General features: G+C 41.2%; 18 protein-coding genes across 37 annotated transcripts in view; 11 read left to right on the forward strand and 7 right to left on the reverse strand.

Moving 5' to 3' along the window:
• Positions 1-3,530: 3,530 nt before the first annotated feature.
• Positions 3,531-27,664, reverse strand: LOC110980301 (dual specificity mitogen-activated protein kinase kinase 6-like). Its single transcript, XM_022236870.2, has 11 exons — positions 27,497-27,664; positions 23,438-23,481; positions 21,366-21,441; positions 20,752-20,917; positions 20,240-20,359; positions 18,839-18,955; positions 11,793-11,972; positions 9,763-9,846; positions 8,827-8,966; positions 7,394-7,439; positions 3,531-6,292 (listed from the first exon to the last, which is right to left on the reverse strand). Exons 2-11 carry the CDS (start codon positions 23,463-23,465, stop codon positions 6,185-6,187), a joined length of 1,065 nt encoding a protein of 354 aa, XP_022092562.2. The 5' UTR covers positions 23,466-23,481; positions 27,497-27,664; the 3' UTR covers positions 3,531-6,184.
• Positions 27,665-31,061: 3,397 nt separating this feature from the next.
• LOC110980264 (xylosyltransferase 1-like) lies at positions 31,062-86,504 on the forward strand. 3 transcript variants are annotated; one of them, XM_022236793.2, is made up of 12 exons: positions 31,062-31,602; positions 43,381-43,440; positions 62,215-62,872; positions 63,760-63,929; positions 75,243-75,445; positions 75,978-76,058; positions 77,664-77,711; positions 78,987-79,203; positions 80,362-80,538; positions 81,450-81,689; positions 82,647-82,865; positions 83,503-86,504. In XM_022236793.2, exons 1-12 carry the CDS (start codon positions 31,264-31,266, stop codon positions 84,172-84,174), a joined length of 3,084 nt encoding a protein of 1,027 aa, XP_022092485.2. In that variant the 5' UTR covers positions 31,062-31,263; the 3' UTR covers positions 84,175-86,504. The 3 variants fall into 3 exon arrangements, with proteins under 3 accessions (XP_022092485.2, XP_022092486.2, XP_022092487.2); XM_022236794.2 differs by having other exon boundaries at positions 77,682-77,711; XM_022236795.2 differs by lacking the exon at positions 77,664-77,711.
• Positions 86,505-88,412: 1,908 nt separating this feature from the next.
• On the forward strand, positions 88,413-97,537 carry LOC110980265 (solute carrier organic anion transporter family member 1A4-like). The gene is made up of 11 exons (XM_022236796.2): positions 88,413-88,527; positions 90,039-90,614; positions 91,037-91,238; positions 91,750-92,055; positions 92,430-92,504; positions 93,221-93,385; positions 94,256-94,457; positions 94,590-94,731; positions 95,042-95,205; positions 95,546-95,607; positions 96,085-97,537. The coding sequence occupies exons 2-11, from the start codon at positions 90,060-90,062 to the stop codon at positions 96,375-96,377; spliced, it is 2,166 nt and encodes a 721-aa protein (XP_022092488.2). The 5' UTR covers positions 88,413-88,527; positions 90,039-90,059; the 3' UTR covers positions 96,378-97,537.
• Positions 97,538-98,354: 817 nt separating this feature from the next.
• Positions 98,355-101,000, forward strand: LOC110980266 (lipopolysaccharide-induced tumor necrosis factor-alpha factor homolog). 3 transcript variants are annotated; one of them, XM_087139501.1, is made up of 4 exons: positions 98,355-98,768; positions 98,986-99,066; positions 99,406-99,673; positions 100,105-101,000. In XM_087139501.1, exons 2-4 carry the CDS (start codon positions 99,003-99,005, stop codon positions 100,208-100,210), a joined length of 438 nt encoding a protein of 145 aa, XP_086995627.1. In that variant the 5' UTR covers positions 98,355-98,768; positions 98,986-99,002; the 3' UTR covers positions 100,211-101,000. The 3 variants fall into 3 exon arrangements, with proteins under 3 accessions (XP_086995627.1, XP_086995626.1, XP_086995625.1); XM_087139499.1 differs by having other exon boundaries at positions 98,356-98,768; positions 99,406-99,672; positions 100,093-101,000; XM_087139500.1 differs by having other exon boundaries at positions 98,355-99,066; positions 99,406-99,672; positions 100,093-101,000.
• Positions 101,001-103,531: 2,531 nt separating this feature from the next.
• Positions 103,532-108,370, forward strand: LOC110980188 (lipopolysaccharide-induced tumor necrosis factor-alpha factor homolog). 2 transcript variants are annotated; one of them, XM_022236604.2, is made up of 5 exons: positions 103,532-103,774; positions 105,463-105,528; positions 106,093-106,168; positions 106,407-106,677; positions 107,431-108,370. In XM_022236604.2, exons 3-5 carry the CDS (start codon positions 106,105-106,107, stop codon positions 107,558-107,560), a joined length of 465 nt encoding a protein of 154 aa, XP_022092296.2. In that variant the 5' UTR covers positions 103,532-103,774; positions 105,463-105,528; positions 106,093-106,104; the 3' UTR covers positions 107,561-108,370. The 2 variants fall into 2 exon arrangements, with proteins under 2 accessions (XP_022092296.2, XP_022092295.2); XM_022236603.2 differs by lacking the exon at positions 105,463-105,528 and having other exon boundaries at positions 103,592-103,774.
• Positions 108,371-109,490: 1,120 nt separating this feature from the next.
• On the forward strand, positions 109,491-126,638 carry LOC110980332 (cell death-inducing p53-target protein 1-like). 6 transcript variants are annotated; one of them, XM_022236930.2, is made up of 5 exons: positions 109,501-109,586; positions 120,302-120,462; positions 124,362-124,443; positions 124,764-125,079; positions 125,552-126,638. In XM_022236930.2, the coding sequence occupies exons 3-5, from the start codon at positions 124,380-124,382 to the stop codon at positions 125,682-125,684; spliced, it is 513 nt and encodes a 170-aa protein (XP_022092622.2). In that variant the 5' UTR covers positions 109,501-109,586; positions 120,302-120,462; positions 124,362-124,379; the 3' UTR covers positions 125,685-126,638. The 6 variants fall into 6 exon arrangements, with proteins under 6 accessions (XP_022092620.2, XP_022092622.2, XP_022092621.2 ...); XM_022236929.2 differs by having other exon boundaries at positions 120,302-120,458; XM_087139346.1 differs by lacking the exon at positions 109,501-109,586 and adding an exon at positions 111,453-112,017.
• On the forward strand, positions 111,882-119,633 carry LOC147798662 (lipopolysaccharide-induced tumor necrosis factor-alpha factor homolog). 4 transcript variants are annotated; one of them, XM_087139343.1, is made up of 5 exons: positions 111,925-112,021; positions 114,341-114,531; positions 115,927-116,014; positions 116,287-116,608; positions 116,945-119,633. In XM_087139343.1, exons 3-5 carry the CDS (start codon positions 115,945-115,947, stop codon positions 117,072-117,074), a joined length of 522 nt encoding a protein of 173 aa, XP_086995469.1. In that variant the 5' UTR covers positions 111,925-112,021; positions 114,341-114,531; positions 115,927-115,944; the 3' UTR covers positions 117,075-119,633. The 4 variants fall into 4 exon arrangements, with proteins under 4 accessions (XP_022092612.2, XP_022092615.2, XP_086995469.1 ...); XM_087139344.1 differs by having other exon boundaries at positions 115,932-116,014; XM_022236920.2 differs by lacking the exon at positions 114,341-114,531 and having other exon boundaries at positions 111,882-112,021.
• A 3,298-nt stretch (positions 126,639-129,936) lies between the features above and the next one.
• LOC110980371 (lipopolysaccharide-induced tumor necrosis factor-alpha factor homolog) lies at positions 129,937-135,539 on the forward strand. Its single transcript, XM_022236991.2, has 4 exons — positions 129,937-130,153; positions 130,711-130,823; positions 131,399-131,696; positions 132,396-135,539. Exons 2-4 carry the CDS (start codon positions 130,745-130,747, stop codon positions 132,511-132,513), a joined length of 495 nt encoding a protein of 164 aa, XP_022092683.1. The 5' UTR covers positions 129,937-130,153; positions 130,711-130,744; the 3' UTR covers positions 132,514-135,539.
• A 1,810-nt stretch (positions 135,540-137,349) lies between these two features.
• LOC110980317 (lipopolysaccharide-induced tumor necrosis factor-alpha factor homolog) lies at positions 137,350-144,443 on the forward strand. 3 transcript variants are annotated; one of them, XM_022236897.2, is made up of 4 exons: positions 137,350-137,501; positions 138,157-138,238; positions 139,400-139,751; positions 142,964-144,443. In XM_022236897.2, exons 2-4 carry the CDS (start codon positions 138,172-138,174, stop codon positions 143,079-143,081), a joined length of 537 nt encoding a protein of 178 aa, XP_022092589.2. In that variant the 5' UTR covers positions 137,350-137,501; positions 138,157-138,171; the 3' UTR covers positions 143,082-144,443. The 3 variants fall into 3 exon arrangements, with proteins under 3 accessions (XP_022092589.2, XP_022092590.2, XP_086995568.1); XM_022236898.2 differs by having other exon boundaries at positions 139,403-139,751; XM_087139442.1 differs by lacking the exon at positions 137,350-137,501 and adding an exon at positions 137,666-137,687 and having other exon boundaries at positions 139,403-139,751.
• Positions 144,444-144,633: 190 nt separating this feature from the next.
• LOC110980321 (galactosylceramide sulfotransferase-like) lies at positions 144,634-148,935 on the reverse strand. Its single transcript, XM_087139441.1, has 3 exons — positions 148,509-148,935; positions 146,475-146,956; positions 144,634-145,816 (listed from the first exon to the last, which is right to left on the reverse strand). The coding sequence occupies exons 2-3, from the start codon at positions 146,953-146,955 to the stop codon at positions 144,984-144,986; spliced, it is 1,314 nt and encodes a 437-aa protein (XP_086995567.1). The 5' UTR covers position 146,956; positions 148,509-148,935; the 3' UTR covers positions 144,634-144,983.
• Positions 148,936-149,488: 553 nt separating this feature from the next.
• Positions 149,489-153,609, reverse strand: LOC110980337 (uncharacterized). Its single transcript, XM_022236938.2, has 4 exons — positions 153,516-153,609; positions 152,798-152,953; positions 151,987-152,181; positions 149,489-150,871 (listed from the first exon to the last, which is right to left on the reverse strand). Exons 1-4 carry the CDS (start codon positions 153,592-153,594, stop codon positions 150,600-150,602), a joined length of 702 nt encoding a protein of 233 aa, XP_022092630.2. The 5' UTR covers positions 153,595-153,609; the 3' UTR covers positions 149,489-150,599.
• Positions 153,610-155,400: 1,791 nt separating this feature from the next.
• LOC110980299 (katanin-interacting protein-like) lies at positions 155,401-187,373 on the forward strand. 3 transcript variants are annotated; one of them, XM_022236866.2, is made up of 40 exons: positions 155,401-155,586; positions 156,427-156,488; positions 157,090-157,160; positions 157,759-157,925; positions 158,527-158,642; positions 159,341-159,404; positions 159,803-159,951; positions 160,315-160,491; positions 161,102-161,158; positions 162,848-163,049; positions 163,361-163,391; positions 163,570-163,688; positions 163,820-163,992; positions 164,496-164,683; positions 165,662-165,857; positions 166,407-166,670; positions 167,451-167,591; positions 167,866-168,434; positions 168,602-168,733; positions 169,623-169,673; positions 171,732-171,784; positions 172,185-172,268; positions 172,840-173,058; positions 173,218-173,287; positions 173,980-174,121; positions 174,613-174,810; positions 175,106-175,200; positions 175,517-175,559; positions 176,505-176,645; positions 177,432-177,657; positions 178,299-178,476; positions 178,875-179,040; positions 179,398-179,582; positions 179,951-180,015; positions 180,802-180,912; positions 181,429-181,568; positions 182,377-182,478; positions 182,797-182,957; positions 183,772-183,872; positions 184,858-187,373. In XM_022236866.2, exons 1-40 carry the CDS (start codon positions 155,580-155,582, stop codon positions 184,914-184,916), a joined length of 5,475 nt encoding a protein of 1,824 aa, XP_022092558.2. In that variant the 5' UTR covers positions 155,401-155,579; the 3' UTR covers positions 184,917-187,373. The 3 variants fall into 3 exon arrangements, with proteins under 3 accessions (XP_022092558.2, XP_022092560.2, XP_022092559.2); XM_022236868.2 differs by lacking the exon at positions 183,772-183,872; XM_022236867.2 differs by lacking the exon at positions 169,623-169,673.
• A 168-nt stretch (positions 187,374-187,541) lies between these two features.
• LOC110980300 (cytochrome c oxidase subunit 6B1-like) lies at positions 187,542-192,769 on the reverse strand. The gene is made up of 3 exons (XM_022236869.2): positions 192,612-192,769; positions 189,448-189,664; positions 187,542-188,636 (listed from the first exon to the last, which is right to left on the reverse strand). Exons 2-3 carry the CDS (start codon positions 189,646-189,648, stop codon positions 188,583-188,585), a joined length of 255 nt encoding a protein of 84 aa, XP_022092561.1. The 5' UTR covers positions 189,649-189,664; positions 192,612-192,769; the 3' UTR covers positions 187,542-188,582.
• Positions 192,770-194,742: 1,973 nt separating this feature from the next.
• LOC110980277 (pre-mRNA splicing regulator USH1G-like) lies at positions 194,743-201,270 on the forward strand. Its single transcript, XM_022236825.2, has 2 exons — positions 194,743-195,119; positions 197,522-201,270. Exons 1-2 carry the CDS (start codon positions 194,959-194,961, stop codon positions 198,645-198,647), a joined length of 1,287 nt encoding a protein of 428 aa, XP_022092517.2. The 5' UTR covers positions 194,743-194,958; the 3' UTR covers positions 198,648-201,270.
• kif19 (kinesin family member 19) lies at positions 200,993-249,341 on the reverse strand. The gene is made up of 20 exons (XM_022236824.2): positions 248,798-249,341; positions 248,237-248,317; positions 236,279-236,389; positions 228,427-228,514; positions 226,710-226,846; positions 224,801-224,926; positions 222,443-222,643; positions 221,825-221,959; positions 221,297-221,419; positions 220,777-220,927; positions 220,362-220,524; positions 219,329-219,390; positions 211,576-211,763; positions 211,074-211,155; positions 208,981-209,112; positions 208,207-208,328; positions 207,419-207,546; positions 206,163-207,025; positions 205,515-205,628; positions 200,993-204,826 (listed from the first exon to the last, which is right to left on the reverse strand). Exons 1-20 carry the CDS (start codon positions 248,849-248,851, stop codon positions 204,654-204,656), a joined length of 3,234 nt encoding a protein of 1,077 aa, XP_022092516.2. The 5' UTR covers positions 248,852-249,341; the 3' UTR covers positions 200,993-204,653.
• A 441-nt stretch (positions 249,342-249,782) lies between these two features.
• On the reverse strand, positions 249,783-258,677 carry LOC110980374 (gamma-glutamyl hydrolase-like). Its single transcript, XM_022236996.2, has 8 exons — positions 258,323-258,677; positions 256,334-256,496; positions 254,640-254,727; positions 253,776-253,917; positions 253,513-253,619; positions 253,229-253,322; positions 252,858-252,992; positions 249,783-251,653 (listed from the first exon to the last, which is right to left on the reverse strand). Exons 1-8 carry the CDS (start codon positions 258,429-258,431, stop codon positions 251,532-251,534), a joined length of 960 nt encoding a protein of 319 aa, XP_022092688.2. The 5' UTR covers positions 258,432-258,677; the 3' UTR covers positions 249,783-251,531.
• Positions 258,678-265,384: 6,707 nt separating this feature from the next.
• On the reverse strand, positions 265,385-270,617 carry rpusd1 (RNA pseudouridine synthase domain containing 1). 3 transcript variants are annotated; one of them, XM_022236887.2, is made up of 5 exons: positions 270,352-270,617; positions 269,049-269,246; positions 268,038-268,161; positions 267,684-267,903; positions 265,385-266,927 (listed from the first exon to the last, which is right to left on the reverse strand). In XM_022236887.2, exons 1-5 carry the CDS (start codon positions 270,354-270,356, stop codon positions 266,611-266,613), a joined length of 864 nt encoding a protein of 287 aa, XP_022092579.2. In that variant the 5' UTR covers positions 270,357-270,617; the 3' UTR covers positions 265,385-266,610. The 3 variants fall into 3 exon arrangements, with proteins under 3 accessions (XP_022092579.2, XP_022092576.2, XP_022092578.2); XM_022236884.2 differs by having other exon boundaries at positions 269,049-269,332; XM_022236886.2 differs by lacking the exon at positions 270,352-270,617 and adding an exon at positions 270,158-270,338 and having other exon boundaries at positions 269,049-269,332.
• Positions 270,618-270,672: 55 nt separating this feature from the next.
• The window catches only part of chtf18 (chromosome transmission fidelity factor 18), a 16,066-nt gene continuing 1,544 nt past the window's right edge, over positions 270,673-285,194 (forward strand). Inside the window, exons 1-21 of the mRNA XM_087139355.1 lie at positions 270,673-271,456; positions 272,439-272,744; positions 273,473-273,813; positions 274,125-274,217; positions 274,323-274,375; positions 274,706-274,868; positions 275,346-275,513; positions 276,021-276,151; positions 276,547-276,670; positions 277,062-277,198; positions 278,517-278,610; positions 278,722-278,820; positions 279,300-279,427; positions 279,794-279,963; positions 280,198-280,250; positions 281,535-281,705; positions 282,712-282,861; positions 283,705-283,835; positions 284,180-284,264; positions 284,461-284,513; positions 285,164-285,194. The exon at positions 285,164-285,194 is cut by the window's right edge and continues 90 nt beyond it. Of these exons, the coding sequence (XP_086995481.1) occupies positions 271,384-271,456; positions 272,439-272,744; positions 273,473-273,813; positions 274,125-274,217; positions 274,323-274,375; positions 274,706-274,868; positions 275,346-275,513; positions 276,021-276,151; positions 276,547-276,670; positions 277,062-277,198; positions 278,517-278,610; positions 278,722-278,820; positions 279,300-279,427; positions 279,794-279,963; positions 280,198-280,250; positions 281,535-281,705; positions 282,712-282,861; positions 283,705-283,835; positions 284,180-284,264; positions 284,461-284,513; positions 285,164-285,194 (2,754 nt within the window). The 5' untranslated portion in view covers positions 270,673-271,383. The remainder of the gene's footprint in view (positions 271,457-272,438; positions 272,745-273,472; positions 273,814-274,124; positions 274,218-274,322; positions 274,376-274,705; positions 274,869-275,345; positions 275,514-276,020; positions 276,152-276,546; positions 276,671-277,061; positions 277,199-278,516; positions 278,611-278,721; positions 278,821-279,299; positions 279,428-279,793; positions 279,964-280,197; positions 280,251-281,534; positions 281,706-282,711; positions 282,862-283,704; positions 283,836-284,179; positions 284,265-284,460; positions 284,514-285,163) is intronic.

Below are 285,194 nucleotides of genomic sequence, written 5' to 3' on the forward strand. Positions count from 1 at the left end.
AAATTTGGATTTGGTAAATAATCAGAAAAGTTAGAGGTTGTTGGGGGGATTTTATCGTTCAGAGTATTTCCAATTGCAGTGAAATAATGATAAAACTGACCAGCTATACTGTACAGCGGGGCTCATCCAAGATGTTGCCATCAATGTTGATTCTATTTATAGAATGTTGTGTATTATTACCTATTACATGTACATTGTTAATTAGTTTCCAGGTTGTCCGGATTTCATTTTATGTTGCATGAATTGCTCAGCAAAATAATTTCGTCTAGCCTCTCTTTAGGACATTAGTCAGAATGTTTTTGCATCGCACATTTTTATTTAGTTCGGTTACTATCTTTGCGGTGTGATACATACCTATGGTAGAGCTTGCTCTCATGGTGAATTAATTTGCATAGGTTGATAGTGATCCCTGGAGATTTGAGGATCTCTTTCTTGAGACAGGAACGTGCTTGTCAATAGATAACTTTAACACATCCATAAAATTACCAAAAGCTGTATATAAATCGGAAGCAGGGATGGCTTCTGTCCAGTTAATAGAAGTGAGATCACTATTGATATTAATTATCTTTTCTCGAGTATATTTCCGAGTACACGGTGCCCTTTGATTGGTGGATTAACAGCCAATGGGGAAGGTGTGAATATCGGAAAATGATCCGAGATATAAGATACCAAAATACTAGCATCTGAAAGTTGTAGGGTATTAGAAAAAATACCTATAAGGGTTGCAGATGTATGAGTGACCGTTGTTGGTTTATTCATAAGTGGGGCAAAATGAGACGAGTAGATGATGTCTAGAAATTGTTAGTATTGTTAACATTCAGAAGATTAAGGTTGAAATCACCACAGAGCAAGGAAGGTTTGTTTTCTTTCGCAATTAGCTCAAGAATGCTTAGATAACGTATAATGAATTGATTAAAACTACCATTAGGAGGTTTATAAATCACACCAACAAGAACATTTTTGCTCTGTTAAGGGGTATCAATTTCAACAAACATACATTCCAATGAATCATTTTCAATGTCATCTAATTTACGTCCCGTAATATACTGGAAATCTGACGACAAATACAAGGTAATGCCTCCTCCCATTTTTCCTTCCCTATGTTTTCCAAGGTGTATCCAGATATATTCAGATTAAATGCTTGGCTAGAGTTGGCAATGAGCCAAGTTTCAGTTAATCCAATGATGCATAATTTCCGATTTAATAAATTCAAAGAAGTTTTTAAGTCATCGATATCTTTACATAAGCTTCTAACATTGAGATGTAGGAGAGAAAAGTTATCAACAACTTCGTGGAGGAAAAAATCCACAAATTTGTCTAGAGAAAAATAGTTGGTTTGGTTCATTCGGAGAAAAGTATTTTCATCTGTAGACTGGGCTTTAGTAAATGCATCAAAATAAAAAAGGCTTTGTAAAGTCAGAAGCTGAGTGGCTGAGTGGCTAGACTGGCTCCGGAGACGTTTTGAGAAAAAAAAACATGTCTTGTTTGCTGGCTCCGAATCGGTGGAAAGTGGGGCCAATTTTTCCTGACTGAAATATGCTGAATAGAAAGTTAGTTTTTGTCATGGCTGCTAACCGTTTCAGTGGGAAGTTTTGAGTGCAAGTGTCTCCCTGACAGTTTGCCAACTAGTCTGTGAAAAGTTGAGACATTTGATCGGTGGAAAGTTAGAAAAACTAATACATGTATTATCTCATGAGACACGTATGCAGGTGTTTACTGGTAACTGCCATATAGGGGCAACTAGGGCAGTCTGAGGTCCGGCTAGGGTTACATGAAGACGAGAGACGGAAAAAAGACAGGGAAACAATTAACAGAGTCTGAAGCGGGTTTTGGTGAACCGAACCATGAACTTGTTATTTCAGCTCTGGTAAGCGTTTTCGTGACTTCGGTTATGCCTCTGTGAAATCATTGTTTCGACCAAATCAAGGACCGAAGGTTGGAGTTGGGTCAGCGCTGGTTCGAAATGGCGGAAAATAAGCAGATACGTTTTGTCGCTCCTCAAATGAGGGAAGTATATATTTCCAAATTTATTGTGACATGCAGCGAATGTAAGAGGTTAATTTTTCTAGAATGTACGTGGAATTAGAGATAAGCACTGAGAAACATGCCGAATACAGAGTGAAATGATGCCCAGCAACAGTGTCGTCTGCTGCTTTGTTGCGCTTGCCTTTGACAGGTGACACAACCGTTTCTGGTTCTTCGTTTTTGTGGACCGCAATTAACATTTTCCCAGTCATTTTTTGACGTCTCAAATATAGTTCTGGTTAGGGGTCGCCAAAACACGCCCAAGGTTGGCGTAGTGGTTCTTTCCTCGCCTTCCACTTCTAAGTTCCCAGCTAGACACGCAATGGCGCAACCATCGAGAAGAAAGGTGGTCCTTCTTTTCCTTTAATTTCGGTATCCATTTTTTTGAAGGAAATCAAAATCCCTACTGTGCTCTCCATTAATCGGGCAAACATATCTGATGAAAATGGCTTGTAGTCTCTTTTCCTGCAATCTTCCCCATATTGACCGGACGCAACCGTACGCCTACCAAGGGACCCGCCCCTCTCAGTAGCTGCCACACGTCCCAACTTATTGGTCTCTCTTTCAACGTGTAGGTTGCGACATTTCAACAGAGGGCGATATACAACCAATTCTACTCGTCGGCTGGCTGTGCAACTGAGGCCGTGTCCGAATCACTTGGCTACGGCCGGAAATTTCGCAAGAGTCTATGGCAGTGGGGGCAGTTAGTCCCCATTAAGTCGTGTATAAATTCCGGCCGTAGCCCGGTGATTCGGACAAGGCCTTACTTTGGGTCAATGATGACTGAAATGCAAATTATGGGAGCATCGAGGGCCATGCAGGAAAACATATCGAAAGGATGAGATTAATAAAAATAAGGAATAAACATTTTTTTAAAGAGAGGGGGCGCAAATGAGGGCTGGCTACGTTAGTGTGGAAAAGGAAGTTCAACCTGATTGTTGACATTCGCCGATACCAACTTGAGGGAAGCGCGGCCAGTCGTTATTCCGTTAAGACTTAATTTAAATACATAGATTAAACATTACCGCCAACTTTCCTGAACGCCACTGTTCACAAAGAGATGTCTGAGCTGTGAGTTCACTGCAGCTGGTTTGTGTAACTAGATTTTGGCTTTTGGTGTAAAAATAGAAGTCAATATTTCCCAAACATGCAGACGCAGTTGCATTTACCATTAAGACGGGAGACGTCTCTACAACTGTCAACAAATTTTGTGACCATGTGGTGATCAGGAGCGAAGGAGAGAAATAAAAATCAGAAGTGTGAAAGGATTGCTTGTAAAAAAATGACCCAATCTGGATCGCATACAATATCCAATAAAACAACGCATTAGCCACTTCAATTTTGGGACCCTTATGGAAATATCCTGTATACATGTAAGTGGCTTTTGAGGATTATCCCAGATGAAATCGGCCTCTAAATGCGAAGGTTTTGTCAGTGTTGATTTCATCTGAATAAATAATAATAAAGCACAACACTACGCAAGCAACTGCACATCACTCGAATGATTTCTCTTCAATTAATTCTTTTATTTCATCACTGTATAGAAAAATCTTTGTACAATTTTATAGACGTCCTCTCCCAAACATTTGCTCACTCTGAAAGAGTAAAAATTATTTAAAACCACGTTGACAAGCCGTCAGGATTGTGGATGATTGTGATTTTTGCTCTTTAAGCATTAACAAATCACCTTAATGGTAGTAACCCCACCTCCCTAGGGTGATTTACTGACAACCCTCAGACCCTTGCAAATCTCAACACCATAAGAAAGTAAACAGTGCACATAAACAGTTGGACTCTTGTTTGTGGTATACCTAATCCCACATAAAACACAGCCAGTACACCAGTGTGGTACTCAACCTAAGAGATTCCAACAAACCCTGGTGGGATTTGGCTGGTTGGGGATTGTTAAGGTTCATGGTTTACACACCGTGGACAAAATAAACTTCACTTTACAACTTGGTAAGATGTCGCTTTGTATACATACTGTAATTCCCAGTTACCAATAAAAAATAAGATTGACTCAGGCCAAATCTAAGCTAGTTGTATTTATGTATGTGACATAATGTGCTAATAACCACCTGCAATACAAACGGTCTGTCATTTTACACATAACTAAGTGCGTAAATTAACAACGAACTCGCTGTACTTGATATTTGTGTGAAGTTGAGAGTACTCCAAACATGCAATAAAAGCAGATCTTCAATGCATTTTGTTAAAGTGAGGAAGATTTTAATCTTGTGGATGGACCTACACTTTACAAAGGCAAAGCAGCTCCATCTTGCCCTTAAATAAGCAAACATTTTAAATTGCCTTTCTGTTTTTGGCAAATCACGTGAATGGTCATGAGAAAGTCGGCTTTGATATTTACTGAAAATATTTCTGTCTTTCTATTAAACAATACTGGAAGAGGTATACTGAGGCTCCGCTGCAAAATTTTCTGTACCACTTGATGAAGTTGCTCCTAAACCAAGCCAGAACAGGCTCGCAATCACTCAGCTGTGAAACCAATGATAATCCGGGCAAAGACGATTCTTGTGGCAATTCTAAAAGCTGCTCCTGATGTAAAATAAATAGGCTTAAAAATGGCCCAGTTAAATACAGTTTGTTCACACGATTGTAGGTTACCTAAAATAAAAAATGAAAGGATGTGCACAGGGATCTTGGGCTGAAATGTGCACTGTAACAACAATTTTTATACTGGTAAATGATTTATAAGTCACAAAATCGTCTGGAACTTAGTCCGTTTTTGGGGGGGTGGGGGGTTGGGTAAACATGGGATTTATACTTGAAATTAGGCTGGTGCTTATGATTTTGAGCACCAGTATTTCAACTAAGCCACTTGGGTAAATGTACCAGGAAAAACTGGCATCTGGAAACCTTGAAAGACAATTTGGGGTCGTGTTCGTGTGCCGACTGCCTTGTGGCTATGTATTTGGTTTTGGACATTCTACCATAAAAAATTCACTGCCATCAAAAAAAATGTGTCAGAAATGGTTTACAGTCAATCCGTTTTGCTAAGTGCAATTTCTACAAAGTTCTTTTACCATAGAGGGAAAAAAAACCTCTCTTGGACAAAAAAACCTTGGGATGTTAGACGTTTTCCTATACTACTACTAAGAGCTATTTGAAATTTACATTTAAAACTAAATAAATACGTGCTTTTGCTTCAGTAGTGCCTCTTTTGTTCGTCTGTACGAAAATACTAGCTCATTCCTTTGTTTCTGTTTTTGTACAACTAAATTTATACACAGTGAACAGTTTTCTAATGCTTGGCGACTCTGGCGGGAAAAACAGGAAAAGTCTACATCACTGGAAATGTCTCAGAAGTAGAAGGTACTGATATATTTATAATACACTCGAAAGCTACGTTAGTCTGAGAAATGCAAGATGACTTCATCTTGATTTCAACCTCCACAAATTTGGAGACTGAAGTTGTGACAAACCTGAAGCATTCACCTGGCGGTAAAACATACCCATGTTGAAAAATAGCACCCTGACTGGGGCATACACATACAGGCTAAACACTAGAACGTATAGAAGACTACATATCGTGACACCTAGCAAACAACCTTTCAGCTGGTAAAACAAAGCAACTCATTAGTGACATAAAAGTTAATGGAACTCTTGTACATAACCTCCAGCGGTTCCTGCAGCATATTGAAACTTCCAAGAGTGGGGGGAAAAAAAAAAAATAAAGGGGCGACTTCATTGAGAGAAGACGGATGTTCATGGCCGGATGCAGCCGCTCCTCCACAAACGAGACGCTATCAGATTTTAATGATAAGTAGTAGGCTGATCCTAACTGAAGAAGTGCGCAGGCTCAAAAGATGTCCCGACAAACAATGCCGTGACATTTCTACTTATTTGTAATCACACTGTCGCTGGAGTATTTTTGTTATACTCGCATCTGTGGAAATGCATTCAACTGCAACATTGATTACACGCGGGAGAAAACAGCCCAGACTGAATGCTCTGATGCCAAGCATTCCAAAGCATCTCCCGCTGGAACTTTTCGGAGATACACCGTAACACAAAAAAACGACACTCTGGCAACCCCTGCTTTGTTTGGAAGTAAGTTTATATAAATACTGCTGACAGACGGGACTCTCCGACTTCTTGTGCATATTCAGGATGTGTACGCTGTGACCGACGGACGTCCTTAAGAGACGGTGGCGTCACTCGTCGGTGTGGCACCCAATACTCCTGTGACAAATGTTGCCACGTCTGTCTCGTTGACCCCGTCGTGGTTCGTAATGAAAGAGTGCCTCTGCATTTTGGCACAGAAAACAATGATACGGGAAAGTACAGATAAAAAAAAATGATCGTTTTTTTTTTCATTGTAGTTAAAATGAGAATATAATGCAACATTGGACCCTTTTTCCATTTCAACGATAAGCCTTTTAGCCACCAGTGTGGTATTCGAGTCCATCACAAGTCCAGTCACAAGTCCCTTTACAAGTCCAGTCACAAGTCCCTTTACAAGGCCAGTCACAAGTCCGTTTACAAGGCCAGTCACAAGTCCCTTTACAAGGCCAGTCACAAGTCCGTTTACAAGGCCAGTCACAAGTCCGTTTACAAGGCCAGTCACAAGTCCCTTTACAAGGCCAGTCACAAGTCCCTTTACAAGGCCAGTCACAAGTCCGTTTACAAGGCCAGTCACAAGTCCCTTTACAAGGCCAGTCACAAGTCCGTTTACAAGGCCAGTCACAAGTCCCTTTACAAGGCCAGTCACAAGTCCGTTTACAAGGCCAGTCCCAAGTCCCTTTACAAGGCCAGTCACAAGTCCCTTTACAAGGCCAGCCCCAAGTCCCTTTACAAGGCCAGCCCCAAGTCCCTTTACAAGGCCAGCCCCAAGTCCCTTTACAAGGCCAGCCACAAGTCCCTTTACAAGGCCAAACATTAAGTTAAGGGATGAACAATGACAAAAGAATACTTTTGTCACAGCTCATTTGAATTGCTTGTCAATTGGCTTAAGACTGAATGACTTATGATGGACTTGTGACGGACTTACAGGGACTTGTGATGGACTCGAATACAACACTGTTAGCCATAGTTTCCAAGCATGATTTAGTTCCAGCAAATGCATTCCAAATGATGACCAAGTTCTGAAGCATAGTCAAATTTACAGATAAATTCTACGGCAGATTGCAAATTACAACACTGAGTTTCAAAGCATATTTCAGTTTCAAGTGACAGTTAAGAACGTACGTACCAAGTAGAGTAACAACTTGTCTCCAGAACAAATATTATTTTACAATGATTACTTAATTTCACAGCAGCTTTCAATTCACGGCGATGAATAGGTTCCGTAGCATACTTCAACTTGTGCTGACGTTATTCTTGAGTACATTTCACAATGAACACTTACCAGTAGTCTTGTGTATGTTGGTCTCTCTGAACAATTCTTCTTTAGGCTGTTTGGATAAAAAGATGACCAGAAATTGTCATTGTAGAGACAACGGAAACTCAATGGACGTGGACATGCGCATAGACTCCAAAATCTGTTCTATTTGTACGGTGTCGTCGTCATCAACAACATACCCAAATAATAAAATAATTACTGTCATTATGCAGTGCCACATTAACAGAGGATACAAGGCACTTCCAAAGAGAAGAGAAAGACGACAACCGGCACTGACCTGGGGTAAAGACAATTTTTTTGAGAGAAGATGTGAATGGTGACACACCATCTTAGCTCCTTGTGTTATGGAATAAATTATTCCACAAGCAAAGGCGAGCCACGATAGTCTGGAGTACTTCCACATACGGGCATAGTGACCTTTCCCTGTGCCCAAATCTGCTCCGAGCGGAACAAAAGAGGGCATGTTTTTTGGGTACTCACCGCACAGGCGTGCGTTTATAATGGAGATCAATGGCACATCTGATGCGGAAGACGCTGAGTACGCGTAATGAATTTATTCCGGCATGTATGGTCTTAACGTACACGCAGAACGCGTGCAAGAACCCCCTTGGAAAACTTACAACCATCTGTCTTTCTTTTGCTGCTTGGGAGATGTACTTCAACTCGCAGCGGATAACAGAACTTTTCATCCAACTTCAACATTACATATCTCAAGTTGGCATGCATAAATTTCAAATCGCATCGGGACAAACATGTTTCAGAGTGTATAGATGATCTCTGTGATGTTTTTTTTCTTTTGCACAGCCAATCAAATGTTTGTGAAGGGAACTTTTCAGTTGGTGTTTCTGTTCCGTATGTTGCAACATTTAAGAAAAGCAACCTGTACCATGTAAATATGCAAAATCAACTGCAGGCTGCTAGAACGGCCTTGTGATTGGTCAGATTGTATGAGATTCATGATGTAATAGCCCCTCCCAGCCCAGAGGTTTAATACTCCAGACTGAATAGAGAACGCCCTGTCCCCAGCCTTCTTTTGGGACTTAGGGACGACAAGAGTAAAGGCATCACAAGAACAAAGTGACAATGAATAGGTGTGGATACCAAGAGTAGCACAGTTCTGCAACAAGGCAAAGCAGCAACGGTGTACAGACTTTGAACGAATTATCACCTGAGCTTTTTGTACATTTTCTGCTATCTTTCACGGTAAAGCAATGTTTTCTGTGCATCACGGCAATACAGACTAGGCTCTCTTTTTTTTTGTTACGGGCTGCTTGAAATCATTTGACTTCTTTTTCTTCATTCAAGTAAAAATGAATGCTCCACTGGGTCACGGTAGCTTTACAGATTTGGGAGGATTCTGAAAGGCTCTTGACAAAATCAACTGCAAGGCTACTTCAACTTCATATCTGTGATCTTAACCATCTGTGATTTGAACTCACCACTGATCGACAAAGTCTTCCAACTCCGGTGAGAATTTCCCCTCAGGGAGCTTCGGCGAGGGCTCCTTTACCACCTGCTTTAGCTGGGCGAAGGGCGTGCCCCACTTTTCATAGGGGAACTCGTTTGTTGTTAGCTCAAACTGTGACAACGATTACAACAGAAAAAAAAAGCTGTCTAAAGACATTAAAGCTAGTCATGTAAGGGCTTCTGTGTGCGAAATGCAAGTGCTGTTGTGTGGCCTACTCAACAAAGCTCAGTAATGGAACGATGCCATCCATGCACTGCCCCCTGTATGTGAAGGGAAAAAGTGTCGGTGACCAGCTGTGATCATCGTCAGATAGGTTGGAGGGGAGTATGGCTTGGGGAGGTGATAGAAATGTTCTTGGCTGCACAAACTCTGGCCTGATCAGCCAAACTGGCTTGGGAAGACTTGTTTTCTTGGTTTAAATGGGATGCATCCCGGCAGCAAGAGGAAATTAATTTTGCATTTAAATGGGCAAAATAACCCACTGAGTCCAAACACAGATGAGGTGACCTAACTTTCTGCTGACAAAGGTCCTCTGAGCATATACGACCTCGAATGCTTCACTGAAAGTGTATAGAACCAGATTAACTTAGTGACAAGACTTTGAAGCCTACATTGCAGTGGCACCATACTAGAGCGCATGGAGGTACGAGTGTTGAAAATCTCCGATAGGGTGTTGCAACTTGGTAAAATGCACAGGAATGTGTTGATACTATGGTCATGGGGTCTCCTTGAACTAAGAAAGTCTGTTCAACATCTTCATCACTGACCGCTCCAAAAACCTGCCAACATAACTTCCCTGGACTGATTAACTAGAATTCTGCACCTTGAAGCTAACGTTCAACTCGTTCAGTCGGGGAACCCGATGTTTCTGTAGAGGATCATATCTTAGTTCCTTTTAAGAACTTACCATGGTTATTCCTAGACTCCAGACATCCGACTTGACGTCATACCCTTTTGCATTGCCAGTGATTTCTGGATCTATTCTCTCCGGCTACAAAATCAAAAACACCAACATCCAACAACTTAAATTTCAAAAAAGGGAAGATTCACAATATGGCATGCCATGAACTTTTATCCCTCCAAACAGGTCCACTTCCGATTGGTAGACTGACATCAGTAACTACGTATCGGACTGACTTTTACTGGCTACCTAACTTGTGAGCTCAATGGGAATCAATGGAATTGACTGCAGCCACTGAGCAAGTGCTGATTGAACACACGCTAGTCGACGATGGTTGGACTAGTCTAGTTAACTATTCGCGACAAGCCTATCGAGGTTGGTCACGTCACTGGTTGCCATAAGCCGCTTTTAATAGAGAGGACCAGTTATAAGAAAAATACCAGACAAACAGTATCGTTAGACAAACGACCATCTTCACTCTTAGTTCTGCTATTTTGCCCTTCCTGCGGCCACCTTTGACCAATGGCATGACAATGGTTGACTACGGTCATTCACACTTCAACTTCATCGCACATGTGCTAAGTACATCACAAACCAACCACTAGTTAACTAGTGGTCCTTGAACGAACTTGCCTACTTTTGAATGCTCAAAGCATCTCACATAGGAACAAGGAGGGATGCAAGATTTGATAGTAAAAGCATGGACAAGGTAAGACAGTTCAGAGCTTTGGCTGATCGCTAGGTAATGGAGTTGCACTATGTTAACCTTCTTCAAAGATGCGGTGTACGCTTTTGTTGATTTAGGCCATCTAGCAACAGTTTAACAGTATGGTACTACTAATCACTTCTATTGTGTTCACATACAACAGTTGTAATTCTGTTTTTTTGTAAGGGTTTCTGAAGGAGTTCTGAAGCTTTTTCTGCCAAAATGCCCAAGGGATGAGATTTTTTACTTTACTTCTTTTGAAACTGAATAGCTTTCTACGAATGTTCCATTTGTCTTGTTTGTCCGAGTCATTTTCGAGTTAAGACACATGGGACGTGTGTAGGAAGGTGAACAAACTTATCGGAGTAACTTCCAATATAGGCAAACACATGTACTCCCGCACCGTAGTTGTGGGGACATGTATACACTTGACGTTTCACCTATTTTGTGGGGACCAAAACCGTTGTGGGGACTCAGAAATGTCCCTACAACTCGGTTCAAATTTCCCTAACAAAAGAACTTGTTCCCTGAACACGGTGAATGCCTACCCACAGCCTCATGAATCCAAACAGGATGCATGTGAACTGGTGGGACCCTGACGTCTCACTGATATTGGTTTTGTTCGCCTGTTAACACAAGCCAAACCATTGGGTTGGCACCAGTCCAGCTGACCTTGGCGAGCATTACTGCACAGAAATTGTTTGAGAAATCTGAAGCGGAAAGCAGGATGTCATAGGTTGGGGTCCCACCTGAGGAAGCTGGTGAAGATTTTTTTTTTATATAAGCTATTGGAATGCAATGGGACACTGTGTCCGCACACAACAGTAAGCAGCAGTAAACTGTCGTCCGCATGTGGCAAAACAGCAAAGGAGGCCAGTTAGTCGCCTTCGCGTTAACAGCTTCTCCCTGTTGGTTTTACATTTTTACCGTGACTTGATTACTCCACCTTCCAAACCTGTTCTTCTTGTGCATCAGTGTGGAGACTGTGACTGGATTGGGACCTTACAGTGATTTCTGTTTTGAAATATATGTCAAAACCGAGAGGCAAACTTTGTTCCAAAAAACAAGGGAGTAAGGATTCAACAAGGAATAACAACTTTGCCAGAACATAGAGTACTGAACTGTTCATTTAAACGATAGCCTGCAGGTCTATGCACAAGTACAACATGTTTTGTGTGTTGCAACTCTTGCAGGAAATTTACAAACCACAGGGAAAACACTGTTAACGGGACTGACCCCCCTTTGCTGTGTTTTGTGTCAAAGTGGGCGTATTTCTTATGGAAATTTCAAAGACCCCTCCCCCAAAAATTTATCTTGGGAGAATACTGACCGCCATGTACGGTTTACTGCCAGCCTCAATCGTCTTGGCAACGGAGTCGACCAGCCGGCCGCTGATACCAAAGTCACACATCTTGATCATGCCATTACGATTGACTAACACGTTGGAAGGTTTGACGTCTCGATGCATGACCTTCAACTCTTTCTGGAGATAATGCAGAGCATTGACAATCTGGAGCAGAGAGAGAGAGAGAGAGAGAGAGATCAGAAAACTGGTGTCTGAAACACGTGATGCAGTGGATAAATGTAATTTGGATGCAACTGCTTGTTGGTGTGCCCTAATAATTTGTAATTTTTCGTGTTTACTTATTTTTTCCCCTTAATTTCTACTGCCTAATGATTGTCGTGATCCTTTTATATTTTTTCCGTTGCTGTAAATTTGATGTAATTGTAATTTTGATGTTCTTTTAAGATAAAGTTGTATGATTTTGTTGGGCCCAAATGATCAGCTATAGCTGGATGGGCTACCCTCTTTAAAGAAGGTTAAATAAATAAATGTTTACGCATTTTCTGTGACCTACTGCTGCAGACTACACGTACATGTACCTGCAAATTTGTTACGTCTGTTGTTCATGTAAGCCAAGTCAGCTGACAGAATGCGCGACAAGTGCATAGGGGAATTGGGCATTTAGATTGGGAGGGGGTCTGCCTAGCATTTAGAAAGGGGGCAATGCTTCAAATGGAGGTGAAACCAAAATACATGGTGCGAGCAGGGTACAATTCACTGATGATTTCTGTGTTTTGTTTTGATTTGTTTTTGTTTTGTTTCTCTCCAAAATAAATTTAGTGAGCAGTTGACAACAAAAGGAAAAAAAGAGCAAATCCCTGAAAAAAAGGGGTGGGGAGATCTGCTGCCTGCCTCCCATGCTGCATGTACTGAAGTAGAACGACATATTAATGCAAAAGGATAATGGTGAGACTCAGTTCAATTAATTAAAACCACAGGACAAGTGTGAAAACCTCATTAGCTGTTCAGACAGGGTAATTTTGTGGGCCAGTGCGTACTGCCAGCCAGACAAACTCTGATGGAATGCCACTTTAAGGAAAATGACACAAAAACAGACATAGACAATACTTATAGAGCAGGTTTTTTTTTCTGGCTGCATAGGCCTCGTTACATTTGTACCAACCATTCAGATATTTGTCTAGCACAGTAAACAATTCTCAAAAGGAACGAATAAAAAACACGTGGCCCAAGGTGCTCATAATACAGGTGAATGTATTAAACATTTCATTTTCTGGCTCTTCTTAGAATGTGCATAATATCAAAACGTAAAGTGGCTGAGACTACCTCGTAACAAGTTTACCTTCCTCTATTTCCTTTTTTTTTTTGAATGATGTATTTGCAAAATCACAACTCACAGAAATGAGGAATTAATTACTCACAGCCGTAAATGTTGCAGTGGAAAAGAATGCCGTAGAAACAAAAAAAGTAAGACTTTGTGATATACATTCTGTAATGATGGAGTGTGAAACGTGTATTGGAAAGTGGTAGATCAGATCAAAACAAAACAGTTCTACTTCCTGTTTCCCACGCTCACGTTTTGCTGCACTCTTGGTCGGTATTAAAATGTGGACATAAACGTGTTTCTACCTACATGTACCAACCCTGTTTTGGGATACCACGTATTAGAAAGCAGAACTTTTATTACCTTAGCAATTTTACTTCAAATTAACTTCAGTTATTTGGAAAAGTTCAAGACCACCTGGAATTTTATTGGTATTTCTGTCACTGGGCCTGCATTACATTGTCTCATTGAATGATTACATAATATGTTTCTACAGTGGTGCATAACATCAGTGTAGTGCTACACAAGTACATGTACATGTATACTCAATTGAATGAAATTCTTTACAAAAGCAGGTCTTGCATGACATTTTGTCTGTAAGGCAGGATGGGTAAAAAAAAAACCAGTCTAAGTAATCAGAAATAAAAGAGGCCACATTAAATATCAGACTTAACATTTCAAATCATGGAAGTGTAGTCAAATAGCTGTTTAACCAAAATACTACGGTTACACATTGAAAATAAACCTAAGTTGCCATGATTGATTGGTTTAAGTTTGGGTTTTTCTTCAGGTTAATGCATTTTGTAGGGGAGGTCCTAAACCTTTGTAAATGACTGTACATGTACACCTGTAGACCTACATGTACGGCATAGTACATGTAACACAGATACATGTACATGAAAAGTATGCAGTCCTCCCACTTGTGAACTTGAAGTACATGTGCATGTAAGTATAGCAGTTCCACTCTCAGTGGAAATAAGTCAACAATGACTCAGTCAGGTGAAGTGCGTTGGTCATCGGGAGCAGCGTAATAAGACACTGTGACACACTGCCAGCTCGTAGTCAACGCCACGTGCCTACTAACATGTAATCATCAACGACTCTATACACTCTACCGGTGAACGGCACCCATGTGCACTTATCTCTTTCCCGAGAGAGATATTTCTAGTGTTTTTTTTTCTCTCCATTCAGTTTTAGATTCACACAGTGCATATGCTCATAGTAGGCTCTGTTCGTTCTTTATCAGTCATATTTTTGCCTACCACTGGCTGGAAGAACTGAAGCTGGCCGTCAGTACAAAAGCTGAATAACAATTCACTGATTGTTAAAAAAATTGAATGCAACCAACCAAACTCTACATAATAAATACTGTGCTTTTACGTGGACATACAGTGTATTGAATAAAAATACCGGTGCAACCCTCTTTCCAAGAATAAAGGGCAAGTGCGCATGTTGAGGTATGTAAAACCTGACACCAAGCAAAGCTAATATTTACATTGGCTGCCCGTGAACGGTATGTATGTCTATTTTGGCTACAGTATACTGCGTGCAGAGGCCAAAAATTGTCACTGATGTTTCTTTCGAAATTGAAGATCATGAGAGGGAAAAACATATCGAGACAGAAAAAGCAAGTAGAGGACTTGTTGACATTGACCCACAAAATTCATCTGCTTCATTTTTTGTTTTGTTTGAATGAAAATCTGGAATAAATTTTTCAGGGAACTCCCTCAAGTTAAGGATGTAGGCTTCAGGTATATGTAAATAAATGTGGAACTTTGTCCAAATCTTGACCAAATAAATGTAATGGAGGTGGGGGATCTCCCTCAACTGCAGAATTTTTTGCACACGTGTACATTGTCTTCATTTAAAATGTGGACTTGGGAATATCACCTACATATGATATGTATTGTTGGTTTCAATTTCCCTTCTGATGTGAGGCACACGTTGAGGGAGTATCCAAACAGTATTCTGTACACATCAACACATGACTAGCAGCTAAATTGATGACTCAAAGTAAATATGCCAAGGGTTGAATCTGGGATTACCACACAGACTGCAAGAATAACTTCCTCTATCCATCAACTGCTACTCGTCTTTCATATCCAAATCACATGATCATATCTCACCTACGAACACTGCTACGAATGCTTCGTTAATTTCAGGCAGGTATCAGAGATCCAGTGCATGTTAAATTGATGTTCATGCACACGCATATATCCTGCTATTTTGGAGACTACACACATGTTTAAATCCCAGATGTCGTGGGCATGTTATGAAGACAAATTTTACACAACTCATTCTTGGCTTTCTTAACCGGGGCTGTGCCGAATATCTGAATAACTGAATATTTGATCGATTATCGAATAGTATTTTTCGAATTTGAATATTCAAATGTGAAGTTCATGAAAAGGGAAAACTTTCTTTTGTTTTAAATGAGAAAAATTGCACTTTGGAGGCTTGTTTCAAGAAGATTCAAATGAAAAGCATCAGAAATCTTACGATTTAAAATGTAAATTCATCATTAAACAATTTAAAAGGAATAGAAATTTTCAACAGGGCAAGAGGTCTTGTTCATCTTTTAAATCTTGCAAAATCGTGGCTGGAGATACTCCTAGACATGAGAAGCTATTGTAGTAATTATGATGTACAATTGTGTGCATTATTGCAACTGATTTTGTAGATGTACATGGTTTGATCATCAACAATCTGCCAGTCAGTACTACCAAATATTCGGATATTCGATCAAACTGAAGGTCGAATATTTGAATAGTAAACTATTCCAATTGACTCAGTCCTATTCTTAACATAAAAAATAGTCTCCTTAAAGCAGTGAAGGCCTACCTGTGTATGCATACGTTGCCAATCAACTGGTACATGTAGATACCTGATTTTTTACATGTAAGCACAAAATGCATACAAAGCAAACCCCCCCCCAAAGTATGACAACGGTGAATAATGATGAAAAGTGAAGAAATACTAGGAAAATAAATTGAGAAAAAACCCCCGAAATCCTATTAAAAAGCAGGAACATTATCACGCCTGCATATGTGCTACAAGTGGGATGGCCCAACAAAACTCAGAGAATTTCTCCACCTCCAGGTTTTAGCAGCTCACAGCTGACAGAAATCATCCAAAGTGTGCTGACCTGGCATTTCCTTTTTGGATGCTCAAACAAAAGCTACATTCTGCACCCAAGGGCAGCCAGTACAGGTAGACAAGCACATATTACACGAAGGCCGGCCCAACTGTAGCACCATTGTTCGGGTGTGACGGGGGAAAGTGAGACTTAGAGAGCTCGGGAGTTGGAGCAACACACCGGGGCTGAACCGGCACCCGCACATCAGATTCAGATTACCAGAACAACTCTTTATACTTGTGTCAATACGTTATGTACGTTATATGTAAATGTGCCGACAGTTTTGGTGTAAGAGGGCCTCACATCAAAACTGTACATGCACAATGCACTCTGCCCATACGAGTGTGCTGGTACTATATCCGTAGCTTCCTTCACCTGTCCCCTCATTTCATTTGTGCAGTTTCCTCTTTCCTTCAGAGCTGCTGAAGCACAAAATTTGCTCAAGCGTGAGAAAACCTTGCTTTATAAATCAGGTAATCAGCCAAAACTCTATGTGATGTATATTGTTTTGGGATCGTATTTAGATGTCTTTTGGTTAGCATGACAATCGGATAGAGTTTTTTTTTTCATGCTTAAGCAAATTTTGTACGTAAGCAGCTCTATGAAATTGGCCCCAGGTGTACAGTTAGGGCCGACTGTCCTCTTTTGTTGTTGGGTTGTTATACATACACACCTCCTCCTGAACTCTGGGGACCAGACACCATTTTGAATAAGGTACATGTAAGTGAGGGGTTCAGACATATTACAGGGGCATACCGAAGTCACCACAACTTGGGGTACATTCTCTGGATAGAAATAGAAATCCACCCTACAATGAGATCTTGGCCACAGTGCATGGACTTGTGCACACTTTCAAGCAAGAAAGAACACACATAATACCTGCATGTTTCACTTATCCTTTCAACACCCCCCACAAAAAATGACTGTTCTGTACCTAGATTTACCCAACGTGTTTGATACACAAGGGTTCAGCACTGAAGGACCCTGACATCAATACCTTCACCTTTGACCTTTGTGTCCCAATTCTAAGTGCAAAGAATGTCCCACTCTTTGTCACAGAGTATTTGTAATCGGTTAGGAAAGTCCACGGAGCAAAGTGCAATAGGAAGGGTTGAATTAAATTCTGTTATGAACGTGTTATCCAACTTACTGGAATGAGGAACAAATTCCAAGTTAGGTCTAGGTAACAGTAACAGGTCTTTCACTTAATTTTAAGTAATGGTAATTAGTCAAATGCAAAAAAGGATTTTCAACTACATGAACATGTATAAAATGGCCATTATACTTGGACACCAAATTGAGAGAGATGCATCAAAATGAAGAACTTGACTCTTTTTTAACTATTTAAGAAAAACAAAGTACAAAACATGTAAAACTCAGTTTGTTAAATCAAACCACAACTAGGAGTGATAAAATGTGTGTCAGCTGCCATGAAAAACTACTTGTGTTTGCCTTGGATACATTCCTTTGTTGAAACTGCAACTGGAGGGGGAAAACCACCACTGGGTTTGATCGACTTCCCTCTGGCGTTGAAGACAGGAAATCCACTAATAACGAAACCACAGCGTCAGACACGGCCGGCTCTGAGCCCGAGTCATACGAGCCACATGGTTATTAGATATTTCCCCAGCAGGGTGTGCATTTATGCAACGGGGTAAATTCAACTATTTCCTCCTGGGTGACTTGTCATGACTGAGTAATGTGGGGGGGGAGGGGATGTTCCTTTGGTTCTGGCCCCTCGGGTACTGAGTCAATTCTGGGAATGTGGATGGTGACTCCCTCGCAACCTTTGGAGCATGTGGGTTGTACAATATCCAGGGGTTTCGCATGACAATGCAGTTATGCGGTTGACACTCTTTTTCGTAGCTGGGTCAAGGTCATCGTTGGGTTGTTATTTTCCTCCTCTACTGGAGCTTCTGAATTTACGTTGGTTGCCAAGAGCCGTGCGTGCCTTTTACAAGGACTTGTCGAGAAGACGGTATGACAGAGGACACGCGGGAACAGAACAATTGACACTGTTTGCATTACAAATTAGTAATGACAGATAAGAGGCCACAATATGAACAAGTTTGCAACACATTTTTGTAATCTTATATCCATGTGGGCTACACGTATTTAGTAAGGAACGTCACGGGCTGGCCAAAAGTATTCCTTATTTCAACACATCTTTTGTACCTGCTGCTACAGACGGTCCAAGTTACTTCCTATAACACTGTAACACTGTTTGTACATTCTACGAACAGTCAACTCTCTGGGACCAGCCTAAAGGAGGCTGGTCACATCACTGGTCATCAATGGCCTCATACATCAAAATGTACCGAGGGGAACCAGGAGCATGAGGTGAAGTGATGATTACAGAACATAGCTTGACTGAAGATGTTTGCAGGCACTTTGTAAATCATTCACCACTTGTCGACTAATGGTCTTTCATCAGAACTCTTTGAACTATACCTTGAAAAGAACTGCAGGCATGATGGAAAATTCCACAGGACACAAGTACATGGTGTTGTAGCTTTCTGGAGCTAATTTCAGTTCAGTATGACCCCTAGTAATTAGGCCTGCTACATTATGAGTAACAATGGTGCATCAGGACAATGATGTGAGGTGACTTACCGAGAATGCTATTCTGCTGAGGATGTTCTCTGGTATGAAGGTGTCCATGGCTTTGATCTTGGTCTGGAACTTCCCCAAACAGGTGTCCATCACCTCCATGCATATCAGGACGTCCCCCTGGGAACAAGGAAACAATACTGCATGGCTTGACATTTTTCAACGGATCTACTGAGCAGGGATCAGTTTCAGAGAGTTGCAAAGCTTTTCAGAATTAGACCCTTTAGGAGTTTTTAGAGTAACTCTTTGCGGTCATTTTGACACCATATCTGCAAAGCTCAAACATACCATTCTCCCGCAGCTTGCATTTTTACGAGATGGGTCAGCCAAAATGTATACTTTTTCCACTGTGGTGTTTAATGCACACGGGCTGGCACGCATAAAGTCATGAATTTCAAATGAGTGTAACAACAAAACCGTATGTCTGATTGAGTTCAAACTTTGCATATGCAACAAGGAGTGTTTGTATATGCATGCCAACATTTTAAAAAAATCAGGCCCGGCACAGTCAAGTTCTTGTGGGAGGGCGAAATCCTTCTTATGATCGTAACAACAAAACCGTATGTCTGATTGACTTCAAACTTCACATTTTTAATGACAAGCAGTGTTTGTATAAAATACCCCAGCTCTTTCAGGGTTAAACACGTATTGAGCAAAATATTTGCTTGGCTGCTGGGTCATTCCATGAGGATGGAGCACAATTGGTGACAGTGTCCTTGTTACATCTGCAACTTTTACCACCTGTCATGACCTGCAGAGAAGGTCATGTACTCTGTAAAAATAACACACACCTCTGTATTCAGCCTTGCAAGATGTATAACAACGGCAATTTGGAATCCACATGAAGGGAAATAGCTGTTCATTTTTACGGAACCCATGTAACAACTGACACCGTCACAAATTGTGCCCCAACCTCATGGAATGACCCAACTGTATGACAATGGGCCAAGTTAACAGCATGCACTCTTGGGGTCTGTTTGTTTCAAGGGGATCCAGCTCGCGATCAGTGATCCAATGTTGGTTCACTGACACCAGAACCGGCCTAATGGCTAGCGCCAACCAGCGGTAGGATCACTGATCGAGATCCAGATTTGTGTGAAACAAACTGGCCCTTTTTGAACTGTGCAATGCAAGTAACAGCACGCTGTCTTTCCCTGCCGAAAAGAGTTGCAATATAACAATTCTTATGTAGATATGGTACAACGAAAGCTTAAACGTTAGACGGGATCTAGAATAGCATGAACCAGTTCCTGAATTGACAACTTTCACTCCACAAGAAATGATCCACCCTGCGTGTAAGTGTCCATGCCCAAGATGCCTTGGTTGCCAGGTAACAAAGCATCCTCTTCAAGTCACAGAGAGAGCCCTTACATCTCACAGCTATGTCAGGGTTTTAGAGCTCACCTCCTGGAATAATGCTCCATAAAACTCCACCGTCCAGGGGCAGCCCCAACTCCTCATGGCTACGTCCATGTCCATCAGGATCCGTTTGTCTTCCAGCTTGTTGACCTGGGCTCGTATTCTCTGGTGAGCCAATGTGAAGTGAGCTGACAATCTTTACAATGATCGCTCGCTGCTCTGGGGGTCAGTTTTGGAAAGGCCTAATTTTTTGTTTTGTTTTGTTATTTTTTGGAGGGGGAAGGCCTTAAACTGGACACACAGCGCTCCTGCAAACATCCCAGACTTTATATCATTTGCACCCTGCAAACAATTTTATTTATTTATTTATCAGGCTATGTACTGTGAAAGAGGGTAGAATAGATGATACATGTACTCTTTTTCTTTAACATTCAACACTGGAGCCGACTATCAGTGGGTTTGTTCTGTGGATCTTCCAATGGAAAGGGAAGACAGCTATTTGGGAGGAGGGAATTCAAGGTTGTTAGGAGACAACACTGCTAATGCCTGTGCCGTACCTTCACGGCCATCGTTGTGCTACTGGGTACATGGATGACTTTGCTGACCACGCCGTACGCACCCTTCCCCAACTCAGCAATGTCCCTCAGGTCTTCCGCTTTGACCACAAAGTCGCCCTTGCCACTGATGCTAAGGATAGCCTTGTTGTCCAAATCGCCCGGCGGCCTACATGCAGATACAGTGCAGAGACTCATTCACATCAGGAACCACAGTGGAAGGTCACACCTTTCAATGACATAAGGCTGCAACCTCTCTAAACATAGCCAACCAAGTTTGCACACATCACGCGTACGTTAAAATGTATTGCTTGAGAATGTAAACTTTATAAATGTTTTCCCACTGCACATAAAAACTCAATTACATGTATCTGCAGGTGTCCTTCTTCACCATGTTCACTTAAACCTCTGGCAACATTTTAAAAGGATGAGGTTTTTCAGAAAGGTCTGAAGGAAGGTAGATACTTCTAGTTTTGTATAGCTTTCAGAATTTTCTGCAGAAAAAAATTGTCTGTTGTTTGTTGTCTCCAATAGTGCCTCACACCATTATGCTTGTACCCCACCAAACATGCTTAAAATACGTGTAACATCTCTGGATCTGTTGGTTGGTCACTCACCTGGAATTGTCTGTCTGTGTGGTCTCGACTCGGATCGGCGCTAGGCCTGGCCTCAGCCTCCTCTTCTCTGGTTTTCCTGTCAGTGAAATGCCAGTTAAAATGAAACTGGAGGTCGTACGATCTGTGCACAAACTCTAGAGGGTACTATAAGGAGAGTTAAGGGACAGCCATATGGAGTACTGAAGGGTGACGTCATTTAGAACCGTTAAATGCCGTACAAACGAATGGAGTATGCATACGCATTGGTTCACGCGCTGACGCCTTTTACACACAAGATTGGGTGCATGCTATAAGTCACTTTGGTATTCTATAGAGCGACAGTTGTAGATTTTGGAAACAAAATGGCTGTTCATTATGTGTACAGTACCGGTACAGCACAGGGCTATCGAGTACCAAGTGTCCATGTACACTGGTGTATACACCTGCCATCTTGTTTCCAACAACGACACTCATGTCGTAACTCTCTCTATATCCATACACGGCTCTGAGTTAAGGCCATGTGGATTCCAAGATTTCAAGAGCGACATTCTTCTCTCTTCCAATAAGGAACACGCTGCACTAAGGGGCAGGTTCAGCTTGAAAGGGAAACCAACAATGAGACTGGTTACTGCTCTCTAACTAGGGTCTTTTATACAGTGAATGGGGAGTGGACGGAAAGGAACCTACACGTATCATGAATGAGATAAAAAATACCTCTCCAGTTCATTTTTCTTTTTATATAATCTTCATCAAATAAGGAGATATTTCAGTAACACAGTCATGTAGTGCGACAGTTAAACTGCAAACAGGTTCTTCAGGAAAAACTAACTGTCTCTGTAACCTCAGATCAATTCAAGATTTCATAACAAATACAACAAACGGAGTAACTGATCGTTTGTTGTATGGAATCAAGCACTAACTTCTTCATTTTAGTTTTGTTTTACAAAACAGACCATCAATACACAAACTCACGCAATGCATTCACAGTTTGGGAAATAATACACCTGCTATCAAGAAAGAAGTTGGCTTTCAAAAGCCAAATTTGTATACAGGTGCTGATCTTTGCGTACTGAGGGCCAAGAGATTTCTCTTACTAGCAGAGTTTTACTCTGCCATATGTTTGTCTATCATTCGTGTGGATGGGCATGAGGAATAATGATACCTTTGGCTGGTGTGAGATTTTTTTGGGGCAAACTCCAATGTTTGTTTACATGTATGTAATCTCACACACCCAGATTTGGCCCGTTCCAGCTCCTGTTTTTCCTCAGTTTTTCCAAGTCTCAGTTCAAGCAACAGAACTATTCCTACACCTTCCAGGGCAGTAGCACACAGACTACATGTACATGTATGGTTCCGTCTGAAATATTTTCCCGTTTGAATAAAGGACTGAAATATACCATCTATTACGGAACAGAAATCACATGATAAAAACGTGTCTGCAGTACAAAATCCCTCAGTTTCGGAGCAACATGTCTTTCGCTTTCGTTTCATAAAATTCAGAGTGTATGCTTCATTTACCACTGATAATGTATACGTGTACCGGTACATTCAGATTGTGTTGTTGAGGTTGGATAATTTGAACTAGGCAGAGACAACTCAATATATTTCAAACACATGTGTAATGGCGGTACATGTGAATCCATCATACGTGTATGTAAAGTATACGGTACGGTATGCACATATACACGTACATATCGTGTACATGTACGTAAACACAAAAGCAACAATACACGGCCTGACTTGGGTAGAGAGTACAATAATGCACACTTGACTATGACCTAGTTACTTTGCATACCTCATAGTGAAACTGAACACTGTATCACAGGCATTTCAGGAACAGCAATTTTTTTGTGGTAATACATGTACCTTCATTGTCTTTCAAAAACTGATCAACATCTATGCATATGTACATTGCCACGCGACATTTCATCCAGCCCGAGAGAGCTGAAGGCACACGCAAGCACCACAACACACTCATTTAGCTAACATCCTTGTTTCTAGAAACATATTTCATAATGTCGTTTTTTTTTAATCTTCTAACGATGGAGGTTTCAGGAGTTGGGTACATGTACCGCTAGGACAATGTAAATTACCTGCCATATTGATGCTGGGTCTGAACATAGAATCCCCTGAGGACCTGTGGTATCAAAGCAAACACAAAAAATACAACTTACATATGCACCTCAATCTTCCTACATAAATAAGTACGTATTTATATACTCAGCACAATTCTATTATATGTGCATGGTCAAATATACATAATTTGGTGTATATACCAATTCAACATTCAGCAACTTCCAGATAAAGGATTTGAGTAGATTGTGCACAGGATCTGTTATTCATCTTGTGAACAATGAGGCACAAGGCAAAAGGTCATATCAATGCGTACCATGCAGCTCGGGGTACCGTGCATACCGGTAACATGTACATGTACATCACTAACCATGACCATCTGAGAATTGAAGTGGGGCTTTCCCAAGCTATACCCAGTTGCAACACACTGGTTGTGTTGTAATCATGTTATTGGAAAATTGCAATCTGTGTATTTACAATTAGTCATGCAGTAAAATTGCTACGGAAGATTGTATTCCATTTATTATTTTTTTTAATATAAATGAGATTGGCTTCAGTACCCTTACTCCTGAGGTACAATGATGTACAACAATGCACACTCTATCGTGTATGTTTGATTGACACATAAATCTTTTCCAATTACCAGAAAATGAATGAAAACATGTACATTTACTGTGCTTTATCTTTCAAGTGGCATCCAAGCCCTTAAGTAAGGTGTCAGTGATCAGGTTCTAATCTTAATCATTCCCTTAATCCTCCAAAACCTGTTGATGGGATTTTGGATGGCCCCAGAGGAAGGCTGTAGGGTTAACGATGTCCCTTCCAGCTGTTCCAACACCCACCCAGAGGTTTCTGCGAACTTGGTGGGGCTGTGGTCTAGATTCCAGAACTTAAGTCTTGAAAGGTAGAGCAGGGTGCAGTCTTTGCTACAGTATTTGTGGGATGCAATGCTCCTTCTCAGTGCACTCTGTGAGCAATGCTAAAGCTTGGTTCAAGCACAGAGTGCATGAACACGTACCTCAGAAGTTTGGGTAATTTTTCTTATACATGATAATAAAAATACATGCATGGAAATAAAATACATGCAAAAAAGATACACTTAATGTAGGTCTCCCAGTGAAAAGACTCTGTGATTTCACCTTCAGGATAAGCGTCAACATTTACAACTGAACTTCCTTGGCAACAATCCACAGGGTGTTTCCAAAAAGTATACATTTAGAAAATTGTCTACAAAATAAAAGTTAAATTAGGTTCCAGAAATCGTTTATCATGTATTAGACCTAGGTTTCTTGCTTTGTTTCTCAACACATTACGACATGTGCGCAGAACTGACCAATAGCTAGCACAGTGGTTTAGGTATTTTGGACAGCAGGCTAAGTTTGATGCCATACCCTGCTGTACTGTCACCAACCCAAGTTACATGTACAACTCATCTGTGCTTAGTGGTTTGGACAGCAGGTTAAGTTTGATGCCCCACCCTGCAGTACTGTCACCGACCCAAGTTACATGTACATGTACAACTCATCTGTGCTTAGTGGTTTTGGACAGCAGGTTAAGTTTGATGCCACACCCTGCAGTACTGTCACCGACCCAAGTTACATGTACAACTAATCTGTGCTTAGTGGTTTTAGACAGCAGGCTAAGTTTGATGCCATACCCTGCAGTACTGTCACCGACCCAAGTTACATGTACAACTAATCTGTGCTTAGTGGTTTTGGACAGCAGGTTAAGTTTGATGCCACACCCTGCTGCACCATCACCGACCCAAGTTGCACGTACAACTAACCTCTGCTTAGTAGTTTTGACGAGCATTTTGAGAATGAAGGAACAAGCGATAAATAGGAGTTGTTTGTGAAAACACATTAAGCGCAAACAAACTACTCAGTAACCAGAATATGGTATCGGGGTGCTCTGACAACGAAGTAACGCACAAGGAGTAAATCTTGAAATGACACCTTGTGCCACAATGTTGTCAAGGAGGGACAGTCATTTCCAAGATTTTGCTATTCAAAAGTAAGCTTATAGGGGGTGTCGGTCACTTCGCCTCATCGCCACTTTGTCCCATTTCCACTTCGCCCCATCGATTACCGTTAGAACAGTTCTTTAGTAACAGAGGCATAGGCCTAGATGCAACAAATAAAAACATTGACGTTTGAGTAACCAAATAACGGTCGGAGAATCAAACTTGCAAAAGCCAAAACAATGCTCCCAATTTCCCGACCGATCCTGATTTTTCGGCGAGACCCTAAAATTTTTATTGGCAACTTAGAGAAAATAAATTTAATAAATACAAGAATGACAAATAAATAAATTCTGTTTCTTTTCTGTCTTCACAAACACCTCAGACTTTTTTTTTCTCATAATAACGCTTGTGTGTACATGTTTTCCCAGTTACGCTTGTAACGTGTGAAAAGCAACTTCTGTTAATTTCACGAATTCTCTTTGTGTTTCGCTGTTGCGCTTGCTGTGGTAAAACAAATGAGCAAAGTGCTGGTTCCTGACTCGCTGCACCCATGCAAAAGAATGCATGATGGAGTGTGGCAACCAGTCTATACATGCTGCGGAAATTGTACATGAACGTGATCTCACTCATCGAAAAAAAAACATTGATGCTGCAAGATTTCTTCAAGTTAATTCACAGAACTTAATATCTTGTCTGTGTGTGTATTTTCTGTGTTAGTGAGTTTGTTTCTGCATTCAATTGGGGACCCTGAACAATAGAGGACAATAAGGTCCCCGACTGACAGAGGGTCCCCGATTGACAACTGTGTACAAAACATATGGGTGGTCTTCTAAAAAGTTAGAGTACAAACAAAAGAGGAACAATATGGGGGTCCCCAGTTGCAGGCAAATACACACTTGGGTGCGTTTGTTTTGCTCGTACACCAAATTGAAGCGAGCATGTTTCCACAAAATTCCTGCCGTGGCGTGCCGAGGTTTATCCACGCTCGGGCACGATGTGTACAGAATTGTGTATCGCTTTGAAATAAAATTGAAGAGAACTAAACCCATTGCTTGTCCAACCATAGGTATTATTCACCATGGACAATGCAGTCAACATTAATTTAGTGAACGCCGTAGAGTTTTCTATATACTGTACATGTATCACTCCATGCCGTCTGTGGAACTCTCTCAACCATTTGTTGAAGAGGCTTGTGCTTGCAACACACTCAAGCACAGATGGGGGAAGTGGAAATGGGGGGAAGTGGAAATGGGGGAAGTGGGGATGGGGCGAAGTGGGGATGGGGCGAAGTGGGGATGGGGCGAAGTGGAGATGGGGCGAAGTGGAGATGGGGCGAAGTGGGGATGGGGCGAAGTGGGGATGGGGCATGTGGGGATGGGGGGAAGTGGGGATGGGGCGAAGTGGGGATGGGGCGAAGTGGGGTTGGGACGAAGTGGGGATGGGGCGATGTGGGGATGGGGCGAAGTGGAGATGGGGCGAAGTGGAGATGGGGCGAAGTGGGGATGAGGCGAAGTGGTTAGGGGCAAAGTGTTAGGGGCAAAGTGGTTAGGGTGACATGGAAATGGGGCTAAGTGACAGTAAAGCCTTATACTAGGCCTAAATGAGAGAACTGAGAAACAAACCACACTGACCATTTAGTCTTTTATGTCTTGTGGCCTATACGGGTGCCACTCGACACCCCGTGCACAAATCCTACGAGACTAGTCTGAAAAAGTATTTTCAAAGTAAACGACTTGGTTTTTTCCTTTCTAAATTGAACTTTTCTGGACGTGTTTTTGCTTTCTGGTGGCTAATGTAGGGAATAATTACTATACAGGCGTCCATATGTGTAGAACTCTTCCCCAGTTATTTCTTTCTTACACACTACCAGTCATGACTGTACAAACATGGAGTGATAAAACAGATAGAAAACAGAACAATCCTAACAAACACACAAAAATGCCTAGAAAATGCGCTCCATGTACATGTATCTTTTGATAAGGAAATGCTGTGTTGCTACACCGGGAGTCCCCGTCCGTGCAGAGACAACATACAGAACAGGGCGGTGGCTAGAAAAAGGAAGACCGAGGATTGTCGCCAGAAAAAAAACACTCAAAAGTCTCAAATCCTTACTTACCTACAGCACCAGAACGGCACAGGGGTTGTCAATTTTCAAAGGACCGATGATCTTCGCAGATGTGCTTGCAACATGTGAAGAATAAGCAATCTTAATCAGTATCGTCCACGATGACTCATCCAGCCCAGCGATTGCTAGGCACTCACAAAAACGTTTGGTCCACGGATCCGGGAAGAACTACGTATACGTACGTCACATGCAAGAGTAAAAAGACTCAGCCAGTCAAAGAGCAGGGCGACCTCAATCGTCTGTAACTTATGAAGCAGCTTAGCGGGGCGCATCGTCTTTACGTGCGAGTTTGCGTTTGTTGCATTACTACATAAAAGAAAAATCAAAAAGTGAACATTTCCTTTCTATGTTCTCCCGTTATGAGATGTTTTCGAAAATCCCATATCCAAAAAGTCAGCATAATAACTGACAACGCCAGGTTTTGTCTTTGTTGTCGTTTTCTTTCGCTGTGGCGTGGTGTCTGCTGTTTTGGGTTTTGTGTTTTGTGTTTTTTTGGTATCTTTCGGTGATTGTTTTTTTGTGGGAAAGTAATGTTTTTCTAAGTTGTTTTCCTTTGATAACCGCTCCAGTAATCGACTCTTTCCTATCGTTTTATTGTCGTTTTTGCAGTCGTTTTTGGGTTAAATTTCATTCTTTCTATGAGAAACTAACGTACTTGTTTCCATTTTACTTGATTTCCTATATTTTAATGTCCAGAAAATGGGTGTAAGGACTTTTCCACTCTGCTTTAGTTTCTGTAATTTAATGTTTAAAGAATGGAAGTTAAAACTTTTTGTGCGATGACCAAAGCAAGCCGAAGATGACTGGTCAAGTGGCTTCGTCAAGTATCAAAATAAAACATTAACGTAATTTTATAACTTGGGCCTAGCGAATGGCCTCCAAGCCCTAGTAGTTTTTGTTAATTTTCTTAATTAAAAAATTTTTACAGCCAAATGCAATCACCTCCCATTTTATCCTACCTCTGTTCATGCTGAACACCCATGTTTAGTCGCCGTTAACATCGGGGATTCCAGCAGGGAAAAGATAAAAGTGCCATTCAACTACGCACAAACAACTCTACCAAGGTACCACATGATATTATTTATACAGCTGGTGCCAGGGCTTTAATCAAAGTATTTTAACATTTTTTGTCAGTTTTCTCGATGCCTCCTGTTTCTTGGCTTTCCCTTGCAATTATTCCACTTCGCAGTCGTCGGAAGTGGTTTTCTTGCCCCGGATTTCCATTTCTCGAGTAGCTTTGCAGATGGGTGTGTTCTCATTCACATTTTCACATGGCACATTTCCTCTTTTTTCCCTCTTCCGAGGTTTGTTGGAATAGGATATTTAGTCATGACGTTGACAAAGGTATACTATAGATTACTGCACTAGTAATTTGCTGAGATCTCAATCTCACAAAATAAGTAGTTTGGTTCCTTTTCATTCAAAATAAAATTCTCTGTAGGCATCCCCCCCCCTGTTCTCTCCCGTAAGTGTTCGTGCATGCACTCGATTTGTTTACGTTGCGCAGTAAACTTCTTTTTATATCGTACGTTTGTTTTCCATCGCGCCGTCAATTTTTTGGTCTCCCCTTGAGGTGTATTTTCATTCATCCGGAATCAATTTCCTTCATTATTGTGATGTGGAAGTAAGATAAGTTTAGTTGCTGCCTTTTAAATTCTAGTTTTTTTTTATTTTTTTGTAATATATACACAATTACAGCAAGTATTTTTTGTTCAAGGATTTTTTCCATGTCGTGATTAGGCCGGTTCATACTTCAGACGAATACGAAGCGAACTTTTACTCGAGTTGGTGGGTGTTTAAACTTTTACATATTTGCGACGGGAATATTTGATTTGACGTCACAAAAAAACTGATACACACCGCCCTTTAACGTGTTCGCTTTTGCGCCAAAAAGCGAACCGGCCTCTCACCGGTACCAATTTTCGCGTTCAATTTCTGCCGTTTTGGTAGTCTTGGCCCAAGACGTCAGTGATCGATAGTTGTTTTATTTCTGTTGAAGAGCGCCCTCGCACACCTAGGCCGAGTTCGGGCGTCAGTTCTCGTATGTTTACGAACAGCTTGATTTGTCGTTCTTGGGTCGGCCGCTCGAACGCCGGGAACGTACAATTGGTCATCGCTGGTGTGAGCGTCCATATCGTAGTAAACTATTCGAGAGTTGATGCTTGGACAACTGGGCTAAATTTTTTTCTATTCAAACAGGAACAATCACTTCTGTATTGTGAAAAATAATTAATGTTAATTTTGCAAAACTTCCTATCATCTCCAACTTTGTAAACCATCCTCTCTATTTTTTGCAGCTGCAAATAAAAATCTCACGAGTTTTTCCGTGTGTTCCGGAAAAACCCTGACGAGGGGGTGGTGTGTGATCCTGTTCCGAGAACAGTGTTCTTGAGTCGTGTTCCCGCCGTTCGAGCGCGAGAACAAGAAACCCGTGTCAAGAACACGGCGCCCGAACTCGACCCAAGATTTTACTTACTCTCACTAGTGCGAGCTGGCGCACAGTCTAATTGTGAGTCGTTAGGGGGGCGCACTGTGCACGGTGTCCGCTATCAAGCACTAACGTCTTTAAATCAAGACTACCGTTCTGGTAGCTCTCCGTTCACATAAATTCAATCTCATTTTTATGAAGTAGACGTAACGTATGTTCAGTCGCTGTCTTTTGACCTTAGATGTATCCCAGCCTAGCTCCTGTAGACACTACAATAAAACAACTAAACATGCTTTTGACATCATTCTCAATTTTGCTGTTTGCTGGCAAGACTAGCGGTTTTTGCTTGGAATAACAGCGCAATAGAGTTTTTCTACAGGATATTGAATGGAAATTATAACGTTGACGAAGTCACTTCACTTTTTCGCTTGAGTATAGATCACACTAAAACCCTTTTTTTTCGTTCATGTCAAGCTGATATCCCATTTTCATCGCATAACTTGTTTTTCTTCTATCGTTAGTCAACTAGGAAACCATCTAGGACTGGACATTGGAATTTCGAAAGCTAAACAAAAGGGATACTTTTTCATTTTCAATTTTGAGGAAATCATTTCTTTTGTGTTACGTCACTGTTGGCAAATCTATAGCTTGATGCATTCAGGGACAGATACACGATTTTCCGGGGGGCGTAATCCCGGATTTTCTAAGGGGGGGGGAGTGGAACTAAAGCAGCAATTTTAAAATGCCCGCGAGTGCGTAGCACGAAGCCTTCAAGGCGTGGGGTCCCAAGCAGGCTAAGTCTTAAAGGGATTCTAGGAATGGGTTTGATTCTAGGTGTTCTGTGGTGCAATTTCAGCCAGTATGGCCCCTCTCTTTTCTTCCCTCTCCCGCCTTTTCTTCTTTTTTGTTTATTCATTTATTTTTTTTATCAAAAAGGGGGGGAGGGTCCACCCCTGGCACTTTCCCTGTATTTCTTGGATCTGACAATTGTTTTTGTACCTGGGATGGTATCGATCGGCATCTACGTTGGGTAAATATTCGGTCGGTTTATGTACGTCACACGACGGTGGGAGTTGTAAAAAGTTTAAAGCGCCCTCATTCGTTGAGGCTGAAAAAGTTGTTGAGTAATGACCCCGGAAGTGATTCGTGGTGGGAACGTGCTGACACTGTGTCCACAAAGTCCGCGATCGGTTCGATCTCATGACTTAAAAAGTTAATCATACTCTTCATTGGCAATATGGCTGTGATTTGTCGGCGGCAACACGGCTATAAAAGCCATGGATGTCGGCATTTGGTCCGTTAGTACAAGTACTTCACATAGTGGTCTGTGATGCTCGACCACGGTTCGCTAGCTCGGAGGGGACAACCACAAGAAACACGGACTGCCATGGCCTTGGCGACGGCAAGCAGCGGGCAAATGAAACGGTCTTCACGGCTCTGTTACCGGTACCGGCGCGCCGTCTACGTGGCCACGTTCATCATCGTGGTGCAGCTGGTGGCGGCGTGGACTTTCTTCTTCGTCTTGGAGAAGGACGAGGAGGGTCGGAGGAGACGAGAAGAGATGGTTTGGTCGGCGGATCGGGAGCTGGGGCGCGTAGGTGGAGAGACGAAAGGGGCTGGAAGCAGAGATGTCAACCCTAAACTCAGTGGAGTACATGGTGTTCTGCAAGTAAGTTGATCTTTTGACATATGTGAACATGAGGACAATTTTTTTTCAGATTGTCATTTTCAGATTTTTATATATCAGGATGATTATGTTTGGTGCGATTGGTCGGTCTCGATCTTTATGTGATCTGTCAATCTTTTGGTATGATTTGCTGATATTTCTGCAATCAGCCAATAACCTTTTGTTTCTAAATTGTGGAAGATTGTTTCAAAAAAGGGAAATAAAGTCAGAGATTCCAAACTGGATCAATTGATAGCGCAATGCGATAAGGTGTGTGTGTGCTGATTGACCAATCACGGCCAACAATTACACAACTTAGTCTGAATTGTTTGCACCTTGTTGATTTCAGAATTTGGTATTCTAACCACTGGTGGTGGAAGTAGGGGGGATGTTGCAACTTTTAATGGGAACAACAAAAATTCTCATGGTGGGCCATGAGCCCTGGGCCTTCATGTCCTAATGCATGTAATAGGGTCCATGCAATGGTAACCGGTCACTTCGGCACCTTGCCAACTCGGCACCTGCGAACTCGTCAACACGGCACCCACCGACTCGGCACCTTGCAAGCTTGGCACCCACCAACTCGGCACCTGTGCAAAAACCAACTCGGTACCTTGCCAACACGGCACCTCTCAAACTTGGCACCTACACACGGGCGCTGTACACAGTAGATAGTGATACTGTTAGGATGGAATTTTATCCCAAAAGTCACTGATAATTAACACCCCAAATGGATTAGAAAATAATGGTCATGGAATATGCTATAATTTGATGCGTATCTCAAAGACCTTGAAGAAATGCACTTAAATTTTTTTTAAGTACAGTGTATGCAAGGGTTTTGGAAGTACATGTACATGTATTACTGGTTTGGAATCTACACCTCCAAGTCTTTTGATGAGAAAAGTTCAAGGAAAGTTTCTTAAATAGCTATTTTCTCAAATAAGTCTTTTTTTAATTGAGTGGGTGCTTAGTCCACCACTGTCTTAGCTCTCCCGGTTAGTATAACCAGCTGGGCCCAGTCGGCATGGCCCCGATCACCCCACCTGCCCATAAGCTGTGACCAGTCGCTAGAGTTGCATGCACAGCAGGCTGGGCCGTGTATTCGTAGAGTAATAGGAGTATTGAGTCGGGCCTGGAAGCCGCTCGCCTTGTGGGTTAGTTCGGGTCTGCTAGGGGGGGCCAGGGTCACAGGGGCAACTTCAATAACGAGCTTTCACAGAATTACCAAGATAAATCAAGGGTTGTTTTTCTCTTTTTAAAATTACTGGTAAAATCGGACTTTAATTTCAAAAATGGGTTTCCTTCAATCTTCCCTTTTACATAAGAAACTCGTTTCTTTTATGAACTTCTTTGGGTTACCAACTAATTGGGTTACCATAATCCATGCGGATTACCCAATCTCCAAATCAACCGAAATTAACTAAGCACATGTATGGAATTAGAACCAAGCGCTTCGGTTCGAGCACCAAGTCAGTGAGGTGCTGAGTTGGATGACGCAGAGCAGAGGCAAAATTTGAAGTGCCGAGTTGCCGACTGGGTGCCAAGTTGATGAGGTGCGGAGTTGGTAGGTGCCGAATTGGCAAGGTGCCGAAATGACCAACATTCCATGCAATTACTAGGTCACAAAGGGTGAAGTTATTAATTATATTGCATTTGTTCAATGCCAGCATTTAAAAAAAAACATAAAATGTACACTTATTATGTGACTTCTTAAATTTGATATACTCGTACAGCATACCGTGTGACATCTTACATGTACATGTATGTGCAAAACTAAATGCGTAGACATTTGACTGGTACCAGTGCATGCGGTTTTTGCTAGGAGCAAACGTGACAATCAGCTCCTTATACACAAGTTTTGGAAGAGCTCAGTATTTTGTTCAAGTGTCACCATAGAGCTGGTGTCACCATTGTTGTGATTGGTCCACAATATCATGATTGGTTGATAGTGCTATCCAGTTGGAAATCTTGTATTTTACTTCTCCTTTTCACAAAACTCTGCCACAACCTTGAGTTCAGAAAAAACTGTGATCGGCCAGTGATGGGAAATAAATGAAGACAGATGGTTTAAAGGACTGATGGATCGCACACACTCTTACACCTGATTGGACGTTTCATGTTGATAGACTAATCACCTCCAATGGAAGCATTTAAGGTTGTCTGACCATTCACATTTGTGGAAGTTAAACTGATGGTTAGGGTGTAAATTCAAGAGGAATAAATGCTCTTTCTGTTGTAGTAAACAGACCGGCAAGCTGATTATTAATGAATAAACAGTTAAACTTTGTGGCTGACTCTCTTGTGATACCCTGGAAAGAGTATAAACTACAGTAATGTTGTTTACTGAGAGATTATTTCATGTTTCGGGACTTCAGTTGAGTATCTAAGTGCCTTGTACAGTACCATTTAAATGTTGTTTCTCAAAGCAGGGGTGAGATCTGTCTGGATTTTCCCATTCTCAGGGTGTTCTTGATGTGATAATTTTCCATCAGGATTGTAGTTGTACACATATCGATAGAATTAGAAACAAGAAATGGATATTATAGGGGATACTTTTAGATCATACTCTACGCATAAAAGTTGAAATAGAAAACAAGAAATGGATATTATAGGGGATACTTTTAGATCATACTCTACGCATAAAAGTTGAAATAGAAAACAAGAAATGGATATTATAGGGGATACTTTTAGATCATACTCTATGCATAAAAGTTGAAATAGAAAACAACAATTAGGTATTTAAGGGGATACTTTTAGATCATACTCTATGCATAAAAGTTGAAATAGAAAACAAGAAATGGATATTATAGGGGATACTTTTAGATCATACTCTATGCATAAAAGTTGAAATAGAAAACAACAATTGGGTATTTAAGGGGATACTTTTAGATCATACTCTATGCATAAAAGTTGAAATAGAAAACAAGAAATGGATATTATAGGGGATACTTTTAGATCATACTCTATGCATAAAAGTTGAAATAGAAAACAAGAAATGGATATTATAGGGGATACTTTTAGATCATACTCTACGCATAAAAGTTGAAATAGAAAACAACAATTGGGTATTTAAGGGGATACTTTTAGATCATACTCTATGCATAAAAGTTGAAATAGAAAACAAGAAATGGATATTATAGGGGATACTTTTAGATTATACTCTACGCATAAAAGTTGAAATAGAAAACAACAATTGGGTATTTAAGGGGATACTTTTAGATCATACTCTATGCATAAAAAGTTGAAATGGAAAACAACAATTGGGTATTTAAGGGGATACTTTTAGATCATACTCTATGCATAAAAGTTGAAATAGAAAACAAGAAATGGATATTATAGGGGATACTTTTAGATCATACTCTATGCATAAAAGTTGAAAAGGAAAACAAGAATTGGGTATTTAAGGAGATACTTTTAGATCATACCTACACAAAAGTTGAAATAGAAAACAAGAAATGGATATTTAAGGAGAAACATTTAGATCATACTCTACGCATAAAAGTTGAAATAGAAAACAAGAAATGGATATTTTAGGAGATACTTTGGGCAAACAGAAATGTACATTTATGTACCCGACGGTGTCTATGCCTCCAAACCTCTGGTAGTTATTTTGTGGACATTTCATCTTCTAATCTCACCCTAGTCCAAGTTGTGTTTAGTAACTCCAAAATGATAGCACCATTTACTTGTAGATTGGTACATTGTTAAAAGTAGGTACATAAAACTTGATGACTGCATTGCTGGTAACATGACTGATCAAGGGTAAAACTTATTGTACAATGTATATACGGGGGGGGTATAAGTGAATTTCTGGTAATCCCCAAAAGAGGGTTTGCTTTGCTGCCGTCTTGCAGGCGGGTGCTTTTGTTCCACAAGTACATGTACATGCACAAAGGATGTTTCTCTTTGGAACAAAGGAACTGCCCTGCAAGATGGCTTCTTCGCAAAACCTCTGTAAGTGCATACATACATGTAGAAAAATGTCCCCATGTTGCAAACATGTGGAAAGTCGCTGTGAAGAGTCAAGTTGTGATATGGATTGGAGGACCTGAGCTCTCTTGCATTTTGTTGGAAACGGCCCAGCAGGGGATTGAGCAGGAGTTTGTAGGGTGCGTCTAGACAGTATCGTAAAAATTGTCTCAATCACAGACGTCTTTTTGCCCTCGTGCTATTAATCAGTGCAAGGCATCAGACTTCGGTCCCAGCACAGTGCTAAAAGTGGATGTGGTTACTTACTCTATAAGGAATAAAATTAATAACATGAATAACCCAACAGTCTGCTGCCCAGCTGCTGGTTGTGTGTTTCCTGGTTGGACCCTCTACACAGGGTCTGTGGTGTTTCCTACCTTTATGGTTGTGCACAGCTAAAAAGTAACAAGGTTCCTCCAATTGACTCTATCTTGGGCAGCCCTGTGGATTTCATCCTTCAGATCCAAGGATAATGTATGCAGATAATGAGACAGACTGTATGCATGTCCAGCAAAAGTTCTAGTACCTGGTAGTTGTAGTATTGTGGGCACAACAAAGTACCGGTGGCTCAACCTGGTTCAGTGCAGTTTTCTTTTGGTTAAAAATTGACTAGGTGCAGTTTGAAACACCGGTACAATCACAAGGTTCTTACATTAATAATTAACGCCATCAGTGTATTGTTCTAACAAAATTTAGCTGAAAGAAGGCTTTCAAAATGGAGAAAAAGATGTCTGATTTGAGGACAATCTCCATACACGTACTGGCACATGAATATTTAAACGACATCTTACTTTGTTAGTCGCAGAGCGGGGAAATGATGTGATAGGAAAAGGGTGGATGGAGTTTTGATATTTCCATTGAATCGCAGAAAATTTTAGACCCTGCATGTGGACGTACAATGAAAAAAGGGTTCACTTTTTTCCCTGTCAGCGTCTGTTATTGTTTGAAAGGAGTCATATCCCTCTCGCACGAAGGAATACCGACTGATCCAAAGTGTACAGCACTCTAATCAATGATACATGTACCTAGTCTGTTCTTGATGAGGAAGCAATGTGGATATCAAATTTGATACCGGTATATACTGGTAATTGGGGATGGGGGTGGGCTAGTGCTGACTGTGATTATAGAGACTAAAGGTTGGGTTCTTATTGGGATATAATTCTGTTCCAGTTAAATGGAAATAGATAGGCTAGTTGTTCCCAGGATGGGATATAACAGAAGAAAACAGGAACCATAGTTAGGCTAGTTGTTCCCAGGATGGGATATAACAGAAGAAAACAGGAACCATAGTTAGGCTAGTTGTTCCCAGGATGGGATATAACAAAAGAAAATGTGAACCATAGTTAGGCTAGTTGTTCCCAGGATGGGATATAACAAAAGAAAATGTGAACCATAGTTAGGCTAGTTGTTTCCAGGATGGGATATAACACAAAGAAACATGAACCAGAGGCCTTGCAAGGTTGTTTGGTGGGAAATCTTGTGTGAATACCTAGTAGGACATCAGTGGGTAATTGCAGTACAATGCCAAACACTGCCTATTCAAATAAACAGTAGGTTGCCTCATTTCAAACAAGTTCAGTGCAGTTAACAAGAGGGTTGCCTTCTCATCCTTTGGAATATAACTGGCTGTTAAATGAGACCCAATATGCAGTTGAATGTGCATGTACATGTATATCTTAGACTACTTGGTTTGTAAATTCCAGGCTGCCCAACACCCATTGGTGAATGAAACCCAAGGCTTCATAATTTGGTACATTGGCAGTGTTCACCAAGTTCTGAATTTTAAACTCAGTGGGGGGTTGATAAAAATATTTAAGGGGGGGCATCTTAGAGGTACCTGCAGGTGCTCTTCACAACAAGAGAGAGTAATTTTACACTTTGTTAGACATTTTTTCCATCAAGATGTTGTTGTGTAAGATGAAATATTCCATACTGTACATGTACAGTGTACTGGTGGCACCCAACATTTTACTCTTGGTGGCCAGATTTTAAAGTTAGGCTGCTACTTTTTAAACTTCGCTGGAGACAAGCCAAACTTGGCAGGTACCGGTAGCCAGGTGGCTCAGATAGGTTGGAAGATAATTCATTGTACATTGGCGTCTTGTGTTCTACTGGCAGACCATGCATGTACACTGTAAAGAACTCCCACTCTACTGACATACCCACACTTTTACAGCTGTATCCTTGTGGGGAATACACCGAATGTCCTGTCTTCTCAAGTTCTTGGGTAGTAAAAATTACTTGTACCCAATGTGTGAAGCACAATTTTGTAATTGCTTCCATTTGGACCAGAATCATTTTCCTTGGGTGAAATATTGACAGAATGTCCCTTATATAGGATATTTCAATTTGTGACAGATCAGAAGTATACTTTGAAAATTCCTTATTTTTTTGTTAAATTCCAAATATCGTTTTAGTACCCCATATGTACCTGTAGTGAATGTTCCTTGTGGGGTACTTCCATATACTCTCACAGTCTTCTAGTGTCAAGAGGCAGCTGGTTGGGGTTTTTCAGCGACACAGAAATTGGCACTGACACAGAACCATACTGCTGCCCTTTTTTCCTGCAGGCCCCATGCATTCACTGTTAATTCTGCTACTATTGTACAAAAGGCCTCTATTGAAAGGCTAGCTGATTCCTCTGGAGAAGCATTTTATGGTGCCCTTTGACATGCCTGAGTACAGGTGGAAAGATTTGACTATACAGCCCAAATGTTGGCATTTGGCAAGTCGATGCTGACATCACTGCTTTAGGGTGCAGACCACTAATTCAAGTGAGAATTTCTGGCCAGCTCATTAGATTTAAAAATGCCCCCCCAGTATCTTTTGAAAAAGGAGATTGTTTGGCCCCCAAAATGGTGAGATTGTGTAAATTGTTGTCGGGATCAACTCCCTGGGTCTTTGAGCTTTCATATGAGAGCAGAAGGGCTAAAAACTACAGTTTAAAAATGGTCCTAAGTGCCTGAGAAAGTTGAGGGTTGCCACTTGAAAAATGGCTGCAACCAGACTTCGGAAAAAAAATCACTTTTTTGGGGGGAGGGGTGATTTTGTTTTGTGGGAATAATTAGAAATGTAATTTGTTAACCCACAAAAAATTGAAAAGAAATTGAAAGATAAATGACCAGACAAGAATTCATTTGTGTTTCAGAAATCTCAGGGATGTTGGTGTGCATGTTATTGGGCCCTGAACAATGCTGATTTTACACTGTTTTCAATGGGGCTTGAATTAGTGGACTGTACCCTTTAATAGTGTGTACGTGGAATACAGGTGAAGTTGACGACCATAGAACAGCACATGTTGTGAATTCAGTATTCAGGCACTGGGTCTACTGATTGAAGAACAAAAACAGATGGGTAGGATTCTATGAATCAATCAAATACTGGAACAAGTTTATGTTTTGGTTGACACCAGTGTTGTAGTTGAGACCATCACAAGACCACGCACAAGACCAGATACAAGCAACAGTGTGAACAATGAGGAAAGTTTCAAAATTTTGAGTTTTTTTTTCATAAATTGAAACAAAACCTGTAAACTGAAAGTAGTTTTGTCACTAATATAGCATAAGTACACATACTGGTAGTATTCTTAACCACTCCCTGCCGGGCAACCCCTTTTCGAGTACATAGGCTTTTATACGCAGAGCCGAGGAGCCCGGAACTGGGACAAAAGAGTTGGGCCTTATAACAAGAGACAGTGCTCAGCACAAAAGACTGAGCTGCTGGGCATTACTGACATTTTTCGCTCTCAATAGTGGAGATAATCCAGCCTTGTTTTGAAACAGTATACCACAGTTTGAGGCATTTAGAGCGAGCGAATTACCACCGGAACAAAAGATCTCCACCACAGCAGCGATGAGCTACTGAACGCTAATCTGGCCCCTTTTGAAAAGAGGTCAGCAGTGCACTGTGCTGGTTTCGGGAACAAAAGAATCCTACCTAACACCGCACAATTTGGGCTCTTTTTCCAAGGCTGCAGACCTCCCTGAAGTATTCAGGAGTCAATGAAGGTTACCTGTCAGCTTTAGAGTAGTGCCCAAAGAGTCCTTCATGTGGGTATAAACAGCCATTAAATGAAATGATGAATTTTTGAAGAATTTTGAAAATGGAAAATCTTGAAAAGGACCCGGCATCTTGTCTTGCTCAAGAAAATCCACCCGGCAGCAAGTGGATAAACAGTGCGTATTGGATTTTTAAAATTTGAAAAAAATCCCCCTTGTAAAATTATCAAGTTACTCTACTAGTCCATCTGTCTTGATGTTTTGGGAATTTTTTTATTTTACCAGGAAAACAGTCAGGATAAAGACCTTTTATGACAAATCATAAAAGGGTAAAGATGAGAAAGTGGTTGGAAAGTAAGCACATTCTAGGATCAGTTGAATATCAGTGATGTGCTAGTAATCAGGATCTAATTTCTTTTTCTGGAGAATAAGATTGTGGGTTATTTATTCAGCTTTCCCTGAACCATGACCTGAGTGACCTCATTGCACTTCCTTAAAAATTTAACAGTGGCTGGCAATAAACATGTGGACCTTAATAAAAGCTCATGTATGTCTACTCTGTGAGCCATGAGAAAGTGGCTCTAACCATTTGGCATAGACACCTACCAGTATGTTTGTTTTAGCTTCCGGCCAAGGCCAGTTGTTCCCAATATGGAGCTAATGTCACAGTAGATTATGTCCCCATATTTTTGTTACGTGTACACGAACGTGTACATTTACAGGCATTTTTGAAAATACTGAAGTTTCAGCTTGGCCAGCATTGTGGACCAGTGCTGTTCACATTTACCGGCTTCAGCAATCCCCAATCTTTGCCAGGAAATGGACGCAAACTCATCCTGCTCATTACATGCACATGTGTATGTGTCGGTACCTGGTATCAACAGGTGCCAGTGGAGGGGGTGGAGTCACCTCCCTTTCTTTTTCCACAGAGGTCAGCCCTGTTCCACAATGGGTGACTGTACTTCTTTGATCGGCTGGTAGGCTGCATCAGTCTTGCTGAGATATACGAGATACAGTGTATGATGATATTGAATCTACAGCCAGATGGTCCAAAATTGATCAAATTACAACCATAATTGTGTTAGTGTACACCATATAAACAGAAACTTGTGCCTGGCAGATGGTAATGTCATTGATAAAATACTGCCAACTTACCTTTTTGTCACTTCGAAAAATGACATGTACCAAAAAACCAACACCAGAGTTTTGCTATAATGTCTTTTGGTCACGCTGTGCAGTGTTAGGTTTTTCCCTTCAAAAATGCTGAGAATCTGTAATTCTACAGGATTATTAAGAAGAAACAGAACTTACATGTACTGTACATATTGTGTGGCTGGGAAAGGGGATGGTCCCTCAAATAATCACCAACCCTACCAATGCCAGGACGTGGTCAAATGTGTACCTGTACAGGGTTGAAAAGATATTTTTAAATGCTGCCAAATTGTATTCACAATACTGATTTTTTTTGGGGGGGGTGAGGTGAAAGAAGAATCTTGTGACATTTTTTGTAGCAAAGTTTTCTACTTTCTTTTGGGGAAAAATATGACTTTTTGGAAATCATTCAGATTTGATCCTGAGTTAGGGATTAAAATCTGCTCAAGGTCAGAGGCCTCTGCCAGAGAATGCCCTTTCAAATTTGGATGGCAGGGTCTACCTGCCCTACTGGTAGGATTACATTCAATTTTTTCCCAGACAATATGAGCCCTGGAACACTTGGTAATACGAGAGGAAGATTTAGCTTTGTAAAGCTGGAGCCCAGGATGATGCTCCTCTTGGGGGTCATAAAGATTACTCTTTGTAACCAAACACCAGCCTCTGATGTGGTAGGATTAATGCAATACTTACATGTACATGTACCTTCTTCTACAGTAATTTCATACCATGGTAGAGATTACAAACTTATGCTTAACAAGCAAAGTTGCAGTTTTTTTTTAGTGAAAGGTCTGTGTGGTTAAATCAACTCTGCTTTCATCATATCCCATTTCTTGGGACCATTGATCTTTTTATTCTAGGTTCTAAGTAGGTGTCTATCTGTTTGGCACCAGTATTTGTGGAAAAACTGGTTTTTAAAGAGTGAAGCCACATGTAGAAACTTCAGATGGAATAAATCTGAAGGACAATTCTGTGCAAAAGTCAGACTTAGTTTCAAGTTTTGTTTTTCACAGAAAGGGATTATTTTGGAATAGTGATGTTGGAAAACAAGCAAAATAAACAGATATCAAGGTCTTATCTTTGTAATGTTTTTCTTGTGTGATTACTGTTCATTTGCCAACTTGTTTGGGTTTTTATTATGCAGTATAAACCAAAACATACATGACAGAATAGGATACGTACATGTAAAGTACGTGTACATGTACATTGTGAAAATCCCTGCCAATATTTCAATCTGTTTACCCATGGAATTACTTTGTACCTGTGCCCTGAGGTGTGTACTGCATTGGTATGTGTGTTAGCATGGACACATTCTGATTTGTGCATTCTATTTAATGTAAGACATCCTCGGTTGTATCTTGAACATGAACACGTACATGTATGTACATGTAGCGGCACCACAAGTGCACCTGTGGTATGACCTTGTGAAAATCTGAAGATGTCAGCATTATTCAAGAAGTGAAAACAGCTGAACTCCTGCTTTGCTGTCACTTCTTTGGTTTATACAGAAAAAAAAGTACTGGTATAAAGATGCCAGTACATACATGACGTATAGGTTTGGCTCATCACTTGGCAATTTGGCTTGGTAATTTCTTAGGGATAACCCTGATGATCTTGTTGGACGTTATCCAGAAGGCATGATTAGGAAGTTGGAAGTGGATTCAAACATGTGCACATTGACCTGAACAAGTACATGTATATTGTACATGTACGTGCAGTCCTTTTAACCCTTCTGCTGTACATGCACTTATACTTATTTAATGTGAAACGTGCATTCCTAGTGGAAAAGCGGATTTTGATCTGATGAATTATATGAAATCTACATGTGAAAAGGATGTAGTTGTCAAAGTCATGAAATAACAAACAATTTCATGAGCATTGACACCTGCAACACATTTCCTCTTTACATGCGACACAGTACCGATACTTCCAAGCTACACAGGGTTTATGGAAAGTTGATATATGTACATGTGCTGTTACATGTATAATTTGATTTCTAAAAAGATCCCCCCCAAAAGATTTAAAACAAAGGTGATTGATTCTAATGCGAGAATGCCTGGTACACCTATAATTATACAATGGTCCTCTTCATAATACACATAATTGAAGATACCTTTACATGTAAATGTACACCACCATACTACTGGTACTTTCAGGATATGTAAGCCGTAGGCCTATGTGCCAATCAGGATACATTACAAATTTACAACTGTTTTGTTTTAATAGTGATTTGTTTTTTTGCTAAAATGTTGACTGTTATTTCATGGGAATTTGGATAGACCAGTCACTGGGGTACAGGTCATTGCATGGTCAAGGGAGAACTTGTCTTGTGAGCCAACTTGTGTGCAGGGGAATGGGACAGCTGGTATTAATGATGCAGTGTGTGACCATTTCACAGCTGAATAATGAAATGTATCTAGCCAGGTGGGGGCGCACAGTGCATTACATTTTCAGTAACATCGCTCTTCCACATTTCCATTGCTGAGGGAATGTCACAGTAGGCCTATATGTATATGCCAAGCCCATACAACAACACTGATTTGGGTGGGACTTCTCCAACCCATTTCAGATGTCTCATATCAAATTATCAGCGGTCGTTATTGTATATTTTGTTTCTGTCTAATCTCTTTCATCTGTTATCAACTTTCATTTTATCCCACAGAAACAGCCAAAAGAAAAAATCCAGTTTGCATCTGTCAAAAACAACTCCCTTTATACAAAGGTAAGAATGTTTTCACTAAAAGAAAAAAACCAAACCCAAACTTCCAAGCCAGAAACCAAAATCTAGACCCCAAACCTAGACCCCAACCCCCCCAAAACCCTAACTGAAACTCCCCAACCCCCAACTGACCCCCAGACCCAAAAGCCCAAATCTAAACCAAAAAACTAAAACCAAAACCCCAGACCCATAAGCCCAAATCTAACTCAAAACCCCAAACCAGAACCCCAAACCCAAACCAAAAAACACAAACCAAAACCCACATTACTATTTTGTACATATGAATTACTGTTTCATACGTGTGGTTTCATAAATAAGGAAATTTATTGGTAGAGACCATAGAGTTTTTTAATAACTGTAACTCTGTGGTAGAGATGCATACACAACGCATGCATCTCATAGGTCATTCGTGAACCAGCAAAGTCAATTTCCTACCAAAGGAGCTTTTGTTGCAAGCAAAATCACTCCCTCTCTTGGTCCCCCTTATGAACTGAGGTATAGTCATGCAATGAAACATATAGATTACTAATCCATATGTATGACATAGTAATCCGTAAATATGAAATAATCCATACGTTCATCCATATACAAAATAGTAATCCGTATGGATGAAATAGTAATCCGTACGTATGAAATAGTAATCATCCATACATATGAAATAGTAATCCGTAAATATGAAATAATCCATACGTATATCCATATATACAAAACAGTAATCCGTATGTATGAAATAGTAATCCGTGCATATGAAATAGTAATCATCCATACATATGAAATAGCAATCCGTAAATATAAAATAATCCATACGTATATCCATATATACAAAATAGTAATCCGTATGTATGAAATAGTAATCCGTGCGTATGAAATAGTAATCATCCATACATATGAAATAGTAATCCGTAAATATAAAATAATCCATACGTATATCCATATATACAAAATAGTAATCCGTATGTATGAAATAATAATCCGTACGTATGAAATAGTAATCATCCATGCATATGAAATATTCATAGTACCAAAAACTGGTGGTACAAGAGTAATACGCATGTACAAATTAATTTTTTTTTACCATGTCCTAAATACACTTCCATACAAAACAAACACCCAAATGCAAAAAATTTAAAAAGCAAACAAACAGCTAACAGTGTTGTGCTGCCCCCATGGATGAAGTGCAAGTGATAATTTCTGCAGTTTCTGTGCTTCTGCAGTTTGTTTTTGAAAAAGGGGATTGTCTGGCTGAAAAAAAAGGTGGGATTGTAAAAAGATTGGGGGGGGGATCTACTCCCTGGGTTTGGGAGCTTCCATCTAAGGGCAAAGTTGAAAAATGGTCCTAAGTGCCTGAGAAAGTAGGGAGATGGCATTTGAAAAATGGCTATCTGGTACTTGCAGGCTTGGAAGCTACAACTTTTTGGGAGGGGAGTGTGTTTTGTGTGAATGATTAAAAATGTAATTGGCTGACCCACCGAAAATTGAAAAGAAATGGAAAGATCTAGGACATGGCAATAAATCAGTGTTTGTTTGAGGAACTGGAGTAATGTCAGCTTGCATGTTACTGTTACTGAGCCCTGAACCTTGTTGATTTTAACACTGTTTTCAGTGGGGCTTGAATAAGTGCACTGCACCCCACGTATCGAGACCTTTAAATGCGGCCTGTGAGCTGTAGGTACACGTGCCGTATTTTTGCCACTACCCAAATTAGAAGTTATCTTTACCAGTTGTAAATAGAATAAAAGAAAAAAGTCTCCCTTAAACTCTTCCTATCATTTCAGAATAGAAACTGGTCTTGTCCCACTTTGAAGTTTGAAAACTATACTAATCAATTCCCCATGAGCTGGGACCCATGGCCTAGTTCCCTGGCCTCTTTCAATCTAAAAGCTATTAATTTGATTGACCCAAAACAGTTGGCCTGCTATCTTTTACACTCTTCTTTTTTCACCCTCAAACAGTACCCTAATAACTTGTGCAGATTCCCTGCGAGGTTTTTCATTAACCCAATCAAAGTGTTTGTCACCCCTGCCATGGGACTCTTGCAAAATCAATAGGAGTAATTTGATTGCTAAGTGAAAAGAGGGGGAAAAAAGAAATGGAATTCCTCCATATTCCACTTCAAGAATGTACATGTACATGTGTGTACTGTTTCATTTGTTTACTTGTGCATGGTATGGGCAGAATAGTACTTGGGGTTGAGTCAATATGCTGCTACATTTGGTCAAATTGAGGAAGGCGAAGTGGTTTGGATTGTGAGACATTTCTCTTCTAACTTTTGATCTCACCTGAATTGTACAGTTCATATTTTTGGCTTTTTGACATGAAAGTGGTTGCTTGTTAGTTTTCACTTTTCAGTAACGACCAGTTCAAAAGACGCCATGAATATGTACAGTACGTACACTTAACTTCATATCTTCAGGCTCAGTATACACGTTCCTGTTTTTTTTTATAAAGCATTAGGCATGATGTTTGAACATGCATGGCTAACACTAATCAAATTGAAAGCGTGGGGCTGTTTGGTTTAGGTATAAATTTCACTTTAATAGCTAGTAACTCGATTGCACACACGTAATAGCCTTCTGAGACACATGTACTTTCTTGATGTCGCCAGTTTACTAATGCGATTTCCATTTACCGATCTGATAGCCCCGGCCAGCAATTAGCGGTGTATGAAAGGCTGGGTATGAATGCATAATGCCATTAAGTCTATTAAAAATTCATTTGTTTTAGGGGAATGCACGTTATACTTCCAGAAAGTCACAGGTTCAAGAAGGATAGGGCAGACACTGCAGAAGTGAATAAAGAGGAGGATTTTAGCTTCAGGTCTGAGCTTGTAATGTACATGTACATGTATGTGGATTGCAGTACAGTGTACAGTGTAATTCGACCACCAGAATTAGAAGCCATTACTGTGGTGGCACAACGCGCGTGGACAGGTGGTACGCGCGCATTATGTGCCTTTTCGACCAACAGGGTGTCGTGATTTGCCAAATGCACGCGCGCGTCAAGCTGAAGAATGTGCGCGTGAGTGCAGTACCACCGCAGTTAGGCCGTCAAATTGAATTAGTCAATAGTTTAAAGGAACCGTCACATAGGATTTTTATGACTTAAAACACACAAAAGACAGCTTTCTTTATCGGTACATGTACACATCACAGTGACTTTCCACTTCCTTTGTCGTAGTAAAAGGGAGAAATTTCAACATTTTAGATTTACATGTATGCTAATGAAGGTTTCCATATTCATGAGGCAAAGCTTGATGTCATTCAAGGTAGAACAGAAGTGTCTCCATAGCTTTTTGTGCAATATATGCATGTAAATCACACATTTCTGCATTTTTAGGGAACTTTCCAAATTATGCATGTACAGTACAGCACCTTTTGCAACCAAGACTACTTAGGTCCCTGGTATCAGCCAAGTAGAAGTAATGCTGAAGTCCATGAATGGAGTGGCATACAGTAAATCGTTTAAAACATCTGTTCCGCAACGCCCATGCTGCGCGATCCCACGTAACTGTCCACCATTTACTGTACTACCGGCGGTCTATGACTTGACGTTGGTTCTGCATGCAAAATCTAAATCGGCATGTACGTTCATGCATTGCATCCTGCTCGGAGAGGTACATGTACATGTACATGTAAATTCATGAATATGCATCACACGCGTATGACGTGCCGTGTGTGTAGTGTGTGTGTACATGTACATGAAAATATACCGGTACATATGCATTATGTGTGCTATGAATATGCAATACTGGTTTTTCTGATCGGTCATTGGTAGTTGTGACAACAGTGATGTCTCAGTTGTGATTTTGTGTTTGGTTCGTACGCTATAGGTTCTGGACACAGTCGAGAACGAACATGTACAAATACATAATTTACAGTGGAACACATTATAACAAGGTCCTTGGGACTTCATTAATAACCTTGTTAAAATAGCTTTCTTGTGTTATCAGTAATGAAACAGTAATGAAAAGAAAAAAAAAGAAACACCAAGACTTGGGACCTAACATTGTCCTTGTAATAAATATGACGTCTTATAACTCTTCCTAACCATGTTCAACTGCATGTACATTGTGTACATTTCGCCAGGCGTGCATACATGTACATTATGTGCGTGTACATGTACATGTACATATGCATACATTGTACTACATAGAAAATACTGTACATGTACATAAACTGTTCACACTGATATGAATTTTTTTTCTGTCTCTTGGGTTGTGAATAAAACAAACCGTTTTCAGCCGGTAGACACTTTGTCTGTGTGTTTAATTTACTTGAGTAGTGTTATGATTTATGATTAGCCCTACTCATCAACAATTAAACATTAACAGTCAGTACCGAGTGCACACTTATGCATGATGTTGGGGCAGAAAACACTTCTGCCGAAAAAGAAGGTTAAAATTGGGGGGGAGATGCAGATTAGCGAAAATGCTGGTGAACTAGTAACAAGCCATCACTGCTAGCAAGTGAGAAAAAAAATAGTGCCCTTATGCATAGGTTGATGAAAGTATTGTCTAAGATTTGAAAAACTACTACCTTCTATTCATTTCCAATGAAAACTAGTATATGTAGATGTTGTTTGTCTTTTAACACAGCAACATGCATGAAAACAAGTTTAGCAAACCTGTAAAGTTTTTTGTGTACCTGTCTTTTTCTCTCTGACCCGTCCCCTTCCCAGAGGGAGAAATGAGACACAAAAAGTGCTCCGACATCACCAGCTTAAAATTGATGTGTCATTGCCCTCTGTATGTGCATGATTGCCAATGTCACAAAAGCTGCAGTGCATGCAGAATCACGTTCAAGTAGGCAGTCAGAATCAAGTACTTAGTGAACTGTTGGAAATTTCATTGACAGGGCTACATTTAAAATTGCGTTGTCGGAATTCTTGGCTTCTGGTCATATGTATTTCTGCAGATTTTGCACAGGTCTACCATCTGGGCTCCCTTCTCAATAGCAACTCATGAAAAAAATAGAATTTACTTATCTAATGCCAAAATCATAAGTTAGGATTTGAAAAATACATTTAAGGGTAAGGAATTTTAAGGGTAAAGTAATATCCTCAACATGAAAAAGCGGTCACAGAATAAGTGATCAGAAGTTAATATGGCCAGTTCAGTGTATGTTGCTGGCAATTCTGGGAACAAGAAAAAAACTAAGAGTAACCCACCTACTCATAAATGTCTTGGAAGAAGAGTTTTGAACGAGTAAATCTGTAGACTTATCATGGTTTCGTGCAGCAAGCTATTTCAAGAAATATCCACGCGGCGTGCAAACTGTGATGTTGATGGATTAACAAAGATCACGCGCACCTAGAGCTCCGTTTGCCCTGGCGTGAGTTTTGACCCAAATTTGCAACCGATCTCACGGAAAACCCATATCTGAAAAAAAACGAGCCTTGGGGCAATCCTTGGATTTTAATATGAGAGGGTAAAAATTGTGCTGGTCATGGTAGATTGATCGTGTCCTTCGATAAAAAAGATGATGGCTTCTCATTGTTGCCGAGTAGTAATATGGAAAAAATATATTGCTGGATGTTAAAAGTTTAACGAATTGGAGGTTAATGTTCAATGTACTTTTGGGGCATTGGCATAGCATTTAAGCCAAGTTTTGGGTGCACGTCTGGACCCACAAAGTGGTTGAAAAATTGTTCACCCAATTTAAAGGTGCTTGTTTTCCCACTGCCTGAATTTTTCGTATCATATCTGTCCTAGTGTTGATGAAGAGGGTGTGATTTAATCCTCAATAAATGACACCTGTGAGTCTAGCTTAATTGGATCTCAAGATGTAGCCTGTTGTATATAGCCTGTACACAACTGCCTTGTTTAATGGAGCTGCATTGATCTTTTGAGTTTCTGTCTTCAACGTGCTGTCCTTGATCTGCAATATAAGTGAGTGTTCTGTCTTGCATGTATTGCAGTGGATGTTGCATTGGGGTGTCAGAGTCCATATTATTGCTGTGAAGGCATTACCAATTTGCCATCCAGTTCGTATGTTGTCCTCAGAGTCAAAGGGCCTTTGCTCTGCCACCCTGGATTTGATATTGCCCCTAAGCCAACAAAATAATGGAGTGTGGTCTGGTGACCTCAGGCAGCTATTTTATAGGATTACCAAGTCCAGCTGCCAGCCAACTGCTACTCTCCTATATTAAGCTAGAGCTCCATCTTCTACAAACCAAGCCTGTTGAATGAATGCAGCTCCATTATGCTGTTGCCTAGAGCTGGGGTCTAATGTTTGATTTATAAAGCTGAGGTAAGTAGCTCCGTTTAAATTGTCATAAATAAGTACTGGTCGGATGAGTCTTTAACTTACATTTCCAGGGACTATTGCCAGAAACTTTTGACAATTTTGGCCTTAGTTTCATAGACGAATGCAGCAGAAAGGTTGCCCTTAGAAGCACATTCATGGAAGTTGACTTCATCAATGATGAAAACTTGGCTTCAGATATATGTTCAGGTCTGTTAGTGAGCCAATTGCAAAATTCCATCCTGCGCTATGGATCACCTGGGCTCGGTTTGTAGGGCCGTTTCATTCTGTAAGGATTCCATTCGATGTCTTTCTTCACAATTAGCATGAATGTACTAGTACGGTAGATCTGGAAAAATTGGATGCACAATTGCGTCTACTTCTCGCTCTTGGATATTAGCGAAACTCCCTTTGAACAGCTTCAATGTTTGCAGGTGACCTCCCCTCCCATGCAAATTTCTGTCAACAAAAGTTTATAACAAGATTTTTTTTTCATCCTTGGCTTGGAAAGCACTCTAATGCCAGAAAATCTGTTCTGCCAATGCTGTTGCGCCACACTGTTAAAAGATGAAATATGTTACTGCAGCAAAGGTCCTTTCAGGAGTGAGATTTGTCAAGAATTTTCATGATTTCAGGATGTTTCAAATGTTCTCTTTTAGAATCTGGAAAATCCTGTGTTTATTATTAATGTGTCTTTATGCTTTGAAGTTGATAGTTAGTTCAAGAAATGGGTATTTTAAGGGTTGCTGATTCATGTAGGCAAACACAAATCTATTTATACCGCTAAGTTTATGCCACTATTTGGCCCTCTTAAACCTCTGGTGATTATTTCGTGGATATTTCATTTTCCTCCAATCTCCTGTACCTTTGTCGTTGGGTAAATTGAGCTTTCATTTTTTTATTTTGACCGTGACAAGCTTTGCATGTGGCAAAACAGCAGGGCTCTGTTTCAGACTTAAACACAACTCCATGGTTAAACCCTCCCTGACCAAGCACTCTCACTCAGTCTGTACTACCATCAACATTCAACAGAGAAACTGCAGTTATGTAATATTATGCAACAGTGTTCCAATACTTACCAGACAGAGGCTAGGAATCTCTAAACTTTGGAAGAAAGTAAATGTCAACAGTGGGCCACTGTACTTGTTTCGTTGTGGGGAGTCATGCTTATACATGTAAGCACTCCTGTGGATAAGACAGTTTTGTACATGCCATCTGTTGTGGGTCGTATCTAGTCAACGTGTTTGGGGAGAAATTATAAGAGAAATTGGTGTGGAGACATTCCGTGGGCACTTACAAGGAAAAAAGCAGTAAATGTGTCTAAAGACATGCTGCCATTTCTTCTCTCTTTTTGTGGGAGGAGGCAGATTTGGCAGGTACCTGTACCCCTGGTCGTTATCCAAGACAATCATGCCACTAAGCAGGTGCCAACAAGCACTTTCCTTGTGGCCAGAGTGAGTGAGGAGCATGCTGTAATTATTGTATCATGCTTGTCCCATTAAATTGTATAGGGGTGGGTCATCCTTGCCTCTATCAACACTAAGTTTATGCTCTCTGGGGGCTGCCAACTAAACTGATTAAAAAATCCAATATAAGTCTAATAATTTGGGGGTTGGCTATTGCTTTGTGAAAACCACACATTGTGCATATACTTCTTTATGCTATGGGGTCAGCTGACACATATTGACCAGTCAACAGCCATGGCCTCATGTTCCTCCAAGGTTGCCTCACAATTTCTTTAAGTTGGCTCCAAAGCATATGAAGGGGATGGATGAGACAGTCAGTGTGAGTTCAAAGCAAGAAAACATTCTGTCGGAGTCGATATGGACTAGCCCCACGTTTTGGGGGAGAAATTCCTCCTGCGTCTTGTTTGTCAGTCGTTTGTAATTCTATACCTTTTCTTGATTAAACCTCACTTCCATTCGCCACCCGTTAAGATACAAAACACCGTCAGACATGTCTGTTACCATTGAAATCTAATTACTCTGTCCGTGAGATGTGCGTTGGGCTTATCGGGAATTGCTGGGACTTTGTATCCATCAGCAGGTAGCGTGTGCTTGAAATTTACTGGCGACAGATCCTTTGGCGCAGTGAAGTTCTCTTTATTCTGCCTTGATTGTGCCTCTGTGTTGTTATCACTCACAGACATTGAGGCATTTGCCTTATTGACCAGGCACCTGTAAAAGTTGAAAACACGACACAGACAAGATTTTACAGGAATCCGCGCCATGAAAAGAATCTGCCGGAAGCCTTCATTTTTGTGTGTGTGTGTTGAGCAGGTGCGTGTACTGTTTGCCTGAAAATTTAAAGTCTGCGGGCTTAAAAGCATTTAAATTGCTGTAGGTGGCTTGTGGAGCAAATTTTTTCGTGTTGAATTAGCCTTTTTCCCCCCTTTCTTACTGTACCTATGCTATTTAAAGGTTGAGAGATATTGATTTGGAATTTCATTTGTTGAGGGTTGGGGATTCAACCAAGAGCGTGGCTCAACCAAGAGAGAAAAATTTGTTATTTATGAGAATATCTCAATCTCTCACCTGCGGCAAATATACCGGTACATGTACTTTTTTTTAATTTTAAATTTACCATATTTGCACTGTTTCAAAGAGATACTAAATACCAAGAGGTCATTAATGTCACAATAAATGTGCTGTTGTCAGTAGTGATCAGATTGTGCTTTGAGGCTAGTGCAGTTCAGGTCATTTTTAATGCATGTCACTGTCAGTGTTTCAACTCGGGAAATCATTGTAGTTTGTATTCTTTTAAAAAATGATATTGTAAAAATAGGACTTGCGTTCATAGGATTAAGGATGGAGCCCATTTTACCGGAAAGTTGATTGTCTTAGACCAAAAGGCTGTTATCCGAACCCCCCCACCACCTTGCCCCACCTTACCTCAACCCCGAAATTTGTTGAAAAGTCATCAGGAGGCTTGGGCGCATTTGGCAGGATTGAGGAAGGTACATGTAGAGTCCAGCTGCTAGATCATATGATGACATGCAAGTCTGCAGGCCCCTTGAAACTCTGTACATGTAGGTACATGTTCAAAAGAATGTGTCTTTGTGTCCCCAGTTGTGGTAGAGTTTTGAGAATTAAGGTACAGTATGTTCCAAACCCAAATATGGAGGAATTTATATTGGGTTATCTGGTTGAATGAACGAACCAGCATGTAAAAAATAGTGATGTACGTCTGAATTATATATTACTTGTACAAAGTCTGATAAGTAAATCATTTCTTTTAGCGTACATGTACATGTGTATGCATATCAAATAACGCTTAATCAAAAGAAAACTTTGGAAATAAAGTCAGGCTTTAGAGCTTTGTAACACTGAAAGCTGATATCAAAATAACATCAGTGACTTCTGTTTGTGTGAGGTACATGTACATTCTATCTCTTCTTGAAGAGTTAGATTAGGTTGCTATATGTATGTGGATAGAGTTGGCCACATTTGCCCTGTACACACTGCAATCTAATGCCAAAGACAAACTGAAGAGCCAACCATTAACTTGCAATAGACCACACCTGCATCAAGATGCTAATCAAATTGAAACCCTCTCATGGCTTGTTCAAGATATTCCTTTCACTTAAATGTCAATTACATTGGTTTACACTCAGGTGAATGCAGGGGCTGTTTTGCCTGAGTCATCATACACATGTAGTTAGTCTCAGGGCAGTAACCAGCGTCTTTGTTTTGGTAAGCATTTACCCTCTGGACACAATTACTGGCCTCAATCCCCTCCCCAAAAGGCCTGGGGAGGTACCTGTAGGGTACCATGTGTATTGTAGGATTTGTTTTAAATCAACCATAGAGCAAGGAACAGACTAAGCATCAATAAGTCTGGCTATTAAATCCATTTCTGCTTGATTGCAAACTTGTACAAATATTTAAATTTTGATGGGGAAAGACTTGAAAGCAATTTAAGATTTTATTAGTTCGTGCATTTTAATAGTTTTCATTAACATGACATTCACCGGTAGTGGTAAATCCATGTCTGAAGACTGTGGCTATGGCTTGTAACATGTTCCTACTGAATTTAATGGCTAAGCCAGTGGCTAGCAGCTGCAGCTAGTTTTCATACCAGTAGATGTGGGTAATTCCAGAAATTAGGGGTCCAATAGTGTAACATTTTGTGTCCCTGTTACATCTGACCTTTGTTATTTGACATGGAAATAGGCCTATCACCAGAATTGATTTGTTTGGCAGGTAGGCCTGGGCTAATTTGCGTTAACTAGTCAATCTTGGAAATAAGAAAATCTGTTCTGAACTTATAAACTCATATATATCCGATGTGACAGGGATAGAAAGAAAAGTGGGACCCCTAATATCTGGAATTACCCATGTATGTGTTACTTCCAGCCGTAGCCAGTTAATTTGGAAATAGCCCAATGCACATGTACATGTATATGCTGTTACGAAGTTGGAAACCCCAATACATGTAACAGATAAAGGATGGGAAAGGAACGCTGATATGACATCAGGATCGGAATCAAGGAATTTGTTCAAAATAGGATTGGAATTAATTAATTATTCAACATTACCAATTAACAAACAAATATAATTAAATGACATGGTTGCGCAAAGAATTATACGATGCTAAATTAAATCATAAGTTGGCCATTGCGAGGGGAGGTACTTCCATAAATGGAATCCTGAGCCGCCAGCCTTTCGAGAGTTTGTATCCGTTATCGGCCCATTTCCACGATAACGTGAGCTAAACGATGATGACCAGTGGGCAAGGTCTTGCACTCGACAGACAAATGAAATTAAATGACATGGTTGCGTACAAAATTAAAGAGTGCTAAATTAAACAAATGATAAGTTGGCCGTTGCGAGGGGAGGTACCTCCATGAATGGAATCCTGATTGCCAATACCAATCCGGATACCAATAGTGGTAAAGTATGCCAGTCGCAGAGCGACTGGCCCACTCAATTTACATAACCTTCGCAAAACTTTACATAACTGAATTTTAACGAATTCTTAACAATGCAGAGAGAATTTCAACTGGGCTTCAAATATTTGCTTGTCCTAGGCAATGTTAAAAACTACCTGGCCGCTCCCTGCAAAACTTGTAAAACCGATACCCTTTTGTGCTATAGGCCCTGTTTCCCTTGTACCCAGTGCTTTGGATGGTAATACGTATGTACAGGTACAGATTTTGTGAAATAAATTGGGGGTTGTGAATTATGTACAAGGAAAACTGCCTGTCTGGAATAATTGCCTGTGCTTGGGACAGGTGGACAGGTTGGCTAGATTAGCAGCAGAAATCAGGGACCGTGGCAATCCGTGCTCAATTTTCTTCAAGCTGCTGAGCAGGCATTGGCCGTTTTGCGAGTCTGTTTGCTAAGGAAAATGAGCTAAGAACCACCCAAGTGTAGTATGCTGTACCAGAAACCTTCCTTGAAATTTTAGCTAGTGACCTGCCTTGTTGTTGCTAAACAAATGTTTTCTTTACTCAGCAAAGTTGAGTAGTTAGTGGCTCTGTGACATTGTCCAAGATCCTTGAGTAAGATGGTTTGCCACAATCATTTCAGAAGCATAACTGGGGAAATTGCAGAGTGGCAGATTGCAACGAGATGGGGATTTCAAAAGCCAAAAAAGGAAAATGGAAATATGTCAAACGGGATGAAAATATCACTTCACAATGGCAAACAAAACTTGTTCCTTTACCTGAATCACTTCTGTCCACAATTTTGGAAGAGGCTACTGCACCTGGCAAACTCTTCAGCCCTGACTCCCTGTGTAAAATATTAAAATCAGATGATATAGCCACTGTGAGGTTTAGTGTTTTGAAGTTACAGTTTTTCCGAAAGGGAAATGAGATGATTTCAGGATATTGTTTTTAATCCATGCCTGTAATTTAAGCATTGTTCATAGAATTGTGTTTCTTAAAAAGGCGTAACCTCATTGGGGCAGGTGCACTTACATGTGCCTCTTCATGTCAACCCTAACAGTCCCAAATCCTCCAATTTCAATATGATTTTACATACACCCCAGGGGGTTAGGGTTAATCTATTGACATAATGAAATCATTATAGTGTCACTGAACAGCAGTAAAGAGCTGGTAATAAGGCGGTGTCCTAATTACTTGGCTAGGGCCAGAAATTACTCACGAGACTACGGAAGTAGCTGCAGCCGGCTCCTATAGAGTTACATGTGTAAATATCAAGCTACAGTCAAGTAACGGCCTCATGTTTGTTGCTAATACACTATGGGTTTTCTTTAACTACAGTATTTGAAGCTTCAAAGTAAAGATAGTTACATGTAGATCAGCATATGAATTGGGGTTTCAGTCTAGAAAGTTTCCAGTGTTTTTTCCCTCTAGAGCTAAACATGTCTTCATGGGCCTCTTTGTCACCGGTAATGATTATTGCACATAGTACATGTAGATATTTTTGTAGTCTAAGCAAAACTGTGGGTATTCTTTGTGAGTTATAATGCGTTGCTCTTGTTCAGGCAAAGGCAGCTTTCATTGAAGGGTACCTTTTACCAAACTCCATGTTCCTGTCAGAACAAAGTTGGTAAATTGTAAAAACTCTATTTGTCTCATTCAGTTTATCTATATGCATCAGGAATATTTCCAGAGTATCTTTTCGAACTTGTCAGCATCAGAAAGGACTCTCTGGATTATCAGCTACGGCTGTCTTGATTTGCATTCTGAAGAGGGATGTGTGTCTGTGTATTCTGTTCCTCCCTAGTGGTGATCAGTGCAGAAATGTTGATTAAGGGTAGTGGTAATTTTCCATTTACTTGTCAATATGAGCTGGTCTTTGTCTGTGAATTCCTGCCCAGAAGGAAGCTTATTTGGTGGCACATATTCATGAAGAGGGTTACAGTCTATGCAGGCCCCAAGCATTATAGTGTACCTGAACATTCACCCACATCTTGTTTTAAAGCCAAGTATACACTGTAGGATTACATTTACATGAAAACCGCTGTTTTGTATTTAACAAGTACATTTTAATTTTTTTTATTTGTTTATTTAAAAAAAAATCTATCCACAGTGATCTTTCAACTTTAAGAACTGTAAGACATCTTGTTAATGTGAGTTTTCATTGGAGGTGTAAGGATATCACTTAATACGCATGAACATGTACTGGCAACACTATTGTCAAGTGTAGTTAACAAAGTTCGTCAGTCAAAAGATCTCCAAACTGACAAGGAAACTGGCCAGTTTCATGAAGATAGTGTTAAATTCAGTAATGTTTTCAAAAACAACCAGCATCTGCAATTAGTTGCTTGGTGAAACAAAATGAATTATTGCTCTACCTTGTTATACTCGTACAAATATGGTACAGCCAAATTATATTTACACGGAGTAATAAAAATTTGTAGCTTTCCTGATTTAAAAAACAAATGAAAAGAAAAGGAAAAACAAAGATCAATATGTAGATGATCCAGTGGTCTCTCTGGAGCCAATACCCTGTGGGATGCCTGTCTTTTCAGCTTGTCTGACATGAAGTACATATGTACAAGTACTGTATGTAACTTTATTCATGTAGTGACGCCGTTGAGGCTTTCGTAAATATGCATTTGGGTCGGCATGTTTTCCCGTAAATATTGTAGACGCTGTTTTGATTTCGAGTAAAAATACCCGTGGGGATGGAATTTGAAGCATGAGCGCATTCATGTTACGGTCAATTTTTTCTTATTTTAAAGGGGTCAAATGGCCGTAGTTTATTTTGGAAATTTCTATATTTGACATGTCAAGAAGCCATTTGCAGAAAGCAGTTTCTGCAATGCATTTTCTGCTATATTTGGTAAAATTCGTTTAGACATTATACCTGAAAATAAATCTGGACAAATTTTGAACACGGAAGTGCCATTTGTCATAAAGAGCACTTTTCATTGAATTTTACCACTTCATATTTCCTGAAAGAAAAAAAATGTATGTAACTTTATTCATGTAGTGACGCCGTTGAGGCTTTCGTAAATATGCATTTGGGTCGGCATGTTTTCCCGTAAATATTGTAGACGCTGTTTTGATTTCGAGTAAAAATACCCGTGGGGATGGAATTTGAAGTATGAGCGCATTCATGTTACGATCAATTTTTTCTTATTTTAAAGGGGTCAAATGGCCGTAGTTTATTTTGGAAATTTCTATATTTGACATGTCAAGAAGCCATTTGCAGAAAGCAGTTTCTGCAATGCATTTTCTGCTATATTTGGTAAAATTCGTTTAGACATTATACCTGAAAATAAATCTGGACAAATTTTGAACACGGAAGTGCCATTTGTCATAAAGAGCACTTTTCATTGAATTTTACCACTTCATATTTCCTGAATGAAACAGGAATGTAATATTAAAAACAACCTTCATCAAGGCCTCCAAATCCATGATTTCACCAGCCCCCCATCCGTTCTTCTGAAATTCTCTAATGTTCGGTGCTTTCCTGGTCGGTAATTTGCTCTTTAGACAAAGGGCTTATTTGTTTAACACAGATCTGGATGATCAGTGATCCCAGAATAGGTTCGCCATTTCCATAAGGCAAGTTCTAGTGTCAGTGAGCCAATGACGGATCACTGATTGTAATCCACATTTGTGTGAAACAAACGGGACCTTAGTACATTGTTTGTGTCAAACTGTGATTCAAGCTTTTTCTGTTAGCACTTTTTCTCGGTATATTCATACCATAAAAGTACATGTGTGTATCTGAAAGTTCAGCCGATAATGTCAGTGCGACTTACGCACGATGCACCTTACGTCCCTGCATGGGTGGACTCTTGCAGCATTCCCAAGTTCATTGGACTTTTGACGTGGCACAGTTATTGGATATCTTCCCTGATTCATTTAGTATTGGCACAGCATACCCTTTCAGATCTTGCCTGCCTCCTTGCGGGACTCAGCAACTTGAAATCCTTGCGCTGTGCCTTGTTTGGACTTGTGTAAGATGAGAAGGAGGCGGGGACACACGATGCGGGTTGCATCCTTGAGTGTCTTCCTCCCCTCTTCGTCCGACCATGTAGAATCCAGAAACCTAATAATCATTGTGTCTGTCCTGATGAAGACGACTCTTGGAAGTACTATCCAAAAGACTGTCCCTTCCCCCTCCCCTGCAGGATCGGTCAATCGTGGGCAGCTGTAATACTCGGCGACGCTCAACACGATTTGCTACAATTGGCTAGCAAAGATGTACCATACCGATACCTGGCATTGATTGCCAGGTGTCTGCTTGACTGATAATCTCGGTTTTCATTGGGCTCCCATGTTGACGTGATTTTCGGTTGTTGGAAGCACCTGCATCCCTCGATGTGGATGTGTGTGCCAACGGAAGAGAGAGGCAGGTGATGGTTTTCGAGGGAATGTGAGGACCGAGGACGAGAACAGACCCTGAGAAATCCAAAAGGATGAAATGCAGTAAACAACCTTCGGGTTAATATTTGAAGTGATTTTAGTGTTCTTCAAAGGTTGATTGATAACAGGTACATGTAGTTCTCTATTGGCAATTGCAGTCCCTCTCTCTCTCGTTTGGAAATCTGTTCCCTGTTATTGCAGTGCCAGATTGGTATCCAAAACTTGCCAGCTGAGGTACCGTAGAATGTGCATCAAGTGCACATGTATTGCAACAAGGCAAAGGTTCACATTCCCCTCAGTTTTGAAGCTTGTTTAAAAATACAATATTTAAAAGATATCACTTAGTAACGATACATATACTTGGGCATTGAGGGGAGGGGGAAAAGGTGGCACCACTACCCCCACCCCCCAAAAAAAGAAAGAAAAGAAAATGTAAACGACATGAAAAGGAGAAAAATGAGATAAAATGCTTGAAAATACCTCCTAGTGAATGGATTATCATATTTCTGCTGATAAGTGCTTTGTCTCATAAAATCCCCCCCCCGGAAAATTGTGGTGACACCCCTATTCATATAGTAATTTTATTTTATTCTGTTTTTCCTGTTGTTGTTTCTTTCTCCCTATAGTTAACCTTCGAAAATTAATTGAACAAGTGCATGGTACATGCACCTACAATCAGGGTACTTCAATGTACCCGTACCACCTTCTGGATGGCTGCTCATATCTTGCGCAAGCTTCCAAACTAAATGCATCAGAAGCCCGATCCCATCATTTTATTTTGTACCTACTGGTAGCGTGGGTCAAGAATGTTAACAAAACAGTTCAAGGCTTTTGAAAAGTGCCAAGCATACTTTATAACGGCCCGACATGTGCTGTTAAAGTGAAAACCTTAAGCTTCACTACCATTGAGTGAGATGCTGTGGGTCAACAGAGGTCAAGGGCCGGCGATATAGCCGGAAGGGAAGAAGTTGGTGATTTCAGTGTGTGCAGTTAATTCCAGTGCAAGCTTGTGGATGAGTGACTGGAATGTGCATCTGGGTGTTGAGAGTGGTACATGGTTGGCAGTTCTTTTTGCCAAGGGATCAAATCTGACAAATTTGGCAGAGGAGAGTAGTTCATGTGCTGAGTTTGTGTCAAGTTTACTGGTCAGTTATACTGTACCTTTGTATCATTTCTGTATACAGTCATTTACATGCACAGTACCTACATGTACCATGCGTGCATATACTATATCCCTTTGTTTTTGTAAAAAAGAGTCCATGAAAAATCAATTCTAAGAATTCTTGTTTCACTGATCCGATATCAATCAAGATTCAGTTTTTATTGTTTTTTACTTCTTGGTTTGCTCTGTATCAATGACATACGGTAAATTGATGTCAGTGGTGGTAAGCATGAGTGTGTATCCACACCATATCCGTACTGAATATAGAAATTTACATCGGCATACTTGTGTACATGTACAAAGCCTACTGCAATTTCCCTTTAAATGTTAAGCGTCAGATGATCCATTCCCATTTTATTTGTATCCTTCAGTCTCAATCTTCTGAGTAAGTACTCGTCCACAAGGAGCCGCATCAAATCCTTCTGTCATGCCTTGTCTCTCTCGGCAAACAACTTCAAGTGGTTTTTTGTTTCTTGGATGTCTCTCTCAGTGCAGCTCTTGTGACTGATTTGGATTCTGCACAGAACATGTATGACAAGTCAGGGCTGTTAACAGTATTAGGTTATTTGTTCTGGCATGAGCACCCACCCCTCTCACAAAGAGTGGAGAAAATTTCCCCCACTTGGTGCAAAAATGAATGTGTCCCTGCAAATTGGTTGTGAATTTTTTGAACAGGAAATTCACAATCAATCAACAATGTCAGAACGTGCCCCTGCTAACTGGTTGTGAATTTTGAACAGGGAAGAACGAAGGTTTGAGTAGTTGACAGGATTGAAATTGTGTACTTCATATACGGGTACTAGCTCTTGTACAATAACCTTCGATTCCATTGTCGTTTTTCACTCAACAACACTCTTGTATCAACAACAGCTCAATTACCTGTGTGGGTAGGTCAGGACAAGTTTCAAGGAATAGTGAGCTGGACTCCACCACAGGTACATGCGTGGGTCAGTCGCATGTTTGCCTTAAACCACGTGTTAAGTACACACTCTTTCTGGCAGAAATTATGTATTGATGGTTGTTTACAGTGAGGAGCACGAAAGCACAAGTGACACTTCAAGTTCACACACAGAAAAAAAAAAGAAAAGCGACAGAACTCATGTCATGGAAATCTGATGTTTGTGTGATTTATTAGTGTTGGTACTGGCCTAAAGCAGCCAGAACTGTACATGTGCGTACATGTATTAGTGTGTTGTGTCAAAGCATTATAACTGCACTAGAAATTAAAAAGCTTGAAAACCTGTGCCTGTCAGTATTGATTTGAGTAGAAGCCAACAAGAGAAGTCTAAGCAGAGAAAAATGGGCTTTTCCATTGGTTTCTCATTGGAACAAAAAGTGGAAGTTCGTGGTCAAACATAATCTTTATAGAATCAGGTGTCGTGCCAGCAGACTGCGTGTCCTTGCTGCATTATTCAAAATTATCCGTACTCACTGCTCAGACAAAAATGAATGTACAATTGTGATCAAATGTCCTGCCGGCACATGCACTCTCTCCATTATCCAAACTTCTTCAGCTGCATGTTAACGCTAGTCAAGATCTGTAATATTTGTTCCATGCGACTGTGATGACTGACAGCAATTTATTTTCCTTAATTTCTGCAATGAAGAAATGGATTGAATGGAGAGTACAGAAACTGTCCAGGCATTGTCGGCTGCATTCTCACAAAGGTTAGACTGGCTCCCAGGAAAAATAGTCAAATACAGTCTGCCTTCATTTCTGGTATTCTTTCCTTGTTTTTCCTGCAAGAATCTGCTATCAACTAGCTTTACCTTTTCATACACTGTTGAAGCCGTGCTTGAACTGTTGTCCAAATTCTTTCAAGTGCTATGGCAGATAAATTTTGTTGTGAACTTAACAATGTATTGCTCTTATTCTTGCAAATACTCAAATTCAGCTATTTTACATGTACGCATGGACAGAAAGAGATATAGTATGTTGTCATATGCAGTTGTTTGCAGAGAACTTTTCTTGCAAGCCATTTCACGTAAAGAAATTATTGTGTTTATGAAAGAACAATGGTTCAAATAGATTGTCTGTTGACAGTTCATACCGTACATGTCTTGTTTTTTATTTATTTCAGATGAAAGGAAACAAGATTCCAAGTGACAGGGACTCAGAGAATACCATGTTGCATCCGCAGGTCACCGTGGCTAATGCTCTGTCATTAGGCATCTTCAAAGAAGTCATGCATCAGTTTAAAGACTCACCTATTAATCTTCCTGGCAACCAAAATAAACAAATTGCCAAGGAGGAGGTGTTTCCACTGGACAGGAGGAGAACTGGGGAGAAAGTTCAGTCATTGAAGGAGGCTGGGACCAAAATGGAAGCAGAGAAACCGATTCCCGAGCAGGTCAACTCCAATCAACTCACAAACAGTGCCAATGCCAACTCATTAAACAAGGCTGCCATATTGATGGTCCCGCCCGCTTACGACAACGACCCACCGGATGAAGCTCCACCCGCTGAGGAGGCCTCGCCCATTAAGGAGGCTCCACCTGGCAAAGAGGGAAAACTGAAGAAACAGTACCAGAGCAGAGTGGCCAACATGACCGTTGGTGGTAACAAGACGATCTATTTGGAGTACCTCTCCAAGTGCCATGTCGAAGGGAAGGATGCCGTTTCAGCCCTGGCAAGGGCCACATCGCTGCAGTGCAAGCAGGAAATTGCTGACACCTTCTGTGACATGAAGAAGGGCTCCCTCTACCCTCAGAAAATGACCAGGATGTGCCCACTGAAAGGTGGCATTTGACTTATGTTATTTCATTTTGTTAATTTCCTCACCACTTCCCTCCTCACCCCGCAAAAAATTCTACTCATCCTGGTTGACACTGAATACCAAAGTTTGTCAACTGCAATTCTTATTTTTTAGTTAGAATACTGCCCCCAAATTGCAACTTTTACCTACAGCACTCTCAGGAAACATGAGTTTATACTTTCCTGAAACATTGAAAGTTTTTATGGTTTTATTTAACCCTAAATTACTAGACCATAAATTCTCTAGAATCCAACCCCTGGATGTGCATTATGATAAACAGAGTGTCAGAACTCTGAAGTCCAAACACTCCTTTATTTCACTGGCCTTGATATGTAATTTTATTAGTTATCATACAAGCGAAGTGGAACACAGAATAATGTAGTGCATCTGAGTCCCGTATATCACGAGGCTGATAGCCACGTGGAATACGGGACACAGATGTACTGTATTATTCTCTATTGCGTGAGCCCGATAACGAATTTATCTTCAAGCAAACTTGACCCGCAGTAAAAACATGTTATCAGGGCCTATGCGCGCAAACTTGCCACCTTTGAATTTAAAGTAAATTTTGTAGTTGTGCATTGAGTTAGAACAGTGCATTACGCACGTTTTGATATGAACCATGCAATACTGTTATATATCACACTGCTTGTTGCCATGGATCGACCAATCACAATTGAGAATTCAAGTTTGCCCGAAGATAAGTTATTTAGTTTAGTACAGAGAGTACAATGGGGTTTGCATTTTCAGATTTTGGTTGATTACAAGAAGCTTTGTAAAGGAAAACTCGAAAAGTCACATTTAAAGACATTCATGTACATATAATTGGTAACATGCTTTGTTTTGGGTGTTTGGTTTTGCTTTTACCAGGAAAGCCAAGTAATGAAGTTCAAGATAACCCAAAGCTTAAGATTGAAGATGGCAGGCCAGTTCGCATTGTGTATGTGCTCGTTGTTCATGGAAGGGCACTACGTCAAGTCCGACGGCTCATAAGGCTGCTATTCCACACAAATCATTACTTCTACATCCATGTCGACTCGGTGAGTAAACTTGAACATTCTTGAATATTGTCAGGTTTTTTCTGCTTTTCCTCTTTTCTTTGTACATGTACGTGGGTAAATGTTGAAATGTTAGGAAAAACGTGTTAGTTTGTCGTTCTGATAGTTATTTGCAGAATTGTGGCAAAATTGCAAAGATGCCCATTCCCCATTCAGCGTCATGAGTGCCTCCTACAGTTGATACCGGCGCTACTGAAGCCGTCATCACTGTTATGCACATTGCGCACCTGTGTCTGGTTCTTTTCTAAGTGATGTGAAATGTTCACAGCCTGCACAACACACAGCCTTTCCAAGTCAAGCAAAAACTGTTTTTCTGGCCAAAGCAGTCTTTGTGTTACTGCAGAGCAGGCGATGACTCTGGTGAGCATGTTTGAGGTAGTGTAGGCTTGCCCTGTGCTCTCTCTAATGGGTCTCCTGAATGGGTCCCACCGGGGCCTTAACAACGGTTCTCACGTAGCCTTTTAATCAGTGGAGTGAGGATGTTGGAGACTTGTCTTTTCTGATGTCAAGTGGCAAGAAAAATCTCAGTGTGTCATTTTCAGAAGAGCTGTCACTGATGAAGTTCTGGGGCTTGGGTTCTTGACTTTGTGGTGCAATGTGAATGTGTTAGGCAGCAATTGAAAGGTTGTAATATGTGTATAAGCAATCTTTGTCTACATGAGGGTCAGCTGATCTTTCACTTCATGTTTGCTGCTATAAGTTAAAATCATCCTGTTCAGTGTGAAATATCCTCTTCTCTAGCACCCTGATTTCACAGTTTCTTGTACATGTATGGCAATATGAGACTGCTGGGCAGACCTACCGGTAAGCTCCAGCGTGAAATGAAGCCAGAGACACAGGTGAATAATGTATGGCGATATGAGACTACTGGGCAGACCTACCGGTAAGCACCAGCGTGAAATGAAGCCAGAGACACAGGTGAATAATTTTGAAAATGTCCATCTCTGAAAGTCTGAGTGTGTTGATCTGCCAAGACTCATTTTGCGTGGGAGACTGACGCATGTACAGTTATGAGCACTACTGATGAAATTGTGCTCTGGCGGGAATTTCTTCTGTGTGGTATTCAGGCCGATAATCTTTCTCCATCATGCCAGGGGCCTTCTCCTACCATATCTGCTGAGAGTGCCCACTGTTCGCCAAAATGTCAGCAGCCTCGTAGCTGATCAGCTCCCGAGTCTTGCCGGTACACTTCGGCTTGGTAATTGGGTTGAGGGGTGTTGCGCTCAAGCCGGGACAAAATTGCCCCAGATCTGTGGAATTGGATCTGTCTGGGTCCACATCTCTCATAACCCCCCTCCCTTCTCAAAATACGATGGGGTGATCTCTTTCAGGAGATTGGGAATAAGTCGTTTTGACTTGCAGTGATGACGGCAAGGGATTCAACAGACATCGAGTCTGTGGCCCAATTGTTAATCCCATTTGAAGTTCCATTTTTCCACCTGAGCTGCCGTGGTCTGATCAAGAATATTGATTTCCTGTGATTGGATTACAGGATTGAATTGATCAGCTGGTTATATATTATTATTAAGAATTGCAATAATTTGCCAATTTTGGACTGCCAAGACTGATTATTTACATGTATTTTCGAATTTGAGAACTTGCAGCCCAGCGTTGAAAAGTAGAATTTGTTGCATGAGCAGATAATACAGTATGAATTTTGACGTTGAGGTTATTTTCATTTAAAATGTATCACTTGGATTGAGGATAATAGTTGAGCACAGTTCAAAATTGATCTGCTTGATTTGACAACTTCCAAATTTTGTTTACATCCTCAGTGGCAACAGAGTTGTAAATGTTCCTTTGAAAGATAAACTTCCAAGTTTGCATTCATTCTACTTGTAACTTTTTAAATGGAGAGATATTTTCTGCAATTTAGTTGGAAAAAGTCATTGTTTTCCTTAGAAATGCAAATATTTGAGTATACTGTGCTCAACTGAGGTGTGATTTGTTCTGGACTTCTTGTTATTTATTTGAATCAAGAGGTTTTTAAAAAAAGTTAAGCTCATTCCGAGTGAAAATTTGATTGCTTGTTGAAGTTTGCTTTGGCAGTCGTTATTTCAACGAGTGAACAAACTTAGTCTAGAGGTGTAGGCCAATGGAAAAAGATGTTCATAGCACCGTTCTGTCATTTCTCAGCTTCAAATCAAGTGGAGACACAGCTGAGGGCAGAAGTGATAGTTCCTGATAAATATTTGGACACGATTCAGACTCGTGTTGTCTCTTAATTTATCAATGCTCCCCTCCCTCGGGGGATGTCTTACTCCTTAGGAATGACTCGCAATAAATCTCCCTATCGTAACTCACGCTCAAGTGAGCAAGTATGCAATAAAAACACAGCACCATATTGCACTAGCTATCCTGCACATGTACATGTATGTAGGGCTAATTACTGTTGTGTCAATTTTAATAGAATCCTCTTTTGAACAGTAATCGAAACCCCTCCCACGCACACATAAAAGGAGGAAAAGTTTCAGGGTTGAACTTGAAAAGGACTTTCAAAATGAGAATGATGTTAGAAAAAGTATTGTGCACACCAGGTGCCTGTATTTGATTCACTGATGAATGTACACTTATTTTGAGTGTGATCAGCAGATCTGCATGACTTCCCAATCTGTCCATGATTGGTTGATTTTGCTGCATTTTGCTTCATTGTACATGTACTTACACAGTTACATGTATATATGTCTATACATGTCTATACATGTAGATTAATCCGGTCATAGTCAAAGCCACGACGTGTCTTGAGATGTCTTTCCATTAGTTTGTAGTCCATTCCATATCCCCTTTCTGCTCTTCACTCCTTTCAGGGTACACTCTCTAAAACATATGCATACGGCCATGCAGATTGCAACTGAAAGGCACCCAGTGGCTGAAATGCATGAAACTCATGTTTGCAAATTACAAATGGACCGGTTTCACATTCAGTCAGTCAGGCATGTACAGGTATTAAGATGAGAAGCAAATCCCTCGGGAAATCTTTCCTTTTATTCGTAAATTCCTGAAGCTTGAAAATATGAACGTTGCTTAACTAAGAGTTCACACCCAGCCATGCCTTGATCATAGTTTGCTGAGAGCCAAGTATTCCCTTGTATTTGGAACCGTCACGCAAATTGGATTTTCTTGAGGGGGAAAAAAAAGGGACAAGAGGAGCTGAGGGGGTTTATTTTTGACCTTCTCCAAATCTGCACCGAGCACGCTTTGGCATTCAGGCTTACTGGCAGCGTTTTGCTGACATATCTACTGGTGCTTGTCAGAGAGTCACGACGGCCAGCTTTCTCTGGAGGGTAATTGCCCAGTGTGAATGGTGTGATAGGCATCAACATTGTCCCATCCCACTCCCGCGCACTGCACTGCACTGCACTGCATGCATCGTGCATGACAAACTAGAAAATTGCTTGGACGCGCCGAAGTTAATTAGGCAACATTTTACTGCATGTGGCAAATGCCGTTTGGCAAATCGCTTATCACTCGGCACCGTATTCGGCAGATAATGTGAGTGCAGAGAGATCTCAAAGAACTGGTATCAAAGTATGCTATTACAGCAATCAGGCTATTGTTGCCATGACACCAAAATTCTTTCTACAGTATGTCTCAGGCCAAGCCTTCTTCAAAACTTAAAACATCAAGGGCTTTGGTACACCAGAGTGTTGCCAGTGAAAGTACAGCTTATTTTCGTGAAAAGAAATATACCGTAAATAGTTTTAAACTGAATCTGGTTTTAATTTTCTCAAATAAGAATAAAGTTGAAACTTAATTTTTTAATTTTGTTTTTTTAAAACATTGATTTGCAATCTTTGATTTCCTTTTTATTCATAATGTACATGTACTCCTTGTAGGTAAATTTTTAATGTACGGTATTTAATTTTAAAATTTGTGTGGTCTCCCTAGAGCCTCGTATACATCGTTTTTATCCCAAATTTTTTTGTTTTATCATCTCAATTTTAGTTTATTATGTAAACTTGCCTTCATTTAAATTTTGGGCTGCAATGGGTGAGTGAGATGAAAGGCATAATAAAAAACATACACCTGTAAGTTAAAATTACATGTACCGGTATGTCAGGGAAAATTCTACTTCTGTAGATCTGTTTGGATGGCATTTACATGTCAATTGCTCAAGAAGTCTGCCAGACTGGAATTAATTCTCTATTCCTGTTAAGTTAAAATTGTTCCCGAAAAGAATAACACATTATGTTACAGTGTGATAGCCAAGGTCAGAGCATATGCAAGTCTAAATGTACTTCCGTTATGTTGTATTCAGAAGAGGAAGTCACATCCGAATGAAAAACTGTCAGTGATCAGATATGCGATCCTAGCCAATTACTGAGGGTAACTACATGTATGTCATCACTGGGCCAGCAGATTAGTAGAGGCAGTGATATCCTCTGAATGCAACTCTGTCAAACTCAATACTCTTTGTCGAAGAAACAGTTGCATGCAGATTCCACATCTCTGAACCCACAATGAGAAATATCACAAAAAAATCCGCTCAGATTAAAAGGTTTGGAGCGTAGAGTGGGGAGGTGTGCACATTTAATGTACATGTTGTATAGATAAGTACAGTACATGTAGATGTTAAAGGGCTGAAAAAAACCTTATTTACCGATGATTCTGCACAAACTCGGTGTCCGTGTGGTTTGGATCCTTGTCCTCAAGGACTTTTGGCTAAATTGGCAGGTCGTTGGTTCAATTCCAACCTGCAGGGTGTTTGATATTTCCTCGGGCACGACACTTTCCAACTGGGTGCCTCTCCAAGCCCGTAGTAAATGGGTATCAGTGAGGTCAGAGTTGGAACTATGCTCTCCTGGGGAAGCCGAGAGAGTCTTTGGAATATTTTACAGTCCCAATGAGCAAGGGCAACAGTGACATACATGTACATGTACCGGTACCTTTTAAAATGCACAAGCCTAAAATTTGTTGGCAGCTCCTGTAATTTGGAATTGTCAACGCTGAAAAATGTGGATCTTGATGCAGTTTGTGGAGAATATTCCTCTTCATTCTGTTGTACAACAGACAAGGGTCCGGATGGACAAACGCACACCGTGGCATTTTCAGCAAGCTGAATTTCCCTGAATTCTTTGCAACTGTAATAGCCATATTGAGGCATGTTTACGAGGCTGCTGAAATTATCTCATAAATAATACAGCACGATCCAAAGCCAAAAACTATTCACATTTGTCGGGGAGGAGACTGATTGCTCCCAAAATGTCCGACACGCCAATTAGTCTTGTTTGTGTGTACGTGTAGTAATTGCTACCGTTACTCTACACATACCGGTGTGTGCTTGACTGATGTTGCGTGGAGGGAATGTTTGATGAGGAACCAGATAGTCTTGTTCGAGGCCACTTGTTTAATTGCAGCTTTTGAGCTTGGTTCATTTGTATAAAAGCCAACGTTTTTCCACATCAGACGGAGAAATGGCATAAATTTTTCCAGCCCGTTCATAAGCATATGACAGGCATTTTATGTTAATATACATGTACATGCACATTTGTTAAGGTACATGTTCAGAACGTTTGTGTGTGTGAGTTCTCATAACATCACATTACATGTACATGTATGGTGAATCAAATCTTAAAATTACAGCTTGATTTCTTTTTTTTTACTTTGATTCTAACTGAAATAATGGAGCATCAGTCACTATACACACACATCGTCCATTTTAAACACAATTCAACTTGACAAATCACTCAGTTTGATATTGTATTAATTACTGTAGTGTTCCTTAAGTGCATCTATATTTGGGGTCACCGTGTTTGTGTACCTTGGATGCATAGCAACAGTAAATTGTATTCCAAAAAAAGTTATATTTCATGTGAATGGCACTTACAACATGTAAGCCGAAAAATAGCAAGTTATGTTATGATGTAGCACAACCAGGGCTGTGTCAAAGATTTGAATATTCAATCAAATGTGGGAATATAATGGTACTTGTAATTTTTTTTTGGAAATTGAATTTTCATTTTTGTTTCATTACTGAAATAAACAGGGGAACATTTCAATTATTTACTGAAAGGCTATTGATGCATTGTACTTTCTGTTTTGTGTAATGTCGCCAGGACTAAGGAAATAAATTCTCAGTTAGGATCAAGCATCTGTCAGGCCCCCTGCCTTCTCTGAACCAGGGGACAAACCACATTGAAACTGAACTCAACATAAATGTACTAGCACATGTACAGTGTTTTGTGTCTGCATTTGTACGGATTTGTGTACTGAATGTTTGAATACCAATATTTGATTGAGTGAATTATTGAATAGTCAATTATAAATTCAGATTGACTCCGCCTCATTGCACACTTAAAAATACAGACATTTTTGACATTCGTATACTAGCATGACTAGCGTGTCTCATGTACCAATAGGAGTCCATCTGTTGTAGGATGCCCTGAGGGAAAGACAGTACCGGTACATGTAGCTATCAGCATTAACTTGGTACCGCCTTTATTAGGGTGCCTGACTGACTTCAACATTAGTCTGAGCCCCGTTGATTTGCATGGAAGAAAATGTATGTTCAGAGAGCTGGACCAGTATCATCACTTTTCGGCTTTGTCAGCTTACAAAGCCTTGAATTTCCAAACCTAATGCAATAAACTTGTCAGAAAGAAAAATTGAAATTCAACCAAACACATCTAAATTGGTGGGGAAGTGCGAAAACATGCATTTACCATGACGACCGCGGCCTGATTAATTCACTGACCGGGGACTAATATAACAGCTCGGCTTCCCCTCGCCAACCGTTCCCTCGCCTTTCATCTGCCCGCGACTTCTGTGACATTTAACTCGAGTTCTCGGACCGAACGCTGGAGGGGCAAGGTTCCTCAGCTGTGTGTAATTGCCTCGTAAATTCCCGCGATGGCTTGGCCGTTGTGCACGGAGCTCGCCGGAAATTAGTTATGACGGCCAAAACTTAATTACCCCGTGTTTACTCTCACCACTGACTTAGAATCTATTTCCTTTGTTGGTTATTTCTATTTCTTAATTTTCTTTTGTGCGTCCTTTTTTTCTCTCTCCTGCCATTGTTGGACAAATGCTTTGTCCAAGTCTCTGAGGAAATTTCCTTGAGGGTTTTGACAAGTCCATCTGAGGACTGGCTATGTTGTAGAGATTTTAATCTTGCTGCAGTGAGGTGTTTTTCTTGGAGAGTTTGAGCAGTTGATGTTGGGAAAGGAGAAGAGAAGGTCTGTACATCTCTATTGTAAGAGGACAAGTTCCAGGCATTAGGACACAAAATTTTTTAAAGAAAGTGGGAAAGATATATGTATTTGACTTCGACTTTATTTGTTTAGGGTTTATAACTTGAAAGTGTAAGCCCTTAGTTTTGGGGTGAAGTTGTGTCAAGGCATTTGGTTCATCTTTTGTTGGTGTGGCCTCCTGTTGGAGCTATGGTAGGGTAATCTGTCAATCTGCATCACATTCTGTGGTTTCTGTACAGAAGTTACATTTAATTGATTTTCTCCCTCTTCAAAAAAAAAGTTGGTCGTCTTTTCTGCAGAGGTGTTGTAAGACTTGCAGAGACTCTCCTTCTGTTAAGTGTGACCTGTGAGCTCCAAAAGTTTAGGAATCCATGGTTTCTTTTTGCCTGAGAAAATTTTAATTTCAAGTAATCTGTTCAAATTTAGTCGACTTTCATGCAGCTGCAAGTTGGAAACAATATATTTTGTTTAAAGCTCTTAGTTTTAATGTGCATTTTCCAGCTGTGTGTATGCACCTTGAATATGACAAAAAAAGCCAATCAACTATTCCGGTTGTTGACCACTGTACTTTCATTTACTCGTAAATGTGCAGAGTTTAGATACAGAATGATACATCCATTTTTCCCCTCCTGAGGAAATCCGCTTTAAAAATTCACTGAGCCAATTGTGCACAGATGGGGACTGTCCATTGCGTAACATCACAAGATGTCTGCGAATTGTAACTCCAAGGAAATTAAATTGTTTGAAGCAGTTATAAGTAACAGATTGCTTTTCCCCATTTTTGTGAAGTTTTGCATGCTGCATCTGAACTCTTCAATATCAAAATTCAGTCTGACTTTTGCTTTTTGTGGGTTGCGTATTGGTCATAGAGTGTTTTACACAATGTTACTTGGACTGGCCGTATAATCATTTGGTGCGATCCTGTTTTTGTTTTCCCATGCTTGGGTAAAATCTTAGGAATTTAAGACACGCTTCCAGCAGACAAGCAACTACATGTACTCATTGTATGTATCATGGGCATAAATTGGGGGGGGTATGTATCCACCCACTTTTTGAAGGGGATGGGCTATCATGTTTTTATTCGACAATATTTATGGTAATATTACATGTCTGTTAATTTTATGTATTATAATCTTTGTCATTTTGATATTTTCTTGTATAAGCTGTCATAAATTCAGCCTGTGTGCTGCTATGGACGGTCAAGTAAACTATAATAATAATAACCCCCCCTCCCGCTCTTTCTTGATGAGAAAAAAAGTTGGATTTTGACGACTTTTTTGAACTTCCAACAATCCAAAGGTATTCAATTGCACTCAAGAGGGAAAACAATCAAACTAGCCACAAATATGCCATGCAAGATTCTACAGAAATGTAAAACAGGTTACAGATCTACATCTGTATCATCAACATCGCCCCCTATATAGTGTCATGTCATCCCCCAGTTGCCGGGGCAGATTTACGCCACTGGTACATGTATGTGTGCATTAAATGCAGCAGAAATAAAAGATCCTTCCCAGGAGCTGTGATGTTTGAACACCTGCTTGTGTGAGAATCGGTCAGAGTGCAAATTTTTGGCCGTCCGCAAATGGAAAAAAATGGAAACCAAGAAAGTGGGAAGCGTGTGTGCTGTAAACATTGCCTTTTCGGCCAAAGCCACTGAAAAAAACTCAGGATGGCGCAGCGTGTCTGTAAATTTGCTGAATTCTCTCACCTTGGGCACTCCAGCTGCCCATTGGTGCTATTAATTTATCACACGATGTTCAGCCCTAGTGGTAGCTCTGTAGATGACTAGAGTGTTGTATTGATTTTTTTTTACCAACGGTGTGGACTTGAGAAGAAATGCCAACTCAGGTGATTACTTTTCATTTACTTCTCGTCCTAGCTGCACAGGTACATGTACATAGTAGTTGACAGCCTGCAGTGATTGAGACTAGGTTTTGAAAGAGGGAAGTGTCGTTTCCCGCTTAGAATTTCATAATGGTTAAGTTGTTCTCACAGTAGACTTGAATCGTGCATGTGATTTTTTTTTACCGCAAACATTCCGAAGTGCTTCTTACTTTTAACGGTAATTTCAAGGAACTGTTTGTTAATATAGTTGATCCAAATACCCTACGTGTGTAATTCCAAGAGCCAAAAAACAGAGTTTCCCCTGCTGAGGTCTGTGTGGATTGCATTCATCGTGAGAACAAAATCGAATCTCAAAAACTTGTTCACTTTGCAGGTATTTTTCTTAACCCTGGCAGTTGCCAGGGGCTAATTTAGTTTGCCCAGGAGTACTGGGGCTAATAAGATTGGCTCATAACCACCCCCTATTGACTGCAAGCTTTGACCACCATGCTTGAGGGTTGGAGCCCCTGATGAGCAGTACCTTACCTGAACACCGCCTGCCTCCCAGGCTTGTGCAGTAGGATTTTATTCTGTCAAGGGGATGCCTCATGATGGAGGGTACAGTGAGGTGGACCCCCACAGGTGGACGAAACGAATGTCTCAGAGGTGCAGCACTGGAAATAAGTTGCCTTAGAGAACAGTGATAAATATCGGTACCTCCTCTTAAAAAAATCAGGAAAAAAGTCTCGCAGGTCTCTCAGGTGTTCAAGGCACACATCAAATTAAACCTCATTTTTTCCATTTTCCTTTCAAGTTTTTGTGCTCTTTGAAGATAATTCCCTCCGGATCTGATCACCCCTAAAAGCAGTCAGGAAGCCCACCACTGTTTTGGAAATTAATTCCTGCACTCAATCGCAACATAAAGCAATTTGGAGGATGTTTTGTCCAGTGGTTTATACAAGCTGGTATTCCTGCTGGTAGCCTCCGTACCTGGTACCTCTACCAACTATCCATCCATCCATGTGTCCTTAACGTGCAATACATGTATGGCAGACTCTTTTTACTTCATTTTACTTCCGGTACAAAATGCCAGACACATGTAGGTGATGGGTGTGGGTGATTGTGGTTGAACATTGCACCTTAAATATGAGTATACATGTACCTTGGATTAAGATTAAGACTTACTGGTCCAAAATGAAACAAGCCATTTTCCTTTAAATGCTTTCTTTGTATTAGTGCCCCTTAAGTTAGAGGAGCGAATTTTTGTGGCACCGCTAAGTAACACTGGATGTTACAGTCACCTCAAAGATACACGTACATATGTAATTAGTAAGCTAAAAGGCTTATAGTGTACATCCTATTAAAATGACTGAACTTCTCTCTGTGCCAAATATGACACCTGCAGCGACACATCTCCGGTCATGCATTATTCACTGTGAGAGTGAGTGATGACTTTTACTTGAGCCTTGAACAACGGTAGTTTCCCTTAGGCAACAGATCATCATTTGACAGTATTATTCATTGAAACTGAATCTTTTGTCCAAAAGGAGACTCTCATCTAACATTCACCAATGATAGCAGCTGCTCTCAGTTCTAAAGTGGAGATATGTGTTTCGGAAGGGGGGGTTGTTTTACAGAATTTAAGTACTACTTCAAGTTGTTTGTATCTGATCCTGATGACTGGCCATTTTACAGAGTTGTAGACTCGAGTCACTTGACTTGGACTCAAGTTTGATTGGAGACGCTATTTTTGTGACTCGTGACTCGACTTGTAACTATCAGTTTTTTACTTGGCTTATTAATAAGACTTGCAAAAAATGACTTGTGACTGACTTGGACTTGCAAAAAATGACTTGCTACTACCTCTGCCATATTGTCCCCTGTTGGTGGACGTAAATGATGAAGAATAAATTTATTTGCTTTCAGACCATAGAGGACACCAGTTAATGAGGAGGATTCAAAATTCATTGCTACGTGCAGTGTACTCCTACTAGGCATTTAGCATGGATGTAGTAACGAATTTTGTAATGAATCTGTCATTGTGCAATTGAGAATTAGGGAGAAGGCAGGGTAACAGCCCAATCTATAGTCACAATGTACACCACTGGTGAATCATTCTTTGGGTTTTCTTACTGCAAGCTCACACATTCATCTGATACATGTACTCGTAAACTAAGCCCTGGCAAAGTTACAGTGTGGTATAATTGGGCAGTAATAAGCAGGGGGCTTTTTGTATGAAATGACTGACGGAGGCATTTTCCCGTCTTTTCCCATACAGAGGTCCAACTACCTGCACCGAGAGCTGGCTAAGATAGCGCAGAGGTTCCGCAACATCCGGCTGACCTCCTGGCAACTGCCCACCATCTGGGGCGGGGCCAGCCTCCTCCAGGTCTACCTTCGCTGCATCAAGGACCTCTTGAACATGGAGGACTGGGAGTGGGACTTCTTCATCAATCTCAGCGAGTCTGACATGCCCATAAGGTTTGTACGATGATGAGACAGACTCTAGCAATGTTGAAATTTTACTTGTGAAATGAAGCACTTTGGGACACTGTCTACATGGATACTTGAATGATTAGACAAAGCAAATGGATCATTTGTGAGCTTAGAGTCTGCAACCTGTGGAATATGCCACTGTGCTTTGGAATTAAGTCACAATTAAGTTCATTTCTCTACATTCCTTACCCCAAGCGTGGATCCCAAGACTAGGTATTTCCAGTCCTTTCACCCTTTCAGGAAAGCAACTGTTTTAAACAGTATCCATCCTGGTTGTTGGTTGTGTGAAGGAAAAATAAGACAGTGGTATGGTGACGTGGCATTGTTCTGTCTAGGAGAAATTGTCACGAGCAGTGGCCAAGCTTGAGAACTTTCTTTTCAGCTTATCATTTTCAGCTGTTTCACACAAGTCACCCTTGCCTACTACGAAACCAATTACAATTGATTTCTTGTTGTTTCAGCCACGTGGTGAATTTTGCTGTTTTCTTTTGTGTCCGTATTGCATCTCATGTTACAGAACCAACGACCACCTGGTCCGCTTTCTCACCCGGTACCGCAAGTACAACTTCTTAAAGGCACATGGGAATGACGACGAGAGGTAGGTGGTGCCCAGCAGGTCAAAGGTCAAAACTGCCCAGGAGCCCACTGTCTCATTAGTCCAGCTTCAAACTTCTTGGTGTTGAATAATTCAAGGAGAATCCAGTCCCCATGGGGTCAACATGAACTTGTCACCCATGCATGGACGAGCATTCATATATTGACCGGCATAATATACATATATTGACTGTCCATGAAGGCACCAGTGCATAACTCTGCAGCCTTAGGGGCTGTTATTGCCCAAAAAAGGGTCCCACATTTTCCTCAGCCGTTTTGTCCATGGGGGGAAAGTGCTAATTACTGGTCAAAGACCCAAGGTATACCCACATCTAGATAGACAGTGTCTTGAAGAGTGCCACCCCAACAAGTACATGTTACTGTTTCCCATTCTGTCTAAAGCAGCCATTGTCAGAATATCTGGTACGTAGACAAGTCTGAACAAGCAGAGCTTTCTACTTGAAACACACACACACCACAAGATGCATGCATAAATCAAGCGTGTATCAGCAGTCTGTTGGTGAATCCCATGTGACTGCATTTTAGCCACTCAAGAGGGAGAATCTGCAAGGAATGGGCAAAGATCTCTTCTGCATGGTTGAATGTTATTGCATGTGCACTGGTGCCATGAAGGCATTTTTGAGGATGTAAGCTTTGCTAATTTGCTAAGGGGAGTGTAGGGAGGGCCACAGAATTCTTAAGAACTTTTGTACATTTGTTTCCTTGGTGGGTTTGAACAAAAGGGAATTGGGACAAATTCCATGATAAACACTCTCTTATTGTGGTTATATCCACAGGATGCCAACAATAATTGTTAGCTGCCAATGTGCGTACTTCCTGCTCAAAGAGTTGGTTAGAAATCATTGCCCTGACCATTCTCACGGAACTCGAATGACTTGGGAAATTTGATTTATGTCTGATGAAATTGTGAGTCTGCATGTCTGCAGTCTGCAGAAAAATTTGAAGGATGAAAAACACAAAGAAGGAAAGGAAAGAAAAGATGTTGAGGGAGAGATGAAAAAATGAAGGTGGAAGACATTCGGTATTCATGAAAAAGCCTTGGAATTGATCCCTTCCACTGTTGGCTTATCCCCCCCCCAAAAAAAAGAGCCCTCAAACTCCAGTACAAAGTTCTGCACTTCAGGATTTCCTTAATACTCCAAATCTGCTTTTATGATTGTACCCAAATTTTGTGTTTTGGTTTCCTGTTTTGTCTCCCACATTGGTAAAGACTACTGAAGAAATTGGGTTAGAAGTAGGAAATGCAGATAAAATGATCTTGAAGTAAATCTGTGTCATCAAGCTTTTTGTTCCTCTGTGAACCGCCAAAATAAACAGGATGCATGTAAAATGATTTTGGGGAAAGCACTCACATTTTATTTGAGGGAAATACCCTTTGCTATTAAATTTCTGTTTTTCCCCCAGTGTTACATTAGACACTTGCTTTGGCTGTGTGATTTTTAGAGCGTTGTGCCATCTAATTTCCCCCGGGGGAGGGGGTAATTTTTGGGATTTTAGGGGTTTTGTGGTTTGTTTGCCGTTTTGATTTGGTTACTATGATTCTGCCTTATTAATAATCCTTTAATTTTTACATCATATTAAAACAAAGCCATTCTGATTTGGACAGGAAAGACAAAAACGGGAAGAAAAAACCTGGGTAAGATTGGACTACGTACTGTGGTTTTCAGGAGGAAGTAATCATATCACAAAAAGAAATTGGGAAAAAACTCTTGGATAAGTACACATATTTCTCTGCTGTTTTTAGACTGACTCATGCTCTTGGTAACTTTGGGGTGCTTTTCCACGCTTTTTGAAGTGTTGTTTTTATTTAATTTTGTTCCACATTCGTGATTACTACCATTTTTTCCCCCAACAACCCTTCTCACTTTTTTCTAACCACAATAACACAGTTTAACCAGACTGGTTTTCACTTGTTTCTATTTCTTCTTCCTATTTCATGATTGCTGTGTTTGAAAAAAGTGATTATGTCATAATATGCACGTGTTAGTACATTATGTACACTGACCACACTGTCTTCCTCTTTTTGAGGGACTGTTTTGGTTTTTTTTTTGCATGACTGGGGGAATACAGGGAGCACTTATCTTCAAAATATTCATGAGAATTTCTTCATATAAAGAAGGGGACCACTGACTGTTTTCTGTACCCTTTTCACCACTTGATGACATATTTAACCTTCTTGGTGTATATTTGTGTTAGCTAACAGATTCCAGGTCACTTGGTGTTCTGAGACGTTTGTGGTATCTTTAAAAGCTTTCAACAGCACTTTTTCAATATTTGGATTCCTTCTACTCCTTCTGTTGCCCACAACATCTAAGAGAATTTGAGATTTGGCACACACAGTTATAGAAATGGCCACCAAGGTTTCCCCCTGCCCCTCCCCTATTTTGACAGTAATTCAGCAATAAAGGCCCATTTACACTGAGGTCAATAAAAAAATTCCTTGCGATGAATAAAATTGAACACATTGGCTTCCTTCACATTGACACTGAGAGCAGAGCAACAGCATGATAGAGCGGTGAACCACTGTATTTAAACCTGAGTGATCTTTCAAAGACATTGCAAAGATATCGTATTTTCAGATACACGTATGTTGCTTTCTGGCCAGTCAGTGCTCTTGGTAGGTATCATATACACAGTGGCATGGTTGAATGCTTCCTCATCATTCCTTTGACTTCAAGGAATTCCTGTGGGGGCGCTATTATTATAATGGAGAGTCACTAATTAACAGTTATCCTTAATGCTGATAGTTTCTGCCTTAGGTGTGCTAAATATCGTAGTGCATACCATTTTCGTTAATCACAATCAGTTGTTGATCGTCTGTGTAAATGGGCCTTAGATTTGAAAATTGTCAGAAGCCCGAATTACTGAATTTGTGTGTGATAGAAACAATTTTGAATTTGATCTCTTCCAGATTTATTAAGAAGCAAGGGTTGGATAAGGTGTTTTACGAGTGCGACACTCACATGTGGAGGCTGGGCGACCGCAAGCTGCCCGCTGGCATCATCTTGGATGGTGGGTCGGACTGGATCACCATCAATCGTCAGTTTGCCGAGTACCTGATCATGTCCAACAGTGAGTTGTTGGCGGGTCTCAAGCAACTGTACAAGTACACCTTGCTTCCAGCTGAGGTGTGTGGTATGCAGTAGATGTAACTGTTAATTATCAAGAGTAACGCGTGGTACATACTTTGGGGGAATGTGAAAGTGGAGTGAATTTGACGTCACAGAATACAGTAGTTGCCGTGAATCCACCTGAGTTGTGATTTTTTTGCGCAGTTTTTTCATCTGGCATCGCAGATTTGCATTTGTGTCCACTTAATGCACAAAGTATGAACCAGCCTCAATCCTAAAAGAGCCGTTGTGTTTTTGGACAGTCTCACAGCTGAGCTGTCCAGTGCATGATCTTTCTAAAATTCTGTATGAATCTAAAGACACTCATCGGTATAATTGTGAAGTTTCAACTCAATCCAACTCATGGTTTCGCTGTTATAATCATTTGAAGTTCAAGACCTCATGTGTCAGCCCACTTGCACTGTACAGAATATCTACACAGAATTGGTGTCAAAATGATGACAAGACTTTTCAATATAATTTTCTGAAGACCTGGCCAGAGAAAAAATACACTGTGATGAAATAGGAGAAATGTTGAGGTGAGGGGGCATATTCTGACACTGGCTTCCAGTAACACTCTTACTGGCTGTCGCTAAAACATATCGGACCTAGTCTTGCTGTGATAGGCTGGGTGGAAGGGGACTGAGCTGTGTTGCATGGGAGGTAGGATTGTTTAACAGGGACATACGGGCCATGCTTGGGCATCAGACACAAAATGCATTGTTTTCAGTTATTTGGTATCTTTTCTAACAAGAACATATACAGGGCACTAATTGTCAACAACTTGATATGTTAAACAATTTCTGCAAAAGACTTTGGGGGAGGGGGTCTGATTTTAATTCCATTATTTTGTTGTGTGCTTTCTTTGAAGTTCTGTCTGGACCCCAGCTTGTCGCTTATGTTGCAGAGACCCTCCCAGAATACCATGTCACAATAGAACTCTCATTCAAATTCCTCAAGCAATTATTGTGGCGTGGCTGTTCAGTCTTACATTTAAATCTATCAAAATCCCACAAATGAAGGGCTTTGATCAATGGTAGTTTGGGCAAAGCTAGAATTAATTCAAGGACGTACAAAGTCAATATATTGAAAAGATGGGAATAAGTTTATGCAAAGGTAATGATGATTTACGAATGATTAAAAGAAATGTCTTGCTCTCTTCTTTTGTCTGGGTAGTCCTTCTTTCACACTGTCCTGGAGAATAGTGAACTGTGTAAGACATTTGTGGACAACAACCTGCGAGTGACCAACTGGAAGCGTAAGCTAGGATGTCAGTGCCAGTACAAACACATTGTAGATTGGTGTGGGTGTTCCCCTAACGACTTCAAACCGGAAGACATGTACAAAACAAAGGTGAGAGGTAGTCAAACAAATTTTGCCAAAATTCTAGCGCCTAAAACAAACGCGAGTGCTCTCAAAAAGGCCTAAAATAAATCCTTTAATAGTATATATTTACTCTAAATTTCCCCTCTGAAATAAATGGTCACTAAAATCAGAGAGGTGGGCCGCCACACACTTGAATGAGTGGGGGAAACCCTGGTGGTAGATGAGCAAAGTGGTGTTCTCTGCGCATGTCTGCGCAGGTAAATGGTTCTTCAACTTTCAGGCCTAGGGGATGATGCTCAAGGAAAACAAAGCCTTTATGTTTTTGATCTCGCCTCTAGTCAGGTTCCCATTCTCCGTCCAAACTACACAGTAAGCTAGAATAGGGTACCAGCAAGAACGACCTCACATGTTAGAGATGTACATTGTTACTCACTCAAAATGAGATAAAAATCTTTCTTAGATTTCTGCCACATTTTACAGACTAAAGTGGAACAGATTGGTGGTATACATAAGTGCGTTCTGCTGCTCAGTCCAGGGAACAGCAATTCCCCTGCTTTTTTTCACAACTGCAGTCAAATTCACTGGAATATTTTCGAAGCTGCCATCAGAAGCTCGAGGTTCCAAAGGTGGTAAAAGACCTCTATCATGGGGCAGCCATCTTGCTTTTCTACAAAGCAGTGTAACGAGACTGAGGCTGGAAGGAAACTAGTCTGTTCCCTTTCATCAATATAGGAAGTTGTATTATTAGTGATAAAGAGGCTACAGGGAACAAGACAAATATGGCAGCATCATGATAAAGGTCTATAGTGTGGTCACTTTTCTTCCAAGATTTTGTTGAGATGCACTATATCTTAAATTTTAATACCTGCGTAATTAGTCAGAGTTCATGTTGCAAAGTAGGCCTACATCTTGTCTCTTTGTTTTCATGTTATTTTCAGCCAAATCGTCCCGCCTACTTTGCCCGCAAGTTTGAGCCGGTCATCAACCAGGCGGTCATCAACCAGCTGGACTCATTTCTCTACGGCGCATACCCCCTGGGCACCCCGGGTGACCGCACTTACTGGCAGAGCCTTTACCACCACGAGGATGGAGGGACGGAGGCCGCCGGTGACGTTGTGCTAACAGTCTACCAGTCCTTCGTCCGCCAGATGGCAGCTCACATTAACTTGGTCTCACAGGTAAAGCACTTGGCACCTCCTTGGCCCTTTTAGAATTACATGTATGCTTTTAAAGGGTCTGCGCAGTGCAGTGCTTTTTGCTACAATTCTTGAGCATGCACTGTTTGGTGTATTTTGGCGCCCCTTTTCATTTTTATGCTGGTGAGCACATTTTCGGTATACAGTTTGAACAGAAACACCTGCGAGCAGAGTCTTTGCTTTTGTCATAGCAACAGTGTCCCGTGTAGTCCAGAAAACAATGGACAATTTCAGATTTTTTTAAAAAAAAGTGCAGCTTTCAGTACAATTAACCCCCTAAGGAAGTCAAACTGATCGCACTCCAGCATCCAAGAAAACTTCGCTTGGTCCCTTTAAGAACAGCCTGCGGTCCGATTTTGTCTTCCAATTGGAATATGCTGTTTTTAGATGAGCTTGCACCAGCACGGGCCAGGTTAGCCTCATGGGAATGCCTGGCATTTTAGGCTGTAGGAAAAAGTGCATGTGGCTTCTTCAGGGAATGTATTATTAGCCTCACTGATAAAGCTTGTGAGTCATTCCCTGAACTTCCTTCAGTGGTGCACAGTCCATACTCAATTCAGCTGTGTTGAACCTGCATTTATCAGCTACTTTTCACTGACGTAGTCTAAGGGTATTTTTTTTTTCTGAAGAGAGGCAATTTGTTGCAGAGTGTCCAACTTAAGGAGCATGATTTTCTGTTCTGGTTTGACCCCTCAACGAAGTAACTTGAGAATAGGAGACATGTCATGTGGTTTTGCTGCTAATGCTGTCCGTTATTGAAAATGTGTTCCACATATTCTGTTTTCATTTTTCTTTCAAAACTAACGGCATCTATTTATTATTATTTTCAGCAGAAAAGTTAAAAACTTGCTGAGGGGAACTTGAGACTTGCTTTGACAAAAGTTACTTAGGCGCAACTGAAACACATTTTTATTGGTTTTTTTTTTGTTTGACTCACAGGGTCAACCTTTTAGCCACCACTGTGCCTACAGCATCAAGTCTTCCCCGACGGAGGTCACTATGTTCTTCCAGAATGATGATTTCAGGGGAGTGATCGTCTCTGTGGAAGGCCAGACGCCAAAAGGCACCACGGATGTCTTGGAGGTCTGGTTGTCGCTGGCCAGGGAGTACCGAATACTTAGTTATGTGGGGCCAAGTACCAGGCTGCAGAAATTTCAGGTGTGTGTTGATTGGGTGCAGGAATTGAGTGGCAGGGCCAGCTCCTCCCAGTTGCACTTGATATTTGGACATTTTTAGAAGGCGCTGTCCACTGAATCCACTCTATAAAAGAAGTGCCTGTAGGTTTTGAATGTTGCACTCATGTACATCACTACTGATATGCTATTCAGCTTTGATGTCTGCTATACAGACAAGTTAAGCTGTAGACAGCTTGAAAAGTCAGAAGTTTGCTAATACCCATGTACATGTGTCACAGCAATGCACATGTAGTGTCATCTGCCAATATTGTGGCTCAAAGTGTAACACCATTACCGTTGGTCCTGCTCCCATGTCACATGGTTCATGTGACATTTCCAAGACCATGTCTGTTCCCTTGGCAATAGACACAGAGTTGAATTTAATGGCTGATTCAGAAGCACCTTTTTCCAATTTATTGATGGGTAGATGGCCCTAAGATTGTTTGTTACACGTGGATGAATCTTGGTTTTGCAGTCCTTGTATCAAATGGAACGTAGCCTCACTGATTCTTTGTATAAACAGTCTGGAGTGAAGTGCTTAGCTTGTGAAATACAGAAGAAGTTTAGATGTAGCACACGAGATATCAAGGCAGTTTTCTAATGATTGCTTGTCTGCACAGGTGGGTACGCAGTACGACCTCAAGGAGCGTGTACTTCGTAACTTTGCAAATATCATGGGCCCAGAGGATAGCCCCGTTGTCTTCATCAAATGGAAACCTGGGGAGCAAGTCCAGGTGACGATTTCCTGGATCGATCCCACCAATCACATTGCGGGCTCGTTTGACACCACTGTGGACCACGACAAGGAAGAGACCCACCACAGTCCGCCCTTCAAAAAACCGCTGCGGCCCGGCAAGTGGTACGTCAAGCTGCTGTACCAGTGGATGGTGGTGGCCGAGGTGGAATTCCTGATCGTCCCACAGGCCCTGGCCGAGGGCCGGCCCATCCAGCGCTACGACTCCACTCTGCTCAACTCGGGTGTGCCCAATGACAGCTATGTCGAGAAGGACTTCTCCAGCATGAAGCCCATCTTCCAGCTGGCTGACTCAGCCACGCTGGTCGAGGAGGCCAACAAGCGGGCCCGGAATGACGGGGAAGCCCTCCATGACTGGGTGGATGAGATCCTGGGCCAGCATTGGTCAGTCATGGGCTTCTGCGTGGCCCCAACCAATGGTAGCAAACTGGCCGAGTGTCGGCAATTCAAACCTTGCTACAGTCAGTCTTGGAGCACACTATCGCCAGATCCAAAATCAGATCTCAGTTACATCAAAGCAGATGGTCGAATTAGGTGATAAAAGAAAAAAACCAAAACACATCGGAATGAACTGTTATTGTTTATTGACTTGTCACAAATACCAGTGAAACTGGTTCCCGAGTAAGTTTCTTGGAATGAGCAATAACAAGAGGAAACCGGAATAAAAATGTTTGGTGTGTAGGAATTGTTTGGTTGGGGTGATATGTGAATAGTAGATAAACTTCCTTAAAAAATCATTCTAAAGGAACAAAATATGATTTAGTTCTCAGAAAATAGGCAGTGAAAAATACAAGCCTTCATCGCATGTTTTGAAATTATTTGACAACGTTTAGCACAACGATTTCTTGTGCCACTTGAAATGGTATTGGGAAAAGCCCGCCAGTTTCACAACAATATCAGTACATTCCATGTGTTATATACAAATGAAATTTAAAAAAAAAACAAAAGCCAAAACGAAACTAAAAGAGAGTATTTATTTTTATACAGTAATTTAACCCTGTGGTTTACTGGTGCTGTACATATTACAGCTGTTGATGAATAGAATTATAAGTAGTTTCTAGTTTTATATGTTTTGTACATGTATGTCTTAAATATCGCTTTTGTTTAAAACTGCCCTTTTTTACTAGCTTTCTTGCAAAGATACCATGTCTTGAAACATTGCTTGAAGTGTTGGACACAATTCTTTTCCATGTCAAACCCAGTGCAGGCCTGTTTATTTTACCTCCTCAAAGTTTCATCAGGACATCTTGAACATTTCTTTTTTTTTTTACCGTAGTTGGTGTCCACCTCAGTTCTTATCATTTGGGTTCTGCACTGCAGGCTGATTGGTAAGGAGCAGTGTGGTTTTTATGACTCGAAATTCAAGTTAAGAATTTCACTGTTCAAGAAGTTTATTGGTGCTCAGAAATGCTAGGATGCATTTGTGGATTTGCTGCCTCTGATTTGACAGGCCAGCTTTATGAAAAGAAGTATTTATTGAAAACGGTGGCAGTCAACCTTCAAATTGATGGCTAGTTTTGAAACGTGGAAGGTACATTTATGGTTATACCTTAAATGCACTTTTGATGTAAAATGACTGCTGATTATTAATTTTTATCATTTTCTCTTTCTTAAGAGACTCCAGCATTATGACTAAGCATCCGTTTAAGTAATAAAAGGTTTGTACTTATTTTTACGGCATTTTGTGTGTTTTGCTGATGCTGATATTGCTTTACCAAAAGCAAGTTGATTTATTTCAAGAGGCTTTTGGAAAAGGGGAGATTGGTATTTGTCAATTGGTGCTGTAAGAAGTTGCCATGAGAGTTTGTTTTTTTAGCTTGTATCAAAGTTGAATAATTGTAATATTTCTGATTTGATTAAGGTGTTGCAAGAGCGCACGTCAATTGGGTCATTCAAGGTACTTATTTGTTTCAGTGAAATCAGTTGAAGAGATTTAAGCCACGTTAGCAGCATTGTGGATGCTGTGGGCCTCCTCATCAATGACAAATGAAATGCTGTGTAAAGGATGCAGCAATTTCTTTAAAACAAATTGTCCATCTCATGAATTAAAACCACAGCTTTCTGTGAATCATTCATTTCAAATTGATATTGTAAGAAGCATTATGTGAAGCTGCAGTTTGCACAAAGTGAAATGTCATCTTCTTGGAGATAAATGTCCTCGCTTTTTTTCAGGGTGCAGGACAAGATAGATTAGATAGATTAAGGAAGACAGTACCCTGGCGTTTAATCAGGCTTTAGAGAAATGATTGATCATCACTCCTACCCGCCCCCCTTATCCGTGGCAGGGTTAACCACCACGAGATTTGATGAAGGAAATGCAGATGCTGCAAAGCATTGTGGGTTGCTTGCTGCCAAGCTAGCTGTATGTGCATTCCTCGCGTGGGTCGGAGAATTGATCCTGGGTAACTAGCGGAACAAAATCCAGCCAGTGCGAGCTTGGAGAAATTAGGTACCACTAGTGTCCTTTGGTGAGGAAGTGGGTAAGTGTTGGTCGTGCTTTATCTTACAAATGCTACGTCAGAAATTGTGACAGCCGTCGATATAAGTCAATCGAGAACGGATGTAGCCACTTCCCATAGGGGGGGTGTGTGTGTTACTAGTGCCGAGCGCAGACTCAATCCGTTAGACAGTTTGCTTTCCACTCATGCGCATGCGCTCGTCATTTATTTGTGAAAGGTTCTGTGCTGCTGTACTTTGGTGACAGGGTGCATGGAGATTAATCATACCGTACGACTGCACATTTTGGTACATGTATATCAAGTATTATAATGTAAGTTTATCAACGAAACAAATCTATTCAACAACTTGTAAATACAATTTTTCTGCTTTAATGTAATTAAAGTAATGATCCCAGAAATGTGGAAAGAATGTTGCTGTGATTGTAATGCTTTTTGTACTCTTCCGTAGGCCTAATGGAAAAAATCTAGTAACTGAGTTATGTTCGGACAAGGCAGAACCTTTTTCTGTGATCAGCCGTGGTTTGTTTGTATGTCATTTTCAGTGCTCAAGCTTTGAAGTTTAAAAACCTTTTAAAAGTTTAACAACAAACGTACTGGAGACGTTGAAGTAAAGGATTTGGCAACTGAGAAGCCTTCTATGAGGAATGCATGCAAAAGTGCCCGTGTAAGAACATCATTGTTTTCTCGAAAGAACACTTGCGTAATTGCTGGAGGGGGCCTGTGGAAGAGAAGAACTTGCCTTTGCAAGATGGCTACTGCGCAAAGCCTCTATTCCGGGCTAATTTACTGGCCTACATCTAGAATGCGCACGACCTGGTGAACGACCCATTTTTTTCCCAAACCAATTGCATCTTACCGTCACGAAGGGACGGGCATGTGGATTTTGAAGAAAAATGCTTTCGAGATATTTGGGAAGAGAAGTTTCTCCTGTTTAAAACTGCTAAAACTACTGCTTTGCAACAGACGCCTTCACATTCTTTGAAAAGTAACTTTTACTTTAGACTTCAATGAGCACGGGTTTGTCAGAGGAAATTAATTAGTAAAGATGCGTGTTTATTTGTGAAAACGAAAGTTCACGTTTTCCTACATCTAGGCCCTCCGTTAATTTTTTTCTCCACGCATGGTTACGCACGCGCAGTTGAGGATATAACAAAGATGCCCGTCGCGAAAACAGAAATGACAGTTGACCTTTCCGTTTTGTCCTACAGGGCAATACGTTTTGTATACGTGGACTAGGGGCAGTTACATGTATTTTGCGTCTCTTCGTGAAAACGCAAAATGCAGTTATTGAAATGCCTGCCCCGGGCATCATTAATGTCATGCAGAAATTAAACACATTTTTCTTACAAAAGCAAGTAAAAATGGATGCATGGCCACAGAGGCAACTTTTGATTCAAGTAAACCCCTGGCCCTAGCTGTTGTTCAGTTATAAACGGGGGGGGGGGGAGCCCGGGCATACAGCGAGCATCGAAGACATGAGACACCGGAACAGGGGTGTAAGGACCATCTTCGCTCCGAAAATTGTGTACTTGCACTGTCGCCCCACTTCTAATGTACTGTATGTTTTCGAGTATGAGAAGAGCCCTCTGTCTACTGTCGCGCGCGTCACCGTTTTAGCGACAACCGTTACTTTTCACAAGCCTTCTTTCTACTGTCGCGCCACCACCCCCTACTGTTGCTCCAAAATAGTCATTAGGTCTACATTAATTTTGACAATTCCTCTTTCTACTGTGGCGCCACGACTTTTTTCTGTAGCCCCATTAACCGACAATCCTTACTTTTCACAAGTTTTCTTTCTACTGTCGCGCCAAAATAATCATTTGGCCGACATTTAACAAGTCTTCTTTCTATTGTCGCCCCCTTTAACGATAGTCATCACTTTTAACAAGTCCACTTTCTCTTGTCGTGCCACCACTGTCTACTGTCGCTCCATTATCACTTTTAACAAGTCCTCTTTCTACTGTCGCCCTCTACCTTCTACTGTCGCCCCCTTAACTGATAGCCATCACTTTTACCACGTCCTCTCGAACCTACGTGCTGTATGTGAGGACAAGAATATAGCCACGATGACGTCAGGGTCGTGCATATTTATTACGCTCTCTACTGTCGAACCTTTTACGCTATCTCTGTAGAGGTCTAGTTCTGTTCCCTTTCAGTACGCACGAGAGAAAAGGTACTCTTGGCGTTCTTGCGGGTACTGCGAATGACGATAAAGTGTTAAGCAAATACCGTCCACAAAAGATTTTTTAAAAGGCTTTCATAAAAAAAATTGCCATTGTCAGTACCAATGTCCAAGTAGGCCTACTAAATGTGCGTAGGCCTATGTGAGAAGCCTGGGTTAAACAGTCTGTGCACACCGTCTGCATTTGTGACTTCACTGTTAAGTCTTTTAGAAGTTGGCGAGCTTGTATTGCGTTTAACCACGGTAATTGGTAAGGTAGCGTTCTTTTGTTTGCCCGTAACGGTCATTATTTCTCTATGGGAAGGAAACTGGAATAGAGTGGGGAATGTTAAAACAGAATATTCACATCTGTTTGCGACGAAAAGATCGTGCCGCTTGAAACAGAACAGGTTTACATATATCTAGGTGAAATTTCATAGCGCTACTTTCAAGTTGAAGCACAGACGCAGACAACACTGAGAGTGGACGAGAATATTATGCCAGCTCTTGGCTTTTGGCTCCGTGCAGAAGTGACATCCCTAGAATTATCCTTGGGGTGCAAAAATGCGCAGCATTTGACTCCAACTACAATAACCTTGTTTGTCAAATGTAGCCAACTGATGGGAGCATTCTCAATTCAAGTTTGGTACTCCCGGTTGCGAGGTTTGGGACAGTTTCCCGCCACTAACCGAGCACATCATGTGCACGCTTTGTACAGTTCTACAGCGTTATAATTTTACATAGTATAGCGTAGTTGTTTCCGGGGTACTACCGGGGGACGGATTGTCATTGTCAGAGCTGTTTATGAAGAGAGTTGCGACATGAGTGTCTCAGTTGTCAGAACTTATATTGTGGATTATGCGTCATTGCACATGGAAACTTATCACACAATACATAGTTACATGCTGTACTACACACATAATGAACAACCATTTTGGTTCCAAGGTCTAAAAGTTGGCGCTACTCTTTCTGTATACAGCTCTGGTCATGGTTAAGCCCCGCCCACAGTTTCTGATAGTCCAGCATAACCAAATCCCGTCCCCGTCCCTCCTTCATCCACATGTAGATTGGAAGCAACAACAAAAATCATGTGTCGTTGTGTGGCCACACTGTTTTATCCCATCCAACGTTTTTACCGGCCTTTTGTCATTTTGTTCTGCTGATTATAATTCGACCCTGATTGTAAAGCTGACTATCTGATTAATTTCTTTTTGGCAACTCTCATTCCAAACTGCTCTTAGTGCAAAAAGGGTAAACAATTTTATGTGTTATTCCTGACAAATGAGGGCGCCCTTGCCGCGAAGTCATGATGACAGGCTAGGAAGACACTACATGCATTCATTTGGGGGATTTTCCATTCAAATAGTGAACTCAGAATTTGCTCACTGAAAACAGTTCTGAGAAAATTTGTTCGGTCATTTACTATCATGGACTGAAACAGCAACGGAGCTTTTAAGTAAATAAAATTTATCACAGCTGAACATCCAAATTTGGGGAAAACTGTGATGCAGAATTATCTGTAAAACGGAGATTTCTACATCGATTAATGTTACATTTTTGCTCCTAGATAATGTAGGTTGTCTACAAAAGAAAAAATTGTGTTAGATGGGACACAAAGGATTATTTACAAGAACTACAGTAACATTTGGATTGCACAGGGCCTTCAATACCACATGCAATCCCAATCTCTCTCTATCTCTACATGTATATGAATTATGTTCCAGTACATTTTGGTACATCTCTTTTTTTTTCCAATTTTTTTTTATTTCAAAACACCTCCAGGAACTCTTTATCTCAAACTAGATGGAGAGAGGACCTCATTTAAATTCAGAAGGACAGGAATTTCCGAGAGAGGAGCAGGAGGAAGACAACAACCTTAACGAAGGAAATGATGTCGGAACTGATCTAATCGCCGAGCCAAAAGCTCGCTCAGCGGTCCCTCCCTCATCAGATGCGTCATCCAGCGGGGACAGCGTTGATGAGGATGAGCCTTATACTTGCTGCTGTCTGTGGACGCCAAAATGGGCTCAGCGGTTAGCCTCCCCGCTGTTCTTCCTCCTCGGTGTCTGCTTGGTGGTCTTCGGCGACGCAGTATCCATGGGAGTTTTCACCGGCACAATCACGTCCATCGAGACCCGCTACGGTCTCACGGCGGCAGACCTCGGTATCCTGGTCACAGCCTACAGCGCCGGCAACATGGTGGCCCTGCCGTTCATGGCGTATTTCGGCGGGCGTCGTCGTGCCAGCCGGCCCCGGTGGATCGCCTCGGGGACCGTGGTGATCGCCGTTGGTACCATAGTGAATGCCTTGCCCCAGTTCATATTCGGCAAATACGACGCTGTCCTCTCAAGTGACCAGGTGGAGCTGCTTTTTTATACTTCTTGTTAAAGCAGTGACGAGGCGAATTAACTTTCCTTCAACTGTAGTTGTTTTCATTGTGACGCATGCTGTTTACTCCCAAATTGATTTTATTTTCTGAGAAACCCTCTAAAATGACCATGCCTGTTTCTTTATAGTGAAGTCTAACTCTTCTTTACAACAATGTAAACTTTAAATACAATGTGCATTTTCTCTTCAGTTTGACCCTGATACCAGAAGCTGGATACACAAAGGGTACGAAGATGAAGGACAAAGTAAAACCTACCGATTTAAAAATATTTTAGTGAAAAATATGGATTGTTTGCCAAGATCCTCTATTAGAGTACTAAAGCAATTATCAGAAAGGGGAGCATTTTCGTTCGTAATTTTGTTATCCTAATTTCCCTTATTTTTCAATCTAGATCGACAGCCTCACTTGTACGACTGACAGCGATACTGACCATTGCGGTTCGTTCGACACAGTCGGTACAGAAAACAGTGCCGCATTCTGGATCATGGTGTGTGGGTCTGTCGTAAGCGGTGTGGGCTACGCGGCCATACCGACCCTCGCCTTGTCTTACATTGACGACAACTGCAGCACAGCCACCACCGCAATGTATGCAGGTTGGTGCTGGCAATGAAATGGATGGAGGTGTCGTCGAACCTTTCACTTCTGAACACCCCTTCTGGAGCTCTATACCAACTTGAGCCTCCAGCCCCCTTTCCAATTATCGATCAACATTGAACGTCGTGCAGAAGTTTGTTGAAGTGATATAGCAATTTTTTCGACCAGAGCAGAGATGATTTAGAAACTCCAAAATCTGGAAGGAAGTGTGTAGGCTACTTCAATCCATGTCAGACTAGCAAGATTTAGATTTAGATTTAGAAATAGGTCTTCGTGCTGACACAGCACATGATGAACAGGACAGTTTACCGGTAACAAAACTTACAAAGTATGAAATTGTCATCGCTTAATAGGCACTAAAAACGCGCTGGTCTTGATCTGAAATTTGGTGCATGATGCCGTTAGTGGGAATACAGATTTGGTTATAGAATAATCGCTGAGACTCTCAAGCTTACCACGGCACAAAGTGGTGGTATTTGCATTCATTTTAATCTCGTTTTGTGTCGGTAGGCATCATCGAGAGCATGTACGGCATCGGCTCCATGATCGGCTTCTTCATCTGCTCCTTCACCCTGTCGTTCTGGGTAGACTTCTACCGCGTGGATCCCGACACCGTCCTACCTGCCCAAGACCACCCGGCCTGGGTTGGCGCCTGGTGGTTGGGCTTGATCTTCTGCAGTCTCTTTTTCGTGCTGAGCTGCCTGCCGCTCCTCGGCTTTCCGAGACGGCTGCCTGCCCGCTTCAAAAAGGAATGCACTGCCAAAGCGATTGATGGGAGACGGACTGGACTCGACGAGGCACATGACCCCGGGGAAGGTCAGAGCGGAGCTGAGTTTCCCGACGACTTTTCTGGCCTCGCTGGTTTAACAGTGATTCTTTTTAACACTAATAGCCTTACCTTTGTTTCCAATGTACCCTCCCATATACGACATAATTACATCAGCTGGTTTAACCCAGTCTAAAATGCCCCCTACAATTTTTTTTTCTGTTACCAAGGGACACACCCCAAGCAACGATGTGCCTGATCGGACAATCTGTTTGAAATTAATTCGACAAAAAGTTGTTGGTTGCTTTATATTGTATGCCCATAGACAAACACCATACAGTGCGTATGCAATTTTCCGTATTTCTATAGATAGACCCTATAACACAAAGCTCGAATAGATATTTTTAAACCTTTCCACGTCTAGGCCAAGAATTGCGTGAAAAAGACAACGCTGATCCGATTTGTGAAAGCGGTAACGAAGAGGAAGGGCCGGTTAAGGGTAGGAATTTTGCTGATGTTGCGTGACTCGACTGTATACGCCAGTGATCGGTGCAGTAATTTCTTAGCGACTTTGTTGACAAATACCAAATCGCACCTTCGGATTTCAAACTTATATTAGCAGAAGTATAACCTCCTCGCAAGGTCATTCTATGTTTTACTTGTTAAATATTCTTCACTTGGTTATAGAAGTTAAACTGGGGGCCATCAATCGAACAAAATATCTGAGGGTGGCACCGCACTTTCGCTTGCGTGCGTTTGGCAAGTCCTGATATCATATTGATCTCTATGTTTGGGATCATTAGTCGAAGGGGTATGTAACGCACGCGTATGCACTGCCAAAGCAGTAATGGCCACTAATTCTGTTTGCCGAACTACAGGGTAACGTTACAGGGTAACGTGTCACGTGATGGTTCTGGGCCAATGGAAAAACAGTATTGTTTGAGACGGAGGTATGGCAAAGTCGGAGGAAATCTTTCGCCTGATCACGTTTAGATTTATTCCATGAAGCTGCTTAAAGAACCAATATATGGACATTTTCGGTGCATTGTAGTCGAAGTATTTTGTGAGGCATTACTCTGTTTCTTGTCTCAACCACAGGACTGACAATTATTGGATCTCAACGCGTGCATAGGCATCCCCTTTTCGCCTCGTAAGTGCAAATTGAGTTGACTTTGCCATCACCGATTGACTGCTTTGTTCCCCCTTTCCAACCAGGTCTTCTGAAAACCTACCTTCGCCTGTTGAGAAACCCCATAGTAATGTTTATTACAGTGGGCATGGCCTGTCAGATGCTCCTTGGGTATGGCTTTGGTACTTTCTTCGCCAAATATCTGGAAAGTCAATTTGAAATCACCTCGTCGTTAGCCGATCTCCTCACAGGTCAGAGAGTGGCTCCGTGTTTCGATTTTGAGAACTACAATCCTGCTCAATCTCGTTGGGCCCCTCATCTCCGGGCCCCCCTTTCAATGCACGGTCTGCGCTCCAGCTCGAGATGACAACATTGACCGGGGGAAGTGGGGGACCCAGGGAGGGTAGGGCTATTGACAAGTGCATCAACAATTTTGGCCGGGATTGTAGATCGTGGTCGAATTGATAGAGTGCTAAATTCCTTTTCATCGTGGGTTTTACCCTTGTGCTGATGTATATTAATTCATAGCACTGTAGGCCTATACTCATTTGTCCGAGAGCTCGCGAAAAAAAACCCCGAGCTTACTCGAGTGGAACTGGGACCCATGGCCTCCTGCGTAACAACATCTTAACCGAGCTAGCCGGGGTCGGCTGGCCGCTTCAAGTCAGATTTGGCAGTGGGTAAAGAAATCAGTTGTTTCCAAAATATACGTCGGGTAGATGTTATTTAAAAAACAACCATTAAACTACATCTCTAGATTGAACTTAAAGGGTCGTTGTTGTGTAGGGGATCTGTTGCGTGATTCTTCAATTGTACATGTAAAGTTAGTGCGAATAAGGGGAAATAAAACAAAATTTCAAACTCAATGCTGTGATATGCATGCAAGATGACAAGAAAACAACTCCATGACAATTAAAAGAAAGGGAACAATAATTACTAGATCTAGTTGATGCCATTTATTAATTGACAGCAAATCAAATATCTAAAGCGAGGTAAATGGAGTCAGAAGACTAACCCTTAGTGGGTTAGGGATAAAGATAAATGACGTAATTTACATGTTTATGTGACTTAATTTAATTTGATTGTATCTAATCATTAAACGTTGCCGTTCCTCGTTGTAGGTGTGGCTCTCGTACCGTCTTACGGTGTGGGCTGGGTTCTTGGCGGATTCATCGTCCGTAAGACGCGGATGGAATACAGAAAGATGGTCTTCTTTGCCCTGGGATCAATCCTCCTTGGAGTGACGATTTTCATCTTTTTGTTGTTCTTCGGCTGTGGTAACCCTCAAATAGCAGGAGTGAACGTGGGATACCAGAGTCAAAGGTAAATTTGTTTGACATTTCGAGTCGGTAAAACCGCCATTCTTTAGGAATCTGAGAATACGAGTAAAAAATAACAACAGGAAGACTTAAATATGGCATCTCTACTACCTGCTCTTCCCATGTATGCCTATAGCTTGCACGAAATTTCCCTGGTTGCCGACTGCAATGCAAATTGTAGCTGTTCGTCGGCTTCTTACCAACCAGTCTGTGACGAAATCAATGACGTCATATATTTTTCCCCGTGCCATGCTGGCTGTAACGACACAACTGGTGACGTGAGTGTAATTATGTATTTTTTTTCTAAAAAGATGACCCGGTTCGGATACCTTGCATGTATCGAAAACCATCGACTAAACATTCCTGATGGCACCGGGAGAAATTAGCCTCAATTCCTTATTTGTAAAAATAACTTAAAAGTTAAACAAGAATAATCAAGAACTATTGGTACGAATTGGAAGCCGAATCAAACAGAATGATTGCCATGATAATGAACTGCAGTTTTCTGTCACGGAGAATATGGTACCCTGAAGCCTAAGCCTCTTTGTAATGCTTTTCTTTCGGTTGACAACCTCTTTCCCGCCGCAGCGTTCGTACAGCAACTGCTCGTGTCTGTCTGCTCTGAGCGTCACGGCCGTCGCTGGGCTGTGTGATTTCCACTGCAATCGCCTCGCGGCTTTCATAGGCCTGGAAGTACTTCAGACGATGACGTTCACTGTGGCTGGCGTGCCCCAATTGCTTTTAGTACTCAGGTATTCGGGCAATGTCAATAAAAAAGATTCTTAAACTTTAATGATAGTGTACTGTGTTTTTAAATGCTAAATTTTACTCTAATAGAAAAAAATTATAAGGCAAAGACACATTTTTTTAAATGAAAGCTTCCAACTCGGATGAAAGAAACAAACAAACAATCAAACTGTGCATTATACCCATGCCTTTTATTTTATTAATCTTGCTATAATTATTCACCGAAAAGTCACGTTAGTTTCTACTGCATATATATACTTAGTACTTATTGCAATAATGATGGACGCACCATCAATTCTCTTGTTCTCGTACTGATTATAGACAGTTACTTTTTCTGATACACAGGTTCGTGGATCCTGCGGACAAGACTGCTGCTCTTGGCCTGAATCGACTTTGTCAGGGTCTTGGTGAGTTGACTGTAATTTCTAAATGCTAGGCACTGTAGTGAGACGCACATGTACAACACCCTCGTGCTTCACCTGACGGCCTTCCGCTGGTCTTTCCTGTCCCTGTTACGTATACCTCTCCGTTTGAGGAGTCTAGTAACAACACCTGCACATTTTGTGAGCTGTGTGCGGACTTTAAATGGCACATTTTTGTAAATAAAGATGTACGTAGAGGCAGAATATTAGCAATCGAAATGCACCGCCTTTCGGTGAGAATGTAGGATAACTCTGACTAGGCCTATCATATAGTGTGATATTCAGGTCAAACTGTTGAAAAACCGACGGGAGCGGTAGACGCTGAAAGTTAAGTGCAGCAATTTTTTTCTTCCTTATTTATGTCTAAAAGGAAGAAAACTCAAATGTTGGTGAGTTTCAGTTGAAGATGAAAACAAACTGAACAGTAAGTTTTCTGTTACGTCGTACCATTTGCCTACATAGGTGGTTTGGTAGGGCCTTTGATCTACGCCGCCATTGTCGACATGTCGTGTCTCGTGTGGCAAGCTGAGTGCGGGCAGTATGGTGCCTGCCAGGTCTACGACATCGAACTTTATCGCAAACTCTTCATGGGCGTGTCTCTGATCATCGGTGCCCTTGCGGCGACTGTTTTGTGTCCCGCGTATTTCTTCATTCGTAGGACCGTTCGCAAACGGGCTGAGGGAGCCTCACCGAGAGGAGATTTATACATCATGCTCAAGGATGTGAAGAAAGTGGATGACAGTGAGGAACCTTAAGCATGAAAGAGCGTCTAGAAAATCGAAACAGTGACTATGCGATCGCTGTGAAAACGGGTCAGTCCTTCGATAGGATAAGTTCAAAGCCCAAAAGGGTTTGCCACTTTGGTTGCCGACGAAACTTTATTAAACCTCTTTAAACTGTAGCCACACCCTCGACGCAGTGGGAGACCCCTGGAGCTGCATTCAGCTTTATCTTACGAGAATGGATTTGTAAAAATGAAACCCTAAACATGCATCAGCATGATGCCGCTGCGCTCTCACATCTTGAATGGAACTTATACCAGACAGTAATTGGACCCTGTATGCTTAGAGTTTAGAAATAATATGGTCAAAAATAGAAGTATATGTTGCATTAAATATATCACGAAACAAATTCTATAGGGAAACTGACCAGATGCTTATAAGTGATTATAAAGATGAACAAAGAAATTGACTGGAGTGGGATTTGAATCTGCGACCTCCGGAATACCGTACCGGTGCTTTGCCAGCTGAGCTATCCAGCCCTGTGTTGGTGACTCTTCCCATTTTTCAGTATCTTTGTTCGTTCGGGGGGGGGGGGCCGCTGGCCAGAAGCCATTAAACCTGAAACACCATGTAGCCAGGGATCACGCCCTGATAACACGATACAACCTGGGAAGTGGTGAACAGCATCACTCGGAAAGGATACGGCTTTTTGAACATAAATCATGAAACAAATTATATATAGAAACTGGCATTAAATGTAATTTAGTCTTTGTACACGTACTTACAAGTTTTCGATGAAAATTTCAAACACGTGCTGCAAGCCACGAAAAGATTAATCCATGTAAAGATATGTAATATTTCTGCACTTAAAGCACAATTAGAAGGAAATAGATACATGTATTTGAATGTTGTCAGGACAACCCTGGTGGTAGTCTCTACCTATAACGTTTTTAACTTAGGCTGCATCCGAATCTGTTGTCTAGTAGAGCTAGGTCTAGGTCTTCCCTCCGTTGGAAATGTGCGGAGATGCGTAGACATTAGACCTAGCCATAGCTCTGGAAGCCCGTATTGGACACGGCCTTAGTTTCAATTCAGTGATTGACGGACAGTGGAATTCGAATTAAAATCCGTTCTTTTTAAGAACAAGTCAAACCACAGGCCGTTAACTACTCTTTACATGCCATTTGATTGCCCCATGGATGTGTTTTTATTATACTCCCTGCAAATCTTTTTCCTAAGGGTTAAGGTGTCTGTAAAACACAACGCGTATTGCTGCCAACGCGAAAAAATATTCTATCTCGTTCAAACGACTTATTATCTCGTTTAAACGACTTACTATCTCGATAAAACCACATTGTTATCTCGCTCAAACGACTTGGTATCTCGTTTAAACGACTTACGTGTAGATATCTCGGATAAACGAGATAAAATATTTTTTCGCGTTGGCAGCAATACGCTTCCGTTGTGAAAAATACTTCCCACGTTATGAAGACTTAAAGTTGAAGTGAGAAATGAGATCACGAAAAACCCAATCAAAAATCAAGCATGGGATCACGGACGTATATAAAAAAAACCTGGACTTGCAACGCCTTTGTATGAAAAAGAAGCCAACCAGCGGCCATTTTACCGAGCCGAATACAAAGGCGTGGGTTGGCTCCCTACTATTGACGTCAGGAAGAACAAAGGCGGGCATTACCAGGAAAGCTTTGTATTCGGCTCGGTAAAATGGCTGCGAGTGGATTCAATGACTCTATAAGCTGATTAAGGGCATTGCGAGTCCAGATTTTATTATACACGTCCGTGCATGGGATATTCAGGCTCCCCCCGGTATTTCACCCCCCCCCACCATGATCTGACGTTTGAGTTGACGTATACCTGGTGACATGGTTACACGCATTGCCATCAATGGGCAGTCATTGGTCTTTTTGTCATAGCACAGCAAAATGGTACACGCATGAATGCACTTCTCCCAACGCCCACATTGTTGACAAAAAATGCATCAACGTCACAGCAACGGTGTCCCCGAGCTAACTTGAGTCAGAGTAACCATCAAGTGCCTAGTAGAATTTTACCCGAATTTTTGTTATCAGTTACTTTACTCTGAATGCGGGCTTGCTTTAATGGAAGGGAGACTGGGAAACTATGGCATGGGCTTGCGTCACCTAATTGGTGAAAGGGCTAAATTGAATGAGCTTGTAGTCAATGGAATACAAAGACTGATCTTTAAAGGCCTAAGACAAGTCTATCTGCTCTTGCCTATGAAGGACGGTCCGATCGATACAGACCTGTTAAGTGACTGAGTATACAAGTGATGCGTTATACATGTACATGTACAAGTCCATTTAGTGAATGCACCTGCGCCTTGGAATATTAGACTCACTCCGTCCATGAAGGGATTTGCAGGCCGACATCCCGCTTGCGACGGTAAGAAAATCTGGCATTATTGTGTGTAAACATGTTAGAACAATTTTAGCAAAAGATTGAGTGTTAGTTCAAACACTCCCTCCGTCAAAATACCAAATTACAGCGACCCTCTTTTCAAGGTGGTGAGACGAAAGTCCTCCTACCTTTTCAGGGAGGAATAAGATCGTTCTTGCCAACTTGCGTCATGTGTTAGTGATCTACTTTTCATCTTGAACAGCATATTAAGGTTTAATAATGGAAGCAAAAGCAGGCGCACTCGGGGCACCTCCTCCCTATGCTGCAAGTCTGGGACAACCAGGTAAGTAACTATTTCCTTGTCTTTCAATCGACGATAGTCAAAATGTAGCCTGCCATTCATATTGAGAGAGTGTGCGTCTAGTGGCAAAATTTGGAATCTCGTGTTTGTTAACGACGCGGGTCGATAGATGTATTCGCTTTAGAGTTGCGTTTAGATGGGGAAATGATAAAACAGTATATTGTGTATTGAAAGGAAAAGAGAGCGCCCATCTTGGAGGGAACTCTAAGGATGTGTTCATTTACTGTTAAATTTATGCTATGATAAATGGTTGACATCACATTTCATCGCAATGTTTCTGTTATACAACACTGAGTCAATGATCAATTTGCCCAATGGCAGGCCAACCGGAACCGGCCTGGCAGGACCCGGCTGCCCCACCACCGCCGGTGATAGCTCAGCCTGGTCAGACCACCGTAATGGTACAGCAACCGCCGCCCGTGCCGCAACCACAATCGGTGGTCGTTACCACCGCGACCATGCCGATGAGAATGTCCCAATTCCCCGCCAACGTCCAGTGTCCTAACTGTCGCAACACCGTCACGACAAACACCCACCAGGAGAACGGAACCTTGGTGTGGCTGACTGCCTTGATACTGCTCTTGATGGGGTGAGTGCTGTATGAAACACATCGAGACAAGTGCAAGAGACAAGCCCGATTTCATGATCTCTCAGCCAGGAAAGATTTCTTTTCCAATTTTGTGCGGGCCATTACTGGTGTCAATCAGTCAGACTGATTTGAAATCAGACATCTGTGTTACATATTCTCCTCAAAGCATGAAGATCGAAACCTCGAGTTGGTTCTTTTCACAATGTTAGAGGAAGCCTCGTTCCTGCTTTAGTTTCTTCCTCGTAACCACTTGCTGTAGCTTAAATTGCAAACTCAGAGGAACTAGAGCATGCAGTCGTAGATTCTACAGCCGATAACTTACGTACGATCTCGCCAATTCGCCAATTATCTCGCCAATTATCTCGCCAAAACGTAGGCCAAGTTCAGCCCTAGTCTTTTGCTTATTTTCTGTCTCTTCTGTCTCTGGCTAGGATGCTGCCTCATCCCTTTCTGCATTCCGGCTCTGAAGGACACGATCCACACCTGTCCCATCTGCCAATTCACCATCGGCAAACACACCCAGATCTGATCGGATAATCGTTTGGCCGTGAAAAATTGATGAAAATCTTAACTTAAGCTTGATCTCACTTTTATTTCAACGTCTTCCTTTTAAACTCAACTTTATGTGCCTGGTTTCAAGTCCACAGAATCGATTCAAGTGGAAGCCTTCATTTTTGAAATAAAATGTCTATACAAACATGTTAACCGTTTTCTTGTGATTTACAGGCTCAACCTTGTCAGAATAATAGTAGAGAATATAACAGTCGTGGAAGTAATTTCCCGTTACTTACACCTGATGCATAAAAAGCCCCGTTTTCTGGCGTAACTTTCCTTGCTCTTGAGACAGCTTCAAAAGTTAATTTTCGATATCTGAGAAATGTAAATACTCATTTTTTATGAAATTGATATGCACTTTGCATAAGCCTTCGTACTTAAAGAAACATTTTAAAGTTGCAAAACGATCTCACTATATCTCACTATTATGTATCATATTCGTATAATTTTGGAGGTGTTATGATTGCTGTGTAGATGTACGGATCTAAGAATTTTACTGAAACGTGGTTAAGCTTCAGATCTTGTAACTTACATGAAAAAGCAATGTAAAAGTATGGTTGATAAAATGAAAGTGGCATGAAGTGGCACTTTTTATACAGTTTTATCACAATAGTAGCTCCACACATTTTAATAAACAAGTCACGGGCTAAACGTGTGGGAAAAAGTGGGGACAAAAACGTGTTTAAACTCTAAACATTGTTTTGACAGTGTATAGGTATTCCTTATTGGATTAACTGTACACATTTGTAGAAATAAACGAGAAGATCCTAAAGCACTTGTTTCTGAAAGTATTATGTTCCGGAGGTGTAAGACTTGTAGACGCTGTAGAAAAACTAAATTAATCTTTCACAGAGGGGGGGTACAATCAGGAGGTTTGCTTTAAAGGATGGGCGGCCCAGGTGCTAGGAATGCGCTGGACGCGTTGGGAGTTGTCAATTCGAAATGACATGTCATGAGAAGTCAATTCGAATCTCACCTAAGCAAAGGGCCACGCATGTGTAACTTTTTAAATGCATTTCTTGTATCTGTTTCTGTCAATTTTGTTGTGCCATTCCAAGTGCGTATTGGTGTCTTTTTATTTGTATTACTTTGACAATTTAATATATTTATAAGCGAAAGTGTGATGTCATCCCCAGACGTTATTACGGACGGTTTTTGGCATGACCTTTGGATACTTCGCTGTCCTAAATGTGGGGGGTGTTTTGGGGTGATATGTTGTTTCAGTTCTTGACAGTGAACTGAAACAACATATCACAAAGTGATAGTGCAAAGGTTTCTCTTTCTTGCAAATATTGCCAGTCTAAGGAACAGAAAACCTCCGAAACGAACAGTCGTTGTCTTCCTGGAATATAGCAGAGCAAGTACACACCCATAATGTCCAGGAAAACATGAAAAAAGGGATAAGTGCCACCTCCAATGAAAATCAACCGCAAAGAATTGTTAAATAGTTGCACTTAAAGTATTTTCCACTTAAAATTTTATTTTTTCATATTTGTTTTCCGCTATGGGATGTAATGCATATGTATCCATTGCTACAGCTTGATGGTGCTGGACATATGTGCATTTTGGTATAGAAATTCCCACTATCAATGACAGTATGCCCAATATCATCACTTGTCAGTAACTAAACTTTCTAAATTCGAAAGAATGGAAACTTCAGGGATGTTTCAGATTGATAGACACTCCGAGTTTCGGTTGTTTGAAAAAGGGACATCTTCCGTGGAAACTCGGGTGAAGTCTCAATCAATTCGACTGATTACATTTCACTCAAATTCGTCTTGTCCTTCATATAGTGCATTGTCGCTCTTTGGAATTCGCACAGCTACATCTAGCAAGCAGCAAGAAATGAGACGGAGGGGTACCCCCAACAACATGTCCCATCGCCATACTCACTCTAGAATAGTGTTACCTAACACATACCCATGCCTGAAAAGCATTCTTTAGATTGCAGTGGAACAATGACCAACACAAAACTGGGGAGGGGTTCTCTTGGTCTCATATCTTGCTTCATATGCAGACAGCATTTTCTGTATGCATGATGTCATCAATCTGTATATAGGTTTCATCCTGGGCAACATACCTCATATCCAGCACGATTGGTGGCAAAGGGGGACCTCCAAATGTGATGCACAAGCTATATACCCTAAGGCTGTTGTGCCTACTGCGCCCCCCCCCCGGAAATCTGAAAGGAATTTCTAAGATTTCGTCAACACAAAAGAAGACACAATAGAGGGGTCCCTTTTGCCACATATCGCACATCAAATGTACCTCACACCATGGAGGAATTCCTCCATGCTCACACTAAGTGTTACTAGGCTGATTATCAACAAGGACACCATTACGTTGGGTTGCATTAGGTTCTGCTCTCAATGATTGGGCAGTATTGTATTGATTGTAATTCGTCTAATGCTTGACCAATTGTGACGGTTCTGCGTAAACATTGAGGAGGCATAAAGCGCTGGTGCATACATGTACTGTACATGGCAAATAAGCCGCATGGAACAGGATGTAAAGTCATGATGTACATGTAAACATGGTGTAAACACCGACCAATGCTGTCCGCTGCTATTTTTGTCAATCATCCATTTTGTACGTTATATATCTTTGCGCACGGTGCAAATTGTGATATAATGCTTTTGCCAGCACCCGAAAGAACATGCTTTTATCTCTTTGTGAGGCACGCCTTATAAGTCACTCAGTGTGATTTTTAAAAACAAATTCACTGAGATACTGTGACCATTTTAAAAAATCGATATGGCCCATATTCCCGTTCATGCGTTATTATCAAATTGAAATGCTCAATTTTGCGTCAGCTATTGACCTAACAATTCAATTCAAAACGAGCTATGTTTAGCAAACTATATTAATTAGTGAAGACACAACATTATTCATACTAATTAGTTTTTTACTCATTGTTGATTTTCGTTGAAACAAAAACGGGCGGAAATATTGACAGATTCAGACGTTTCAGGTAAAGTTTACCAATCTGATAAAAACAAATTAAAGTCAGCGTAGGAATGATTACAAAATATTGCCGTAACGCTGCGAAATGAAATTGAAAATTCGGTAAAAATCTTTTGAAACATATACTCTGAGATAATCACTTCTTTACCTTTTTATATCGATCAACATGAACTTTTAACCAACGCCACACTGTTTCTAATTGATAGATGGGCAGTAAACCAACAGGAAATTGAGGGAAGTATCTGCCACTGGGGGGGGGGTACTCTACTCCCTTTCCTCCGCCAATGACTCTGCAGTTGATCGTTACCCTGAATCGTATCTCCCGGATGCACAGCGACTTGATGAGCAAGTCTAATTTTGACCCGCCCAGAAGAACAGGCTCTTTCGTCATTGCACGCTGGCTGTTACATAACGGCTTTAGCTTGAGTAAACATGGACTGAGAGAGATAGAAAGAACGAAACATCAAAGGTAGCAACTATATAGCATGTACATGTATAGCAGGATAGCAACTGACAGCTTACACACAAGTTGTACAGGGCCAGGGCTACTACGCGCCAAGGGCTAACTATCAACTGGACGGGGTAAGAGATTTTCCTTCAAATTTGTACAAAATGTTTTGGGAACAGTGGTGAAATTAGTGTACATGTACACAAATAATGAATGCAGAGGACTGGACCGATAAAGGCCATGCAGGTGGATGGATGGAGCGTGACGTACATATAACTTACGGTTCGGAGTATATTATTTATATACGCCTGCATGATTTTATCAACATAAAACTGAGGGGTGCTGTGTTCCTTACTCTATGACGAAAAATGATAAGCAAACTACAATCGTGCACCTCCCCGTCTCGTTTATGTCAAGGAATAGCTCCATGATGGGTCTCATGGTTACCCAAAAAGCTATGAGGCTCACGTTACGGAAAGAACGTTACACCGTGACTCCACTTCAGCAGTTGTGTACGAACTCTGTGGGGTTGGGGAGTCAAGACAATTTTCTAAGAGTTTTCGTAACAAAATTGGAAAATAATCATGGTCAGACCCAGATTCATTTCTTTTCAACATTTATGAAACGACTGGCCTTCATTGAGATGGCATATGATGTAAAAAGTGGAGACAAGATGCAACATTCTTTCCAGTTTGCCTTTCTTGGCACAATTGCAGAATACCCCGCCACTTACCTTGCCCACCTCGTAGCCGCGGATGCAACATTCTTTCCACTTTGCCTTTCTTTCTTTCCAAACCTGTCCCCTCGCTATGACCCCCCTTCTCTCGCTAAAATAAATTCCCTAAAAATAAACAACTTGTGAGGTTTATGACCTTCCAAAACTGCAGTGATCACGGATGGCTCCATATTGGTCCTGATCGGTTGATCTTTGCATGTTAGTTGAGCTCAATGCAGCATTTGTAAGCCTTGCAATTCCGTCATCAGCCAGTCACCTCTCCTTTCACCGCCCCCATTCACATTGGCCTATTTGATACACTTTGTGAAAGTTTTTCTGTAGAGTAATATTATGTGGAAAATAAAGTGAACCGAACTGAATGGAAGATTGTTACCCAAAGCGAAGCAAAGTTGGGCGTTACAGATCCCGCCCAAAATTTACACGATGGTTATCCAAATCTACTCTGCAGTCCCTGCCCTATGTTCGTATACGCTTGTTTACTCGCCTATACAGTAACGAATCAAACCAGTTAAAACAAATAATAGATAGTCGACTTTTGTTCATTCGAATACACTTACTGAAATACAGAAAATTACAAATAACTTTTAACTGTGTTGATAATAAAATAAATACTCCACAAGCTGCTTGCGGACATGTTTGTAACCTAACAGCAGTAACCTCAAATTTAACCAATATTTCGTTTTCTGTTTCCTGTATTCTCTGTTATACAATCCCAGTTGTAGCATGAAAAAATCTTTCCACGTTAAAACTTCGATAAGCCTTGGACGACCTGGCGGCACCACTCAAGTCTGCATTCCTGTTCCGTTCTTTTGTAAATCCTTCAGTTGTCCAAGTTTACCCACGCATGTACTGCTTGAATATACTGCACAGACCTATTTCTCCTGATGTACTCGAAACCATGAAACTAAACATTATCCATGGAATTGTTTGTTGCATGGAACTGTAGTTGTAGCCGGTGTAATACTTTCGAATGAACCTGTAACGGAAGCTCTTCTTATAGTCTACTCGTTGCATTTCCTAATACTCTGGTTTTCCCTTAATATATATATATATATATATATATGTTATGTATTTGGCTAATGCCAGTTTTAGATTATGCAAGAACAAGCATTTTATTGTGTTTCCCGTCGAAACATTGCTATGGTTTCAACTGTAAGTTTGACTGTATCATGAAATGTATATGTTAGTAGGCCTACAGAACGGAATTCATCATTCCAATTCCTATTTGTTTTAAACAATTTAAATTGTGTGTGAGATTTCAGGAAATTTAGGCACGGTTGCTGTGATGTCATGCAGGCACGATACTGCTCAGTTTGTGGGTATTTCTTTTCAAATTGTGAAATTTAATTTAGCTGGTGAATATCAATTAGGCCTATGGGAAAGCGTTAGTCATTGGCTTATGTCTGTATTTAGGCAACAAGGAATCGCCGAAGAAAAGGAAATGGTAATTTTTGAGCAGCATCGAGGTTTCCTCCCACAGTTTTGCTCCTGCATGTTATAGATATTTATATGGACGCAAAAAAACCCAAAAGCACAATAATACCTTTTAAAATATGAACATTCATATCGAAATCCAAATTTATAGCGCACATAGGCTTTGCTTGAAGATAAATTCGCCGTTAGTGCACAAAGGGTAAAAGTTTTAACAGTTAATATTTGGAGTATAACGACCAAGCATTTCTTATCATGGATTCCATTTTTGAATTCCATATTAAGATCTGAATCGGGATGGAATTACAGACCAAGGATCCCAACTCCAACCCACCCGCTGTTGGTGAACAAGTGCCTGGAGGTATGCAATGATATATCGTAAAAATTGTTTCATGATAATGATGGTATTGGTTGCAACTGAGAGAAATTCCAAGCTGAATGACACGAGTTTTTGCGATTTTTCGATCCCTGTAAGGCTTTGACTTTGACCAAAATAGTACATGCTGGAAAAATGGAGCATAGTGCGAAACACGAATTTTCACACTAGTCCCCAGAAACATTAAGCTCACTGAAATTGATCACAAGCATTCTCTCTGTAGCTTACCCAATACAGCAACCATGGCAACCCACTGCTTATCCAACCCAACCTCAGCCGCAGGCTGCCGGGCAACCGCCGCCCGCGCCAGCCGGCCAGACCGTGGTGACAGCCCAGCCCGTGGGAACGACCTACGTCACCATGCCCATGCAGGTGTTCTCTCCAGAACCCAGGGCCATGCAGTGCACCAACTGCGGGAAAAACATCACCACCGAGACCCGAAAAGCGAACGGCGCTGCAGTCTGGGTGGTAGTCGGATGGATATGCCTCATGACGTAAGTGGCCCTTCCAGGAACTAAGGCAAAATGCTTATACCTCTGTAGACCTTTGACAGTGCGTTCGATTTGGATGCTTCCATATTTATTTGAACAGATAAAATCAGAGAAAACGTGTTTTCGTTAGAGGTGCTCTTCAAAAAAAAGTACCTGCAATAAATTTTTGTAAGAAAACAAATTTCTGCAGCTCTATACTCTTGTTCGATGAATGAAAGTGATTATTCATCCCTATAGGTTTAAATACATTGAAAAGTGTATGCTTTTCTAGACAACAGAGAGTGCAATTGCTGCGATTTCATCCATGGAAGACGTAGTTCAGTACTTGTAGGCCCTACACAGGTTTTTCTGTTCAAGTTGTGAACCCTGAATTTACTCACTGAATGCATTTCGGGGAAAGGATTGGTTACTTGCTTATTGATGAATTTAGCATGACAATGAATCACCACAGAGAAGAGGAAATGTTGGCCAGTAAAACCTTTCAAAGTGCAGATTTGTTTTGGCACGAACCAATGTAACATACTCTCTAAATGCACAATTCCCTTTGAAGTAGTGAAAACAAACTCAAAATGAGGTTAATTTGGATGCATTATGGACGTTAATAGAAAAAAGAAGTTTCATCGCAGCTGCTCCCTGTGTGTTGAAATTTGTAGCAGACTGACACAGCCTTGCACAACTTTGAGCTATAATCGACATTATAAAGTTGTCAACATTGCTCACAAATTGAAGTTTAAACCTCAGATCATTTTTTTTCAGGATTTGGTGTTGCATGTGGCCCTTCGCCTTTATCCCACTCTGCATGCCGAGCCTGAAGGACACCATTCACAGCTGCCCTGAGTGCAAGTTCATTCTAGGAAAGCACTCACCAGGCGGAGCCAGTCTCTGAAAGCTTGGAACTGGGGCCAATTCTTAACATAGGGGATCATCTCAACGAATCCAGTTTTTAATTGCGTTTTCTTTGCGGGTGTTAAATTTGTTGAAAGAAGAACTTGGGTTTCTTCGTGTAAGTTAATGATTTATATGATCCAGTTCGTATATTCGGGGTTATTTACTCGCATTTCGTTAACAATTTAAAAACCAATCTTCAGAATGTGCCACGACTGATGTGTTCCATCATAAGGGTTTGGGAAGCGGAAACCGTCGTTCTGTGAATGCGCAAAGCGGTCCAAAAGTGTTGTCTGAGGAAACTTATTAGTGGACTTAAAGAGGAATGTGAAGATGTTTGAAGGTTTTGGTTTATTATATTTTTAATTTGATTTTCCAAATAACGATCAAAAACGAGAAGTGTAACTTTTACGGAGTGGAAGCTAAAAGTGACTTTTTCGATGTTGTATATTTCAGAGTGAAAGAGTTGCTAAGCAATTTTGACCAGTCGCTCATGGCGGCTTTCCTTGACGTGTTTGTACTTGTGTTCTTTTCGTGTTTTGTATTTACACATTTAATAGTAGTAGGCCTAATCTGACAAAGGTTTCTCAAGGGAATTTTTCCCAATTTTATTTTCATGACAGAAAATTTTCCTGAAGTTTTTAGAATGTATCTCCCGATTTCAAAGTCGGTGTGAGTATCACAGTTTTTTAGATTTATAATTGAATGGAAGTATCATCATTTAGAATTGTTGCCTTCATTTATAGAGAACAATTCTTGAAACCCTGTTTGTTTCTTGCAGAGTGTGTTGAAGTGTAAAGTTCTTAGGAGCTAGTAGTGATCGTCTTTTTATACTAGAGCTATTGTCCCGTCGACGAATGTTTTAACAGCGATCAGGCAGTTTTTACATAAAAAGAAAAAATCCCTTATGTCTGGAGATATATTGTTCTCTACTATAAATAAAGTAGCAAAATTCAGTTTTACGTGTATATTGGATTTTTTGGCATGAAAAGTCGATGGCTAGATGTTTGAGACACAACATATGTGCACCTGTCGATAGAACTAATACCATTTTTATTGGCTTTTATATTTACATATTTCCGTAACTAACCGGGTATACGCCTTAAAACCGCTCTACTTTTGACCATTTAGATAATTCACAATAAATGTACATGTACACAATATCCGAAATGAAAATGCTATGCCTAACCTTAACTGTTTTACAGAGTTACGTTTATGTTCACGTAAAACAAGCACTAGGATTAGTAGTGTTGGTGGGAACGTGCGTGCTACAGTACATACGGCCAGTGGCATTGCTAATGTGGGTGTAAGGACCCCCCTCCCATTTTCCTCACGGTAGAGATTTAGGGACGACACCGTTGCTCCGAACAACAGCATAGATTTTAGAAAGAGCCTTGTGTTCGTGTACACGTCTGTCCTAAGTTACCCTTAAAGAATTCCATTTTGCTGGAAGAAATTGTCCTCCAGTGAGTAGTCCTTATACATGTAGTGAGATTTAACTAGGTTGGGAATCGATACTTTGACCCAACCTTTAAAAAGCCAGGTATTTCAAAGCCGTAGGTAGATTCGGCCCCTTCCCCAGTAACTCGGCTTTCTCATGACCAACTGTTGTAAAACTTAGCATGCATGTGAAGACACGCGTTATTTGTTTCAAAAGAAACAGTTCTCAAATTGAAAGTAGGCTTAACTTTTCATTTTGGGACACTGAGAGTAAAAATAAAGGAACGAAATAAAGTTGCGATAATTAATCCAGATTGAAAAATGAAAGTGAGGCTGCAAACCCAAAATTGTTTGTCACCTTCCCATAACAGATTACATTGAACACGGTAGATTCCGGGATTGTATCTTATGAAAATGCCCTGACAAAAGCCGCAATTTGTAAAAGCCGTGTAGATCTCAACCTTGTCCCCTTGACTTTGAGCTTATTTGAACCCTGGGAATGAGGTTTGCAGAGAGTAACCTTTGACCGCAAAGTTTTCCGACAAAAGTTTCTTGGCTACCAGTCGGCCATCTTTACGCAAGTCTTGGTAAGTTATATATCATAAAATTTACTACCATCCTGGATATTTCTGAAAAACATACTCTACACATTGTATAGAAAAAGTGTAATAAACTCTGGACTGAACTTAAAGTATTTTAACATAATAAGGCCTGGACCGATAAGTCACTGACTTGATCATTGATGTCAGGAGCCAAGCGTGTACCATGTTATGTGTACGCGCTTAACATGCTTCACGTGTTGTCAATCAGAAGTTGATATCTGAAAGTCGCTCAGCTTAATAATTGTTTTAGGCCTACGTAAACTGCCAACTAATTAAGCAGCATTGCTCATAAAGGTTCAGGATACAAAAACGCTTGTTTTTATTTAATTCTATGTGATTTATCAGTAAACACGTGTGGCTGGTGAGGTGTGGTGTAACCAGCGGCGTAGCCCGGATTCTGAGCATAAGGCGAGCGGAGGGCTTCAAATTAAAGTGCCAGTGGGGGGCTGACTGGATGTTGGACGTAGTCATGTACAGTCGACTCCAGTTATAACAAAGTTGCAGGGACCAGACAAATTATTTTGTTATAAACAGGACTTTGTTACAAGAGGAGTGAAAAAAACAAAGAAAAAACACAAGAATTCAAGAAATAGTGCATAACCGTGATCACATCAGGAACATGGTGGGGCGACTGGGGGCGACGATTTTTCATGGGGGCGAGAGCCCCCCCCCCGTCAGCCACGCCGCTGGGTGTAACGACGACTTTTCTGTTCAGTGCTGTGATCTTCACAAACTGATTTATCAAATTCCAAAATCAGCGTCATTGCGGTGGATATCAGTAATGGCATTGTGTGTGAAATTAAGAACGTTGGAGAAGGTGTTTGGATCTCCTGTGGTTAATACAACATGATTTTGTCGAACTGGTGACAGTATGATTCTGCAAGTGTAGACAGATAAATGTGGGTCCAGACTATGTTGTTGCAGAACATCGAGTTGCTGCTACAAGAAATTGAGATTCTTTTTAGGTTAACCACTTAGAGCCCGGTGTCCCCGAATGCGGGCACGTTCTTGTAATTCACACAGCCGGGTGGCCTAAGTTGGGGCCAGGAATGACTGGTATGAGTCACCATAGGCTGTGATCGTATTGTGAAGTACAATGGCATGAAGAACCGCAGCGCCGTAAGCTAGCCTGGCCGACGAACGCATCGTCCAGCCCGCCCATTGTTTGTCATTCCTGGGGGCTGAAGGCAAACAAAGAAGCCGTTATGTTACTCCATAATAGACATAACAATGGTAATAAGTATGGTGAATACGAATGTCAGAAAGCACCGCCCGGCAGCTTGTGATTCAAGAGACTGTCTTACCCGGCGGCGAGTGGTTTTAACAATGTGAGGTTTATTTTTAATTACAAATTGTTTCCTACTTTGTCATGGAAATTTGATTCAGATCATGTGATCAGCGTGCAGTGTAAGTGTTTATGCCATTGTCTCTGCTACACATAAAAAATTAAATTACAGCTGCAATGTGAGAATTTGTTACAATGAATTCTCTTTGTACTTTCAGAAGTTCTGTTGTGATTTTTCCCAGGCATGTAGTTTCAATAACTCTCGGACAGATTTCTTACAACCATCTGGTTTGGTTCACTTTTAAGATAGCGTTGCCGGCTCTCAATGCCCTCATACCGATTAAACCCTGCATGGCCATGTACATATATTGTAAATTAAAAACTTTGCATGCCACGCTTCCATTCCCAGTCAGAATAGTGTACGAGTCATAGATCATTTGCTTTCAGATTGACTGTCAACCATTACAGTTGCCAACCTCCCATTGGCGAGTGACACTATAGAGAGGTTCTCAGGTAGCTTATAAGGCTGATCCACACTGAATGCATGTATTCTGAATATATTAGTTATCATCAGGTGAAACGGTTCAGTGCGGATGACGCCCATTCATATAATATGATACATCGGCACCTTCCCAGAGTGAACCTTTTGGGGGACCATGCCATTGTAGTCTGTTGTTGACACTGAAAAGCGTCAACTTGTGCGAGTACTTGCATCATTTGTGCCCTTCGACGAAAGTTTCGTTACAATCGGGATTTCCATTTCCTAATTAATGGGGAGGAAGGAACAAATACGTCATTCGTCTGCGCAGTGATCGATTTTGAACTAAAGAAAGAAATTGCAGCTGTATCCTGTACTCGATGAAGTGGGTGACACTACGTAGAAATCCAACGGTGAACCGCCTGAATAAAGTCAAGTCTTGCTGTATTGTAAGGCCGATGCGATTCTTATCCTGCGATTCAGTTTACAATAATGATCCTGAAAGGTGCACCAGGACCGGCAGGCAGGCTTCGTGATGAATAGAATGTGACTGCGTACGACGTCAGTGCAGTACGGCACATGTACTGGTCTTGATCACGGAGTAAAAAACAAACTCTGTCGAAAGAGAACAGGCGTGAGCTCCTTACAACGAGGTAGGTAGGTACTGCTTGATCCCTATGAAATTACGAATTAAATCTACTGTTCACTTTTTCTTGCATCCCTTTCCGAAAATGCACACTTGACCCTATAATCTCCGGGGGTGTATGTAAAATCATATTGGACTTATGATCGGGGAATTTTGTTTCATGTAGGCCTATGATAGCACGTTTGCAAGAGATTATAAATTTTACTTGTAACTAACTAGCATGAGTAACTCCAACCCATACCTCGTCTCGATACTGGAAGTGTGTGCTAAGGAGCCGTGCACGTGAGTTATTCGTTAGCATGTATGTCATACTTATGTAATCAGCAAATTTGAAGACCTCATTTTCCGGTCTAAGTTTTACTCTACCTGGATCCGGCTCCCCCACCAGAATCCTCATCAAAAACCCCAAATGGGTGACATTCACGAAGCAAAAAATCACCTAAAAGTGGACGGAACAAATTATTTCAGAAGGGACTCAATAGACATTCTGGGCCCAACTTCCCGATTACTGTCGCCAAGCTGCCATCTTTCAAAGCGGAAAAACACCAAGTGTGACGTAATCGATTATGTCGCATTTGAAGCAAGATATGGGACGGAGAGAACTCCCCCCCCCCGCCTTTGTGTTGGTCATTGTTTGATCGGAATCTCAGGAATTCTTTACAGACTTCTAGGGGGGATGTGTTAGGTAACAATAGTCTAGAGTGTGTATAGGGATTGGACAGGTAAGGGGGGGGGGTACCCCCCGTGCCATATCTTGCCTGGTATATTATGTCGCGTGCATAGCTGATGCTTGCGGGCGTGCGTCACGAACTGCTGTCGTCCCGTACACGCCATAACTAACTCGTACACCGACCAACTCGTATCCAAATTGCATATACGATACGTGCAAGGACGTGTGTCAAATCCCATTTAGGCATCGATGCTTTTAAAAACTTACATTTTATAAGAATTAAAAAGTAGAAAAGACAAGCCATTATATTAAAATATATGGACCGGTCCCCGTTCATTGTATATAGGGACCGGTAGCTGCAGTTTAACGTATGTGATTAGCCCTATCAAATTGGACGCTGAACATTAGTGGGATTGTATGGGATAGCTGGTGTTCCAGTGTACGACCCTGCACAATATCTAAGTTGAAGAAGGAAACATACGTGCGGAAAGTCAATTAAAACACAAATAACTATCCTTGCCAATCCTCTGTTGATCACAGAGTGGTAATTTGTTTTTCAATGGTTATCATCAATAAATCATTTTACGGCAATTTGTTTCAAATTAGTGGTTATTGTGTTGAATCTGAGATAGAAAGGCAATTTATGGTGAAGTTATTTTCGGTATGACGAAGAATAAATTTTTATAAAAGGTAAATATTCTATCAGGTCCTGCTTGATTTTTGCATTGAGCGGGCATTGTTACCTCATTTACATAAAACCGGCAGACTTCGTCCAGTTTCATTACCTGCTACCGGTCCACGTAATTTTTTCCTAGGAAGGTTATGTGTAATTATAATAAAAATGGTTGTCTGAACCGCTGAGCATGCGTTTTTAGTAGGAAGGTTAAGGACAATTATCGTAGAACTTTTAAGGATAACATACAACAAAATTGCTCTCTCGGTTAGTTACATGGTAACTCAGAGGAGCGCTTGACTTGTAAACGGCAAGGCAAGGGTTCGAGTCTACATGACAGTTACACTGGGGGGGGGCTTGATAAGAGGATGTTGTGATAATAGGAAAGTAAAGCTCAAAATTTACCTTCTAACTTTCTATGAAGTGCTCACTAAATTGATCGAGCTTGCAGTATGATAATTGCCCCTTACCCTCCTAGGAAAAAGTTATGCTACCGGTCCCTATACGTTCGGAGGACGTCCGTAAGACTTCTGTAGACTATGTATACGGGTCGGGAACCAGTCAAGTCGGTGTATAGGAGCTGAGGCTGTGTCCAAATTACTTGGCTACGGCCAGAATTTACACATGACTTAATGGGAACTGGCCGCGGCCACTGACCCGTGCGTAATTTCCGGCCGTAGCCGAGTTATTCGGACACGACCTTACTTGCGTAAGAGTTGTTTGTGGATGCACCGAATCCGCTGGCTTGGTGGTGAAGCCATTAATCTCTGTAACGGTAAACGCATAAGACCCGTACATGGCGTATTCTCCCAATTTAGACGAAGCCCCTAAAATATGAAAAAATATCGGGGGGGGGGGACTGATCCCTGCCTCCCTCTCTGAATCGGAGCCATGCCCACGATAATCATATTGTTATTCAGGACCCTGAATCATATTTCTCAAATGCATGAATGACTTGATGAGCAAGTCTAATTTTGACCTATCCAGAATACCAGGATGATTATGCATGCTGGCTGTCAGCGTTACGTAATTAGCTCAAGTAAACATGAATAGAAACTGGATAAAAACAGCAACTGATGACACGTACATATGCCATATCATAGAGCTACATGTACATGTATACACATCGAGGAACACAGTGTACTGTACCTCAGCACTGGCTACTTTCGAAGAGCGAGGTAAGAGGTCTTTCCTCAAGTTTTATGCAAGATGCGTCTTTGATTTAAATATTAAAACAATTGTACAGACATTTTTATGCCAGTTGGCTGTATGCATGTGGACTGACGTGTTGCATGCATGGATTCGGCACCACAAAAGTAGGAATTCCCAGTGTTGTATGTGTGGAGTAACTCCTTTCATGCGAACACAAGTACATATTCTTGAGCGCGAGATCGAGTCACTAATGGTATCGGTACACGAATGGTACTTCTCATAAGCTTTCCGCTTAAAATTTCATTAAAATCTCATGTTTTTGAATGCCCAGTACCGACTGGCCAAAATGTTGATTCATGTACTCGTATCTATTTTTCAACGGTTTTATTTACAGATCACGTAATTTGTGATGAATGTTGTTGCATGGCAGTTCTTTTGGCGTAGGCCTAATTGGCCGGTGGAGGGGCAGTTGGGGTGTGTGTATGTGCGCTAACGTAACCTTAAATACCTAGTGTGGACTTGTGATAAAAAAATGTCCACATGATGCAGGAAAAGAAGACGTTCTGTGGACTTACACGTGTCCACAGGACGTTTCCCCTTCCCTGGAAAAGAAGTTTAGAGGCATTTTGGGGTAGGGATCATCGTCGTAAAAGGAAGAGGAATAGTCAAGGAAACCTTGTACAAAGAGCCAGCTGAAAATCGTGTTCCCTACTTCAAGAAAAATAAGTATTTTCACTGAGTTTTCTTAACTGCACGTAAAGAAAGGAATGGCCACAGTAGGTATGTAAGGTAAGTGTGTGTGTGTGTGTGACAGTGTGCACGTGTGGCATACATAGTGTGGACCTCTGCACAAAAACATAGTGTGGACCTCTGCCCAAAAGAAGTCCACATAATGTAGGGTGCGAGGACATTGTGCGCACTCGCACACGTCCACACAATGTTTTTCCCTCTTTGAAAAACAGTTTCAGAGGCGTTTTGGGGTCAAGGTTATCAGTGGCAAAATGAAGAGGAACACTCCAGGAAATCATCATCAAAAGTCCAGCTCGAAGGAGTTGTCCTAGTTAGAGAAAAAGGAGTATTTTCCTCAAGTTCCCTTAACCACAGGAGAACAAAGGAAAGTCCACACTTTGTAACTATGTAAAACATGTATGTGTGTGTGTATGAATATATACATGGAAACCTAGAAGCCAAGAAATGGTTACATTTTTCTGGCCATGATACAAGAAAATGGCGACTGCAGCCTTCCATTTGTCACGATTATAAATGTTTTCTGAAGTATGAGTACATTTTCGTGAGAACGAGTTCGAGTAGGAAAATATGTACTCATGTACAAGTACGAGTTGGGAAATCGCTGGGGCATAAACACTTAATATTTCGAGGACGACTCTGTTTTTCTCATTTTGTGATTTCTTTTACGGCAGATTAGAATTTGAATCGCAATGGAATTAGAGATAAAGGATCACAACCCCGACCCACCCGCTGTAGGCGGCCAACAACAGATGCCTACAGGTATGTAATGATACATTACATGACAGTGTTTGTTCTTGTTAATGGTAAGAGAATTCTAAGTTAATTTACATGGCGATTTTCGATCTCTGCATGTTTTGCCTGTAAAAGTAGTTAAAACAAACAAAGATCTATGTAGCAAAAATGGATGCATTTAAAATAAGGTCTTCGGTTTCATTTCTCACTGGTGTTCTGCTTTCTTGAACCTTCACCCATCCCTCAAAGCAGTGAGCTCTCCGATACAGATCAGAAACACTTTTATTTGTATTTTTTAGCATATCCACAACAGCCAGCCCCTGCTGCCTATCCATCCCAAGCCCCTCCGGCCTATTCGACTCAACCTCAGCCGTGCCCTCCTCCTGGGCAGCCGGCGACGGTCGCCCAGCCGGGAGTACCGCCACCGTCCGCGCCTGCCCGCCCGACCGTGGTGACAGCCCAGCCCATGGGAACGACCTACGTCACCGTGCCCATGCAGATGTTCACGCCTGACCCCAGGATCATGCAGTGCACCAACTGCGGGAAAAACATCACCACCGAGACCAGGAAAGCGAACGGCACAGCAGTCTGGGTGATAGTCGGATGGGTATGCTTCGTGACGTAAGTAGTCCTCCGGCAAAGTCTCTTTCAACATTTTAAGCAGCGCCCCTGCATGCCGCTGGACACTGTGATACCTACTAACAGCCGTAGACCTATAATGTCCTGCATACATCATCACATTAATTAACCCTAACTTAGTCTGACCCTTTTAAGTGAATCTGAAGAAGTAGCTGAAGCTGTGAGAGTTAACTTCTCTCGGTGTTATTGGTGGAAGTTGTGCATAGATTAATGTGCTCTAATCGACATCATAGTCAACGGTCCTCACCAACTGAGTTTTACTTGGTAAACTTTTACTTTACTTTTCCTGATACATTTTTTTTTCCTTTCAATTTCCAGGGTTTGGTTTTGCATGTGTCCTTTTGCCCTGATCCCGCTCTGCATTCCCAGCCTGAAGGACACCATTCACAGCTGCCCTGAGTGCAAGTTCACGCTAGGAAAGCACTCACCGGGCGGAGCCGGTCTTTGAGAGTTCAATAGGCACAATGGGATGAACCAGTTGGTAAACAATTTATGCACCCGGGGTTTTGATTTCATTTTGAGAAAGTTAATGATCGATATGGGCCAGTATTTAGGAACAGTTAGAAATAATTCTTCATTCACGAATCTTTGATTTCCATCGAAAGGGGTTGAGAAGTGAGAAACGTCGTTCTGCTCATGCGAAATGTCCAGAATTTTGTTCTTGGATTAAATTCATGTGCTAAAGGCTGTAACATAAAACTAAAGGTTTGTAATGAATTTTTTTTTATTTTGTCAAATTTAACTTTTGAACTAAAGGTAAGCATTGACGTGTAAATATCCAGTAGCAGAAAATTGATTTTTTTTCGATGCTGTATATTTGCAAGCAGTTTCGACCAGACAACCATGAATGTGTGTGACGTGTTTGTTCTCGCATCTTAAATTCTCCGTAAAGTTTTGGATGCTCAATCAACAAATGTTTTATGACGAAATTCCTTCCTGTTAATGTTATGATGAAATGTTTTCTTACAGTTGTTTAGAAATGCATCTTGCGGTATTCATTTTGCTTTGGCCTTAGTGTAGTTAGATGGGGTTACCAACTGAAAAGCCATTGAGAACATCTAAAATATTTACAAAAAGTGCCCCTATTGTTTTATTGCAGAGTTATACTAAAAAACTTTATGGTTAATTTTTAGCGTTTGATAGAGATTTTAGTGTTTGTCGTTTTTACTGAAAATATTGTCCTGTCGGTGAATGTGTAAAAGGTGAAAGATCCATTTTTACTGCATAAGTAGTCCCTTTTTTTCTTGAGATAGGTTCCCATTTTAATATTAATATAGTGCCAATAGTTAAGTTTGTTATATGGATGTTTTTCATGCTGCTGTTTCACGCTGAATAATTGAAGACTTTTATGTGCAACTCGGACACAGAATACATCATCGGTGTTTTCACCAAGTGACAAAAACCCTTAACATGCAAAGCAGACATTCCAAGATCACGTGTTTGAAGATACCCCCCCCCATGACACATTTTCGCCGCCTTTTGTTGCTAAGGATTCCAGGAGTGTTGTGAACAGTCATGGAATGTAAGAGTTTGAAACAAAGGCTTATCCACATCATTTGCAGAATTTTTTTTTCAATTACACAATAATTCATTATAATAAAACCTTTTCACCTCGTGAAAACGGCAAATTTTTTGATGTCTTACTTTTCTCTTTCACACTGTGCACACTTTGTGCCTATGAAAATGTGTTTACATATTTGTTACATTTCGAGACCCACGCTAAATTTTATTTTATGTTCAACATCGTTCGCGCACATGCTCACGCTGGCACCCCGATTCGCGCAGAACATCGTGAAACAAATATAGAGACCGAACTTTATATGAAAGTAAACATTTTCCTTTGTAACCGTGCCAAAATGTTCTTTGAATCATCGGGACTTAAATCGCAGAAAAACTCTCGATTAAAAATGACTGATTTTCCAGATTTTTGTCACTGAAAACACCGACGACCTGTACACCACCAACATGTTAACTTTTACGTATTTATAATCATATTTTTCTTCGTATACCGTAACTAATCCATCCTCTTTAATTCTTTTAACCAGTTAGTTAATTCACAAGGATTTTAAACAACGCCAAAAAATAAAACATTTTAATCACCGGATACTTTACCTTAACTTTTGATTTGTCACGGAGTTGTATCGTTGTACTTGTGAAATAAGCAATAGAATGCCCGTGCAAGAACACCCTTGGAAAACTTACAACCATGTGTCTTTCTTTTGTCGCTTGGGAGGTTGACTTCAACTCGGGGCTGAGAGTGGCCCGTTTTCCCCACTGGAATTGAGGGGAGGAAGGGGATAGAACACCTGCCCAATTCTCAAGTCGATGTTTTTTTTAAAGTGATGTACATATTTTGAGTTAAGTAAAAGGAGAAGCAATTCCCACATCGTTGGTGGTCCCGGCAGTGTGTTCCTGAACACTTGCGCTGGAGCGATTGAGCGCAAGAAGTAACCAAAAATCGACGTCACTGCTCGAACGATGGTTTGACTGTCGCGGCTCTTATTTCGGACATGAACAAATTTTGGAAATTGCTTGTTTTCATGGCTCAATGTATGCCTAAATGCATCTTTACAAACTAATTGATCAAACTCTAAAATCAGCGTCATTGCGGTAAATATTAATAATAATTGCACTTGTCTGCGAAGTATGAAAACGTTGGAGGTTTACTGAACATTCTATTCTGTACCGAACTCATGACAGTAATGATTATGCAAGAACAGACAATATGGATAAAGTGTGTGTTGCGACCATTTTGATGCGGAACATTGAGTTGCTGTTACTACAAGTTGACATTCTTTTCAGGTTAACAATGTGTGGTTTATTATTTGTTTATTACAAATTGAATTAAGTTCCTTTCCTAAGCAATTTTTGTAAGTTTTCCTTGAAATCTGAGCAGAATATGTTCAGCGTGCATTGTTTATTTTTAATTGTTGAATTTAAAAAAAAAGTAAAAATGACAAAGCTGTACTTTAAGGACCGGACTCAAAATAATAATTATTAGAATGAATTCTTGGTCTCATAGTCCTGCTATGATTTTTCCTGGTCATGTCCTTTTGTTTTCTAGTTTCGTTAATTTTTTGGACAGCTCCACTTGGATCTTTATGTATTGTCTCTTTTGTCGTGTAAATTTAAAAACGTGCGTGCCACGCTTCTCAGGCAGAATAGTGTACGAGCCTTTTGCTCTATGGACGGACATTGTGCCGTGAGTTGGCGCCGTGATATAGAAGGGGAGAGGTTCGAAGGTAAAAAGAGCTATTGCCAGGCGTAGCTTACAAGACTTATCACAAAATATAGATATCATGAATGTACGATTAGCTATCATCAGGTGAAACGGTTCAGAGTGGATGGCGCCCATTCATTCTTCCTGGAGTGAATCAACTTGGGGGGGGGGGGCATTGTATCCTTGTTGACACGGAAAAGCGTCAACACCATTGCATTAACCTTTTGCGAGTACTTCATGGTTAGTATGCCCCGCTCCGAAAGTTTCGTTGCACTTGCCAATTTTCATGTCCGTTGCTGCTGGGATATAACAAGAAAATGAAAGATGTCGTCTGTACGGTAAAATGGGTGACGCTGCGTAGAAATCCAATGAAGGGCTGCCTGAACAAAGGGTAAATCCTCTTGTATTGTAAGACCGGTGCTATTATATTGTTTCGGTAATCTATTTCACCATAGTGATAATTGTGAAAGGTGCACCAGGACCGGCAGGCTACGTGATGAATAGAAATTAGAATGTGATTGTGTACGACGTCGGTACAACTGCACACGTACAGGTCTTGATCACGGAGCAAGGAACAAACTCTATCAAGCTAGGGAGTTACTTATGAGGCAGGTAGGTACGTATTACCAGGCCTCTATGAAATTATGCATTAAATCTACTGTTAAACGTTTCTTGCATCCGTGTCGTTAAAAGCCCACTTAAAGGTATCATGTATAATGGTACGTTTGCAAGAGTATGTTCATAGTCCCTACCATGAGTAACTCCAACCTATACGCTCATGTCATAACATTTGGAAGTTCGCCTACGGCTTAGCTGGAGCCGCGAACTTGCCTTATTGTTATTTATAGACCGATTGCGCCAGCTAAGTCACGTGACCTTTAATGGCATTAAATATCAACAAACGCGGCGTCCACTAACAAATATAAGTATCACTTACCAAAAATAAAGCCGAGAGTAGGTACCGTACTCAGACTACTGATGGGTACTATACTGTAACTTGCTGTGTTGTTTGTAAACAACACCCAAACACACATTACTGTTGGGTTGATACCCATTATAAGTTCACGTGATTTAGCTGGCACAATTGGTCTATTACATTTAATCAAATTTGAAGACCCCATTTCTGGTCTACATGTAGTCTGACTCTCCCCATTATACTCTCCCCAAATACAAAAACCCACCCTATTATGGTCGGTTGACATTTCACAAAGCAAAATCATTACCTGAAAGTGGAACAAATTTTACTTCAATGCGGAAAAAATAGATATTTGGGGCCCAATTTCTGGATTACTGTCGCCAAGCCGCCATTAATGGGACGCGTGACGTACCGATTATCATGTCACTTGTATATTCGATGCGTTGCAAGCCGGTGCGTCACGAAACGAAAAAGTCGTCCTGTACACGCCATAACCAACTTTACTCGGCAGTGATACGTGGACTTTCTCCTGCGCGGACCAACTCGTATGCCAAATATTGTACTTCAGCCAGGGGCGTGGCAAAGTCATTTTCTTGGGGATGAGGCACAGTCAATAAAAATACCGACTTATAACTTGTTTGCCAACCTCGTGTCGTACTAAATGAAATCCGTTGTACCCTGACATACTTACAGGGACACGCTTATGGCAAATGTGTCTCTTTTATGTACCAATTTTGTATTCATTTTCCAACTGAAGCTCTTGCTGTTTGCTGACTGGAATTAATTTTTTGGGGGGGATCCCCACACCCCCGGTCGCGAAGCCCCAGACTCGAGCCTAGTATACGACACGTGCGAGGATGTGTGTCGTTACCTTGTTGCGTGCTAAAAGTCTATGAATTTTGGGCACTGTTGCTTTTTAAACTTATCACAATTTTCATTAATGAAAAATTGAACAAGAAAATGGCAAGCCATCATGTAGTAAAAAATATTGGCTCTATCTTGTATTTATATTTCTTGACTATCATATTTGTAATTGTGACATTTTAAATTTTTGTACTGTTCTCTAAAATTTGAGTAGGCCTAGGTTTATGGATAAAGCAAATGGAAATCTCTCTTTCTCATTTTTAAATTTGTGGCTCAGAGCAGAGCTGTTTTTGGGAGGTGGGGTGTCCGTGGAAGCATGTTTAACCCTAACAGTCCCAAATACTCCGATTTTACATACAACCTGGGGGTTGGGCTATAAGTACAATTGCATGTAGTCTTAAAGCGTAGTTTTCCAACGTCAAGGTCACGGGAATCTGAATACATGTAGTGTACAGGTACTTCATCGAAGGTCGACGTCAATATGCTGCTAAGAGCTGTGTCAAAAAATAGCAAAGAAGCTGCCTTAAATATAAATTGTCTTTGCACTTGAAACCATTTCTTTACTCTGAGTTACTATGGTCTATCGAACGAAAACTGGGTATTGCATCTGGACATGTCATGCGCTCGTGCATCGCTCGAGCTGCGCACGAGTTGGACGGGTGGTGTACGACGGTTTGCGCAAACCACAGCATGGTGCACGGATGAATAAAAATACACGAGTCGATCGGTGCATACGAGCCTCTTTTGTAAGAGTTGACTTCATGCATACATTAATGTGACCTAGTAGTCTAGGCATTAATATGATTGTCTTGTCTTTCACTGTACACGGAAGGCTTCATTTGTTTTGGGGCGTCTTCCAATTAGACAAATGTCCCTCAAAAATGTGTGTCACGAGGGGGGGGGGAGTTGACCCCCGAACTCCCCCCTGGGTCTGTGCCATGCCTATGATAGATGATTGCCCCACTGAATTATATTTCTCGATTGCATCAACGACTTGATAAGCAAGTCTAATTTTAACCCGCTTTGAAGAGCAGGATTCATTATGCAAGCTGTGACGCTGGCTTTCAGCGTTACATAATAGGGTTAGCTTAAGTAAACATGAGTCATGGGCGCAAGAATGGAGACTCAGAAACAGCAGTTGGTGGCATGGTCATGGATCCATAGAGCTTGGAACATCGTGTACATGAAGTACTTTAATTCGAATTACTGGCAACGTTCGATACGGGTAGGTCTTCAAATTTATGCAAAATGAGTCTATAATTGAACTAAATTTTTAAAATAACTGTGCATACATTTCGATGCACGTTGGCTCCATTGACGCGTATACAACCATACGTGGACTTCGAAGCGATGGAAATAGGTTTTATTCCTCCATGGTTGGAGCATGGAGGAAGAAATAATAGTTCCTGCTACCTCCGTAAGCTTAACAGACTGTGGAAAGGCATTGTGGGAAGGGAAAACCTTCCCATGATGCCTTTATACCATCGTGCAAAACCACTCTTCTAGTATTAGCAATAAGGCTTATGGTTGGAGTTTTCTTTTCACTCGAATATTAATCATTCTAACGAAAAGTGCGAGTGCCGGTACACGAATGGTGCTTTTTGCTTAAGTTTGAATACGGATTCCTTATGAACCAAAAAGAAAGAAAAAGAAAGACGAGATTCCTTACACCGTGCCTCTGTGCATGACGCGTATATCTTCGTTTTCCTCTTGAAATTCCAATGGAACCTCTTTTTTTGTTGACTGTCCACTACCGACTGGCCAAACCTTTGATACTCTTATGTCTATTTTCAAACTATATTTTGATCACGTGTGACGAATGTTGGTGTCGAATGGCACTTCTTGCACGCCGTACCACTTCTTTTTCCAATACACTATAATTTTCACAGTACTTTACTGGCAACACGGTCGCCAGTAGAATACTGTTAATGATTTACATTAATTTTTCTCACGGCAAATCGCCGTCATTTATTGAACAGTAACTTACCGTAAATATAACAGTAACTTATCTCAATTAACTACATTAATTTGATGCAGACATTAGACACAGCAAGTTACCGTTTTCATTGATTACGGGTTCATTCTACATGTTTATGTAGATATACGTTCTGTTGATAATGGATTGTTTTACTTTTATCTACTGAACTAGTTTTCTGGGGCCAGTGTACTTAAATTTGAACTAATTTCCTTGCCCAATTTCATGTTTAAAATAGTACTTTTCAATAAGGACCTTTTGATGCAATTTTTCGTAAGGACCTTTCAGCACTGACACGACGTAATACAGTCCATTTCACTTTGGCTTGAAAAGAATTCCATATCGGCCGTTATATTTTTTGGTGTCACGTGTATACATCAAGTTTACCTTTTTTCCAAACCAGCATTTTTACTACCACAAATCAACGCAACCAACTTCGGTCAACATTGAGGTTTCTTCAATTTTGCTCCTATAATGTGGAAATCGATGTTACAGATGTAAATACCTGAAAGGTTCCAAAATACCTTTTTAAAATAGCAAAACCAAAACTAAAAATACGGTTATAAATTGAACAGAATGGCGTATTTTCTAGGTTGTAACTGTTGTAGTAAAGAATTGCATTTCATTGCATAGACCCTACATGCTTAACCCTATAACCCCCATGGTGAATGTAAAAACTTTTTGAAATTGTACGATTGAGGACCGTCAGGTTTAAACACTTAAAATTTCGATTTTGTGTTTGTCTTTTTTGTTATTGCAGATTAAAAGTTGAATCGCGATGGAATTAGAGACCAAGGATCCCAACCCACCCGCCGTAGGCGGCCAACAACAGATGCCTACAGGTATGCAATGATATGCATGTAGGGCCCTATGTACTGTAAAAAGATATGCACGATAATATTTGTACTTGTTAATGCTGTCAAAAATTCTAAGCTAATGGGCGAAAGTTTTAGCGATTTTTTTATTTCGGTACATATAACGTTTTGCCTGTATAGGACTATTTTGAACAAATAATGTAAAAGCGAAAAATTGATGCAATTTTAGTAAGATCTTCACTTCCATTTCTCACGTGTGTTCTGCTCTCTTGAAATTTCAAATTGTCTTTCCCCTAAAGTAGTGAGCTCATTGAAATACATCAAAAACACTTTCATTTGCTTTTTAGCGTACCCACAACAGCAACCCCTTGCCTATCCATCCCAAGCCCCCCCAGCCTATTCGACCCAACATCAGCCGTACGGTCCAGGACAGCCGGTGGTGGTCACCCATCCTGGAGTACCGCAACCGTCCGCGCCTGCCGGCCCGACTGTGACATTGCCCCCGCCGGAAGGAACGACCTATGTCACCGTGCCGATGCAGATGTTCCCGTCCGAGCCCAGGATCATGCAGTGCACCAGCTGCGGGAAAAACATCACCACCGAGATCCAGAAAGAAAACGGCGATGCAGTCTGGGTGATGGTCATATGGATATGCCTCGTGACGTAAGTGATCCTCTAGAATAGTCCCACCTAAAATATTAAGGAAAGCACCTAAATAGCTTTTGTCATCGTCAACATCCTCCTCACACCTCAACGCCTCCATATACAATATAAGCAGCTTCATCAATGGAACCTCCAGTCTCCTGACGACGCACAGAGCATACTTTATGCTTATGCTTATAGTGTCGAAACGTTGAGTACCCTCCGGTTCTTTTCAGAACCACACACGCTCATGAAAGAGATATCCTTTCATGGCCGCTACCGCAAACCTCTATTTGGTCTGTCCCCCAAATGAAGAAGTAGGTCAGAAACTGTGAGAGTAAATGTTTCTGTTGGTCTTTGTTGGTGCCGGTTGCACACGTCTATGCGTCATACTTGACATCATCACCAGTACTGCTCATCAATTGAATTTTGCATGGTATTTAGAGAAGGTGAATGTGTACTCTTACTTAGATCAATTTCTTTTAATTTCCAGGGTTTGGTGTTGCTTGTGGCCCCTCGCTTTTATCCCGTGTTGCATTCCCAGCCTGAAAGACACCGTTCACAGCTGCCCTGAGTGCAAGTGCACGCTAGGAAAGCACTCGCCGGGCGGAGCCGGCAATTTGTAACGGTTTTTGCACTTCGAGTCTTAATTTTATTGTGGAGAATTTAGTTTTTGTTCTTGGAAGTTTATGATCGGTATGAGTCAGCGTTCAAGAATAATTCCAAAGATATCCCATCAGAAGGGGTTGAGAAGTGAGAAACGTCTTACTGCTCGTGCGTAAAGTCCAAATTTGTGTTCTCTGAGAAAATATATTTGCTGAAGACTGTAAAACAAAACGAAAGGTTCGGAATGGCTTTGTTTTCAATTTTATTCAAATTTAACTTTCGTACTAAAAGTAAGCGTAAAATGTGTGAAAAGCAAGTAGCAGAAAATTGATTTTTTTTTTCGATGCTGTGTATTTGCAAGCAGTTCCGAGCAGACAACCATTATTGTCTGCGGCGTGTTTCTTTTCACATCTTCAATTCTCCATATTGTTTTGGATGCTTAATCGACAAAGGTTTTGGGATGAAGTTTCTTCCTGCTAACGCGGTGGTTAAAAACAACATTTTCTGCAGTTTTTAGAAATGCATCTTGCAATTTTGATCTTGCTGTGAGTGTGAGTGTCACAGTGTTTGCCAATTTTGATTTTGGATGTACATAGGTCAGTAAATTCATAGAGTATATGAATAGTTACGAAAAGTGCAGCAATTCTTTTATTGCAGAGTTTTATTCAAAGAACTGTATGGTAACCTTTTAGTGTTTGTAAGAGATTTTAGTGCTTGTTATTTTTACTGAAAGTAATGTCCTTGTTGAAAATTGAAGTAAACTGTTGGCTGCCTTTGTTTGATTTACTGTTGTCATTTTAGGAACTTTTAGAGGCATATTGTTTTAAAATGTTGGTAATTTATTTTTAAATAATTTCTTTTATAAATGTTTTGTGTTTGTGTTTTACGATTAACTACATTTTGATGAGAATATGTTGTTCGCCCGTAATAGTTTCAGTGATATATTACTTTTAATAAATTGTTTCGTAAATGGTTTTGGTGTTCGTTTTGTGTTTTATTATTTAATTTTTAATAAGAAAATAAAGTTTGCTCGTAATTGTTTATTTTTTAAAATTAATTTTGGGCCTTTTGGCCGCCCATAACCACGGCTCCGAACAACATTGGAATCGGACTTTGGCAAGAGCCTGCAGCCATGTTAAGACCAGTCGCAAGACCAGTCACGAGTAAGAGGGTGAACAATGACGAGAATTTTTTCCCCAGTTCATAAATCATTTATAGCTTATGACTGCAATTCAGACTAGAGGTCGTCTGAGGTCTTACGATGGTGACTCGGAGGTCTCGACCACAAAGTTCACGCTGTAATCCACCGAAACTGTAACGTCATTCTCACAAAATATTGAGATCTGCCATTTAAGTAACTACGCTAAAGGTAGTACTTTAGTTTCCAGATGTTTGAATAATTTCTCTGCTGTCTTGGCCCGTTAAGTGAAGTGCATGAAGTGAAAAAATACATGTCTGTGGTATGGTGTACTATTTACGACACACATTTCTCTCTCTCTTTAGCCCCCCTCCAGGCGACGCAACTACACGACGCGACGGCACGACGGCTCCCTTGCGTCCTGCCGTCGGGTCGCACCGTCGCCTTCTTGCCATTACTTTTGTAAACACACGACGCGTCGCGTCGTGCGTCGCGTCGTGCCGTCGCCCGTCGCGTCGTGCTACTTTAGGTATTTTCCATGTTGCATTTTTTGCCGCTTAAACGTCGCCCCTTCCGTCGCCCGTCGCGTTGTGCTGTCGTGCGTCGCGCATTGTGTCGTGCATCGTGTCGCCTGAAGCACGACGCGACGCACGACACGACGCGCGACGCGTCGTGTGCGGCGAGCTTTGCTTCATGGTGTTTATAGAGGGCGCCTTTACTGTTTTCTTTCATTTCCTTCCCCCGACCCTTGCTTGCACAGTACATGCCATAGGTACCAGGCCATGATTCTGTTGTTCTTTTTCGTGGATTCTTTCTAACTTTGTGTTTTCATTAAGAGTGATTTGTTGAAGAAAACTCTTTTCCTTTTTCTTTTTTAAATCAAATGTAATCAGAAAGAGTTTCGCAACTAATCGGCATTGTCTCCAGGAAATATATAACATTGACGTTAGCCACAACAATGTTTTAGCATTTCCTAATCTAATTGTGATTTTTCTAATAAATATTTTAAATCCATTCTAAGATACAATACATCAATCATTATTATGTGCTTGCAGAAATGTAACATGCGGATCTGATGAGAAATAAAGCGCGAGGCCAAACAGAGAGGAAGAAAGACACCGTCACAATGGTTGTAGGATGGACTAATATCATTGAAAGTGTGGTGCTGATGAAGTTAACGAGGAAGACTAAATTGGAGGAAGACTGAATATTCTGAGGGTAATAATATAGTGCAGGCTGGATGGTAACTACCTAAACCCGTGTTCAAACTTGCGGTCTTACAATTGTAGACAAGTTATCTGGAGGAGTGAGAGAACTACTTGGAAACTGCTGGCACGGACCACAGAGAAATATTTATAAGGTTACAAATTTACCACAAATGGGAACTTCATCAACGGTCTTAAAAAGAAATTGGACAGACATTCGAAGAAGGATCAGCCGGGTAAAAAAGTGACGAATTCTGGGCTTACACTTATTATGTGAGAACACTTACATACGCAGATTTTCTTTTTGCTCGTGTTCATTTTTTTTTCTTTTTGGATAAAATATGACAAAACTAATTCAATTTGATGAACAGATGAAAAAGCCCCCCCCCCCCAAAAAAAAAATCAACGCCTGCGGCTCAGGGCATGTATTTTGCAAGCGCGTTGGACGGAAATAAGAGAAAACAAAAGAAATCATTGGCTGGGAAATTAAGGAGTGACGAATTCTGAGCTTGCAGTTTCCACTTATTTTGAGAAAGCAGTTCCTTTTTATTTGGATTTCCTTGTCCACTTTTACCATTTCTTTCAATAAAATATGACTGAAATTAATCTCAATTAATGAATCGATGAGATAAAAACAATGAAAAATCAACACCAAAGAGCGAATAGCATGTACTTTGCAAGAAAGGTGAAAGAAAACAGTAAAGGCGCCCTCTATAAACACTATGAAGTAAAGGGCAACTGAGCACACGACGCGTCGCGTCGTGCGTCGTGTCGTGCGTCGCGTCGTGCTTCAGGCGACGCGATGCACGACACAATGCACGACGCGACGGGCGACGGAAGGGGCGACGTTTAGGCGGCAAAAAATGCAACATGGAAAATACCTAAAGTAACACGACGCGACGGGCGACGGCACGACGCGACGCACGACGCGACGCGTCGTGTGTACAAACGTAATGGCAAGAAGGCGACAGTGCAACCCGACGGCACGACGCAAGGGAGCCGTCGTGCCGTCGCGTCGTCTGGTCGCGTCGCCTGGAGGGAGGCTGAAGAGAGAGAGAAATGTTTGTCGTAAATAGTACACCATAGGCGACGTTTAGGCAGAAAAAATTGCAACAAGGAAAGGACGGGCGACAGCACGACACGACGCACGACGCGACGCGTCGTGTGCGTACAAAAGTAATGGCAAGAAGGCGACGGTGCGACCCGACCCAAGGGAGCCGTCGTACCATCGCGTCGTGTAGTTGCATCGCCTGGAGGGGGCTAAAGAGAGAGAGAAATGTGTGTCGTAAATAGTACACCATACTATGGCAACGGCAATGAAACTAGCTGTGTTTTATGCACTGTTCTCGTCTGATGTATCATTTTTAATACAATAGTTTTTAAAATTCTTCAGCCGATTTTTGTAATAGTAGTACACATATTGTGAGGTCAGTGAGACGTGAAGCAATTTCCACATCAATAGCAGCTCCGGCAGTGTTGAGGTTATCGATCAATGATCAAACAAGGCAGATCCAGTATATTTTTGTTATTTTCGGGGTGGGAACAAATTTTTGGAATTTCTGTTCGTAAAATTTGAAAGCCTCCCCAGAGGGTTGAGGCCGATTTTATTTTACGTGCTTTAGGAAGAAAGGGAAATGGAGAAGTCCTAAAAACTAAAAAAAAATCGACATGGAGGCAGTGAGAGATTTTACAAGTTACAACACAACGGCCAAGTTTAAAAATAAGTCACAGCACAGTTTCACGAAAATAAATCAAATGACTCAAAACTTCTCTTTGGGATCAGTCGCTCCGTTCTGATGTCCCTAGGCGTGGCTCCCCTCATTATGCATGGTTAATTTCAGTTCTCATATCATTACAATTCTACAGAAAAACACACCAGTATCCCAGTTCCCACGATGAAAATGCGTGATGCTACCAATTCGCCTTCCCTTGTACCGACTGGAAGTGAAGTCTAGTACTTGCAGTGCTGCTGTTTGACCTTACACACTCAATGTAGTGTGGGCGGTACACGTATTTTTATAGCACCACAGATCATGTTTTAGCCCAGCTGCGAAGGCAGTTTTGTATAGGTAGCATACATGTACATATGTACATATATGTACTGTTTTTTCCGCGTTGGAAGGCAGCAGAACGGCAAGCAAGCGAGGTGAGAAATGTTATTTCCCTCGGATTCTATCATGTTGCAGGGAAGTAAGTTATAGTATACTATAGCCATGGTTATAGGGTTGATTCAAATTATGGGGGTAAGAAAACCAACTGTTCACTTTTGTACGCTTGCTTATTTTCTGATTCTCACGCTTTTACCATTCGTAACTTGTAAGTATCACTAACCATTGTTAGCACACCCCTAGAACTGTGGGGTCCGACCTCCGCCCTGCTCCCGTAGCGGGGCGGGGCGAACGTTGCACCCCACAGTTGTTTTGGTAGCTCTATGAGATTTTATAACACTTAGTGAAGTTTTCATTTATCTTTGCACTGACAGCAGGCTTTAGTTTATCAGCTACTGGTAGGCATAACTTTGACTGAAAAAGAGATTATCTTATTGTAGGCCTACCCTGTTGGCTTTTTTTTTCAGCCTTGCCTCTTTGTCTGTTCTGCTTGTGTATTTGTCTTTCAGTTAGGACTGGACTGCAGGGTGCAAAAAAGCCTTCCTAAACTTCCTTTGGGGTATAGTTTTGATGTCAGATTTACCCATTATTTCAGTGTGTGACAGAGAGCACATTGTTCCTGAGTGGAGATGGAAGAGACAAAGAGTCCGGATGGTCCCCCGCCTCATGACACCAGCCAGCAAGGGCAGCAGGGTCCGCAGCAACAAGGTATGTAAAGACACTGAGATTTCATCTCTTGCTCATCATACACGGAGAGCCCGTGCCAGCAAAATGAAATGGCCATGGTCACATGACCGCACTGAAAGTCTGACTCGGTCATGACAAAACTGAAAGTCTTCCTTGATGTTGAAAGGCCTGTTAATGGTGACTCCATTTTGGCTGTGTTCGGTGAGGCATCCATTGGGCAAAGGATGAGGGGGAAATGCTGCCTGGGGAATGTTGGCAGTTCAGGGTTTTTTGTGTAGAAATTGAAAGCACCAGCATTTAGCAATGGCACTGCATGGCTTACCCTCTTTGTTGGATGGAGATTCTTTTACCGATGAAAAAAACTGGACAGTCCTTTTTGGAAGGGAAAAAAAATTCCATTTTGCCCCTTCCATGAACCCATTACCTGGATGTGCCACTGACCACATAGAAAATGGAACATGTACATGTAGTCACAAAAGGAACATTGTCACTGTGTAAAAACATTCCATGTCATGCTCAGATACAATGCTCATGATCATTCATTTATCACTGATCCATTTTGACCATACCCTGACTGTTCACCCCATGACCTGCAGCGCCCAATCCGGAGCAGGTACCGCCACCCTATTCCCAACAGGGACCATACCCCCAGCCAGCCCCTGTCCCCGCCCCTGCCCCAGTCATCACTGGCCAGCCCCTGCCACAGCAACAGCAGCCTGGCGCACAGTGGCATCAGCAGCAGCCCACGGCGGTTGTGGTCAACGTGCCGGTCAGATTCACCGCCTTTCCGATGACCATGCAGTGCCCCAATTGTGGCAATAGCATCACCACTGAGACCAAGAAGCAAAACGGTATTGCGACGTGGCTGACCGTCGGAGCCATGTGCCTTTTTTTGTAAGTGTGGTGGTGGGCACAATCCATCACTCAGTCTGATCGATCCATCGATTGTGCCGTGTTCACAGTAAATCCTGTGGGAAATCTTAGAATTTTACTTTTTTTTCAAACCAAACTTCTACGACCTTGAACTAGAAATAAAAAAGTTATTTGCTGACGTTAGAAATGTTAATAGATAATGAAAAAAGTGGATCATTTGACTGACTTGGCAGATCAGCTGATCACATCTAGTAGGTGCGTCCCACTGCCTCCCCACCCCCCACATTCATAGGTATCCTCAGCTAGTTCCCCACACTGTGTGTTACTTTACCTGTGCATAGGATTTAGGCTCACTACTTCTCATTCTCTCCATTTTTCCACTCATATGTAGATTTTGCATAACTCATACAATGAAATGTAATCTGAGTGAAGTTATGCCGTCGCCGTTCTTTTCTTTTTTTTTTAAATGAGCTTTTGTATGTTGGAATTGTTGGGGGAGGGAATTATAGGGCCGATGGGGGAGGGCAATGTTGGCAAAATGGAAATTATGTTTGGGGGGTGATCCCTTGGGTAAATGCCCCTGCCGAAAGGTCATCTCACAAGTTCTGAACCTGTATGATGATTTTACCTTACAAACACACAGAGTGTGAAAATTAGGTTCAAAAAACACACAAATTTAGCTGACTTCTCTTCTTTTTTTGCCCGTTTGTTTTTGTACAGTTTTGGATGTTTACTCTGCCCGCTTGGCTTGATCGGTTTCTGCATTCCTGCTCTGAAGGACACCATTCACACCTGCCCAGTCTGCAAGTTTACCCTGGGAAGTCACAAACACCTGTAGACTTCCAGACTGAACCACAAGAAACACCAGACATCGGTATTCGTCGGGACGATAAATACTATGTCAAAATTGCGCTGTATGAGTTGTGTTGAGACCACTACGGTGCGCTGTGGTGTCAGTGGGTACAGTTTTGGACTCGTCTCAAAGGGTTAAATGATTCCATGTTGGATAAGCATCCCCACAGTGTCATTAGGCAGCATTGTTCAGCCTTTATTCACAAAATTGCAAAAGTGGCTTTATAGATCAGTTCAAAATAGTGTAGATGGGGTGAAATTTAGACATGGTATGTACGGGAGCTAGTACCACTCAAATGTTGCCATAGATTTGGAGTCTGTCTCTTGTACTGCCCTGAACTGCCCTGTCAAACTCTCATCTTGGTGCCCAAAAGCTTTCCCTTACAATCGGGCCATGGGAATGCTATCTATCCACTGCTAGTTCAACCGTATAAGTTTCCCCATCCCCATGCCGATTTTAGAATTGTCTTGTTTTTATCATCAATTGCATGTACATGTGTTTTTAAATAGCCGTCTCCTCAGATTTCGGTACCTCACCATGCAGTACAATTCCTTGTACTTCTGAACATTCTCTATCCAGTTTTATGAAAATAATTTACATCTGGTTTCTACTTTCCATCAAGGAATTTTTGCATGAGAGGTTTTCAGTGGGGTGTTAAAGATTTATTTGGACAAGACAGAGTAAATGCAGTACCACTAAATTCTAAAGTATTGCATAGTTGTTCTAAAATGAATTTTCCTAACTATTGCAGACAGTATTTGAAATAAGGCATAAGAGTTTGCTGTGTCTCTGCCAGCAGGGCATTCAGGCCCTTTTTTTAAGACAGCTTGTAGCAGTTTGCTGAATATGCCCTTCTACCCGGCAGCAGACGATCCTGTTCTTCCATGAACAAAAGCCATGGATGTGACTTCGTTAAACCTAGGCTGCAGTAAGAGTTCCAACAAATGGCTGGACTGTAGCCAAGTGTGGATAGAGAACCAAATATTGGGTGGGAGGGGTCAAGCAAAACCTGGGAATTTCTTTAAACTTTAGCCTCTCTGTGGGTGAAGCTTGATTTGAGAAGGAAAATTAAATACTCTCAGTGCCTTTCTTTTAATGTACTTCAAGAACAAAACAATTTGCCCCCTTTTAGGGCCAAATTTGCCCCCTTTTAGGGCCAAATTTGTCCCCTTTCAGGGCCACGTACCCTGTTGCACCACTCCCTCCATTCTTCTGTGACTGCTGCACTGTAGTGTTGTGTTTGGATTGTTTCTATAGTTGCATTATGGGAACGTGATTAATCCCTGTTCTGTTGCTCCCATCAAAATTCCTGAGCAGTTCAGTGTATAACAGACAGCCTTTGCTACCTGGTGAGATTCTTCGCTTTTTAATGTGTTTTTTGGCAGAAATGTTTTATTGGACAACTTAATATTTCAATGCTTGTTTGAATTTGATAACAGGCAATGTATTTTATGCACGCGGTGTTGCATTGAAGATTCTGAAAAAAGTTAACCCTCCAAAAAATTCAAGCTTACCCGCCCCCCCCCCAACAAAAAGGAAAATTGGGGAAATCCCATCCATGAACATCAGTTTGTGTCATGGACTAAGGTCATGAATGTCAGTGAACTAGTACTGTCCAATCAGAATCAAGCTCATTTATTCCACACCGACCAATCACGTTCATTTGTTAACCTACAGCAACTACTTCCCTTTTCACAATGCATCTATCTGTTTTTGGATGAACCAAGAATGTTTGGTTCTCCTCCTTCATGTCTTAACACATAAAACACATGGCTTGTGTGCCTTCCAGTCTCTTCGCGCAGTGAGAATGTTGGAAAGTTTATTTCGTGTTCATCTCAATTTTCAGACTTTTTGAATGTCTTGTATGTCAGCATAAATGTTCACGTGTATATTCATTCAGCTTGACATTTATTTGTTTATTTTATTTAGCAAATTAATAATTCTACTTTTTAGAACATTTCATAAAAGGAACAGCATCTCTATATTTTTTCATGCTGTGTTGCAATAGTCTGAAATTTATTTCTTAATCTGGACTTGGTTAAATATTCACTTTATAACCTTTTTAAGCTTTTTAATTTACTGTTGACGTTTGTTTTCTACATCTTGTAGTAAGTCGATAAAGTTTCCAAAAATATTTATTACTTTGCTATAGGTTTGTTTGTGTACTTTATAGTTTAATAGTTGATAAAAGTTGACCAAAGGGTTAAAAAATCATTTCTATTGCTTTGATGAAGATTATACTTCAGACCCTGCACCCGGCTGTGCATGCATGAGGCCAGATATTGTATTCCGCAAGACATATCCTCAAATGTAGTGAGGGTCCTATATCAATGTTCCGTAGGCCATAGGTACCGGATTAGTGCTCTGTGGGCTATGCTCTGCTCCAGGTTCCATCACAGACCTGAACAGAGGGCTTGAGTGTTTGTTCTGGTGGAAATAGATGGCATCATGACGTAGTTTAAATTTGCGGGATATCGTGTAATTGCCAGTTTGTAAGGTTTTGTGGTTCATATAGAAAAAGTCATGTTTTTAACGTTGTGTTCTTCCCTTGGAAACTAAAAATACATTACCGTTATTCCAGATTGACTTGTTACGAGATTTGGGAGGTTAGAATCTGGATACATCCCGGTAGCACTAGACAATATTTTTATTCTCATTAGGAAACTTTGTTGACTTTTAACAAAGCACAAAACCTGTACCTACCAGGGAACATTTTCTAAACTTAGACTTCTTGGCTTTAACAGCTGGATTACTTTCGACCCTTGTTTGTTTCCAGAAAGTTCTTATTAGTTACAGTATTTTCCTTCAAGAATGAGTTGTACAGTGTAGTAATATTTTAAGACTAACTTGAGGTCAATATGCAATTTTATTCGCTTTTATTTTGTTTCAAAATCAACCTTAAACTAGAGTTAGTACCAGCCAACATAAGAATTTATCGTGCTATAGTCTTACGCAATATATCGCATATGGGTTGATGTAGACCTGTAGATAAACATCAAAGTGCAGCCTAACTTTATTTGTGTGGTGGAGTTGATGTTATCCGCCCCGAGTTGAAGTGCACCCCCAAGCCGAAAGACAGATGGTTGTAAGTGGGTTCTTGCACACACGCGTTCTGCGTATGCAAAGACCATACATCAGAGGCGGCAGCAAGTCATTTTTGGCAAGTCCAATTCAAGTCACAAGTCACTTGGTCTAAACACAAGTCCAAAGTCTCTTTGTCCAAATACAAGAAAAGCTGCACATTATTTTGTCCAGCTGTAATAAGTAAAAAGAACCAGCCGTCAACTCACGAAGTTACGAGTTATGAATTCGGACAGCTGAACACCTTTTCTCCAATTATTTTGACAATGCTTCCATAGTTCCTCTAAAAATATGTGGGGCTGGTCGAGTATCATCTGACTTGGGTTGGTAGGTCATTTTTGGAAGTCCAAGTCAAGTCACAAGTCATTTTTTGCAAGTCCGAGACAAGTCACAAGTCAAAGCTGGTATTTACAAGTCAAGTCACAAAAATAGCGACTCGAGTCCGACTCAGTCCAAGTCACATGATTCGAGTCAGCAACTCGGCCATCCGTTGAGGACAAAATTCGTTACGCGTACTCGGCGTGCTCTGCGTCAAACGCGCCACTGATCTTCATTATAAACGCGCGCTTATGCGGTGAGTACTAAAAACATGCCCTCTCTCATTGCGCTCGGAGCGGATAATGTCGAGGTGAAAATGGGCAATTTGTGCCTCTTTTGGTTTTCACGCCGATATATTTAAAACCAAGGGCTCATTTCCGTTCTTAGCCCAAAACTTTGTGACGAGGCATCGAAAACAAAATTCTGATTACTAACGCAACGAGAAGTTGCAATAAAAAATCACTGGCGTCGTTTATATCAGTTCGAGTGGAGACAGACCAACAAACTGTCGACGGACTAAACCTTGGAGATGTGTTCTCTCAAAATTCCGAATTTTCTTTTGTATCTTTCAGATACAAGATGTTACACAGTAGTGCTCATATAAACTCATGTCAAATCTACACATACTTGGCATTTGGAACTATTCTTTTGGACCGACAGGCAAAATAAAGCCTTCTTGCACATGGTTTTGAAACAAAAGAAAAATCAAAGAAGAAGCGTTTAAGCTTTACAAATAGCTACTGCGTTGTCAGTGCCTATAAACTACATCCCTTTCACTGAAATTTGCCGAAGGACAACATCAGTATAAAATAGTCGAACCTCCGCCCGGCCGTTCATTGACGGGATCAGAACTATTCCCCCCCCCCCCTGAACGTATCGAACATCGTGTCCGGCCGAGTTCGGGCGGCTTGTTCCCGTATGTTCATGAACAGCTCCATTTGTTGTTCGTGGTTCGGCCACTCGAACGCCGGGAACGAACAACCGGTTATCGATGGTAGTTAGTGACAAGCAACAAGCAATATGGTGGCGTCCATGTAGGCTACGTTATTCCAGAATTAATGTTTGGATGGGCTGAATTCTTTTCTATATAAATAGGAACATCCATTTCTGTGTTACATAAAATAATTAATGCTAATTTTGCAAAACTTCCTATGGTCTATGGCTTTGGAAGCCATCTCTCTACTTTTGCAGCTGTTCAAAAATCAAAATTTTCCTGTAAAACCCTGAGGAGGAGGTGATGTGTGATCCAAGAAACCCGTGTCAAGAACAGGCCGCCAGAACTCAACCCCAGTGTGTATCCCACACTCACTTTGCAGTGACCTCTGTTGATCCAAACACTGCCTGGTATAAAAATAAAGACATAAACAAATAATGATTAATCATTACACCGGTAATGGGCGCGAGGAGGAGCAGGTTGGCCAAAGTGCGCCATTGGGCAGTTCACCGATTGTGCATTAGATATTTTTGCCATACCTCCATTGTAAGGCTGTTGGCTGTAGCAAACGGCAAATAACGCAGATTGCCGTCACACGGTCTTCGTTCAAGACGATTTATTTTGTAAGGTAAACTTACTGGTAAGTTAAATAACATTTTCCATATCGTGGTTATATTGGTTAATATCAAGAGAATTCTGTTGACCGTAAAGGAGCCAATCAGAGGCTTCTTAGTGCCACATGACCACACGGCCTTCCGGAAACAATACCTTTTTTTTAATTACACAACAGTTTGGGGCTACTTGATGCACTACATGGTTGAAATTGGTATGTTTGGCGAAGGATCTCAGGTTTTCATGATATGGTACCGGTATTTTATTCACTCGGAGATATCTGGGGAGATATCATAGAGCTGCTTAAGCGCAAAATTTGCCAAAGCGCAAAAAAACCTGCTTACAAGACAAAGGTTACCAGCTCAAAATCTATGTGATTGTCATGTTAACCAAAAGACCATTCCAAAACAATAAATATCCCATGGCGTTTTGGCTGGTATTTTTATTTGTCAAGCAAGGTTATTTCATACTTCAGCAAATTTTGTGCTTAAGCAGCTCTATGAAATTGGCCCCTGGTCGTTACTGAGACGGCTCCGAATGTTTCGATAGGCAAGCACTTCAATATGCAGGTATTGTTATGTGGAAGTAATTAATTGTAGAAAGAATTGCCGGGAGCACAGTTTCACATAATCTGTGTGTTACATTTAGAGGTCTCAAGAAATACGTTGCTTATTTTGTAACAGGTTATTTTGGTCACAATGGAAGAGACCACAGACCCATCAGCACCACCGCCTGATTACGAGGCAAGTCAACAGCAGCAACAAGGTATGCATTTGTGTCCGTTTATAATCTGGTTTTTAATTTCGGGATGTCCTTTTAAAGGCATTTTTCTGTTTTTTATTCAATGTAAATTTGTGATTTCAAGCTATTTATGGTGACAGACAACTAAGGTGGAAAGCTTGCCGTAGCACCATGCAGGGATAGGCTACGATCTCTTTGTGAGTCTGTATGGTTCTGAGTTCCTCACGGTTCTTTTCAGAATGAGTTCCTCACGGTTCTTTTCAGAAGAGTTCCTCACGGTTTTTTTCAGAACCATACCGACTCACAAAGAGATCGTATCCTTGCATGGTGCTACCGCAAGCTTTCCACCTTAATGTAAATTTGTAAAAGTGTGATGTAACCCCAACAAGACACCTCAGTGTTACAGGTATTTCTTTTCTAAAAATAAATTGCCAGACTTTGGTTTTTCATTTATTTTGGTTCAGTTCATGACCGTAGGGAAGCGAGCAAAATAGGTTTGCAATTTCAACAATGACCTCACAGCAATGGCGCCCTCATTTGTCTGGAAAACTTCTAGGAGCGCACAGGGTAACCACAGAGAGACGCAGCTTTCTTACATTTAAGACGAGTAGCAACTTGCACAAAACATGTCTCATTCCCACCATGGAAATCTTAAAATGCAACCCATATCACGCTTTCGTTTCGATTTGGCGGGTGACAGCGTCTTTTTGTACGTGCGTCATAACAGGAAAGTGATAATGTGTGGGTGCCGTCTGCTAAGGAAGCAGCAGGTATATCATGAATTTTTAGTTTGTAAAAAAACCTCTTACAACTTCACATTAAAATTTGTTGATGAAAAAGATGAATCCGATTGTATTCGTACTTCTACGGGGTGTATATGGCGGCATTTTTCAGACATCTGACTTGAATTTCTATATCATCGGTGCCACCTACAAGATTTGCAGACAGCCATGGTCTTCTCATCCGCAAAGAATCCTCACCTCTAAGAAAGGTCTTAAGGTGGTGGTACTGTTCCTAAACGTGACAGTAGCCGGCCCTATACCTTTACCTGACTAGGCCCTGACTGTATTCATCACTTTAAATGAGATGTGCCACACAGGTGGAGAGTGAATAGGGCAGTGGTTGTAAGGGACTTACATTGAGTATTTTGTTTTCAACCTATGGTCTGCTTAAAATATCCCAAAGCAGGGGTAGTGCAGGAACCTATGTCTGGCCCCGAGACTGAAATGCAGCCACCACCATACTTAGAGGAATGGAAGCAACAGCCCATCCCACAACCGGGACCTGTGTATGGGGCAGGATGGCCGCAGCAACCGATGCCACAACCCGCACCAGGCCCGGCCGGGACAGGATGGCAGCAGCCGGCGCCGGTGATGCAACAGCCCCAGTCGGCGTTTGTCACACTGTCACCCGGGACCTTCACGGCCTTGCCGACCGCCATGCAGTGCCCCCATTGTGGCAACTCCATCACCACGAAGACGGAAAAGCAAGTCGGTTCCGGGGTCTGGGCTACAGCCGCTATTATGTGCTTTATTGGGTAAGTTGCTTTAAAGTTATGATATACCGGTACACAAAAACATGAATCGAATCTCCAAAATGGTCAAAATATCTCACAATTATTTTAGACAATTTAATGCTAAATCACTTTGAAATTCCACGATCTCTTTAATCTGTTCCCCTTTTTTCTATACCCCCTATAAGTAACCACAATCATTTATTATTGACCATGCAATAATAATTTAAGACTATAAGACTTTATAATAATCTAATCTATTGTATTTGGGACATGGTGAAAAAATCTCTTGCTTGAGCTAAAACTCTTATGTACGACTTGTATAAACGTATGTACAACTTATACCTCTTTCGTTCGAGTTATATCTCGTCCGTACGGGATACAAGTCGTATTTACGAGATATAAGATTTATAAGTCGTACGCACAAGTTAGCTTCCAGGAGAAGAGAATGTTGTTTTTTTGCATTGTGTCCTTGATACAGCTTTGTCGTTTTGTTGGTACATCTTGCTTTATGTGAATCATGGCAGCTGACAGCGACGACCGAATTATGACGCTGGCTTTCGCTCGCTTACGCCCAATTCGCGCTGTTATTGGATGCAGTTGCGTCGTCCATAGGGAAGAGGCGAGGAATGAATAGTACACCATATGTATACTAATAACCTTGCGTATTTACGGAAGCGTATAAGGGCCACTTGCCAAAAAAAAAACATTTTTCGAGATACTATCTCGCTGGGGCGATTTACTATCTCTCCGCGGCAAGTTATTATCTCGCCACGGTGAGTTAGCTAAAACTTTTTCAACTTGCTGCATATTAAAACTCAGTCCAATGACTCCGACTACTGTTCTAATCAATGGTCCTGTATCACCCAACGTCCACATGACCAACACTCCTCCAGATTTCTGGGAATGAGTCGAAATATTCCGAACTTATCCTGTTTATATTACATTCAGTTTAACGTCAACACTTTTTCTTTAATGCTCCGCAAAACTGTAAAAATTCTTATAAAGATTAAAATGAATAAAATTGTCAGCCAAATGAGTAAAGGGAAAAGATAAAGACCATTCAGATGGTATCGGTAATGTTCGGGATTTTCCGGCCTCGTTTGTACCAAGAATTTTGTGAACTGTCCGAGTTATATCGGTTGGAATACTCCCCAAATTACGAAGCAGAAGTAGGGTCGAAAAGATTGGAACATATTTTGATAAATGGAAAGCACTTTTTTAAATTGAATGTGTTTTAAAGCGAATGTCTTTTTTAAAAAATCGTATCTTAGAAATTTGGAATAGATTTTTCAAAAGCAGAACGAAAATTTAAGGATCTAATACATTTTTTTCTAGATTGGAATGACGTTTTGAAGAGTGGATGAATTTTCATTGACGCAGCTTATTTTCTTCTAGATTCCAAGGAATTTTAAAAGAACGTAAATTTTTACAAAGCCAAATTTTTTCAAGATTGGATCGAATTTTTAAAGCCCAAACTTTTTTCAGATCGAAATAAAATATTTTGCACAGAATAGACTGAGCGTATTTTGGAAATGGGAACAGTTTTTCAGCTTAAAGCAGCCATTCAATGCGCGCATTTTACACAAAATCTCATGCGATCTTAAATGAGAAAGCATCCAAATTAACATAACTCCAAATTGATAAGCAACCACAAATAAAAGCAGCTTGTGAAAAATCTTGGGAAAATTATACTTCACTTTTTAAAAAAATGTATTTGAAGCACTACGAGGCTTTCGCAGAATTCTGTCTAAAAGATCGAATACTTTGTATACGCGGCTTTGGATGCGTTCTCAATTCGGATGCTTTCTTAATTCGGATGATTTCTTAATTCGGATAAAGTGAGATTTCAGTAAATACATAAGCCGTTACGTTGTAAAAATGTCTAAATTTCGACCAAAATGTTTACCTTGTAAAGTTTTTATTCTATTTTTAAAGAATTTAGAAATTTAAAAATTAATTCAATTCTAGAGATTACGTTGAGTATATAAAATTCCTTCGCTCTTTAAAAATTCACTCGATTTGGAATCTAAAAAAAGAAATGAGATCCTTTTTGTTCGGCTTTTGAAAAATATATACTGAACATCTAAAATACGAGCTTTTTAGAAATTACATTCGCTTAGAATACATTAAATTAAAGAAATACAACCAATTGAACGAAAACATGTTCCAATTTTTGATCCTAATTCTACTTTTATCGGATGGCGTTCTCCGAACGTTATACCACGGACAGTTCACAAAATTCTTGGTGCAGACGCGGCCGGAAATGCCAGAATATTGACAATACCATCCGAATGGTCTTTTTCCTCTCCCCTTTCGTTTGGCTACTAAATTTAATCTTTGTAACAATTTTTACAGTTTTGAGGAACATTAAAGAAAAGGTGTTGACGTTAAACTTAATTTAATATGGACAGGATAAGTTCAGAATAGTTCGAATATTCCCAGAAATCTGGGGGAGTGTTGGTCGCGTGCACGTTGGGTGATATAAGACCATTGATAAGAAGAGTAGTCGGAATCATTGCATCTGGTATCCAGACTGAGCCTTAATATGCAGCGAGTTGAACTAGTACTCGCCGCAGCGAGATGGTAAGGCACCGCGGCGAGATGGTAAGTCGCTGCGGCGAGATAGTATCTAAAAAAAAATTTTTTTGCAAGTGGCCCTTATACGCTTCCGTACGTATTCCCTTCTGTCACCGCGCACTGCATGCACGGACGTGTATAATAAAATCTGGACTCGCAATGCCCTTAATCAGCTTATAGAGTCATTGAATCAACTCGCAGCCATTTTTCCGAGCCGAATACAGAGCTTTTCCGGCAATGCCCACCGTTGTTCTTCCTGGCGTCAATAGAAGGGAACCGCCCACGCTTTTGTATTCGGCTCAGTAAAATAGCCGCTGGTTGGCTTCTTTTTCATACAAAGGCGTTGCAAGTCCAGGTTTTTTTTTATATACGTCCGTGACTGCATGCAGCATATTATACCCACAATGCATAACGATGCTTGCACTTCCTTCAAAAAGTTAAGCAAAGAGCAACTGCCACGCACCCGCCCTCTTGGAAAGAGCAGTGGGTGCAAGTGCATGCTGAGCTTTGGTGTCGGTCTGTGAGCTGTGACAGACTTGGCACAATACGTTTCTCTACACAGATGTAAAAATGATAGACGATTTTCCTTGTAGATACTTTTGACCTTGAAATAGGACCCTAGATTTAACTTCATTCTGTGTCTCGTGCATTTCCAGATTCTTCTTCCTTGTGTGCTGCATCGGTCTGATCCCGTTTTGCATACCTTCGCTGATGGACACGGTTCACTCTTGTCCTGTCTGTAAAAAAGTGCTTGGAACACACAGATTGATGTGATTGGTTATGGAAGTGGCGAAATTTTGACCAACAGATTTTTAAAAAAATGAAAACATGTAGGCCTAATTGATAATAATAGGGAGCTGCTTAGAAGTACTGAACCCCTCAATGGTTGTTCAATGGCAATCATTATTTTTCCACATACCAAAACCTTTTTCTAATCCTGAAAAGCAAACTAATTGTTCATTTTAAAGGAAGTAATCCCGTGTCACGTGAATTACTGGCAGGATCAGAGTTTTTAGAACTGCCCTTTACTGTTCACATTCTAGTGCTGTGGTTGCACAACAAAAGTCGTACCAAAAAGTCAGTGTTCAGTTCCATGTAATAACCCACTCTGTTTCAAAGAAGTATGAAATAACGAATACCTGCTCCAAGAATCAAAGGGGCCCTCGTTTATTGAAATTCCATCTTTATTGAAATAACGTCGTCTCACGGCCCTTCACGTGAGTTCAATGGCCAGTACTCGCACCACGATGTGACGTATACGAGTTTTGGTGCACCACGAAGTGACGTATACCGTCTAACGACTGTGTACACACGATACGACAGTAATTCGTCGTACAACCGACGATTTTGTTTTAGATTTGATTTCTTTCTAAAGGATAAAACATTATGAAATTCTGCAACAGGCCAAACGTTCACTGTATGTGCATTGTTTCGTCGAGTCGGAATGTAACGAATTTGATTGGAATACTTTTAAAAGTTTTATATGTGAATACCAAAGATTTATACCAAAATATATATGTGTAGACATTTACGTTTAACAATCGATATTTTATAAAATGTTTAATTAATTAGGCTATATGGTGGTGTTTTTTCTTCCATAACTGATTGACACAGTAGGTGTAAAATATTATTATTGTAAAAAATTGTAAAATATTTCAAATTAGAAATTACAGGTATTGAAATGTAACTTGTTTTAATGTTCAATCTTTGAGGGATTTTAAACAATTTCCTCAATCTGAGGCGATTTTATAATTCAAAGAGCCAATCACAATAATTAAAGAAACTTAATGACAGTTCAGAATTCTTTCGAGAAATGTCTCAAATACTGAGTGAATGAATGCCATCGTTGACATCAATCGCAAAAGAAACTAAACCAACAACTGATTACGGCCGTTTCACAATAATGCGCCACCAAGAGTTTGCAACGCGTTAGCCAATCACAATGCGCGAAGTTTGTCGACCCTATGCGCATTTGGAAAGGTCGATAACTTTCGCGCGTTATGATTGGCCAACGTGTTGCAAACTCTTGGTGGCGCACTATTGTGAATCTCCCGTATTCATAAAGGTTGTCAAATTTATTAAAATGCTTTTCACTTGCATTGATCCTGAAATACGTCGGTTTGTGTGAAATTGAAATTGTTTTCAACTGTGTTAACAGTTATTTGTCATACCGTCGCAGCCAATACCCGTTTGAAGATTTACTTTTACGATTTTTTTCTGAACTTTTGAAGAGAGTAAGGAAACAAAGAAGGATTTTTGTCAAAATGTTGGATACTTATATTTATTCAATGTTTTTGTATCACTTCTACAGAAATGAAAGCCAAACTTATTTTCGTCCTTGTTTGACTACAAACTTTATCATGTTTATTGTAGGTACGTGCCGCCTAATTTTGCGAAGCAAATACTAAAAAATTTAAAACCTCGGCGAAAACTAAGGTTCTTCTGAAACCATTTCCAAAAAGTAATGCAGTTGAGAAAATCAATAGGATGCCTAAATTAAATTAATGCCTTACGCCAACATCCACCGTAATGGTACACTGAAAACACCTGCGAACGTTTTTCACTCGTTAACTCTCAGTAAATATTGTGAGTGCCTGGCGTCGCGTGAAGAGAAAAGTAGTTCCACCCATATGAAAGCGTTCATTTCGGATAAATGTCTGTGAATAGTTTCGAAGTTCATAATGAATTTTCCCTTCTCATTTTCTGGCGCAAGAAATCCAAGTAATTTGGGGCGGTGAGCACCATCCTTTGACATAAAGGATCATTTCGCATTTTCCGCTTCAAGGTGTAACTCCCCACGATGTTTTTCAGGGGCGTTTGGTAAGCAGTCATGGTGCGATACTCCGTGTCCGATAGCCACTCAATGTTGTCAAGGCACCGATTCACCAATTCGTAAGTCCTCTTCTGAATGGCTGCAATTTCGCGGGCCACGAGTCCCCGTCCAATCAGGTCAAGCTTTGTCCAGAGAGTTTGATTGAAGTGCTTGTATAGTTTCACGTCTCCCTCATTCCATCTCTCGATCAGCATGGGCAGGTCTGTCTCCCATGATTCCTGGTGAGGCTCGGGCTGACCTGTTGACGAAAGTCGCCGGTTCACCTCCAAAGCAACAACGTCGTCAGTTTGCCAACACATCGTGTGCTTCAGTGCTACCAGGGACTCGGTGAAGAAATCAGCAATCAGTACAAGATGGAAGGACTTATTCAGCACACTAATCCACTCATCGACAGTAGCTTTCCCAGCGGGTGACCTCTGATGCCGTCTAACGCTGTTGTAACCCAAGTCGTACATCTGAGGATTTCGTACGGCGTCCACACACTGCGGATTCTCCACTTTTCTCTGCAAGGCGTTGTTAAGGTAGCGATGCGGATCTTTGAGGAATTTGTGCAGTGATATCCCGTACACGCCCGGTGCCTGACAGTGGAAGTAATTGTAAAAACTTTCGTACTGCCTCTGCGGATGACGCAAAATGGTGATGTAGACGGCGTCTGTGGTCATAATTTGGCGAAAGGCTGCAGTTGAAATAAAGAAATATTTGAAAGAAGTCATATTTAACAAAAACCCCAGTATTCAGTGTTAGCATACACTTACCATTTCAAGGGTTTGAATCGAGTCCAGCTGCTTCAAGAGTGTCAGAGAACCCCAAAAAGTGAAATTTAACCATCCTAAGTATATCTTCTTGTTGGGGGAAAATACTTCCCTGAATGAAGAAAAAACTTTTGCGATCGGATGTTTCTATACCTTATTTTGTCAGCTGATTATGCGTAATGTCGATAGTATGTTCAGTTATAAACCACTCGGGCATGTTTTATAAGCCCATTACATTTTGTCAAGGTCTTGTGTGCGCATCTTATCCATTGTGTCTCGATTCGCAGCCACATCCCAGGAAATTCAGCCTTTGGCTATCTGGAGTCGTTTGCGTGGTCCATCACTGTCATGAACGTGCTTCAACTAGGGGGGCACACGCTTTACTCACACGCGTGTATAGAAAGTGGATAAGGCTTGTAGACGGTGACTTTCATAGGAACATGTGCTTTTGCTGGACATGGCTATTTTATATACGATGATGTCCGATAAGAAATAACCAGCTTCAGTTGAATTCTTATACAGTAATATCTAAGGTTTAATGACTTATTCACACTACTAGTCTCTAATTTAAATAAGACTGACCTTTCGGTTCAAATCTTGCATGATTTGCAAGGATATTGTAAGTTCCAGAGGGGGATTTCGCCAACCCTTTTCGAGAGAGAGGGTACTGAATGTTCACTCCAGAAATCGGTAATGCGAACGTCAGGTTGTGTCTCTCGCCCCATCGACACACGATGTTCTGCAGGGTGGAGCTGCCCGTCTTGTGTGTTTTCAAATACAACACATTCATTTTCGGCAGACATCTTTGCTCTTCTGCTGGGTAGCCTTTTGTGCCCGTCCAATCGGCGAGGGTATCGGGCGGAGACGGTGCCTCTGATTGAATGTTTGGCATCGCTTGGAGCTTGACGTAAGTGTAATGGCGCTGTCTGATTGGACGAGGCCGTGAGGAAGTTACTTTCCTCTCAACTATTTCTGAATCGTGAAACCAGATTATGATGGGGTAGAGGAATATAAACAAGACAAATACGAAGGCAGCTGCCGATCCCTTGACGTTCGACGACATTCTGGAATTAAAGAATGGAGCAAGGTATACGTGACGTATAGTTTACATTATGTTGATAACTTTGCGTTGCAATGTGAGTGAGGAAAAAAAGCTGCCATTGCCCTGATCGTCGTGTTTTAAAAAGTTGTGGACTTAACAGTATAGGAACTTGTGTCATATATCCGAGTTCAAATGAATACAAAGCTATAGATCATAGAATGTGTGCATAAAGCATTGATGAATTCACGTATAAATCGTAAAGCTCATCAAATTACATTTCTGGGATTGACGGATATAATGTAAAACGGAAGGAAATTTGAGAAACCTGTTTACTGCAGAGTGACAATTTCATTTTGCTCCAGATTTTTAATATATAACTTGAGCTGCCATCTGTAAAGTGCACTTCGATAGAGACAACTCGGTGTACACTTTTATCACGAATTGGCTTGGTGCAAATGTCTATGTGATCATAGCAATTATCAAGAGAACTATGTGAGACATGGTCCTCTTTTCAACCCAAGACCTAGATCGGTTCCCAGTCCCCCCCTAAGACTGAATGTAGGGACCAGTAGCGAGCGAGGAATCCCACTGGTGGAGTTCCTCCTGGGTACGCAAATATGAATTGCTGCATTGCACGGGCCAGTGGCAAATTATTGTACAAATCGGGCATTTTCCATTTTTTTCTCTTTACGAGGTAACCAAAGTGAACATATAAACCTATCTTTAAGAATAGAAATATGTTTTTAATAGGCACGCACATAAGGGCCAATCAGAACTGTTACACAAGAACTGGTCAGTCACGTCATTTGTTAAGGAGGGGAACCAGTCTAAGGTGAAACTTAGCCGCAGCCAAAGTCTGTAAAACGACGTTAGCGTGAGAAGCTATCAACAGCCAATGTGCATGATATGCACTAGGGTATAGACGACAAATGTTGGATGCAGGAATGTGTCAGGTTTTAAGCCCGGTCGCTTTGGTGCAAGAAAACTTATCCAGATAAAGATATTCAGCCGAAAAGAGTGAATTCAGCATGCCCTCTCCTGTCTAACCCAAACTTCAGCACCACTGTAATTTTTTTCCAGAAACTTTTTGCAGTTCTTAACCGGCAGTGCGGGCGCCAGTAATACACTGTAAATAAACAGTATTTCTTGACTGTAAATCAGTGTCATGGGGGGGGGGCAGTAATTAATTATAAAAGCAACATTAATTAGTCTTGGTTAATTTACATTAACTAAGTTTAGACCTCCGCGGTGAATTACCAGCTTAGACTGATTGCGGATTCATTGTACATTGTGTATTATCATCATCCATGCAGTATAAATTGGATAGATCATCCCCCCACGCCAGGGCCTCTGTTAGCCCATGTTTTATTCCTCCATGGTTAGCTATACCACCCTGGGCCTAGCCGGCAGACCACTGATATCACTGGAGACCAAGTTATTGCAGTCACGTCTATTTGGGCGTGGCTAAGTCATTTCTGCACCCTGGCAGCTCCACTCCAGCAAGACACCGATTAAAATGTCGTTTGGAGGTATTTAAGTTAATGCACGGATGAGAATTTAATCTTAAGACCTACCTTCTTCGCTAACATAGGCCACACATCAAGGTACATCTGTAAAGCAACATCCAAGTCCCGGTAGAACACTATTTAACAAGCACATGCCAATGATCTATAACAGACACACTGAGCTGAAGGCTTTTCGGAAAAAGTCATTTGATTTTGAAGGTACCATGTAATGCAGGTGAGCGGTGAGCCCTATCACCCCGTATTTGGTTGTTGTCCTGCAGCTTTACCGGTGTGAAATGTGCAGGTTTTGATGTTAATGTTAAGTTGTCCAGTCAGCCAATCGTTCACCTTTCAGGCCAATTCTGCTCCATTGTGAAACGCCTGAAGCTAATGCCACAGAGGGGGCCATCTTTGGTGACGCATGATTCGAACTCGAAGAGAGTTTTGTCACTGACAAGAAAATATTCAAGTTTGTGTTTGCATGTTGCGAGAACAAACTTTGTACCCTGAATATCACATGGAATGTTTACTCTGAAGTCGGAACCTGCTCGGCATGCATTTGCGCATTACACTGTGGTTTGTTGAGGGATTATATAGGGTCATTATGTCAACACCTCGAAGGTTGAAACGAATGTTGGCTCAGCCCCACTTACGTCACTGCAGAATAGGCCGCGTCCAAAAACGCTTGGCTGTGGCTGGAAATTTCCCGTGACTCTTTTGAAACTGGCTGCGACCGCAACGCTTTTGCGTCAATTTCAAGCCGTTGTCAGGTAATGCGGACACGGCTATGGCTGGCTGTGAGTCTGTAGTGAACAACGCCACCTTGTGCGGGCGGGTTGGGGGTGGCATTACATTGAAGGCCGCTTGCTCAACCAACGAAACGCACAGCCGTGATCAAGGCTACGGTTCCGCTGACGATCGAAAAACCAAACGACTTAAACGGCCAACTGGCTTTTTATTGTCCCCATACATTGTGTTGCAATTCTACAATGCCACAAAAACAACGGAACGTTGGAGACATGTACCATATTCCAATGCGACACGTTTAAATTTTAATCATTTCAACGGATCCATGCCATATACGTTTTTCATAATGTAAAGTATAGCATTCAAATTTGAAAAAATAACAACTTAACACGGATAAATAACGCTTATATACACCAAGAAAAAATGAACACCAGACTAACTCCGGCTTTGGAGCGAAACTTAAAGGATACACTCTCGCCTGGAAGGCGGAAGGATGAAGAGCCTACCACCATCCGCTGCTTCTGACCTGTTTCTTCATTTATTTAGTAACCTTCAAGTTAAAAGTTGACAAAAAGCCCAGCTGAATCAGCCCAGTTAACTCAGCCGCTCACGGCTTTCTACCTTCCAAGTGTAGAAATACGTCATTTAAATTACTGGACCTGCAAATTTTTGAAAGAAGTGGTGTATTTTGTGGTAAGAGAGCCAAATGGGGCAAGGAAAAGCAACACACATCGGCAAAACAGTTTATATGTGTACCTGTATACGTTCTCTGCGTGTTCAGTATACCGAGGTCAACTTAAACTTATTCATTAGCCTAATTTTGTTCGTGTGTTGGACAAGGGAAAGAAACATATAGAAATGGACCACACAAAAGAATTGCATGTCTTCTTATAAAGATAAGTGAGGTTGAGAGTTTCTGGCAAATACGAAGCTTTGAGACTCGTTATACAAGTACACTGAGACATACGGAGAACATAAACCCGCTCATTATTAAGGAATAAAAGAAAGTGGAAAATATATTACACAATGGCCTAACTCTACATAAGATTTTCTTTATGATAATATGGAGATTTCAAAAGTGTGTAAAATAATATAGGACACTTTACCAAATACCATTCTCAATATAACAGTTTGGAGACTTCTAACAATTGCACATTAACCGCCATCATGCATGGTCTACAGGTGAAGTCAGGGCACAAAACACCAGCACAATTTATGCGACTACGATGAATGGCTCCGCTACTAGCTTCTCAGGTGATACCAGCTTCTACAGAAAGCTTTTTCACTAATTTTATGCCCGTCTTTGCATCCAAATCTGCCTTGTGAAAAAAGCTAATTAACAGTATATAATTCCTCCAAGAATCGGTTGGATCGGGTCGTGCACAGATGATATGAATGATTTGCCACAGCTACCTAATAACACGGCATGTAGATTTGCACCTCGACGGCTCGGCCAGCATCACCCAGTATTTCAAGGCGCTGGATATCAAGCGAGGAGGTCGTATGGTTCATACGAATCAGAGGCGCGTCGTTCCCGCTTTTCCCAATGTGCATCTCGCTAGCGTTATTCACGACCGCCAACCAGAAGCGACCGAAGCCTCCCTCGGTCCCCACGCCCGCATCAGTCAGGGAGACATGGTCAAATGTGCCGAACTGAATCATTTGAACCCCGTCCGAGCTAAATACTGGAATCGAGAATAAAGACAGAAAAAATTGTGACCTATTTTATTCTGATAATGGTGGATCTGTGCTGGTTGGATACAGGCCTAGGTTTAATTTGTTACTGTAATTGACAATTTTTTCCACGCAATTCATAGGCGTACGACTAAATCTGCCATACTCATTACGGCGTAATAATACTTAAAGGGTATTTTTGAATGAGTATTTACTAGTAATGGATGAATTATGAAAAATGAACCTCCTTTTAAAAGAGCGGTATACGCCTTTCGTCATTCCGTGTGTCTTTTTGGTACATGGTACCATGTTCATTTCGCTTTGAAACAAATCGACGACTGTATTACTCCGGATTTCAATGGCAGCAATATTCAAAATGAAATGCATCGTATTCGAGAATAGTATACATGTACGTCTGCGCGAGGTCGGAACTGTATGGAATTTGCATAACATCAGGTCCTATGTTCTCGAATGACCTTGCCTAGCTTGTTGAAACACCGAACTGGTTCATTTTAATGAGACACGACTGTTCCATGATCATTTGATCTAATTTTATCATGTAGCCGCGGTCAGAGTTGTTATGATTCAAGTCAACGACTTGACTCGATTCCTACTCGAGTCACAATTTTTGGCGACTCGACTCCCAACGGGTAAATGAATCGATTCGACCCGAGTATACATGTACCTGCCAGCAAATGACTCGAGTCCCTCATCAGAAAACCCGACTTGAGTGAAAGTTATTAAGACTTGAGTCCGAAAATAAAGCAAACTACTTTTACGACAAAACATATTTGGAATGACTTACAATGGTGGTGAATAATACAATATTCATGTCATGTGTTACTTCCATATAGGGAAAGATGTGGTGTGACCACATACTGTACAAATCTAAACATGTCCCCAAACGACTTTCTCTTTTGTTTGAATTTGTCGTATTGTGCTACAGTATTTGTGACTCAATTTGACTCGAGCTTAATACCTGAATCGACTTGACTCGATATTTTTGCCTAATGAACTCGCCTTAAGTCACTACGTTAAACAATGACTCGACTCGAGTAATAAAACTTAGTGACTCGTTCCAACTCTTGCCACAGTTGCCCCCCCCATGCGATCAGCTCAGGCTTACCAATGTAGTACAACTTCTCAAGACTGTCCCCATAGACATAGATGCCGATGCTGGCAGGAGTTCTTACGCTGAACTCCAGTTGTTTCAATGAGGAGTTGAACAGACCTTGAGTAGGATATCGAAACGGCTCTTCCTCTTGGTATGATTCAGTTGTGAATGTGACGCATGCCTCAGTGACGCCGTCGACTGAAGTCACTGGGAAAGGAGACACGATCGAGTCGGTCGATACATGTGGTATGAAAACTGCGGAAGAAAGGAGTTTCTGCCATCCTGAAATTCCCCCTTAAGGCGCCTATCCATAATTTATGAACCTTTTTGGATCCGTTCCATATCTGTTTCCTGGATTCCCTCCTGTACCATCTCAGTGAACTTTCTGAAACTGACCTTACAGACGTAAGGCGCACTGAGTTTTGATGTATTCCAAAGTAAAGGCCCATTTCTCCTTTTTGGGGGGAGGGGGAATTGAACTACTGAAGCGAGATAGTATCAAGGAATAGCATACGGTTTCGTTGTTGGTGGTGTTGTTGTTTGTTGTCGTTTGTCTCTGTTGTTGTTGTCGTCGTTGTTTTGTTGTCGTTGTCGTCATGGTCGTTCCCTGCCCATTCGGGGGTTAAATTACAAAGTTCCGATTTCGCCTTTATGTATTAATCCTTTGGCGTTCCAATTTGTCATATCTTAAATTCTCCTTTCCGTTATATATTCTGCTACTGTACATGTACAACAACCACAACGTTGGCAATTAATGCTACTGACACGAGTTTAAATGCATCGCGCAATTGCTCGCCGTCCTCAACCGGTACTGCTTGCTTACCTTTCTGGTCGTCACCTCCCCAGCATCGTCCCTCTAGATTCGGCAGGACTGATTTCAACCACAGGCGCTTGTGGAATATCTCCCCTGGACCTGGCGGAGGAGGCACGAGGCCAAAGTACAGCGTACGCATCTTGCTCTCTGCGTGTGTCAGTTGCGCTAACAGGAAAGAAAATTGCTTCATTGTGACGATAGCTTGGGGCATTACCATTAAAACTCTCTCTAACTTTTGAGTGAGTGGAATCTATCGGTCCTCTCCAGAATCTTCAGAACAAAATAATTTGCGTCATATTTCGCCGGAATTAACTAATCACGAAAAGCGATGGTGATTATGTACCGTTTCACCCTGAAGATGATCAACAGATAATCATATATAGCTATGATTCAGCCCGATGGGTTCACGCCAAATGAATGACATCTTAAATCGGTGATACATATGGCGTAGTGGGGTCGAAAAGTTTTAGCAGATTTAGATCCAAGACAATGTTCCCATCGTGCAAAAGGATAAACCGTCATCTCAAAAAAGGGAGGAAAAAATCTAAAGATTATTAGTGCTGCCGCATAAAGAGACTCAAAAGGGTTGTTCTTTCTCCAACCCTTCCTCCATTGAATTCCGCAGTTTTCAGTTTTGAATTGCTGTCTGATCTTTTCGGGTCAGTCAAAGTGGATTGTTCAGCAAAGAGGAATATCTTTGAACCATCTACACTGGACCAAATCTTACCTTGGTAAGAAGTCAAACCAAACAGTAAGGTCGCTAAGGTTGATAGGACTATCTCCATTTTAGAGGGAACGTGCAGCATACGCAGCTGTGGGAGTCAGATGCTGCCTACAAAGACACCAATCGTAATTTGTAATTTCTCTTGATGGGTTGTCATTAACCAGCTGATAGCTTTTCAGCCTAAGGGTGACACCCGTTCTTCGATGGACCCCGCGGCTAAGCTCGTTTGCGGGCGATCGTCAGCATCAATAGCTTCTTTAATGGGCTGAACCTTTCAAACCAATGGCGACGGTACATGTAGCCAATCCGTTCAATTACTTCATGCTCTTTCGGATCCCAGAGAGTGATTCTGACCTCGGTCTTTTTCAAAATGACTGAGCTAACATCTGATGCTATTTGGGGAGAGCGATTGACAAGGAGTAAAAAGTATAATTCAGAAATTATTAATGCTGACATGTACCCAGTGGGATTTTACCATCTTCCCGTCACCGTTCAAGCTTCCTACTATCTAGAGTATTAAATTCCATTCTATTTGGATAAAACAAAATCCTTGCTTTGAAAATCTTCCTAAGTTTATTTTGTTTGCAATATGTGGTTGAAACCATAAGATGCTTTGAAAATTGTATTGTTAATGAGTAGATTTTTTAAATTTGAATTATGTATCTGTCCTTTTTTCAGGTAAAATAAAAGTGATGTTTGGAAATAAATAGAGTAAAATATTATACCCACACCCGTCCGCAAAAACTCAACCTAAAAAACTTGCCCTTGGGCACTTTTCGAATTCTTCTTTTTCAGAGTACAGTATTCTAATAGAAAGACACTAAGCCTTAGATGGTAACTGAAATAGATTTGGTTTAAAAATACAAAACCCAAAATGTACATCTGTGTCTCAGTCAACCTCCTTTTCAATTTTTACCTCACTTTTTAATATGGTGTTTGCTGCCTTTCTGGTGTTTATGCAAATGAATATTTCCATGTTTCCCTAATGTTCGACCATGAAAAGTAGTTTCTTATGAGGGACTTTGTCAAGGGCCTTGGGAAAAGTTTGATATGATGACGTCAACTCGTTTTTGATCATCCATGGGAGTAGCAATATCATTCACTATTGTGATTAGTTGGGTGTCACGGGGGTGCTTGAACAAAAGCCGTGTTCAACTGGGTTCAAGATTGTTTTCTTTAAAGATCAATTAATATGACATTACATCTCAGACCGATCTGGTAGACAAGTCATTATTGAGAAGCGTTTGACTGGAAACATTCATGTCCTGGGGGAATTTTTCTTGGTTACTTTCGTTTAATAATAAATGAAAAGAAATTGGGCAAAAATAGAACCTTCGTTTTGGTGCGTTTGGCTTTTAGGTTCGTTTCCACTAGTGCAACCCCATGGCCACTCATAGATACCTGGTATCACTGAACAATAAAAAACAATACTGGAGTAGACAGTGAAAGCGAAATCTAAGATGGTTTCTTTTTTTGCGGCCACATGTCCTTGTCGGGCCACCCGCTGCTTCTTCTCGGTTGTGACTACAGATGTTAAGCAGTAAAGTATGACATTTTGTCACTGTAGCCTCATACCCCGATTCGACAGCAGACGTAGAGGAGGACGTATCTTGTTTTTAGGCAATTACAGTTGGTGATTAACCATATTCGCGTCGATAGTTTAGTGCCTATTCAGCAAAAAAAGGACAATGCATCCAGTCTCACTCCACTGTGAAGAGGAACAAATTAGACGAAACCAGATAATAGAAACGAAGTTTCATGTCGATAGAGGTTTCGGAAATAGTGGAAATCGTATAATAATCGCGTTGTACGTTCTGGACAATAGAGGGCGTACGCGGTCACATTTGCATGATTGGAGTACTTTTTTCATTTAAGTGGAAACAAACGAACCCCAATGTAGTTATGGTGGTGATCGTAAACGATATTTTCCTCGCAAATTGTCGACATTGTTTACATTACTGTGATTGAATAATAACATGGAAGCTCTATGAAATGGGACTCATCACTATATAGTAGCTTTTCAGAGAATTAGAGCTCTTGCGAAATTTGATTTGCCGTGACTTCAACATGGAACGTAAGTAGGCCTACATCATGTCATTCATTGTACGTGGAAACATTCATCATCATCACGACGTTCATTGGCCAATGTTGGCTATTGCCTTTGAACTTGATTTTGAAGTTCAACTAAGCTAGTAATACTTTGGGGGTTGTCAATTTCGGAACCCCCCTTTTTTAAAGGAAGAATTAGATTTAAGCTTTCAGGCACCTAAGTAGATGACAATGACATTATTTCTCCAAACTGCAGGGTTATAATTTTGTACAAAGAAAAGAGGGCAGGGTTTTGAATTTCAGGGTCCTGAAAATTTGTGAAATTGACCGTCTACGATACTTCTGCTCCATGAGGGTGCACAGCAATGCAGGCTGTCTCTCCTATATCCATTATCATCAGAAAGTTGGATGATTGTATGTTCCTCTGCCTTACCCATGTTATCCCTGCCCCACCCTTCGTTTATTGACATGGGAAGAGCTCTGTACATGGACATCACTTGACCCCTGTGTACAAACTCTGTGAAACTGGTCTGAAAATTTCTAATTTTTTTCTAAGTAAATACTTACATATTTTCCCTCCTAAATTTGAATTTTTAGGACATGTTGTCACATTCTGATGGCTGATAAACTACTTAATGTTCCTTCTGGATTCTGTGCAATGGCTGTTGCTAGACATTTCTCTCATCAGTACCCACTATCTGCCGTGTATAATCTGCATAGTAAGCTATGCACTTTGAGTGTAGATGTCAATGACGTGGTGTACGTGCCAAGGTCATTAGTCATCAACTACTGTATAGGCGTATTCAGGATTATTTTGGAATTTGATTCATGTCACATTCAATTGTTGATTTTATTATTTGTTTAGCTGGTCACAGGAGACAGTGGCAAAAAGGAGAGTTTCCCATGCCACCTCCTAAGGAACAACAGGTAACCTTCAATCTGTCACCAAATCTGTTTGTTTCTAGTTTGGATTAGAAACTGAAAATGGGTCCTGACGTTATACTATACTATACTTGTTTGTTGAAAGTCTAGCTTTGTTTATTTTTCAAGGAAACTTAGGGATGTACCCAACAGTCATGCTTTTTTGGCTGATGCATGGTTTTGAAATCAGAAGGAAGCCGTGTGCCATGTTGTATGTATCTGTGGTGTTGAATGTATGTCACATGTGGACATTTGTTGGCAAGTTGTCACTCACCTGCAAATCGTGAAACCTTGTGATCAAATCCTGGCTAAAACCACCTATGATCATCATAATTGTCTATTAATTTAAGCAAGTAATGTGTGCCACTTCTCCAGCGATAACCTGCAGGAATCAGTACACAAATAGCTCTGTATTTCTGTAGAGTCTTGCTGTTAGTTATCGATGAGATCTTCCCTCCCCCCCAAATAAAAAAAAACTGGAGGGGAAATTCCCTTAAGAAAATATAAATATCAGTATGAAGCACTTGTAAGTTGTGGAGTAGTTGTATTATTCTTATTTCCAAGATTCCAAGGGATTAATGTTCTGCCAAACATTATCTTCCTCCAGACAAGCAGTGTGAGGGAAGATGTACCGGACAGATACGATAAATACCTGCTGTTTCTTCAAAGGAAAAACAGGTAATAAACTTGTTACCGAGCACTTATATAGTCACTGTTCAGCAGCAAGCCTGCAAGAATTGCGTGGGAGTTGCAGTAAATGCAGCAGAGCCTCTTAAACGTTGTTTGAATTGGATGCTGAATGCACAAGTATCCCAGCCCCCCAGCACTTTGTGGCCAAACTGTGTTCTAGTTAGCCTTTAAAGTTGCTGGTTGATTTGATCACCAGCTTATGGAAGTGTTCTTCACATTGTTAAATGACAACTCAGGCCTACAGTATACATGTACTTTTCAAGGAATTCTAATTTCTATGTAGTAAAATGTTGAAATTGGTGTTTTCTTTGTGGATCGTCATTTTGGAGTGAGAAAATTCAAATCAAGGGAATTCCATGAAGCTGCTCAGTGAGACTTCTTAAATTCAGCTGAGAAGTCTGCTCAGAAGTGATTTTTTTACTTGTAGAAGGCAGTGTCCCAAACAGACTTCCAGAGCTATTACTACTGTATAGGAGTTTATTGCATGTGCCTACATGCTTGTAATCAGTGGAAACCTATGTAGCTTTAAACATTAGAAATGCGGAGGTTGCAGGTTTGTGCATGTTTGCTTTTACTGTTTTCACAGAGTGTTGAAAAAGCTGAAGGCTAAGGATGACCGACAAATCCAGCTGGAGCAGAAAGAGCAAGGCTTCTCCCTGTACGTCAATGGGGCTAATCAGAAGCTTGGTCTGACAGGCCTTGTCAAGCACTCACCGAGGAGGCCCAGCTCCAAGAAGCCCAAAACAGCCGGAGGTCTGTTAGTCTAGCCTGTCGTTGTCCTTGTCTCTGTGTGTCCATCTGGGTGTCTACAAGGAAGTTTTTGAAAAATTGAACGGTTTGGACCCTTCGCTCAGAGCACCTGGGACCAATGTCTTTGAGCTGCTCAGCATAGAAATTTATGTTTAACCTAAACTAAGATTGGTGGGCAAACTGTTACTTAATAAATGGTTGGTTCTGACCTTTGTTTCTTGTTTTGCTAAGTACATAACATTTGGCTTTGTAATAGTTTTGACTTAACATTTTCGTGAAATTGGATGCCGTAAGTGCTGCCCAGTAAGAGCATCTGCCTTTGTGTTTGCCTGTTCCTGTCTGGAACACAGTGACAATATTTGCCTTTTTTAACTTTTGGCATCAGACCCCAACTGAAGATGCTCTGCCAAATCTGCTTCTGGCCACTGCCAAGGTCGTGGGGTCAGTTCTAGAATTTGCGGTTGATGATGGCCATTGGCCAAGGTCTTGCTAATTGAAATTATGTGTAACCTGTTTGCACATTCACAAGTGGTTGGAAAAGATTACAGAAGGGTTGTTGGATCATTTCTTCAAATCCTGCCGTCTGGCATATATTGCGGTGCAGATGTTCCTCGTCGCCCAGTGAGGGGTCTCCATGGTTACCAGGAGGAAGGTGAGAAGGAAGATGCAAGCCGGGCCAAGACAGCACCCAGCAAGGTACAGAGGAAGAACTGGTTGCAGGTGAGTCCCTGATCTCCCCCCAACATCGCAGGGATGGTTTCAGTGTGAGACACTTGACAACGTGCTCACTTTGGGAACAATGAGCAGAATTTATATGAGACCATATCAACTCCTGGACTCACCGGACTTGATGTAATAAGGTGCGTCTATGTCAGCACATTACAAAGCTGTAGAGTGTATTTTAATCATATTATACAGACAAGTAGGGACATTACATTCTGTGAGTGCTCAGTGGCAGTTGAGTCATATGCTCTAGTCTCTCCTGTGGAGTTCCTCCGAAAATGCGACATAAACATTTTCAACTAGTAAACATTAACCCTCTCTGACCTAGAAGTGCTATATAGTGGAGGTCATTGCGCACGACTTGCATTTGAAGATCATAAATGTCGACGGTCAGTGCATTCCTTCGTGCACATCTGATATTTTCCCACCAGAGGGACATTGTTTTCAATTAAAATCATGACATCTCTTTTTCCTATACAGGGCAAATGCTGTTGACCTCTGTCTAATCTGAATCATTGTGTGAACAGTTTCAACAGGCTGGAAGAAATAACATCCAGTATATTCAGAGTTTGGCACACTCGCCTTAGTGTGTGTGCAGGAGAGGAACTGATTGGATATTGGGTTTGCTGTGGAGTTTCTGGTTGGCTGCTGATTTGGTTTTCAGGAATGACCGGTTTCATATTCTTGTTCTGTAGGAATCCTTCGACATCAAGACCAATGAGGGAGAGAAGCTTCGGGTCAGGTCAAGGTGGGGCAGAGGTCAGTCGTCAAGATGTAACAAGCATTGTGACTTGAAATTACACACAAGTCTATGGTAATGGCTGTAGCCATTTTCCATAGAGATGTGCGTATTTTCAAGCCATAGCCAAGTAAATAGGACCACGGCCTTATTACAGTTATTCGGTGATCAGGTGTCGTCATTGAACAGTTGATGCAACTGCCTAACAAAGTATGTCAGAAAGCCTCTTTGTTTTGTTGTTGTTTTTAAGACATGTTACCCTTGAGTGCATTTGTAGTTTGTTTTGAAGACCTACTTGTCCTTTTCAATTATTCTTTGTCTAAGGAGATGTCTTTCTTTTGGATTCCTGGTGACATTTGGAAGAGACTTTTGTGCTTTACATTTTAGTTTGCTCAGCAAATCATCTTCTTTGCCACAGATGAAGATGATGCAGATTGTGACTATGAAGATGACTTTGAGATGTATGAGAGCGTGAAAGCATCCCTACCTCAGACCAACACATCCCCTCCTCAACAGCAGGCCTGTGCATCTTCCGAGGAGCATCCTGAACAAGAGGACTATGATAAGGTTTGTTTCTCAGCCTCTCGTAGATGGGGTCAGCGGTTGTGTTCTGAGGCTGCACATGTACAGTTTGTGGCCTGCACTGGTCTGAATTGTGGTTTCAACACGTGCATGTGAAACCGTGCTGATTTCAAACACGTTCAGGAGTTGAATCTTAAATGACATCTTAAAAAGACGGCGTAAATGGCTTCCATATGTGCTTCAATCGATCGAGCCCGTACCCTTCATAACATAGGAAGCAATCTTTGTGGCAAGTTACTGAAATCTTGAATCTTTAAAAGAATACTTTATTACTTTTAAACCGCTGTGTTTCTCCTGGAAACTGTTGGTGATTTGTAAGTGGCTAGGCATAACTGATTTTTCTCATAGATTACGGAGAATCTCACGCTGATCCTTGAGGGACCCACAGATGGTGACAGTGACGTGGAAATAGATGCTGGAGACTACAAGAAAACTGGTGTTGCCAGGGAGACTGATGAGGAAGATGAGGAGGAAGATGAGGAGGATACGAGCGACCATCTTCTCCTGAGTATTGAAGATATCAAGGTGAGTGCTTCCGTTATTATTGTTGCCAAGCCAGTGAATGCCAGTGTCACTGGTAGATCCAGTGAGGGTTAACGGGGGACATGTCCCCCCCCCAACAGGAGACTTTTTTTTTACAAACAGTGAAAGAAAAGTGATTCTGGGGAGTGTCTGTTCCTTTTTCCTTCCTTCCAAAAGCATTTAAAAAGACCCCACATTAGCCTCAATCCTCAAAAAATTTTTAAAAAATTTCCAATTTCTTGGCTCCCCCAAAATTAATTCCCCCCCCCCGAAAAAAATTGGTTCTGGATGTGCTCATGTACGTGTGCAGGGAAAGTTCAACGAGTTCACCTGACCCCTAGCAAATAAATCAGTTTAGTAAAATGCGTTGTCCTTTTTAGCTCCCAGTGTAGCACAGTGGGTGGAAAGAAGCAATTAATGCAAAATGTGTTGCTTAGGGACACATACACATTGATGCTGTGGTTAGTATCTTTATATCCCTTCTGTTACTATTGTAAAGCTGATAATCATTTTAAGCAACAAATACAGCTGCTGTTCAGTTATGAAAGCAAAATGACAGACGTGTAATTGCCATTTCTTTCAACCACGATTTTTATTTCTTTTTTCCTTTAAGACATTAAGACGGAGTTTGGAAGCAAATGCTGACATACGAAGGAGTATCTCACACAAGGTATGAGGGATAGTGGGGGGGGGGCAGGGGATGGCAAGCTAACAGAGTTGCACTTTCATCACCTGCAATTAGTGTGTACAGTTTCTGAATATACCGAGCCCTCAACATTGATTCACACTTAGCACATGCGCATATTTCTAGCGTGTGCAACACTGACATTATCAACCAGCATCTGCAAGATTTGTTATTGTGGAGTTGAGGTTGTTAGCATTGTGGCCAACGCTTTGAATAGCGCCTGAATCAGTTGCAAATGCAACCAAATTTTTGCCAACGCAATCATATTTTCACCATACAGTCACCATTTGTGACTTAGAAACTACATACAAAATGTACTTGAACAATTTTGAGTATGCTTAAAAATAGAAAAAGGAATGATTATGTACTGACAAATTGTTCCAGAAAGGTATAAGTGACAGCCAAATCACATCATGAATTGAATATTAAAATGTGTTTACATTGTCCATCCGTGCAGGCCAGGGAATCATGACCAGGCCCGACACACGTGTACACGTACACCACATGTCACACAACTAGCATATCATAATACAGGCACCGCTGAGGTCAAACCATTGACGAAATCAGGGTTCTCGTCAAGGGGTTTCAGCCACAGACGTTATGATGTCCGTGGTTTCAGCGTCTCGCAGGACACCCTGCTGCATGAATTGCACTATTTCTGACACTCTAAATCACAGCGACACCCTTTAATTCCAGACTGAGCTCTGTTTCAGGCTTGATTTACGCTGCAGCAAAAAAGCAGCAAAAAACGGCCTTAATATCCGTATAGAGTGCATCAACAACTTATGTTTAGATCCAGAGCCAACCAACATTGACTTGTACCCCATGCAGATCGTGTGTGTGATCACAATATGCGTACAGTACATACATGTATGATGTACATTGCACATGTGGGTACATACCTTCATGAATATTCAGTGCACGTGGCAATTAGTAGTGCAGTTCTGTCAAATCTGTGCACAATTAAGTGAGTTACCAACTTGAACTTACCATGTTTATTATTACATGTACTAATTGTACATAAGTTTTACTGTAGACTACGATCAAAAGTTATAGCTGCCTTTTTTGCTGGCGACAATATTTTTGCCTTTTAGGGGGTCAATTGATTACTTAAGATCATAAAAGTGCTGGCACTATATTTTTCCCCGTTGGGAGCCAATGGCTACCAAATCATTTTTTTCTGTTTAACCCTAACAGTCCTCCATCCTTCACCTGTTGGAGGACTGAGGACTGTTAGGGTTAAAGGTTTGATTGTGGCTCTTGCTGCAGATGTAATGTTTACGAAGACGAAGGTAGCTAATAAAGCAGAGAAATATAAATTGAGATCGAGTCCTTGAGAAAGTAGGTCATGCTCCTCCTTCTGGTGATTGAATTGTCCATAATTCATTGAGTAGAAACGGTAAATGCATAGATTCGATCATGGCAGTGTGTAGTGAAGAAAAGTTTATTCGTTTGTTTTTGAAATACTGTTTACTTACTTTCTCCACCTGCTTTATTTTAAAATAGCTTTGGAAAATTGAAATTTGTTTACTCCTTCTGGAGTACTTTGTAAACTTGTTTCTCCCAAATGACATTCTTCTTATTACGATTCAGTCATTAGTTCTTCCGTCGTGTTCTCTTGAGAAGGACCAGAGAAGATGCACTAATTCTGTTGAAATGCTTACTTACCGTCAGTGTGATGGTAGCCCCACTTCCTCAGATGACGAGGGCGAAGATGATGTCAATGAAGATGAGACAGCCAGCAGCATGGAAGCAACGGATGAGGTCATTGAGGAGGACATTAGCATCTTGGCTGACAGTCTGGAGACAGGGCAAGATGTTACGCTGGAGCCCGGCGATATGATTGTCCTGGAGTTTGCATCGTCCTCCAACAAAGGTCACAGATGCTTTGAAAATACTGAGTTGTTTTTTCCAAATCTTCAGATGCAGCTGGGTTCCAGAATAATCGTCTAATATTTGTTGTTAAAACTGGATCAATATACTCCCATCTCTGGTCTTGGAAGAAACGTTGTATTACTACTGTTGTGGAAAATGAAGCTGCACCGAGAACAAAGTTCTTGGCTTATTGCTCAAGATTCATGAAACTGAAACCATTGTTGAGGACAAAGTTAAAATCTGGAAAACCCCTAATTGCCTCTACTTATTTTGTCACTGAAGAATGTGTTTTTGTCTTTTCTTTGTGAACAGGGCCAAGACAGCAGAAGATGCTTTCAGCAAAGTAAGTCATGTGCAAGAATGATTTAACAAGAGCCATTAGGAGGATTCAAATTCTACTTCAAATTCAATTTATGCGTTATTTACTATACGGTGATTATCAGCTGTTCAAAACTGTGAAGCAGTTTCATTTCATGAGTGGGGCATTCATCCTCTTTGCCTGGTGGTAAAATTGATTGCAGAAGGAAACCAGATGTGGATGAGGTTACCATGGCAACCAGACAAGCCAAAGATGGAAGGAAGGTCGCTCAGCCAGACTCCAGCAAAACCTCAGAGCTGAGGGAACTTAGAACAACTTCAGGTAGAGGGAAATCAAAACGATTCATCGTTTTCTTTGGAAGGTTTGAGCAGATTGTAGGATGAAATTGTATAAATTTAGAAGCAATGAATACACTGAAGTCTTGTTTGGAATCTTTCGACCCCTCCCCCCAGCCCACTCCCCCAGCAGGCCCCTTTCATCCCAGAGGAAGCGATCCGAGAAGGACTGGCAGGTTACGGACGACCTGTCAACCATCCAGAGGGCCATGAAGGCAGAGAACGAGGCGGCTGTCAGCAAAAAAGGAGCCAGTGGAGCCAGGAGTGCTCCCCTGCAGGCATCGGCCAAGGTTGGGAATCGATCTTTAGTTTCCTGCATCACAGATTAAAATAGGGAAAATTGGTCTGTGTGGTGCATTTTTTCCCAATTGGGAATCTGTCAGAGTCAGTTGAAATCAGCCCAATTCACAACATGTAGAGATGCCCGGGTAAATTGAATTGGCCCATTTGGGAATCTGTCAGAGTTAGTAAAATCGGCCCAATTGGGAATCTGTCAGAGTCCGTTGAAATTGGCCCGGTTCACAATATATGGAGTGACAGAGTAAATTAAATTCTGTAGACTGTGAAATCAATTTCGTCAAGAGGCTGTTGCAAAATACAATTGGTGTTGGTGCTACCCTTTAGAGCTTTTCACAATCGACTTGACTTAAAAACAAATGAAACAATCTTACTCTGGAGAAGAGTCCAAAGTAATTTGGTAGATTGTGTGTTTGAATGCCAGATTGTGTGTTTGAATGCTTATTGACATTGTGTTCAAAGAGATATCCCTTTGAATTTCTTCTTGTCTCATCAGGTGTCACCAACACCACCTCAAACTGCAGAGCAGCCTTGCTCTTCCTCTGTAGCATCTACGGCGAAACCTATGGCCAGTACTGACGCTGCCTCGGCCGTCATATCTCCTCAAGATCTGCTGTCGTCACAGAACCTTGATGAACACAAGCTGGCTTTTGTACTGGACAGAGTCAAACAGATGGATGCAAGGTGAGTGCAATGGATCTCTAACCGAGCGTAATCATAACGATGGCATCATTGTTATCGCTTTGTGTCATCACGTGATCATATGGGTATCATTACGTCTGAATAAGAGGCATATGGGTAATTCCAGAAATTAGGGGTCCATTTTTTTATTGTGTCCCTGTCACATCTGACATATGATTTTGTAAGCTCAGAACACATTTTCTAATTTCCACGAGTTATGAATTAATGCAAATTACCTCCCAAACAAATACTAATATCTTGAAATCAATTCTGGTGATATTTCCGTGTCAAATAACAAATGTCTGATATAACAGGCATGAAAATTTTAATTTTACACTTTTGGACCCCTAATTTCTGGAATTACCCATATGGCAATTCCTGGATACACCGTAGTTTTCTAGGGAGTACGGATTGCTTTTGATAAAGGTAGTCTAGATGGTATCATAGGACATCCCTATAAGAGCTGAGAAGAGACACATTCCACCTGTGCCCTTTTTATGTGGGTGAACCAGTGAGCATGTGGTGCTACTTCCCAGCAGAGCCAGTTACGTAGCAAAACAAACAGCAAAGTGAAACAAGCGGGGAACCAGCTAGAAACAGTGTTTTCTTCGCTCAGCAAATATCTGTTCTAATAGTCATGGCACGAAATTGGTCCTGAGCCGAGCTAGGTGGATGGCAGAAATGGCTCTGAGGCACTGGTCATGCTGTACAGTTTTTGTTGACGGAGCCTAACGCACCTGCAGCCTATATAGTAGCCATATGCACTGTGACAAGAGAGCCCACACACCTCACCCACGTGGATGTTTGAGTGGAGAGAGTGGTTGAACACCTTGCCTAGGGATAATAAGCTATTCATGGGCCCTGAATGACACAGAAGTCCTATTACTTAATGTTCCCCGCTGAAAGACTTGACCAGTTGCTGAGGTCATGTAGATGGCCCTCAGGGTTTAATACAAAGTATCTGTCATTGCTCTTGCTCAGGTCACAGAGAAAACTGCTAGCAGCACTGGGCAAAGTGGAGGAATCAGCCAGGGTAGGGGATGATGACAGCACCCCTAGCCACACCCCTAGCCACGAGGGTGGTCGGACAGTGGCCGATGATAACCCATTGACTGCTGAGGGTGATATGGACAGATCTGCGGTGTTTACTACACCCATGCTGGCTCCGAGAGCAAAGGTGCACTGAAGTTTTATAGGCTGCATTCCATGTGGAGTTTCCAAATCTACAGCCCTAGTTCACCGGTCGTGCCATCTTGTAAAATGTTTCAATAATTATAACTGATATTCTGTCCTTGACTGTTCTTTTGTTTGAGTAAACTTTGGAAAACAGAGGATTTCACTCATCAAGATCGAGAGTATTTTGGTTTCAGCCTTTTTTCTGGGTATCATACCTTTTTTCTGAACTGAGATTAAGTTGAAGTCACTAGCTTCATGAGGCCAGATCAAATAGTTTCTTTATTTCAGATGTAAATTCTTTACAGTTCTAAGAATGCTACTGATAATACATTTCTTCATCAACATGAAATGCTTCTTACATTGCTATGTGACTCCTCAAACTTTGTGTAACGGTTCAACATAGATGCAGATTGCTTGGAAGCAATCACTTTTGTTTCGTTATTGTTACTGGTTTTTCAAGATTGGAATGGTTTATCCCAAATCCATAGAAGTTGCTTGTGTTGAATGATGTTTGTGAGTTGATGCAATGATAACATCTTGGACTGTACAGAGTGCCGCTGTCACCAGATCAAGTCAGTTAGCCCCGCCTTCCTCACCACTCACCACCACCGCTACCACCACCATCCCGACCCTTGAGATCACTTTAGAGGCCAGCAGCAACTGGGGTCATCCCAACAGGATCGGCCTGACCGATGTTCAGTTCTTCGACCTGCAAGGAAAAAAGATCACCTTGGGTGCCGGCCAAGTCAAGACAGCCCAAGCCCACGAGAACATCAAGGGGGAATTGGAGAACATCGTCAATGGCAAAGCCAAGGTGAGACTTATGCGCCCCCTCCCTGCACTCAGTTTACACCCATCGTAAAGCTGTGTCAGAGTGACTTGGCTAGGTCTTGAAATAGTACAGGTGCCCATGGAATAAGCTCGCTAGCCATTTCCCATTGACTCGTGTGACTGCCAGCCATAGCCTGGTAATTTGGACAACAGTCTAAGACCAGGCTATATTCGAGTCTATTACAAATCCCTGCAAGTCCATCACAAGTCCATTACAAGTAATCCAGTCTTACGCCGAGTCACAAGCTTTTTCAAATAAAACCTTTGACAATACTTCTCATCCTTCTTCTTGTGGCTGGACTTGACAGCCTTGACCTAAGACTGCTTTTGTAGAAAATGAGGATAAATGTGCCTGAATATGTCTGGTAGGGACGTTGTGTGTGGACAGGGCACATATTGGTCAGTTTGCCCTGTAAAGTGCTGCTGACCAACCATCAAGTAGTGCTTACTTCACATCACACGTGGTCGATATTTTCAATCTCTATAAGATCGTACCTGTTAAACTGAAGAGGAAGAAAAGAAATGTGATTAGTTTGAGACAAAAAAATTGTTACTAATTAACCAAGATGTGGACCTCGAATAACAGTTAACCTGTTCACTGCTTAGATCTTGGTAGATACACAGGCCATATGATTGTGCAGGATTATACTTTCAAGGTCGTAAGGTCATAAGTGGCAAGGTTAAATCAAGCGTACTACTGTCCAGGTATCTGAACAGCTGTTTTAGCTTTAGCCATACATTTGAATTGTTCCCATGACAACAGACAACAAAGGAAAGGAACATGTGGAGCTGTGCTTACTGCCGAGGTGAGGTCCTAAAACTGGTCTTCAGTATTCCCACCGGGGATACCCCAACAGCAGGCATCTCAAGAATCGACGTCTGGAACTTCAACAAGAGTCTGAAAGTAAGTTTGCTCGCTCAGGACCGGCAGGAGTAATTAGAGTTAAGCTTGAGCAAGAGAAGCTGGCTCATACCTGACACAAAAACTGTCATCTTCCTTTTATAAACACATTCCTGAAGTTGAACCTCTTGACATCAAGTTTTCTCAGCATTTGTGTTTTTATGGTCACACAGAGTGTTAACAAAGTGAAAAGATAAAGGCATTTGCAGTTATATTTTTCCTGTAACAAGAATGGTATTTTATTATTTGACTTTTTTTAAAATTTCTTTCTTCTTAGGAATTGAGTATAGGTGTAAAGGATGTTAACGTATTCGTTGATGGATGTCTATTGTGGGCGGGGCGGGTTGACAAAGGGTGTGGCAATCAGGTCTTTGATTACATGACGCCCATTATCCTGAGTGACCCAAGGCCCATCGAACCTAACCCGTCAGAGCCCCTCAAAAAGGATGTCGACAAACAGCAGTCTGCCATTGGCAATCCAGTCGGCCCGGACACAAACCAGCCACTGCATAGGAACAATAATGGTTGTCACGGTGATGTCAAGCACGTCAGCGAAGAAATCGACAAGGAGTTGTTCTCCAAGGAAAGGACTCCTCTGGCAAAACCAGCCCAGGAAGACACTTACCACATCTCGCGAGCTGCAAAACAAAACTCGAGTTTGAGTAACAATGCGGAGGAGAGAAGGCCTGAATTGCCACGCAGCAAGACAAGGATTCTGAAGTGCTCGACGGATAACTTGGAGATCCCCACTGTCGATGACAGTCTGGAGATCTATGCAACTCCGAGGGTGTCGGAAAAATCTCCGCTGCAACGGTCGCAGGAGGAAACAGGAAAAGATCGATTTGAGTGAGTTTTTAAATTTTTTAGGCCAAAGACGCATGATATCTGTCCTCATTGCACATAGGTGTTCTCTCAATTCCCAAGAAAAGACCTGTAAATGTTTTCACTGAAGCCCCAGGGGCTGTGTTGCATTGTCAGCAAGTTGGACTTTTATCTTGTTCTGGTGTGCATAGATCTGGTCGCAAAACTGTGGTCTTAAAGGGGAGATCTGACGGTAACAAGAACAGCCCAGCATCCCAGTCAGAGGGGTTGGATCAGAGCCTGGAAGAGCCATCCATGATGGAACAGCTGCAGAGCATAACAGGGTATGTCTGGCGAAAATCTCAATTGTTGGACAGCATATGCTCTGCATACTTCCGTCACTTGTCAGACTGTTTTCATTCACTTGTAGATGGGCCTAGAGTTAGCAGACGCCACTGTAGAAATTAGAATTATTTAAACTACTTGTAGAACAGAATCTTTAGAAGAAAGCTGCTGAATATTTTCAGCCCTTTATTTTCATGAACCTCTTTCCACCTTGTACTGTTTGAAAGCTAGATTTCATGTTTAGTACAACAGTTAAGTTCGTGGTAGCTCAAACCATAGAGGAAGGAATGTTTCTTCCTCCATACTCAAATTGACACATGGACTTAACAGATGGACTGAACATTTTGGTCTGTCTTTATCAAGAAATCCCTTCTCTTCCAAGATTTCGTGCTATCCAACAGAACTCCATGCACTGTCAATGTTCAACTGGTCCACACTATATCACTGGTATTTGATTTGACAGAGCTGCTTAGCAAAAAAATAGAAATACAGTTGCTCAATAAATCCCTTAACCAATGTGACTTAACCCAAGAAAAGAGAGTCACATTAAATGCTGCATGTCAACTTGTGCAGTTACATGTAGCTCTCTGTCCTCACACTTTCTGCTAAGCAGATTAGAATAAAATGAGCTTAGCAGTGTTGCATTTCTTATAAAGTAGCTGATTGTTGCTCATTAAGCATATTGTATGAGTAAACTTTAGGTGGGCGTCGGTGGTAATTTAATGCACATTGCGCAACGTTTTTGGTTGGTAAGCCATAAATGCTAAGTTACAAGTTGATGGCCTAAGCAGTTCTGTGAAATCGCATCACATGTCTTACGTTCCTTGTTAGTATTCTTTCCCATGTTGTCTGTACTCCTTTGGTCCTCCTTTTCTCCACCTCTTTTAGAAGCAAAGAGAGGCCCAAGTGGCTCCGCCCATCTTGTGATAGGCAGGCTAAGTAAGTCTCTGTTGTAAGCTGTAGCAATCAAATGTAAAAGCATGAATGCACATGGAGCGCAGGCTTTTCAAACTCTTTCGCGATTGTTTTTTCAGTATGTCTGCATGTAAGGACCCCAGATGCAAGTATTCTTCTGTGATCTATTTCACCTTTGTGCATAAAAATTCAAAGTAGAAATTGAATACGGGCGATTCACAATAGTGGGCCTACAAGAGTTTGCGACGCGCTGGCCAATCACTTCATGCGAATTCTGTCAACCCTTTCCAAACACGCACTGGGTCAACAGATTTCGCGCATTGTGATTAGCCAATGCATTGCACACTCTTGGAGGTGTACTATTGTGAAACGCTGGTATTGACCCTGGTATTTTTTCCCCATCACATTGACACTGGTGTTGCCCAAAAATTGAAAAATGATGTTTAGTTGGAGAGAAAATCCGTTGAAAGAACAGACATTGTTTAAACTTACACTGGCATGGATATAATTGGGGACCAGGATTGGTAAAACCGATGTGACTTCTCATTGGTATGGAAAAGGTTTTTTTACATTTTCCTTTTTTCACCAAAATATTATCCATACAATCCATAATCTTCATTTGTTTAAACTGCCATGGAATGCTGATACCCATAGGTGCTACCTAACCAGCAGGTGGACCCACCTTTTGGGTCTAGGGAAGGGAACAAAGTTGAATGTTCTTTTGCTACTACAACTGTCTGTTTTTTGTTTTTTTTTCCAATTTGGTTTTCTATTTGTTTCAGATTTATCTGTGTATTTTTGTAAACATGGCATGCCTTACACAAGCTTTTGCTTTGTTAGGATTTTCCAACTCTTCTCAAATTAATCTGCTGATGTGTTGTTCTTTTATATCTCATGTTATGAGCCCAGCCACGAAAACGAACCCTCCCCTCCCCAGTGCCATTTCTAAATTACTTCCGTTGTTAATCCCTAAGAGATTGGCAATCTAGTCTGGGCAACTTTTCCCCTGCTGGATACACCACTCTTTCATACCGTGCTTATACCTGTTGTGTTTTCTGTAATGTAACCCTGCTTTTGCCAACAACCTCTTACTTCCTTTCCCTGAAACTCTCCCCCCCCCCACACCAAAAGGTAGCCTTAGGGAAAATGGGATTTCCTGCATGCAGCTCGTAGTGCCAATCTTCTGTCACAAATAGCATTGCATGTATCATAAATCTGTACTGCCTTTTTTTTCTGTTTTGCTTCGTTTTTTGGGGGGCTTTTTTTTCTCATTTTGTTATATTCAAATTTCCTTGTATTCACAACATCAAGCAGAAAGAAAGAGGTACCCATTGGTTGACGTTGTCGTATTTAGATCACTTAAAAAAGGCAACATTTAATATACGTAAATGTTAGAAATGGAATTTGCGTCAAGTTTCAAGAGACAAACAGAACTGCTCCTGTAATACTTTGCACCTCTGGCTGGTCATGTTCCCTTTCTGCCCACCCCTCCTTCAAGCATAATTGTACCAGCCACAATAGCTTTGATCAAAACTTGTTGGTGTCTGCTTGTGTGAGAGGGCACTGCAGTTAATGACTACTGATGGAAGTTTGCATCAGATAGATGTAAATTCAAACAGCTTGCTTTCCCCTTCATTAATCTCCTTCTAGTCTAGCAGGAAGTTGGGTTCCAGTCCCACCCAAGCAAACACAGTATCTTACTGAAGAGCTCTTAGAAAGCATTGGGTATCACTGTTGAAGTTAAGTCCATCACAAGTCCCTGCAAGGCCACCGCAAGTCATCCAGTTTTTTAGCCAAGTCACAGGCTGTTCAAGTGAACTGTGACAGTGTTCACCCTGTTGCTTGTTATTGTCTTTTGAAAGGGCTTGTAACTAGACTCCAGAATGGGCTTGTAACTGGACTCCAGAATGGGCTTGTAACTGGACTTATAAAGGGAGTTTGGCTGGACTTGACTTTAACACTGCTGACCAATTAAGTAATGAATGGTAAAAGGCAGAACTGACTACTGAAATTTGCGTGCCACAATGTAAATTTCAGTGAACAGTTAACAATATTTTTTCTTTCTTTTTCTGTTTTGAACAGTGGCACTCAGTCAAAGAAAACATTGAAGAAGCCACCGTGGTTGAGTAATTTTAGTGAGTATCTCACCCCTTTTGAACAACCCTTTCACTTTCCTTGTATTTTTCTGAATTCTTTTCGTGCACATTTTCCATATTGATACATTTTTATGGAGCAAATTTTATCTAATTTGTGGTAGTTACTATTTTTTAATTTCTTGTTCATCTTAAAATGATGAATTGAATGTGAAAGTTAAAGGTATGTCTCTGTCAAAAATTATGTATATTGGAAGAGCGGCTTTGAGATCCGTTCTTGGAAACAGTGCCTGTAATTCAAGAAGATTTCTCACCTTTTTTTTCAAACTTTTTTGCTTGATGATAACAATAATTGACAACCAAATCCATTAACCAGTGTTTATGGAAATCACACATCAGTCTTTTATTTTCCTTTTTATCTTTCTGTTTACCTGTTGAAAAGATGATGAAAATACTACAGCAGACCCCGAACCAAGCAGTGACTTCATCCATGCAGGAGAAGACGAGAAGGAAGACGATGCAGCCAGTGAGTGTAATTGACCTTGTTTCCTTCCCCCACTTGTACTTTTAGACAAAGAAGATTGCCAAGAATTGGTGACTTTCCCTTGTACATATTTCAACAGTGGTACAGGCATATGCAGCTCATATCTGTTTCTAAAGATGTACTTTCTGTCTGGACTTTATGCCCCTGAGGCAAAGTACATCTTGGTACGTCAGGGCTCTTTTCCAATACTTAACTTCATCTCCGTCTCAGGCTTCGTTCCCAAAACCAATCCCCGATTGTGGGCCTGAAGCGTTTAAATTAAATTGGATTACTGTAATTTCTGGCTCTCTTGCATCTTATTTGATGTTTTGTGGCACTATTAAACTAATTACTGCGCTTACAGCTTCAACGTCAGCTAGTTAAAAAACAGTTGAAGCCTGAGACGGAGCCGAAGTTGAGTATTGGAAAACGGCCTAAGTCATAAGTCAGTTATTTCACAAAGGCAAATAATTGAAAGAAGTCTGTACCCGAGAACGCAGTCAGTACTTAGTACCACGATGTAAAATTTGAAAGCCTAATTTGTGAGATTGTTGGTGTACTTGTGCATCTGAAGGGTTGCTAGCGGACGAGCATGAGGACACAAGGTGGAGGCAGCGGGACGTCTCAATCGGAGACAGTGACGATTTGGAGGAGGAGCCTGTTGGCAGTAGGAGGCGGGCCCAGTGGCGGGCCCAGAGAGAGCTGAGCCTGGAAGAGTCCTGGTCCTCGCTGAACCTCTTCAACAAATCCCAGATGGGACGGATCTCCGCCAACGTCAACACCGACGTCGCCGGTACGTTGTTATGAGTTGAGGGCCAGTGTGTGCCTGCCATGGAAAAATGCGCATAAAAATTATTTATGTCTTGGAGTATTTTGCAGTAAAGTTTGCCAGAGTTGAAATGTGTCACGGTTCTAGTGTCTAGCAGTTAATCAGTATTGTATGTGTATTTAGGTGATTCACTTGATGAATACCTGACTGGACGAAAGTTGGCACAGCTGGAAGAAGCTAAAGATGATAGCAGGTACATCAGTTTGTTTGTTGTCGTTCACCTGTCAAAAGAAAAAGTTGCCAAAGTTTGAATAGATCATCAGCCCTCGATGTCTTCATGGTATTGGTGGTAAAAAAGTCCAGGGATGGATGCCTTGTCTTGAACTCTAATACCCCAAATCTATCCAAATCTAGTGTCTGATTTTCAGGACTGTACAGAGCCCAGCCGCGTGTACTTTACATGGGGCTTTATAATTGATTGATTCCCTAGTTTTTCTGAGGTACAAAGAAAGTGTCATTGGTTTGCTGCTCAGTGTGGCATTCAGGATGGTTCTTAGCTCTAATGTCAGGAGAGTTTGGGTGAATGCCCACACGGGATACATCTAGACTGAGTTACTTTCAGTGTTGTTGCGCAGGCCATCACCAGTCCCCACATGCCCCTACAAACACATCACAAGTCATTCCAAATCACTGCCATGCATGAGAGCATTCTGATGTCACTGCTCTTCCCGTCACCCAAGACCAGTATTGTAGTCAAGACAACCAGTTACAAAACTAGTCACAAATAACAGCTTGAACATCGACACATGAATGCTTTTGGTTGCAGTTCATTTCAGTGGTTTGTGACTTGAATTCTTGATATCGTGTTAGTCTTGCAATGATCGTTTTGGGTCTCGTGATAGTCTCAAGGGACATCCACACTCAGAATTTTGTTTCTTTCCACAGTGATGAGTTCGAGATTCCCTTGTTACCGATGGGACAGAGACTAACCATCAACATCCGCACAACGTGGGGTGACAAACATTACATTGGTCTCAACGGAATTGAGATCTTCAAGAGTGACGGGGAACCAGTCAATATAGTTGAGGTGTGTGTCAGAAAACCGTTATTTGATTTAACCCTGCCAATCATGTTCCCACAGTAAGCAAGAAAAACAGGTTTTTAAAAAAAATAGTTTTGAAGATGACTTATATCAAGGAATCATTTTGCATAAAAAGCAACTTCTAATTATTGGCAGACCCCATCCCACCCCTTAGTTCCTGAACCCTAACGCTATATAGACAAATATATTGACCATGATACTGCTGTCACTGGTCATTTGCAGTGGCCCCCACCAATGGCGGTGAGCATTGTGATATGTATTTTGCAGAGCACAGTGTTTTCCACCATTCAAGGGGGCCATCGGATATATGCCACAAAAAGATTTTGAAAACTCACTAACACAACAAAAGAGGCATGGGCGTACCTTTGTAGCTTTTGACAGCAATAAAGCTTTGCAGTTATGTTACCTGTTTCGGCCTTATTTTCTCTGATCCACATCCTTTTTTTCTGTAATGACCATAATTTTCCCATTTGCAGATCTCAGCTGACCCCAGTGACATCAACATCTTACCCGACTACGGCAACGACCCTCGTGTGGTATCCAACCTCATCGATGGTGTGAACCGCACTAGGGATGACACCCACATGTGGTTGGCTCCCTATACGCCAGGCACCAACCACTTCATACAAGTGGTGTTCGAGTCGCCAGCCAAAGTGGCTATGATAAGAATATGGGTGGGTTAAATATTTTGGTTGTTATTTAGTTTATATTCTTCATGGGTTCTCTATGGTGTGTGAGTGGTGTGGGGATTTTAGTGGTATTGTGAATTGTGTTTTACATGGTGTGGCGTTTTGAGAAAATTGATTGTTGTCTGAAATATTTTTGAAAGCATATAGTGTAAATTTCAGAAGTTCTTACACTGGTTTTGTTTGTGATTCACTTACATCTTTCATGCCTATTTTTATTCAACTTGTGATGTATGCATGGTTGTGGTCATGTAACAAAAATATGGGGTTTTTTTGCCTATAGAACTACAACAAGTCTCGAATTCACTCTTTCCGAGGAGCCAGAGATATTGAAATCTCATTGGACGGCCTGTATATCTTCAAAGGAGAGATTGAAAGGTGACCATTTCCTCCTGAAGCATTATTAAACCAAAGGAGTGACAACTTTCGAATCAGCAATCCTGCAAAGATAAAAAGAAAGACCCACAGTTTGTTTTGTTTTTTACCACTTTGGCACAGAAATAGTTCAGTGAAAGAAAATCAGTTTCAGAAATAGCTGATGGCCGCATCAGAGAGCCAAGGCAAGCAGGCTTGAAACCAAATTCGCACAGTGTACACTTAGTGGTTGTTAAAGACAGGGAAAGCCAACTACGTGTCCCCAAATCTTTTTGCTTGACGTTAATTTGATTTTCAATTTCATTTGACCTTCCTGCAGGGCCTCGGGCATAGCCGAAGGAGAAACGGGCAGTTTTGGTGATGTAAGTCAAGAAATCCATGCTGATTGTTGCCCTATTCAGAGCAAACTAGGAACATACAGACCAGCATTTATATCGGCTCAAGTATTGAAACTTGGTACAAGGTCATTTTCATCCAGAAAGAATATGAGAGGATTCTTCATTTAAATACTTTTCAAACAACTTGAAAAACACTGTTAACCGGTTCAGGCTGGGGGCATTTTACAAATGTTGATTCTGCTGGGCCGGAGTATTTTTCATTTTTTCCGTTTTCCAAATTCTTTAAAAATTCATATCTTCATTTACTGGACACTTACACCAACATGAATGACTGTCTGGTTTCTACTCTAATCTGACAGACAACATCTATTGACGCCGGAGTATTTCAGCCAGGTCTAGCCTGCTGCCTTGTAAAAAGAGCCCAATTTGTGTTGTTGCGTAATTTTCTTTTGTTCGCAAAACTGGCACTGTGCGCCGTTGACCTCTTTTCAATAGGGGCCAGATTAGCGTGTAGCAGTAATGTGTGGCTCATCGCTGCGGTGTTGGAGCGCTTTTGTCCCCGGTGGAAATCCGCTCGCACTGAATGCCACAAACAGTGGTATACTGTTTTTAAAAAAAGCTGGATAATCGCCGCTGTTGACAGTGAAAAAATGTTGGTAATTCCCAGCAGCCTGGTCTTTTGTTACGAGTACAGTCTTTTGTTACAAGGCCCAGTTCCCTTTGTCTGATTTCGGACACCCTGGCTGTGCATATAAAGAATATGTGTCCGAAATCGAGCTCCCCAGCAGCATGTGGTTAACTTGTGAGTGACTAGATGGGATTTGTTAAGCAGTGCAGGAGAAAAACCACATTTTAATGATGAATATATTTTGGTGTCAAATGTTTCAAATTTAGACTCTACTCTCTATGAATACAAACCAGTTGTAGATGATACCGTCTTCACTGCGATCAATATTCATGTTTCTACAGACCATCTTATTTACTGAGGATGAAGACATTCTAGAATTAATCTCCAGACACGATGAGGCATACGCTGCTGAGGAGGATTGGTTCAGCTCAAGTCAAGATGAGGACACGACGCCGAGGCCCAAGACGGCCGACCAAGGAGAGGTTAGTGACCTGCCCCCATCAGCCATCTTTACTTTCCCCACCTCCCTCTTGCCTAATGCCTGGAAGGCTAGTAGAGCGCGTCTTGTAGAATACCGCAGCCTAGTGGTTTTGCTGGTGGACGCACCCTAAGCATGACGATGGTACTTGTGTTCCTTTGGCAAGACACTTTACTACAACCGTCTCGTCCTGCTTAGAAGAGCAAATGGGTACCTGTGAGGGTGGAGATCAAAATTGTGCCAATCTCAACCTGCTGCAGTTGGTTTATCTCATGACCGAACAGGGGTAATATATGTGAAACATCGTAGCACCTTTGAGTAATATATGTGAAACATTGTAGCACCTTTGAGTAATATATGTGAAACATTGTCGCACTTTTTAGTAATATATGTGAAACATTGTAACACCTTTGAGTAATATATGTGAAATATTGTAGCACCTTTGAGTAATATATGTGAAACATTGTAGCACCTTTGAGTAATACATGTGAAACATTGTAGCACCTTTGAGTAATACATGTGAAACATTGTAGCACCTTTGAGTAATATATGTGAAACATTGTAGCACCTTTGAGTACAAATTGATATATAAGCACCGCTTGTTATGCAGGTGAGCAAATCTGTGTCAAAAAGTTAAAAATGTACGTCAGACATGCAGCTATATGTGTATTGGCATAGTCTTGGCGATGCTATCCTGGGATTCAAATGAAGGAGAATTATGATCTCGTACATCCAAGGCACAGAACTGGGTGAAAGCGAGAGTTTCAAAAAACTTGCTGATCCTTTTCAGGAGCGACCTATGACCCAGGCTCGGATGTTCCGCGACAAGAAGGCGGTCAGGGAAATCATGGCCGATGATGAACCCACAGTGGGTGGGGCAGAGTACCACCAGCAGCATCCTGGATTCTTCCCCGGGGACGAGGACATAGAGGGTGATACACAAACCCCTACACCACAACTCACCGGGCCGTTCACTAGAGCTGACAGCGATGAGGATGTGGTATTCACTTGTAGATGTATGTTTTTGATTTCAGATATTCCGTTGCTTGTGATGAGTTTCAGTTTGTCTTCATTTTTCATTTTAGCCATTTTGCTTTTCAATTTGAGGCCAGTTACTACATTTCCACAAAATGTGAGCTAAAATCCAGTTACTCTGAGCTGGCGTCATGGACTCTCATTGGCTTGTATCAGTAGATCTTGGAATTTTGAGATAACTGTTTCATCAGAAAGTTGCATTCTTGACAGTGTGAAATAATTTGACGCTTTGCTCTACAATTTCAGATTAATGATACCCCTGGACATAGTCAGCTCTACCTGTTTTTATGTCCAATTATGTCAAAATTACCTCAGGATATGTCTTGGTTTTACTTTCTGTATGATGTTTTGATTGAAATATTTTGTTACCAAAACCCAATGAATGAAGTTAGCAGTAACTATGCAGTAACTGGTTTTCAGGGTTAAAGCCCTTGAACAAATCAGACTCTTTTAGAAATCAAAGAACTCCTGTCCACAATTATCATCAGTTACAAGTATTGTTATTTTTTATTTATATTTAATTCTTGAAATATACGTATTTCATATCTCTGAATACACACACATTTATTGCAGTCTTGGCGTAAGTAAAGTTCTGTTACAGTTTATGTATTTGATTTTTCAGATCTGAAACTGAATTTCACCTCCACCTGGGGTGACATCCACTACCTGGGCCTGACTGGCTTGGACATTCTAGATCCAGAGGGAGATGCGATCCCGGTCACTATGGCAATGATGGATGCTAAGCCCCGGGACTTGAATCATCTCCCTGGATACGGAAGGGACGACCGCACATTAGACAAGTCAGTTCATCACACCAACATTTTGGACATTTGGAAGAGGACTTTGACTTTATATCAACTGATTTTTTTTCTCATAGAAAGTGTGGCCTTGTTTGTTTCACATGAATCTGAATCTTGATTGATAATTTGTTGTTGGTTCACTGATATCAGAACCCACCTAATAGATGGAGGGAACCAGCGATGGGATCACTTATGGAGATCAAGGTCTGTGTGAAATAAACTGGCCCAAAGGCGCTATCAGAAACAGTCTTCTAGAGCTACGTCTATGTCTCTTGTCAGTCTGTGCCTGTGTATTATTCGGGATTAAAAAAAAATGATCAGTCAGAAGTTGGTAGAAAATCAAACTTTCCAAAGGTTTGTCTTTACTATTCATTTTACTTTGTCTTCTCCCCATTTAGGTTAATCGACAATGCCAATGTCACTACCAGTGATGAGCACATGTGGCTGATACCATTCACCGAGGGGGAGGATCATATCATCACCATAGATTTTGGCCAGGAGGTGCAGACATCAGGACTGAGAATATGGAACTATAATAAGACACCGGAGGACACCTACAGAGGAGTGAGTAAAGAGGAATGAAGCTAGCCTGAAGCTTGTTATCTATACGGGGAAATATCTTTGAGTTGAGTAGGTTGGTGCTGTTTCCCCAAAGCTTTGATAGAAATGTCATACACTTGATCTAGGTGGACTCTATGGCCACTTTTGTGTAAGTATATGTGTGTCAACTTAAAATACCCAAGTCTGTGAGGAAATGTCTCTTCAGATCATGTAGCTCATGTGGTAGTTAATTGCTTGGGATGGAGTTGTCCTTTGCAACTATTTTAATCTCTGGAAACTTATGCAACGTTTATGCAAATTTGTTCAAATTTTCGAGCTTCTGATTTCTTAACCTCCTGTTGCTTTTTTTTTTTTTGCCAGGCTAAGATAGTGCATGTCTACATGGACAGCAAAAGGATCTCACCAAGCGAGGGCTACCTGATCAGGAAGGGGCCGGGATACTGCCATTTTGACTTTGCTCAGGAGATCAGCTTCAGCGATTACAAGTCGACACCTCTACTCAACCAGCAAGCCATGCAAGCAAAGCCAGTGCCAGAGGCCCTGAGGTAGCTGTCTGGGGTTTTTGTCAGTGGTGCTCTCCAGTTTTGAAAAAAGAAAAATTACTAGACAAATTTGAAATGATTATTTCTATTATGGATGGAGTGAATCTTGCAGAACAATCTGTAACTGTGGTTTTTGAAGACATTAATTTCTAAAAAAAAAAATCTTGCCAATTATTTTTTAATTCAAACTATATGCACATGGAACCCCCCGGAAAAGAATCTGTAATCAAAAGTATTAAATAAGGTGCTTGAAGGAAATGTGATCCTTCTTAAGTTGTCATGGAAAAAACAGGAAATAAAATAGTACTCTGCCAACGTACTGGACTGTTTCGTCCACTGACAAGAAGTGACTGTTTTTTTTTGTTTAATAGGCAAAGTCTGGTTGCAATGGAGGAGCCCAGTCAGGAGTACGTACCCATGCACATGCCTTGTGGATGTATCCTTTGAAAGTATATTACCCCCTCTATTGGCTGGATAAAAACGGCCAAGTCCATCCATCAAGAAGCCAACCATGTGTCACCAGCATCAGCTACTGTCTGATGAGATTGTTCTTTTTCCCAAATTGCCAGATTGGGACAAGATTAATGCCGTATCTGAAAGATGTTGGGTAACCTGATACCACTAGCGTTGAGCTTTGAAGCTTTTCATGCTTAAGGTAGCAAGTTATAGAGGTTTGCGGTAGCACCATGCAAGGATATCTCTTTCTGAGCATGTGCGGTTCTGAAAAGAACGGGAAGGTACTCAATGTTTCGGACAGAATGCTCTGTCCGTCGTCAGGAGACGACTAATGTTGTACATCACTGGAAGGATAGTTGGGACCCAATCTAGCAAAAGGAGTCACTAGTCATCGAGTCACTTTTGAGCCAAGGGCCTCTAAAATAATGTAAAACAGTAGAAACTTTCAGTGTCACAGTTTTACCCACATCATGTCCATGTTCCTCAGGAATGAGTGATGGATCAAAATAAAGTGTTCAGTTTGCTCATTCTAAAGCAAATTTAGACCAAACTTGCTGAAAAATGTCTTTAAGACTTACGGTACCTGGTTACAATTTCTGTTCTGAGAAAACTGGTTTGTTCTGATGTGGTCAGTGTCACGTTTTCATAACCATTCAATTTTTAAAGGGCACATTAAAAAGAAAGAATTTTCATACCAGATATAAAATTACCTTTCATGTGAGTGTTCACTGTTCCTTTCTGAGGATTTCCTTAATCACCTGTTCAGTTGTTTTCCAGTTGCAGCTGATCTCAACCTGGGGTGATCCTTACTATATTGGGCTGAATGGACTGGAGTTCTATGATGCCAATGGAGACAAGATTGTTCTGACAGAGACCAGTATCCTTGATTGACCAGTGTTCCCCCAACCCAACCACACCCAACCCAACCCAACTACACCCAACCCCTCCCAACCCAACCACACCCACCCCAACCCAAACCCAACCCAACCCATCCTAACCTAACTGATATCTGAACCCAAACCCAACCCAACCCATCCTAACCTAACCGATATCTGAACCCAACCCAAACCCAACCCGAGCCAAACCCATCCCAACCGATATGCAGACCCAACCCAAACCCAACCCAACCGATATCCAAACTCAACCCAACCCCAGTGAAAGTGTGAATGTATTTTATTCAACTCAGTTTGGAAGGTTTCATTCTTGTTTGCTACTCATATTCATCGAATTCTACCTCCCAACAACCCAAAGGTTGAAGCACTTGTTCATGCACTCATATCGGTACAATTTTCACCTCTGTAATGTTAGTCATTCTTATGAAACAGTGCTCAATATCTCACCTCAAAGACTGAAAAACAGGAATGATTTTGTCTTAACTGAATTTATCAACCAGATGTAGCAGCGTATCCTTCAAGTGTTAATGTCCTAGAAGATGTGACTGATGACATCCGTACTCCGGACAAACTCGTCGACGGCATCAATGATACGTCAGACGGTAGTCACATGTGGCTGGCACCCATACTCCCTCATGTGGTAAGAAAGGGGTAATCAGTCTCTACACCTGCCTGTTTGGAGTTTGCTGAAAATGCTTCACCCATACCGTCATTTATTGGATACCAGAATTGATCCTTGGCTTAAGGTTGACACTTCATGAGCAAGTCTAGGCTTCACAGCTGGAAGGGCGTTGGTCAGTGGACTCATGACCGACAACATCATGTTTGGATATACATCTTAGCTTGAGGCACGGACTAGAAATCCCAATTTGAAACTTTGGGCTTGATTGCCCAACATATTTTTCTTCTCGGTCTTCTTCTGAGACTCTGGCTGCATCCGAATCTCTTGTCTAGAGCTAGGTCTAGGTCTTCACTACATTGGAAATGTGCGGAGACGCACAGACAATAGACCTAGCCGTAGTTCTGGAAGCCCGTTTTGGACACGGCCTCTGAAGGTTTGACCCAGCATTTTACCTCCGCTTTTTAATTGAATTCTACCTGAAGCAGTTGAGAAGTTAACCGTGGTAATTAACAGTTGCAGTGTAGTTGGTTTATATTATGTGTGATGCAATGCCAGCCTGTCTTCATGAGGGGTTCATGTATACTGTCTGATACCTGTGTCTGCTATCCGTGCAGTTCATAACAAATACATTAAATGCTATAGGGCTTCTTTACGCGTATCTGCAGTGTATTGGTTAGTTTTTTTGCCGCGGAACCTAAAACAGTGCACTTAAAAAACTCTGCATACACAGTTTTTTTACCCCAAATCTCAGATAACAGATCATTCTTTCAGAGTTTTATAATTGGCTCCTTGACAAGTGTTTACTGTTTTTGTAAACATGCTTTAGATCAACAGAGTGTATGTCATCTTTGACCAACCCGTGGCTGTCTCCATGATTAAAGTCTGGAACTACAGTAAAACACCTCCGAGGGGTGTCAAGGAGTTTGGGGTAAGTTCTGGAAAAAAAATGGAGCTCAGAAGAATAGTTGAAACTTGTGTGTTTATCTGAATATAAAAGGGCATTTTTTTCGACCAGCTTTGCAAGTTTGCTGCCCTGGAGAATATTGGGAGTCCCAACCATTGATATATTATTCTCCTTTTGATAAATTGGAACAGACGAAGAAGATTCAAACTTTGGGTAAATGAGAATGACAGGATTGTTTGAAATAACAAGCTTGAGTCACTGTGCATGTTAATCCAATTTTAAACAAAAACGAGACCTCCTTTTGAGAATTGTTGCTGTCTTGTCATTTTGTTTTTTAAACAGCTTCTGGTCGACGACCTTCTGGTCTACAATGGCATCCTGGGTCAGGTCACGGCAGGAGCTCGGGGCATCCTGCCGACCCTTGACCTCCCCACACCTTACCACACCATCCTCTTCACAGAGAATGAGCAACTCCGGCACAAGGAGCGGCACACCATCATCCGGTAAGATGCGCCTCCTCGTCTTCGTCCTTCTCCTCTTCCTGTTACATCATGTCATCTGGTGCAGTTTTTTGCTGCTCGATTGATTTGGCCAAAATATTAATTATGATAGAATTTCATTATCTTGAATGATGAGGAGTGCTGGAAAGTTGGGGGCATACTCCAACAGGACACTTCCTGCAAGGCTTGCACTTGTTCAGAATTTGTGGTATTGCCTGACCAATAGTGGAATGGAAAAAACTCTAACTATCAGGGCGTGTTTGCATTAATACGGAATGCCTTCTCCGCATCCCTATTTATTCTTCTATTTGTGGAGATTTTTGTATGTAGGTCATGCATTTCTATAAGTTGTTGCAGGCTTGGGAACTGCTATGTTTCTTTTCCAAGCAATAAATGTTCTGTTTTTGTCAAATATGTTTCAGTTTAAATTTCCATGTGCTCTGTTCCTGTGCGACATGCGCATGAAATGCCAGCTGACGAAGAAAAAAATGACCAACAAATGTGGACTATGTAACCTTTTCTCCAGCGGTGCATTTCCAATATCGCTTTCCTTGCATGTAATATCACATTAATTTGATTGATTTTTCTTTCTCTCCTTTCATCTCTCACTTTTTTTTCTCCGATATTTTTTCCTTAATTTAATGCACTCTTGCCGTCCATATTTCCCTGTTGGCCGTGCTCACCCTTTACACATGACCCCTCGTTGTCTAACTCTTCCATGTTCTTCCATCATTCTCTCTCCACGCTCGTTTTGTCCATCCCTTCGGATACGTCATCTTCCCCCCTTCCCGTACCATCCCCCCTCCCGCCCATACAGTAACAGTCCCCATGACCAGGACGTTAAGATGACCAATGATTACACAGTGATGGCCAGCCATAGCCATTCCAAGAAGCAAACCAACCGGCCGGCAGACCCAGGTAGGGATGCTCAGTGCAGCCAGGTTCAATCCCCTTCCCTTATGTGGTAGGTTCGAATCCCACCGTAGGCATCACACATATCAACTGAGGACTCTACTAACTAGGGGAAAAGTTTTGAATTGGTATTTTCCCACTTAACCTTTGGATCAGGCTCAAGTTCTGTGTATATATAAGGTTTTTGGTCCCACCTGGCTGCTAAGGGGTTTCTCTGAGGTAATGCTGCTTTTTTTACCTTCTCTTGTGTACTTGATTCGAATTCTCCCTAGTCATAAAGTAACTGGGATTTGGAGTCCTCTTGTTAAGGATTGGGAGATTTACATTAAGGATGTAGTGCTTGTCTTTTTTCATGTCTTTTCTTGGTTTGAATCTTACTCAAGCTCACATGCTAAACTGGTTGTGTCTCATTTGATAATGGCTGAAATCTTACCCAGGTCCTTGTATGTATAAATGGATAAAATGGAAAGTATAAATGGAAAGCTGAGAAAAAGCACCGTGGTGCTTCCTCATTTCTGTGACGTTTTGAGTTTGGAATAACATTTTACACAAGAATAAGTTACAAGGTCAGCACAGCACAATAAGGCCTATCTTGAAGTCCTTTAATCAAATAAAGATGACATCGCTTGTTAACATGTCAGTTTTGAAAGTCATTTGACCTCTTCTTGATCACTGTACCATTTGGCATATTGAAATCCAACGGCCTACGTTGTTTGAATTCCTGTCCAATTTTAGCCAATTCTACGACCCCACAGTTAAATTTGTAATGAACAGTTGGCCTTGTTGGTTGAATCAAGAGCAACAGAGCTGTTGAGGACTACATTGTACATCCCACAAATTGCCAAAACATCCCATGATGATATCGCTGCTTGATGCCATGGCAACCAAACAACTGTTGGTTCCTTGCAGAAATTCCGAGCAGGAGTCCAGTCAAATCTTGCTGGTGAATTCCAAACCATAAAAGACAAGTTGCTGTGTCTCTTTCTTGCAGCTTTGCGGCCCAAAACCAGCGTGCACGGCCACGGTGGGACGTCAACAAGAAGAAGGTAGCAGAGGTGGAAGGCTGAGGTTAACATGGGGCTGAGGAGGGGTGATTTCACCTCAGAAATGAGACAGGGTTTAGTTCAAATACTGCTCCAGAAACCTGGTACTGGCCTTGATAGCAAAGCTTGCTCCTTGCACACCGTGGTATCTGATGGTTATTTCTGAGTCTGTGTACTTGTTACTGCCTAGAAATCTTTGTACAGTGCTTACTATCCAATGTATTCAGCAGCTGACCCGTGCAAATTTGATATTTGTCATAAATTTAGTCACATAATCCCCATCAGGAGAGTGCCGTTGAATATTTGAACGGTAATTCAAGTGAGATGGGAAATGTGTCATGCCTGGTATTTGATGAATCAGAGACATTATTATGTAACTCTTCAGTAAATTATTTGAGGCTGATAACGTCACAGGAAATCATCCGTAAACAATGTAAACACTTTTTCGCTCTCCAAACAGCGATTCTCCGATTTTGTATTCATATTCCTGCTGAGTATTGTATATTGTTCTTGTATATAATTGTAGATATATACTGTGCACATAGTTATAAATTGAATGAATTGAAATCAAAACTCAGTACTTATATTAAATTATACCCTTGTGGATGTTATGTTTAGAAGTTTTTGGGGTGGAGAGATATTTGTGTATCATTTTTTAAATTGGACAGATGGAGTAGAGAGAGTAGTCAGAAGGGGGAGGGGTTCAGAAACCAGACTTACTTGTACGAGTACTATTCGCCTGATTTGTACTGTGTGTTTGAGTGTGTACTACCAGAAATGACTTTCAAGAATTTTCAATGAGTTGTTGACAAGTTGCTTCTTTTCATTGGATTACATCCTGTGAATTTTCGTGATTCAAACGTTTTTTACTGGATGTTGCCAGAGCAGAAATTGAATAGGCTTCATAGAATACAAAAGTTGGAGGAGCCAGAACTGTGCAGTGCCGTGTCTACATTCCTGATGCATGTCAGGGACACGGCAAGTTTGATAACAACACATTTTGTGCCTTTACAGTTTCCAATTACACTGAGAGGAATTTTTTTTCTGTCAAGGTCCACTTTCACAGAGCGCTCACCCAAATTTGCTGAGAAAAAAAAAGAAATTGCTGATGTGAAACAGTTGGTAAGCCAAAATGTCATGTATTTTGCCTGTGACTGATTTTGAGAAGAATTTTGAGAAGACTAGAAATTTGCCAATCAGTGTTTGCAAGCAGCTTCCTGGAAGTAGCATCCAGCCAAAGGTCTGATTTCAGGAAGCTGCTTGGTAGGAGCTAAACATTGCCACTCAAGTATTACTGCACAGTACGAGGCAAAAAAATTGGTCTAGAACTGGTTATGCGCAGTCAATAATGACGAAAGTTCCACAGGAAACCTGTTCTTTGATAAGCTCAGTTTCTGGTAGAATGTGTGTATTCAGTAGCTGAACAGACTGGCCAACTGTCACTACTTACACATCCCTACTGCCAAAGAGTGAGCCTGCCCTCTCAGAAAGCTTGAATATTTTGAAATACTACATTTGGGTGAAATCATTGAAATGTTTGTGCGGCAGTGAATATAATTGAATTAAATTGGGTATGTTTATGTTAATAGTTGAAATGTAAAAAGAAATAGCTTAGCCAAAATGTATTGGGGTAATTCCAGAAATTAGGGGTTATTTTTTTTTTGTATCCCTGTCGTATCTGATGTACGATTTTGTAAGTTCAAAACAATTTCCAAGAGTGATGAATTAATGCAAATTGCCTGCCAGACAAATAGTAATAGTTTACAAATAACAAAGGTCAGATGTAACCGGGACACAAAAATCTCACACTTATGGACCCCTCATTTCTGGAATTACCCATTGAACAAACTATTGAGAGAAAACCAAATTGTTAACAAATTTGATGGTATTAATTAGTAGTTAAGCACCCTGAGGGTCATTTAAATAACTATTCTATTGTAATATCTTTAAGAACAAAGAGAAGATAGTGCCTTTGTCATGTGTTGTGTTCTGGCTTTTATGCAGTACTATTTATGTTGATTTGTTAATTTGCTGAGACAAATTACTAGTTTTGCTGTGCCATGAAGACGTTGTTCACTTATTCATTTGGTGATTACTTAAGAGAGATCAAATGACAGGAGCTTGTCAAAGAGTCTTGGGCAATTGTGGCTCCTGCATTTACATATGAAGCAAGATATGAGACGGAGAGAACCCCTCCCCGCTTTGTGTTGGTCATTTTTTCACTGGAATCTGAGGAATTCTTTTCAGACATGGGGGGGTGTTAGGTAACAATAGTCTAGTGTTTGTATAGCGATTGGACATGTTGGGGGGTACCCCTCGGTCTCATTTCTGGCTGGATATATGCATTTGACTTCTGAAATGCACTCACTGTGAAGATGGACTATTCCTATCTAAACAATGCTATTCACGTACTGAATTTATGTGCTATTGTTTCAATGAAGTGGAGTCCTTGTTGGAAATCAAATTTGTGTTTTGGTTCCCATCTCAAACTTATATGTGAATAAATTAAAAATATATCCAAAAAATATCAAAAATGAATGATCCATCAGCCTGCAGTCCTTCACACAGAAAGATAACCGCAAAACTGACACTACAACACATTAACAAGATTTAAGATAAAACAACTCAGACGTTTTCATAACTGGGAATAATTTTAATTCTAACAACTCAAACAGAATTATTACATGTATTTGTGAAAGTACAGACACAACTTCATAAGGATGGATTGCATTTGAGACGAAAATATAAAGAGTCCAGAATGACCATGAATTCCAGTTAGTTTTAAATCATTCCAACAATATTACTCTTTGATATGTTAGAGGAATGAAGCGACAGTGACTTGGGTTTTGTACAATGATATCAAAACCATCTTTAAGCACACTGCAGGATAAAAGGGTTTGAGGAAAAAGTAGTTTATATGTCCTTTGGTTCAAAGCTCTCTGCCTACGCACACGTCTCTGTCGAGGTTCGAAAAAACTTCAATGACATGCAATTGGGTTCCTTTTCTGAACATGCTTGAAGGGGCTAATGTGATTTGGTGAGCAATAGATGCATAGTACATGAAAAACATACCATGCAGTACGTCTGTTGTGACTGACTGATTAAAATGAGTTAATTTTTTCCCAAGAATTGTCTTTTATATTTATATCTGCATTACATTCACACTTCTAGTATCATAAAAACTGTTCCAATAACTAAATGATCAAATCCATTTTCAAATGCCAACACAGGTGCAAAGGTAACCGCAATGTTCCACGTGTGGAATTGCCAAACTTTGGAATTGATGACGACAGTCAAGAGCAGACTTTGCTGAGCTCGGCAGGCAAACTGGCTCCCCTTTTTGTATTAACTGTAAAGACTGTTCTGCCTCTGTGTAAAAATCACTCAATCCCTCGGCAAGGCTTCTGACAATTTCATGGAGTTGCAGAGCACAACTTGCTGGGCAAAACAAAGTAACAAGCCAAATTGATCGTACTGCTTGTGTCGGATTTCAAACCAATTTCTGCTCAACAGAGAAATTCCCTTAGCAATATTTTTCTGCTATCCAGCTCCATAAAATTTGGCCCCGTGCAGATCTAAAACATCTGTCTTTTCTTAAAATAAGATAACGTTTCCTAATGTGATGGCATCTCAGCGCTGTTACCCCCTAAGCACTCAAAGACAGGCCCCGTCATCAAATCTTGGAGGGCCAAGTCCCGTTCTCTCGTTGATCGTCCCAATTCTCAACCTAAAGGTAGACAAAAACAAATGGTTAATAAAAGACACTGAACAAAAATTAACATTTGATTCATTTCAAGGTAAAAAAAATGTTATCAGACCCCAATATAATGCTGGCCACAAATTTCAAAACTGAGTGATACGCTATGACTTGTCTATTACATCTACTGGGGTCAACCCCCCCACACACACACATCCACACACAAATTTGGCCCAAATGTAAAGCAAAAATATCAAGGTTTTTGATTAGCACAATTGAGCTGTTTCCCCGAAAATCTCCCCAGTGCCTTAAAGACATTATGGCAAATCAAACAACCTGATCTTAAGACAAACTGCACGAAAATAATCAAAGCCAAGTGACTTGACTTCAGGGAAACATCGTCTCATTTGCCAAGCCAGATGGCAACCACTCTAGCGCGACGTCACACAAGAAATCAATCAGGCTTCAATGTTATTTTCAAGTAACAAATACTGTTATTACATAGGGAACATCAACCCGGCTGGCAAGTACCGGGGCTACTTTAGTGAGCACAGCAAAATCATGGCACTGTCTGCTCCACACGGGAATATAAGATGGTATTGTCACAGAAGAAGGCCATCCCTCTGGTGGGGGTAACTCCACAGCGAATGCACAGCTCCATGCACCTTGGCATGGGACATTCTGAACATGCCAGCAAATGTCTTGGAAATGTAAGGCGTTCACACCTTTACCCTGCGCCTATTTGAAATCTTCCCACCAGCCTCTAGGTTCTTTGCCAGTCTGAGGGGCACTTTGGGACAGAACCAGGCAACAATCTAATCCAGGACTACGCATAACTCACCCAGGCGAATGGACACATGGACTTGTACACCTTCTTGAACCATTCACATGGTTCATAGTCTTCTCCCTTGAGCTTCAAGCATCGGTGATAGTCGTAGTAGTTCTGCCAACAGTTCTTGGTCTGGTTGGTGTTTGGGAAGCGGGCATCAAAGGGAGCCGTCGTGTAGTTCTCTAAAGCTGTTTTGACGTGATCGTCACCCATGGTGCTGACTGGATTTCTGTAAAGTCAATATGCACATTAACACAACAACCTCCTCTTGCCTCATTTTGGGTTATGCTACTACAGTACTTTAAACAAAAATTACCCTCTGAAAGGGCAGCTTCCTTAACCCTAACCCCCCAAGGGTTGCTGGCCCTAACCTTCCCCATTCACACAAAGTTAAACACCCATATGGGACTTTGTTTTTCTGAGGTATGCCAAACCCAATGCAAAAGCCAGCTGTTATGGGCCTGCCAGACCTATTCCCACAGAATTAAACACTTTACTACTGTTTAATTCTGTGTGGTTGGGGAAGGGTAGGGTTAAATTCAAGTTTCCAAACTACATTTGCCAGGCAGTTTCATAGCTGTATGGATGAAACTATTGCCAGTTCAAGACTTAGACTGATATTGGTGACACTTTGCCAGTAAACCATTATCCACAAAGAAGCCATTTTTGATCATTTGCCCTGAATCTATCCTATTCAATGTAATCTGTTAATGAGGGTGGAGCCAGAGCTTTTTCTCACCGTTCTTGTCTCTTATCATGAGACCGTCTGCACACATCGGCTTCTGTGGCCATTACGTTTATACGATACTTCCCCCCTTCCAAAATGGTCAAGCTGATATGGGACTAATGTGGTTCCCTGACCACAGATTTCCCTGACATTTCTCAACGGAATCTTGACGAGAATAGTTGGTATCACTGGGTCTGGTATCCAAACTACTATCGAACATTCATTATGCTATGCCTGTTTTTGTGATGTGTGGTATCGCGCAACTAAACGACCACAGACCCTGCTGGGTGCAGATCATCTTGTGATGAGAGACATGGATAGTAAGAAAAGGCTCAAGAGTTTGGCTAATGACGTTGGATACACACTCCAAAAACAATCATTCAAGAAGAGTTTAATATATATGTTGTCCACACTGTTTTGGATTTTCGGAGAAGATTTGATTTGAAGAAAATAGAGGTTCAACAGCAAATGGAAGGTTATCGATGTTATTATTGCTGGCTGCTTTCAAAATGTCAGGAATCAGTAAGGCCTACCGAATAGGCTTAGTACAGTACAGGTCAGAATTTTAGCCAACACGCAAACACCCTTAGCGTGTCAGCATGTATCGAGTCAAAAAGACACAAAAGGAGTTAACTGCAAACATGAAACACGCTGACCCCTGCATAACAGAGAACGCCAACACCACAATCCGATCTGCTGAGTATAAACATACACACTCTACACGCAAACCCCAGAACAGCCAGGCCTTTGTCAACCAGATCAGCCATTTTCCTAGTTTCCCACAACGAAAAGTATTCAGTTTGACTGCTATTTATTTGAAGTTATCTTCACATTCCATGGAAATGTTGTCAGTAATTTACTCGTATGTAGCAGACATCACAAAATCATTTTTGAAGACAAAGTGCAAAGTGCCATGCAGGCAACACTTTTGGTTTATGTCTGAATTGCTCCAAAAACTTCTGAATCAGGAACAGAAAATGTTTGAGTGTGAAATCAATTTTTCAACCGAGACGATTATAACTAGCAGTTTTTATGACAAAACATTTCCTAAATTAGAGAAAACTATTTTGTAAGAAATCCACAAAATATAAACAGGGTTTGACCTTGCCGGTCCGCTAGCCAAATTTTAGTCAAATCGGCCTCCACGGTGACAATCCTAGCATACACACTCGAGCTCAGTGTGTTCAAAATCACATGAATATAAATTTGATGTCAGGTGGGGATTTTTTCCATCAGTTTTCGACCTTTGAGCGGGAAAACCTACCCAAAAAATTGCTCTGATTGTGACAATACTAGGACCAAACTGAACGGCAAAGATCGTACCAAAATAAAAGGAAGTCGGGCCTGCCATAGCGCTAGCAACATGCATGCATCGGCTGGCAACTCTGTCTGTACAACATACCTACAGCAAGCAGGGGCCTACATTTTGCACCATGAAACAGTCCTTGGTAGCGCCCGCAAAGGTCACGATCAACAAGTCTTGTTCTCAGACCACGTAGGCCTATGGGCCACTCATGCGTGTTTCTGGGAGGACCATGTTTCGCCCATAGATTATTGTGGATTCAAAATCTGGATCCGTGCATTTGAAAGGAACAGGCGGCACAAAGTTTAACTGCTGTGCGTGTGTCAAGCAAAAACGGTCGGATTTTGACAGATTTTGAAGTCAGAAATATCATTGAAGCCCCAACCACGTTGGCATTTACGGAAGCCAGTAGCCTGAGTAGGTGGTGATAGTAGTATTTTTGGTGAGTCTTTGGAATTTTGAGAACTGTTTTTCCCTTACTAGGTCTATATGTACAGGCATGGAGCGTTAGTGTGACGATCCTGTCCATAATCAAACAAGAGGAATACTAACGATCCACTCAGTCAGTCAGTAGAGCTATTTTAGCATTTTAAGGCCTAGGTTTGTGCAGGGGCATCACGTTTTGCCCGTTTATCATATTTGTGTTTATGATTATGGAACCCTTTCCATAATTGTGTATTTTACAATGCCGTGACTAGCTTGGAAGTTGACTTTATGACGTTAATGCTACCGTCATTATAGAAACTACGACATTCGTATGAAACTTATTGGAGGACCTTAACGAAGTGCAAATTACAGTGCAAAATGAGCAACACTGCAAGCATAAGTGTACCGCTAGCTAGTCCAGGTGGACTCCCTGACCCTACTACTACTACTACGTCAGTCGTAATGAAATAAAGACAACGTCCAACCATGGAGGTAGATTCTACCTCCATGGTCCAACCTGGACTAACCGTTGGCTAGGACTAGGCCTTGTACTAGTCCTAGGACTCGGCCTACATGAAGTAGGGCTAGGAGCCGGGAAATTTCATTTTTAATAAAGTATTTCAATTAAATAAATACGAATTTGTTCCATTTACGATGACAACCGATCTTCACTTTGGTCAATCATAATGTTCAAATTAATTCCTTGATATCTATACTTACAATATCTACTTTTAGACGCAGATTTCAAGAAGAAATTTCTAACGATGTTTTTTCGCCAGTAACATGAGTAAGTTTCAACGCTATTGAGACGACTGAGAACCGCCGCATGTGGTCGTCGTACTAAGTGACTAAATGCGCTCCCCGGCTCCAGACTATCCAAAATGACGTACGTACGTACGTAAGAGGCTGTCTATAAATGACTTGGCTACGACCGACAAAACACGTAAGCGTATGGGGAATTCATGCAGCCGCTACCCAACGGCTTCCTTAGCTTTGGGGACACAGTCGAACCGGTTCAGAGTATGGTAGAGGGCGCTATTCAGAGGTCAACTATACTCACCGACACCACTACAGTAGGGGCAAGTTCGAGCGACAACTATAGTCGACTAACAGCGCTCGAACTACAGTATGGTCAGACATGTCTAGTCGACCATTTGGGACCAGGCTCAGGGGTGTGGTCACACCGCTGGTTACCAATAACATATTTCATGTATCATTACAGAGGGAACCATTCGCATGAAAATAATTGTGCGAGGCTTCAGTGACCTTGTACGCTACGGGAATCGCAGCCTAAGCTGAAATTTTAGTAACAATGAGATAAAAAAAAAAGAGACCGACTGGAGTCGAGTGTAACTTAATGGCGCATGCGCATTGTTAAAAAGCCACTGACTACTGGCCTAACTATAGTTCGCGCCCGAACTTTCCCCAGCTTTCATCAGCTGCGGCGGCGCTGTTGCGCGGGAGCGATGAGGGGCTTGTCGCGTCGCCAAGATTTTTTTTGGGGGGGGGAGCAAAGTACTCAGCAGCCGACTGATAAACCATTCAACGGTGAAAGGAATTAATTCCAAGATACTTGTCAAGTGCCGTCGTGATGTTAATGTCCTTTCCTTTATCAACTCTGTCGCTTTATATGCTCCTTTGTCCCGCTTTTCAAGTTTTATCAAGTGATGTTTATGGAGTGCAATGATTGAAGTCGGTAACCAGCAGTGATTTTACTGAGTCATTTTGGTATAAGTCAAAGTATCAAAACCAAGGTCTTGTTTTCCCAAGTTCATCTGAAGATTATATAATTATGGTGCCCGAGGAGTACGTTTTGTCTGACATTCTTCATGGGTGATTTGATTTGTGATATTTTGGCAAATCATCTCACTAGTCGGAGAGCCTCAGTATTAATATTGTCATCAAAATGTGTTGATATCTCTGAAGACATCAACGAAACAACAGACTGAATTGTACATAGGCCTAGACGTATTTTCCTAACCTTGCATTCATTTTGACAAAACTAAAAACGTCAGCAAGTCAAATTTACTCGTCAAGTTTCATCATTTTGCCTGTAATGATTTTTCCCTGGGACTCCACGGTCTCAAATGAGCAGAATTTATTCGGTGAATTCCCGATTTGAACGATTAAGAAATTATCATTCGCCCATCCACCTTTCTCCAATTTGTATGTTTCGTTTGTGGGTGTTAATCTTTTTTATGGCAAATGAAGTATTCCACTCAGATCAAATATAGGAAACTAAAATGAGTGAGGCCATCAAACGGCTGCTAAAATGTATTTTTTTGTAAAAACAGGTCCAATAATAAAATGGGTGTAATCATCAAGTTGGGTAACCACAGGCAAAACTGGCTTTGTTGCACCGATTAACAACCACTGGATCGATCCTCGCGCGTACCAGCGCTAGCTGTCAATTAACCCCCTGAGTTCCGCCATAAAAAAAGTGGGAGTGACGAACTTGAAGCCCGCATTGTCGATCTTGGCACACCTCCCACTAACCTGGCAGCCCCCCTCCCTTCACGGTGCCTTTGCGAACTGACCAGTTTGTACAAATACATCCAATAGTTGACTTACTGCATGAAGCACCCAATATCAGTCTCTCGATACTTTTCTCCAGTTTGACTTTAAACACTTCTGACCTGGGATGGAGTTAACTAGAAACCCAAACCAGCCCCCAACTTGCAATACAAACATGTAAGCGCAACCGAACAAGAGTTGGCAGTCAGTTTGCCCGTGTCAGTCGGTCTTGATTACACTAACCTAGCGCCACTAGTAACCTTTGTGTGCAGTATGTTTGTTAAACCCTTTATTACCGGTTCCAAAGTCCGCTCGAATTACAATGAATAATCTCGTTCTTCATAATGCGCAAAAATCGCACCGCCCAAAATTCCGGCTGCATGCGCACTGGCGATGACATTTGGAGCGTATGGTCTAACATTCCCCAACAAGGTAGATTTGCGCCATTTTACCCCCTGGGATTAATTTTCTGTTGCCGTGGTCTCGTCAATCAGATCTTCTCGTGAGATGATTTGCAGGTAAGGAATCGAGGAGGAGAGAAAAGAAATTCAGCATGAACCGCTTTCACGAGGCTGCACGAGATGGCCACTTGGATTCACTGCGAGATGCGACTCGGCGCGAAGCCAACAAACCAGACGATACGGGCCGAACACCAACATTATGGGCGGCATATCAGGGCAACACAGACGCACTACGTATACTCGTTTCTAGAGGGTACGTATTCCACTTGGATGAAAAATTCTTCTTATTTCATTGAAAATGCCAAGAGCAAACACGTAATAATTGTGTATAGGGTGTGCACTCTAAAAGCTACCCAGAAGGTAGAATCCGGATACGCTTGACTCTTTTTCGTTTTAAAAAGAACACTTTGCGGATCCGAAATGAGCGGGATAATGTCATTTCTAACTTGGAAAATGACTTTATTTTTTTACCTGGAAAAGGATAGAGGAAGTCTGCTTTCATATTCCAGGTCAATTTGGCCCAACCGTTTTTAGAGTGGGTGTCTGTGTGATAATAATAATCAAGTGCCGAAGTAGGCCTTGCATAGACGATTTATGACCCACGCACCTACATGGTGCCGTACATTGGCGGACCGAGTTGTATTTTTTCGGAACTGCGCTTCTCATTGGGTCGACTCTGACATGGCATCGGGACATGGATGGATCCTTGATCTACTGATTGGCAGATCTGTGTTCTTTGACACTGAAGATACTAGTCACATTTAGTCCGACTGACCACATAAAATGCCCGCAAACACCGTCGGAAACATCAGAAAACAGAAAAGGTCCGGAGACATATTGGAAAATTTAATGTCCGAATCCCTTGTCTCATACTCTCAAATTTCTTGACAACATTCCAGCAACTGATTGCAGAATTAACCGTGATTGTGAAAGAGAATTCCCGTTCGGCATAATTACTTTTGATTATTAAAACTCAGTTGACATGGTGCCCTTCCTGTTGACGGAAAGGAGCATCCGTTAACTTTATTGCAGGGGATGTATGGAGAGCTAGTGTTTATTCTCGGCCAATTATCTGTTGAATTTGGAGCACGAAGTTCAACAAGTTCCCGCGCGATGTTAGTTTACACTCTTGCTCTGTAATTTATGTCAATAGACGAGAAATATGTGTTGGACAGAGATAGTTACGGGTAGGATTGTCAAGTGATAGGTGAGAAAAAATACCAGCATTTTCAGGTCTTTTCTTGTCAGATTTACTCTAAGATGAATATCAAATTTTTTTTCTCGGCTATGTTTCTTCAGAAAATTGTCTCCTGGTAAATTTCTTCAAACTGTGTGATATCATAATTGGATCCAGTTATAATTCTGTGAAGCACAGACTGATGCTCGGAACTCAAATTTTCGTATTAGGTGTTCTAGCCATTATGTATACAAAATGCTCATGAAGCCCTTGCCTCTACAAGAAGAGGCCGAAAATAGTACGAGCCTGCTGAGGCCAACGTCAAGGATGGGGAGGGGGGGTGACACCCATCGTATATTGGTGGGTCATCATTTCGAAAAACAAAAAATACATATGAGCCCCGTATACGACATCCTTTGTCCAATCATTATGCTCGTTATGGCAACGTTGCCTAATTTTAACAAGTGAGTAAAATAGTTTCAAGCATCGATTATCACTTTTTTATCTTCATGAAAAAACACTTTGTGATATTAATTGCATCATGTCGGAGATAAAGATTGCACTTTGTGATATCGGTTTGGACTATAGACGAATAAACATATGTTATCATTGCTGCTTAAAAACAAAATCCTCTTCAAAATTCAGTGGCCGATACCAAGATCATATAGCCATTATTGGCAGCATTAAAGTCTAATTGTAATCAGCTACACTGAGTGCGTTGGCCTGGTGCAAAATACCGAGTGACTCTTGAACACACCAAATTAAGCACAAGAAAGATTTGCTTAGCACAAGTGAAAAGGATAAGGCAAAAAAGTTCTTCTGTACATCTAATATTTTGCAACATGTGCTCAATAGCGCGCCGCCAAGAGTTTGTAACACGTTGGCCATGCGCGAAATCTGTCAACCCAACGCGCGTTTGGAAAGGGTCGACAGATTTCGTGCATTGTGATTGGCAAACACCTTGCAAACTCTTGGAGGCGCGCTATGGTGAATCGTCCGTATTGACTCTTTTGACTTGGAATCCCTGCTACACGTTTCTGCTACACAGTGTCATTAGATCCACGTTTAATTAACAAATTGCAAATGGATTGAAAATTAACCTTATTGAATATTTGTTCTAGTCATCAAATGAAATTTCATTTTTTTAAATGTCAACCTCGTTCCTATCCATTCTCTTATGGATTATAAGTAGTCACAGTTGTGTCCTACTCTTGTTTGCTGTATTACCCTCCCGGTGTGTTGTTTTTGGAAGACTGTGCACAAAAAGCCAAATACCAAAAATAGCTCTTGGTCGTCGACATTTTCCTGTGAAAATTCTTCTAAGTTGGTGCAAATTTCTTTCTCTTTTCTTCTGTACATTCTTTAGCAGTGACAAAGTGATAGCACAAGATGTATTATTGCTTGGAAGCAAATAACTTAAAAGTTCATCATCCGTATGTACAATGTTTTTCAAAATTTTCCTTTTCAAACAACCCCAGGGGCAACCCAGATGTGTGCGACATTCAGGGCCACACCGCTCTGCACTACACTGCCCTCTCTGGCCACGTCAACACCGCTACCTTCCTGGTGTCCTTCGGGTGTAATGTCTGGGCCCTGACCAACGACCACCGGACCGCCCGGGATCTGGCCGCCGAGAACAACCACAAAGCCTGCTTGACCCTCTTGGACGAGGTGATGGCTGAGCAGTCGGCCAAGAACCGGAAAGAGGTCAAGAAACTAAAGGAGAAGGCCATGGGCGATGCCGACAAGCGAGCCAAGAAGCTGCAAAAGATGCAGGCGGAACACACAAAGTGGCAAAAGAAGGAGGAGAAGAAAGAAGCCAAGCAGAGCGGTTTGTACAAGAAGAAAGCTGGTGGGAAGAAGGAAGGATCTAGCCCAGCGGTTAGAAGGCCGCATCGAAACAGCACCGGGGCGATGTTCTCAGAGATCACTTCCTCCAACAATAGGGGGCGCTCCAAATCGTCACTGGTCCCCGGGGCCCAACACTCCGAGGACAGCCTCAGCAGGTCGACCGCAGACTCTAGGTCCAACGCCAGCGACCGCAACGACGACAACAGTAGTGACGAGGACGAGGCCAAACGGCCCGATATTCGGGAGCAGGGCTTCTGGCAGCCGTTTGCCGGCTCCAACATCGCCTCAACTGTTCAGAGTTTACCGTCTAGGAAGCCCGGGGAAGCTGATGTCACACAGGAGGAGGACTTGCTCAACGACGTGGACATTGAGCACGAATACGGAAAAACCAACGGTGATCCCAATGTCCCCAAAATCTACGTTAGTAAGCCGGACGATCGCAGACATTCGTCGACCGATCAGAACTCGAACGAGCTGGACTGGAATCCAGACGACCTGGACGACGATGACGACGACGACGTCGGGCCAAGCACCAGTGATCTGGAGTTCTTCCTGGCCGTGCATAACCTACTGGATTACCTGCCGGTGTTCACCCGCGAGGAAATTGATCTCACTGCGCTCATGCTGCTCCACGACGATGACTTTGTCAAGCTCGGTCTACCCCTGGGTCCGAGAAGGAAACTGACCGATGCCATCTCTCGACGAAGGGAAGCAGTGAACAACCCGGGAGTTATGAAAGACACTTATTTTTAGATAGAATGACATATTCAGTTACAGCCATCTGCGTCGATTTTGATTTTCCGCAGTTGGCTTGGTCTCTGGTGCCATCTTCATTTCTGCCCAACTTCAACCAAATCAAAGTATTCAAAACTTTGCCGCTTATTAAAGGATTTGACGACGAACCTTTAGAGACAGAGTTAGGAGCCTGAACATCTCCCAAAGCCACTGAGCCGATGACATGCAAAACCAAGATTTGGAATGGATTAAGCAAATTCCAAACAGTAATGGCTGCCGCCGAACAGCAAATTGCGCAGCGCACCAATACTGAAGTCCCGACAGTTAGTTTTTCCAGTGCATAATGGGGCCCACAGATATTTGCAGCTTCGCTTATCGACAATGCATTATACGCAGCTACTGATAATCAAAAATGCGATCAATCTCTGTTGATTGGTTCGACTAGCCACTGTCAGTTGTCGTGGATTACCGATGTTCTCGATCCACAAAGCGGCTATCAGACAATGATAGTAAGCCCAGCTTCGCTTCAAGCGTTCTGAGTGTTCTTGGGTAGAGATGTAGGAGTAATCATTGCTAAATAAGGGTACTGACTCACATCACCTGCTTCATTATTTACCGTCAGTATCGCACTGGAAAAAGCTAAGTCAAAATGACAGCAAAGTGTCGAGTGTATAGAATTGCTTGGATCTTGGCTGCCATTTGTATTGCATGATATTGTGCGAATGACCACGCCGGCCAACGGTCTCTGAAGATAACACACGCATCTAGGGGAAACTGGACGTGACCGCTTAGTAACGGCGCATGCGTTATTTTTGGCCAAAGGGGAATAATTAAGATACGACCAATGACGGTATGTAAACAAAGTGACAACCATTTATAATGGAGATCAGTAGTTACAAGCCATAATGACGATTTGCTATACTGGTGGACGCATGCGCGCAATTCCAACTATCCAATTGTGTGCTATTCGGGAAAAATGGAACTGGACTTTCTTTTCTAACTTGGTGCTCGATGCTTCGACGATTGTCAGAAAGTTCTAGATTTCTCAAGTGAAGAGGCCCACGCCACACACAACAGAGTAATTGTAAGACACAGAACGGTTAATTAACTGTTATAGAATTTCGGGGGGGAAAAGAGAACTCGCAAATCTTGGGGCAGAACTTCAAATCACGACATTTGTCATAAGCAATGCCAGGCTGACATTTTCAAAAGAAAATACTGTACTACGTTAACAGATTGTTGAAATATTTTATATTTTATCGGAGCAATTTTTATCACACAAGTCTAAATCCAACGCATGGAGTACCCAATCGCTCAACCAATCATCCGTGCTCGAATGCTTGTCATTCTCTTTCAGCCAATAAACTTGGACATTTTGAAGGTGTTGTCTGAAATACAAACATTCGAATCGCTCAAGGTTGTAAATATTAATGAGGAGCAGTAAACAGGCAGTGAATAAGAAAAGGTAAAATTGCTGGTACAAATGATCTCAGTGGTTACCACTTTTCGTGGTTTAATCAGGAAATTTATCGAAGTCTTGAACTGTCAATTTCAACTTGAAACCACGTCCATTGCCAGGGCTCCTTTGTATTGAAACATGAGATCGGCGGTTACTATGTACCCGCCACAAATAATTGATAATGAATTGTATTTTGTGTGAAAATTGCGCATTTCTCACAAAGACACCGTCAAGTCAGCTCTTTTAATGTAACACTTGGACAGTCGTTTCTTATGCTGAAGGCTGCAAAACAGTTTGTGCAAAAGTAAGTCATTGGAAATTCTTATTTAATTTTTTTCCAACGCATGGGAAAATCTGCCTCATTCCATATAACCACACAGGGCTAATAATCGCTCACAGTTTCAGCCCTCATTGATAAATTCTGAGGCGACCCCACTGTCTTCTCATAACGCTGACTGAAAGTCCTGATTTGTGAAGAGTAACACCACAGATCCAATTTTGATGAGTGAAAAACAAAAGGGGTTCTCCTCTCTCATGCTGTAACAAGCGACAAATTACACCCTGTGTGATACAATCACAACTCAAGTTTTGTCGCATGAAAGAGCCAGTCATTGGTGTTTTGTCACACCCCCCCCCGCCTTCTCCAACTTTATTTACTACTACTAAGCATCGCCACAAGAACAAGTCATGACCATCACAAGACCAGACAAGACCTCCAGTATGATTGAAAACGCAAGCTGTTCAAACGAACTGCTGTTATTAAAGCATATTGCTTTCATTGTTCATTGCGACTAGTCTTGTGAACGGTTTTGTCTGGTCTTATCTGAGAATCGTTATCAGCTGCCTTTCTAATTGCTAAGCATGACCTGTTAACAACATTGTGAGACAGTCAAAATGAAACAAGTACTTTGAAGTTGAGTTTATTGAATTATTACTGAATTAAGTACAAAGCTCTTACACCTTTTTGTAGGACCGATTTTTTTTGAATGAATGTTCATTTCCGACTCGTTTCATTTACTATTTTCAAATATAGAAAATTGTTTCAGACTTGGCAGGTCACATAAATAGCAGATGGTTAATTTGTTAAAACCTGTCTTCTGCAGACAAGAATTCTGTCGTCTTCTGATGGTGTTGGTATAATTAAACTGCACTTGACAGAAATGTAAACGTGCAAAAAATGAACGTTTTGTCGAGAGCGAATAATTATTTCATTGTCGACATCTGCTCTTTTACCTCCATGTTACTCCCCGTGTCGCACGTAAGCACACGTACCTTTAAAACACAGGCCTACATAAGTGAACCAAAGCTTCTTGACTTGAATTTAACATTAGTTTCAATCAACTTTCAAGTTATTGCTGAGAATCACGACTGACACAAATGACAGCTTCACCACTACGATCACGTGATGCATAGATCTCAAAATTTCAGTCAACTTTCATTCCAAACAGTACATCTGATATGAAAGATTGAAATGACATTGATTATTGATTACACGAGGAGAACAAAATTACCCCGCCCCGTAACTGTTCAAATGATTCGCTCGAAATGCCACAGAAAACTGGCTGTTTTCTGACCCCCCCAAAAAAAAGCCATCGGCCACACTGAAAAAAAAAACCGTGAAGCAAGGAAACATGATGACTATTTGAAAGACGCTACACTGTGAATTTTGCATTCATCATTATTTGGAATGTCTGAGTCGGGGCATTTGGGATGGGATCATTTCAACCACAATTAATTGGTGATCTAAGGCAAGGCATTTGGTTAGCAAGCAAAGATGTTCTATGACAATGAAAAATATGTTGTAATAAGCAATTCTTCTTGACCTGATTGGTTTGTATTAACTGAAAACGTAAAAGCAACGTCTGTGTTGTCCATAAAACCACGCTCCTTGCAAATAAATACTCATTACACCTTTGTTCGTAGATACCCAATTGGATTTTACAAAACCCTGTAAAGAACGACCAAAGCATTCTAATTACACTAATCATGAATTAATAAATAAGTTAATTCTAATTTACATATTTACATGATTTGCAAAAAAAGATTCCCAATGAAGCAATAGAAAATTTAAAGTTTAATTCATCTGTTGAATTAAGGCACTAATTACACATAATTCGGCAAACAAAAATTTGTTCTGATTGATTGGAAAATATAACAGCATAATAATGATTGATCCTGAAAGACATGCATAATTACACATTATTATTGCCATCTTTACATGAAACAGTCACCTACATATGCTTTAAAATTCATACGCCACTCCTAGTTCATAGTAATCAATTACATAGACAGACATTCGAGAAAAAAAATACTTTTTACGATGCATTTGGCATCAAAAATGCACATCAAAAACAGAGAGCTATGGAGCATCAAGCTTGCGTTGCCTTGACACACTCGGGTGCCAACTTGACACGGTGTTAATTTTAACACCTCAGGTTTGGCTGTGAAATGTTTAAAAATATTAACATGAGCAACTGTTAAACATTGACAGACAGGAACAATTCAGTTGGTACAAGTTTTCTATTACTGACGTGAATAGCACATCGCTACCTTATCATCAACTTTAAGATGACAAATAACCAATCAAAGAGAAGCACATGTTTGTGTTGGTTAAAGTTCAGGGGGAAAAAACAGGATGTGGGGCAGATAGTGCAGGAGGTGCAACCTTTGACCTCTTAATGCTAAAAAATACAAATCAAACATATTAGCGGCTCTTCATTACAATATTGGTCGAGCAGACCGACTTTGCCCAGTGGAATTTATCAAAGTTAATGGTGCTGCTGGTGTGACATTGGGGTATCAAGCACGCACCACCCACACGTTTTGAGGCATGTTCCCCATGAACCTTGCATAACTAGGCTGGATTATCAAATGGGCACATCAGGTGCCTAGGTCTGTAAACAAAATCATGACCTACAAATATTTGAGGGCCTACAAATATACCACAGTTTATGTTCAACCCTTTGGCTTCTCTACTTGAAGTTTCGATTTGGAGAAAGCTTCGGACTACCTGGCAGCTGGCAGAGTGCAAGCTTAGCATCAACATGATATGCAAAGTTCCAGGGTTTTCCAAAGCCCCAGGGTTCTCCGGTGCTCCGGGGTTTTCCAAAGCTATGAACTTGCTGCTCGTACATCACCCACAATTGGGCCTATGTAAGGGCGCTCAGGGCCTACAGTTCACTTAATCGGGCACTGGACTCTGTGACCACAGCTGATCCATATTTCATAGCTGGTGGACGAGTTACTGACGAGAAAGTTGAATTTAACCAACAAAACCCGTCCATGAAGTGTACTCCAATGATATTCAAATAGTGCACTGTACCTAGAAACCATACCTACACTGCTTGATAACAGCATAGTCTAAAATGTCACAACTAATGTATCACATATGACCCAGTTATGTTCAGTAATTTAAACTGGAGCCATCAATAATTTGTGACTCTCACTTAGCAATGACAAAACATGGCCCACATAAGTTCACTATTTTCTCCCAACTTCTTTCACACAGACACAACCTGAAACTAAAACATGAAGATGGATACAAAACAGAATTTGGCAATAAAACAAGGAAAAGTGTGGGATAAAATAATTTAAGGCATTTTATGAGGTGACCTTTAAATTAATTGAAATGAAAGAGTGCACTAAGAAGCACCACCAGTCACTAACGACGCAGGTAACAGCATTTGAAATCACTTTGTTCTTAGGTACATCGTACCTAGAGATAAAAATAATATCACTAAAAGCAATCAGAGAGACCAAGTACATTTCCAGACAACTGGCCTTTACTTCAAACCTTCTCACTAAAAGCACTTTCCTGGTTTTGGTCCTCCAAGTACCTGTATTCTTAGCTGAGTGTTTATTGCAACTATGCACAATGACCAAAGAAAAAAACTGTCGAACAAACCTGAAATTTCAGTATTCGAAGCTAAACCGAGACCAGTGTCACAGAAATATAATGGTTAAACCAGCCAGTGTGCTTATTGTGGCTCTTCTGCCAACTTGTTCTGGATACTAATGACTTTTTTGATGCATTTTCAGCTACATTGGGAGACAGGAAATGCTGTAGTGATAGCCAGATTATGTCTCTCAAGATCGGCATCACTGTTTGCTGGTATTCATCTAGTCCTTGCTGAATGCAATATTGATGAAGGATCTTTTTCTATGCAGGTCTATGAGACATTTCTTTTTTTTTTTTTGCATGTAGTATTTTGAAAACTGCCTTTGTATCTATGGTAAATGCCACGTTCAGCTGTTACATAATCTTGAGAGGGAAATGTAAAGGGTTGTGGGTGGCCCTGACTGGCAGACAGAAATGCAAAACTTGGTAGTGATGTAGATTTGCGCAATTCATCATTGGTGACCAATCACAAGGTACCCATCTGACCTAAACCAAATGTGGCCACGCACAAACTGCCCAATCAGAGTTCCTCACATTTAGCCTGTACCACGACCTTGTAGATCTCAGTATACTGGGTATGAACAAAAACTTTTAGCTGGTAACCATGACATAGTTAGTATGACTGTTTCTATGAAATTGGTCTCCACTGAGGCTGGCATCCAGCCGATCACATCTTCCGATATCCAATCCTTTGGTTCCTTGTTACCCCAAAGCCAGACACTGACAACTGGTTTTTGCGCTGGTACACTGGATATGTCGGTTGCTGGCGCTTGCCGACTGGCTGCTTGCCTCCCAGGAGTTGAGGCGTGCTGTGGTTGGACATGTCATTATTTGCAACTCCTATGTGGTAGATAAGGAAGGAAGACATTACACAGCATTGCATCCCAGGTGCTATGGCAGATTTACGTTTTTGTTGGTTTTGGATTATGATTTTTGTCAAAGTACTTTGTGCATGTCTAGGTCAAACCACGAGAGATTGTGGCTTGCAGTATATGCCTGAAACATTAACGTTGGATTAGGGTGTCTTAAAGCTCATCTCCAAGAAGGCAGCATTTCCAAAACAAGCTTCCCTGTGGATGGCCAACTTGGAAGCGCTGCAGTCGAGTCCACCACCAATCCCTGCAAGTTTATCACAAGTGATTCGGCCGAAAGCCAAGTCACAGTCTATTCAAATAGACAGAAGCATTCCATTGTTCACCCTGTTGCTTGTGAGGGGGACTTGTGAAGGACTGGACTAAAGCACTGCAGCTTGGGCCTCGTGGTCAGCGGCCCAGCCTGTGCTGACATCAGTAGCTTAGTGCATAATTCATGAAGTAGGTTCTTTGCTAACAAGCAATACAGACGGTGACCCGCTGCTTTTGAATAGAAAACCGTATAACACTCTCTGAATATCTGATGCCGGGCCGGGAGTCCTGCAAGGTACATGTATTTCCACAGGAACAAGAAATGGTACTGTGTGTTAGTGCTAGTTATTAAGGCATAGAGCACTGCCTTTTACTTCTCATCTGAATTTTCTTTCCCAGCTTACCCCTTGTTCTTTTCTGTAAGCTCTGTCCCTTCCCCCTGTCCACGCCCACTTGATGGACTGCGTTGATGTTGGTGGGCGTGCTGCGGGAGCCTAATATGGTGGTGTCTTGTTCACCTAGACGCAATAGTGACAACCAAAACCAAATGTTTCTCAAAAACACAAATGGCCACTGGGTCTTGGACGAGTTACTGCATTCTTAAATAAGACCTCTTCCGTCATTGTTTACCTTTTTGAGAGGGGCTTCAACAAAAGAACACGTGAAGTTTACCTGAGATTTTTTCCTACAATTCTATTCATGAATATCGTTGATGGTAATTACGATCATAATCAAACTGATCATGGATCCCAATTCAATCAAACAAGGCAAATGGATATGTACAACTGAAAATTTTAAAAGTGAAACAGCTAAAATTCCAATTGCTTAATAAGTAACCGTCAAATAGGGCCCAAGTCAAAAACAAAAAGTCACAGTCAAATCAAGATCATTGATTCCGGTGTACAATTCACATTTTCCAGTCGTGGTGGAACTTTCTGAAAAGGGGGTGGGTAGGTGGGGAATATACATATCTCTGAAGTGAGAGTTCCAAGGGGGAAGGGGGGTTCAACCAGTCTGAAAGAAAACAGCGGGTAAGAGAAAATGATACTAACCTGCATGATGGACTATGGGGTATTTGACTTTGCCAGTTGGGTGTGTGTCTGGGCCAGCATGCGTTGCCGTTGCTCTGGGCACAATCTTCTTTCCATGACCCCGGTGATGGGCGTCAACGGACGGGTACGCCCTGTTGTGCCCCCCTTTGGAGGGCATGTACATCACATGTCCGCTGGATTCGTATCCGAGCCCTCTTCGGCGCCGCTTCTCCGCCAGTTGCTTTTCCGTCGGGCGTTTTATGCTGCCGCCTCCCATGTTCTTGTGCCTGGAGTGCCTGACATTGATGTTGGAGTACGTGTCAGTCAGCTCGCTTCTCCTGTCTATGGTGACAATGGACATGTTGTCGTCATTGTTCGGGTCGTTGTGACCAGCGTTGTGCATGCTGTTATGCTTGGAGAGCCTGCTCATGGTCAGGTACTCCCTGTCCGTGTCAGGCTCTGAGACCTCGTAGACGGACCGCAGCGAGACGATGGTCTTCTCGTGCAGGTTCATCTTCTCAGGCCGGCTGCCCAGCTTCTCAAATTGCTTTTGGGAGTTGCGCTTCTGGGCGGCGATGGCGGCGATCTTCTTGGTGCGCTGGATGATCTCCTTGCGATTGTTGGCCACGAGGTCCGGGTCCGAGTCGCCCACCTCCAGGTCGTGCAACGACCTGGCCTTCATCAGGGTGCTGCCGGGGGACTGGGGATGCTTGCCATGGTCGTTCAGCGTCTCTAAGCTCTCGTGCTTTGTGACCGGGGGTGTCACGGTGGCCACCAATGGAGAGCTGGTTTGGACTTTGATCTTGGGCAGGGAGCCAAACTCTGATTTCTGGCGCAGCTGGTGTGCCCGGGGGCTTGGGTTGAAGACGCGAGGCTGGTTTGAACTGAATTCGAGAGAGGAAGAACGGAAGTAAATATCACAGAGGTAAACAATCACATCTCTAATCATGCCAACAAATGTTTACCAACAGCATTGTCTCGCTGAAGGAATACTGCCATTTCCAATTTTATTTCAATCTAAAAGGACCACCAGAGACAAATGTTCAAAGGAGGCTGAAGAAACAGGTGCAAAGCGGACATGTCTGATGTGTTTGATTGGATTGGGAGGAATGTAGTCAGCTTTCGGAAGGGGGGGGAGATTAAAAAATGGATGAAAACAACCAGGGGATCAATCTCTCCATTTCTACTCGGTGTATGGCGAGTATTCATCACTTGTTTCATTTGTCCAACAGGATTATGGCGGCAGGATTCGTCACAAAAACATTCAAGGCTTTTACCTGTCTTCTGGTACGTGGGTAGGTTTCTTTGTTCTAGCCTTTATGTCCATGGATTCCTTTTCTGGTAAGGTGTCATCTGATCCCTCCTGCAGGGCTTTGAGGGTTCGCAGATTCAACATTGAGGTAGCCTAAACCCAGAATGTTACCACAGAAATATTTACATTTTGACAACTGCCACACGATGGCATACGAGAACGGATTACAAGCAACCGCGTGCAGGTCTATGCACTTGTTTTTTGCATGCTCTTTGGTTTTTAAGGCCCTACTGTTGGCCCTCTCGAAACCCTCCAATCCTCCATTCCAGAGCTGTTGCACTTTGCCGCATCAAGCGATGCCAGGCAATATCACTAGCAACAAGTGCCTAATGACCATTGCCTTAAAACCCTTGCTCCATTGCTACCTTGTTTTCTGCGTCACTCTTCAATTGGCCACCATGGTAGAAAACCCGCTGCTTTTCCCATGAAAAACCAAGACCACAGAAAGTCATACATCTCAACCGACGTTGATGCAACTGTATTTTAGTGGTTATGTATTAGAATTAAAGAACGCACTAAGCTACTGGAATTTTGCCAGCTGCACAAGAAAAAGAACTCTGTAATGGTCTCAATTTCCTGCATTTCCTAAATGCTTTCTAGACAAATTGAAGACAGAATAAACTTAGAACCAGTGTTGCCACTAAGGGCAATTCTGATTTTTTTGCATGGTTACAAGTGTACAGGAAATGGAACTAGAAGACGTATTCTTTTTTTTCTCAAAACCTGAAATCTAGTGATGGGAAAAGTCAGTACCTTGATGTCCCTGATATTTTGAAGGTTGGGATTTGTGCTGATGATGGACATTTCATCAAAGACAGCCGACGTATACTGATCATACCAGTCCTCCAACTGCTGAGGCCGGAATATCCCGTGCTCTATGGGAAAAAAAGAGACACCAATCCCTGAAACTACTCTCACACCATGCTTTGAGATCTACCCCACACTAGCTAGTGAATCTTACTCTCACAAACTCTAGGGCAGCACCGAATAAAAGTGCTTATTAAATTATGTACGTGTATCTTTAGGGCAAAACCACATAATACATAAATTTGCATTAACCAATGTAAAACTCCATAAATAGTCATTAATCACAGCTACTTTGGAATGGAGAACAAACCTCTGAACGAAGTTGTGATCAAGTAATACTAAGTATTCATAATTACCTCAGACAGTCTCTCTCTTCAACAATGCGCAAACTGACTGTGTATTAACATTTGATAATGCCCACTGAGAAGTGATAATGGTTGGTCAAGAATCTGTGTGTCTGCAGCTCGCCACACGCCCATCAATTGGGCAATATGCACAGGGAATGTTCCATGGACGGGGGTATTCAGGGAAATGAAAGTAAATTCCTAATGTGTATTAAAAAAATCATGAGTTTCCCAGGTTAATTTGGTGGAATGCAGCGGCACGTTAAATAACATCTTTCAATATGAATCACACAAAAGAGCAAGGTACGCATTGCAATACTGAGCACACGTGTGTGTGTGACCTGCTAGCAAAAAGAGAAATGCAGATAGAACTTACTGTTGATGAGTGATCGTTGTTCCTGGATGATCCTGTCCGACAGCAGTCGGTGCTTCTCGTAGCGTCGGATTAGCGTCTCTTTCTGCTCTGTGGTATGTTTGTGAATCAGCGCTTGGGATTTCAGCTCCGTGTCTACAGAACGGCTGGTCAAGGATCAAGTTGTTCAATACTTTCCAAAGAGGGTGTAAAATGGTTTAAAAAATGGACTTGAACAGAATCAGTTCCAAGTTGATGAAATCTGAAATACAAAACAAGCACTGAGTAAGACAAGACCAAGACAACAGATGGGAAGAAAAGCTGGCATTGTTCCAAGTCTACAAAATACAAGATTTATTTAAACAGCCTTGCAGTGCCCCTATGACATTTAGAATCCAGATGAATGGATCACAGGTTCAATGAAGTACCCCTGTGTATCTTTATTAAAAGGGGATGGGCCATGTAGGGTTAAATTGTCGTTATGTGATAGTTTTCAACCGTCTTATATACAATACGTTGGATTAACCCCTCTTTAAGTCATTAAATCAGCAAACTTGGTCGATGAGGGCAGCAGACAAATCTTTGCAAAAATGTGACTTCATTGGACAGACTCAACTTTCCAGACAAGAATGCATAGTTCTGGCAAGAAAGTTGATCGGTCCGCGCAAGAATAATATTCTCTTCTCTGGAGCGTAGTCGGGTACGTAACTTGTACGTGTCAAGTCAACCACATTTTGTCTTGTTTCCCTAGTGCAAAGAGAAAAATTGTCGGAATGGAACACCAACTTTGACGAAGTAGGCTAGCCTATAACCATGGCAAAAAAAACGACTTCTACCATACACCTATTGAATAGCCAATGGTAGGACAATTACGTCTCTTCAGAAAGACAAATTTATATAATGGTACAAGAAAAAATAAAATCATGACCAGTCAGTGTTTTGTTGTCGGTCCTCTGGGTCACCGCCATGCCCGTGGCCAACAGCCTCGAGTTGTAAAATCTCTTCCCGAGTGTATTCTGGTTCAAACTGACAAGGCAATATTTCTTGTGCCTCATCAGCTCCTGCAACGTCGCTTTCTTCATCAAAAGAATAAGACGAACATGACAACTGATCGCTGTCATGATTGGAAAAAGCATCAATGCTGGAATTATCGTCGCTTGAGTCTGACATGATGGCACACACTAACGCTACAGCATTACATACATGTTGATGCGTCGTTGCGTAACAGTTAACAGTCGCTGGAAAAACGACTCTGTCCTATGATGTCGTGATTGTTGGGAATGTCAGACAACTTTCGGTACCTGACGGCTGTTGTTTAGCTTTTGCTCCCAGAAGGGAGTAAAATAGGGTCGTGAAAAGTATAATTTTTAATATATTTCCGCGCATTTTGAAATTGTGCAGGTAATTTTTCTGGTTATATATATGTTTGTTTTAGGTGTTTATGCATGTTTTACAAGAAATATTCCCAGCACGGCCCATCCCCTTTAATACTTCAAACTCTTTTTACCCATTCCAAGAGCCATTCTTGACTTAAGGAGATGTTTAGTCTGCCCAGAGAGATTTGGTTTCTTTAACCATTATATGGCTAAAGGCAAAGCAAGTGAGGAAGTCAGGCATCACATGAGTGCAAGTGGAACAGGGAATAATGTAGTGCGTCTGTGTCCCATGTAACACGGTGCCAAAGGCCGAGTAGGATGTGGGACAAACACATGACATTATTCCGTGTTCCATCAGCGTGAGCGTGACAACAAATTTACCTTTAAGCAAATTTGACGTGCAGTAAAGATGTTATAGGGGTCTATCACTAAACTGCATAATAATGGAGATCAATGGGGCCTATGCACGCAAATGTGCCAGGTTTAAAGTTATTCCTCTATGAGTGAGCTTTCTATGCGTTATGCTTTTCACATGAAAACAGTGCAATGCACGGAGTCGGAATAATGCATCACGTAGGGTTTGAAATGGACCGCGCAACACAGTCACATGCCACACTGTTTGTTGCCATGGATCGACCAATCAGCATTGAAAATTCAAGTTTTCCTAAAGATAAAGTAGTTGTTGTATTTACAGCATGCGACAAGCTAAATGGTAACATGAAGGAAAGACGCAAAGGATACTCTCAATCTCCAGCTCATGGACCTTGCAAAGCATGCTGAGGATCTCGCCCTGCTCCTCACTGGTGATCTTCTTTGGGAGAACCTATGAAACAAAGGCATGCAAAACAGACTTGAAATCATACCCTGTTACTGGCACACCAGAACCACATCTGAAGCCATGTATGGTTTCAATGACAACCATTACTCCCTGTAATTGAGGGACTGAGCAGGAAACTGCAGATGGGTCTGCGGAGACAACTCTCTTGATGCAAGGATGCATCGCATGCAAAAGATGGCCACGTAGTAGACAGCCAGTTTTCAGCTAAATGCCTACAACCCCACAACCATTCCGAATGCAACCAAATGTGGTCATGTGACAGAAATGGATGGCACTAAGGTTGAACTGCATTACAACTTCACAAACATGAAACCTGCAACATCAAACGGGGAAATATCTTGAAACTTTGCGTCCATACACCCGCCCTAATCTCCTTACATAAGCCCCTCCCCCATATCTCCTCACCTCTTCCAGTGTGTTTGCATTCGTCCTGACCTCCTCCAGTCTTCCCTCCAGCTCCTTCTGGGCCGTCACCAGCTTGTTCTTCCGGCCCACCAGCACGGCGATCTCCTCCCGGGCATTCACGATGTCCTCGGGCTCGGGGGACTCCGATGTCGTGCTGTCTGCATCCGTCTCCTTCTCCTGGTTTTGCTCTGCCAGAGAGAAAAGCATGACAAAACCTTACTTTGTTACTCCGGGTGCAGCCGGTTGATTAGGACACCGACTGACACTGCACTTTGCATCCAATTTCAAAGTTCTCCCTAAGTGAAATTGTGGCTCCTGATAAACAGCACATTCATTCACGAATCAATCCCAATATTATACATGTAAGTAACGGCCAAAGGCGGAACCAAAACCAAATGTTCAGGGGGGAATAGTTTTTCAGGTACATAATATATAGAAAGTTGTTTATGCAACCTGTTACAACCTTTCTGAGGGGTGAGGCTGCATTTTGGGCCTTTAACACACTTTTGGAGGGAAGGAATATCAAGTAGTCTTTCAAACTTTCTTTCTCTCATTCTATTGTGAGCTTTGAAGTTTCTCTAATTCTATTGTGAGCTTTGAAGTTTCTCTCATTCTATAGTGAGCTTTGAAGTTTCTCTCATTCTATTGTGAGCTTTGAAGTTTCTCTCATTCTATAGTGAGCTTTGAAGTTTCTCTCATTCTATAGTGAGCTTTGAAGTTTCTCTCATTCTATTGTGAGCTTTGAAGTTTCTCTCATTCTATTGTGAGTTTTGAAGTTTCTCTCATTCTATTGTGAGTTTTGAAGTTTCTCTCATTCTATTGTGAGTTTTGAAGTTTCTCTCATTCTATAGTGAGCTTTGAAGTTTCTCTCATTACATTGTGAGCTTTGAAGTTTCTCTCATTCTATTGTGAGCTTTGAAGTTTCTCTCATTCTATAGTGAGCTTTGAAGTTTCTCTCATTCTATTGTGAGCTTTGAAGTTTCTCTCATTCTATTGTGAGCTTTGAAGTTTCTCTCATTCTATAGTGAGCTTTGAAGTTTCTCTCATTCTATTGTGAGCTTTGAAGTTTCTCTCATTCTATTGTGAGTTTTGAAGTTTCTCTCATTCTATTGTGAGCTTTGAAGTTTCTCTCATTCTATTGTGAGCTTTAAAGTTTCTCTCATTCTATTGTGAGCTTTGAAGTTTCTCTCATTCTATTGTGAGCTTTGAAGTTTCTCTCATTCTATTGTGAGCTTTGAAGTTTCTCTCATTCTATTGTGAGCTTTAAAGTTTCTCTCATTCTATTGTGAGCTTTGAAGTTTCTCTCATTCTATTGTGAGCTTTGAAGTTTCTCTCATTCTATTGTGAGCTTTGAAGTTTCTCTCATTCTATTGTGAGCTTTGAAGTTTCTCTCATTCTATTGTGAGCTTTGAAGTTTCTCTCATTCTATTGTGAGCTTTGAAGTTTCTCTCATTCTATTGTGAGCTTTGAAGTTTCTCTCATTACATTGTGAGCTTTAAAGTTTCTCTCATTCTATTGTGAGCTTTGAAGTTTCTCTCATTCTATTGTGAGCTTTGAAGTTTCTCTCATTCTATTGTGAGCTTTGAAGTTTCTCTCATTCTATTGTGAGCTTTGAAGTTTCTCTCATTCTATTGTGAGCTTTAAAGTTTCTCTCATTCTATTGTGAGCTTTAAAGTTTCTCTCATTCTATTGTGAGCTTTGAAGTTTCTCTCATTCTATTGTGAGCTTTAAAGTTTCTCTCATTCTATAGTGAGCTTTAAAGTTTCTCTCATTCTATTGTGAGCTTTGAAGTTTCTCTCATTCTATTGTGAGCTTTGAAGTTTCTCTCATTCTATTGTGAGCTTTGAAGTTTCTCTCATTCTATTGTGAGCTTTGAAGTTTCTCTCATTCTATTGTGAGCTTTGAAGTTTCTCTCATTCTATTGTGAGCTTTGAAGTTTCTCTCATTCTATTGTGAGCTTTGAAGTTTCTCTCAATCTATAGTGAGCTTTAAAGTTTCTCTCATTCTATTGTGAGCTTTAAAGTTTCTCTCATTCTATTGTGAGCTTTAAAGTTTCTCTCATTCTATTGTGAGCTTTGAAGTTTCTCTCATTCTATAGTGAGCTTTAAAGTTTCTCTCATTCTATTGTGAGCTTTAAAGTTTCTCTCATTCTATTGTGAGCTTTGAAGTTTCTCTCATTCTATAGTGAGCTTTAAAGTTTCTCTCATTCTATTGTGAGCTTTGAAGTTTCTCTCATTCTATAGTGAGCTTTGAAGTTTCTCTCATTCTATTGTGAGCTTTGAAGTTTCTCTCATTCTATTGTGAGCTTTGAAGTTTCTCTCATTCTATTGTGAGCTTTGAAGTTTCTCTCATTCTATTGTGAGCTTTGAAGTTTCTCTCATTCTATTGTGAGCTTTGAAGTTTCTCTCATTCTATTGTGAGCTTTGAAGTTTCTCTCATTCTATTGTGAGCTTTGAAGTTTCTCTCATTCTATAGTGAGCTTTGAAGTTTCTCTCATTCTATTGTGAGCTTTGAAGTTTCTCTCATTCTATAGTGAGCTTTGAAGTTTCTCTCATTCTATTGTGAGCTTTGAAGTTTCTCTCATTCTATTGTGAGCTTTAAAGTTTCTCTCATTCTATAGTGAGCTTTGAAGTTTCTCTCATTCTATAGTGAGCTTTAAAGTTTCTCTCATTCTATTGTGAGCTTTAAAGTTTCTCTCATTCTATTGTGAGCTTTGAAGTTTCTCTCATTCTATAGTGAGCTTTAAAGTTTCTCTCATTCTATTGTGAGCTTTGAAGTTTCTCTCATTCTATTGTGAGCTTTGAAGTTTCTCTCATTCTATAGTGAGCTTTGAAGTTTCTCTCAATCTATAGTGAGCTTTGAAGTTTCTCTCATTCTATTGTGAGCTTTGAAGTTTCTCTCATTCTATAGTGAGCTTTAAAGTTTCTCTCATTCTATTGTGAGCTTTGAAGTTTCTCTCATTCTATTGTGAGCTTTGAAGTTTCTCTCATTCTATTGTGAGCTTTGAAGTTTCTCTCATTCTATAGTGAGCTTTGAAGTTTCTCTCATTCTATTGTGAGCTTTGAAGTTTCTCTCATTCTATTGTGAGCTTTGAAGTTTCTCTCATTCTATTGTGAGCTTTGAAGTTTCTCTCATTCTATTGTGAGCTTTGAAGTTTCTCTCATTCTATTGTGAGCTTTGAAGTTTCTCTCATTCTATTGTGAGCTTTGAAGTTTCTCTCATTCTATTGTGAGCTTTGAAGTTTCTCTCATTCTATAGTGAGCTTTGAAGTTTCTCTCATTCTATAGTGAGCTTTGAAGTTTCTCTCATTCTATAGTGAGCTTTGAAGTTTCTCTCATTCTATAGTGAGCTTTGAAGTTTCTCTCATTCTATTGTGAGCTTTGAAGTTTCTCTCATTCTATTGTGAGCTTTAAAGTTTCTCTCATTCTATTGTGAGCTTTGAAGTTTCTCTCATTCTATTGTGAGCTTTGAAGTTTCTCTCATTCTATTGTGAGCTTTAAAGTTTCTCTCATTCTATTGTGAGCTTTGAAGTTTCTCTCATTCTATAGTGAGCTTTGAAGTTTCTCTCATTCTATAGTGAGCTTTGAAGTTTCTCTCATTCTATAGTGAGCTTTGAAGTTTCTCTCATTCTATAGTGAGCTTTGAAGTTTCTCTCATTCTATTGTGAGCTTTGAAGTTTCTCTCATTCTATTGTGAGCTTTAAAGTTTCTCTCATTCTATTGTGAGCTTTAAAGTTTCTCTCATTCTATTGTGAGCTTTGAAGTTTCTCTCATTCTATTGTGAGCTTTGAAGTTTCTCTCATTCTATTGTGAGCTTTGAAGTTTCTCTCATTCTATAGTGAGCTTTGAAGTTTCTCTCATTCTATTGTGAGCTTTGAAGTTTCTCTCATTCTATTGTGAGCTTTGAAGTTTCTCTCATTCTATTGTGAGCTTTGAAGTTTCTCTCATTCTATTGTGAGCTTTAAAGTTTCTCTCATTCTATTGTGAGCTTTGAAGTTTCTCTCATTCTATTGTGAGCTTTGAAGTTTCTCTCATTCTATAGTGAGCTTTGAAGTTTCTCTCATTCTATTGTGAGCTTTGAAGTTTCTCTCATTCTATTGTGAGCTTTGAAGTTTCTCTCATTCTATTGTGAGCTTTAAAGTTTCTCTCATTCTATAGTGAGCTTTGAAGTTTCTCTCATTCTATAGTGAGCTTTAAAGTTTCTCTCATTCTATAGTGAGCTTTGAAGTTTCTCTCATTCTATTGTGAGCTTTGAAGTTTCTCTCATTCTATTGTGAGCTTTAAAGTTTCTCTCATTCTATTGTGAGCTTTGAAGTTTCTCTCATTCTATTGTGAGCTTTGAAGTTTCTCTCATTCTATAGTGAGCTTTGAAGTTTCTCTCAATCTATAGTGAGCTTTGAAGTTTCTCTCATTCTATTGTGAGCTTTGAAGTTTCTCTCATTCTATAGTGAGCTTTAAAGTTTCTCTCATTCTATTGTGAGCTTTGAAGTTTCTCTCATTCTATTGTGAGCTTTGAAGTTTCTCTCATTCTATTGTGAGCTTTGAAGTTTCTCTCATTCTATAGTGAGCTTTGAAGTTTCTCTCATTCTATTGTGAGCTTTGAAGTTTCTCTCATTCTATTGTGAGCTTTGAAGTTTCTCTCATTCTATTGTGAGCTTTGAAGTTTCTCTCATTCTATTGTGAGCTTTGAAGTTTCTCTCATTCTATTGTGAGCTTTGAAGTTTCTCTCATTCTATTGTGAGCTTTGAAGTTTCTCTCATTCTATTGTGAGCTTTGAAGTTTCTCTCATTCTATAGTGAGCTTTGAAGTTTCTCTCATTCTATAGTGAGCTTTGAAGTTTCTCTCATTCTATAGTGAGCTTTGAAGTTTCTCTCATTCTATTGTGAGCTTTGAAGTTTCTCTCATTCTATTGTGAGCTTTAAAGTTTCTCTCATTCTATTGTGAGCTTTGAAGTTTCTCTCATTCTATTGTGAGCTTTGAAGTTTCTCTCATTCTATTGTGAGCTTTAAAGTTTCTCTCATTCTATTGTGAGCTTTGAAGTTTCTCTCATTCTATTGTGAGCTTTGAAGTTTCTCTCATTCTATAGTGAGCTTTGAAGTTTCTCTCATTCTATAGTGAGCTTTGAAGTTTCTCTCATTCTATAGTGAGCTTTGAAGTTTCTCTCATTCTATAGTGAGCTTTGAAGTTTCTCTCATTCTATTGTGAGCTTTAAAGTTTCTCTCATTCTATTGTGAGCTTTAAAGTTTCTCTCATTCTATTGTGAGCTTTGAAGTTTCTCTCATTCTATTGTGAGCTTTGAAGTTTCTCTCATTCTATAGTGAGCTTTGAAGTTTCTCTCATTCTATAGTGAGCTTTGAAGTTTCTCTCATTCTATTGTGAGCTTTGAAGTTTCTCTCATTCTATTGTGAGCTTTGAAGTTTCTCTCATTCTATTGTGAGCTTTGAAGTTTCTCTCATTCTATTGTGAGCTTTGAAGTTTCTCTCAATCTATTGTGAGCTTTGAAGTTTCTCTCATTCTATTGTGAGCTTTGAAGTTTCTCTCATTCTATTGTGAGCTTTGAAGTTTCTCTCATTCTATTGTGAGCTTTGAAGTTTCTCTCATTCTATTGTGAGCTTTGAAGTTTCTCTCATTCTATTGTGAGCTTTGAAGTTTCTCTCATTCTATTGTGAGCTTTAAAGTTTCTCTCATTCTATTATGAGCTTTGAAGTTTCTCTCATTCTATTATGAGCTTTGAAGTTTCTCTCATTCTATTATGAGCTTTGAAGTTTCTCTCATTCTATTGTGAGCTTTGAAGTTTCTCTCATTCTATAGTGAGCTTTGAAGTTTCTCTCATTCTATTGTGAGCTTTGAAGTTTCTCTCATTCTATTGTGAGCTTTGAAGTTTCTCTCATTCTATTGTGAGCTTTAAAGTTTCTCTCATTCTATTGTGAGCTTTGAAGTTTCTCTCATTCTATAGTGAGCTTTGAAGTTTCTCTCATTCTATTGTGAGCTTTGAAGTTTCTCTCATTCTATTGTGAGCTTTGAAGTTTCTCTCATTCTATTGTGAGCTTTGAAGTTTCTCTCATTCTATTGTGAGCTTTAAAGTTTCTCTCATTCTATTGTGAGCTTTGAAGTTTCTCTCATTCTATAGTGAGCTTTGAAGTTTCTCTCATTCTATTGTGAGCTTTGAAGTTTCTCTCATTCTATTGTGAGCTTTGAAGTTTCTCTCATTCTATAGTGAGCTTTGAAGTTTCTCTCATTCTATTGTGAGCTTTGAAGTTTCTCTCATTCTATTGTGAGCTTTGAAGTTTCTCTCATTCTATTGTGAGCTTTGAAGTTTCTCTCATTCTATTGTGAGCTTTGAAGTTTCTCTCATTCTATTGTGAGCTTTGAAGTTTCTCTCATTCTATTGTGAGCTTTGAAGTTTCTCTCATTCTATTGTGAGCTTTGAAGTTTCTCTCATTCTATTGTGAGCTTTAAAGTTTCTCTCATTCTATAGTGAGCTTTGAAGTTTCTCTCATTCTATAGTGAGCTTTGAAGTTTCTCTCATTCTATAGTGAGCTTTGAAGTTTCTCTCATTCTATTGTGAGCTTTGAAGTTTCTCTCATTCTATTGTGAGCTTTAAAGTTTCTCTCATTCTATTGTGAGCTTTGAAGTTTCTCTCATTCTATTGTGAGCTTTGAAGTTTCTCTCATTCTATAGTGAGCTTTGAAGTTTCTCTCATTCTATAGTGAGCTTTGAAGTTTCTCTCATTCTATAGTGAGCTTTGAAGTTTCTCTCATTCTATTGTGAGCTTTAAAGTTTCTCTCATTCTATTGTGAGCTTTAAAGTTTCTCTCATTCTATTGTGAGCTTTGAAGTTTCTCTCATTCTATTGTGAGCTTTGAAGTTTCTCTCATTCTATTGTGAGCTTTGAAGTTTCTCTCATTCTATAGTGAGCTTTGAAGTTTCTCTCATTCTATTGTGAGCTTTGAAGTTTCTCTCATTCTATTGTGAGCTTTGAAGTTTCTCTCATTCTATTGTGAGCTTTGAAGTTTCTCTCATTCTATTGTGAGCTTTGAAGTTTCTCTCAATCTATTGTGAGCTTTGAAGTTTCTCTCATTCTATTGTGAGCTTTGAAGTTTCTCTCATTCTATTGTGAGCTTTGAAGTTTCTCTCATTCTATTGTGAGCTTTAAAGTTTCTCTCATTCTATAGTGAGCTTTGAAGTTTCTCTCATTCTATTGTGAGCTTTGAAGTTTCTCTCATTCTATTGTGAGCTTTGAAGTTTCTCTCATTCTATTGTGAGCTTTGAAGTTTCTCTCATTCTATTGTGAGCTTTGAAGTTTCTCTCATTCTATTGTGAGCTTTGAAGTTTCTCTCATTCTATTGTGAGCTTTAAAGTTTCTCTCATTCTATTGTGAGCTTTGAAGTTTCTCTCATTCTATTGTGAGCTTTGAAGTTTCTCTCATTCTATTGTGAGCTTTGAAGTTTCTCTCATTCTATTGTGAGCTTTGAAGTTTCTCTCATTCTATTGTGAGCTTTGAAGTTTCTCTCATTCTATTGTGAGCTTTGAAGTTTCTCTCAATCTATAGTGAGCTTTGAAGTTTCTCTCATTCTATCGTGAGCTTTGAAGTTTCTCTCATTCTATTGTGAGCTTTGAAGTTTCTCTCATTCTACTGTGAGCTTTGAAGTTTCTCTCATTCTACTGTGAGCTTTGAAGTTTCTCTCATTCTATTGTGAGCTTTGAAGCTATTGGTTTCAATTAAACAAACTACAAATACTCTTCAGAACAAACCTTTGTATCTGTTGTCCATCTCTTTGTTGATCTCTTTACTTCGCAACCTTTCTTGTTCCCACCTGATAAAAAAACAAGATTGAACAGTTTTCAAGCAAAACTGAAGAGACAATTAACACATTCAACATAACTCAACATCCCCAAAAAATAATCAGAAACCACTCATCTTTCTGATCAACGGCACTCTCTGTCTTTGGCCCCTTACATTTCTTCCCTTCTGCTTTGATATCCACATTATGTACATCTCACTGCATCTATCTTTTAGTTGGATTATCGAGCTACTCTGTGATGATGGCCATCGGGCTGTTTACAAACACAGCAGCCTCAATTTTTTTCTACTTCCATCATGCTATATATTTGTCAACATGTGTCAATCAGAATGTGTCACTCGGTCTGTAACCCTATCCATCACTCTCTGTCCACCTGCTCTGTAATGATTGCCATCTGCCTCTTGATGAGCACGGCCACCTCCCACTTCCTGTTTTCCATCACTCTCATTTTTTGTCTGTAATTGTATCTGTTAATCAGTGTGTTGCCCTGACTGTTACCCTACTTGTCACCCTGTCTGTCTACCTACACTGTAATGATTGCTATCTGCTTGTTAATGACAACAACCACCTCCCATTTCCTGTTTTCCATCAACATAATGCCCTGTCAGTCATAACATCTGTGAGTCAGTTGTCACCCTGTCTGCTACCTTATCTATCAACCTGTCTGTCCACCACCTACTCTGTAATGATTGCCATCTGCCTGTTGATGAGTACAGCCACCTCCCATTTCCTGTTTTCCATCAACATAATGCCCTGTCAGTCATAACATCTGTGAGTCAGTTGTCACCCTGTCTGCTACCTTATCTATCAACCTGTCTGTCCACCACCTACTCTGTAATGATTGCCATCTGCCTGTTGATGAGTACAGCCACCTCCCATTTCCTGTTTTCCATCAACATCATGCCCTGTCAGTCGTAACATCTGTGAGTCAGTTGTCACCCTGTCTGCTACCTTATCTATCAACCTGTCTGTCCACCACCTACTCTGTAATGATTGCCATCTGCCTGTTGATGAGTACAGCCACCTCCCACTTCCTGTTTTCCACCTCCATCATATTCTGTCTGATGCCCATCTGCTCCTGGAAGTTGGCCATCAACTGTTGCCGGAGTCTGTCCATCTCGTCGCGACTGTGCATACTTTCCTCCGCTGAAACAAAACCAAAGGCCACTTTCTCAAATCTCAGTTTCATCTCCATCCTCGGAGTCACCTCCGTCTTCAGAATCAGTACTTTTAGAATCAATAACACACCTGGGACTTTGGCCCACATTAAAAACTTTGGCCATCTGTTCTAAGCCCACCTTGAGCACAGAGCCAGATAAATATCAGCATAAACCAGGAGTAACAATCTCACATTCAACAACACAATCACCCTTCATTGCCCGCAATGGGTTGACTTACATCTAGCCTCGTGGGTCTGTGGGGACGATTCCTTGAGACGGTTCTGATCGGCAATCTTCTTCTGGAGTCGGACAATCTCTTGTCTTAGCTCTGTGATGATGTTGGTGTACTGCACCATGTGATGTGTCACACTGGTCAGGTTTTGTTTTATCTAAACAAGGGGAAAAGAAGGATAATTTAATAATAACTTCAAAGGAAAGCTTAAAAGAAGTTCAATGGGAATACAATACTGATGTTTCTCATTTCAATACCAATTTCACTTTTTTCAAATAAATAATTGAGAAATTTGTCGGTTGCACCACGAAGTGATGCGTTGTGGATAGTTGCAGCACCACCAATTGACGTATCATTTGTCTACGGATGAAACCTCACTTCCTTGTGCACCAAAACTACCCTACGCGTCATTTTGTGGTGAAACCAACAAATTGTACAGAATCTAACATCCTTCAGTGAAACGGTGGCCCCTTTTCACTTATTATGAAGGAGGAAAGAAAGGAGCTGAGTGTACACCCTTTGTCACCTTCATCTTGATGTTCTTGGCTCTGTCTGCATACATTAGGGTGTTACGCGATTCTTCAAACAGAATGCTGGCTGGACTGATGTTGGCAATCATGACTGTCTTGCAGTTCCCACCCAAGGCATCCTGGGAAAAGAGTGACAATGTTGAAAAGCAAAGCAATGATTTATGACTCCAAAGAAGTTCGTTGCCACTTTTACATGACTTCCATGTTATCTATTAGAAAAGTTTTCAATGAAAAGAGAAGCCTTTTCCCACCATCCAGGACAGGTTTCTTGTCGTACAAAATATTACAAACTTAATTTTTGATCGTAGTTGTAAACAAGGCTGATCAGATCTAATAATGCAAACTGTTTGCATTCAATAATACAAATTTGCATGCATTATTAAATACACGACTACCATTCGTTCAATTTCAAATTGTGCTACAGTAATCGCTGCACGAGAAACCTGGCCTTTCTTTTCACCGACATTTGTGAACTTCCTCACACCGCTTAGGAATACTTACATCTGGTACTGACTCAGGCTTACCTTTAAGATCCTCGTCAGCTTGCTGTCTCTGTAATTGACATATTTACCGCCCTCAACCAGCGCGTTGATGCAGTTGCCCAATGCAAGCAGTGATCGATTGATGTGAGCACCCTCTATCATACGCTTGCCACGATTCTTTATAAGAAGTGCAAAAAGGGCACAATTAGGATATTTCAAACAAGGGGGCCTATGTGGCCAAATCATCTTGTTGAATTCACTGGTCCCTGTGATGTCCCACCTGCAACACCCCTGCATATGACATTGGGTCCGAGCAAATGCTATCAAAGCAAGCCAGAGCAACCTGTAAACACAGAACACTCTATGCCTTCACAGGAACACAGTCGAACCTCGTTAACAAGAACACTGTTAATACAAGATTCTGCTTATAACAAGGAAAATTTTTGTTTTGTTTTGTTTTTCATTGTTTTTATTCCAGATAAAGCAAGGTTCCTGTTATAACAAGGTAATTTGCCAAGTCTGAAGGACCTCTTAAAATGAGGCTCGGCTGTAATTCACATTAAGGGAAAAAGTACGATTCAATTAAAGCTACTCTGGAGTCAAAAAGTATCTTTTACACCAGGTCTTCAAGTTCAAAGATGTTGATGTTGACGACCTCACCTTGGTTTGCGAGGCCCTCTCTGACCCAGCCAGGTCGATCATGAAGAGCTTGCCAATGCGGACTTTCTGTGAGGTGGTGCGGATGCGGTCGCGCTCCTTGACAGTGACCTGCAGCACAGCATGGGAGCGGGACGAGGTCTTGTTGGCTGCCGTAGGCTCCTGTGTTCGCTCCTTGTTACCCTCCATCAGCAGTGACATCACCTGCGCAGATATTAAGAAACATAATAAATAGAATAACAATAAACAAGAGTAAAATATTATCCCTGTTGGCCAAGAAAATTTGCAGGTCCTACATATAGGACTACAGAGGACAGATTTTCCATTACATGTATATTGTCATTCACAATTTATTAAAAGCAATCTATGCATCAACTTCCAATCAACTCACGCTCGGGCATCCAAGACCCATATGCAAATTACATAAAATGTAAACAGTTACAAAAGTCAAGGTTAACACCCAACAGAATCTTTGACTTCATCTGCATGTTACCGTAGGGAGAAAAAGACTTTTCTGAGAGATTTCTAATCTTCTTACAGTGTCTACAGTTCAGCGTGAGGGGAGACGGCAGTAAACACTGCTTGAGTTCAATACCATGACTAATACCGAGTCTTGATCTTCAGCACTGCTGACGGTGCAAACTTGCAACGATTACAAGGTGCTCTACAGACTACAGTGTTATTGAGGTTTTGTTTCTTACAAGTTAAAAAATATCACGGATATCAGAAGACTTCCAGAGAAACAAGATTGTTGATTCAGGAGGGTGTCTCTGCAACAGTGAAGCTGGAAAGTGCCATTCAGTGTTTTTCTACATCTAATTATTTGATTTCTGATTTTACTGACAGAGGTGTATAGATGGGGGGGGGGCACCCCCCATATTTAGTTCCAGTCGGCAAGGACAGCTTCAGTCGGCAAACGAATCCAAAATTGGTACATAAATGATATATGTTGGCTGGCCATTTTCTGCACTTTGCAAATTTTACATGACATGAGGTTGGTGAACAAGTTACAAGTCAGCAAACTGACTCTAGCACACCCCCCCCAAAATGCCTTCGCTACGCCCCTGTTTATTGACTATTTGTGCCAACAATCCCAGCATTCACTCCAACAGCTTGCCATATTTCAGAGCCCAATGCCGTCTCTATTACTTTGCAATGCTTGGATTAAACAGAGCATGACGTTGAAGGCTTCAGGAAGATGCCTCCTATAAGTACATGTATGTGAAACCCAGTTGGTAAAATTTCGGGGCTTGTGTAATTTTAAACAGAGACGCCGATGGAGTTATGAATTTTAATGACCCAACAGGGGAGGCTTCCTTTCTGTAAATCGAAACCTCTTGAGAAAAAGGCCTGTCCTTGGCAGAGAGAGAGGGTCATACAGTTGAGAGGAGCCTTGCTGAATAAATGATGGGCCATGTATTCTATGACAAACTGACAGTGTTCCTCCTCATCCACCAGGTGAGCCGACAGTAAAACAACATCCCTCGCTGACAAACAGTGATGGAGCAGATGGATAACCTAGCCGGGGACTTAAATGTCCTCTCCCCTAACCACACACCCACACAGACACGCTGTCAGACACGTTCGCATTTCCAGGAGTAATTCATCACATTCAGCTCTTTAATATGGAGGGGAAAGTGATTGATTGCACTTGTAGAGACGGATCACTTGCGACAAAGTCAGTTTGTTCCGGTAAACGTGATCAACAGTGTTGAAAAAAAAACCTGGCATTGTTTATTTCTCTTTCTCTTTTAAGTTAACATGGTTGAACAGCACTTGGAGATAGGATAATGAAAAGGAAACCTCAGATAACATTCCAGAAGGGGTTTGCTGGTATCCATGAACGTACTCTCTTTCATGAAACGGTTTCATTTTTTTCCCAATTGTAGGAACTTATCTTGTTTGGCCAACAACAAACTGAATAGCAACCTACACGTACATGTACGAGTGACAGTACTCTACATGAAGTGCTACATGGATGACAGTCTTCGAATTAAATTTTTTTTCCACTGACCCACCTGTGACTTTCCACTTACCCATTCCTAAGAACGACTTACCAATTTGTTTGTCGTCAGATTTATAGTCAAAATTATCCGCCATGGCTTTCATTCACACTTATCCAGCAACTTAATACCAGTTTTTGAAATTCACTTACCACTCAGGAAAATCTACTCACCACCGGTAAGTGGTTAAGTGTTAATTTCAAGGCTTGAACATTTGGGCCTTTTGGAGCAAGCAGCTTGCATAGTAACTTTAACAGTACCCGATGGGACAAGTACCAGATGGGACTACAGTACTTGGTATATAGCACGGAAAAAGTATGTTCTAGCCTACTAAAATCTGCCAATTTTTTTTTTTTACCTCTTCGGTTGAGACCGTTGAGACCTCTGAGATACCAGCTACTTGAACATTGCCAGAGGCATCCTCCCGGAGTTCCAGGAAACCGGATGACGGATTGAGAAGGTCCCGGATATTCTCATTATAAATCTGTAGAAGAAAATGTCAAGATGCACACACAATGTCTTTATTTGTTAACCACTTGCTGCCAGGGAGCCCGGTTTCGGGCACGTATTCTTTATATGAACAGCCAAGGTGTCCGAAATCGGACAATGGGAACTGGGCCTTGTAACAAAGACTGTACTCGTAACAAAAGACCAGGCTGCTGGGAATTACCAACATTTTGTCACTGTCACTAGTGGAGGTAATCCAACATTTTTTTGAGACAGTATGCCACAGTGTAAGCGGATTACCACCAGGCACAAAAGCACTCCACCACCCCAGCGATGAGCCACACAGAACTGCTGCACGCTAATCTGGCCCCTATTGAAAAGACGACAGCTGCGCACTGTGCCAGTTTCAGGAAAAGAAAATAACGTAACACTACACAATCTGGGCTCTTTTTACAAGGCAGCAGGCTAGGCCTGGCTGAAATACTCCAGCGTCAATAGATGTTGTCTGTTAGATTGGAGTAGAACCAGATAGTCCTTAGTGTGGGTGTATATGTCCAGTAAATGAAGACATGAATTTTTAAAGAATTTTGAAACCAAAAAAAATAAATAAATACTCAGGCCCGGCAGAATCAATATTTATAAATGCCCCCGGCAGGATGTGGTTAAGATAATTCAATTCAGATGAGCTAGATAGATAGACATCAATAGACAGATGTGGTTCAAAGCCTAAAATCCCGGTGAATGCTGACTTCAATCTTTTTCAAGTTGTATTTTGGAGGATGACATCTCTTTACTATTTATGGGAATTTAAGAGGCACATGATTTTTTTTTGGGGGGGGGTGTTAAAATCTTTTGAGAAAAGCTGCAGACTACATGTACATATACGTGGGAAATGTACAGTACATGGTACTGTGTAGCCTGCTCACATGCTTGATGGGGAGCATGGCATGCAAATGCAAATCTGAGGTATCTGTCCAAGAGCAATGGTAGTTATACCAGGCAAGATATGAGACGGAGGGGTACCCCCCTTACCTGTCCAATCCCTAGACACACTCCAGACTATTGTTACTTAACACATCCCCCCTAGAAGTCTGTAAAGAATTCCTGAGATTCTGATCAAACAATGACCAACACAAAGGCGGGGGGGTTCTCTCCGTCCCATATCTTGCTTCAAATGATGGTAGTCATGGGAATGTATCCAAGAATCTATCACACTGCCTTCTTTGACCATCGAAGAGGTGTATGTACTCTTTAGTCGGGCACAAACTCAACCCAAAGTTTACAACGACTGTCCTTGAAAGGAATGCACTTTGCACTGCTTGGAGAGATGGCACATGCCAAACTTGAGACATTCTTGGAGTTCAATTGAAAATTTACATATACTTGAATATTTTAAAATTGAACATTTAGCGTTTATTGAAAGAGAGTGGAATAGTCTCATTAATATGCTACAAGGTGTTTGAACAATTTTGAAAAGGGCTACAGTAGTGTAACCAAGGGGGCATGGGGGGACAATCCTCCAGGTCCGTGCCCCCCTCTCTGGTATGTCCCCCTCCCCCATAAATACAGAAGGAAAAAATCTGGTGATAGTCCACCTTGGTCAGTGTTTTGGCTGTGGCCAAACCCACTGAGTGCCCCCTCCAGATATTGAGGGTCCTCCAATGCGGCCTGCAAAATGCAACCAAGTTTGACCACTGAAAGACTCCGAGGATCAGACTGACTAAATGTCTCAAATGGGTCTAAATAACAAACACCAAGAAAAATGTATTCATTAAGTAAGAAAAAACCTCCTGTCCTGTTCACATTAGAGGAATGCATACCTCCAGGTAAGACATGGTGACTTTGTAGACAGAGTCTTCGCTTCTAGCATCCATTGCATCAAACAGGTCATTGAGGGCACGGGCCATGATACCGGGCTCATTGTCGGTACCCAGCATCGTGTACGTCTTGCCAGCCCCTGTAAAGGGATAACAACGCAGCCTCTATGTTAACAATGTAAACATGCACACGGGTCTATTATACAGGCCTAACGTTTTAATTCCTCAGGGAACAGCCATTCAATTAAAAGCAAGTTTCCATGTCAAGGATTGGTAGCAGAAGGGGGGAGAGCCAAGGGAGCAGTGGCCCCCTCCCCCCACACACTTTTTTGACTGGGGAGGTCACCCCTCTTTGGGCAGGTCCTGCCATAAGTTGGGGCTTAATGGATTGGTCTATTCATGGCTGATGCCTGATGACGGTCTCACAACTGCTCATCCTCCCACTTTGACAACTGTTCCGCAGCCACTGATGTCAAGCAACCGTAAGTTTCTTTCGCTGTTGAGACAATGAAATGTTAATGATGTTAATGCCGCAGTTGCTGCTGCTGCTGTTGTTAATGAAGCTTCTGTTGTAGATTGCCACTGCTGTTACTGTTGGTGTCGCTCTGGGGCTGCAGGTGACGCTGACCCTGGCTTGTGATTGTTGGTGGCGACTGACAGATTTCCGTCAAATTGGTTTCATTCAAAGAATTCACAACTGTTACGGTACACTTGAATATGTCCTTCGCGAGTAAAAAATGAGGAGGAGTATTTTTTTCCGCGAGCAATCATCTTCCCCCAGGCAACACATTTTGCTTGCAAGACAGCACACAGAATATACACTCCAGTCTCCGTCAAGTGTTAACCCATTTTGAACAGGCACACTGCCATTATGTTGTCATCCCCACACTCTCCATTTATCACAGGTGTGAGGTGCTCATATAACGACTGGATATTGTGGTAATTTTTACCAGCACCTTTAACATGGAAAATGACAGATAAATGAGGACTTCGAAGCGAAGGGTTGACTGTTACTAGGGACGTTTACGAAATGAGTGGCTCAGGCTTAGTCTTCACTGGCTCAAGCCATTTGAGGAGACTCCGACCATGCCAACTGGAACCAGTGAAGCCAAAGATTAAGCCGAAGCCATCCGTTTCGTAAATGCCCTAGGGAACACAATAAAATTCTCTTTACAAAACTCTGTGTGACAATTCAATCAGATATTTCAGGGACAATAGCAAAAAGTAAACAGTGAAAAAGGCCTCTATGGTTATGGGCTTTTTCATATGCTTAAAAACAACGTTTTCAATCATTGTTTTTTTCTTAAAAACACTTTCATTTCACACAATATTTATAGAAGACACGTCAGAGATTAAGTGTCGATAAACTTGAAAATGAGAGGAAAATACTCCCACTGTTTTTGTTCTTGTTCTGTTGTGTACATGTAGTTATTATTTTTAAAACGTTTTCTCCCCTTCGGCCGGCACCCAGTTCCATCTCTTTTTGCAGGAATACATGTACCTTGTTACATGTACATCTGTTGGAACCACTGACTGTGGACCTCTGTCCACAAGTCAGAAACTGAAGACATCAACTGCTCACCTGTCTGCTGGAACCACTGACTGTGGACCTCTGTCCACAAGTCAGAAACTGAGGACATTAAGTGCTTACAGGTCTGCTGGGACCACTGACTGTGGACCTCTGTCCACAAGTCAGAAACTGAAGACATCAACTGCTTACCTGTTGCACCATAAGCAAAGACGGTGGCATTGTAGCCTTGGATGACACTCTGTATCAAGCACTTGGTCGTCTGTAGATAAATCTCCTCCTGTAATACAAGAGAGAACAAAACACACTGCCATAGCTCACTCAAAGAACAATTTCTGGGCATGCAAATAAAAAAAAAAAAATCAAATGTGAAACCAACAGCCTAACTGAACAAACATTTCCAACGTAACAGGTCTATGGGGTTCTTATTGGATCTTGTCCTATTTTCCTGCCAAAAGGGCAAGCTCCCCAAATCTGATAGTGATTACTTGATATACCGGTACATGTGGGCCAAAGAAGCATTGAGCCTCCCTAATAATGCTGTCTGGCATGTGAATATATAATGCATGCAAAGCGGGAATAACTAATGACATTGACTTCACACTGTTTGCCAGTATGTTTGATTATGCAGCATAATTGAGGAGCGAGGTTTAATTCATTGGTATCACCAGTCCTGAGCATATTTACACGATGTGTGAAGCAGTGGTTTACCAGTATCACCCTAAACTCTATGTACATGTACAGTACATGTACATGTTCCAGTGTAATTCCAGAAAATAAAAATCCAAAAGTGTGGCATTTTTGTGTCTCTGTTACATCTGACCTTTGTTATTTGACATGGAAATATCACTGGGATTGATTTCAAATATTATCATTTGTTTGGCAGATAATTTGCATTAATTCGTCACTCGTGGAAATTAGAAAATGTGTTCTGGACTTACAAAATCATATGTCAGATGAAACAGGACATGAAAAAATGGATCCCTTATTTCTGGAATTACCCACATACGGTATAAAGTGACATCTTTGAAGAAGGCACCCTGGAGGTGCTCACATTTTTCGGAAAGGGACAGTACAGAAAGCAAACTACCGGTGACTGCACCTGGATGCCAGGGACTTCTGTAGGGGGCATCCAAGTGCCCCACAGTTACCCCACTGATATTTGAGTGGAGGATAAACACATGAAATTTCCTCATCTGACTGACTAAGTTGGTTGGTATTACTTGGCTCCACATGTATCTAGAGCAAAGTTGTGAGCTAATCTACCGAGAACCAACCCAAAGCAATATACATGTACCAATACACTGCTTGACGATTTTATCTGGTGCCCGGTCTCTGTTAGGCAAACATTTCCAAGGATAAGTAAACTCCTGAGGAACATGCCCCCCCCCCGACCATACATTCGATGTACAGTTGTACTGTCTGGATTATGCCTGCAGTAAACACGAATTCTATTCCAAACTTTCTCGACACAAAATCTTTTTCAATACTGTACGCAGCTTTTGGAAAGCACTTAGCGTGCGTACAACACCAGAACAGCTTGTAAAAATTACACCACAGAAGAGTAAAACCAATTCAAATATACATAAATTCCCAGACAAGGCGTATGGAGTGGGGACAAGGGAATTTGTTCTCTCCTTCGTAGGTGTTGGAAGTGCCACTTACACTTTAGAAATGACGATGGCACCTCCTATGGAGGGTACTTCTTATGTACAGTGTGAAAAAAACAATTTGGATCTTTTTTTTTTCCAAAATGCGCATTTTCTCCCCTTTCCCAAAGCAAAACCTGGAAACAGCACCATAAACGCCCTTCATTAAGGGACTTCCATGTACATGTACATGTACATGTACATGTACATGTACATGTACATGTATGTACAGGTACATGCACACTGTATGGTACATATAGTTGTGTGCATGGGTGAGGCATGCTAATGTGCACCAGCCAAGTTTCCTAACTCAAGAAGTGATTAAATGCTTATATTTTTCTGAAATACATGTACCACAGAAGGTGATGAAATTTGATCCAGTTGTGTATGCACCAGCCTGCAGAAATTTATAAAAACCCCATGGCAAATACCGGTACATGAACAGGTTCCGTATCTACTTTGTGGCAGCCCTTTTTTTCTCCGCAACAACTTAATAATTGATTGCTGCCATTGTCGCCAGTCTTGGAAACAAATTGATGTCCTGGACAATAACTCTGATAGGAACAGGTCCAACACAGCTTGCCAAACAATAACAGAAAAAAATAATAAAGTCAATGCGAGTATATGACCCATTTTTGTTGCAGCTGAGTAATGAAGTGTTCTGTATGGCTGTGTGCTGGTGATGTCCCTGAATAGCATGTAATTGGGTCACCTGTTATTAAATGGACAATAGAACAAAACAATGACAGGGTAAACTGTGAATCTGTATGCACGACACAAACGGATGACCCATATCGCACATCTACCATCTACAGTATACCGGTACGGTGCTGCTATTTTCTGGGGCCAACATGTATGTGTCTGAGTCCTCTGCAGAAGTCGGGTAACATTTTGAGCACAGGTAACCTGATTTGCTAAAATCAAACCTTAATCATGCATGCACACTGCATTGTTTCCCATGATATGCTGAGTAGCAATTCCCTTTTGCTAGATCACTGAACAAATTTGCCAACTCATGAGCTAAGGTGTTTCAATCACGGCCTGCTACCACTGGAGTTGTAAATAACGGATGTCAGGTTCTGAATGGGACCGACAGTCATCGGTGCCATTCGGTGCTCTTGATGACATCATAATTTCTTACCCACAAGCAAAGAATCAGAAAGGAGGTGGAATCACAATTCATTCATTGAAACCACCTGGTCCTCAAAACAAAAAAAAATCTTGAATAATTGACAAAAAGAAAAAACAAGAATGATGAACGAAGTGTAGTGCAATCAGTGGGTGAGATTTCATGACAAAAAAAGGGTGGTCTGGGCTGGACTGGACGTGGATTTGAAGGGTGACTATGCACAATTCACCCACATGTCTGAACAACAAAGCTTTTTGGAAATCTCCACAAATGATAAAACTTTCAAACGTTAAGGTCTTGAATTTCATGACTTTTTTACTTAAAAATCCTTGCCCCTTCAAAACAGGTTGAAAATCTCCCTCCCCAAAATACGACAACAACCACCCTTCAAGTTTTCCAGCATGACAAAGTCAGCCCATATCAACCATTTTCTGCAGAAGGGCCACATAAATTAAATCCCATAAATTAATTTTACCGTCTGACACTAAAAAAAATTGGCAAGTGGCTAAACACTCTTTTAGAATCCAGGCTTTACAATTCATAAATACCAGATGGAGTTCACCCATTCCTACTGGTTGAGAGCCCATTACATGAAAAAGCCTAATTGGTTAAAACAAAAACCAAACAACGCCAGCTAGCAACAAAAGTGGCCCTGAACAACATAATATGTACATGTATTTCTGCTTCTGCGTTGCATTGCATTTTAGTACTTTGGGGGTGATGTCACAATTTCATATCATAGGAGCGAAATTGTTTTCCCCCAAAATGGTTTGGGTTTTGAAGCTCATGGAAATTTGGGATAAGAGAATATCAGGTTTAAAGCCATCGTTGAGTAAATTATAATTTCAAACTACCAAAAAGAGGCAATAAGCAGCAACGATGTGCAGTGTGTGTAATAAACAGGGATAATGATATATTCACACTACCGTAGCATCTCCATCAAAATCCTCATCTGTGAAAACTGTCTTAAAGGGCCACAACCTTTGCTGCTTTGGAATGCTCCAAGACATGCACCTGACAAGAAATATGCACGTTTTTTTAACCCATTAAAATTGGTGTTTTTAACCATAAATCGGAGCAGGCAGCAACGATAAACTGAAAATTCATTTGAGGAGGCTCCATCATCAATATCCGGGTTAAGTTTGGAGCCAGAGAACCCAGCGGCAATCGGGAGCCAACCATAAACACTGGGAGAGGTTCCACATTGTCTGTTGACTGACTGCATCGGCTTAGATGGAGTGTAGTCAAATGATCAATTATTAAAATCTTTTGAGTGGACTGTCAATTTGTATTTATTTTTTTAAAGGAAAAATACATAAATCAAATACAGCCCACTGAGCAGCATATACAGGGTGACCCCCCCAGCAACTTAAAGGAAACATGTACAGGTGTATATTTCAAAACCATTGTCAGAAATTGTTGTTTTTAAGCATCAAACTGAAGCTTGGGATCTTTTCAACACTGACGACTTTATTAAAATTTGATGATGCATGAGATAATCTCAATTTATGTAAACAAGTGCTACTTTTGCTCTGTCCACTGGGATTTACAGCAATGCTACCGCTGTGCTGAAGCTCCATACAGTCGTGGGATCACTGGAAAGACCTGCCAAATGAGCACACTGAACTGAACGGGGCTCTGTTATTTTTAAACCTCTTTCATTTTCCACTAACAAACACAAACAGGACCCTAAAAATGGTTCAAAGTAGTTGACGTTACAGAAGGGGAGTCACCTTGGTGTGTCAGGTCTGCGGTCTGGGTTTGATTTCTCCACTCGGTCCATATGTGGATTCCATGAGTTTTACTAAGAATGTTCCCCTGGGGTTTTCCTCCCAACTCTAAAACTGTAATTGCTTCTCGCTGCCTCCTCTCTACAGGTTTCTTCAGGCTTGAAAGCTACAGTGCCTAAGATGCTTTAGAGGAATCCTCAGTAGGTGTCATTACCAGAAATAATGAACAATCATCATAAAGTAAATACTCTGTATGTAAGATCAGCACATTTTAGTTTTGCAAAGATGCAGATCCTAAGCTTTAATTTGAACACTTAATATGTTGGGAGTAAATTTACTTTTGGGCTAGGTTTTTGCTTTCTTTTTGGGGGGATCATCCTGCATTTTTGTAATACATGTACTAAGCCAAATTTTGCTGTCTGCAATGAAATCAGTTTTTCTTAAAACCCTGTAATTTTGAAAGAAGGAGATTAGTTTCATTGCAAAAAGGGGACACCCTACCATAAAAAACAAGAATGCCAAATCCCTGTATAAACACACAAAGACCAGTGGGCTGTTTTTCATGTACACATGTGCAATGTACATGTATGTACATTGTACATGCATCAATTATGTACTTGATGTGAGAAGAATCAAAAATCAATTCAGAAATGTGAACAACTTTTCTCGAGGTTTTTCCATTTTTAATGTGCCAAAGTGCAGAGTATAAGATTTGGGTGATGGAAGTAAATGAAGGTAAAAAAAAAAGAATAAAAGGAAACAAGTGAAACAAAACAAACAAACAAACAAACACCCTAACAAATAAACAAACAACCCAACACCCCCAACAGGCAACCAAACAAAGAGTTTCTCCATGCTTTACTCATGTTCTAAGGAAATGTGGTAACTTGCTAGCACTGACCTCTCCCCGCACCTTTTGTCCTTCTACCCGGTACACACTTTAAAAAAGCCATTTACAAACATCTGTGCTCAACGGACTCTATTAGTTCATTTAAAGCGATCAGGCCTGATGCATTCTTCTGCAGCCTGGTAATTACTGATCAGCCAAATGCAAGTACAGTGTACATGTAGAACGAGGAATTTGGAGATTAACACTGGCCTAATGAGCCAAATGGTTTGGAACACACTTGCTTTAATATTTCAAAACAGGAGATAGGGAATAAACAAAATTGGTTCATCACAAGAAAAATGAGCACAGGGCTGAGCTTAATTGCCTATCATTCTGTCTATTTTCAACCCACAGTCAAGGTAAATTACACCACAAACTATTGCTTCTTTGATGCCCAATTTTTTTTTTTTACACACTTGGCCATGATCTGTGCAGCCATTTAAGAATGCAACTTTCCTACACGTATGACACCAGGCTTGATGGTGGTTAATTTTAACAGGTTTTCCAACCAAAATAATTTGTATATACATCAGAAAGTCCTTTCATCAGTTAACCAGGCTTTTAAACAGTTTTGGTTGGCCATCACAGTTTTTGAAGATTTCAAAAAATTAATATGAATGTATGAACCTGTAAAAAAAAATTGCCATGTTCAGGTACAGTACGTGTATATTCAGTGCGTCTGGTAGCCATTACATGTACATTTACCAAGACATGAACATACATGTACATGTACTTTGCATTCTGAGCAACTACATACATGTACATGAGGTACATGTACACACCTGTAAATGTACATGTACTTCAATTCAATACATGCCCAGCAGCCTTAGATTTTGCAAGCTTGAAGATTCCTGAAAGTGATATTAGGTAGCTGTGAACAAAAAATCTTGATTTGAAGCATTCGTCACACCAAGCGCACCAAGTTCTCAGTCTCTGTAATAATCTTGGAGTGCAAGGCTGGAACAAAGGCCCACCCTGTCAGCCTGTGCGAGCTCATATGTGGAATTAATATTATCAACTATAAGCACTCTTCCCCCAGGAAGTCCGAAGTTCAAGATGGAGAATTTCCCCACATTGGATATTCTGATCTTCCTCCCTTCACTTGCTTTCTTGTATAGACTGACCAAAGTCTGACACAGCACTTCCTAAGGCAAGGCATACGGGAAACATGCCGGGAAAAAAATTCAGAAAAAAAAAAAAGACAATATAAAAAGTTTATGATGCAATTACGAGTAGTCTCAATAACAATGCCTGCCTACCGCTTTAATTGGTACTGCCCTTCTGTACCACCAGAGTGATAAATATTTACCACGTTGGCATGACAACGCATACATCCTTTGGGACAGAGGGGTTGATCTGTAACATTTATTGCTGGTGTACCGCTCCTACCAGAGACGTCAGGGTATTGATTTTATATTGCTCTCTTACAGCAGGCTTTCTCTGCTCAATAATGCAGACAAGCCGCCACCAGTCAGTACTGTCATTATTACAGTTTTTGTAGGGAGTGGCTCAGTCCAAGACGGTGAAAACCGGACACAGCTTTAATCCCTGACTATGATCCCCAAAACAATGCAGTCCTCAACAGCCGTCAGTGCCAAGGTTTTGTTGATGTTAATAATGATTTTGATGAACCTAAGCCCTCACTGCTCTTATTGCACAAGCATCAAACCACCGTGCCGTCTGTTACAACAAGTCCCCTAGTACTGGCTCCAATGTGACAAGGCATTAGTAATTGCTAAAGTAATAGCTTTTAGGTTTTTTTGTTAAAAGCGCAAATAAAGATTTACCAAACAATGGCTGGAGGATAATATAAAACTGCTGGAAGGTCAGTGGAAAATTCTTTCCCTACATGTATCTTGTCTCTAATGACTTTTTCAGCTACTGAGATGTAATTTTTCCCAGGAACTGTTTTGAGATCTGGTTAAAAAAATCCCACTGCAGTGCACTGTCTGTGAGATATTGTTAGTCAGAAAAAAATTCATGGAAATACATGACCATGATGACTTTTCTTAAAAAAAGACATGTTATATGAGACAAAACTGAAGGGGAGGATGTCATTAGACCCCTGTGGTGTATTTCTATATATATATATATCGTCGGTTTCACCACAAAGTGACGTATTGTGGAGAGTTGCCACACCATGAAGTGACCTATCGTATGTACAATCAAACATTATTTAAATTCTGTGCAAAATTTACATTACAATACATGAACTAGTATTGTGAGTTATCATTACCTTTCCGGTATTTTTTTACTCATTTTCGGGTGGGGGGGTTAGTTCATGTATCTCCCTCCCTATAATGCATTACTGAGACTGAGCATACATTTTGACATAAAATATACTATACAGCACTCTACAACTAAACAATTTCACAACTCTCCCCACTGAAGCTTAAAATCACAAAAATCCTCACAGTGCATGATTTTCACAGATTATATACTTTGTACATGTACAGTAGATACAGGTAAACGTGCCCGTTATGAATTCTTTGATTGTTCCATGACGTACGCAAACAGTGAAGCCAGAGGTTCACAGTGTTGGAGTACGTAGTGAATTCAGCTCAAAAAAGGGGGTTCCTTGCCAAATGCTCGTGGAGTTAATTAGGGTTGAGAGAGTTTCCAAATGCAATGCTTCAGCAGTGATTACCTGGCTGGCCAGTTCGCCGAAGCAGCGGTCAAAGGCGTAGTGCTTCTCCCGCGATCGATTGGCTCGCAGGATGTCATCAGGATCTTCCATGGGATCAAGAAGCACAACAATCTGGAGTTGCACAAAATATAACAAGACTGTTTATAGCACTTGCTACATAAAGTTCATGAAAAAGTTCATAGTTTTATAGTTACCAATTTTTCATTTCGTTTAATAAACTGTGTAACTCTGGAGATGATTACAAATTTGAAGTGTTATCTTTGGTACTTTTTACACCTCAAAATTGAGGATTCCATGAACTAGTACATATGTACCGTACACGTACAGTGTACATGTACAGTACACTGTACTGTACATGTACACATACGTGTACCGGTAAATTTGTCCTGGCCTTTTAAGTTTACCAGAAATGCACACATACATGTACTTTATTTAGTTTTTATTATAGTAAAGGATCTACAAAAACAAACCACAACATCCCCTCCTGGAAAGAAATTACAACATGTACGTCATTTGCATTTATGGTTGGATTTAGAAAGCAACAAATGTTCACTTCGCTACTCCTGCAAGGACTTGCCACTTGTGTGGCGGTAAGGAAGGCACTTTTCCTCCCCCAGGGAAAAAAAAAAGTTGACCAAAAAAAAACAACAGGAGAAAAAGGGGAAGTGCAAGTGCTGGAAGAATAGAGATGAAGGGGGTGAAACCAAACTACAATTGACTCTCTCGCAATTAACATTTTTTTTAATCTGAAGCGTGCTTTGCCCCACTGGAAATTCCCCCTCCCCTTGCAAAATGTGGCTTGCCCCTCCCCCTCCCCCCCAAAAAAAACCTTGGCAATGCCTATACATCCAGAGAAAGGAAAGTATAAATTAGGACTTTGGGAAGTTTTCAGCCATAGGCCTAAATGTCACAGTAATTTGCTCTAACATGCACAGACACCAACACATTTAGAGCCACCCAATACCCATCAGGATAAATACACACATTATTTTGTTCACAGTATCGGGTATCCGTGTCACAGTGTCATTTAAGTTTTTTCTCCTGCAAGGCTCTGATTTTAACAATACCTGCAATGAGCATAGGAGTGAGGGTAAACACATCAGACATAATGGGTGGGTACACACCAAACAACCCACAGCAATGCTTTGACTGAGCAAACAGACTGGCCAAGCAAACACAAAGCAGGCATCAATTGACTCAGGAGAAGGCCATTCTGAATTACTGCCCCACAGTGGGGGGGGGGTTCATTTTAAACAAGTCAAACAAATTTCTTTCACGCATTTTTTTTACTCTCTCCGAAGGTTTGAGTTGGTCTGAAAATCCCTTGAAGAATCTGTGAGTCTTCCTGTTATACTATGGCTCTGTTTTGTACATAGTGTACACGTATTATTTTGTAGAAAAACGTGAAATTCCTGACAGTTTTTGACGATGACATTTTTTTCACGCTGAACATGCTGGAAGAAAATGTATTGTGCAACAGCCTGCAACATCCAGCAAGAACATGTACATTACAATGGACAATGTACCGGCACTGTAGCTGTACCCGGAGGCTGGAGTTAGTCCAATTACTGTGGTACAGAATATGTGGGTAATTCCAGAAATTAGGAGTCCATTTTTTTGTGTGTCCCTGTCACATCTGACACATGATTTTGTAAGCTCAGAACACATTTTCTAATTTCCAAGAGTAATGAATTAATGCAAATTACCTGCCAAACAAATAGTGATAGTTTGAAATCAATTCCGGTGATATTTCTATGTCAAATAACAAAGGTCAGATGCACATGTAACAGGGACACAAAAATGTCACACTTTTGGATCCCTAATTTCTGGAAGTCACCAATGTACTCGTGCAGTGTACTTGTATGGTCACATTTATGTGCTGCATATGTACATGTACATGTGTATGTACATGTACATGTATATATGCATGCGCATGTACTTGTTCAATTAACGGTACGGTCACAGCGGACCACTTATTTGCATTTGCCTGTGTACATCTTGCTAGCAACGGGAAAATACGCCAAATTGCACGTACATCGAAAGTTACTGGCAAAGCATGCCATTTTGCCAATGATTTTTTCATGAAGCTTCTATGAGTCAATAGTGCAAGAGTATCCATCACACTTGCCCATGACGCCACCAAGTAGAAGCTGCCACATACAATTTTAAGGAGGCTACACCAGTTTGCCAGGATGACAACTTTGCACCGGTTGCCAAGGTGACGACTTTTGAAAGCAGTCCTCAGGCACGGCCATTCTTGGCAAAAGCGATGAATAAAATAGTGGTGGTAGCTTGAAACCTTTTAAATCCAAACATTCAGACAGTTGTAGGAATACGGTGAAGAGAACTCCGCAGGTTTAGGCAGGCATGCATGCACATGTACATGGACACTTCCAGAAATTAGGGATCCAAAAGTGTGACATTTTTGTGTCCCTGTTACATCTGACCTTTGTTATTTGACATGGAAATTTGTATCACCGGAATTGATTTCAAACTGTTACTATTTGTTTCGCAGGCAATTTGCATTAATTCATCACTCTTGAAAATTAGAAAGTGTGTTCTGAACTAACAAAATTATATGTCAGGTGTGAAGGGGAAACGAAAAAAAAAAAATGGGCCCCTAATTTCTGGAATTACCCACATAACATCTTTACATTCAATCCAGAGTCACGAGAATGCTCCACTAATTTTCATGCACTGCAATGTAAATCTGATCATGGCTTGAAAGTTTGAGAGCCATTTCTATTCGTACTTGTTCTATGGTACATGTACATGAAAACTGTAAAAACTTTAACGTCACACAAAAATGAGCAGTAATATGCACTTTCAAGGATAGAATTTGTTCAACTGTTGCAAATTCTTACCTTAAAGACAATTATGCATCATTTCTTTCAAAAACACACCTTAGGACTTTGAATTAGTTTCTACCCTGCTTTTGGCTCACACAATGGTTTTCAGAGCCTCCTGTTAAGAAGCAAATCAGCACACACTCATCCATATGTGTATGTATCCAAACCAGTAACTTTACGGTACATGCATATTTTGATTTAACTCCAACAATCTTCAAACCATAAAATTTTGGAGTGATTTCACACACGCCGGGGAGTCAACTTCCACTGTGCAGGAAAATGCACAATGTGGTATCATGTACAACAAGCATATTTAAACACAAAGTCTACAAATCGCCAACTACCAGGACTTACATGTATGTATGTACGGTATGTTTCTCTACTCAGGGACAATTCTCGTGACAGACTTTGCTCGTCTTGGAGGGACGAGTCCTGTTTACAATCCCATACAGGGGGTACCAGTACGAGTAAATATCACCATGTCATGATGACTGTAAACACATCAGGACACTCTTTAAAATTCATGCTTAAAGTGCTTCCATGCACTTTTAGTACCGGTGGTTGAAAATGTGAAATCTTTACTTCAACATTTGTGGGAATTTTTGTTCCCATTACCCTCCTAGTACTCTCCCAACTCAACCCGGAGCCAATTATTCCCCTCGATATTGCGTTTGTCTGCAATCAGTTTTTGTTTGTATCTACCCGTCTGCCTGGCTACCAATATCTGGATTAATCGATAACTGGGGCCTGGCTGATGCTACTGGTATGGGTTTCGTCATGGAAACGGCAGCCTCCTTGGCAACCAAAAGACATTGCTGGAAGCAGATGGCGGACAAAAGCAATGCTGCGCCATGTGCAGTGTTGACTCAGCGCTCAAAGTACAAGCACTATGAATTACACCAGGGCAACATTTTCCACGGCAGCATGTGTAACTTGGTCAACTATGTTGATAAATGGGCCACCTCAACGCGCTAAGGATAAAGACTACTGTATCTACAAATTCACAACTAAACCTGGGAAGTGTACTTTTGGGGACTTTTTTCTTTTTGAATTTTAATCATTATAAATATGATGCTTTCCTTCAATGAGGCGGTATGTCTACGGATTATGCATAATTACTCATGCATTATCCTCTTTGATGGCTCATCCTCTTTTACAGTTTCATTTAATTTGTCACCATCTGGTGAGTGTGGCTATAAACAGGCCAACTATTGTAATTGCTGTCCACTTTTATTGCAAAAAATGCTCAGTCAAAAATGGCGGGAATAGCCCTAAGGTGTGGAATTTTCAAAGTTTTCGATGTCCCAAGCCGGTAATATTTACATTTTTTTGTAAAGGTTAGCATGTGTACTTGTGTAAAATATTCTTTTGTCTTGAAGTCTCAAATTTGGGTCCTGCCTTTCAATATATCAAAACCCACAGAGGCAGTAAACTTTCAACATTATCCTGAAGACACTGGTACATGCAGCAACCAATGTTGACTCATGATGTCAACTCCTAAACAATAATGAAAATTTTAAAAGGATTAATAATCAGGCTCATGTGAAAAATAGAGGCGACAGCTTTCCTGCTTGTACTGTAGCGCTGGATAAGTAGGTGTGGTTTATCAAGCGTGATAAAGAAATGAAACAATTCTCTGCAGCTGACAGGACGATAACTACTAAGCTTAGCAGGCAAATGATGAAGTGTTTTGCAGGGCGTAGTTAGTGAAAGGGTCCATTTGTTGAATAAACAGAGTTGAATAAACAGGGGTTTCGTCAGTAATGGAAATAGCTTCGTGAAGAACATGAAGGTAATTGGGATTTTATGTCACAAAACACTGTCAGCGAACAAAGACAAAAGTTGAAAAACAAGAGTTAAATTTCCACACGCCGGTAATTTGTAGCTTGAGTATTTCATCCAATGCCACGTGTTCACATTGGTGTTTTTTCTCGTGCCAAGTGTGATACTGCCTTGATGCTGACTGCTCAAGGTGAAAGAGTGACCTTAGGAACTTTAGAACTAAAATTTGCCTCAAGACGGGCTTCGGCTTTAAGTCTCCAATGTAGCAAAATAGTGAAAGTTTACAAACTTTGGCTATAATCCAGAGTAATTGGTGAGAGAGAAAAAAATGAATTCGGCACACTGCATGACAAGCAAGTAAATGAGCATAAGTTAGCTTAAACATTTGCTCCAACCGGTACCAGGGGTATTGCCAACTGGCACCTTCAAAGAAGGTTTGTGTAAGGTCACAATACTGGCCAACTTTCATGATGCAAAAAATGAACTTTAATTTATCAGATGATGTAACCATTTTCAAGCTATGTTTGCTTGAGATTATAGTTTTACATGTATTTGAGAGATAAATAAAGATAAATAATTCAGTGTAAATGCGAGTCTATAATTTTTATTCACGTTGAAGAGCAAATTTTAGTTCAAAATGGCGCCCAAAAATGGGACATTGCTTGAACAAAATTTAATGAACTCAACTACTTTACTTATAGCTCACGTATTTTATCACAATGGTCATATTTTTTGAGTTAAGCAATGAAGTAATATTTTGGCCCTTTAAAAAAAAAAAAATAAATAAATCCACGCTCCAAAATGGCAGCTGAACCTGCGTTAACGTTCGTTTCACATCGTGTCCACCACACCATACCATGAAGAAAAGGGCCAGAATCATCATTTACAAGCCTCACCCTTACCTGTAAAAGCCATTTTTATTCGAAATGAGCTTAATAAACATCGTGTAAAATGTGTGCTAGACCATAATTACCCTCGAGGATGAGAAAACATCAGCATATCGATCGCGATAATTTTCGTGTCCATTTTGTAACTAACGTAAAATGTCCACATGTTTTAACTGGTGATCAACGCAGTCTGACTAGTGGTCGTACACGTGCAATGGTACCCTGCATGGATGACCTAAAGGTCAAGTGTTTTAGGCTCGATTACGTCTTTTCCGAGATAAAGCTATTTTAAGCACCGTGTCCACCGCGCGCCGCTTTCACGTCTCTTTGTAACGAACGGAGAAAGTTGCTGCGCGCGACAGCTTTCCCTCCAACAATCAGGAAAAGAGCAGCCAATATCCGGAAAAAGAGCAGCCAAAAGGTTTGTATCAACTTAAATAGATTTTATTTTCTGTATTTTTTTGTGAAAAGAGGTCAGATGGCGTTGTAAAAGGGAAGATTTTAATGGATAGTCAGTGGGTGATTTTTGGGCTTTGTAGCGGACCGCTTGGATGGTTTCGTGTGAATCGTGTCATGTTTAACGAACGGAAGAAAAAAATAGTAAACATCTGAAGTCCCGCTTGAAATCGCAAAACGACAAATAATTTACACTTTTTAAGCTAAAGTCCATCACAAAAATGAACAAACTTAAAGAATAGCCTTGCCAAGTTCAAGAAATCATCAGTGTTTCACGTTCGTTACACACCGGCACTTTCGACTTCGCCCCATTCGTATTAAAATTCGCCCCATTTGTCATCCAATAGTGTGGGGGCGAGTTCGCAGTGAATTAAAAGTAAATGGAGCGAAGTTGATGTAACACGTAGGCAAGTGATGTTTACACAGATAGGGGAACTTGCCTTTGTGGAACCCCTGGGGTCTTGTTAGAGTTTTTTTTATGTTTCCACAAATCAAGCCACTGCCGGTTATGTTAAAAAATTGTTCTATTTAAATTTTATTTTTCTTCTATCTTATTTCAGAAGCCAGAAAGGAGAAAAAGATTCAATGGTTGGATCAGATTATATGTCTGTAGATTCACATGTCCTTGTGAAAGAAGCTTTAGTAGTAATTAAATCAAAGATTATTCGATTTCAACCATTCCTGTTGCCATTTCTGTAATTTCAGGACCCCACAAGAGCCTGCCGATCGCCAGCTCACTCCAGGGGATATAGTTGTAGTCGCATTTGAGGATGCATGGTATCCAGGTGCCATCAAGCGCATCATTAGTGATGAACTGGCAGTTATATACTGCATGGATCGTCCAAATAAAAATAAGCAAAGTTTTGATTGGGAAAAAGATCTGACCGTTAACAGGAAATTCATTCTGTGTGTTGTTAATCCAAGTTCACTTAGGGAGCCCGGCGGATAGACTGATGCGTGAAAGCCTTTCAAAGGCTGAGCCAAGCTTCAGCCAAGCCTAGGCCAATGGACCTTCATAATCCCCAGCTGATAACAATAGACTGAGCTCCTATGAATAGACCTCAATAACGCTCTCTTCCCCAGCTCAGACTTGACTGGACGATCAGCCCTCTTTTGTGTTCTTCCCAGCTGAGTGCATTCCCGCATAACAAAAGAAGCCCGAGCAATCCTCAATTCTGTTCCCGATTCAGGAATTCCCACAAAAACATTTAATCAGTATTAGTCCATGACAAGTCCATGTTTCAAGAGTCGTAATTTTATTTCACGTGTATCTTCATGCATTAAAAAATATCCTGTATATAAGTCATGCAACAGCCGTCGATACAGCAAATAATCCAAATCGAAGTGTCCGCCATTTCAGTTTACCCACTGGCGAGAATATTTGGAAATTCGTCACAAATGTTAGGGCTTTGTTTGTTTGTTTGTGACTCCAGTTCATACCTTTCTCATATTAGGAAGTGGATAGTTTTCTATCATATTGACAGTGTAGTGAGATCCAAAGGTCTGATTTCGTTCTGTTTTGCCGCTGTAGTCTCGTCCGTTCTGCACGGCTGTTCGCCATTAATCAAGGCGTCCATGAGCAAAAACTTCAGTGACATCTTTGAAGAATTTCGGTCCTTTATGAAGTTACGTGATTTCTAATTTAGGTCTATGTGACTTAATAAAGTTTGATGTTACCGGCATTGCAAAAATATGTCCTTGCATAGTGCATTCTTCTAATATATTTATGATGCATTCTTCAAAAATTCAAAAGTTTGTACTCAAGTGAAAGAAATAATTCCTTATTGATTTTTTTCATGTTACCAATATGCCACTGTTTTAAAGAATACTGAATTATGGTTGAATTGGAAGATTAAAGACCTTGGAGTACGTCTGTCGTTGGGGTATGATTGAAAATTACCGACTAATGTATTGCTGTTCAGTTTACCGCACAACTTGGCTGATAATTCATATAATTTGTAGATTGTTTATGTTATGATTAAAATGTTGATCTATTAGAAGGGAGAGAATCCTTCGACTCTGAATAACTGTCTCACTCTCCATTCCAGTATGTCGCTAGTTCCCTTTACATAGGACTCTATAATAGGCCTACTTCAATACAGGCAGCCTTTATTAGGCCCCAAAACAGTTGTGCTATGCGTCTCAAAAGTAGGGTCGGTAGGCCTAGGTCGGATTTTTTTTGTTTTGTTTAGGGAACAATCTGTGTGCTGATTGAATGGCATCAACGGGGAGACATCTTCCAAAATTATCTCAAAAAATGATTAACACCTGTCTTAATCCATGTAAACATTTCTACATTCCGCAATTCACAAGAAAATCACACACGATTCACACAGTGCATGCTACTCAGGCGACCGCGACGGAAAACTGGCCAACAATGTCCGCGTGTATCGCGTGGTAAGCGTGCGTGATGCATCTGGACCAGCGGGCGATAAACCTTGTGCCACGAGCAGAACAACCTCAAATTAAACTCATGAACGCAGAAAATACATACATAAATAAGAGACCAAGCTCTGTGAATTGCAGAAAACCTCTTCCAACATCGGTATCTTTTCGACCCGCAGCCTTTGGGGTTGCATCTGTGACGTGTACGGCCGATGTAGAGTGGACTTGCACAGTAACATGTACATGACGTGCTTGGTGCAGACTGGATCTGGTTCCTACATTTCCATCACACATTCTTTGCATGGGCGCGGCGGGAACCAGAGCACCTTTTTGCGCATTGAGCTTGTTTTCACGATCACCACTGCGACAGCGAAACATGAATCGGAACCCGTGAAAATAACGCCTTTTTCAAAAATTGCAAATGCAAGGAGGAAGACATATAAAAACAAGCATTTTAAATATCAAAAAAGATTTTTGAAAGAAGTTTGTGAAGACAGAAAAGACATCAGATTACAACTGGCCCATGCAATAGATCAGCTGGTCCGCCGACTTTTCCACAGGTCTATTCTCGGGCCAGCGGACCACCAATTTCGACCCCTGAAAAGTGGACTGTACTGGTCCAGTCAGGCCCCCAGAAGGCCCAGCTTTATTAATTGGCATCCCTTTCTTCACGCCCGTGAATGATTCTGTCGGCTCCTCAAAGGAATTCCATATGTTGACTCCAGTTTAGTTTAACAATACTCCCCTGACAAAGAACCAAAATAATGAGCTACGCTTGGCTGAGCCGAGTCGAGGCCAGGAGGGTCAGAAGCCCTGCGTTAATGATTGCCATGCTACCTTTTGTTAGAGGATTTGGGCTCACAAAAGGAACTTCTGCTCTCTGCAAGGCCTAGGCTTGGCTCAGCCTTTGAAAGGCTTTCACGCATCAGTCTGTCCGCCGGGCTCCCTTATTCCAGATCCATCTTAGCGTTACTTTCACTTGGACAGCAAAGAAGTAGGTAAAATTAATGCACTATACAGTGTCTATGCTAATAAGTATTTTTAAACGTTTATTGCCAAATGTAGTTTTGTCTAAGTATGTCATCAGAGGTTTGTCTAAGGTCTGTAGTCAAAAGTTCATCAGTTTTTCAGCAAAAATGAGTCACCCAGGTGGCACGAACTGAATAAATTCAATGAAACTCATTTAATGAGATGTGCCATGTTCTTCAGATGGGATCGTCAGTGTATAGCCTCCACAATGAAATACAGTTTTTAAGAAACAAGATTAGAGTGAAAAATAAAATAGTCATTGACTCAATTTACTTGTTCCTCAGAATTGTTTAATGTCGCAAATGGTGCACATTTAAATATACATACATGTACTTAAGTTCACAATGTCAAAGATTTCAACTTCTGTGAAGCTCATGTGCAACCTTCTTGCATGCATATAGGGCATCTAAAAATAGGCTGAAGTGGCTTATCAGATATGTAGATCACAGAGATACTCCCAAGAAATGAAAAAGCATGTGCATGTATTAACACCTGCACATAGTAACATAGGCAATTTTCTGAAGGTGAGGCAACTACCTTGAGGGCTCCAGTAAAGCAAGTCATAATAAACTTGTCACATGAAATGTTAGCTTTGATTCGAAATTTTTGGTGTCCGTGTCATTTTTGTAACTAACGTTAAACTACAGGACAAAGATCTTTGAAATTGAGGGTATCTGTTCTTTGGTTGTCAATGATAATGTCCTCTTTGAAGTACTTGCAAGCTTCGCAACCAGCTGTTTTCCTCAAGTCATCAAACTGCAAATCATTTAAAAGTGTTGTGTGTGAAAAAGTACACTTGTTAACGTTAGTTACGGTGTCCACCTTATTAAGATATCGTAAAATTAGTAACAATTAACATTTTTTTTAAAGATGACTTTCAGAAAGGAGGAAAAGCTTAACCACAACAATACAACTCCACATTGTTTTTCTTTGACTTTTATTATTGCATGATTGACTGCAAAGTGGACACCGTAACCAACGTTAACTTATGAGGCCCCCCTCTACAGAAAGCACTGCACGGAAGAAAATTTCTTGGGCCAATTATCTTCCCATTGCTATTTTCTGATAGAGGGTGGTCCATTGTCATAATTTAAAAGTAAATTAAACACCTTTCACTAGATTGAATTTTTACCTATGTGTCCCATTTTTGTTAGCCAGTATTGTGTCCTTACACGTTTACAGAATAATTTTGGAGAGGTTCCTTGTACTGTCTTATCTGGTTACCCACTACAGAGTGAATGATATACTGTTTACCTGATAATTCAGAGCACACCATAATCAGTTTTAATCTCTTCCCGAGCCACAGAAATTTTGTTACAGACTTTGAGTCTTCCAACATTGCTTGGTAACAACCTTATCTAGGGCTCCCTACTTGCAAAGAAAACTGCATATTTGTATTCATGAAAAGAGTGTATCACATGCTGGTTCACGCATAAATTGTGTTAGACAAACATGAAACTTCATTCAGTAAGTGTACAAGGAGATGCAGAGTACATGTACATGTAAATCCTATAATTTACTGCATGTTATCAGAATGTATACAGAATTTTCATAAGGCCAAAAGAAAGGGTCCTGTTTCTTTCTTGTCAGCATGCGCGTTGCTGTAGGCCTAATAAATAAAGAAAAATTGTATTTGGTATAATAGGATTTCCAAAAGCTGCCAAAATTGCTTGATGGACTGGAATTCTGCTACTGTGTAACTTCACTGTGGGTACTGTTGAGTTAATATGTACAGTAAAGGAATCCCTCTAGGCCAGGCCCGTAGGCTGGGGGGGTTTCGGGAGGTTCGAATGAACACCTCCCGCTCGCTTCGAAGTTCCGCCCGTTGATTTTTTTTTCTCTCAATAAATATACAATTTTAATATACCGTAATTTTCGGAAGAAATGGATAAATTTTTTTCAATTTGAAAAAAAGGACAAAAGCTATAATTTGAAGATAAAAAATGAGAACGTGAATACTTTTGGGTTTGAAATCCAAATGTTATTATTTACAGGGCACCTACTTTTAGTCCAAACCAAAGCAGCATGATATGACCTCAGCCTAACCGTACCTACATGTACCTGTACATGGATGACATCCATCCACAAGAGCTACATGGCTCAGGATTAATGTCATGGCTGTGGTTGTCAGTTGTTTGTCCTCATTTAACTTTGATCTCAGCCATGTTAAACTTGAGAGGCTAGTCTTTTTTATCAACGAATGAAAAACAGATTAGGCCTTCTGAGTTTCATTTTTAAAAATCCTTTGAATAGATTTCCTTGTCTCTTATTTCAAATTGAAGATCAAAAATACTGACCTGCTTTTTGAAGTTTTACATGTATTTCCAATTTTTTTTTTCAAAGGAAAGAGTTCCATGAACATCATTAGACACCATATGCACAAACCCTATGAGACTGACCCAAAAATCCTAAACTTGTGTTTTCTAAGTAAATGCGGTCATACTTTCCCTGCTAAATTTCACTTTTTGGGGATGTGTTTTTACTTTCCATCAAAACATTGATAACCACCAACAAGAAAAATTTAGTAATGTTTATATATTGAAATCTTAATTAATTGGAAACACACTCACATTGTCATCGATGGCCTGGGCAATAACTGTGCTACCTGCTTCAATCTCAGCTGTTGTCATTGGACGAATCCTGACCGCAACCTGCCGGTACATGTGAATTAAAAAAGCTTGCTGTTTAGTAACGTCAATGCCATCTTTCCATATTCAATGGCTTCAGATTTGACCACAAGCATATATGGCACATGTATTATTAGTATTTTTGTAAAACAACTCAACAAATTAATGGCTTACACTTGTGACTTTTGTAAGTTTTTATTGCTGAAAATGACAAAGCATTAATGTACATCATTGTAAATGCATTTTCATTGACAATTTGAAAACCTATCATCAATAGTTTGGTATTTTTTACACTAAAAATTAAATAATATATTTCAGTCCGTTAAAAATTAAAGCGTTTCTCACTTTCTGGTATGCCACAGTTTGATTATTAAACGTATGTTATTCTCTGATATGTTGGGGCATTCTTCAATCTGTTCAACTTATTTGCAATAGCAGACTACGACTAAGTATGCACAGTGTGAATAAGGACAATTTTACAAGAGATCAAACCTCTGTACTCACCGTAAGTTGACTGTTTTTCCAGTCACTGTTCCTTTTATCTCGCGTACTGTCCATATTCTCTACTTTCCAATTTTGAAGACGCCGAGAATAAGTTAGCCAGAGGCCGAAATTATTTTTTTCCACTTAGTGTTAAAATGTTCGAATGACTGTTTCACCAATCGGAACAACTACCACGCTGACGCAAAGGTCACCGTGATTGGCCATGCCGTTCGTCCCGGGCTGACAGACGAGCGACCCGGGAGACGCGCAGTCTGTTGCCCGGTGGTGAATTGGTGAGCGCAACTACGGCATCTTGACTTTGAACTGATACAAACCGGAGATAAAAACAGTTCGGAAAAAGCAACGGAAAGGTCCAAACTTCAACAGAAATACAGGAACGAATGTTGATTACAATGCACAGCAGAGAGTGAAATTTTTATGTGGTTTGCTCGGCGTAAAAATGCAGTGTCGATTTGCTTGGAGCTCACACCGCGTTTTGTTTGTGCACGTTGTAGGCGGCAGCAACAGTAAACGTAGAGACACCGTGTACATTTTGCGTACCACGTATACATTGTACGCGTACATGTACATACCAACATTCAACAGGCGAATTGTCTACGCAAGAACTATCGATCGCAAGAAAATAGGTGGCGCCCTACAAAGTCTAAAGAATCAATGAGGTTTTTGTTTGCTCGGAAAATCTCACCACAGAGAACACCGCCAAGGATGCTCGTCTTTGTTTAACTTGCATCTGCTTAATTTAAGACCCTCCCGTGTTCCAACATGCTGTATGAAAAAGTAATATTCTGGATGTTCCTATACCATATGTGTTAGGCCGGTGTAAAAAAGCGATACCGGTACTATCTATGATGGGGGGGGGGCGTGGATGATAAAACTATGGGGGAGTGACACAAACCTTCCTCCATGATAAGCACATATCTTCTGCGAGACCTCACTTCCACTGCACAAATAAAACCACACATGGGAAGTCCTACTCAAAACTTCATTTCCTTTTTTTATTTCTAAAAGCAGTGGTTCTGATTAGAATATAAAAAATACTGACCATTATTGCAAAAATGACACACACAGTTGGCTCAACTTTACAGCCCCACATTTGCAGAGGAAAATATATTGATATAAAAAACCTCACTTCAGCTAAATTATCTTGTTCATAATTATTACACCGTTGCTATATAACTGTCATTTAAATGTACAATTCATACAATGTGAAGCACATGCATTAAGTATGACTGATCACACTCCAAAGATTTCTGTACTTGGACGTTTTCTTACCCACTTTGAACCATTAAAAAAAAAGTTTACAGCACAAAATTGTCGATAAAAATACATACTGCATAATGCTGAATAGGTAGACAATTAACAAACTGTGATGACAGATGTAAGAAACATTCTCTTTCTTACACCCAAGGGATGAATGGCGCTAGAAATGATCAAAGGAAAGGCTTACCATGCAACATGAGGGTGTGAAAAAAGGTATCTGTTGACAATCCATATTATGTAACCACTCTTACGATGGATTTCCTTTATGCACTCTGAGTAAAAAAGTATGAGTGCCAGAGATTAGCAGATGAGTGGTGATGCTGCATCACAATCCTCTCGCTGACAAAAATGCAAACATTATAGGTGTAAAAAGCTTCCAAAATGATGAAATAAATGTGACATGTAATATTTGCTGTACGGTATAATAAACAATTTACAAACTCGATACACTTCATAATTCAAAACCTATGACACGATATTGCTATGTTTTGATCAGGCAGGTAACTCGGACTTTGGCAAAGAACGAGGAAATTCCAATCTTTCCAAGATTTTGTACAGTGTTTTTCAATTTTCAATGGCATAGGTGCAAAGTGAAAAACGAGGAAATCGGCTGATCTGAGGAAAAGCTGCATGTCTGGTTAATAATAAGCCTCTGTACTGATGATGTCATGTTTTGATTAATTTGTGCGCATTCTTATGGAAGCCAGGATGGGACAATGTTATGAAACTCCAGAATTATCATTATCATTATGTTTTCATGCCAACAGTGTACATGTACACGACAGACGAGATGGACATTGGAGAGATAAAAGTAATCATCACTGTGGTTAAAGACCTGTTTTCCCACATCTAGTTGTGAAAATTAATGATTTAAAAATTAACAAAACTTAACATTTGAAAGAGTGTACGTGTAAACAGTATGTGGTGTCATCAGCACCCAGCTAATTAAAAAAAAAACCACAGATCAAAAGTAGCAATAAGAACAGGGGAAAGGGAGTTTTGGAAAAAACAGACAAAGATTCAATATGTTCAGGAAGTTAAGTTACATTTCAGAAGTTTGTCTAAATTGGGGCACATGACTATCTATAATTTTTCTCTGCACAATTGTTCATGGCACTGGCTGCTTCAACATGCAAAGGCAGGTTCAAATACAATTTCACTAGTCACTTTCTTTTTCCACTTCTTTCCAGGTCAAGGGTGGGTCTACGGGTGGTGAGGGCCATATCCCCCCTCCAAAAAAAACCCCAAACAAAAAATACTAGACCCAAAAAGAATTCAACAAAAATAATGACAGACAGGCAAATTCTACAGGTCTATTTAATTCCCCTTCTTTTTTTAAAGCTTGTAAAATGACCCAAATGAAGTCCCATCCCTCGGAGAGGCTATACATTTTTGGGGCCCCTAAAAGACAAGTGCTCTCCCCCCCCCCCCAAAAAAAATTTGGGATCCACCCCTGCTCCAGGCACTTGAAACACTACACTTTGAAGAAGTAGCATTGCTCAAAGGATGAGATGCCATTGGTGTAGACGGGAGAGTAGTTGTAGATGAGGTATTTATCCAATGTCTCACCACTGAATGAATGGTAGTTCTTGCGAGCTGCAATGGAATGGTAAAAGATTAGCTCGGGTCAGGCAAAAAAATACACAGTGTCCTTGGTTTGCTCCATGCTGGAACATGGAATGTTTCCATGGTGGAACAAGCAGCGCTTCAGGCAGGGACCACGGAATGGGCTGTTATTGGGTTAGTTCTCATGGGCTTTCAATAGAGGTGCACAAATACATGTAGGCAACCATTTTCACACAGGAACCCAAAAAAAGAGATTCCACTATGATTGTAGTTGCCAGAGTTGAAATTTTCTCTTTTCTCAAACGTACGGAAGACCAACTTAAGAATATAAGCTTTGAAGAATAACCAATAATAAATACCGAAAATGGGTCACTTGGGAGACATTCCCATAAGAATGTGCACAAACTTTACTGTCCCATAATTAAATATTCCCTCATCTGATCTGAACCAAACTTTGTATGTTTTCAATTTAGACCCTAATCTATCATCTCTCAAAATTTGGACAGTAAAATTTGATCTCCTTCTGGTAGTTGGAGCATTATGTCTCCCTAATGACCGATGTCACCCTAAGGTTGAAAAATTTACCACAAAAATGTCTCCCAAGTGACACATTTGTAAGAATAACAAAAATAATAATAATGAATATTTATAATGTGCTGGTATCCACCTTGAGAGACGTTCATGGCGCAGTACAATAAAAAAAAATAAAAGTAATTGAGATCTAATAACTGTTAACGAAGAAGTGGGATTTCAAGGCAACTTTGAACTCTGAGATTGAGGGGATAGAACGGATATAAAACGGTAGTTCATTCCAAAGACGGGGACCTGCATGAGAGAAAGATCAATCACCTCATGAATTGTGAGTATGAGGAACAGAAGGCTAAAAGGAATCAGAAGACCTTAAATGCCTAGGTGGGTTGTACATAGTTAATAAGTTGACACTATATTGTGTATCAGTAACATACCAAATGCAAACAAGTCTAACTTCTCATCAAATTTGTCTGAGAAAACGTCAAGCTCTTGCATGGTTTTACTTGGAGTGCAGCAAAATTAAGAAGCCCAAAACCCCAACACCCCAACGAAAATATGTAATGCCCTTTCTATCAGTAGTCACTTAGAAAATGATCTGAAATATTAGGGAGCGCAAACTTGTTTTGCTGAATCGTCACCAACAGTTTAATAACCCACTATCTTCAACCTTCATCAGAACAATGGCAATCAAGTTCACTCTCACCTTCTGACACGAAGAAATCTGCAAAGTACTGAGTGACCACCACAGCATCTGATGAGTGGTTGATATTCTTGGACTTCCACTCAAAGAGGTTCTTCTCCGGATGAAACTGGACGCCATAGAATGGATAATATATCGCTACAAGCCAAAAGCGGGATAATTGAGTTGGAAAAAAAGAAGATAGAGAAACACCAGCCTAGTGGTCTTTACTAAGTGCACTTGCTTAGGAAGAATTGTGAGGTAAAGTCTTCACGGCCTTCACAATAACCTTTCTACATGCAAATAAACTGCTCCAACAAGCTTTCTATTTCAAGCTCACTGCCACCTTGTAGACGGCGCCTCATCAAAGAGATCACAACTTTGGTCATGCTCACCTTCCATAGTGGAAATAAAAGTTTTCCCTTTGCTGTCGACATTGGTTGACAACACTCGGTAGAATTCTTTCAGAGCTGATGTCATGGAGAAATTCTGTAAGTATTACAAGCAACAGCAAATCAGTGTATCTGCAGAGAAGTCCTCTCGACGAGATTTTAAAAACAAATTCAAACATTTCTTGCCAAATCAGACACTGCATGCACAGGTCAAATGACACACAGCGCCAGGTTTTGATGTAATTGAGGTTAACTTTGCACCTCAAGAGAGTTCTGCAATCACATACCGTTGGCGTGAGTCCGTAATGATGGTTGTTATATGTCACTTTTTCATTGGACAGGATGTTCTGCACAGACTGGTCCACTCCACGAAAAAGCCGACTGTCGTGGAAATCTTGGATTAAAAGAAAAACAATTCATAGAAATATGAAAAAAAAAATTAAACAAAATGGTGGATACAGACTTTTTTTCTCAAACAACAAGCGTTGTCAATACTAAGTGTGAAAACTATCAATGTAGTTGTGACAGATAAACAAAAACCTCTGTCTACCTTTTGTTAACTGGAGGGGGTAGGATGTGTCAATAGCATCTGTTGATGTCAACACATTTTTGTTTGCCGTCAGCTGGGTTAAGAGTTCCATACCCAGGCAAGTTGCCCAGATTGGAAAATAATCCCCGTGCTTTTTGTAACTCTAAATGGGTGGAAGGAAAAGAGCTTCAGTGAGAACCAAGAAATAAATACCATACATAAATACAAATTCTTGAAGTAAGTAAAACTTGTCAATGTTTCATCGCTTATGTGCTTGTTTGTTCCCTTGACAGATGCGCAACACACTCTACTATGAAAAACAGGGTAGGCACAAAGGAGGTTTCCCCGAGGAACATCAGAAGTCCACTGCAAGATGACTACCCTACAAAGCCTCTAGATTTGGAAAATGAAGATAAAGACTTGTTTTCAGTCACTCAGGAATTCAAACTCATATTTCACACAACCCTGGACCATGGTTATTGAATCAAATATCTTCACTAGTAGAAATATACTATCTTTTGTTGTGACTTCCATGTGAAATTTGTAAAACTGTCGCTTGAACTCTTGGATTTCAGCTGAGTTTTTTTTTCCCCGGCTTCTAAAACAACTTTGATGGAATAGAAAGTCTGTTTGAAAAATTGGGTGTGCATCTGTATCAATACCCCTCAAACCAGTTTTGAATGATTGGCTTCAGCGAAATGGCTAGAGCCACTAAATTCACTTAGCCAAATCTAAATAGCTGGATTCCTTTAATTAAAGCCCCAAAGATTCCAACAGCCTCAAGTCTAACAGAGGAGGCTGAGAAGACCAAAATTTCTTCAAGAGTACCCAATGGCCAGAGCACAGGGAACAAACCCCCATCAACCAGTCATTCATTGTGTCTACCTGTACGGCTAGCTCGTAGAATGCCTTGCCAGCTTTGCCATATCCTGAGTGGATTGGGTCGTTTAGCCCTCCCCCAGGAAACAGAACTCTGTAGATTGATCAAGAAAATCAAGGTGTCATTGAAAAACTCTTGTCTGCAGTTGTTGCTGTTGCAGTCACAAGCAAGGAGCAGGTGTTTATGGAAACTCAATTAAAACAATGATGAGTGCGGAAAAAGTCTGAAATGACATTGCCAATATGGTTTAAGTGCTTCCTAACTATAGATCTAAGCATCATTCTGGGGCTGGTTCTCTTTTGGGAGCTGCCCTCGCACAAGACCTTTCAAGACCAGTCATGAAATCCAAGTATAACTCCAGGGCAGAGCACTATGAGAGTAATCCAAGAAAGTAGACGATAATTAGCCATCAAAACTTCAGTTATTACATCTTAGACAACCGGTGCTACGCATGCTACCATTGTCAACTTTTAGTTACAAACACGAGACTAATGCAAGTTTAACCCAAGTTATAGAGGGTGCTGTTTACCCAATGTTGATGATTTTGAAAGGACTCTAATAAATCACACAGACAGTGTTGTTTCATGATTAAGAGTAATCCCTTTCGCCTCCAGACAATGGTTTATTTTCTCTGTCTCCCCCTTTGAATAAAAATTCTCTTGACATTAAACTTGCTAACTCAGTACTAAGCTTAAGCGAAGGCCCATAAAATTGCAGGCAAGCCGGAATCATTACAATATACATCTATACAATTGTGAAAGGCCTTAAGACACCATCCTCTACCAGCTTGGAGCAAGTCTATAATGGCAACCACTGGTGGACTAGTGCTTCATTCATGATGACTACGGCCATGTGGCATAAATACAGGAATAAATATGCACTTGGCCAGTCTTAAATGTGCATCTAAGACCAGCTCAAGAGAATGGATGCAACTGTGGCTTGGGCTAATTTGTTCTCCTCAGCTGGTCTTAAATGTTAGTTTAAGAACGACCAAGCACATATTTTTTCCCATTCATGAATACAGTTTCAGTCACAAAGTCAAAAGAAGTCAACATACAGTGTAAGTTAAATTTCTAAGGGTTCTGTTCAAGAATTTTGCTTTCATTTTCCTGAACACCCTTGTCCATTTTATGGTATATTCCTTGTGCAAGTAGTCCAGAAGAATCTCCTTATATGGGCTTGGCATGTGTGTGGCGACTTCTGCATGCAAATGGCACACACTGATCTGACCCTTTGACTCTTAACCAATAGGGATGGATTAAACTGTCTTGTATCCATTATGTACATTATTCTCAGTACCCATGAGCAGATGCTCAAAGGAACGGTCTTTCAGAATTAAGCACAAAACTTTGATTCTGATCGGCATGCAGGACCACCAACTGAGTGCTTCAAATGTGTTAATCTTCTTTGATATAACTTGTACACAAGCAACACTATCCATTTACCCCATTTGTTGATTACTGATTTGGGGGAGTTAGGTGAGTGCCGTATTACTTTCCTCACCAGTCACCTTTGTGACCTAGGTTCGAATCTTGCCTGCCAGTAGGTACATGAATTGGGTAATTGGGTCTACAGTTGCCTCTTCTATCAAGGTACCCCACTAGAAGAAAGTCACAGACTTTAGCGGGCTATCCCGGCTGAATGCCAATTACATGTATATAACAAATACCAGCCGTACAGTGTACAGTATATAACTTACCCATTAAGAGAAGCAAACATCTCTTCGTAGTAGGAATCGTTTTGATTGATGAGAATGGGGACCACCCTGGCTCCCGCTGACTCCAAGAACTTGACATAGGAGGCAGCAATGTATGCATCCCCATACTTCTTGAACGATCTTCCCGAACTCTGAGAAAGGACACCTGGGAGTTGGGGGTGGGGAGAAAGCTCTAGTTAAAAGCTGCAGCATTTAGCATACCCTCGATATGCTGACCAATAGGCCGATTGTACTAGCTAAGTCACATGACCTATAGTGGGTATTAGATATCAACAAACACGGCGTCCACCCAAAGTAAAGTGTGTCATAAGTAACAGAAGGATAGCATAAAAAATCATCATACACTGAGAGTTAGGTCACATTCCTTGCACTTCGTAATAGTTGTGGATGTCCATGTTTACGTATCCAAGCATGACAGGGCTCATGGTTGTGATGTACATGTACATGTATTACATATCATGCATAAAAAATGAAACCTCAGTGAAACCTGTGCTAGCACAATGGAGTCAACACATTGGGATTAGGCCACGAGAATAGCTGTAGATTTGAATCCACCGCCCGCATGCCCCGATGCCACCACTCCAAAAAACCCTTATTTACAAAAATTCATTATATGTAAGAAAGACACAGAATCACAAAAAGCAGAGAACATTCCAAATCTTCTAGCAGCTTCATAAAACACCATATTCAAGCATTTTATCCAAACTCAGCTCAGTTCAGAAGGCTTTCGTATGTCCAGATGTCAAGCTTCGGATCGGCTTGCACGTTTGTCGTGTACATTTTATTGCAGATTGCAGATCTTTTTTGTTTTGATTATCCCTAATTGACCTGATCCATAAACTGATGAAGGGCCTACATGTACATGTAGCTCATTCCTCAGGAAGGCTTTTGGTTGTACTTTGGCAGCATTAAACTTGAAAAGTGTCTGTACTTGGAGGTTTAAATAAAAGATTGAATAACGGAAACGAACAAATGCCTCATGTGTTTTGGACACTGTTAGGAAGCAAATCTAACAACTTCTGTTCTGATGGCCTTATAAGTAAAAGTTACACTTAAACACGATGTCAATTGATGGAAACAATATGGAGGATTGTTTAAAGTTGAAATTCCACTGAGGCCTATGCGTTATTTAATACAAACTTGTATTTTGGTATGTGAGTGGGGGTAATGATTTACTGGAATTTAAGAGCTCCTTTAATGTTAATGTTGGATTTTCTGTGTTTTTTTCAAGGGCATCACGTAAATAATGGCAAAAAGGAACACTCAGCTAAATTTGTGCCCAATTTAATTCTGGGCCCCACCGTTTATGAATTTCAGAGAAACTTTGGGCCTATTAAATTTATGACACTGAACGTTGAACGAGCAAATAATGAAGGCAATAGTGTCTGTAATTAGCTGAATTGAAGTTTTCAACACAGGTGTGTGCTTGGCATTGTTTGGTAACACTGCATGAGGACATGGAAAGTTCAGGACAACGTTGAAAACGAAGTGCACCACATCAGTGAGACTACAGCAGAGGGGTCCAGTAGTATGCATGATGTGACCAGCATGTGCCAAAGTCATCTTGTTTACAAATGTCACGTCACTGGTCATAGGGAGAGATGAATTGATGAAGTGCCACAATTAAGATGAATTGTGACAAGTGTGAGACACATTGACTTGGATAATGTTCAGACATTTTCCACAGACATTGGTCAACAATAGTTGCAAGTTGGGCCAGCCCAATTGCAGCACTACAGTTGGGACTGTCCCAACTATAGTTGGGACTTATGCTATAGTTGGGGCATAGCAAGACTATGAGACTGAGAAGACTCCACTTAATTTGTCCGGTTAGGTGTTTGGTAGATCCTTCCTCCATGGGTTGTCAGCCTAGTAACATTTTCACCAAGTCTAACTGAAGTATAAACATAAGGGGCGTATAACGATTCCTTTATGTCATGTCTTTAACAGTGTAGTTTCAACGATCCTCACCAATCACTGGACTGTCATTCAGCGCATAGGTAGACACAAAACAGAACGTCAAACTCAGGAAGACGGTGATTTTGAACTTCATGCCTGACAGACTCCTCTGTTGGATCATGGAGGAAGGAAAAGATATTTAGGGCGAAAATGACTCTGCTACTGCTAGAACTAGACCTAGAACGGAGGCACATCACAGCGCATCATATCATCGCCCGAGTCTACGCGTACTGGTTTGCATGCTTTGAGATCATATCGTGACGTCATCCGCCCGGCCGGCCCACCAACCGGACCAGGCTAAAATTGGCACGAAATTCAGGCCGGATTTTTACGGCCGCAAGCAATCGTCGTGTGCATATGTACTATGTAACCAGCTAGAAATTCTACGGAGGCCGATCACGGCATAGCAGAAAGAGCCCACAATCGTCCACAAACAAATTAAAAAAAAAAAAAAACAATGTTTAAATAAATCCTTCGCTAAAACGTATCTTACCTGTGAAACAACGTGAACAACTGGGAACTTTTTTTTCACCAACGGAAACACAGACCGGAATGTGTACGAAAAAACACAAAGGCTGAGTTCGAGCGGCTTGTTCCCATATGTTCACGAACAGCTTGATCTGAGTTGTTCGTGGGTCGGTCACTCGAACGCCGGGAACAAACAACTGGTTATCACACACAAGCAACATGCAACATGACGGCGTCCATTAAAGTTTGGATAACTGGGCTTAATTCTTTTCTGTTTAAACAGGAACATTCATTTCTGTGTTATGGAGAATATTTAACGTTACTTTTGCAAAATTTCCTATTGTCTATGGCTTTGTAAGCCATTACTCTACTTTTTGCCATGTTTGCAACTGTTCAAAAATCAAAATCTCACGAGTTTTTCCGTGTGTTCCTGTAAAACCCTGACCAGGAGGTGGTGTGTCATCCTGTTCCGAGAACAGTGTTCTTGAGTCGTGTTCCTACCGTTCAGGCGCGAGAAAAAAAAACCCGTGTCAAGAACAGGCCGCCCGAACTGGACCTAAGCCTTCGTGCAAAATGGATGAGGGCGCTAGTACAGACAATGATGGCCCCAAAATAAGCCTGAGGCCTTTGCGAACCGAATCGCAATTTGTATACTGTCAATATTTACAAATAGGTCATTTGGGAGACATTTTGTGGTAAGATTTCAGCATTAGGGAGACATTCACTTTTAGGGAGACATTTCAGTGTCTCCCTATTTTCAAACTACCAGAAGGAGGCCGAATTTTATCGTCCATATTTTGAGAGATGGAAGTTTAGGGCCTAAAATGAAAACATACAAAGTTTGGTTCAGATCAGATCAGGGAATATAAATTGAATTATGGGCCAGTAAAGTTGGAAAAATTTGCACGTTCTTATGGGAATGTCTCCCTAATGACCCATTGGCGGTAATCTCAATTTCTCTTCCATTAATTAAGGAAGTTGGTGGCACATGAACTCGGTGGTTTGTAAAGAAGCATAGAATTTAATAGCAGAGATATAAAAGGGTGCCGGAATCTATTTAGAAAATGTGAAACACGAAAACGCAAAAATAAAAACCGCTCTATAATATTGATTTCAGGAGTCAACGCACCCGATTAGGAACAAAAATGGGGTAAATCGGTTTCAGGGCCGAAGGTTGTACCATCCTAGATTTTCCCGTTTTGGTTCCTAACCGGGTTCTTTGACTCCTGAAATCAATTGGGCTGAGACAACCTGTGGGCCGAATCATTCGGGGTGCTAACTAAGTGTGCTTAGGGGTCCCCCTACACATTCCTTTAGAGAAAAGCAAACTTTTTTGAAATCTAGTATGGTACAAAATCGTTTGAAAACGGACACCAGCCAAGAATCCGATTTTCCCGCTTTCAGTGGTTCCTAACCGGGTGCGTTGACTCCTGAAATCAATTGGGCTGAGCGTACATCAGCTCAGGGCTTTGTTCCGAATCTTTTGATCTTTTTCAAAAATTATCATTGAAGAAGTCGTTAGTCGCCGTTTGGAGAATTAAAACCTATGCATATTTGCTAAAATATAGCGATTTTTATTTTCGCGTTTTCTTGTCTCATACTTTCTAAATATAGATGCCAGCACTCTTTTAAATCTTTGCTTTTAAATTCCATGCTTCTTCTTTGCAAACCACAGAGTTCATGTGCCACACAATTCCTTAATAGAAGAGAAATTGACAGTTAAACGTCCGTGAGGGCGTTGGGGCCATCATTGACATTAAATTATTGTCTGTACTAGCGCCCTCTTTCATTTTGCATGAAGGCTTAGTGTTTTGTTCCGGTCTGTGTTTCCTGTTGGTGAAATATAAAAAAACCGATTCGCAATTGTTCACGTTGTTTCATAGCTAAGATACATTCCAACCAACAAGGGATTTATGTAAACATTGTTTTTTTTTCTGTATTCTGTGTGTGGACGTTTATGGGCTCTTGCTACTATGCTGTGATCGGCCTCCGTAGAGTTTCTTGCCGGTTACGTACGTGAACGATTACTTCCAGCCGTAAAAATAGCATCCAATTTCAGCCTGACCGGTCCGGCCCAACCTTGTCCGTCATCCACCCACTGTCGATGGCCACCACATCCTTCCCGAGCTGAAGTGCACCCTCAATCGGCGAAAGAAAGACCATATCTGTTTTCCAGCGGGTTCTTGCACGCGTTCATCTGCGCGTTTGCATCGACGAGACCATACTTTATGCCGGAACAAATTAGTTACGCGTACTCAGCGTGCTCCGGGTCAAACGCGCATATACTTGCGCGCCTCATAGTGTTTAAAAAAACCAACAACAACAACGACAACAACAAAAGCACGTCCTCTTTTCTTCCGCTCGGAGCGGATACGATCTTTGGTCTAGTGTGATGTGACGGAGACACAAGCAGTGTCATGAATAATACAATTCGTAAACATGAATAAAACAACATATGACGTTGCATATGAGTGAATACTGTTTTCGTCGTGCATACTTTTTGTCCGATAATAAAATTATTGTACATGTACGTGAACTGACAATACTTGTAGGCCTACATGTACATGTACTACTGTACCTGACTTGCGCCCGTGTGTACTCCGTATGCGCCCACAATTTTATTTTGTTCAGTCAAATGTACCTGACTTGCGTCCGTACGGTCTCTACTCCAAATGCGCCCACAGTTTCAAAAACCTAAGTATGTGAACGCATGTGGAGTACACACGGGCACAAGTGTGGTACATTTGACAAAAAATATTTAGTAGGAAATTGTGAGCGCATGTGGAGTACAAAGGGGCGCAAGTCAGGTACATGTATATGTACATGTACAACTGTACATGTACAGCTGTACATGTACATGTACATCTGAGAAAAAACATGCCCTAGAGACGCCGTGAACGCGACGACGAATGCAGTATCGGCTCATGTAACGTCATGTGTTGTTTTATTCATATCACGCATTGCTGTATTATTCATGACCTATCCGGCTTGCGCCCAGACAGTGTCTGGTCTGGTTCTGAGTATGCTCTGGCGCGACTGTAAATAAAAAAGCAGCACAGATCAGGTAAGAGCCTTTGATCAAGGCGTGCGTCGTAACGCCGACACTAGTACAGTTGACAATTGTAAAAACACGAAACCGAGGCACTCCGGACACTAGTACAGTGGTAACTCGAAAAAAGACCAGCGAGAGTGGCACTCGGACTGACGGTCTGGAATCACCCGGCAGGCTCAACGCAGCATGGATTGGGAAACCTGACAAAATTAATGAACCATGAATACCACAAAACGGTTAAGCGCAACCTTGACTCTTGTGCAAATTTATCGTACTCCCTCGTGAGTCTAGTTAGCAAATGACTGAGGATTGAGTGTAATAAATTTGAAAATTACATCAATTGGCCCTGCACTGATAATGAGCAATCATATATGGATATGGCCAATGGGATGGGGGCACTGGCACGGATCCACGGTAGAGCCGTGCGGTGAGCCCCTATTGATCAGCCCGGGAGACCCGTTGCCTCGGCGCCAGCAGACTGAGTAGAGTCTTCTTAGTCACATCAATCGGTTTGGGGTGTGTTTTGGAGTTTTTGCCAGACAAGAGTGATGGAGCGATATACATTAAACGGTCGAAAGCCACAAAACCCAAGATGAAGGCCTCACTTTGTCTTTTTTGAGCAAAACCCATAGAGGCGGTTGACGTTACATTGGTGGCAGCAGCGGCACGCTGATCGGACGGAGAAGACGGTTGAAGTATGCTTGGTGTATTTTTAGGGCATGTACAACCCGAGTCACGTTGGTCTGGCATCCGACTCGCCACTCGGCGGAGATGGAATAGGACCTCGGAGATTGTGGGTCAGCCAAATGGGCATAAGAAAATGCTGTGGACTGTTGACGGACTGGACTCCGAGTCCTTTTCAATGAGGATGACCAAACTCTGGAAGATGTTGGCAGGAAGGAAGCAGCGACAGAGGGCCAGGCCAGACGGTTGAGCGACATGCATTGTCTGCACCGAAATAGTACGTGCTGTGTCCCCCCAGCAAACTGATCTGTGCTGTAGACATCGATGAAGTAGACTTAATTATGTTCCAGTCGGAACATTCAGGAGGGGCTTAGTTTCGGGACACTTGACGATGTTTCTGTTTGTTCACCTAGTGTCGGGCCCACAGGAAACCACCCCATGTTCAAGACGGCATCACAACAGACATTCCGTTCCATTTGGCACGTAGTCAAGCTGTGTGTGTTGTTGCAGCGGGGCAGGGCTTCATCCTGGGACTTTCCTCCTTTCCAGAACTACAAGAAGTGCCAGCGTCCATAGGGACCCCGACCCCCCCCCCATGCTGAGGGAGGGGGGGGGGTTCAGCAAAGCAAACACACTGTTCCATTCGGAACGTATGGTCAAGCTGTACGTGCCGTTGCAACGGGGGTGAGGCCTCATCACGTGGACTCCCCAAATTTTTCACTCCGTCAACTACAAGTGCTAGGGCTGACAAGAAACAACCCCACGGTGCAAATACGGACGCAGTCTCCCACATTTGGTGCCCACAGGCTGTGGCAGCCCCTGTTGCAGGGGTCGGAACCCAAAGACACCCAACAACACATATGCCGTACGGCGGATGGAATTGGGGGCCTCTCCCGGTCGCACTTTAGTCCTCCAACTCAGTGTGTCGAAGCCTAGCCTCCATTCGGAGCTAGTTCACCCGACAAGAGTCATGGAGGTGGCGCCCGTGGAGTTGCTCCTCGTGCAAGTGAATGGCGCGGAGCCAGTGGAGGGGCTCCGTGCGGTGATGAATGGGGTGGAGCCAACGGGGCCGCTCCGCACTGGCGCGAATGACGCGGAGCCTGCAGATGGGCTCCGCATGGGAGTTAATGGAGCCCAGCTGCTCCTCACAGAAGTCGATGGTGCAGGGCTGACGGAGGGCTCCGCACGGGAGTAAAAGGAGCAACTTGGCTCCTCACGCAAGTCCGTGATGCTGAGCCAGCAGGGGTGCTCCTCAGCTCACGGGAGTCAATGGAGCCACTCGGCTCCTCACACAAGGCAATGATGCTGAGGCGACAGGGGTGACCGAACCATGTACCACGGACGGGAATTAGGACGGCATCTACCCACCCGACGGCTGCGGGTAGTTGTCGCGCTGTGGCCGTGCTGGCTTGGTTAACAAAAAAGGAACCAAGTTGGATTGGCCGTTTAGACAATTCGTTACTAACCCATAACACGACGATCTACAGGGGGAGTCGCCTGGAGCCTGCTTCAGCCGATAGGCACACCGGATGACGAGGAGCTTGATGTGGAAATCCCTCCAGCAACAGCGTCTACCTCGGAGGGCTGCTTGATCCCTGCACCCCCTCGTTTTCTAGAGAATGCCCCCCACCGTTTCTGGGAGGAACCCATTCGGCGAACCGAAGTCCACTGGCAGATACCACCCAGCGGTACCCATTTTACTTTAGCGTTCCTGTTTTCTAAATTAATGTTTGGTTAAGCTTTTTTCATCTATTTTCCTTTTTTGTGTAAAAGTCGCAGGTGCCAGCGGCTCGAACCTCAGCAGGCACCTGGTCGCTAGTGCCCGCGGCTTTGTTCGGGAATGAACAAGAGTCCTTGAAGGGGCGGTGTAGCGTCGGTGCTGGATGGCCAGTGGGACTAGCACGGATCCACAGTAGAGCTGTGTGGTGGGCCCATACAGCTGGTCAGCCTGGCCCGGGAGACTCCCCGTTGTCGCGGCGCCGGCGCAGTTAAGTGTTTTCTTAGTCACGTTGTTTTTGGGTGCGTTTTGGAACCTAATGCCAGAAAAGAGTGATAATATACGACCAAAAGCCACAAAAACCCAAGTAGAAGACTTTTCAGCGTCTTTTGTCAGCGTGAGCAAGATCCATGGAGGCAGTTGGCGTTACATTACATCAAAATGGAGTCAATCCAACCACCTGACCATGAAATCAGGCAGGGACTGAAACTCCCATCCACATGCTGACCTAAGTGGGATTCGAACCTGGATCGCAGAGGTGGAAGCCGAGGAAAGAGCCACTACACCAACTTGACTCCAGCTTCAGTTGGGACAACTCTTGGGCGTTCCAGGTGGTTCCTTTAGGTCTGCAATCAGTACCTCGGCTGAAAACAAAGTTGATGAAACCAGAAGTAGATGTCCGACGATCTCATCGAAAGTGGTGATATGCTTCGACGATCTTCTGTTGATTTCACAATCTTGGGCAGATTGCAACAGGCAAATGACTTACCTCCTTGATTCACTCCCTAACCCAATAGGGTTTATGTAAAATCATATTAAAATCGGAGAATTTAGGACTGTTAGGGATCGCCACCCAGATAGAGTTTCTGGGTCATACTGCAGATTCCCAGAAAATGATGCCGAGTCTTCGATGTCCAAAATTTTGTGGAGATGTGCAATCGGATGGCCAAAAAATTAAGTGCAACTGGCAAGCCCAATTGGGAAAATGAATGCTATGGCAGATGTGGCTGTTGTTTTCAAAGCCTGACGAGCAGACCTAATTCAGTCAGTCGATCCAGCTAAGTCCTACTTATCAGAGTCTGATTTCTGTGTCTCAAGACAGTCATTGAAATATTGGGCCCCCTTTTCTAAGTTCTATCACAGAAGTTGGCAGTTACTTCACTAATGTTTATTTCTTCAAAAGAATAAGTCAATGCAACAACCAGATTTATTAAACTAAGACATTAAACGTCAGTATTTCAATCAAATTTTATATGATTTGGCTCTTTCTTCTGTATATACTTACGTAGAATCAATTTAATATTTGCAAAAAAAATGTCTGGAGACACCCGTAAGTTGGTATCAAAAGGACCTTTGTGGAAAAAAAGAAAGACAAGTCCGGACTAATTTTAACATTCCAGAGAAGATTTGCACAGCATCATCGGTTTTGTGGCATGTCTTGTGTGTCAATGACAGAATTTGAATTGTATTTTGAAGTAAATGAAATCGAAATCTGCATTGAATTTGTGTAGGGCTTGTAATGTCTCAATAAATTCATCCTGGAAACACCTCGTTTGTGCCATTTTCATCCTAATTCGTCACGCATTCCATACAAGTATTGTGAAACACGAACTTCCTGGTGTAAAAATGTGAAAAGTCTAAATTGACCCTTCAACTTTGAAATCTGTAGTAAAGTTGAAATCTTAACGGTAATGATCAATGCAAATAATGTTTAATTCTATGTTCCTCGAAGCACCAAAATTTGAGAATGACTTCATTGTGGGACTGGTGGCATATCAGTTCAAACTTGTCTAGAGAACATAAAATATAAACTTGTATATTTTAATTCTATTGCAACCTCAAACAATCTGAAATTATCTGAGGTTAAGTACAGATTCAACCAGGCTGAGGCTAAGCTTCCTCGGAAGTTCTCTGATCACTGATTGGCTATAATTTGTGAGCAAACCTTTTTCTTTTGGAAGGGAGCAGGTACACTTAATAATACTGAATATTTATAAAATGCACATATCCAGAATTTCTGGTGCTCAAGGCGCTACGTCAGCATTAAACTTGATCACTGTGCCCATAACCATCAATAAACCATCTCAGCTCTCTAGGAAGCACACAGCTTGATGCTACCATTTTGGATGCAAACGGCTAATCAAGCAAAAGCATTTCTGTCCTTACAGGTGGAGTGAGGCAAGTCCGGGTAAAGTGACTTCAAGGTCACGACATGCAACCAGTGGCTGGATTCGAACCCCCAACCCTATTGTGTGGGAGATACAAATCCTGACCACTGAGCTAAACCCTTCCACATAGGGAAGGCTGGGGACGTAAAAAGCCACAGTCTCCTTCTCCTTCCAGCAAATGGCCGCTTACGCATTGGTTTCAAGCTGGTGGTCACCTAGTTCGTTTCCCGTCCATCAACTGGCATTGTGTTTTGCTGCTTGGGCAGACAGTCTCAAAACTAGAGCTACTGTCATCCATATCTGGAGGAATTTCATCTTTGTCAAAGGGGTGCCATTTGGAATCCACCTCGGGCACAAAAGGGTCCTGAACAACAGCATCCACGGTCTCTGCTGAAGTTGGAATGGTGAGTCGATGCGCGTGCAACATCATGCGATACGGCTTGACGTCCCGCCGCATACTGTACGTGTAATCGCCAACGACTGGGTGCCCAAGACTCCAGCAGTGGACCCTCAGTTGGTGCCTCCTTCCTGCCAAAGTGAATAGACTCAAGTTAAGTATTGTGACTTTACTTTTCATACATTGCAGTCACATGGACCTGCTAATGCCTCCCCCCCCCAAAAAAAACAAAAGTCACAGGAACAACAATGCATAACTTTGCACAATTTAGAACAGTGCAGCACAGAATAGCAACACATTTAGTTTCCTGTGTCTAGGAAATTTGACTGGTCAGACATTGGTCCTAATTTCAAGGCTAAGACAATTTGAATAATTGAATATATGAATGATCCACTTTCTGCTTGATTGATTTTTCAGTTATGAAGCAGAATCAAAATACACGTTTTACAAAAGGTTTGCAAAAAAAGACTTAAAGGAAAAATCCTGGCCTTGCTTTTGGACGTATTTATTAAGCTGCCTTATTGTTTTTCTCATTATAACTTTAAAATGCTTCAAGAATGCAATCATATGCCAAAAATTTTGATTTTTTCCCATTTCATTTTTTTGATTTTCACTTCTGAATATAGCATTTCAAAAATAATTGATAATTATTTGATAACTGGCTGCATATCCAAGTCTTAGAATAACCTGCACTACCCGACCTGATTTCATTGACTTGAACAGAAAACATTGATACAGAAAATCGGTGCAGTTATACACTTGGATGGGAAAACGTAAAAAACAAATTTCCGAGATCTCAACGAATTCAAGGCTCCACGAAATGAGACCATCCTTGCATTGGGACCCACTGTACGCGTATGCCCCGCCTACCCTCAATCTTCATGTACCTGTCAGTGGCTTGAGTAGCACCTTGCTGGCTGGCTGTCCGTCATATAGACCACGCTGTATGACGTATAAGTCGGTGACCGCTGGGAGTATTTTGACAGCATCTGACTGAGGGGCACTAACATCATCCACCACGCACATCATGTGAGTGTAGCCCTCCAGCGAGTTGGGATAAACAGGCTTGTCAATACGGAGGTAGTTCTCTCTTACATGACCTCTCAACTTGTAGTAGAACAGAAAATACGAAGTGCGTATACTGAGAAAATATTGTGTTATTCAAAACAGTCTCTGAAAGCAGCATTTCCAAAACTCCTCTTATCAAGTACATTTTGCAGGCAGCTAAAATTCATACTCACCAGGGCATGATAAGACTTCTTGACTTTGTGCTTCTTGAATGCCTTTACAGCATCGGCTGATGCTTTCTTGTTCAGAGCTACACAAAGAGCTCCACTGGTAGAGTAATCTAAACGGTGAACAAACCTTGAAAAAAAAGAGGAGTTAAAATCACATCCATGCACATGAGTCTCATATGGTCAAAATAAACAAACTAACTGAAGGCCGGATTTGAATCAGACATCAAGAGGTTTAGTAAAAACATGAAATTAACACGAGTTCTTACTCTACCAGTATTTTTCCTTCAGTGATGAAAAGATGTATTTTTGCGTTGGGGAGATGTTTATTTATATAACAGGTTTTTTGCCCTTACCCAACGTATATATTAATGAGGGCAAAAACTTGTTATATAAATTAACATCTCCCCAATGCAAAAAATACATCTTGAAAATAGTTCGCGGTACGCGCTGCTTCACCTGACTCGGACCGGCCAGCCGACCCTGGCAAGCTCGGTGGTCGAGTGGTTAAGACATCTGCACTAGTAAGCAGGAGGTCTTGGGTTCGAGTCCCACCCGAGTAAGCTTGTGACTTTTTTTGCAAGCTCTCGGACAATCACTGAGCATACAGTGTTTATTAATAGATATGTTGGATAAGGGCAAAAAACCTGTTACATAAAAATACAAAGATGGAAAGCAGTATCACAAAGTCATTGTTTCTGAATGGTATTCAGAAAAAAACAATTTGTCAAAAACTATTGTATATAGGGAAACTGACTAGCTGCTTATATTTATCATAGAGATGAACTAAGAAGTTGACTGGAGTGGGATTTGAACCTGTGACCAGCCCCAAGTTGGTAGCTCTTCCCAAGAATCCCATTTGTCAATATCTTTGTTCAGCAGAACAAGTCAGAAGCCAAGAAACCTGGAACACCAGCTGGATAGCTGATAGAGCACCGGTACGGTATTCTGGAGGTCGCACGTTCAAATCCAGCTACAGTTAATTTTTTTGTTCATCTTGATAAAAATAATTTATACCGAAACTGATGAGCGACACTTGCATCCACCAACTCAGGAAATCGATACGCCAGCTGTGTTGCCACGGTGACCCTGTCGCCACTGTCATTGCTGTTGATTTTGACGTCATAATGTTTATTTACAACGATGAAGTTGGGACTCTTGTACATGATTTCCACGGCTTCCATGGTTGCGGATCTGTTTTGCCCCAAGACACCTCTGCAAACCCAGGCATGCAACCAGTGAAGGTTAACTTGAAGTCGCTGCAGGTATTTCCCCATCAGGGGTGCCCAGATGAGGAGACACTGTGTGTACATGTAAGTAATTGGCACGAACAAGTTTCAAAAACTTAAACAGCAATTAATAACTCAGAACAAAACAGTTGCCTCTCTCTCAGTCTCTGGTCAAAGTGCAGCATGCTTAACTTCAAATAATTCAAACTCCAGAACAAAAACAAACTTCAACTAAAACAAAGACTTTCCTTATCAATCATGCTTAAAAATGGAAAAAAAGAACCTCTATCACCTGTAGGGGCTCTGACTCATGTTTTTAAGCATGATAAATTGATATCTAAGGTATCTCTTTGGCCCGCGATCTAGTAACTGGGATGCTTTGCCTTTTTAACACAAGTTTTGACGTAGTCAAAGAAAGTCAAATACTTGTACCCCTTTTAAAGAATTTTGATTTGTAACTTGTAAGCCCACAATTTACTAAGTCTGGACCCTACAAATTGCTTTTAAAAAGGTGATTTGTACCTAGGCCTTCCTGGCCTAGCCTACCTGTAAAGTGTACTGTAGTTACTACAACCTAATGTTAATGCTAACAGGGGGGGGGACACTGGGCTGCAATTTCCTTGCTCTTGGTAGGTCTAAGATTTGTCAGAATTTCATTACAGGAATAGGACCTTAAGTTCTAGCATCACTAGGCATGACGTTAGTTAGGAATTAAGGTTAACATGCATCATAACATAGTTTTACCATGGAGGTGGGAAAAGAAACAATGTCATGACAATTTTTCTGTCAAAATTGGACCAGCCCAACTGCAGCACTACTACAGTTGGGATAGTTGGGACAATCCCAACTGTAGTGCTGCAGTTGGGCTGGTCCAATTTTGACAGAAAAATTCTTAACCAGGCCTTATCCAGGTTTACAAATCTCGCACTTAACACAGTTCATCTAAAATATGGCAATTCATCTGTGACATGACACTACGATTTTGGAACATGCTGGGCACACGCACAATGGACCACTGTGCTGTAGTCGGGCCGGCCCAACTACAGCACGCTAGTTGGGACCAGCCCAACTATATTAGGGCGTCAACTCACATCATCACTACAAGTACGACACTAGCGCTCACTCAGTGCCACGCCGGCAAGGCAGTGTCCATTCCCAGGATTCAGAGAGGTCTGCTTTGCATGCATGATAGACTAGTGAAATACTCAAACAGTCGATCTCAACTGACCACAAAGACAAAACATATCAATGTGCAGTACACTGTATGCAGAGTCGTAAAAATGCCGGTGTTTTCTAAATAATGGCTTAGGCTCTGTGATAGTGATACGTGCAGTTCTTGTAATGAAAAAACGTGCGCAGAGGGCGCTGTGTCACATGTTTGCTGCTGGTACACGTTTTTAGTCCATGAGTATAACATGCGTTGAAGAGTACCAGCATATTTATTTTTCGTCACTTTCGCGGGAATTTTGTGGCAACGAAGTGGTAGGCCCTAAAGTAATTTCAGATTAAATTTAGGCCTATATACTACCTTCATGACCTTTACAATTACATGCACAGTTGGCACTTTTTAAAAAAGGCAGTCAACAAGGAAGGCCAAACACTGTCGAGATTCCTCATTAGTCTGGATCTGTTGAACTTACTTGGAAGGAAACTGAGTTCCCGTGATTGTCATGATCGTACAGAGAGGCCTAACTTCAGTTCAGTGTTGGCCCGGCTCCTGTCCAGCATGTCCAGTCGTCATGCATGTCGTGTAATTTAGCATCGATGTCAACAGTGGTCAAGCATCATGCCTCAAGTTGACTGCCTCAACAGTCACAGAACATCAGAGCTAAGGTTAACTTAAGAGCCCGAGTAACTGCAGGGGCCTATCAAGTATCATGTTCATGAAGCTGGTCACTTGGCGCATGGCCTGGAGTCTGTGTTGACATTTTTGTTGCTTCTGTCACAGCATCACACTGCATTGTGTCCTGAGAGAAATTTTAAAAACTGACAATGACACATGAATGACCAATGACAGAGTCTGTAAAGTGTAATGCACTACTAGCATCAGTTTTATGAATGAAAAAAATTGAAAGACGGCAAATACTTTTCTTACGCAACGTTAGGCCTAATTAATTGACAATATGGAGGACGATTTTGAGGATCGATTTGCTGATGAACTGGAGGCGATGAGAGAGATGGAGATGGAATTTGAAGGTTTGGAGACTTTATGGAAATTAATTTTGAATGTGAAATTTACGTGAACAATGGGCCTAACAAGGAGAGAGTTCCATATACACTGATATACGGACAACACTTATTTACCCTTAAAATGTTATAACAGCCATCATAATGTGAAAAGAATTTTAAGATGTCCTAAAAAGTGAAGTTTAGCTAGATAAATTCCAAAGCATTTCCTTAGAAAACACTTCTTTTTTCAGACAGGTCTCATAGGTATGTGCACAGGGGCATCAAGTGTTGTCCATATATGGAACTCTTTCCCATAACAATTTGAATTCTCCATACTAAAAACACTGTTGCTACATGTATACCTCGTGATTCGGGGCAAGCTGTCTTAGTTACATGTACATAAGACGTGCTTTGCACCAATACACTGGTTTCAATGGATAAGAAGGGCACAAAGGGACCAGTCCATTCCAGAGATGGTGGTTGTTTTGCAAAAGCTTGCCCCGAATCACGAGATATAGTAACAGTGTTATTAGTCTGAGGAATTCAAATTATGTTCATGTGCAATCAGATAACTCAGTGTACCAGAATTTATTTAAATTTAACTCGCAAACCTCTTATTTTGTGAGCCCACCCTTAATGCACAAAATCAGACACAAAATATGGTGGCATTTAAAGCCTAAGTTTTCAGAAATACCTCAAACAGTTGACCCATTCCTATTGGTTAAGAGCATGTCAGATGATAAAAATTATTATTGTTTTTAAAACACACTTCTGGTTAATCTGTGAGGGATTGGGAAATTTTGACTCAGTTTTTAACTTAAGTAATCTCATGCGACAATCAGTATTATCACTTAGGACGTGTGATAAAACTAATGAGATCACATTCCATAGCGTTAAAATTGCACTATGCACCAACATCGCGGCCTTCTGCATCACATTTTTGTATATTTGTGTTACATCTGTACACAGGTTTGTCATGTTAAGAACAATCTTTTATGTCACGCTACAGCCTCTCAAAGAACTCAGAGTAAAACTGGTAGGTCGTCAAATGCCCTGCAAGCCAACGGCACTCAAAACCTCAGTGGATCTAAGAACTCCACTAGTCAGTCCCAGAGCCACTCTGACCCCATCACTGCTCTGAACACAAATGGCAAACTGATGTCAGCGCCGTGTGGACTCCAGAATGGTTTCTTGGGAGAGCTGCAAGCTGATGCCTCGGAGAGGAAAGCTAAGAAAAGGGACATTGAGGAAATGTTTGGCCCGTTGTCTGACAGTGAAGACGAGCTGGTCATAGATGCACCATTGCCTACCGTCGGTAAGGCCTACACTGTATATGGCTTCAAACTTCCCTTTCCCCTTAACCCTGCATGTATCTCCTGAGACCTGAAACTTGGCTTAATCTTCCAAAATTCACCACAGTGGAATGGCCAATTTCACACTCTGCCTAAATATACTTTCAAGGTACATCGAGTAAGGCTGAGTTGGTTTCACTGTTCACAAAAGCAGAAACAAACTATGCATGTTTCTTTTGCGTTTCATGACAGGGGTCCGTCCCCTAGTTAAATGAGGAGGTTGGTAGTTTATCTGGTGTTCAGTTGGAATTAGTGTTTCATTCTCTTAGTGCTTGTGAGATAATACAACATAAAAAGTTAAAACTTTTAAACTCTAGCAGAATTTTGGGGGTAATGCCTTGAAAAATGCATTTTGAGTGCAATTTTCTAACTAAATAATTGAACATTTCTGTTTGTTTGAATAAATTTCACTTTCTAATATTTAAATTGCTGTAACTGTTTCAGAATGCATTGATGAAGCTGCATGCTTGTCTTTGCTTAACTCTAAACTCACGTTTGACTTTTAATTGATTGAAAATAATGTGCATATTAAATGTAATAATGCACACTCCCTTGCATTTTTGTTCGTAGGAATCTTTTGTAATCAGCCCAGATTATGCAGTCCAGTTATTTTGTATATTGTAACGATGGCAGAGGTATTCAGTGTGGAATACATGAAGTCAGGGTCAAAGGTCATGTCTTACATTTTCAGCTCCAACAGCAAAGCGGCCGAGAAAGCTTTTCCAAGATGCCGGGAAAACGACAGAAAAGGTCACCACCTCCCCACTGCCCTCACCGACTCCTGACGAGAAAGCCCTGGCAAAGATTATGCAGCACCGGCAGCAGGTGGCCACTCAGGCAGCCCAGGAACCCTCGGATGCATCCAGGGCACCCTTGGCAAACCTTGGGCAAGAGTCCATCTGGCCGGTTGGGTACCAGCGGCTACGGATCCTTCACAGGGAGCCTCCTGGTCAGTCGGCAAAACTTACCGGACAGGATGGGAGGCGGGTGTACCTCAGGATGAAGGAGGTTGTCAGCGTAGAGGATAAAATGGTAAGGGGACACATTCTACATGCAATCTCTCTCCCAGCCACTTCCATCCGACTCATATTCAATCATGATTACCTTTTGCAGTGTGCTATTTATTTACAAGAAAACATGGATCATACAGTGCCAAAACTTTATTGGATGTGCCATCTAACGCTACAAATAGCAAGCCCACTGTCACTTGGCCCTTTGTGTCCAAAATGTCCTCTATTCCTTTTGTAATCTTTAAACTTCCATAGTGCCACAACCTATATGATTATTTTCCAGTGCCCTTCAAATTTGTTTTCTCTTTCTGTGTTTCTTTCTGCACCAAACAGAAAAATAAGTCAATCTTCAAGCAGAACCCCAGATGTCCTCTTCGACTTCTTGCAAGATCGGTGGAGACGATGAGAGATGAACTTGAGAATGAGGTAAAGCGAAAAGATGTCACGAAAACGTAGTGTAAAGGATCAAATATGGGTAATTCCTAATTTCTGATAACTGAAATTTACTTTTCGGTTATCTTTGCTCCCCAGAGACACGTGCGAATGGTGAAAGAGGCCAGAAGTATTTCAACATCTATGAATAGGTGAGATAAATGCAGTGGCAGTGGGTACTGGGTTCTGATGTAGTAGGTTCACTTTGTTTTTGAGAATCATAAACCGAAACAAATTTACCCTGCTTGTTAAACTTTTTGGCCCCCTTTCCTTGTTGAAATTCCCCCAAATTGACAGCGCCCCTTTTTAAACTTGTTAGTTTTAATGATACTCAGAAAGTGTGGTGTCCATTATCCCAAAAATTCTTCCGAGAATGTTATCAACTGAAAGGGATTATTGAGGACATGTACATTTTTGAGTTATCGTCATTTCATCACAGATGTCTTCCTGTGACGATTGCTTTTTGTTACGTTATCAATCAGAGGGCTGACCAAGAAGCTTGGGATGTCAGCTGGCGATGATGCAGATGACGAGATGGATGATGGAGGTGATGATGTGGAGGAGGTTGCCAGCAAGGAGAAGTCCTCGGCATTGTGGGTGGACCAGTACGCTCCCAGACGCTACACGGATCTTCTCAGCGATGACGTGAGCACTAATGACACAGATGTCTTCCAGACGGCCTTTCCTTCTTTGAAGGCTTTCTCTTATTTCATAAACAAAATGCTTTCCAATTTGTGTCACAGTTGGGCTGATACATACCACTCTCACTAGTAACAGAAGGGCCTATTTCGTAACTTTGTACTGAAACGGGTCTGACCCTTTTTATTGTATTGAACACATTACCAACACATTGTCGGTAAATATTGGAAGCAGTGAGCTTTTTTTCTGATAATTTATTCAAAATTCATATTTGTTCTTAATCGACTGAAAATTTCTTGTAAACCTAGATTTCATGTGATAATACTTTTTCTGTTAGATTTTTAGTCAGGGACATCATGCTGTCAATTTTCAAAAGATGTTTTCTTTATTTAAGTTTATGGAAGCATTTTTCAAGAGTGTCTCGCTCAATATCAGAAAGACACAAAACAGTTTGCATAATTTTGGATTGCTTATTGTTTTCAGGGGATAAACCGCAATCTTCTTTACTGGCTGAAACTCTGGGATTACCTGGTATTTGGGAAGGAGAAAAAACAACGGAAGAAACCTCAGCAGCAACAGCAACAGAAGCAAGCAGAGGCCAAGAACTTCAAGCAGTTCAAGAACAAGTTCCAGCAGGAGGAACCTCAAGAGGCAAGTCTCGGTCTGTCGTCCTGTCCGTCTGTTCCTTTAGCCACGGTATAGTGCTGCAAATTCAAGAGCTTTGTGTGCGGTGCGATGATTCAAAGATCGTGAGATTTTGGAGAACACGGAGCTTATGTTGCTTGTCCACCCAGGAGTAAATGGGTGCCTTTCAGTTTTGCCAAAATGGTAATACAGAGCTCCTCTACCAGCATACTCACGGAAAGCTATTACTGAGCTAGCACGACACTTTAACGCATGGCATATATATTTTTAAACTTGATGCACTCATATTTTGTAACAAGTTATTAACACCCTGTTGGTGGAAGAAAGCATTTTGCTTGACCAAGCATGGCTTCATGGCTTCTTATTATGGTCTCTGGATCAGTCTATATTCTGATTTCCAGCCTTCAACCAGTTTTAGTGGATGACTTATCAGTTGACTCAGTTTTTGGTTCTTAAATTGCAAGAAGTCACCTCAGATGATCTTGCGAACGTGTTCCTTTTCTTACCGTGAAGGAGCTTGATGAGAACAATCGCCCTGTCCACAAGATCGCCCTGCTGTGTGGCCCACCTGGCCTTGGCAAGACCACTCTGGCACACATCATCGCTCGGCATGCTGGATACAACGTGGTGGAAATGAATGCCAGGTGAATGATAGAAGCATCCTCAGACAGTCATGGGGGACATGTAGCCCAGCGGTTAGGGTGTGTAACTCCCCATCATAGGGTCAGGGGTTGGAAACAGTAGTTGGGTATGTATTGTGATCTTGGGTAAGTCACTTTACTCTGACTTGCCTCTCTCTTCCTGCGGGTACAGAGTCTTTTGAACCAGGAAGTGTAGTGCATATGAATGGAGAGAGCGTGTGTTGGTTCACACACTGGTTTGCACACTAATGCCTGCACACATATAAATGTGCACCTGATGTATTCCCATGGGTACTCTATAAATGAAGGCAGATCTGTGATGGTTGTCTTTCATTAAGCTGTTTGTGGCCGTAATGACAGCATAGAGCTGTAATTGAAAGAAAGTACTCTTGTTGCAGTGATGATCGGAGTGTCGATGTCTTCCGGAATAAACTAGAATCGTCCACTCAGATGCAATCAGTGTTAACGACAGATAGGAGACCCAACTGCCTGGTCATAGATGAAATTGACGGAGCTCCCGCAGTAAGTCCAATATTTTTGCGTGGCTTTGTAGCAAAACAAATAGGCGTCAATTTATTAGAGTGTTTTCCTACGTCTCCAAACTTGGCTTGTGAAGGTTTCGACTTTAAGTGTGGGTGGGAACACACTACTGTACATTGATGTGAGCCTGGATGAGTCATTTTGTGTTCAGTTACATCACTCAAGGCACCTCACTTCATGTATCATTGAGAAATGTGATTTATGTAACCCAACTCAGCTTACACTGGTCAATTTGAGGGAAAAAAACCTGTATCACTGAAATTTGGATGTCACTTATTGTTCTCTCTATTCATGAAATCTTTTAAATTACAGCACTCCTTTTTTAATATTGGAGAGTTTTACCTCCTTTCTTGTGTAATCTATCACTTTTCAGCCGGCCATCAATTGTCTTCTGAATTACATCAAAGGTGCTTCAGACAACTCCAATCCGACAGACGTAGCGGCCGCTAACACTAAGAAGAAGAAATCAAAGAATTTACTCCGGCCCATCATATGTATATGTAACGATCCGTAAGTAATATTTCAAGTCAATTCCAGGCCCTATCCCCCCTGAGTTGAAGTGCACTTTCACCGGCGAAAGAAAGACAGACTGGTACAAAGTTTCCAACCAGGTTCTTGCACGCATTCGGCGTGCACGCGAAGACCATACATTCCAAAATAAATTTGTTGCATGTACTCATCATGCCCGGCATCAAATCCGCATATAAAGTGCTCATATAAGTACTTGTTCAAAAACCACCTCCAGGGGGTTTGCATGGCTGCCATCTTGCAGGCCGATGCTTTTGTTCCACAGGGTATGCAAAAAAGGAGGTTTCCCTTGTGGAACAAAAGAATTGCCATGCAAGATGGCTACCATGCAAAGCCTCTGTTGATGGTGTTGGGAAGTGTGATTGAAGCCCGCTACGTGGCAAGGAATGGGCTCTGGCATTAGGCTGTTATCCCTTGTGAGCCTGTGTTGTCGGAAGAGCACCAGAATTCGGGCCTGGAGAACTGGAGGTCTTTAGGTCAAGTCAGTGGGCCCATTTCCTGGGTCTGCCAAGCACAGAAATTAGAGTTCCACACACAGAAATCTCCTGACACCCCGTGCCCAAACCCTAGGAGACTGGTCTGAAAATGTTAAGTCTTTTCCAAGTAAACGCTTCCATATTTTCCCTGTTAAATTGTGACATTTTATGATGTGTTATCACTTTCTGAAAGCTGATCTACCATTTCAGGGGAAAGTAAATGATGTCTGCATATGGGAACTCTTACCCAGAAGTTCACAGAAGATTTTGCTCGGCACAAACCAAATTTGCTCATTGACTGGTTCTGCGATTGGTGCCTGACAGAGCACATGAAAGTTTCAGAGCTGTTTTCCTCGCTTTACAGCACCACAAAAGTGGCCCCCTATTTTTCTGAACACCCCTTGCTTATTCAGGTTACTAACCATGCACTGAGGTAACCAATCCAGTATTAGATAGGTGCATAGGGGTATTACCAGATTTACAAGTCTCGTGGGCTTAGGTTGGAGTCAGTTTTTCATTTTAAAGCAGTAGCCACATGTATTCCAAAGAGACAAATGTTTCTTTGCACTTCACATGAAGATGTCTCAGGTTTGTTTCTCAAGTTACTGATCAAGTAAATCATGAACTTCCACTTTATTGGTTTGTAGCCCTGAAATCTTATTTGATTAATCATGTTACCATGGTTACTGTTCCTGTGACACTCTAAGTAGACTGGATAAGTCTGATTTTTTACCTCCGGACTGCAATCCAGAAGGCTTGGATTCATGTCCCGATTCAGGCATATTTGCTTGTCTCACCTTGATTGATTTCTATGTCTGTGACAGGTATGTTCCCGCGCTGAGGCTGCTTAGGCAGCAAGCCTTTGTCACCCATTTTCCTCCGACCCTCAGCGCAAGACTTGCAGCGAGGCTAAATGAGGTACTGTATATAATTTTTTTTTGGGCTTTGATTCTACGTATCTTGTTAGAAGATGAAAAGAGATGCGTCTAACCACTTTAATGATCAAGTGCTAATTTATGATTTCTCCAGATTGCCCGAAATAATGCCATACGGACGGACATGACTGCACTGATGGCACTGTGTACCAAGGCTGACAATGACATACGGTCTTGTCTCAACACATTACAGGTATTTTTCAATATTTACAATCAGAATAATCTTTTGTAGTGTTTCTATTCACTTGTTACCTATTGTATCTTTATTCCCTAATAGTAACGCGGAAACTGTCTATTTTTTATTTTTAACCCCTTCGCTATGGAGGACTGCTCCTACCACCCCACCGTTGTGTGAGGATTAGTGCATACCACACATACAGTCTATTCACCATGCAGCTTCACCATGCTGGTTCAATGGGGCCTGCTGGTGGACAAAGCCCTCCATTCAGGGCATGCCACAGCCCAGCAGTCACGGTCAAAATAATTCCACCGTGAAGGGGCTCAAATCAATAATATAATCAAATGTCACAAAATGTAGTGAAGGGTCATTTGCAGTCTAAAACAGCCGTAATTTTTTAACCTACCGCATTTTATTAATCTCAGCTGTCCAATTGCAGATTGTGTAAAGAGAGTTAGTATTATTTGAGAGTTATCATTTTTGTCTTGCCGCAGTTTATCCACAGCCAGGGCAGAGTACTTAGCCTAGCCCTTGTCCACTCGTTGAGCATCGGCCAAAAAGACCGACATAAAGGCTTCTTTGCTATATGGCAGGACATATTCAAGCTACCGCAGCCAAAGAGGTTAGTGTAGTCTCACCATGGCAGTCACTTAATCTGAATTATTTATAGAATTTCCAGAAATTCTATGCGTAGTATTGAATAGAAATTATTCGAGTGAAATACGTGAAGAACATCTGTTTTTTTCTCCCCAAGCTTTTTTTTTTCAAATGTGCAAGTTAGTGCATGCTAATTTGAAACATGTGTTAGCTTTTGTCTGTAGGCTCTGAGTACTTAAAACCACCCCCCCCCCATATCACTGGAGGAAGATCATTGTTTTCCAAAGTTTGCTCATCAGGGTTAGTGTGACATATCTATTAGGATGGTTGTTGACCACTATCGACGAAGATGAAGATGAATTTTATCTCCCCCCCCCCACTGTTCTATCAGGAAGCAGTATGCCAACCCCCACGACGTCGCAGCAGGCAAGGCTACGATTGCCAGCGCAGCAGACGGTACCCTCGGTCTTGACGCCAGCAACCCGACGTCAGTGACAGCACGCTTCTACAATGTGCTGCAGCTGGCACAAGGGGCTGGTGACTATGACAAACTCATGCAAGGTATGACATTGACTGTGGCAACCATCTTGGTGTAGTTCCCAGAGGTCCTGTTACTTGTCACAATGAAGCAATTAATGACAATGCTGGCACTTTTACATAGAGCCCTACATTGGTCACGCTGACAATTTGAAACCTTTTTTACGATAACATTATGATATTATTACTTCTTATTTTCACATTACTGACATCAGTCACAAACAAAAAGCTATTAAAATATACTTTTTTCCATTCCAGGGATATTTGAGAACTATTTGGAGATGAAATTCAAGGACCCAAGACTTGAGGCAGTGAGTAAAAATACTTTTTCTCTTTTCTAATCATGTGAAATTGAATGCTCAATTTAAATTATTTGAAGAACAAAATTTAAGTTTCCTCGAGTCGGTGGCCGTAACAGATTCACAGTGATATTGAGTGCACTGCCTCCTCTCCTTCTGTAATTGGAAGATCAGAAGTTTCCCCACGTATTTGGGATTTGCAGGGAAGTGACAAGTAATTCCTGCCCACAGAAATGAATATATTTGTAGTTCAAAGTGGGACTTCAGAATTTGGATCAGGAAATAAATGCTACCATTTAAGTTTTAGGTTTATCACATATCACACTAGGCGTAGCATTCGCTATTAAATATGGGGCCTGTATGTATTCCACCTGCATTTGCCACTGATGGAGCTAAGATAGTGATGTTTAGAATACTTGTAACTGATACCTTGATCATTTTACTAAGTATTAGCTGCCGAGTTATGATCTGTAAAAACTTCGTTTAGGACCCATTGACATTCCAAGTGTATTTTACAAATGTTGGAGTGCATACTTTTGTAGTGTGTGAGAAGCACACCAGGAGATTTTTGGGGCAAGTGTGTTCAACTTTTGTGGCAAGTGTGCCAAGGATTTTCAGCCAAGCCTGCCCTGTAACAGCAAGCGTGCTGAGGATTTTCAGCCAAGCCTGCCCTGTAACAGCAAGCGAGCCAAGGATTTTCAGCCAAGCCTGCCCTGTAACAGCAAGCGAGCCAAGGATTTTCAGCCAAGCCTGCCCTGTAACAGCAAGCGAGCCAAGGATTTTCAGCCAAGCCTGCCCTGTAACAGCAAGCGTGCTAAGGATTTTCAGCCAAGCCTGCCCTGTAACGGCAAGCGTGCTAAGGATTTTCAGCCAAGCCTGCCCTGTAACAGCAAGCGTGCTGAGGATTTTCAGCCAAGCCTGCCCTGTAACAGCAAGCGAGCCAAGGATTTTCAGCCAAGCCTGCCCTGTAACGGCAAGCGTGCCCAGTAATTTCTGGCTAGTGTGCCAGTAATCACTTTACAATGTTAACCCTTGATTCTCAAGTGGGAAATATGTTATGGCCCATTGCCCATTTGGTAATCTGCCTTGAAGAATCAGTGCAGTAGCTCAGAAGCTGTGCCAAAAGTCAGATCAATTTGTTTGCAGTGTTTTTTTTCTCATGTGTTGTCAAAAATTGACCAGTTACCTCTTCTAGTGCTGAAAAGCTTTGAGGAAGGTTTTTCATTGATGGGCCAAAAAATAAAAGCTGCTTTTCTGAAGTGGTAAATATGGGCACGTTGTTTTTCACACTTGTAGCTGAATCTGGCATCTGATTGGTTGGTCTTCTACGATCGCCTTGGGAGCGTCGTTGCACGCAGTCAGAACTACACCTTCTATCGGTATCTTGGCTACGTGCCAGTCGTGTTTCATCTTTTGTTTGCATCATCCTCGCAGCCCCGCCTTAAGTACCCAAATGCAGCATATGAGGTAAGTTCTGATTTGGGGGGGGTAACCTGCAGCTCCTATCTGAGCCTTTTTGGCATAACTCTGACTACATAGAGGACTGAAGTGATTACGTCACATGCACAATTATATTTGTAAGAGTCACACCAGTGCAAGAATTGGAACACAAACCAATGCACATGTACTCCATTCATTTACACTACACTTGTCAAAATGATGTTACATTTTGGTACTCTTTGAAGTCAGATGCAAGAAGTCGATGAAGACGATGGCTGAAGGAAGAGGATAAAATTGGATCAAAGAAAACCAATTTTTTTACATTTGTTTGTATTAGTTGAAGCTTGGCAAAATGTTGATTGTTTTAACCTTAACAATCCTTAACAATGGAAGATCAGGACTGTTAGGAAGTCCATAAAGGAGCCAGCTCAAAGAGGAGAATCTGGAGGAAGTTTTCTCAGCACAATTTCTTGGAACAGACTGACAGCATTTCACTAAGCCTTGGAAATTTACATTATTCAATCAAGTGACAATGAAGTGCGGAAAATCCGATTCAAACAAGTACTAGTTAAGTTGGGTTGGCCTCAATCCAAGTGTAACTCATCGTTTATTCCAACTTGAGTCTTGTATCAGGCAGTGTTGTAGTCGAGTCCATCTCAAGTCCTCTCATAAAAGAGTTATACTCCAATTTATGCTATTGTTCACGGTCTTTTATCCCATATATTTTCATCCCATATATTGTTATGGATTTGTTTTCTTATTGTTTTTATTCTTACCCGGGGGGTGAATCTGATATATTGGACTTTGATGTCTTTTTCACCACCCTAAAGTTTGTTTGAAATAAATAAATAAAAGTAACTGGGTTGAAGTGACGAAGGAATGCTTTTGTCACAGTTTTTCCGAATAGCTTGTGACTTGACCAAAAACTGGATAGCTTAAGGTGTACTTGCAGGGACCTGTGATAAACTCAACTACGACACTGGTATTAGGCAAAATGCTTCCAGCTCCCTAGCCGGTTTTCTTCCTTACACAGAATTCAGTCAAGCAGACCAGGACCCAGAACTTGCTGACCACCATCCTGTCCGAGGTGTGTCCCAGCACGGCTTGCTTCTTGGACCCACGCATGGCAGTCACTCAGATCCTGCCCCTGCTTCTCATCATACTCCAGCCAACGTTCAGGCCGGTGAGTTGACCATGCCACTGTCCAGTGGGTCAATTCGAAGCGCACCCGAGATTTTTCAGATGCACGTTCAAGGTCTGCCCTATCAGTGCGGCCCTATGCAGACTCGCACACAAACAACAAACTGGCTCCTTCTGCAAGATCGTGAGTGATGTGGAGTGTTTGCAAGTCTGGATGAAAAGTAATGCTGTGATGTACTGTCTTCATGAATACTAATTGGTTGGCCTGGCCTTTGCTGCACCATTCTTCTGCTTGCGATCGTAACTTTGAAGTGCAGTGTTTCAAATGTCAGTTGCCGTTGTCATCCTGTGGTGGGCATTTACAAAATTGACCGTAATCCCAGGCAGTTCAGTAGAAAGAGCACCAGTAGTGCTGCAGCTGAACCGCCGAACCGAACCTTGACACCTACTTGCAGCACTAAGCGCTAGTGCTGAATGAAGAAGTAGATGTCTTCAAATTTGTGCAGGAGGCGCAAGCTGTGGCTGTTCTTTAAACTTTGCTGGCTGGAACCCTTGAAGTTAGAGAAACGAAGTAACTTTCAGCGTTTTAAGGGTTGGGGAAAACTTGAGAAAACCCTGTGTGTTCAAGAAAGGGCTGAAAATTAAATCAATCTAGGGGCCAACGGGGAAGCAACTTTAGTCCTTGGAAAGTTGAGAGTAAGGGTTGTTCAATCAACTCAGTAATTCTAAAATTCCTAGGAGATTTTTTGGGAAAAAAATGATTCAATGTACTTTTGCATCTACTAACCCTGTTCACATCTTGTAAAACTTCTTGCTCATGGACACAAGCACGTGTCCACTGCCTGTATCCGGACCCTACATCACCTGAATTTTTCCCCTTTTTTAGGTGAACACTCAGTTATTCAATGCCCAAGAGAAGCAACAGCTGAAGGAAGTAATCAACACCATGATTGCCTACAACCTCACCTACAACCAGGAACGCAGCACCGAAGGGCAGTATAATTACGTCCTTGACCCGTATGTATGCAGTATATGAAACAGTGGACCACTTTGAAATAAAAGAATGTGGGAATGAATATTGCAGTTGTTCTCAGGTATCTTTGTTTGGTTTTTTCTAAAGTTTACAGATGAAGCTTTTAACACTGATTTTACATATGAATTGAATATTTTAATCGAAATTAAAAATTACAACTTTCTTGCCACAAATCATTTTTTTTTACTCTTATAGCTAGCTGTACAGTACTGTCCCCTCAAGAAGACTCTGTTAAATGTTTTGAAGGGGATTTTCAATTTAGGGTCATTGTCCCCAGCAAGCAGATGCACTGGCCAGTTGATATTTATGCGGGTTTTTTGTCTGGCAGAAATCTTGATTCCGTTGCGAGGTTCAGCAATACCCCTCCCACCAAGCAGATGACGTATGCGGCGAAGCAGCTTATTGCTAGAGAGGTAGGTTTATGTTGTAAACTCCCCTTTGGTATTTGACTTCAACCGTGTTTAGCCACAGAGCAGTCACACCAAAAAAAAATCAAAACCCTCTGTATGGCCCCTCCAAAGCTTACCCTCCGTACACTTTTCTTTTTAGATATAGGGTGAGAGGTTTGCCGACAAAAAAGCAAATAATCAGTTGTTGCTTTCTCGGTAGATTGCTTTGGAGAAAATGCGACGCAGTGAAGCCACTATTGGAAGTAAAACTGGGTGAGTGGGAGTGATTTCCTTCATGTGGTGGGTGTCAGTCCTAAACCAACTTCTGCTGTAGTGTACTGGCGTGTGACATCATTTGAACCAGGAAGTGTAATGAAAACAAATGTAGTACTCGCGAGTGTTGGCTCAAGCGCTGGCTTTACACGTACAATTGTGCATGTGATATATTCACTTGGATACTCTGAAATGCCAATATTTAACAAAATCAGTTTAGTCCGTTATGTCTGGTGAACAGAAAATTCAACGTCGAATCATCAAAAAATCCCCTTGGGGGTGAAATGGCGGGTAGAATAAATAGTTGAGCATTCAATGTTTTGGTAGTGTACGCACTAAAGTGAGAAAATTTCTGAAAATGAAAACCAAAAAATAAAATGCATTATCATGCATTTGAAAAAATGGCCGAAGACTCTTCCAAAAACACCAGTTTTTCTTAAATCTAAATTACAAATTTGATTTTTTTTGTCCAATTTGCTGACGGGAATGAAAATCAAACAGCTTAACGCATCCAAGTTTATCGGGTAACTGTCTGGCCTTGAAGTGACACTGAAGAGTTTTCAAACTATTCCAGTACCTGTAAGTAGGGTTTTACTTTGTGTTGGATGAAGCGCATCAACCCCTGTTATTTTGTTCCAAATTTCTCAAAGTGATACCCAGAAGAGGACTAAACCTACGTCA

This window comes from Acanthaster planci, linkage group LG07 (assembly GCF_054643075.1).
Source record: "Acanthaster planci isolate LZ-2023a linkage group LG07, COTS_SCS, whole genome shotgun sequence".
In the NCBI taxonomy this organism is placed as follows: domain Eukaryota; kingdom Metazoa; phylum Echinodermata; class Asteroidea; order Valvatida; family Acanthasteridae; genus Acanthaster; species Acanthaster planci.

Bases quoted from the DNA above. Each gene is read 5' to 3' on its own strand.
- LOC110980301 (XM_022236870.2), bottom strand. From the start codon at position 23,465: ATGTTCAGACCCAGCATCAATATGGCAG. The intron at 18,956-20,239 runs GTGAGCTCTAAA...CCTTGTTCCCAG, and splicing joins ATGGAGCATTATTCCAGGAG to GGGGACGTCCTGATATGCAT. The intron at 11,973-18,838 runs GTAAGTCACCTC...TCTCTGCTCCAG, and splicing joins TCAGCAGAATAGCATTCTCG to ATTGTCAATGCTCTGCATTA.
- LOC110980264 (XM_022236793.2), top strand. From the start codon at position 31,264: ATGCTCGACCACGGTTCGCTAGCTCGGAGGGGACAACCACAAGAAACA. The intron at 62,873-63,759 runs GTGGCATTTGAC...TGCTTTTACCAG, and splicing joins CAGGATGTGCCCACTGAAAG to GAAAGCCAAGTAATGAAGTT. The intron at 80,539-81,449 runs GTGAGAGGTAGT...TGTTATTTTCAG, and splicing joins AAGACATGTACAAAACAAAG to CCAAATCGTCCCGCCTACTT.
- LOC110980265 (XM_022236796.2), top strand. From the start codon at position 90,060: ATGGAGAGAGGACCTCATTTAAATTCAGAAGGACAGGAATTTCCGAGA. The intron at 94,458-94,589 runs GTAAATTTGTTT...GTATGCCTATAG, and splicing joins GTGGGATACCAGAGTCAAAG to CTTGCACGAAATTTCCCTGG. The intron at 95,206-95,545 runs GTATTCGGGCAA...TCTGATACACAG, and splicing joins CAATTGCTTTTAGTACTCAG to GTTCGTGGATCCTGCGGACA.
- LOC110980266 (XM_087139500.1), top strand. From the start codon at position 99,003: ATGGAAGCAAAAGCAGGCGCACTCGGGGCACCTCCTCCCTATGCTGCA. The intron at 99,067-99,405 runs GTAAGTAACTAT...GCCCAATGGCAG, and splicing joins TGCAAGTCTGGGACAACCAG to GCCAACCGGAACCGGCCTGG. The intron at 99,673-100,092 runs GGTGAGTGCTGT...TCTGTCTCTTCT, and splicing joins CTTGATACTGCTCTTGATGG to GTCTCTGGCTAGGATGCTGC.
- LOC110980188 (XM_022236604.2), top strand. From the start codon at position 106,105: ATGGAATTACAGACCAAGGATCCCAACTCCAACCCACCCGCTGTTGGT. The intron at 106,169-106,406 runs GTATGCAATGAT...TTCTCTCTGTAG, and splicing joins TGGTGAACAAGTGCCTGGAG to CTTACCCAATACAGCAACCA. The intron at 106,678-107,430 runs GTAAGTGGCCCT...ATTTTTTTTCAG, and splicing joins GGATGGATATGCCTCATGAC to GATTTGGTGTTGCATGTGGC.
- LOC147798662 (XM_022236920.2), top strand. From the start codon at position 115,945: ATGGAATTAGAGATAAAGGATCACAACCCCGACCCACCCGCTGTAGGC. The intron at 116,015-116,286 runs GTATGTAATGAT...TGTATTTTTTAG, and splicing joins CCAACAACAGATGCCTACAG to CATATCCACAACAGCCAGCC. The intron at 116,609-116,944 runs GTAAGTAGTCCT...TTCAATTTCCAG, and splicing joins GGATGGGTATGCTTCGTGAC to GGTTTGGTTTTGCATGTGTC.
- LOC110980332 (XM_022236928.2), top strand. From the start codon at position 124,380: ATGGAATTAGAGACCAAGGATCCCAACCCACCCGCCGTAGGCGGCCAA. The intron at 124,444-124,763 runs GTATGCAATGAT...TTTGCTTTTTAG, and splicing joins CCAACAACAGATGCCTACAG to CGTACCCACAACAGCAACCC. The intron at 125,080-125,551 runs GTAAGTGATCCT...TTTAATTTCCAG, and splicing joins ATATGGATATGCCTCGTGAC to GGTTTGGTGTTGCTTGTGGC.
- LOC110980371 (XM_022236991.2), top strand. From the start codon at position 130,745: ATGGAAGAGACAAAGAGTCCGGATGGTCCCCCGCCTCATGACACCAGC. The intron at 130,824-131,398 runs GTATGTAAAGAC...CATGACCTGCAG, and splicing joins GCAGGGTCCGCAGCAACAAG to CGCCCAATCCGGAGCAGGTA. The intron at 131,697-132,395 runs GTAAGTGTGGTG...GTTTTTGTACAG, and splicing joins GGAGCCATGTGCCTTTTTTT to TTTTGGATGTTTACTCTGCC.
- LOC110980317 (XM_022236897.2), top strand. From the start codon at position 138,172: ATGGAAGAGACCACAGACCCATCAGCACCACCGCCTGATTACGAGGCA. The intron at 138,239-139,399 runs GTATGCATTTGT...AATATCCCAAAG, and splicing joins AAGTCAACAGCAGCAACAAG to CAGGGGTAGTGCAGGAACCT. The intron at 139,752-142,963 runs GTAAGTTGCTTT...GTGCATTTCCAG, and splicing joins GCTATTATGTGCTTTATTGG to ATTCTTCTTCCTTGTGTGCT.
- LOC110980321 (XM_087139441.1), bottom strand. From the start codon at position 146,955: ATGTCGTCGAACGTCAAGGGATCGGCAGCTGCCTTCGTATTTGTCTTG. The intron at 145,817-146,474 runs GTCAGTCTTATT...TTTCAACTGCAG, and splicing joins TGCAAGATTTGAACCGAAAG to CCTTTCGCCAAATTATGACC.
- LOC110980337 (XM_022236938.2), bottom strand. From the start codon at position 153,594: ATGCTGCACGTTCCCTCTAAAATGGAGATAGTCCTATCAACCTTAGCG. The intron at 152,954-153,515 runs GTAAGATTTGGT...CTTTCCTGTTAG, and splicing joins TGGTTTGACTTCTTACCAAG to CGCAACTGACACACGCAGAG. The intron at 150,872-151,986 runs GTAAGCCTGAGC...TCTCGATTCCAG, and splicing joins TGAGAAGTTGTACTACATTG to TATTTAGCTCGGACGGGGTT.
- LOC110980299 (XM_022236866.2), top strand. The intron at 163,993-164,495 runs GTTGGGAATCGA...TTGTCTCATCAG, and splicing joins CCCTGCAGGCATCGGCCAAG to GTGTCACCAACACCACCTCA. The intron at 173,059-173,217 runs GTACGTTGTTAT...ATGTGTATTTAG, and splicing joins CGTCAACACCGACGTCGCCG to GTGATTCACTTGATGAATAC.
- LOC110980300 (XM_022236869.2), bottom strand. From the start codon at position 189,648: ATGGGTGACGATCACGTCAAAACAGCTTTAGAGAACTACACGACGGCT. The intron at 188,637-189,447 runs GTGAGTTATGCG...GTCTACCTTTAG, and splicing joins CCATGTGTCCATTCGCCTGG to GTTGAGAATTGGGACGATCA.
- LOC110980277 (XM_022236825.2), top strand. From the start codon at position 194,959: ATGAACCGCTTTCACGAGGCTGCACGAGATGGCCACTTGGATTCACTG. The intron at 195,120-197,521 runs GTACGTATTCCA...AAACAACCCCAG, and splicing joins CGTATACTCGTTTCTAGAGG to GGGCAACCCAGATGTGTGCG.
- kif19 (XM_022236824.2), bottom strand. From the start codon at position 248,851: ATGGACAGTACGCGAGATAAAAGGAACAGTGACTGGAAAAACAGTCAA. The intron at 220,928-221,296 runs GTGACAAAGGGT...CCCCTTGTTTAG, and splicing joins CCAAGAACATCAAGATGAAG to ATAAAACAAAACCTGACCAG. The intron at 219,391-220,361 runs GTAGGTGGTGGA...TTTTTTTATCAG, and splicing joins CAGATGGCAATCATTACAGA to GTGGGAACAAGAAAGGTTGC.
- LOC110980374 (XM_022236996.2), bottom strand. From the start codon at position 258,431: ATGATCCAACAGAGGAGTCTGTCAGGCATGAAGTTCAAAATCACCGTC. The intron at 256,497-258,322 runs GTGAGGATCGTT...CCCAACTCCCAG, and splicing joins GAATGACAGTCCAGTGATTG to GTGTCCTTTCTCAGAGTTCG. The intron at 252,993-253,228 runs GTGAGCATGACC...TTTGGCTTGTAG, and splicing joins TTTTATTTCCACTATGGAAG to CGATATATTATCCATTCTAT.
- rpusd1 (XM_022236884.2), bottom strand. From the start codon at position 269,308: ATGGGGAAATACCTGCAGCGACTTCAAGTTAACCTTCACTGGTTGCAT. The intron at 268,162-269,048 runs GTATAAATTATT...TTTTTTTTCAAG, and splicing joins AGTGTCGCTCATCAGTTTCG to GTTTGTTCACCGTTTAGATT. The intron at 267,904-268,037 runs GTGAGTATGAAT...TTCTACTACAAG, and splicing joins AGAAGTCTTATCATGCCCTG to TTGAGAGGTCATGTAAGAGA.